This window comes from Psittacula echo, assembly GCF_963264785.1.
Source record: "Psittacula echo genome assembly, chromosome: 5".
In the NCBI taxonomy this organism is placed as follows: Eukaryota; Metazoa; Chordata; class Aves; order Psittaciformes; family Psittacidae; genus Psittacula; species Psittacula echo.
Genome location: NC_137739.1, coordinates 9,656,370 through 9,944,727, shown reverse-complemented (window position 1 = coordinate 9,944,727; position 288,358 = coordinate 9,656,370). Strand labels below are relative to the sequence as shown.

At 42.4% G+C, this 288,358-nt stretch overlaps 1 protein-coding gene across 1 annotated transcript; it reads left to right on the top strand.

Moving 5' to 3' along the window:
- Positions 1-70,674: 70,674 nt before the first annotated feature.
- Positions 70,675-264,667, top strand: XYLT1 (xylosyltransferase 1). The gene is made up of 12 exons (XM_080619390.1): positions 70,675-70,911; positions 124,369-124,407; positions 171,455-171,989; positions 202,933-203,105; positions 203,731-203,933; positions 228,539-228,619; positions 241,557-241,773; positions 243,859-244,035; positions 246,106-246,368; positions 249,810-250,005; positions 255,982-256,315; positions 264,063-264,667. The coding sequence occupies exons 1-12, from the start codon at positions 70,681-70,683 to the stop codon at positions 264,383-264,385; spliced, it is 2,772 nt and encodes a 923-aa protein (XP_080475516.1). The 5' UTR covers positions 70,675-70,680; the 3' UTR covers positions 264,386-264,667.
- The last annotated feature ends 23,691 nt before the right edge of the window (positions 264,668-288,358 follow it).

Here is a 288,358-nt window from a genome sequence, read left to right as displayed (position 1 = left end):
TTGTTTTATTCTTAACTGAGAACTCTGGTAACACCACTAGGAAGAAGAGATGACAGTGGGCCTGCTGCATGAGGGGACAATAACGGCACACAGGTTAGGATGGATTTTTCCGGGATGGTTTTCTTTACAGCTCATTTCAGATAGATCTCTACAAGTTCAGTGGGCCAGTCATTGTGAGTACTATGAGAAAAGCTAAAGCTTCAGAGAAACAGTCTGAGGTTTAATAACTGGGGTCTTAATATCGTGGGTCTTTTGGGACTGGTTCAGATACATGCTATACCATGTGAACACTCAATTCACAGTTCTTATAACATGATGTTTTGGCCCTATACATCACATGGATAAATACAGCCTTTCATATCTAATGTACTTCGTGTAATTCCTGGAGACCTTCAGTGTGAAAGAGAAAAATGTATGGAATTTGGCTGATGAAGTCATGAAAGACTAGCAGACAGTGAAAAATTATGAGAGGTTTGAAGATGGAGAGGGCTGGGAGTGTGTTTTTCTACTCTAAAAGGATGTCACCTTAGCTCATTTAGACTTCTGATTGTTTTAGTTCATTATTTAAAGAAAGCGTGAAAAAAAATCACACATGCATAAAGCTGTTAGGAGTTGTTCATAATTCATGAGTGATCCAGACATAAAAGCCATATTCGGAAAGGGCTGAGTGTATTTGAAGCCAAGATTTTAATTTGATCATGGGATTAGCCAAAAAATTAAGGTTTCAATTTATGTTTTAGGCACTGTATAGTTCATTAAAATGAATCAAAGGAAAAAGAGCCAAGGGAGCCACAGGAAGCACTGAGGGCTGCTTGGTCAGATCACTACTTCAGCGCTTATTCGGAATTGTGCAGTAAAGGAGACCTTGATAGCTGGAAACTCTGGGTGATAAGAAAGAGAACTTGTGGCCCAAATCTTTTCTATGCTCTTTTCTGATTTATTGATGATTTTGAAAAGGTCAACATAAGCTGAATTACAAAGCAGCAGGTTTTTTCACTATTTTTCTCCTGGAACAGCAAAATGAAAGGAAGAGCAGAGGGGAGCCAAGCAGGATGCAGGCTCTCCCTTCCCATCTGATGACCAGGGAGCTCCCTGTGGGACTGGAGATCAGACAAATCCTTTAAGACACTGAATGCAAGAGAGGCAAGTGGTTATGCTAAACTGATTTATAGGTGACTAAGCAAGATTCTTTACACAGCTCGATCTCTCTGCATGTTGTGATCCTCACCTACCTTGGGAGCATCAGCACTTGTGATTTGGCTGAATCAGTTTGTGAAGCAAAAAACTTGCAGCTGACTGTGCTGAAAAGGGCCGGGAGCACTCAGTCTGTCGTGGTACTGCAGGGCTGAAGACAGTAGTAAGATCTGCAGGAGCAGGGTGTCCTGCAGCCGTAGGCAAATGGGTGTTTTATTACAGATGTACCTAGCTGTTACTGGCATGTACAAAGGAATTGGCACACTTAAAAATTTATCCTTTCTAGGCTGCTGCGTTCCAGCAGTACCTGGCCAGAAAGTGAATTTTTCTTCTGCGTTGTCCGGTGTCACTGCCTTAAATTAGTCTTCAGTATCCAGATCTTGGTGTTGGTACCTGGCCCATCTGATGGCTTCGTGAGACATCAGAACAACTAAGCACTTGGACTCCACTGTGCCTTTTGCAGCACTTTATCACGTGTCGTTTGCTCTTCATTGTCTCAGTTCCAGGCAGAGCTGCCAGTGTCTTTTTACTTATTTGGGCAAACATGAGGGCACCATGGGTTTTGTAATGCAGGAGTTGAGGAAACCACAGTCTCAAAATCTTTCTTACCTTGTTGTGCTAGAACTGAGCACCTGCAAAGGGTGCTAAATCAAGTAAGAAAAGAGGGGGAATTTGTCAAGACTGGGAGAAGATAAATATCTGGGTTCAAAAAGGAATTGAAGCCTAAAAAGATACAGAGAAGTTTCTGATAGGTTCCCAAAGGCACATATGAGAAGTTGGCGCAATATTTGTCCTCCTTTTGTTCTTGGTTGTGGGAAGAAGTGCACTGAAGACAGGAGAGGCTGAAGCTAAGAGCACTGTATGGGCACTGTACTAGTAATGCATCAGTTGGCTGAGATTTCCGAAGCTGGGGAGCGTATATAAAACAGGAGTGGAGGGCTAGAAAGAGAGAGGGATTGAAAACTGATTTAAAGTATTCATTTAGAATTGAGTTGTAATTAGAACAGTTTTTATTTTTTTACTTCATCTTCATTGCTTAGCTGCTCTGCTTTTTATTGTCTCATGACTACGTTGCTGAAGCCCTGTAGCTATTTGGGTTTATGTCCCTTTCAAGATGTAACTCAGACTGATTTGTGAATCCTCAGCCTATCCCTATCTCTTAGCCTGAGTGTGATTTCTTTGCTGATTATACCTTTTCCCCATTCTTTGTACATTCTCTGTTTACTTATGATATGCTTTTTGGAGTGATTATTCATGTAGACTTGGAGCACCCCATAGTGGGTTTTTTCTCATGCCTGTGACAAAAGCTCTTGGGAATTTCACCATCCTGAATTCATAGAATCATAGAATAGTTAGGGTTGGAAAGGACCTTAAGAACATCTAGTTCCAATCCCCCTGCCATGGGCAGGGACACCTCACACTAAACCATGTCACCCAAGGCTCCATTCAACCTGGCCTTGAACACTGCCAAGGATGGAGCATTCACAACCTCCCTGGGCAACCCATTCCAGTGCCTCACCACCCTCACAGTAAAGAATTTCTTCCTTATATCCAATCTAAACTTCCCCTGTTTAAGTCTGAACCCGTTACCCCTTGTCCTATCACTACAGTACCTAATGAATAGTCCATCCCCAGCATCCTTGTAGCCCCCCTTCAGATACTGGAAGGCTGCTATGAGGTCTCCACGCAGCCTTCTCTTCTCCAGGCTGAACAGCCCCAACTTTCTCAGCCTATCTTCATACAGGAGGTGCTCCAGTCCCCTGATCATCCTCGTGGCCCTCCTCTGGACTTGTTCCAACAGTTCCATGTCCTTTTTATGTTGAGGACACCAGAACTGCACACAATGCTCCAAGTGAGGTCTCACGAGAGCAGAGTAGAGGGGCAGGATCACCTCCTTTGACCTGCTGGTCACGCTCCTTTTGATGCAGCCCAGGATACGGTTGGCTTTCTGGGCTGCGAGTGCACACTGCTGGCTCATGTTCATTTTCAATTCAAGAACTTCCAGGCTGTCACACACCCACAGTCCCTGAACACATTTGACCCAAATGGCTTCTAGGTTCTTTAATATATCAAGGATTGCCCTTACAGGCTTGGTTTTTATTTTCCTTCCCTTTAATTTAAACAAAACCAACTTCTTGTTACTCAATGCCAGTTTCATATTCACAGTCACATCTTCTGGCATGCCCTTATTACTTATAAAACCAAGTCTAGAATTGCAAAAGCTCTTGTTGGTTCAAGTGTGTCTGTATGTTGGACTTAATATATCTCATGGTAATAAAAGCCTTCAGAAATGCACAGAGAATCTGTCTTCTAGCTTCCATTAAAAGTAAATGTAGCTAAATCCTCTTTCTGCATTTGAAGGCTTTTCTGTTAGAGTTTTGTTAACATAATTTAATCATGTCTAGAAAAGTAAACAGATTCTGATCTTGGCTTTACCAGCATTTCATGCTACACCCTGTGTCAGATACTTTTGCCCCTACTGACAGCCTGAATTCTCTGTCCCATGCTAAATGTTAATTCCCTGCCATAATTCTTTTGTTACCAAGCTTTCAAAATGTACAGTTTGCTTTCTATCAACTTGTCAGGCATAGCCACTCTTTATGAATCCATTCAGCTGACCCCTGCAACTATACTTACTGCTTTAAATCCTGATTGTCGGTGAAGGGTTTACACACTCTTAGTCCCCAAGGCAGCAGATGGTGTCCCTTAGGTCACTCTGAATGTGTCCTGATGGATAGCTGTGAGAAACATTGCTTCTCTCTTCCACACAGCAGTCTCTGTATTTAGCAGTATTGTCCTGATCAGAGCTCTCAAGACCAGGCATGTAGCATTCTCCACTGGAGTAACATTTCCCCATCTGCTTTTGATGTGCTGTATTTGAGAGAAGGTTTGGTGACTAAACATTAGCAATACAGTGACTGTGGCAAGTGTCCGTGAGTCAGTGTTAGCTTCTTTCTTTGTAACGGAATAGATGTTTAATCAAAACATATTTGATGATAATAAAAATGGTAGTACAGCTATATTACAGTCATGGTTTATAATTGAAGGTTAACACAAGCTCCTTACTCATCATTCCTCCCACGACGCCCAGTTTTGGAAGGCAGACATGAAGGGGAGAGCACTGGGAATGAAACGGCTACATTTGAAATGCCTCTCACTGAGAGGGCTGGTGCATCCCAGGGCATGTTTGGAGGAGGAGGAGGCAGAAGGGCACAAGGTTGGTGGGACTTGAGGACAGTTTTGCTGCTTTGCCTTGTTCCTCGGGACAAAGCAATTTTATGGGGAGATGCTTGTGTTTATCATGCATGAAGTTTTCTGTGCAAAAATCTACATAAAAAGGAAAAAGTACAGTCTCTCTCTTCCCCTTTTCACTTCTTTTTTCTCTTCACTTGCCCTCAAATGAAGGAACCCCACAATTTTCATGGGAGTAAAGAAGAAAAGTGAGGGCCCAGATTTACAAAGTGGCGGAAAGTTTATCAGGGAGCCTTGAGTTGAGTAAAGATCATTTAGTTCTATTGCAACTAAAGCCAGGGAATTCAGTGAAGTGATGCATGGTTGGAAATATTTGCTCTATAGCTATGAAACTTGTTGAAGGCCAGCTTAGATCTGGCAGTTGGAAACATTGGCACAGTGGATGCTGCCAAGAAGAAAGTAGAAGCAGCGACTAAGCAGTGAGCTGCTGAGCTGTGGAGCTCATTTCTGCAGCAGCATAGCTGCAAGAGGTGTACCACTGCGATCCACAGCAGCGACTCTGGTTTTCAAAGCAGTGAGCATCAGCCTGCAGTGATCATTAATTAGTGACTGCACAACTCTTTGGATGCCTGCCCATGCATGAGATCAGCTTTGTCACATCTGGGGTGCTCTGTTGGGGAGGTTGTGGCAGAGTCACTGTTTTGAGTAGATGGCAGTTTCTCTATGACCTTTCATTGTGCCTTCCAAATAACTGGAAGATCAAACATGCTCCCTCTCGGTCCATCTCTTCCCTGAAAATACCTCACTGAACTCTGGAACTCCTGGGCAATGCAAATCACTCACTTGTTACATGCAGCAATTCTCTCAAGCAGTGAATTTTTAATAGTGTTAGAAAAAAGGTATTTCTGGATTGGATTAATAGTTAGGTGTTACCTGAAAGCACTGATCTAAGCTCATAGCCTCACCCCTCCCCAGGTGTACCCACACATCTGTGATCACCACAGCCTTCATGGATCTCCTCATGGGTGTGCCTAGGCTGAAGGTCAGCCCTGCTTGGATGAGATTTGCTTGTCTGATGGAGAACAGAAGATGGGAGGGCACATTTCACCCCATGGCCAGCAGTGGGTGGGATGGTGAGCCTTGAACTCTGACTGTCTGGTGTGGGGTCTGCCTCTGGGCCCCAAAGTCAGCTGTACTTCAGTGACAGTCTAACCTATACTGTCTAGTGACCTCAAGAATGAACTCAGTGTTTGCTAGAATATGAAGCTGATTTGTTTTGGTGTCATTCAGTCAGTCAGAGTGACAGCAGCCACCCTAAGTGATGAGTCTTAGTGCCAAAGGCTGAGAGAGTGAGACTGGAAGTGACAGCAGACTTGTGTGGCTTCAAACAGGAGTAATTTGGGGTCAAATGAGCTTTTATCCTGCTTCTTCTGCAGCTACATGGCCTCCCTTGTCAGTCCTTCCACCAGCAGCAGTTGCTGGTATTGCAGCTGCGTTTTGTCGTAAGTCATCCCTGAAACCCCAGCCAGGTAAAATGTGCAGATGGCTTTTGCCCACAGTAATCATTGTGAGGCGAAGCGTGGTAACCTACTGCACTGGGCTACAATGCACCCTGTGTCTGTGTTGCTGGAGAATGGTGTCAATAGCATTGTTCTGGTAAGGGCTTAAGCTCCTGGAGAAGCTGAACAAGACAGCCTGGCTTTGCTCAGAGAAGGAAATTAACTTAGCACGTATGATAATGATGCTGAATTCTGATATGAACAGACTGTGCCTTGCATTTTACATCTTTCACTTAACTTTGCTGTAAAAGCTGTTATAAAAATAAATCAGAAGACTTGCTTCACTTTCGTTAGCTCAGTGTAACTCTTCCTCCAGATCACTTTTGAATCCAAGTACAATAAAGGCATCTAAGCAGATGTCAGAGGCCTTTAAGTAGTCAGGACACAGACCCACTGAAATCTAGAGTGCAGAGTTGCATGAACAGTGGTTTGACTCAGCATGGAACTGTTAATCTCGCCTTTTGGCAAAACCAGCCTTTGCAGTGTGCGAGTCTCTCTGTGCACAAGCTAACAGATGTGTCCACTCCCAAACTACCGCTTCTCCTAGGTCTGACTTTCCAGCATCACGCTATTTAACTAGGAAATACTCAAATGTCATGGACCCCTTTAAAGCACAGTCCTCGGCTCTAAATCACACCAAAAGCCACTGAAAGCATCTTGTCCCCAAGCTGCTACCTGTAGTGGCTGCTACAATGTAATATTTTTGGTCTTTGACCCTTTATCAGATTTAATTGGAGCTCCAGCTCACTGCTTACATTACTCAGCACTAGAGTAACCCAGCACAGGCCAATGACAGCACTGCTAATTTCCTATCAGCTGCTGGGAGCTATTAGGAATCAGCCTTGATGATCTGAGCACCCACATCCCTGACAGCCTCCTCTGGTCAGAGCAATGCCTGTGAGGCTGTCCATGATCCTCCTTTCTCTGCTGCTGTTTAAGTCTTACTTTCTGCCTTTTGAATCGCTGTTCATGTGATGTTTGCGCCCTGCTCTGCTGTAGTGTGCAGATGATTCGCTATCCTGCTCCTTGATTTGTAAGTACATTTTCTGCCTTCCTAAATTATTACCTGTCTGGAAGCTTTGATTCTGAATTTTTGCCTGCCTGTTGTATTTTCACCTCAGCTTGTGCCCTCTTCCACACGCCCCAAGTCTGGGGTGTCATGGGCCCACAGGGCCAAAAATAATTCACCCTTATGTTGCCAATCTAAGTCCATCTGAGCCACTTCAATCTTAGCAGCTTTATCCACTTGTTGGTTGTTCTGGTGTTCCTCAGTGGCCCAACTCTTGGGTACATGAGCATCTACATGGCGTACCTTCACCACCAGGTTCTGCACCCGGGCAGCAATACCTCGCCACAGTGCAGCAGCCCAGATGGGTTTACCTCTGCGTTGCCAGTTGCTCTGCTTCCATTGCTGCAACCACCCCCACAGGGCATTTGCCACCATCCATGAGTCAGTACAAAGATAAAGTACTGGCCACTTTTCTCGTTCAGCAATGTCCAGGGCCAGCTGGATGGCTTTCACCTTGGCAAACTGACTTGAATCACCCTCTCCTTCAGCAGTTTGGGCAACTTGTCGCTGGGGAATCCATACAGTTGCCTTCCATCTCCAATACTTCCAAAGCACTGGAGGGGCCCACTGGACTAGATACTTGCCCATACAATCCCTCACACCCTGCCACTCATGACTGTCCAGCCTCAGGGAAAATCTCTTGGTGGTCCTCCTATATTGTCATTTAACCCTAGACAAGACCTGACCTGAACCCTGCTTAGCTTCCACGATGGAATAAGATCTGGTGTTCTCAGGGTGGTCACACCGTAGCCAAAACAGAGAGAGCATATGCAGCAACAAGCTCGTTCCCAGCAAGGGGAGCAGGATGCTTTCAAGGGCATTGAAAGGATATTCAGGATCTTTAACTCTTCCAGAATCTACTCCCACTGTAAATAGCCTGGTGGGGGAGCAGAGGGTGTGAGGGAATACCGTCTCCATAGGTTGACCCCTGGCAAAAAGAAAAAGAAAGATGTGTAATTGCTAAACAATTCCATTATATACCTCCCAAAGTATAGAGGTGATGACCATATTGGGAACTCAAGCCAGACCAGTTTCATGATGAATGAGTCTATTGTATTATAAGTCATTACCAGAAAGTACAATGAAACAATAACCTTAGTCCAGGCCCCCCAGCTGATAAACGTTAAAACCAGAAAATACCGGCTATAGGTAAGGTACAACATGCTGGAACTCTGAGATCAAGAGCAACAGCTTTGAGAGCCAATAAATCAGCATTGTGATGAGTGACTATTAATCTGAAACAATAAGTGCTTATCACAAGTACGATTAGACACCCTTCAGTCAGATCTGTCATTATCTCAACTCTTTGTGCCCCATGTTTGGCACCACAAAGAACTGTCATGGTTTAAGCCCAGCCGGCAGCCCAGAACCACGCAGCCGCTCACTCACTCCCCTCCCTTCCTCTTTCCCTTTCCATCCCACCCGCTGCTCCCAGAGGGATGGGGAGGAGAATCAAATGAACGTAACTCCCATGGGTTGAGATAAGAACAGTCCAGTAACTAAGGTATAACACAAACCACTACTGCTACCACCAATAATAATAATGATAAGGGAAATAACAAGGGAAGAGAATACAACTGCTCACCACCCGCCTACTGATACCCAGCCCGACCCGAGCAGTGATCCAGGTAACTGCCACCAGTTTATATACTGGGTATGACATGCTGTGGTATGGAATACCTCTTTGGCTAATTTGGGTCAGGTGTCCTGTCTCTGCTTCCTCCCGGCTTCCTCTCCTCCCTGACAGAGCATGAAACTCACGAGTCCTTGGTCAGACCAAACATCAGTGTTATCAGCACTGTTCCCAGGCCAAAAGTCAAAACCACAGCACTGCACCAGCTACTAAGGAGAAAAATGACTGCTACTGCTGAACCCAGGACAGAAGCTCTTTAGAAGTTTAGCTGTGAGCTAACCATTTGATCCCTGCCAGCAAGAGAAAAGAAAAACTGATTGCAGTCACTCTTCTTACTTGATCTTGGTAATCCTGACTGAGGTTAATTTGTCAGCCATGCAGTGCACCTGATCTGCATGAATAGAGCAAGAGAAAATACACAGGGTTCTGATTTAAATTAACATTGATCCCACTAATAGGAATCAGAGGACCAAAATAGATTACAAAAATGGAGTTACTCACGATAGAAAATTTCCAAAGAGTAACCTTGTGTTAATGGAGCTGATTTTGCTTGTGTCAAGTAAATAGAGAACATAGAGAAAAATAACACATCATTTGGTGGGAAGGATGCTGGTCACTGCTGCCTCCTGCTCTGACTGCCCAAGAGTGCTGAGGTAGGAAATTATTTCTGAGGACCTAATATATGACTTCTAAACCACTATTTTTTTTTCCTATTTTACCTGACTGTCTCTGAAAATACCCAGAAGCATGAGGCTGCCAACACTTTGCTGTGCCTGACTGAAAGCCCAACTTCCCCCTGTTTGGGGAGTCTCCTTCCCAGCTTACAGGTTGGAAGTACCTTTGCTAGTGAGGAGCTCTGGTGCCGCTGCAGGCAGTGCCTGAGAGCTCTGTGCTCGCACACAGCAAATGGGTAGGGACCGATGGGAGCTGGGGCAAGGTTCAGAACTTCTTGGCAGCAGACAGAAGGAGCGGATAACGTTTTAAATTGCTTCTGCTCCTACGCTCAGCCCTTGCTGTGTGTGACATTGCTAAACAGACGTTGTTTAACTTGTAAGGCCAGCTGCTGAGCACTGAACTTCCCTCCCCAGGGGAGGGCAGGAGGAAGGAAAGGATTGCAGGAGGAGCACATTCCGGGCACACTGACCTGGTGGTTGGTACAGGGCCTTCTCCCAAGAATCTTGGTATATATTTTGCAGTGTTGTATTATGCAGGCAGCAGAGAACAGCAGTGGCACTCATGGGATTTGTGCATTACAGCTTGTGAGCATCTTTGCTTTCTGTGGGCAGTCTCATACAGAAACAGGGCACTATCACCATTGTGCTTGTAGGCAGGGGAGAAGAGACAGAGCTGGTTATTTCTCTGTTTGCCAGGTGGTACCTGCTGTGCTTTGGGAGGAGGCATTCGAGGGACTCCCCTTGCTGAGGAGCAGATATGCACCATGAAAGTGGGACTCAGGCAAACCTTGTCTGCTGTGGGAAACTGTCATGGTAGAAACATTCAGTTCCACCTGTGCTCACCTGGGTCCTAACATAGCCCGACAGCAGAAGTACTGGAGATACTGTGTCTAACAGCAATTAGAGTAGATCTGCTAAGCCTGGGTTTCAAAATGGTAGTGGTAGCTAATGGGCTGCTTATTTCAAACTGCTTGAAACATGGTTGGAGACTGCCTGTTCCTTCAGCTCAGCAGATCAAGAATTTGTTTCTACTCATTTCACAGTTCTGTTGTCTGAAACTCAGATGTCCAGCTGAGTGCATTCAGAGAGATCTAGTGTGATATCACTGGGGTTTCCCCCAGAGCAAATTGGGAATATGGCGTCTCTAGTTCCACCAGTCTGATCTGTGCCCTCCTTTACAGAAGCACTATGTCACCTTCTCCCACTGCTGCTACCCCTGACAGCAACTGTGGTGAAAAAATTCAGAGAGTGGTGAAAAAAAAGACTTTAAACAAAGTTTGACATTCACTGAAGCTGCTTCTGGGGACTTCAAAACAGTTCAGGGGATTTGGATGTGTTATTTTCATTCTTTCTAGTTCAGTTCAATTGTTATTATATAGACTTTATTTAAATGTCTCAGATGGCATCAGCCATTGCTATTACTGGATGTGGAGCTGTACTGGATTGTTGTTTGTTAAATGTACTGCAGACTGGTGCTTGTTCTTGAAATCTAACATTTTTTTCGTGACATTTTTCTGACATTATAAATTTAGTCAGTCAAAACTTCATGTTACATTAGCACTTTCTTGCATATTTAATCCGTCTCAGTTTTGTCTCTGCAGCACTTGCCCAAGTTTCAGACAAAACATTCAAAAAACACAGGAAGCATAAATCTTTAAAAAGTTATGAGAAGATTATTCCAGATATTTTCACATGATAATGATTTCCATGTGTTTGGTAAAGAGCTTGTGTGCTGTTGTGCTCTAGGATGCTGTGCACACAAATTCAAGGGACATAAAAGAAAACCTGGGATAGTGAGTCTATAAAATAATATGGCTTCATAATAACTGAAAAGCTACATTATCCCGAATACTCAAACCCAAATCTTTCCTATCCATTAACTGTATTGTTACTAGATAAACATTTGCTATCAAAAAGGAATAAGAACAGCCACTATGGACATCTCAAAATATTAGCTGGAGGAATGCCAGGAAGTGAAGAGCAAAATGTGCACAGGTGCAGTGTACAGATGTTCTCCACTGCATTCTGTGGCCAACAGAAGTGTGCAAAGACAGTTCTGTTTATTGTCGTATCAAGTCAGTAATTTGCATTTAACACTCACCAGATCTGCCACCCCTCTATTCCTTCTTCATTTTCATAGAAAATCCTTGCAACATTAAAATAATTTCTTCCAGCTTTGAAGTAATGTATGCTCCAAATTATCTTCTGGCTACTTGAGATAAATGCAAGATGCCACCATGTAATAAAGAAATCAAGTTTTCAGCAGAAGAAAGCTGCTTTGCCTACCTTGTGGGTGCTCTCTGCCCATGGTATGTGCTAGAAAAACATCTCTCAATCAGTTCTCTTCCATTGCAAAGGCTCTGGTGCTGCTGCACCTCCGTGCACAGATAATTGATCTCAGGGGAACTGTAGCAGTGTGTAGTCACCCCCAGTTACTGAGCTCAGTTGAGGGGTAAACATATAGTATTTAACAGTTTGTGCTTTACAGAGGGAAGGAAGAGAATGAGAGCAAGTCAGATTTGATAAGCAAATGATGTCTTCTGAATCTGAAGTTCCACAAAATCATTTGGGCTGTCAGAGCTCATACACTTGAGAAACTTATACAATGAAAGCAAAGGAATGGAGATCTGATAAATCCCCTTCCCAGTAAAATCAAAAGCTACAGGCTGGAAAAAGATGACCAGTGTGATTTTTTAGAACTTAAAAATGAACGAAAGAAGAAAAGAAAGGAACATGTCTAGGGTATTTTTGGCTTTGCAATTATGGAGAAAGTCTTTCTGTTCCAGCACTTTAGGCTATTGTCCCTCAAGATGAGGCCATCATATTGATCCAGGTTCAGGAAATCCCATTGCATGAAAGGAAGGAGTAAAAATTGCAAAGTGAAAGGGAATACATTTAGGCTTTGATCTAAAACCAGTGCACCTCACTCTTCACTACCTGCAGCCGTGCCAGGCTTTTTTACTAGCATAAAAAAAAGGGCAAAATACATTTCTCCTTTGACACACAGCCTCTTCTGGTGCGGCAGCAGAAGGTGCAGGTGAATGAGAAACAGGGTCATCAGGAAAACACACAACACTTGAAATTCTGCCTGTGTCTTATGTCTCCCATGTATCAGGCCAGCTCAAAAAGCTTCAATTATCATAACACCACAAAGACTGGAGCTTCTGTTTTCAATGAGGGACTTGTGACAGAGCTTTGTCTCCAGTCCTGCAGGCACCAGCTGGCTGCAGCAGGACTGGGACCCCGGTTTCCTGAATATTGGATCCCATTTACTGCCAGACCAATTCTCTTTCCATCAGTTCTTGATTTAAAGAAGACAGTAGAATAGCTTGGCTGGAAGGATGATGTATAAACATGGGGAGTATTGAACACACTGCATGAAAAAATAAGCAGTTTCCAAAATTGGTAAATTAACTGAAAGCTGTGCCTGTAAAACCCCCAGAATATGAAATATTGTAATTAATTGCAATTAATAATTAATGCTAGGCAGTTAATTAATTGCTTGCCATTTGTACTGAAGTACATGGTACTGCAGATCAATGATCCACAATAGCAGAGTGTTAATTTGGCCAGCTGCTCTTTAGCTGACTGTTCCCATCACAAGGTGTCTGAGAGACAACAGGCAGTATCACCCTGTGTCGGGTACTGGGCAGAGGAAGTGAGGGAGATCTCTGGCAGTCAGAGAGAACTTCCTTCTGCCCACCTCCACCTTCCTCTGCGTGTGGAAAAAGCAAATTAACCCAAATTCAATATGACAGTAATTAAACACTAATGCCTCATCGTTTGGCGTTATGAGGGAGGAAGGAATGGTAGAAGCCGTCATCGTTTTGGACCTGAGAATTCTTCATGGATATGGTCTTGGCTGGTTTAAATTCCCACACTAAATAACTTACAGAAAACTTGACTACAGAAAGGCGTGAAAAAATTGATATTCAAAGCCAAGACTTTCAAAGGGTTTGAAAACCTTTCCTTAACCCATACAGGAAAGAATGGTACCCAGTGACCTGAATACTCACAGCTGACATGTCCTTGTTTTCATTTGTACTCCTCTCTCTTTTTGGAATCAATTCTATGAGCAGAGAATTTTTGCTGAATATAAGGCTGCTGTTAATTTTCACTCTTTTACTGTGCATTCAGCCGGCTGCCTGGCACATGCCTGTATTCACGAGCACGTCCAGGGAATGCTGCACCACTGATGCTAATTAACACCCTCAATGTCACTTTCTTCCTGGATCACGTCACATCATTCTGTGATGCTTCTAATAGGAAAAAACAGAATTCAGGGGAGGATTTCAGGCCTGAATTTTGAGCTGTAGCAAAGATGAGGTGCCTGCAGTCTGAGGCAAAGTCATAGACTCATGGAATGGTTTGAGATGAAAGAGACCTTAAAGCTCATCTAGTTGCAACCCCCTGCCATGAGCAAGGACACCTTCCACTAGGCCAGGTTGCTCCAAGTCCTGTCCAGCCTGGCTTTGAGCACTGCCAGGGATGGAGCAGCCTCAGCTTCTCTGGGCACCCTATGCCAGGGCCTCAGCACCCTCACAGGGAAGAATAATTTTTTTTAGGGAAGAGATTTTTTCAGGTATCTGGATTTTGCTTAACTGAGTGTGTGGGCCCAGCCTGAGCCCCCTTAAGCACTCACAGCTCTGGTTAAAGGACACCCCATTCTGCACTCTCTTACTTGGAAGTGTGTGTTTGTTGACCGTTGTGTATTTGCTGGGGTGCTGTGACTGCAGGGCCACATCAGAGACAAAGGCTGTAAAGCAGGGAAGTGAGAGGTTAGCACAAAGCCATGGGAGATTTGGCAAAAAGCAAGTGTGGATGTAGGAATAGGGGAAAGAGGTGGGAAGGAGACCGGGATGCTGCAATGGGGAAGCAGGAACTCAGTGATGGAAGAGCTAGAAGGAACTAGAAAGTGCTTGCTGTTAGAAGATGGCAATCAAGGTTCTGGTTGGGGGCTGAGGACTTTGCAGTGGCACACACAGGCCTGAGGGATTTTGAAGTGGATGAAGAAAGTGTAAAGGGTGAGAAGCAATAATTTGTATGAAAATCTTTATAGAAATATTTGGACCTCTTATGTATGAATGCGTGTGAAAGTCTACATGAGCTATAAATACAACATACTCATCCTGGGGCCAGTAATAATGTTTCATGGAAAATAAGCTAACTCGTGTTTTATTCTTTGTGCTTCTGAAGGGCAAGTATTCTCTGGTCAATTTTCCTAACAGTGTTTAGAGCTGAAATGCAATCATTCAGTAATTTGTAGTAAAGCATTGCTAAAATTCTGAATCAATTAATTAGAACTGTGTTGACTCGCTGAACTTTAGAAAAGTAAAAAGGGAACACAGAAACAAATCTGCCTTGCTGTCCTTTTCACCAAGGACACATGATTTTACATCATGATGCTGAAAGGCCAAAGCAGCGCTGGGGAAATACTCTGTTGAAAGAGGAAGTTGTTCTTCCCTCCCTAATTAAAAGAAAATGAATGATTTAAACTCACAGTTGATGGTTAGAAAACCAAAGCCAGACTCATGAACTTTCCAAACATACTGAAGTTCCCCGAAGTCTGCATCAGGCAACTGGCAAGAGCTTTTGTCTGTAACTGTTCAGCTGGACTATTTGGTCCATTTTTCTTTGCTCTTTCATGTCTGACAGGAAAGTAACCTCCAGCAGAAGGATGTACCTCAGCTGTTTTATGGGCAGGGTCCTATACTCAGCAACAATTCCAGTGCCACAAATAACCCATGTAGCTTGTGCTGGGGCTGAGGTGGCACTGGGGCAAGTACAGCACAGCCGTGTTGGTGGTGTCAAGTGTGACCTTCCAGAGGTCCATCCCCATCTAGACAAAACTCATCTCATGGCTGCAGTGTAAGAGCACTTGCTGTGTTTTCTCCCTACCTCGCACAGAGAGAGTGGAAAACTCTGGCAGCTGTTCACCTTGCTTTCAGCCTGTTTCACAGCTCTGTGGCCCAGCTGTTTACAAGGAGAGCGCCATTAAACTATTATCTGTGGACAGTCATTCACACCAGCTGCTAGAGGTGGATTAGGTGTATTGCCTGGCAGTTATTTCTATTAATAGGAGTTTCTGATAATAGAGATTGAAGTGTTTGGGGGGTTTCTCAATGAGCATCAGTTGTGATTTTGTTGTGATTGAACAAGTGTTCCCGTATATATGTATTTTATATATGTCTTATATGTAAAAGACCCAAACGTGTTTATGTCAGCTGTGAAAGAGTCGGTCCTGAAATTCATAATCAACTCTTCCTTGTTGCACACGCAAGGTTTGCAGCAGGTCGTATTTACTCCTGCTTTTTAGTTCTATTTCATTTATATGTGGACTTCTAAACTTGTCAGTGTGTTCAATATGCATTGTAAGTAACAGAAAGAGGGATACTGTAAATCAGAATTTGACTTCTCTCCCTTCCCTCTATCATAAAACATAACAAGTCTCCACAGGCATGAAGGAAGGCCTCATCTTCTTCCTCAAGATTGAGCGATGCTGTAAATGGCAGCAGTAAAAAGATGGCTCTGTCAGGTTCATGGGGCAAGACCTTGATGCAGTTGTTTAGGGAATATCTGCAGGAGCAGACAGGAGAACAAGCTCAGCCCTGGCTAAGCATGGATCTGCAGGGCCAGGGAAGCCATGCCAGGCTCTGGGCACCTCCTGCTGGATCACTGTGGTCTGACACTGCGGCCCATCTCTATGGTGAGGGCATGCCATTGCTTTCCAGAGTAGGGAAACTCTAACTTGCCACCTCGTCAAGAGCATTGTGAGAATAAATGTGTGTTGGTCTGAAACAGGGTAAAGAAACACTATCAGTGTTTTTACCAAAAATCAGTTAGATGAGACTCAGTGATTTATTGTACTTGAAATCACAAAAATCTGACAAGCTGCCTTTGTCTTCCAGTTATAATTTCCATGTGCCCCAAAATAAACAAACACACTAAAAATGCCTCAAACCCAAGGAACTCTTTTGTACTTCTGAGTTCATATGCGTTCTCCTTCAAAAAACTGTCTTTCATCAAGTCCCCTGACATGCAATGGAGCTGGATTCAGCAGGTTCAGATTTACTGACTTGTATTCACTGAGCCAGCTTCTGCTAGAGAGCAATCTGTCCTGATAAAAGTTGTGTGGTTTTGAATAAAATTCTTGTGCAAATGCAATTTAGAAGACCTTTAAATAATAAAAAGCTTTTATTTCATACATGCATATATATTTATGTTTATCTGCAGGTAAGTTAATAAATGCTATTTTTGCCGTCAATACTGAGCTTGATGAAAACAGTATTTTTGCCAAGCAGGTTATAATGATTGTGTAATGAAGAAAAAATATGAGACGTTAAAACTCCGTGACATCTCCTTCCCTTTGCTAAAGACTGCAAGAGCAATTGATAGGACCAATAAATCCATTCCCATAGGGAAGACGGCAGAAAAACTGGGAAGCAGTACGAAATACAGCCCACCTGGTAGTTTTATGGTCCTATCTGAATGCTGTAATCATTTTAAAGAGATGCTGATTAGTAGCAGCAACAGGAGTTGAATTGGCAGCATCAGTAGCATCAATTTCAACAACAGCACTGGAGGTCCTTAAGTTCCCATTTTGTGACTTGGATGCAAATGATTCATCCAGTCAGCAGGTGCTGTTCAATATGTACTAAATATATATAACTAACAGCTAAAGGAATGCAGAATCTGCACTTAAAGAAATAATTGAATGTCTCAACTGTCACTGACGTTCAATAATTTGAAAGGACGTTTTAGAGTGCAGACAGAAAATAGACAGAAAAGATTCAGGCCCAACTCTAGTGAAGTGAACACAGCCATGTCAGCTTATCCTAACAGGAGTCTGGCATGGAAATGGTTCTTTCACTTCTGTCATGAGTTTCTGCAGGTTTCCAGAGCTGAACCTCTTCCTGCTAAAACACAGTCAAGCAGCATAGCTGGCTCCAGCCAGATCTTCAGGATTTGTCTGCCTGAGCGTAAAGGAGGAAAGGGTACTGTAATTCAGAAAAGCAGAAACATCTTCCTACAGCCAGGGGTGGGTTTTGGTTTAGAAGCTGCATAAATGTGTTTCATGAACATGAAAATCAGCATGATGGCATGATACCATCGGCAAGAAGCATCAGTGATTATGCTTTGCAAGCCATATGTGCCATTCCCTTCAGATCCTGTCATTGGGGTTTATGTGTTTTCAGTGTCTTCCTGGATGTGGTGTCTGAGGCACACAAATACACACTTGGGTGCATTTCTGGGGAAGGGAGGAATTGTCCAGAAGCTTGCTGTGAAATGAAGTCATCAGACAAGAGACTGTGAGTGGTACTTGACGTTCAGCTGGGGATGGAAATCACATCCTTATAAGTCAGTTTGATTTATAAATAGTATTTTTAAATTTAGTTTTAGATGTAATAAAAGACACCCTAGTATAAACCTGACAAGTTTTGTTCTCCAGCCATTTCAGGTCCTGGAGGAAGGACTTTCTCCAGCAGACTGTTCCCATCTGGTATTGTCCCTGGAGCTGCAAAGAAACACTTGGCTGTTTCACAGCAGGCTCGCTGCTGTCGCACTAGTCAGGAGCACAAGACAATACCTCACCATGCCCACTCTGCCAGCGATGACAAGCAAAGTGAGGAGTCTCAGAACTGCCCCTCCTTAAGGGAAGGAAGAGGTTATGGGGGTATGTGTCACTGGCATGCTCCTGCTTCCATGAAAAGTTGTGATCTGCGGATTGGACAAAGAATTGGGAACACAGCAGCCCTAATTTTACACCCTGTGATCTTAGGTAGGCAGCTGGGATGCAGAGTTGGGTGTCGAGTCTCCCCATGCTCTCTTTGTACTCAGTCATGCAGGCAGGTGATGCTGATCTTTGTGTGATGTGCCGATGCCTGTTCAAGGCACAGTTTCACTGGGATCTTGTCTCACTTGCACTTTGTTCTTCTTTTTGCCTCTTTTACACAAATGGGCAAAAATTCTTGGAAGAGCTGCTAATGGAAACTTGGCGTGTGTGCCTGTATTTTTGTCTGGAGCTGGTGTTTTAAGGGGAAGCTTAATAGGTTTTTGTAAGAGTCCTCTCTGAGAGGTGGTTGTTACCATTCCTCTACCAGCCACCAGTGGTAGCTGCTTGTGATACAACTGTAACATGTTGCTTCTGACCTGGTTAGGTTTTATTCTCTGAAAAAAGAATTAAAAGTACACAAGCAATAGATACCGGTGTGTTGTTTATCAAGACGCCATATAGACTCTGAAACAGGGCATTGGTGTTTCACCTTGCTGTTGATACAGGGCCAGGAGACATACTGCATTGAGTCTGTTTCCAGCATATTTACATTCCAGCTGTCCATCAGGAATTTTTAATGTGTCAGTTCTATAGTATATCAAAAATAAGTTGAGTTTCAAAGAGTTGTGTAGGGCCATCTCTGAATACCAGATTGGGAGTTCATAGGGCTCAGCAGGATTTGCAACAACCTGCATCTGAGACAGACAGAGAACATGTGGTCCTTGGACTAAACCAGTCACATTTCTTAATCTGGAGGGTGTGAAACATTTTTCTCCTCACAACCATTTGAGACTCCAGCTATGTTGTATCACAAATACAACTTTTGCTGTACCTATTAGCTTGGCACTTTTTTTTTTGCACTGTTTTTCATGGAACCAGTTTCTACAGAATTTAATGACAAATTGGACTTAGATCAGCAAAGCCTTGAGTGTACTGCCCATTGATCTTGTGGTGGAATATATTGGCTCCGTTTTTCATTGCGGTTCAGTTCCTATCACCATTTCTTTTTTTCATTTCTTCATCATTAATAAAAGGAGGGTGGGCAATACCTACTGTGCTCAGTATCTTTTCTATTCCCCAGTTTTTCTGCTAATTTCCTGATATTTTAATTTATTTCTTTCTCATTTTGGTTCATTTTTCCTTTAAGGCTTTGTAATTAATGGACTGTTCTAGTTTCCTTTGAGACAACATTCTTAATTGCAGTAATTCTCACTTATGTCTTTTAGGCATCCCTACTGGCATTGATTCATTCCAATGTGCATTCCTGAATGCTGCAGCTATAAATACTAAGTCAATACATGTAGCGAGCTAGTCTCTTGTCCTTTTGAATGTTGTACAGGTTTTTCTTTGTATTTTTGCAGCAAAATTAAATGGTGACTTATGGTTGCAGCATTATCTTGAAAGCTGGCATATGTGCCCTTTATCGTGTTCAGTAAGTTGTGCTTTGTGTTGGTGGTGAACTGACAGGTTTATGTGATGGTTCCACTGTGCACACCTGCCTTTTTTAATTATTTTGAGAATAATAACCTTGAGGGGTTTTATTTGGTTGGTTGTTTTAACCAAATTGTCCAAACAAATGAGTTTTCTAAGGCTAGAAATTGCAAGTTATGACCTCTGCCCAGGGATCTGCCTCTCACAAGTGTGGCAGGAAGAAACAAGTCATGGGTCTCCTGTCACTGGCCTCCCAACCCCATCTTATATGAGCTGTGGACTTAAAAGCTTCAAGTAGATGTTCTTCCACTGTCAATTCATTCCCTGCAGACCACCAGAAAAACCACAAGGGAAGTAAGTTTTAGCCACAGCTGTAAATAAAATGAAACAAAGTGAAGCAGCTCTGTGTCCTGTTACCGAGCCCCTGGATCACTTGGTCCTTGTCATTTCTCATTTGGCCTTTCACTCTGGTACAGTTACTTCTTGCAGGCACAGAGCTTTAAAATGAGATGAAAAGTACTTGGCTGCACTTTAGAATAAATGCATCCAAATTGTTCCAAATACAGTAAAAATATCCCTTACAGAGAAGTTCTATTTATAGATCAAAGAAATGCAACAAGTAATTATTATTCTTATATATATAGCATCCCTACAAATGCATTCCCATGGAAGGAAACATGAAATCTGGCTCTGCAATCAACACTTGAAGCAGTTGCATTTTCTGTATTGATGACAGAGAGCTGCAATGAGGAAAGATTGCTGGGTTGCAGTAAAATGGAAAAGGATTGACCAATTGTCTTCTCGCCAGTTAAGATGATTAAACAACAAGAATTAAAAGCATAATGCATTAAAATAATATTTATGCTGGTGATTTAAACTGCTTTCATGGGTTACCTGCATTAAAATTTATGTTCACTGCCCATCATTTACAAGTAAAAAGTGATGGGCAGCACACAGAACAGGCAGGAGGCAGAAAGCAGGATAGATCATGCTAACATGAGTATTTACAGGGCAGCCAGTGGCAAGCTTTAATTGCACCCTTTCCTACTTCCAGGTGTGTTTATTTGGAATGGTTTAATTTCTTTTTTAGTATTCTGTGTTTTCTTTGATGGAAATGGCATCAACTGGCGGGAGAGCTTGCTGCTGTTATGCCTTTTTTTGTCACCTGTGCTCTTAAATGATGTTATCTTTGCTCTTACACTGCCCTGGGTGCTTGGCCACAGAGCACACGTGACTCCCACTGAGAAAGCAGAAGCAGGGAAACAGTGGGGTAAACTACAGCTCACCTTTCCACCTCTTGCATAGTGTAAGTGAAATCAGTTGTTGCCAGCTAGCAGTCTTTGAGATCCTGCCAAACACCCAGTTTGATGGCGGATGATGTTTGCTGACAGCGGGGGTCTCTGTAGGAAATCAGGTCTGTTGAGCAGAGCTGCAGCTCTGGCTGCTCCAGGTGGCACCATGAGGCTTCGGGGATGTTTGAGGCTTGCCTGTCCTTTGTAGTGGACTGCTGGCCTGGATCACGTGCTCAGATCCACACCATGTGTCTGTGAGGTGCTGAAATCCCCAAGTGCTGGCGCCTTTGTGGTCCCGCTGCCCAGGCTAGCTCCAGCGTGGTACCTGCCTCTTGGTCCCAGTGATGCTGAGGGGCTCTGTGGTGCTGCCCACTGGAACAGTTGCTAATTACTACGTTCTGAGGGTAGCTTAATTAGCTGGAGTTTGTATCTTCTTATCTCAGGATGAGAGATTATCTTATCCTCCATCCTTACAGGTGAGCATGAGGAAACGGAAGGAGAAACCTGTCACATGCTTTTACACTCATTCACTTCCACACTTTCTTCATTCTTATTAGCTTGACAGGTTGTCAGTGGGATGGAGAAAAGCCTGTAATAAGAGTGCTGGAAAATAGAATACAAGCATCACTGCGAAGTGCAGAGGCTGTGAAAGGAGATTCAGGGAGGAGATGAAAGCAGTTGTATGGAAGGGTAAAAGTAACTTGGCAAAAAGTATATATAGTCAGCCATAGTGTTCAGCGAAGCCTGTGTTCATTTTCAGTCCAGTTGCAGTACTCTGGCGACTGTCTTACAAAGTTATTGGTGGTCATAAGAGGTTGTGATCAGGAGTGTGACCTCCTACTGGAGAGCAGGCACTAATTGTGTGCCATTGGTGTCAATACTGGAACCAGAGAGGTTTAACATCTTCATTCATGGTCATCACTGACAGTGTTGAGTTGAGTTAAGGTAACTCTGATGCAAAGCCCATCAAAATCAAAGTAATTATAGTTATACGGATAAGGAAGTTATAAGGAAGAGCTGTCTGTTATAAGGATGGTTGAAGCAACATAAGGCCCGAGAAAAAATGTTGCATGAGAGGGAGGAAAGCTGGACTGGGAGATTTCATTGACTAGACCTCCTGTCCTGGTGGGATACAGAGCAATATGGACTAGACTCTGCCCCAACAGCTTCACACCAGTTCCAGACTTGGGTCATTTCTCTGTGCATCCTTCATAACCCAGGTCCTACTTCACTTGATACATGCTGCTCCTAGGTGAAGCGAGTAATCCCAAGCTGGTGAAGTAGAAAGGTTTGTAGCAGATGTATGGCCACACCATGGCGACAGACAGGGAACATCCCACTGGAGGTTTTGGAGGCACTGTCCTTCAGAGCTGCGCTTCACCAGCTGTAACTAGTTTCTTTTGCAGCTGACTGAGGACAAGGGGACGTGGCATGCCAGTGGTGACCAGCCAGAAGGCTATTTAGTATTTCATTGACCTGCAGGCCAAATCGACCTATTCACTGAGTTGTTGATTTGACCACTGATGTATACAATATATGTAGCATCTTTCCAAATTGGGCTATTGCTGTACAGTGAGTTTTGTGCCCCCAGTTCTCTAACCTGCACCTCATCAGGTCAGTATTCCCACAGAGCTGGACATGCTGTGATGTGCTGAGAGTGCCAGACCAGGCTTTCTCTGCAGATTTGTTTTGGTTTATATTAATAGTAAATTGGCTGATTCTCCCTGTGACTTGGTTTAAAAAAGAGATAAATGACTTAAAATGAGAGTGAATTAAAATTCAGGATGTGTTGGGAGCTTGAACAACCTGGGCTGGATTCCAGGATGCTTCACGAAGAGACAAAGTCAGGAGGGGAGGCAGCAGAAGCAGTGTGAGCAGACAAGGAAAAGTAAAGTGCTAGCTGGCAAGGGGCAGAGGGAATGACTCCTTATGCTGATGGGGACGTGATATGAAGGAGGTGTTGCTGTGACTGTGCTATGTGTAAAGCTGACTTGTATTTTAAATTGCTTTTAAATTAATCAAACCAGGAGGGAAAGACTTGAAAAACGTTGCCTTTTTCTCCTTTCATTTCTTCCTACTACAACCAGTGCCGTTTCTGACTTTGCCATTTTCCCATTTTTCAAAATCCAAATGTTTCTACTGACTCTGTGCAAAATGAAGGAAGATAGGACTTTCTCCTTGATTGCTTTCCCCCCAGGCAGTCCTTCCAAGGATGAAAGTCTGAAAAGAGCTGTATGTAGGGAAAACCCTGCTTCTTTCTGTACCAGCCAGGTGTTAGGAGAGCACTGATAGGCTGGCCTCACCTCTGAGAGCGTGGCTGTGGTGGCAGGGGGGGTACAGCCGGGCACAAGGAGCACACTGGTGATGATTCTTAAGTTAACGCCACTTAGCTTGCGAATGAACTTAAAATAAATCTATTTAATAAAAGATAAAAAAATTCAATAGAGCTGAAGGGATGTACAGGTAATTTAGTGATTTTTTTTCAAATTACTATATAAAATAAATTAGTGCAATGTAATTTTCAGCTGGCTTCATAAAAATAAATAAGCGTTTTCTGCAAAGCACTATGAAAGCAGGAAGAGATGCAAATAAGACGATCAACACATGGTGCTATGGCCAGGGTTCCATTTTTTGCAAAAGAAATAAAATTATTAATGAATGATTTTATGCTCTGAAGTAGCACAGGAGATATGAAAGAGTTTCTGTTATTATGCAGAATTTTTGGTGAGGAAAGCATATGGAAAAGGTGGCCAGCCTGCACTGTAAGAATTGCTCCTCCAGCACTTTTTCCTGTCTCTGTAGTCACAGAATTAATTGTACTCCTCTCTGCTCTTTACATAAAGTTAATGCATACACTTAAGACTAGGCTTGCTTCCTGTATACCTAGTGGCCTGGAGCTCTGTGAACTTGTGTGCTGTTGTTCAGATGGTCATATTGAACAGACCAGAAGCAATTTTGACCCAGGTGTTAATGGTGAAGTTATTATCCTGAAGGGGCACAAAGAATTGAACAAAATAGCAGCATCCCGTGATGTGAGCTTGGACTACAGCTCTACAAGAGTAACCCAACTTTTCTTCCTTCCTGAATCTGCCTCATAAATTCTCCCTCTTGGAACTGCCTGACATAGGAGCACACTTATTTAAGGTCAGAGCTAGGTTTTTGATAGCTTCCATAATGGTGACTGCCATTCTTAAGAATATATACTGGAAGAAATATAAATTGACTGGCCTTTGCTGCCTGCTGCTATTTATCAAAGTTCTCAGCTGTAGAAAATAAATATCCTGGTGCTCTTCCATGTGCTAACACCACTGAAGCCAGGCACTGCGGGGCTGACGAATGAGGGGCTAACAGGTCTGGGTTTAAAAGCCTGGCTGCTGCCTGCTTGTTCCTAAAGGCATTTGTTTGGGAAGGGAACCATTGTCACTCATGTCTCAGCAAGCACCAGCTTCAGTAAGAAACCACAGGAAATCTGCATTTATAATACACAATAGTTTGCACCAATGTAACACCATGGAGGTTTAACGTGCTCTAGGAACTGCTCCTTCCCCGCCTCTGCCTGGGGAGTCTCTTCACATCAAGATGCACAAGTGGGAGAATTAAGTAAGGCTTCCTAGATTGCACTTCACTAAGTAAAAATGAAAGCCAGAATGAGTAACTTAAGAAGCTTTTGAGAGGAACCAAGTGTCTGGGAGTGTTGTAATGTGCAAGAAACAGTAGAAGCTCACCATGGAAAAAATAAGGTGATGTGCTGGCAAGGAGACTTGTCTGTTTATATACTAAAGCACAACAGAAGTGCATAAGGGTGGCCATCTGTATTTATGTGGTTTGCAAAATGCAGCTCTCTGTGGGCATATTCCTTCCTTGGCCTTTCTGAGTGGCAGCAGAGGCGGTGGCAGAGACTTGCTCAGGTTGCCTGGTGTGGATGCAGAGCGCAGGGTTTCCAGAATGGTGCAGTACATCTCTTTGGACATACTGCTTCTTTAGCACTTTTATTTGGTCCTTCATGTCCAGGCTCTTCTCCTGGAAGAAGACAAAGATTATAGTACAGAATGCTATGGAATAACTATTTCATGTGCTGTGCAAAGTCACCTCTGTTTGGAAGACACAGCTGTGCTGGCATAGTGAAGTTCTGGATATCTGTGCCTGTCCCTGTTGTCCCAGCCAAGTGTAAAGAGCCAAACCCAAAATGTGCTGTTGATCCTTAAAGGCTGCTAAAAATGCCAGAGTGACTCATGGAATCTTGGTTCAGTTGTTCAAAGACGAAAGGATTGCTATAGCAAGGGTTGAGGGGTACAGATAGTTTAGTCATATGTTAAATGTAGATGCAGTTATGCTGTTAGATGTAGCCTATAGCATTTAAGATTTACAAATGATACACAGGGAGGTTCAGTAATGAATCTCACACTCTTTTTCTTCTACATGACAGTAGAAGTAAGTCTGTGGAAACAACTTTGGGGGAAATAGCAAAACATCTGCACCTCTGCAAAATTCAAAGTGAGCTGAAACGAGATCACCTGGGGCATCTGGAAAGGTTAGTTAACTTTGGTAAAAATGTAGCTGTGTCCCCACGCTCCTGCTTTTCAGGTTTTAAGTTATCTTGCCTGTAGCTCTTGACAGAAATTTGTAAATTATTGTTTGGATCGCTTTGGCCTCCGCACATTCATTTGTCCCTGCTTGCGTGACATCAGTTCCAGATGTGTTAAGGCTGCTGTGACGGGGCCACTGATGGCCCATGTGGGTTTTTCTCAAGGTTTTTAGAAGAGTTCCCAGGTAGTGAGTAAAAAGGTGAACCAAGAAAAATGCAAATGTAAGAAACACTTTACATCCTTCTGCTGGTTGTTTTCTGTGTTATACACCTCATTCAGTTTCTCTGTGTAGATCTTACAAGGATGAAGCGATATCTTTTCTATCACAGCTCTTTAGCATAACAAGACCTTTATTTTCCTCAAAGCTCTGAGTGCAACCTAAAATAATTATTAACTAAGTTACACCAATAGCGTTCCTGTGCCTCCACTTAGAGATGTTACGTCATCCTACATTTCACTCGGGAATCTTGCCCCAGTTGGACTCAGCGTCTGGCTAGGCAGCGAGTGCTGCAGAGGGTGGCTTCAATATAGGTTCTCCTTCCAAAAATACACTGCAGATTGGTTAGGTGTTATCATGGCACCCTTGCTTGTTCTTAACACAGCCTTATCTAAGCTTTTGGGAGCCTTTGGTGCAAGATTCTGTGGTGTAGGCGTTTTGCTAATGACCTCTAATGAGTGGCAGGAGTTAATACAGAGCGAGCCAAGCAGGTAACGGACTCACACCCGCATGCGGGGATGATGCTACACACCGTGCACAGCCTGAGCCAGGATGGGGTTTGTCACGAGAAGTGACTAACAGTGAGTCGAACAAAGTTAAAAGCCTGCTGGCTCCTGTCCCAGCTTTTGACTGGGAAGAAGAAATTGGAGGAGGGAAGAGGATGCGGCTAGCAAAGGCATCTCTGTGCAGCGCGATAGAGTGTGAATCAAAAGTAACAGGGATGGCTCTCAGCAAGCTGTTCTGTAGCTGGTTACTTTACACAGCAAAGCTGCCTCGTCTAGCACCGGAGTGACTTGCCCTAGGGGGCACCACATTATGGCTTACAGTCATGAGTGGCTTCAGCTGCCCCTATGTGGGGAAAGATTTCTGACCTACTGCTGTCATCTGCCATCTCTCCCAGCCAGTGACATCTTGTACCCCTCTTGACTTCTCTCTCATCCCTCCCATCATCAGGGACAATGCCTGATAAACCCCATGTGTAGCCTTGCAGAGGCTGGGATGTTGTCCTGGTTTAGCAGTAGCAGTCATTTTTTCTACTGGTGCAGCGCTGTGGTTTTGACTTTTGGCCTGGGAATAATACTGATAAAGCCGATGTTTTCAGTTGCTGGTCAGAATGTTTACCCTGAGCAAGGACTTTGAGAGTCTCATGCTCTGCCAGGGAGGAGGAGAAGCCAGGATGAAGCAGGGACAGGACACCTGACCCAAACTAGCCAAAGAGGTATTCCATACCACAGCATGTCATGCCCAGGATGTAGAACTGAGAGTGCCCGGAAGGGCCGGAAGGCTGCGGGGTGGGGGCGAGGTACCGGTTGGTGAGCGGTTGTATTCTCTTCCTTGTTATTTCCTTTATCATTATTACTATTAGTGGTAGCAGTAGTGATTTGTGTTATACGTTAGTTATTAAACTGTTCTTATCTCAACCCGTGGGAGTTGCATTCTTTTGATTCTCCTCCCCGTCCCTCCAGAAGCGGAGGGAAGAAAGGTGGGGGGGGTAGTGGACTGCATGGTTCTGATTTACGGCCTGGGCTTAAACCATGACAGATGTCTCTTGCAGTGCTGTGGCTGTTCAGAGCTGTGGGGTTTGGGTTGCAGCAGTGTGGGGAGGGTCTTTACTCTTTGCTGGAGTACACAGCAGTTGCAGGAATCAATTCCTAATGTGGAAGGAAGCAGTTTATTTCCTGAAGTGAAGAATAGGGGGAAGTCTCAGACACCAAGGTCGAATCTCTACAATGACAAGAAGAGCTGTCTGTCAAACTCTTAGCATCAATACAATGTCCTCTTTAAGAGACTAGCAGATGTGTGTAAACTCTGCGCATTACAAACCACTCAGGAACTATTATTTCCTAATCCATTGAAAATTAGGGAGGATTTCAGCCCATACCTCCATTGCACTGTTTTATTCATGCAACACATACTGCATTAAGATCATATTAAAACCATTTGAAGCCAAGTAATAGAGAGAGGAAGAAACTAAAATCATGGTGAAGGCTGAAATAAATTTTGCTGTATCGTGTCCCTCATTACCCAGTCACGGAGGAGTGCTACTTGATAGCTTTTTCCCGCACCTATTTGTGCCAAGATACTTGAGGAAATACACTTTGTTCTGTCCTTGCCTGTGAATTTCTTTGCCTTTATGGATTCTCATTATCACCTTAATGCTTTCTTACTGTAGCTTTTAGAGTGTGAATAAAACCAGTGGCAGGACACATGGAGCTAAGAAAATGATACCTTGTGTGTCTGGAGTTCCAGTTCATGGCTTCTTGCTGTTGCTGGAACAGTCTCACATGTAGCTAGAGGAAGCATTTTAAGCTGGTTCAGATGTTGTCTGCAATCAGGGCAGGGAGAGAAACCTTCAAGCAAGCTGGGATGTTAGCGACTGAGGGACAGCTGAATGCTGCAACATGTTACTGGAAGCCTGCCTTCTGAACTGTGCTGCTTGGTCACCAGTTCTCATGTGTGCCAGCTCTGAGGTATGAATCACTTGGTGCTGGACCAGCGCTGAATTGCTTAACCCAGGCTAGGGCCTGATTCTGGGCTTCTTGAGCAGAACTTAGCATGATACAAGGTCGGCATAGGCAGCAGACCAGGGTATGGTATTGGCCTTCTGTCTACAGAATGTCGGGAGACACAAGTATCTGAGGGGTTTTTAAATAAATAGTTAATATATTTGCAATCACATTTAGTTTTCTTTTTGCCCTGGCAGTGTGATGCAGCAGGGCACTGTGGAGGGGATGGGGGTCTGCAGGGTGACTGAGTTAAAGCACTGATCATCAGATGTCAGGCTTTGCAGGGAGACCTGCCAGCAGCAAGCAAGGTAGGAGCTGCAGCAAACTTTAAACACCTTTTTTCCAGAACTGAACTTCGTGAAGCTTTGCACTCGTCGCAATACCTTCTAAATGCCATCGCTTCTGGCAGAGTGAGATGTCATGAGAACAGAATTCAGACAGGTTTTCCAACCTGTGGTATTTTGCAGGTGATTGTCAATGAAATGGAACTCCCACTCTGTTTAGGAAGAATACCTTTATAACCTTATCGTGCTTTTGTTACATAGGTTTTGTTACATAGCAGATGAGAAGACCCCAAACCTTTTGACTGTTTGTGAAACTTCACAAGTTTTTCCAGCCTCTTAATATATTTTCCTTGAGAACTAAAGCTTATTTCTGGAGTTATCCTCCATACTTTGATGTCTTTATAAATGCTGCAAAACTGTCTTCCTGTCTGCTGAGGCTCTACATTTATAGCATTATTACAGCAAAATCCTCTTTCTGTTTGTAGTTGTAAAAACTCCCAGCTGATCTTTAAATAGATCTGATTGCTCTGTAGTCCTTACTGCCACAATTTGTCTTAAAAATATTGGTCTCTCCTTTCTAGTCACTAAACATATGCCCCTTCTGTCTGCCACCAAGGATTTCATTGGTGGAAGTGATATGGTGTATTTCATATTCTCCACGTGGGGATTAGAGCAGGCTTAATGAGGTGTATGTCTTTACAATTATCTGAATAAACAGGTTTCTGCCTTTCTTCTGATCCTTAATTTTGCTCATTTATTTTGAGCATTTTGTTTTGTCTAGCAGACCTGCCACAGGGATCAGTGAGACCTGAGGTCAAGGATTGCTGGAAATGAAGGGTTAGAGGCAAGTTTTCCAGATCTGAGTGGGAATACTGAAGGGCAGTGCTGTCCTTTTATGTAAGCAAGGGTCCATGCATGGAGCTAGGACTCCTCTCCAAGCGCTTTAAGAGACTTAACTATTGTTTTTATTAGCTTATATATTATTTACTGCTGGCTTGAAATACCAGCATTTCAATACCAGGAAGTGAGTTTCTCGTTTTGATGAATGAAATTCTCAGTGTGGGCCATGATATCGAACATGCAGGGGAAGACAAATAATAACGATAATCATCATCATCATCCAGGGTTTTGGGAAGGACAAAGGATTTGTGGCTTTTTATCTGCCCAGTTTAAGTCCTCCCTTGTTATTTCCCTTATCATTATTATTATTGGTGGTAGCAGTAGTGGTTTGTGTTATACCTTAGCTACTGGACTGTTCTTATCTCAGCCCATGGTAGTTACATTCCTTTGATTCTCCTCCCCATCCCTCCCAGAGCGGGGTAGGAAGAAGTGGGGGGGAGTGAGCGAGCAGCTGCGTGGTTCTGAGTTACCAGCTGGACTTAAACCATGACATGCATTAAACAGCCATTGTTTAAATGGAACCATAAAATAATTTTTAGTAATTGATTTTGAGGTCAGAAAGATGGTTTTATTGTGTTGTCATGTGCTGCTCTTACAGTTTCTCCTGACATCATCCATGGCAGTGTTTTGGCATTGCAGATTGGGTTTCCCTACTGGAAGCATTAGTGTCACATCTGAGTCACTCCTGTAAGCACACACTGTTACTGTAATTACTCTGGTGCCATTATAATCTACATGTAATGTACTTTCTCCTCCTTTGGTGTTACAAATAGACATTAATAGGCATGGTTTGGAAAATGTTAGTTATGCTAAAGGAATTATCAGAACTACTCTGCTACTTAAAGCCTTCTTGGTTGTTTTCCTTGTGCTCTTTATACTTAGCTCTTTAACTCACACTTAGGGCTTTTGGTTGGGAAAAGGGTCTATGGCAGTTCAGAGTGAACTGAGATCTTTGAGATTAATTTGTGTCAGTAAGTTGTTCAATGTAAGCCTTAAAAGAGACCATGTTTGGGGAAGAAGGAGGACATCTGTCAAATGATTTGAAGAAATTTGGAAGAGCGGAGAATGCTGGTGAGAAGTTAGGTACTGTTGCTGACAGACGCTTCTCTCAAAAAAATTACAAATAACCAGCTGTTGAGATCTTGTTTTTACCAAGGGTTGGGTTGTCTCTCAGGCATACATCTGAGGCCAGATACTGCTGTGGGCTTTATAGATGTTGGCAGGGGAGGCATTTTCCTAAAAGCTGTCATTGTAGAGCATGTGGCCTCTCCAAAGATGTCCCCAAGACAGGAGCTCTCCTTCCTGAGCAAACCTCACGCATCTGCAGTGGCCACCACTGAGAGTATGAATTGTCTTTTATACATCTGTTCATGTTACAGCATCCCACTGGCTCTGATAGAAATACTGTGCAGAATGGAACTCATTTATTTCTTCTTTTTTAGCTTTTTAATCAGAAATCCTGGGAACAATGCTTCTATTTCATCCCTTCAGGGTCTCTAGTTGAGGTCTGTGGTGACATCCCACGGATGTCTGCACTTCTCCCTGTACAGGATTACCTACCATTGTTCACGCAGGCCAGCTGCCTGTTTATAACCTTCACCTCCCCTTATTAAGGAAACAGCCGAAAATATCTCTTCTCTTTCCAGAGCAACTTGCACTTATGTTTTGTCCCTCTGAGGTATTTAAAGTTCAAGTGCTGTGCAGTGTTTTAACATAACTGTTGTGTACAGTTCTCCCTGTGTACTTGCTCACCTCAGCAAACAAAGAATTGCACATTGTTGATATTCAGTCTGCAAAATTTAGCCCCTAGGGTTGTTTGTACACTATACTTGTTTTATTATTCTCTCCCAGTGCTCCTATCTGTCAGGTGACAGCTGGGAAATTCAAAATAGTAGCATCTATATGAAATGAGAAACCATTTGCTGTTGGTTTAATAGACAAGGCAACAGTTCTAGGAGAGAGGCACTGTGGGTTTGTCTTCCCCAGTTTATACCTGAAAATAAACAAATAAAAACTTGGGTACTTGTTGTGCTGTGAAGTGAGCTTCCTGTGCAGGCAGCAGTGGATCAAGCCTGGGAGCCCACGATGGAGCAGGAGCAGTCCCCAGGTTTTAGGTGGTGAGCAGGTAAGTTATGACACTGTCAGCTGAAGGTTGGCTCTGAACCTTGCTCTGAAGCAATGATCACATGGAAGGTATTTTGCATTCATGGAGGTCATAATTACATATTGAAGGTTAGTGCTGTTTTCTAGTAGTTGAGTCAGGTGTGAAGTGCTCAGTTGTGCTTCCATGCTGTTCATCCTTGGAGTTCTAATGCTAGTTACAGAGATTGGGTTGTTCTTCACGCCTAGAGGAGTTGCATTACACGGTGTCACAAATAAGCAATACCACATACGAACACAAAGTGCACTCTTGGTTTTTTTTTGGGGGGGAGGGTGGGGTTGATCCGTATTCATGAATAAATGGAGAGGCAGGAAGGCTCATGGAAATGAGTAGCAGACCAGGCATCTGTTAGTGCTCTTCTCAAGACTGTCCTCTTCCTGAGGAAAACCACTCGGCATGGCCAGAGCTGGCCCCAAGCACGAGGTGTCCCCTTGCCAGCCAGCTCTTGCTTCTTGCTTTGTGGTCTTGGGCAAGACACGGAGATGTGGCACTGAAATGTCCCTATCTGTAGAGGAAAGATAACAATACTCAGCTTCCAAACAGGGATTTTGCTAGGATAAGACAGTTAATGTTTCTGTGGGTGTTTAAAATGTAAAGTGCTACATAAATGATGAGCATCCCTATTAAACACCAGGGACAGCTGTGGTGTTGTATAAATAGCAGACAATCATAAAAATATTAAATTGGGTAGACATCTCAAATAGTTATTTCTCCAAGCTGCCAGTAACATCCTCTCTAAATCCCTCAGAAGCAAATTAACATGCAAATGTTTCTGCCTCCATTAACAGATGATTTTGCCAGTTTTTAGTTTAAAAGATGAACAATGCAGGATTTGAAGTTAGAGATTGTTATTCTCTGGGTGACAGTGGAGATCAGCTGTCAAAAAGAATCCAAGAGATTGCTGCTTCTAGTTAAAATACCCCAAACAATTGCCTAAAGGAAGTCTAAAAGGGAAATGCCACCTAAGAGCTGGGGACCTCAAAGGAGCAAATAACTGAATACAGAATAACTTTAAGAACTCACCTACACCCATCATGGGAAGGCAGCATATCTGGAAAGTTCTTTGCACATGAGCTGCCTTTTGAATTTTGCAAGATCACATGTGTTTGGTCTCACCCAAGAACACAAGTCAATGAAACCTGGCAGTGGGATATGACTGACAGCCCAGATTTCAGGTAGGCTGGGGCATTTCGAACAAATCCTACATAAGTTCAGAGTTAGTCTGAAGCAATGTGAGTGAAGCAGATGGGATTGCTCCATATGGGCAAAAGGAGAATCAGATCTATTGCCTGGAACTGGAGTGTATTGATGAATCTCTCAGCTATTTTGCATGCCTTTTCCTGTTATCTCCAATTTTCACTCTCTTCCTCAGCACTGTTTCTGGCTTTCTGATTATATAAATATCCTTAGTCCCTTTAAGGTATAGTCTCGTGCTACACCTAAGCCTAGTTAATGGCAGCTGCTATAAGAAGTGCTCCCAGCTCCACTCTTGGCTTTGGACATTCCTGCTGTCCCTTTTACATTGGATCTTGCAGAGGTGATTAGCTGAACTTGACAGAAAACTAACTCACTAAAAGACCCCTACAAAATCCCCAAGCCTGCCTTTTCCCTCCGATCAGCCCGATTACCAAATTTAACACAAACAAGGGGGCAGGAACCTGGGCTGGACAAGCTGCTGGAGGAAATGCAGACTGCTGATTCTGACAGAAACCTACAGTTGCATCAGATTAAATGTAATATGAAATTCCTGTGGTAGCACTCCTTGAGTGGGAAAGGTGTGACATGAGCATGTGTTCAGGCAGATAAACCTGCTGTCAAGGGAATGTGCTGCTCACATACACTGTAGGTCTCAAGAGAGACTCATATTTGTACAAGAACTCACCTTCTCACAGGGAGAGCATACTCTGGAGTTGCTCTCAGGGGTAACGCATGAGCTCAGGGACTGGGGACAACCCTGCCATGGCAATACAAGTATTGATGGTGACAGCCTTCTCCTGCCTGGGAGTCTGTTGGGAGGACTCGGCTGCTGCCTGTGCTGAACCTGACTGGTTTAACATCAGTGCCATTTCTGGATGTCATCCTCTGGCAGAGCAGAGTTGACATGTCCCTTGTTTGCTGCTGTCAGACATGTTACAGCAAATCCAGGCAGCAGTCAGTTCAGACATGAAGGTTGACATTGAGATTCACATGCAGAGTTCAGGTTGAGTGTGTGATTTACCTGGAGTCATAAATGGTAGTGCAAACAGATGTCTGTTGTAAGTAATTAAGTACGCTGGTGAATTTGTAATAACCGAGACAGACACGAACTGCCATTACTCAACATCCAAGCAGCAGCTGAGGGAGGGCTGTTGTGTTGTGCTCGTCATAGTTCAAAAGCTGCTGGTGTTACATGTGGGAGGAGAAAGTGTCCCTGAGGCCAGCGCTCATCCAGCCCCCAGCCTCACTGACCTTTACCATGCTCTGGAAACACGTGAGCAGTGCCTACCAAGGGCCACTTCCTCTTCTAACTTGTGTGAGACCTGTGGCCAAGACAAGGTACACAAGGACCTTAGTGAGAAGGTTAAGTAACCTCACTGTGGCCTCCAAATGGCCAAAACAGCAGCCCGGGAAGTGCTGTATGTAACAACCTTATGCACATACTGCATGTCTTTCCTTGGAGAGACACAGGGCTGCTCCTCTACTCCTCTGTTTCCCATGAGCAAAGCAATGGCAGTTACTCCCACAGGTGTTTGGGACAGTGCATTTCAAGATTGCAGTTCAAGGTTCTCAGATTAATTCAAAGTGAGTTTTATGCTTACTGGTCTAATGGCTTTCAAGTTCAGACACTTCCATTTTGATGATGGGAGTTATGGTTGGTTGAATGTTGTTTTAGATGTTGTTTTAAGACTGATGGTTTTAGATTGAGCTGGTGCTGAATTCTTTCCCAGATGAAGCTGAAGGCAGAGGCTGAAGGCAGGGTACATGGGAGGGCAGCGGGGTGTGCAAAAAAGGGCTAAGGGAATGGAGACTGTGTGCTGGATTGGAGTGCTGTGTCCCACTCTTCTTCTTCCCCAGGACACCCTAAGGATGCTCTTGGGGTCAGACACCATCAGGAACTTCTGGGGTGGATATGAGCTTGGGGACAGCATGACACTGTTGGCTTTGAGGCACCATACAGCTGGGACAGGCATGAGGCAGTGGTAGTGCTGGATGGACCCACCAGGTTGGCAAAGGAAGGGGCTACATCTGGCCTTGTGCAGGGCACCAGGGCACTGTGTACGGTGTTACAGCTCTGGGCCAACTGCCTTGAAAACTCGAGGTGATTAGTACTCTTCATTCCTTGTTTAGTTACTGCTGCAATTGTAAGCTAGAATTGGAAACTCAATTTTTAAGGCTCTGTGCTTGGGGAATACAGGATAGTTCAGTACATGGTTTTATCTTCAGTCATTCTAACAGCAGCAAGTGTGTAAACAGGAAAGAAGATCATCAGCTGATGATGCTGATGAACCAGTGTTAGTGTTAACTTTGCATATGGTGTAACACAAACAGTCAACATTTCTTTTTTGCTGCACGTAGCACACAAACACAGTGGCTCCCTGCAGGAATATCTCTCTATAAATGAGGTACCTTAACATGGAAGCCAGCAGGAGAGATCAGTAAACACAGGTCCTTTGCCTGTCCTGTGGGTCTGCCCAACACTGCTGAGCAAAGGACAGGGTAGAGTACTAGTTTTATCTGAGGGCCCTGGGGGTCTGTTCTGGTGCCAAGCAGCAGGAAGGGAAAGGACAGCCCTGTTACATCCCGGATATGGCACAGGTTGGTCTAGATGGCTTGATACCAAACACAGCCACACAGGCTGGTAACGTGCAGCACTTTCCCGAGTGCGTGGTGGCTGCTGGAGGAGAGGACCTGGGGCAATTAAGGAAGCACTGGTGGGGCATGATTCAGCTGGGCCCACAAGCTGCTCAGAGCAGTGACATGAATCACGATTCTTTCATTAGAATTGCCAAGAGCCCCAGAAAATGGAGCAGTTTATTGTGGAGCAGTGGGCCCAGGGACCTCCAGTGTTCATTGCATTCAGAGCATCACAGTGCTGAATCATTTCTGACATTGTAGCCAGCAAAGACTGACAAGATTGGGGCCTGAAGGCACAATCCACTGCAGCAAATAGCACCAGCTGGCATTGTAGGAGATGTTATACTCCCCATGGAATTATATCTGAGCTCTCTAAACCTTATGTGTTCCTGTGATTTGATGCTCAGGCAGCAAAAACTGGCAGATCTCCTCCACCTCCATGGGTGCAATGCTCTGGAACTGCAATTGCAGCCACAGGATAGGATTATAGGAGGAGTAAGACTGGATAAACTGGAAGCAAGAAGGAAAGAAGCCAGCAGGAAGAGTCATATATCTATGTAGGATATATGTAAGTGGTGCATTACAGCTGAAACAAGAACAGCTGCCCTAACAAATCCTTGCCTCCTCTGGTAAAATAAAAGTAACTCGGGGAAGGTGTGCTCACAGCTGCTGGTAAATGCAAATCTGAGGTGGTACTTTCATTATTGGTGTTGTTTTGTTTATTTTCTTTATGTCTGAGGTGGAGGAGATTGGTTTTTTGTAGATGGCAAAACTGAGAGAGGCTCAGAATAAGCCCCAGAGCCTGGGAGTCCCAACCCTCCACACAGGACATGCACCTGTGGCTGAGGGAAGTTACTCTGCTGCTCTGGAGATGTCACCACATCTTCAGCACACACACTCCATCAGTAAGGGTTTGCTCACATGAACTCCAGGCTCCGGATTTCTCAACCAGTGACTTGTCCTAAACTGAAGTAAAGGTGCCTCAATCCCTGCATGTGACTTCAGGGCACTCTGTGGTGGGTGGTACAAGCAGACTGGCAGCTGCTTTCTGTTTCCTGCTGAGGCAGGGGCATTCACAAGAGGAGCTGTAGGTGCAGGCAGCCAGTAATCTTTCTGAAAGGTGGGTGCATCTATGTACATAGAATCATAGAATCATAGAATAGTTAGGGTTGGAAAGGACCTTAAGATCATCTAGTTCCAACCCCCCTGCCATGGGCATAAGGGACATATATGAGCCCTCCATCAGAAACGCAGTCCCTACCTCCTCACCAGTGGAAAAGATCATGTAAAGTGATTTCGTTTGCAGTGTCTTAAAAATCTGGTGCCTTAACCATCAGTCTCAAAAAACCAAACCAAACCAGTGGATGTGAGTTGTTAGTTTTGTTAACAGTGGGAGTTGAGCACTTGTGTAGTGTGGTTCGTGAAGTTTTCTAAGGTGTAAAACTGCTACCACTCATTTAGTAATTACTAACGGCTTGACTGAGTGGAGATGAGCTGTGCAACTTTGTCTCACAGCAAAATAAGATCCCATTTTAGTTTGGGACTCTGTGCACTGTGTTGTTTATGTAAGTGGCATGAGAGGAAGGGAGGGGTTAATCTTTTCCAGTTGAAACCTCTCTGATACCTGCAAACTGAATGGAGTGTGATCCGGTTTTAATCAATACCTCCACACAGAGACAGGGTTTGGGATGGTCAGTGGGTGAGGAGGGATGCTATTTCTGAGCTTCGCGTAAATCATTCTGTTTGCCTTTTTTTTCCTGTCAGACTTAAAACTTGACTATTTTCTGCATGGTTTTCATGCAGATGCAATAAATAATTTCAGGCACGATAAAGGAATGCCTGGTCAGCTCTTTTCTGAGAGACCATTGTCAGAAGCTTTAGAGCGAGGTAAGTGAACAGATGACATAACTTTTCAGTATCTATTTCAAAGACTTTTTTTCTCTGATTAATCTTCAAAGACTTTTATTTTGTCACAGCTGACATAGTTTTAATCACTATGTACTCACAGCGCTCTCTGTGCAGACTGTGGGGTCGTGTCTGCCCTCACTGACTTGGAGGCACCAGACTCCTGCAAGGAAAACTGTAGTCTTTGGTATTTGCAATATCCTCTTACACACAGGTAAAATCAACAGGAGCTTGGCATTCACTGTAAGCCTGACAACAATGAACAAAAAATCCAAACAAATAACCACCCTCCCAGCCCTCAGGAGGCATTAAATGGAAAGCAAGTGGTTTGGAGATTAATTGCTGAGTAAGTTCTAGATGCAGAAAAAGCTTCACTCCTTTGAGTATGAACTGGATGCAAAGTTCATGATTTATGTGTGTATCTGGGACAAGCAGTGGTTGCCAGGCAATGTGCCGTGATGCCGTGTGCCCAGTGGACTGGTGTTGGCCTCCCAAGACTGGTTTTGTGTCTAATGTCAGCTCATCCCTCTTGGGTAGATGCTGCAGACTCCGACTGCAGGTCACCAGTAGCTTTACCACGCTGTCCTGCTCCGTCTGGTGTTTTAGAACTCCTGTTACACCTGAGAGTAAAGAATTTCAGTGCTTCCCTGGATTTTATCTCAAGCAGTTTCCCCATCCCATGAAACCAGGTGTTGGGAGATCTCTCAGTGCTCGAATCCTGCCCAGCCTCAGTCCCATGTGCAGCCAGGCTGCTGCAGGACACACTGCCACAGACAGAATCACCCCACTGCTGTCTCACAACAGAGATCAATCATGCTCTGTCCTAAGTGAGCTCAGATTCAATCTCTGTGTTTGCAAGTGAGCAAAGCCTACTCAGCCTTCCTTACGGCTATTCATCAAAACTTCAAAGTAGGAATATTTTTCCTGCAGGGTAGGGGCACAGCCTGACACCTCTTTTTCCTTTTTTACATAAAGCAGTAAATCTTAATTTTCTCAGAGCTCTTGGAGCAATTTCTCATCTCCATATATCCCTGTTTATAAAGATGTTAGCTACGTGGGCACCTCTTCTACAAAATCTTTCCTGCATCAAAAGACTCAGTACCCTTCAAGCACTATATTCCCCTTTTAACACACATCTTGGTATTCCAGCCCAACACCTTGCCTAGGCACAGGACTCTGACTTCTGCTGTGGCTTCAGCCTTCCCCTGACAGCAGGTAATTTCCAGCTCATTCCCCTCCATGTAAAAGCAAAGCTGATCATCAGCTGCTTCCAACCCATTACCTCTTCGCTGAGATAAAAGGCTGTCCTCCTTCACAAGGCAGCACAGAAATGTGTCAGCAGAGCAGTGTATCACATGGCCAGACTTGCATTAGAGGAGAGTCTGATCCTCTCCTTTGGGACCTGTCATTCCATGGTACAGACCAGCCTGAGCAGCTACAGGGCTCTGTTATTACTATTCATTGTATTTAATGTGGAATTGTAAAACACTGAACTTAGATAAAACCAGTTTGCCTTAAGTTACATGGCCAGCTGCAAGCTATCAGAGCAAGGCGTGCTCTCCCTGTGATGGCAGAGCAGCATTAGGCCAAATCTGAATGCTTGTGGCAATCAGGTGGTGATACCAGCAATCATTTGGGACTGAGGAAATGAATATCCACACACTGCTGGCATTTGCTGGAGGCATTTTCAGGCATGATCAGAAGAGGCTGTTCAAAGACACAGTGGGACAAAGGAGAAAGCTCAGGGTGCTCAGTGCTCCTGGGGGAGCCTAGTGCCCTCAGCCCAGCACCTCTGCTGGGTCTTTGCTGATCTGGTTTGATTCGACACTTGCCTTGCACTAATTTGAGTTCATCAGGAGGCTTCCAAAATTACAAATGTAAGACAGAGGGAAATGTGACCCAGCCATGATCACAGCAGAAATACCAGAGCCTGTTGCTTACAGAGGGAGGGGGAGAAAAGAGTGAAGGCTGAGCAGAGGTGATGTCTGTGGGCTGTCTCTCCAAGAAGAAGTGTTGGCAGAGCAAGGCACAAGGATCTAATAGTGGTGGCACCGTAACAGGCTGAAGCCCCAATGGCCCTGGCCCTTGCAACAGCAGGAGAAGCACCATTTGCTGCACTGGGCTGCACTTAGTCAACCTTTACCCACTCAGTGCTTTAATTTCTGGTCCAGGTGCTGCACTGGTCCAGCTCAGAGTCAGCCTTGCACCATGTTTTGTCCTAGTGTTCAGAATGGAGAAGCCTGACATGAAGCAGATGAGAGCTATCAACTCCATCCCTAGCTCAGTGCAGGCCTCAGGCAGGCACTGCATGGGAAGGAGCTTCCCTCTCCCTGCTCAGTGATTCTTTTGGTACCTTGAGCTTTGCAAACCCTCCTAGCACAGGCCAATTCTTGGACATGTTAAATGCCATCATGCTGCAAACACACTGACAAGTTCCGCAGGGCTCAGCTACATCAGTGAGTGGCACAACTTGCAATTCATCCTGTCGATAAGTGGGTGTGTTAATCAAGGGGAAAATCTGTGCAATTGGCTGATCTCGATTCCAATTAATTTCCCATTAACAGATTTCCTAAATCATTAACAGAACGCCTCGTTGCAGATGATGCCAATGACTCTTTGGCACATATGGCCTTCCTGCCATCACAGGAGGGAGTGGGCTGACTCAGTCAGAAGGGAGAATTGATGATCCTGGTGCCTGTCTTAAAGTAAGGATTTTTACCTCAATAGTTTTATAGAGGGGTCTGTTTGCTGGAAGACCTGTGTCTTGGTTAAAATGGATCTCTCTGTGAAGGGAAACCAGGTTTTGTGTGATAAGAAGCAAAGTTTACAGTGGCGTGTGTGTTGTGAAGTTTGATAAGTTTGACTTCTCTCTGAAATTACTTGGACTTTACGTAAATCTGAAGAATACTGTGGTCTGTTTGTGTCTCTTGCCTTTTTTTATTTCCTCCTAGATGACGAGGGCTTTTCACAGCATAAATACTGGGAAAGGATATCTATCATTTTCTATCCATCCTGAAAAACTCTAAGGGCTATAGAAAAGCACTTTGGAGCTGTTAATAATTGGGGTATTGATTAGGTAGCACAGGGTCAAGATTCTGGCTTCTGATTTAGAAGACTTGGTAGAGAATCAGACCTCTAACGTGTGCAGTACTCGGTGTATCAGAGAAGGAAGAAAGTTTCAGCAGATCTAGGTATTGTAAAAATCTTACAGTGGTTCAGTTTCCTGCTGGTTTGCACCGCTCACTGTTGAAGGGTTGAGTTAGATTCAACGTATCAAGTTAATTTGCATGGATTTTTTTATAGTTCTGGGTACTTTTAAAAATCCTTTAGTACTTTAGATTTCAGTTGGCAGAAATTGGCCTTTTTTCCCTTGGGGAAGTTCCTGATGCCTCTGAAGCCAGTGGGAGTTCTGCTATGGACTACAGCTGCTGACCCATGGCTCTGTCCTTCAGCCTTGTGGTGTGCAGTGAGCTGCGAGGGTTCACCTCTGCTCCTGGACAGGCTGATTTGGGCTGCTCTGGGCTTCTAGCTGGGCCATGGACCATTGAGCAAGGATTCTGTCACTGAACAAGAAAACTGTTAGGAGTTAAGAATGCTGTCTCCAGTTGTGGGTGCTTTATTCAGTGTCCATCTCACAGGAGCTTGAGGTCATTCTTGTCATGGAGGGTTGGCTCTGGGAAGAGTTACTGCACCTCTGTTTGCTACAGGTTTGTTGTTTCTTTCTGCCTGGGAGTCATGTTTGAGGTCTCTTGTTTTCTGGATTTCTGCGAATAGTCCCTACTGTGCTGTAGAGTGACTGGGTATACACAGGACTTCACAAGTCAACATGCAATAACCTAAACAGTCATTTGACTTTATAAATGGCAGATTTTGGTTTAAATGTGGTTCTCTTTCAGCACATATAGGACTCAGATGCTAACATGTGCAGTTTAGGACCCTCACAATGATGCAGCTTTACTAATGACCTCTGTGTTAACCACCGGCCCTGGGAGCAGCCACTGGAGTAGGACCTAATGGGTCAGTTACACAGAACTGGAATTTTAAACAGCAGCATGAGGAAGAAAAAAATAAACCAACCACAAAACCCAGAGCAAATGGTCTGACTGGGGGAAAGGAGAATAACTGTAGTTTATAATTGAGCTACAGAACAGGATGACAGACTTCATAAACCGAGTTCTGTTTCCCTAGACAAGCCAATTAATGTACACGGTTGGAATGATCCGTGTTTTAACAAGCAGCATGAAAAATAGTGTGTTTCAAGTTAGGAAAGTCACACTCAAAGCCTTCACCATGCACAGTCAGCTAGATACAAAACACCAACAAATCTATCTTAACAAGCTTTTAAAATGTATTTGGAATAATGAGGAGAAAATATAGGAAGACTTGTAAACACACATGAAAGTAATTTCAGCAGTTATAGATTGAATAGCACAGTGAAAACATTTTAGTTACTGAGCAGCAGTAAAATGTGTTGGCTGTTTAATTTGTACACAGTTTTATTTTATAGCATTTTAAAAGTTGCCTTTTGGCAGAGAGAATACATAAGGATGTTGACTTATTGTAAGGGAGATGACTGGCAAGAGAAATCGAGTTATCTTTAAGGTTAGAACTGTTGTGGGAGAATAATGCTTCCAAGGATCTGGGATGTAGGTGGCTGTGTCTGTAATCAGTTCCGGTTATGGCTGCCACCAGCAAGGGCGTAGTGGGACTCTTGCAGGTCATTCATGGAATCGTAGAGTCACAGAATGGTTTGGGTCAGAAGGGACTTTAAAGCTCATCCAGTTCCAACTCCCTGCCATGAGCAGGGACACCTTCCACAAGGCTAAGTTGCTCCAAGTGCTGCCCAGCCTGGCCTTGAATACTTCCAGCTGCATTTCAGGTACTTTGTCTGGCCTGATCCCAGCCTCATGCTGGACAGTCTGCTCTTGGAATTGTAGAATCCTTTAGGCTGGAAAAGACCTTTAAGATCATCAAATCCAACTGTTAACCCAGCACTGCCAAGTTCACCACTAAACCGTGTCCCTAAGAGCCACATCTGCACATCTTTTAAATCCCTTCAGGGATGGTGACCCCACCACTTCCCTGGGCAGCCTGTTCCAATGCCTGACAACCCTTTCGGTGAAGAAATCTTTCCTGATATCCCATCTAAACCACCCCTGGCACAACTTCAGGCCATTTCCTCTTGTCCTATTGCTTGTTTCTTCCGAGAAGGGACCTTCATTCAGTGGACTTTAGATGGGGCCTTTAATGAGAAGTTGTCTTTTTATAAATGTGCTGTAATCAAATGGAGCAGATTCCTCATTGCTGTTTATGAAATGACTGAGTTCCTGCACATTCTTTTTTATCTGACTACTATACAGGAGTTCCAGAGTCCTTAGGAGGTCTGGAAACTTCATTACAGACAATTTTACAGTTGGTCTGCTCAAACATAGCTCACTTTAAAAATAATGTTCTTTGAATACTATGTAATGGGTCTTCACCCAGCCAAGAAGTTTGGGTTTCAACCTTCCATCCGAGAGACAAGTGCCTTTGAGTCATGAGAGCAGTAGTTAGCAGGACTGTAACAATATTGTATAGAACTACATGATTGTGCATGAAGTTCACATAGCAGGGTGGGCAGTAGTTGTGTCTGCTGCATGTTAGAAAAAGGAAGGACGATGGTAGTGCTTAACTAGCTTCAGATCTGAAGAGAGGAGGCATCAGTCTGTGATAACTAAATGGCAACATAAATGGGCAAGAGCAGAACTTAAAACTTTAATAGCTGAGTGTGATGCTCTTTGCGTGCTGCAAAGCCTATTCATGATGAATTTTCTCCTCCCATACACTGGCAATGCCTGAGGAGAACATCTGATTTGAAGGTGGGTGACAGGCCAAGGGCAGAGCAGCAGCTCCTCCAAATCCAGCAACCCTGGAAGTGCTGTGCTATGTGACTGCCTGCAGCTATTGTCCTCCATAACGAACACTTGGACTTCGTATCAGCTGAAATAGAGTATCAGTGTTTCAACTGGGAAAGCATTAGATCAGGGGTAGCAAATCTCATGTTCTCATTTTTCTAAGTGTTAAGCTGTTGTTTCTTGACTGCTGCAAGCTAAATGCACGTGAACAGCAGTGCTGATACATGATATTGATTTTGTTCTGTTCTTGGATGGGGTTCACATGTGACTCCCAGGTGCTTGTTGGCACAAGCCAAGGAGTCCAGGGTGAGCTCTGTGCCATCAAACCCATGAAAGACTATTCAGTTGTGTCATTACTGCTGAGCTAATGGCAGGGGAAAAGCTCTGCTGTGCTGGAGATAAATAAGAGCTCTCAAGATAGCAGCCCAAAATTTACCTCTCTTAGCGGTTTGCTGCAATATCCTATGAATCAGTGGTGGTTAAGACTGTTTCCATCTATTTTTTCCCCTCTGTGAGATGAAAGACCAGGGCCCCACCCTTCAGAAGTAGTAAGTTTCACCAGCAGTTCCTCTCTGCCTGTGAATGGACCAGCTGCCTTCCCCCAGCAGACAGCCAGTTTCCAACCACCCCAAGGCACACTGCAACATCTGGTTGTCATTATATAAAAGCGAATAGGTCTGTTTTCCCATCTCTGTTACACGTGTTAATATGGCACAGCTGGACTCCAAAACGTGGAGAGCAGCTCTTTGCAGAAGTGTGAGACCAGAAATTTGCTGCTTTCTGTAGCACACAGTCAGGCTGCGTGGTGTCAGGTGGGCAGGCGGCCGTGCTCCCATCATCCCGGGGTTAACTTGGTGCTGCAGGCTTTGGACCCCACAGAAAATGCTCTGTAGTGGTGTTACTACTGCTGAGAATCACTGTTTGGATGGAGGAGAAAGCAGCCTGTCAGACTGGCCCCCATCACCTGGTAGCTGGGTGTGCAGTCCTGGGAACCACCTGCAGAACAGCTCAGAGAGGCTCCTGGCAGCACAGGTACCCTTCCTTGGCAGTTTCTCTGCTTTCTCTGCTGCCTAAGTGTTATGTAAAAGAAGGACCAAACCAAACTGCTACAGCCTCCATCTGTTCTCCTTCAAGCTCTAATCCCATAAAACAGCTCTGCCTGCGTTTAATGGTCCCATCATCTTGCTGAAGTTAAAGATCATAGAATCATAGACTGGTTTGAGTTGGAAAGGGTCTTAAAGATCATCCAGTTTCAATCCACCTGCCACAGGCAGGGACACCTTCCACTAAACCAACTTGCTCCAAGTCCTGTCCAGCCTGGCCTTGAACACTCCAGGAATCTGGATGTTCGGCCTTGTGCAGGGCTTGTGTGGGAATACCAGCACAGACAGAGTGGTGTAGGCACCACTGCTGCCTTTAAATCCAGATTCAGTTAATATCCTTGCTATGCTCTGGTCTGTTCCTCCTCACACCTATTGACATCTTCTGCTCACATTCTCTCTTGAATCACAACATGCCAAGCATGTGCCTTTTGTCACACTGAGGGGAAAGTAACGTGGGGATGAGTACAGCTTTCAGGACAGACAAAAGCATGAAGTGTAACCTGACATACCTTGATGACAGCCCTTTAATGTAACCTGGAAAAAGGAAAACAGATCACTGTTCCAGTTTAAGTTGGCAGCTTCATTTCTCTTACTTTCTACGTGTTTAATTTATCTTTACATTCAGAAATCCTCATGCAAATTATCACTGACTCTGTTCAACTCTGTTTAACTAATTGGTACTTGTATATGCAAGATTAGTGATCAACTATATTAATATTATTGACCCCCATTTGCCTCAGTGCTATCTGTTTTTCCCAGGTGAATGCAATTAGAGCATAATTAATGATCCGATAGCTATGTTCCTTTTATTGCAAACACTGTAACAATTACACACCGAGATCGGCACAAAATCCTGAATACATAATTCATTGGTTTGTGCCTTCCCCATAGAATCCATGGGAGATTTGCTCGAAAGCAGACACAAGGAGTTGATACATAATGTATTTGAAGACCTATAAAAGTTTCATCCTTGAGGGTCTGCTGGGGATAGTATGGTTGGAATTTAACTTTTAATTGTATAGCTGAGGAACGAAATGCAGATACAGGGACGGTTACTGTAACTGGCACCAAACCAAAGTACATGTCGGACCCAGCTGTCCAGAGCCTTGCATACATGAATAACTTCATGCTCTTGGGTTGTTTAATTGGATTCTGTGGGACTGTGAATTTGAGTAAACTTATTCATCCACAGGCATTTTTTCAGGATCAGGCTGTTGCAAGTGCTTTCATTGTTGAACAGAGGATGGATGTTAGGTGTGGATACGGCCCTTTTACATTGGGCAAAAGCTTTTTGATGTATTGGGATTAAAAATAAGAGACATGCTACAATAGCTGCAGGTTTCATTTTCCCCTTTCAACAGGCAGAGAGGAGCAGAGCAAAAGCAAAGAGTATGTTTGGTGAGGAAGAGTGAGGAAAGGCCGGGTGGGATTCTCATCTGGATTTTTCTGTCTTTGTCTGGGGTAATTTAGATAAATTCCTTTACCCGTATCCCAGCTTTTCTGTTAGTAGAGCAGGGACACTGACAGAAATGGTCTGTTTATAAAGTCCTTTGGGATTTTAGTTTTTTATAATTCTCACTGTGATAGTCTGGGATCCGAGGGCACAAATGTATGAAGGTTGTGGAGCACTGTGTTTGCCTAAATGTAAATTGTTGTTCTGAAATGTGGGTTTAATTTACACCAAAGGGAAAAGGGAGCTGTTGATGAGCCTTGGCCCATTCTCCCCCCTCCCCGAATTAGTGCATTACCTCCCAAGCTCAGTGACTCAGCCAAGCTGCTTGCCAGGCCGCAGGAACAGCAACAGGCACTTTCTGGAGGTTCGGGTGTGCTGGGGCCTGGGTCGGTTTTTCCCCTGGGTTTTGCTTTGTGCTTCCTTTGCCCATTCAGGTTTGGGAGTGAAATGGCCAAATAGAATATGGCCATAGAATCACAGAATGCTTTGGGTCAGAAGGGACTGTTAAAGGTCATCTAGTCCAACCCCCCTGTAATGAGCAGGGACATCTTCAATCTGATCAGGTTGCTCAGAGCCCCGTACAATCTGACCTTGAATGTTTCCAGGCATGGGGCATCCACAACTTCTCTGGGCAACCTTTTCCAGTGCCTCACCACCCTCACAGTGAAGAATTTCTTCCTTTTATCTAATCTCAATCTACTCCCTTCTACTTCATGCTGAACACCTGAATACCATCAGCCAGCGGCTCCCGCTCCTGGTTGAAGCGCCGGCACAGGCTGAGGGGCTGTTCCCTGGCAGGTCGCCGAGCTGCCGGCCCTCAGCGGGGCCTGGCGCGGACAGACGGACGGACGGACCGACTGCATCCCTCGCGAGCTCCGCTCCGCCCCTGAAGCCGGTGCTGCGGCGCCACCTGGCGGCACGCGGTACTAGGCGCAGGGCGGGTGCGGCCCGGCCGCGCACCAGCGCGGACCCTCCCTGGCGGTTCAAGACCGGCCGTTCCCCAGAGCTCCGGGCCGACGGTTCGGTGTCGGGCAGCAGCGCTGCCCCTGCACAGTCATTTCTCCGCACAGCGCCTGCTGGCTGGGCTGCAGTCGGTTCGTACTCTCGTGACGTTGGTAACAGCCAGGTATCGATACTGAGACGAGCACCTCGTTACCTGTTTTAATAGTTTTCCAAGAGATTTTCCAAGAGCGGTGCTCTACTGGTGCTGAGCTCAACTTTCCATGGCCGGTTTTACTGTTTGGAATAGAAAACAGCTGTTAAAAACGAGAAGGTGAATGTGAGGGAAAAAGAACTGTAGCGATGACAGTGAGCTGAGCTGCTGCTGGCTGGAAAACCCTGAGACGCTGCGAAATGAGACTGTGGAATGAGATTGCAAGAAGTTTGAAAAATACATTCCATATTGCCACTCAGTTTTAATTCGCAGGTATGAATAAGCCAAATTTTATTGGTAGAAACACATTAGAGAGTTGTGCATATAATTCTTCTCATTGTGGTACTTTTAGATATGTTTTCTAGCATAAACTTTCATTTGAATATGTGCTGGACAGTTCTGAAGTATGTCCACGTATCTGTGATGGATGCCTGACTCAAATTAGGCCAGAGGATTTCAAGGTTGCATTAAGTTACTGCTCTTCTTGCCAGCTTATACAGCTGAGAAATTGTGAACCTTAAAGTTGAGTTTTCTACTATCCATAAACATGTCCTGAGGCAGAGAACGATTCCATATCCATGGGCTCTGTGTGTGGCATTAGTGATTCTAACTTCAGTTTTCTCTTTGTCAGAATCTGAATAGAGAAGTGAGCTAGTCTGTCTTTAACTCCTCCTCCTGATTATCAAACACATCAATGCACGAAGGTAAAGCTTCTTTCCCTAAACCCAGGATTTGCTGCCTGGCTCTCATGTAAAGATAACTCCAGAACAATATCTGGAGGTACCAGACCTCTCCTCTTTCAGTTGTATCACTTGAAAATTGCTCATTTGCCAGATTAAGGTTATTCAAGTCTTAGCTTGACCCAAGGCTCTGGATTACGTGAGGTTACTCCCATCGGTTGTCAGTGGGATTTCCATGGGAAAAGATGACGCTCTCCACCCTCGCATACTTTCATTTCTGCTTCTCATTCAGAGCTTTTCTTGGCCTTAATTCTGAGAATCGCTTTTCCCTTCACTGAGCCTTTGACAGCTGCCGAGGTGTGTGTAGTCTGTCACTCGCAATAGCGAGTCACAACAACTAAACTTTCAGCTGCATCTCTCAAAACAGGTTAGGTAGTGAGCGGGAGCACTGACAGAGCCATTCCTTACAAAGTATGATTAATTGAGCACGAATTGTGAATTGTACTTCACATTTTGGTGCTCAGCATGCTGCTTAAGAACACTTGTCACACGTGGTGCTCTTCCATTTTCCAGGAAGAACTAAAGGATCTTTATAGACAAGGAAGTATTTGGATGTTACTGTGGCATAAATTGGAACGGTTCCACTGTTCAGTGATTTTAGTCTGGACTTCATCCAGCGTGACTCAAGGGACAATTTTACCCATTTTTATTGCATTTCTTCCTTCAGATTTCTGTTGTTGGTTTTGTTGTCATTCATGTTGGTTTGTGGGTTTTTTGTTGTCCCTCCACTCCCATTTCATGTGAGTTCCTGGTACTCGGCTTTGTGACTTCACCTTTGTTCCTAGTGCACATGTTGTAGGGCAGGCCAGGGATGCTCTGTTGTGGGGGCAGAAATCAGGTTGTAGGCTTTTCATATACTTACTTGAACCAGGCAGAAAATGAGAGCTTTAAAATCAATGTGTTTTCACTATATCTTTAACATAATGATAGTGGGGATGAAAGAACTGTAGTGAGCACAGAAGAAAACTTAAGAATGTAATGCACTGCACTAGATACAAATCAGGATGGGGCTTTATTCCACAGTTTAAAAAACAAAAGGTCTTGGTAGGCAAGCAGAAGTACACACTGGGGCTGAAGATGATGTTGGTCTATTCTGGTGTTAGGCTAACATAGGATTTTTTTCACTTGAGTTCCAAACAGAAGAATTCTGTTTAAACACAGAAAAAATGTGGTCGTTTAACCAAACTCACCCCAGCTTCTGAACTTTCTAATCTCAGTCCCACTCTGCTTATCCCTCTGGCACAACTCTCCATGATACCTATTTTCTCTGTCCTACCTGTAAGTGTCCGCTCCCAAGGAAGCCCCTTATTGCATGCAAAATCCTGGTGGCAGCCACTACGTTGGTTGAGCTAGAGGCAAAAGCTGATTTAAGTCTAGTGACCTTCAATAGCCAAGTCGTAGGAAAGACTATCAGTCCAACAAAAATCCTTTGACTGTGACTTTGCAATATCAGTTTATTCCGATCTGAAAAACTGGTCAAACCCTTGTTTCAGCTGCACAGATTTACAATTTTTTATGCTTTACAAATAACTTAATTCTTCTTTGGGAATCATTCTTTCTTAATTTTTGTTATTCTTAAAGTAACCATCAGTGCTTATAGATCCACAGTGGGATGAAGTGGAGGAAAGAAAGTTCTTCAAGTCACGGATTTCTTTCAGAAATAATGCTGCCCTATACTTATTTCTCCATATAAATTCATGGTCCTTATGAAAACAGGTATAACTGTATGTGCAAATCTTAGAATCATTGACTGGTTTGGGTTAGAAGGGACCTTAAAGCTCATCCAGTTCCAGCTCCCCTGCCATGGGCAGGGGCACCTTCCACTAGACCAGATTGCCCCATCCAATCTGGCCTTGAACACTGCCAGAGATGGGGCATTGGACAAATGTTAATGGGCACTTGCTTACACCCTGGAGTTGCTCATAGACAGGAATTGAAACTTCTTAGTGAGCCTCATGGCTCTCCCATGGGGATGTTCTCCCCAGGGATAATCACAACTCAGGTAATCAATTGCAAAGCACAAATTCTGGCAGTGAAACAAGTTGCAATAATCCGTTTGTTAAGTAATTGCAAAGAGCAAATTCAAAAGAAAATGTAGTTTGCTTGTAGAAAACCCCCAGTCAGAAAGTGGCACTGTTTTGGAACTGGAGATTTGTTGAAAATGGTTCACCCGGTTTTGAAGCCCTTACTCACAGGCTGTAATGCTTTTGATTTTTAGGAAGATCTTGCAAAACAGGATGTTGCTCCTCACAGTAAGTAAAGCTGTGCTAACTTCCTGGTTTCATAGGAATGACACGTATCTGTGGAACTTGTCAGAGCTTTGCTATGAATTCTAGAAAGCTGGATTGCATTTCCTTTTTTTTTTTTTTAGTGTATCATATGTACAAATCAGCACTTTCACTGATACAAGAATACAGAGGAGATACTAAAAATGCAATCAAACAAGTTCCACTGTGTTTTTGTTTAAGAAAAGTTATGGATAATTGATCCCATATTTGTCCCTGGGCTATCGCATTGAATAGAATCATAGAATAGTTAGGGTTGGAAAGGACCTTAAGATCATCTAGTTCCAACCCCCCTGCCGTGGGAAGGGTCACCTCACACTAAACCATGCCACCCAAGGCCTCATCCAACCTGGCCTTGAACACTGCCAAGGATGGAGCATTCACAACCTCCCTGGGCGACTCATTCCAGTGCCTCACCACCCTAACAGTAAGGAATTTCTTCCTTATATCCAATCTAAACTTCCGCTGTTTAAGTTTGAACCCGTTACCCCTTGTCCTGTCACTACAGTCCCTGATGAATAGTCCATCCCCAGCATCCCTGTAGGCCCCCTTCAGATACTGGAAGGCTGCCATGAGGTCTCCATGCAGCCTTCTCTTCTCCAGGCTGAATCTCTTGGTTGGGTCAGTATGGGGATTGAAGGCCATGATGGCAACAGAATGGCTGCTGTTTCTCTAATTATCTCATGGGAATTACAGGTGCCATGACCGTTGTGATGAATATTTTGAGCTGTAACTAGGTCTGTGAGCACTCTGACACTTTTGGCACCTTTATGCTCCATTAGTATCTATTTTTGACACATAATCCTCTAGTTAATCTTTCTGGCACAAATCAGCTACAGAAACACATTCTAGAGACCCAAGCAGAAGGCATTAACAAAATAAGCCTTGCTGCAGTTGCTTGATTAAAGTGGTCACCATGGTTCTGGCCATAAAGTGTTGAATAGTTGGAGCTAAAGCTAATGGGGTTGATAGGGTAGATCTTGCACTGGAAATGATTGTGGAGAATGCTCAGAGACAACTGAGATGGATGGAGAAAAACCCTCAAGGCTGTGTTGTTTCTTTGTGGAAGTCTGAGCTAGATAGCCACGTTGCATTGACACTTGCTTCCCTTTGAGACTGCTACGAACAAGTCACTGCACTGGTGTGACAGGGTTGTTTCTGGAACCAAAACTAATGTCTTCATACCATGACCTGTTGCTGTGTAGACAGATATATCACCAAGATAACATCAAGTATGATGGCTGATTTTACTGTCTTCACAGTATCCTTGGATTCACTTAAGTTCCACCAGAGGAAGTAAAATGTGAAAATTACTTTCTGCTTAACACATACTTTTCAATTGAGAGTATTGCTAAAGTTTACATTAAAAATTCCCATAGTAGTCTTAAATACGCAATTGCAAGGCTAAGAGCTGAGCTTATTCGCAGTGCGGACTTCTGTGTCTGTGCTTTGTTTCTTCTAGATAACTTTACAGTAACATGCTGCTGAGTGCTCTCTCCCCCAGCTTGCTGCCCTCCACAGTTAGCTCACTGAATCGTCCCCAGCTCCTGCAGACAGGACTGTAAGCAGAATACAAGGTCTCATCACGATCTACTGGCCTCAATAAATTGATTCCCTTTTCAAACACATTGATTTCTGCAGTGCTCACTATAGTAACAGCATTGTGCTCTCTGTGTTTTGTACCCTTGACTGATCAATGTTAGTCTTCAGCTACAAGCCTGGATATATCTCTGGTATGAACTTCAGCTTTATGTTCATTTAGAGCTTACAAACCTGAGGAATTGTTTCAGCCTGAAGTATGACAGTGACTTATTAGCAGCTCAGAAAGGAGGTTTGTCATGAAAATGTGCACGAAGCTGAGTAACTGCTGGATGAGGTGGATCTCTTGTGTCTGCAGCCACATATTCTTGTATTACGCTCCTCTACAGTCATGCTGACTTTGGTGACAAGGATCAGAAGTTTTAACTGACTTGTATTACTCTACAAACTTAAGTACTGAATTAAAGCTTCTTCTAGTGCTTTCTGTCACTCTTTTGGTCTACAAATATTTTGCCTGGAAAAGTCTTCAATTCTCCCTCTGCATGCAATAGGCTAAACTTATTTAGAGGCAAATATGTGCCAGAAGAACACAAGATGTAAGCCAGAAAACGTAGAATCACAGTGAAATCTGAAAGAAATGATACTGTCAGTGAAGAATATGGCATCAAACTTATTGTTCAAGGAAGATGCAGGAAAGGTCATCTGGATGTTACCCACAGATCCTCCTAGAGATATGTCTTGACAAGCCTGAAAAAACAAGTGTTATTTATTATCTAAGGGTCAAGAGTACTATTGCAGGACATATGACATCAAATCTGAATGTTTTCGAGGTAGTTACAGTTATTGTATACAGAGTATAAATATACATGAATGGTATTCTTGAAAGTGTGTAATTGGATTGTTCTGGAAGTTCTCAACTAATGTTATGAGTTCCTACAACTCATATTTAGTGGTACTTGGTGCCACACTCTTAACTTGTCCTACCTTATAATAATTTTATTAATATTTGTTTTTGTAGCACTGATTTTAATAGTTGTAACTTTACACATACAAACTAATGTGAAATTCTTTATAATTAAAGCAGAACATATCACTAGAAATGGTAATCAGTCTAGAACAACATTTTTCCTATGTTCATAAATTAAACAGAATCACAGGGACCAGCTTTGTAATCTACTCTCAGCGTGCATGGACATGAAATAATTATGTCTTGGACCTTTTAGGGGGATTTTGTTTTCCCTACACCTGCCTTGATTTGGCCTTAAAGCTACAGATGGTGAAGATTATTCCTTATGAGCCCACAGTGAGAAGTTCTGTAGGGTGTTTGGATCACTGGTACCACCCTTTCCTGAAGGTGCCCAGCTGCAGAGTCAGCCTGCCCTGCTGACCTTGTCTGCCATGCTAAACAACACATTTTTTTGTCCAAATTGTGACCAGTGACCTGAATTCTCTTTTTTATTTGAATAAACATTGTCAAGCTGTGGAAACTTCCAGCGGACACAGTGGTCCTCCTGCACCTCCCCCACTCCCTTTTGTTATTTGTTCATTTGGTTTCTTTTTTAGCACCTTGCAATTTATTACCTTCACCCACTGTGAATTCTGGTGCTGGATGCAGTATTCAGACAATGGCTGAGACAGTATAGAGTCCATATAGGTTATTATTCTTTAGATGCTTGAGGCACATCAGGTCATATAAAACTCTCTTTGTTTTGGTGGCGAATAGGGAGGAAGAAGGAGGATGATGGCTCATGCCCACAAGACTTATGCAGTTTCTGTGTCTACTGTATTTATCTGAGCTTATATTGTACCTTTACTGCTGATACATTTTCTTGCAGAGGGTGGATATACTGCTTCATCATGTCTGTGCTTGTGCTGGCTCTTGGGGGAAATTTGGTCTTTTTAGTATGCAGTTCAAACACTGCCTGAAAACACGTCATGGTTTGGATAATAATTTTTCAAACAAATTTAATACACTGATTTCCTTGGGATGAAGATCAAGCAGTGTTCCATCCAAGATGCACCTAAAGGGCAACTTGTTTGAGTTAAGTTTACTGAAACAGAAGTGACAGAATATCAATTTGTTTTCTAACTTCATGTCATATTTGAGAATCAAATAAGCAATTACATGAGAGTAAATTGGATTTATTTCAATATCAGATTTGCAGTTCACTTGTTTTATTTGATTGAGATAAAATAGCCATTTTACAGTAAACATGCTCAAATATTATATTTCTTCTTTGGCTTCTTCAGAGCTTGTAGTTTGAAAACATTACTGAAACATAACAAGTAACTGACTGTCTTAACATCAGAAGCCTTTCCTGTGTTAAGGTGATGAATAGTCCCCAGTCACTCTTCCTTTTGATGAGGCAACTTGCAAACTGGTGTCATTGTGTTTGTGTCAGCTTCTTCCATCATTTGCATTTACTCAAACCCCAGATCTGAATGTAAAAACAGGACCTCACACATAATGTATTTGCTTTGTCCACTGGTGCAACCATGTGTAAATTACATAGCCCCAAAAGGGTAAAATTTTATCTTTTGTTTTAGAAAATATGGCATTTTCAGATTCTTCACACACTTTTCCAAATACTCAGATGCTTCCAGATAATCCAAATTGCCCTACTTAAAGGAAGCAGATTTCAGCAGTCTCCTCCTTTCTGTTGTTCATCAAAGAGCTTTTACTGTAATTTGGTTTGCCTATAGATATGACTTACACCAATGTTTTTGCTCCCTAGCACTAGGTACTGATCATAGACAGCCCAAAGGATTACTGAAAGGAAACTTAAGTGTTTCTCCTCTAGGCCTCCTGCTCAAGATTAATGGTAACAGAATTACTTCCTTCCCCTGCTTTCACCCACAATACATTTTGCAAAACATGTCAAACCAGAATCTTCCAATTCCACCTGTTTTCTGAATCTGAATTAGTTTCAGTGGTAAGGAGGCAAAGATCATTTTGCTTTTGTGTTAGTTCCATCTTTTATACAGAATTGTTTTGGAACATACTCTGTTACAAATTACTTCTGTACAAAGAAAAAGCACATTCTTTATCTAGCATTGTAACACCCCTCTAGGCCAAACAGAATTTTGGTGAAATATGCGAAGCTCTTTGCCAAAGCCCTGAGCCACTGCGAGTCACTCCATTCTACACAAATCAAACATGTGCATTTATAATAAACATTAAAAAACTCCAGACACAACAACTGAGGCATTACCAGCCCGAAAATTATAGCCCAACCATGATATCTAAAGTTCTGACAGCAATGAGACTGAAATTTGGCTGCCAAAAGCTGTATTTAGCTGTTTGCTCTAATGGTTGTGATCACCATGAGTTCTGAAGGGAATTAGCAATCTCGGTCCAGCAGTTGCAGTGCGTGCAGCATGCATGAAACAGCCAGGTATCCATGTAAAACAGCAGTTGTCAGCCAAAGGAATGATCTTGGTCAGTTAAAGGCTAAATAAGTCTCCCAAATGAGCTACTCTAAGGAGGTACCTACAGAGGCTTAAGCTGAAGCTCATTAGTACAGCAGTATCTCGTAGTGCCATTGTCCACTGAGTGGTAAATGCAGCACTTGCTCACCGGGTGCTGCCACCCTTTCAGAAACACCAAATTCACGTCTCTTTTTTCTGATAGACAAATAATGCTCTTTGCAAAGTTTCTTCAGCCATGATTTGGACCTTTTTATTTGCAATTGTTCTCTTTAGATCCTTCCAGTAAAAGTATACAGTTTATTAATACGTATGGCTGTGAAAGTGTTTTTCTAGCGTCCTGCAACAGAGAACATAGTTCACCTGTGCTTCCATACGGAACTGTCAGGGTACCTGACACTTTCCTTCACCCTCTAGGATGTTCTGTAGAATCACAGAATATTGGGTGGGAAGGGGTCCTTAAAGTTTGGTTTGCCCTTCAGGAAAATTAGAAATGCTCAAGCCATTCCTGACAGCTTATTTGTCTAACCTGTTTTTATGGAGGCTCCACAACCTTCCTAGATGATGTTACCAGTGCTTGGAAGTGTTTTTAATGTCCTTCTAAATACTTTTTTTGTTGCAGTTTTCTTATTTTCATTTGGACTCAGAGAACAATTTATTGACTTTCTCTCTGCAACAGTCTTATGTATATATGAAGGCCATTAGGGTATTTACTAATATTCTGTCCAAGATGCATAATATATATTTTAATTTATCTTTCAGTTTTTGCAGGACATGCAGCCAGGCTGTGGCATGGAAATTATCATCTTTAGTGTTACTCCATGCTGTGATAAGTACTTAGATAAAGAATTTGCCTGTTGGCTTTTATCAAGAGGTGGTATAAATGTACATCAGCTCAGGAACAGGCTAAGGATAAAGTTCTTGTTGTTCTGCCCCCTTGGGTGCCTCATTGCTTCAGTCAGGAAGTAATTTGCTTCTGTTTATACGCTGTTAGCACGTTACTTCCCAGATGTAGGAACTAAGTTATTGTGGCTTCTTTGTTGCTGGCAGCAGAAAGGATTAAAACCCAATCTTTTGCCCAGATCTGGCGATAGTGGGGAGGAGAGAGATTTGGAGATTAATTGGACTTCAGAGACAGGTCTTTGGTGTGCTGGGCCAGGCAATATCCTGTTCAGAGAGTGGAGGAACTGTACACAGTGAGCAAGAGACTTGCCTTGACACTTACCTTAATCTTCTTTGCCATTATCTAATATTACGTAGCAAATTAAAGTTTTGCTTCCCTCCTCCCTCTTTTCTGATGAAGCTATGGGTATGTTCTTGACCACAGAAGCTAGGTCAGAGTCATCAGTAAGGTCTATCCGTGCCTAAGGGCTTGGCTTCATCACTGCCTACAGATCTCTTCAGGAGGTGGAGCAGCTCACCTAAGCATGTTGTTTCATAATCTGTGTGTGTCTTTATTGCCTCATGTTGCCTTAGTCCTACCACCTTTCTTTTTGTTGACTTCTCACCTTTCTTATGTCTTCAGCAATATCTCAAAATTCAATCAGCTGAACTATTAATCTATAAAATAAAGAAAAGCCATTTTGAGATGTTCAGACCTATTTTGTCAACTTTACCTGTTTTCAGTATGCTTTTACATGCATTAAGAGCAAATATATTATGTGATTCTGTTTTCTAATTGTTTATGGCTCTTTTGTGATACTGCATGTCAGTGTAAATTTGCTCCACTGCTGAAGTTACTTGACATGCAGTTACAGTGGTGTAAACAGTATCTTGTCTGACTGGTAAAGAAAGCCAACCTCGGATGCTTCTCTAAAAGACTAACATGATAGTAGGTAGGTGTCATTTCCTGAGGGTCTACAAGGAGTACAGAGCTTTTTCCTCCAAAGATTGTTGATAGCTTCAATGATACTTGTGCTTTTGTTGTCAGGTCTTATTATTATGTTTGCTCAATGATGATATTTCACAGACTAATCCAAAAGAGGAACCAAATGGCAATGTGAGACAAACAGCAGCAGAGCTAGAAGGGCTCCTCCTTGTTCAGGGTACTGGTTTTTATTTCTCTATAGTAACACTAAATGCTTTTTTTAGCCCTTTTGCACAATTATTTAGAAACCCAGGGAGGAGTTGCTCTTTCCACTCTTTTCCACTTTGTCCTGGGTTCAGCAGTAGCAGTCATTTTTCTCCTTCTTAGTAGCTGGTGCAGTGCTGTGTTTTTGACTTTCAGCCTGGGAACAACACTGATAACACCGATGTTTTTAGTTGCTGCTCAGTAATGTTTACTCTGACCAAAGACTTTCTGGGTCTCATGCTCTGCCAGGGAGGAGGGGAAGCCAGGAGGAAGCAGAGACAGGACACCTGACCCAAACTAACCAAAGAGGTATTCCATACCACAGCACATCATGCCCACTATGTAAACTGGGGACAGTTACCCGGAAGGGCTAGATCACTGCTCGGGTCAGGCTGGGTATTGGTCGGCGGGTGGTGAGCAGTTGTATTCTCTTCCCTTGTTATTTCCCTTATCATTATTATTATTGGTGGTAGCAGTAGTGATTTGTGTTATACCTTAGTTACTGGACTGTTCTTATCTCAACCCATGGGAGTTATGTTTTTTCGATTCTCCTCCCCATCCCTCCGGGAGCGGGGAGAGGATGGGGGGTGGGGGTGAGCGAACAGCTGTGTGGTTCTTGTTGCCAGCTGGGCTTAAACCATGACACACTTCCTTCCCAATTCAGCTGTGTCAGAGGCCAAGGTCACCATCCTTAAATGCTCTTTACTACCACTCTGAAGTTTGTGAGAGTGGCTTCTGACAGAGCCAACTGGGCAAGTTTAAACTGTTTTTGAATAGATGGTCTGAGCTAGCTCAGACAAATTTGCGTGAAGAACTGTAGGAGTGCTCCTGTAAATGTATTCAGTAGAGTTATCTCCACCAGGGAGTAGTGACAAGTGACTGGCTTTGATGACACATTGATGTCCCACTAGGACAGCTGGATGGGTAGATGACTCCAGCCCAGCGCCAAGGCCAGCAGTGTGCCCCTGGCTGTATCTTCAAAGGGGACTTCTATGTGTGTGAATGTTTTATCAGTCTATCAGTCACACGCTCTCTATCCATGCTGACTTTGTCAGTGTGGTTAAGGTATTTCCCTAAACACCTTAAATAGAAGACCCTGTTATCTCTGCAGGAATTATAGTCTTATAAATAGTAATGTGAATTTACACCTGAGTTTAGTCCAGCATAACTTTTCATCTTGAAACTTACTGTGCATCAGCTGAATTACATTAACTTGTCCTATGTGTGCTCTTAGCGTGTGATAAACTTGGCGATTCCATCTCACTTGTGCAGTAATAAAAATAAAATCTATATACACCAGGTAATTTAAAGGCACTGTAACTGTTTCCAAATGAATTCCCATCTATTGTTTGTAAGGAGATGACTTTGCTATTTGAACAAACAGATTGAATTTGATAATTGGGTGAGAGAGAGATGGGAAGAAGCACTTAAATCACTTCTTTTGACTACACTATGGACAGCAAAACCAGATTAAGGACCTGTTCTGAGTTGATGGTACTGACTGTGACTCGTACCAAATCTAAAATCTATGCGATATTTAGTTTCATCATGTTTAATTTTTAGTGAAATATTTTGTTTATAATGACACAAATGCCAAATAAATTAATCAGAATCTGAGCTAGTGATGATAGATGTAAAAGAGAAATGACAAATTGGACAGAAATGCAGTACTATGAATTCCTCCTGTATTTGATCTGCAAGTATCCAGTGCATCTTGGAATGCTTCCTCTGCATTTTGGAGCTCATATGGTAGAATGATTCCTTTCATCATCATCAAATCATGTAGCACTTGGGGCTGTTTAAGCAGTGCAGTGATTGCAGTTGATTGGGTGGCACAGCCTTTTGGAAGGCTATTCACACCTAGAACACTTAGACTGTACCACATGAAACTGAGAAAATGCCTATGGTCATTCAGCACGTTACTTTGCATTTAAAACACCCAAATTTCTCTATGGCTATCAAATGCTAGTATTTCAATTTCATATACCATTTTAGCATTGCTTACGCAGCAAGGTGTACATCATTGTCTTCACAGAGAATTAAATTTGTTACATGCTTCAGCATCCACTGAAATTCAGTGGAATTTGGACACCAGATTCACTTGTGCCCTTTTAAATACTTTGGCCTTAATTAGCAATAACCTTTACAATACTATTTAATCAACCAGTGATTCTCCATCTAGTCTTAATTTTTTTCCTAATCCCTTACTCTGTGTGTGGAACAAATGGAACTAATATCAATAGACCTCTTAATCCATTAATCTAGCTAGCTTTTGTGTTATGAATATGAGTCTGGCTTTCAAGCAGCTCCCTCTTCATGTTTTGCTTAGATTTCTCATACTTGTGCTTAACTTCTTTGATGGATTAATGAGTAAAAACAAGCCTGTTGTGATATGCCTCTGGATCTGTCTATTACCACTTTTCCTTGCGGCAAAGGCAGTTTATAAGGTTTCAGGGGCATAGGGAGCAGTTAAACTATTTAATGTGTACTTGACTAGAATCTGTGTTTCTTCGGAAGAAAGCTTGGCTTTTCTCCACAGTATTAGCAAATTTGCTAGTTAAGAGTGGTGAGGGGAGGCAAGGGAGGTGCTTGCAAGCCGTGGAGGCCAGAAGAGAAATTGGACACCAGAATATACTGAATACTATGAATACTATGAATACTGACACTATGAATAGGCTTCAGACTTTTGCAAAGGATTAGAAAATCTCTGCCAATATGTTAAGAGCTGATGCCCCTATAGTGAGACACAGTGACAGATATGGTACAAGCCACTGATAGAAGTATTTCACTCAAACTGGTATAAGTCAGGAGCAAGCACCGCAAAGTCCAAAGATACATGTTACTTAAAGAACAGAATCAGGCATCATTTCTACATGCTATGGGATTTATTTGCTGTTTGGGATTTACAGTCATCTCTGACAATTGCTTCTTGCAGCCACAAAACCAAGTACATCCTACACTGAAGCACAGCAATAACAAGATTTGAATGTCATTAGGGGCTGCTCCTACACATCTTGTATTAAAGCAGCTAAGTGTTTAACCCGCGAGCAGAGCTCCTATTATCTTTGCTTTTGAAACCTCAGTATAGATCACTTAACTCCTCTGATAGAAATCCCTTGAGAGACCAACAACAGAAGGGAATGAAGTCAGGCAAAAAGGATTGTATCTGCTAGAGGTTTTTAAACACATTTTTCATATGAGCACAGAGTCAACTTGAATATTATTCCTAATATAGATTAACCTAAGACAGATTTCTGTAGAGCTTGGGGCTGTAAGGGAATTTGGCCAGATAGTTTTTCACTGAAAAGCTCTGCCAATTATGTGCAGCACCAAGGAGAGACTAATGCACGAAATGCATAATATGCTTCCTCCTTCACAACATGTGGCTTAAAAATAAATGTTACAGATCCTATTTGCATTTTCCATCGGTGCTCAGGTAAATCCAAGTCTGACTAAGAACGTATTTCAATGTAGTACATTTAGCAAAATGAGCTACCAAATTTGTTGGTTCAGTTTCCAGGCCAGAACGTGGCTGTTTGAGAAGTTTCAGTGTTGTATAGGGTCAACTACAATCTCATCAACAGTTCTGTGAATGTTAAGGACTGGGGTTGAAGAAGTAGTAATAGAATTGTGAGATCTGCATGTATCTAACTGATTGAGAAGAAACCTAGAGCCTCTCTGCTGGCTAGCAAGCCATTACCTTCACCTAAATATTTTTTATAAATAGTAACTGACCATTAACAAATGTACCTTGGCTTTTTACTTATGCTTTAATGCTTAAAACAGATATCAGATTGACAGTATATCAAACAAATCTCTTTGTTTAGTCACAGAAAAGTTATGTACTAAAACCAGTGGAAAAGTCTGTTTTTAACTTTGCCCTTAACCCAGTGACTTAGAAGGACTGACTTGAGGAGGCTCCATCCAAAAGGAGACGGGGTCAGACTCCAGCTTCATCTTTGGCATTCCTTTTGAGATTGCAAACAGGTAATTGTGATGATGGCAGTTGTGTGCAAAGCAAGGGGAAAAGATAAAGGCTATGAAATGCAGTCAGCCTATGCTACCAGCCAGCTGCAGTCTTCTCTTTCTCTATTTGCAACAACGGTTTAGCAATAGTTTTACAAATTAAATGTAGAGCTATATATTAAAACAAACGGCTTGCACATGCATGCATAAAATCTGTGTCAACAGTCAGCTATATCCTGCTTCCTGGAGCAGCAGCAGCGCTGGAGAACAGATTTGGAATCATGGCTATGCTGTGGACCTGCCTATCAGAACATTTCCAGAGTACTCTCTGAATGTTCTAACTATGGACTAGGCTGGCACTCAGTCTGGATGTCACCACAGGACCTGGGTACAAATACACCTCTCTTATGAAATGTGATGATGTTTACTGTTACCCAAACAAATTATAGAAGCTGATTTCCTAAGCAAAAGCTTAGCAAGCCAGTGCTAAGCAAGGAGATACAGGGATGCTGATTCCCCTCCCTATTCCACTTCTCTGAGGTCTTCTTTCATAGATCTGCAGTGGAGAAGAAGTGAATCTCTCCTCAGATAAAGCAGAGAAGCTTTTGTTGAGCTAGGCGGTTTCTTTCCTAGTTCAGCCACAGGCAAAGCTCATCCAGAGACAATAACATGTTGCATATGAATTTTCAGACACCTACTAGTGAACAGCAACCTGAAAAATGTTTTGAATATGCAGGTAGGACAATGTAAAAACCTGTACAATTATTTTACAAATACATTAAAAAACAAAAAGAGCCTAATCATTGTTGCTCAGTGGTTACATTGTTTTAAGCTAAGATTGGTTTCTGAGTATTTTCAAACTGATTTGCATAGCATTGTTATGTAAGGCCTTCACTCATCAAAGTTTATGCATGCTTTATTTGAAGCCCTTGCATATGCCACCAATTCCGTGGGATCATACAAGTCAGTAAGTGCTTTTCTGGGTTGTGGCCAAATTCTTTAATTTACAGAATTTTCAGGTGCTTATTTAGGTCATAAGACATCTGAAATATTTTACTGTAATAGTTCTTCAGGAAAAGAAAAACCTAATGCAAAACTTTGGTTTCACTAATCAGCAAGAAAGGTGTGTCCCACTATTACACGAAATTGCAACTACACATTAGAAACCATTCTAGGCAGAAAAGAACCATATATTGTACGAGTCACTTTGCTAGAACATAGATTGTGTTGAATAGGCTCATTTATGCGTTGTCAAAATTTACTACGTGTTTCAGAATTAATATTCACCATCTCTTAACATTTTGTTTGATCTTAAAGGTGGCTTGCACATTATACACAAATAACTTGCTGTATGAACTTCCTGAAGAATTTATTTTTTACTGTAATTTAGTGTCAAAGCCTGATACAACAGGAATATATTTGAATTGTTTTACGAGCACAGTGTAATCACTGTAGGGTCTACTTACTTATTTTCCCTTTTACTGAATAATATTTAGTTTCTTTTCTAAATCTTCTCTGCCTTTACAAAAGACGTAACACTTATTAATGTCACTCCTGGGGCAAACTGTTGTAATTTAATTCCAGCTCCCAATCTGTATTCTGCGAGCTAAAGTGTTTTACCCATGCCATCTATTTGTCTATTCAAAAATGCCTATACATGTACATGCCTTAATTTTGCTTGTAAAAACATCTAGATATTAGAGTAATTCTTCAATATAGCGCATGAATTACACACCTGTGGTGGGTTATGGGAAAGCGTATTGTTTGAGTATCCCTGGTATCCCCTGCATGTCACATCACCGCCAGAGCAGTTGTCCTTTGCGGCAAACACCTCTTGGCATTTCAGAGCAGACTCTTCTCTAGTTAGATATGTGCTGTACCCACAATTTAATGATAAATGTGTGGGAGGAACTAATTATTTCAGTACTAAGTTGTCATGGCAAGAACCTGTACTATCCAAAAAGTAGACCTGCAGTCATACAAGTGTCTCAATTTTAGCAAGTAGACCTGAAAGTAGAGGCAGCAGGATTTAGTACCATTTGTATAATCTCCCTTAGTGAGATCACAGAGCAGCAAGCTACTACCTCCAGTGACCCTTGCTGGAGAGTCAACACATCTGCAGTGGTCTTATGCGAGATAAACAGCAGTTTTCAGAACTGATGGAGCCAAGAGTATGGATACTAAAACACACGTTTTCTTTAAAGGTGGTTACAACAGTGTGTGCTCTACTGTGGTGTAACTTAACCATCTCTGTATGTACTTAATTTGTGCAGCTGCAGGCATGCAAACCAGCAAACACACCACTGATTACATGTGTGTGCAAGTGGTCACTATGTTGTAGCCACTGCTTAGTCACAGTCAGCAGCACAAGCAGCTGGTATGGTTTGTATGATGCTGCTGATGAGGACAGATTGGTTTACCAGCTCTTTTTCCTCCCAGTCCTTAAGTTTATCAAAGCAGAAATCATTATGAGGCCAAAACCACACAGATGGAGAAGATAATTTCAAGATACTTCTGCTGTTTGTTACTGTAAAACTGCCGTTAGCTAGTTTATGAGGATTCTCCTCTGGCTCCTCAGCCTTCATAGGATTTTGAGAACTTGCCTTCTTGTCTTGCAAAGATGGGACCTCGTTCCCTAGAGGAGTACGTTTTCTAGATTCTCAATGAATCTTGTATCTTTTGGTCCTACTTATGGGGAGTTTTCATTGTGATGGAAGATCTGGGGCACAGATAAAAGTCAGTGCTTGAACCGTTAAAAATCAGGCTAATTGTCAAAGATTGGACACCTTTACATAAAATCTTCCTTGATCCAGTAACAATGTGTGACCAGTTCTATTAATTCAAAAGCTATTAAATGAGAAATCCTATTGTTTAGGACAGTCATCTCTGCCATACATGGACTATATGTTATTCCTCCCCAAACTGTATTTCTTTCAAGGCACATGAAGTATCTTGTCTGAATACTTCCTTTTCTTGTAGCATCCAAATTACAGCTGAGCAGTTTTTTTGCACCTGCTTTTCTCAGCAGGAAATGCAGGCTACCTGTTCTGTTCCTCTCATCCAGGGGGAAACAGCACGTTCACACTTCCCTCCATCCTCACCCCATGGCAACTTGGCTCAAGGGTTTGGAGAATTTGTGCAGACGTTCAGCAGAATTCCATTGTCCCTCATGGGCAGCTCCACCCACACATTGTCTTCTGTGGGACTACCCAGTGTGGTCAGGGGACACAGGTACATGCTGGGGTGCAAGGATCTGTTGAAGCTGCCAGTACTACGTTTGACATAATATCATAAACAATGTTCCCTGACATAAAAAGTTGTATTAAATCAGTTACCACAAAATGGCCCTGTTTATGAAGAACAGCCTCACTGTTTCACTCTTACAGATGAACTTGTATCAGAAGGTTAAGAAAAAACCCTTTATTTGTCTTTAAAATACTGTATTTTTCAGTGTTAGGCAAAATGAAAGAGTTTCGAAATCTTCTTGTTTCCTTTCTGATTATTGTTTCTACATCAAATGATAGTGATGTCTCAGTAAAAGTTTAGACATTTAAAATGCTGCAGGTGACTAGTGAAAGAAATCTCTACATACAACTTTGCATTGGTATGTCATTGTAATAAATACAGGCTAAAAAACTGTTGGTGTTTTGAAAACCTGGCAAACATTCAAACACAATCTACATGGTCACTTTGTGAAAAAGTCTCTTTTTTCCTTCTCCTCCACTTTGATTTTCCCTTTTTGGGTACCACGCGTCTTTTTCCATGGAGTGGTAAGACAAAAAAAAAAAAAAGAGGACAAACCTCGGAGTGAAAGCCAGTTCCTTCTGCATCTAAACCAAGTGCTGTTTGCAGCAGGTCAGTGCCTGGTTCTAACTTAAATAATCCAAAGCAGGTCACCTTCATGAGTCTTCCAGACTTTCCAGCGTCGTAACTCAGAAGGATATTAATACAATTTTTAGTTAATGAGAGAACCTCAGAATTGCAGGAAGCTGTGAACTGCAGTATCTCCTTACTGAAGACAGAATGCCACATGGCAAGAACAGATGGGCAATCCTTCTGTGATTATCCTTGACCACTGGTTGATAGAAAAAGCTGCTGCAACACTGAGGGCTGTATATAAAGTACAGATACGTGACATTTTCCCTCAGACATTTCCCCTTTTACTGCTTAGTGGTAGTAAAAGGTTATATATGCCAAGAGATTATAAAGAAAAGGGGATGCTTTAGTGTGATGCTGAAGGAAATAATTCTTCCATTTTCCTTTCCTTCCTGAAGTGGAGCATATGCCAAGGTTCTGAACTAAATCCATCTCTCAGAAGGAAGAAGTAATATATATTCTGCATACATACTACATACTTTAGATAAACTGAACACAGAAAAATACCTGCTTGTATTGTCTTTGACTGTACTGTATCAGAAGTGAAAAATAAAGATTATTTCTGTTACTAATCTACAGATACTGTTACCAGAATGAAATGTGAAACGTTTGTGCTAAAAGTTTGGCATTTGCATATACATTTACACCAGAGTTTGCAATTGCAAACCATTAGGTAGCAAACTGGAACAAGAGTGGGTTAAGAATGGCTTGCTGGAATCTCAAATTTTATAAACCCACCAGAACTAAAGGCATTTCTTGCACACAACGGTTACACCTCTGTTGACTTTAGTTCTGCTGGTGCAGGCTAAGTGAGAACCTGGCTTTTATAACTCACTTGGAGAGTAGCTACATATAAAAATGAGTACATAACAAGGAATCTTGGGGTTTGGTTATGAAAAGAAGAGATGGAATAGTGAATATTCATGGTACAGTATACCTGCATGGTGAAGAATGTATATGTAAACCATAAAATGACTGAACTGGAGAAGAGAGTAAATCAATGATGGAGCTATGGTTCCAAAAAAAATCAAGATACATTTTCCGTACCTTTAAATTACAGCAATGCACCAGTGTTTAAAAACAAGAATCAGAGATGTGGGAGCTTGTTGCAGAGCAGACACTGAACTGTAATCTAAGATGTTGAAATTCTCAAAGAGTAATTCTCTAACTTGTTTTGCTCTTTCAGATTTGATGTGTAGACCACCAAGGCTGGTGTATGTCCTCCATATGCACAATGCTTTGCCAACATTATCAGGTGTCGTATGTTGTTCTGGCTGCTGATAGAAGGAAAAGAAGAAACAGATTTTGCACTTTAGGGGAGAAGCCCAAACCTCACGAAGGTACTTCTAATACTACTACAGATTACTCCTAAAACACTGCTCATGCTTGTGGCCTGGTTTCTGAGGTACATTCTTAAGTGCTGTGTTTTTTTTAAATCATAGGAATATACAAAAATATCCTAATTGTTCTGGATTCTTCACAGATTTTCTTTTGAGTATAATAAAGATACCTATCCTTAGACAAATCAGTTCATTCCCAGATACGTATTATTCCCTCTTCACCCTGATAACACATCTGAAATCTAAATTTTGATGTGATAGGGACATGTCTGGGTCCTGGTTCCAGCTGTAACAGTTATTTTTCTTCCTAGTAGCTGGTGCAGTGCTGTGTTTTGGCTTTAGTCTGAGAATGATGCTGGTAACACACTGATGTTTTAGTGCGCCATCATCATATGCTGGGCTTGTGGAATTCTGCTGTTTCTGCTCTGGTGTCTCCACTGCTTTGTCTGTCTGCAGCTCCTTGTCCAGTTTTACTGGAGTGGAAGTGTTAAAATGCTGCAACTGCTCTTCCCTGGCCTTCTTGAGAGGCCACTCTGGCATCTAGGAGCAGGAGAATGCTGGGCTGGGGACACACTCACACTACTTCTGTCCATTAACTGTGGGAGGCTCCAGCTGGAGCTGTAGGAGCTAGTGATGGCATTGGGCTTGGAGCCAGGGATCCTGGCAGTGTACATTTTGTTGAGGGAGCTCACGGAAGAGGTGCGTGACCTTGTTTGAGCACTCCTCTGGGTAGTGCAAGACAAGGTCCCTCTTCAGAGCATCTGGTATGAGAGAGGCAGGGGCTTCTGGTGGCTCAACTGCTAACTGCTCACTTCCACCTTCTCTTCCTTTTTTATCATTCCCCAGAACCTGGTCATCCTCCTTCTGCAAAGGCTTCTTCCTGCTCCTCTTGATGGTGTTCAGCACAGCCCCTTTCACACAAGGGTCTGGGCTGCTCTTGGCCAGGAAGGCCTTGGGTGAGATCTACCATGCCAGGGCTGTGGAGTGGGAAGGCCCGGTGATTTTCATGGTGACAGGGCTGTGGAGTGGGTCGGCAGGCTCAGGGCGAGCCCCATGGCATGTAGCTGTCCCAGCGGATGGGCAGACAGAATGGCACGGCACAAATCTTCCCTCTGAAATAGCTTAGTCTTTCACTGATTACAGAATGTGCTTCTTAACCGCCTCTGAGTCAGCCTGTGAGTTGGAGTTCTGATAAGCCTGTAGTGTTTGCTCACCAGATGGACCATAAGCTCTTCAAAGTAGAGGAAAAGATACAGCTTATTAACATTGCTCTCAACTTCACTTATTTATTTGTATGAAGTTTGGTAACTTGATGAAGTTTTAGACTATTTCTACACTGCAAGGGGGAGGAAATGTATTTTTATAACAGGTAAACCTAATAAAGTGGATCAGAGTAAAAAATTTTACTGGAACGGAGAATGGTTCTTTTTTTACATCATTCTAAGTAAGTAAGATTGATACCCAGTGCCTCTCAAACACACCCAGGATGAAATTACGTATCTGTGCAGAGGTAAAAAATATTTAAGCCAATCATCTGTTAGGATTTTAGAGCAAATTAGCCATGTCACACTAGTTACCTAGCATCTCTTTGACAGTTTAGTGCAATAATAATACTACCTGTCTATTAACAATCAAATCTGTTTTTTCTCTTGCATACTTTGTGCTAGATACTAATAGACTCATGTAATGTGGACAACATAAGGAATTTTTAGTGGTAACTCTCTCAAATGTCCTCTGTGTAACCAGATTAAATATTTTCTGATGCAGCATAGCTCACTTGAGCTGCCGTTATTCATGAATGTGATAGTCAGAAAAGTTCATTTTATGGTTTTAACTTTTTTGTAATTTCTGATTTCAGTTTGTTCTTAGGATTTGTACAGTTCAGTTTTCATTTTTTGTGATTTTTTTCCCATCTTTTCTCAAGCTCAGCCTTGTTCTTTTTACTTTCCAGTTTGAATCAGCACAGAAAAAAACAATTAGTTAGATTATCCTCCTTCTTACCTCTATTTGGCAGTTTTCTGTAGCAACAGAAGAAGGACGTTTTGAGCAGTTTGCAGTCATTGGTCGTAGCACGGTTTTAAAAATGAATACCATACCTACTGCACTCTCCAGATTTTACATAACCTCTATAAATACAAGGAAAGGAGGATGTTGTCAGAGAGGAAGCCTGCTCCTCTCCCAGCTCTGCTTTTTCTCTCACTGCAGAAGCGTCTCATGCTGAGGCTCCCACCCATACACAGGGCTGACTTTACATTGAAGACGCAGATTTTTATGGCCTATAAATTATTGTGGTTTGGATGCAAATCTTCTCTCCAGACATGCTTTCAGTAGGACACACGGGAGACTAAGTATGCACTGCTGTTCCTCACTGCCTTATCAGTCACAGTAATTATATACAGAGATTAGGAAAATCCTCAGACATTTTCCAGTATAAAAATTCCCTCTTTAATATGCGTAGGAAATTTTCCAATAGGTCATAAAAATTCTAAGGAACATGGATCACAATTTGATCATAATTACTGCTGTGCTCCTTTTATAGACAGCAGTGTTGTCCTGTGCTGAAACACTGCCCATTTTGAATGTTACTTTTAGGGCTTTTTGCCAGTTTTAGGTCATCCATTCGTATGTGTCTCCCACTTCACAATGAAGGTCACAGGATCAGAGTCAGGCCCTGAGGTCTGTGGCTTTTCAGAGCTCTTGGTGATTTGGCCTGTTCAAAGTCCGTTTTTTTCTGGCTCCTTTAGTACCTCCTGCCCTCTAAAAGCCCAGGGGCAGGCTACATGGGACAACCACATGCTAATACCACAACTTCCTTTTGAAGAGGAAGGCACTTACTATTTGTCAGCAGATTTACTGGAGTGTATTTATAATGCCCAATTACTTGATGTTTTGGAATAAAAATTACCAGTCAACTTCCCAAGCCTCCTCTATAAACCTAAATACTTGCACAGTGCTTCTTGCCACTACCTGCAGCATACTTCATCTCCTTCTGTAACACTGCCACAAAAGATAAATCCTGTGAAATTTTATTTGTAGCCTCACTGGCTCACGGGGAACATTCCCTTAATAAAGGATGCTTCTGAATCTTGCTACTTCTTTCATTGTTCTCCAGATCAGAAACTGAAGCACTTCCAATGCAAACAAAATCCTGGTCTGTGCAAATCCTACTTGGCTATCATTTAGAAAAGCAACTGTTCTTATCAGAAGAAACTATTTTTTACCTTTGTATTTGCTTTGTAAAGTGGAATTAGGCTTACACAAAGAGGCACCGTGCAGGCAGATTAAAAAAACCCCAACTCCCTACTTTATTACTATCATCAGATAATGAGATCTTTCAGATTAGAAAGCCAATGCTAGCATGGGAGAAAAAGGCCACTGAAGCCATCCATTAGGTACACTTTTGAGACAGTGGGCATTTAATTACAGTCACGTTGCACCTGTGCCTGCTACCCACAAACCTCACAGGGCTCTGGAGATTGCATCTTCCTCTCGCTTTCACTCCAGTGAGGCCAAATGCTGCCAGTGACCCTTTGGCTTCAGGAAAGAAGTCTGTCTTGGGGAATTTGGACCATTTTTGCTCATGAAATGGTCTGTGCCAGCATAGTACATGGAGGCTGCTGTTCAGATGGCAGAAATGGTATCTGTCAAGGCAGACCAATGCTTCAAGCAACCAAACCGGTCCGCCAAGGCAGCACCCACATGGGCTCAGGCCCCTCAGAGCGTTATGCTTGGGTCTACTTTGAAGGGTTGGAGTAACAGCTGGTCAAAAGTAAAAACTGCTCAGCAGCTACCTGGCAGGAAAATGAATGAGCATATGCAGCGCTGATGATAAACTGTGGAAGTTTGGGGATTTACTGACAGATTTTCCTTTCATGAAGGAGCATAAGCCTCACCACCTTTTTGCTGCGGCCATTTTTAATGCTCCCAGCCGAAACGGCCGCAGGTCAGCTCGGCACGAGTGGGCTCCAAGCCGGTTAGAATACAATATAAATACAACAGAGTAAGGCCCGGGCACCCGCGTCCCCGGGGGCACAGTCGGGGCCGGGGAAAGGCAGGAACCGGGTGCGAGCCGGCGGCCTTCCCCGCCCGCCAGGTGCCGCCGCCCGCCTCGCGCCCGTCGCCTCACGCGCGGTTCCCGCCCGCCGGCGCGCGGCAGCCTTCCCTCAGAAGATGGCAGTCGCCGCGCGCCCCGGCGCTGGCCGCCCCCTCCCCTCCCGCGCCTTCCCGCCCGCCGTGAGTCGCGCAGCCGCCCCGCCCCGGACCCTTCCCCTCACGCAGGATCGGGGCTCGCCCGCCGGCCGGCAGCAGCAAGAGCAGCCCCCGCTGCCGCTCCTCCTCCGTCGCCAGCCCACCCTCCACCTCCTTCCTCTTCCTCCGCCAACCCCACCCCTCGCCCCGGGCTGGCCCGGCCGCGGGCTGCCGCGCTGCCCGGGCTCCCCGCCGGCTTCCCCCATCCCCACGCGCCGCGCACACCTCCTCCGCCTGCCCGCCCGCCCTCCTTCCCCACCTCCGCCCTCCTCCTGCTGACGTCTGGCTCTGCCCGGCTGAAAACTCCGTGCCGCGGCGGATGCGGCGGCTCTCGGCAGCGCGGCGGCGGCAGGAGGAGCAGCAGCAGCAGCGAAGATGGTGGCCGCTCCGTGCGCCCGGCGGCTGGCGCGGCGCTCCCGCTCGGCGCTGGTGGCGGCGCTCACCGTGCTGCTCCTGCAGACCCTCCTTGTCTGGAATTTCACCTCCCTCGATGCCGGCGAGGAGCAGCGCGGCGGCGCCGCTGGCCGCGAGAAGCGAGACCACGGCGGAGACCAGCGGGTGCACCCGCAGCGCCGCGGACCCGCCGCCCCGTACGGCAAGGCGATGGTAGGAGCGGGCGGGGGCGCCGAGGGGGGGTGGTCGGCTCCGCACCGGTCTCACAGCATTTCTCCGCGCTTGTGCGGATGGGACTGCCCGGGTGCCGCGGGGAAGTTGGGGCGAAGCGAGAAGCGGTCGCCCGGGGATCGCGTCCCCCCGCTCCGTGTAGGCGCTCCCGCCGCCGCGCAGGTGCCGTTGTGCGGGTCTGGTCCCGCCGTGCGGGCTCCCACCCACGGCCGGGGTCCTGCTGCACGTGCAGCGGCCAGGGAATGGCCTGGCAGGATCCCGTCCTGCCCGGCTCTCCTCCGGCACTGCCTGCGGCAGGCGCTTCAGCATCCCCGAACTTCGCTGCCCCATACCTTTCTAAGGGTTTATTTTACTGCTACTTTGTTTTTTCCACCTGAAGACTGCACAGGCGCTATTCTTTATTGCACAGCTCTCTCAGGCCCAGTAGGTGACAGGCAATGAAATCTCATGCAATCGGTTTATTAACCGCTAAAAACTCAAGGATACTGAAACTGCCGTCTCGTCCCATCTCTTACCATTTCCTTTTGCACACTCCCCAGTTTTCATTTAATTGACTCAGGCCTGGAACCGCAGCAGGGTTGCAGAGCTGGTCCTATTGCCAGTTGCATTTCTGAATTTTCTAATAGGCACGTGAAAAAGCAAATGAACAGGTTCTTGGTCAGTTAACGCAAACCTCAGAAATGAGCGTTTATGTGTACTACCGGCATGTAGTATTTTTCAGCTCAAGAGAAGCTTCCTTTGTTTTTTTCATGTAATTCTTTTTCAGTAGGCTTACATTAAATAAGTGTTGCCTCTTAAAGTATGCATGCATATTTTTGCCTGGTTCTGTATTTCTGTTTGTGTCTTGAGAGAGAAAGCAAGAGCTTGGGGCTCAGAGGTGACTTGCCTTCATAAATGACTGTGGGTGTTTCAGCCGCGGAAAGGCTGTAGAGGACCCTGCCCTGAGCACACGAGTGCTCCATCACTGATATTTGGGACAACTTTTCTGAAAGGTAGTACATACCCATCCAGTGTGTGCAGATCTTGCTGTGCTTTCTAGATGTGAAAATTAACATTTCTGCTTACTGCATTCAATTTTTGTCTCTACATGTAACCTTATCTTGGTACTTGCTGTGTTCATAAGCGTAACTGCTCAGAGTCCACTATTTTTTTCTCCAGTACTGCGCTCTCAGCTTCTTTTCCTGTCTGTCTAGTCTTTTTTCTCTTTCTCTTCCAGCTTTTTTCCTTGGTCTCCCCACTGTCGATTATGGCAGGTTGGTCGGTGCCCGGTCCCTGGGCAGGCAGGGGGCTGGGAGGGGGACTGCATCTGGCACTCCAGCCCCAGCTCACCAGGCTTTCTAGGAAATAACCCTCTTCTGTGGGCTCCAGGGCAGTGTCAGAGCGAGTACTGTGAGCAGTTGTCTTACAAATGTCCTGGCACAGCATCTGGTTTGCGCCCGGTGTGCTGGAGCAAGCGCCAAGTTCAGAGCTGAGAGCTGGTTGTTTGTGTGCTGGTGACATGCAGACACAGAATATGATTATTTTGATGCTGGCAGTTATGAATCATGCCTTTGTGCATACAGATTCAATTGAAGACCTAAAGATGGAGCACTGGGGTTCTGAATAGAACGTGTTTTAAAACACATGCTGAGTGTACCTATTTTTCCCTTGTTACCTAATGACTAGTGTGGATCATATGGGGCTGTCCTACAATGTCTGACATTGGTAGTAAAAAAACCAACAATGCTCAAGACAAGTGGCAGTGTGCTTGACAAAGTGCTTTGTCAAGAGGTGATTTGGCAATACTTCTTCAAGATGACTTTATGGTACTTGCGGCTTTGCTTAATCTACACACCGGGGAAGTGGTCACCAGCCTTAAAATTACTTTGTCAGAATAGAAAACCCCACATTTAAGCATCCGTCTATTGATTAAAATGTGTGCTTGGTGGAGAAGTGAGAGGGAAATTGGATTTGTGCAGATTTCTGCCTTAACAACCTGGCAGCTTGCTTAAATTGGTAGGTGAAGTTCTCAGGCACTCCTGATGTGTAAATTTATCTAATCCTACCTATGTTGGCTGTCTCTGGCGCAGGCCCAGTTTTGATTTCAGCTCAGTTCATGAGGAAGATTGCTGTTTAATGCAATTAGACAGTACAGAATCAGTAAAAGAATATTTTTTTCCCTTGTTGCTTTGTTTCCACATTACAATGTGATTTATGTAATATATGAGCAAAGTTACCCTTCTCAGTCCAAGTTTCCCATAGTTTGTGTGTGTCAGATTGTTTTGCAACAGTTGAAGAAGCTGGCTGGTGTAAATACAGCAGTCCCATTATATCCAAATGTCTTCAGGTTAAGTGCATCTGAGAGACTCTCCAAGGATTTTTTCAAATATTCTTGCATTCTAACCAAAAAAGAGTATTAATTTTAATGTGTCTTTGCTCTGTTAATGGAGTGGTGTGTTTTAATACATCTTTGAGGAGTATTTTCTCAAAAGGCTGCTAAGTGTCTGTGACTTGTCCTTGATCACTTTTTTCACGTTGAAAAGTTTTTAACACATGGGCATCCAGCTAACTGCCTTTCTAAGAGCCCTAATGCTAAATAGTTATGTGAACTGGATTTTGGACACTTTGGAAAAGATCGAGCTCCTCAAACGTATGACTGAAAGTTGCTGGATGAGGTTATGGTGGTTTTATTTATCTAGGATTTTTTCTTTGTCTCTGATCTGTGTATATGACTGAAATGGTGCTGCGTATTTGACTTTGCTGAGCTGGACCTAAGTTAAGTAGTGTGAGGGTCTGGTAATTTGTGTCAGTGGGAAAAGAAACCATAATCCTTTGAAACAGGTGTTTAAGAGGTATTTAGATTCTTATTAAATGCTGTCAGATAAGTGTAATAAACAATTCCATTTGGAAAATGAAATGACATTGTACTATAGTAAAAAATGTTGCCACTGTACCTGCACGTAATTGAATATGAATTGCCAACTTGGCAGGAAGAAACAATTTTGAATTGAGCTATTTTGCAACTGAAAACACTCTGGGCTGGATCCCCTGGCTGGCTACATCTGGAGCTTTCATTACTCATAAGCAGTTTCCTGCAGTTGTTCCATATTTAATTAAACCAGCTTATAGATAGCTTTAAAGAAGTATGAAGTGTATTGTTAACAGTGATTTCAGTAGGTGCTTGCAACCATTTTTGTAGCTGTTCATCACCCTTTGCACAAGCTTTATTCATTCAGCAAAACTCAGGCATCGAAAGCAAGGAAGAATTAAGCTACCCTCTGAGAATGGGTTGATTTTTATGTAAGGGTCTTTATCTTTGGTAAGTATAAAACAGCTTTTTGCAAGAATACCATAAGTATGCTGCTAAGTCTCAGGCTGTTTTAATGCAGCCTGCTAGCGATGGTGGAAGGGACTTGTTGGTGGGTGTTGCGTGTTGGGAGCCCAAAAGGTAGGAAGAAGGAATGCAAATCCGTGCTTCAGGGTAGCTGGTGATGAAAGCGATGTGACAGCAGAGCATCTGCCGTGGTCTTAGCTCACACCCAGTGTTGCATGGAGGCAGTTATGTGTTGCGGTGATGTGCTTTTGTTACCCAGCTGTGGTCTCTGCCTCGGAATTAGGTGTTGAAGGCAATGTCTGTGGGTACATAATGCTCCTTAATGCCTTTTGGCACCGTTAGGTTTTCATTGCTGCCTGGTTTACTATAAAGGAAAAATGTCAGTGCGTTGTTACTGTGTCAGCTGAGTGAAATACAGCTTTTGCCTGCTGGTGTGGGATCAAAGCATTTCTGTAGTCTAAAATTTTGTGTATTCATTGTAAAGAAATGGCGAGTTTCTTTCAGCATGCAGCTGTCAACCGAACATAACTATCAATAGCTCAAAATGTTCAAAACTGTAAAATGAAAAGAGAGAATCATGTGTGTGGGAACAGTAATGATTACCTGTTTTAACTCCAGTCAAAAGTTAATCAAGGAAGGACAGTCCTGAAGATCAATAGTGCCTCCTCTCTTAATTTTAATTTCTGTGGTGGGAAATGTGATATTTCTTCTTCTCTTGGGTATGTGGAGGATGAGATTGGATCTACTACTCCTCCATGGGTTCATCAGCTGGAAGCGTTCAAGCAGCTTGTATTTATTCTTGCTTGTTCCTTGTTGTCATTTCTTCTTATCCTTGTTCCTTACCTCTTGGAGATACATGCTGAGCTCCACCAGGTCAAAGAACAAGAAGCCAAAGCCAAAAGTTATTACAATGTGTGCTTGAGCTCTGTAATACCTGTTGGTTACTGAAACCAGGAAGGGCATCCAGCTGCTACTCTACCCAACACTAACAATTATAAAAACTGATCAGTTGTAACTGGAGGAAAAGTATCAGCAACTCTGTAATGCTGAATTGTACAGCAGGAAAACCTCAATTTCTCTAAAGTCCATCCATCAAATATTTCCTGTTGCCTTCTCCAAATGCTTCCACAAAGTAAAAACAGTGCAGAAGTCACCTTGTGTATCAGGTAGAAGCCTTGTGTGTTTTCAGGTTTGGAAACAACAGTGTTTTCTTTTGAAGAGTATTTGCCCCCAAATGTTTAGATCTGCAGGTAGATTCCCAGTGCTTTTTTGCCAGAAACACACACACAGCCTGGACCTACACATATCTGGGACTTACCCTTTGTGAGCATCAGTGTATATTGTCTGTGTGGGAGGTATTTAATGAGAGAGTTTCAGTACAGTGCCTGCATTGAAGCATAGCTTTGCACTGGAGTGGTAGCAAGGTTGGTATCGAAGCAGTCTGTGGTTTGGGCAAGAAGCTGGGCTACCACTGGAAGATTCACTATAGTTTCTGGGTGTTCACTTTGCAAAGTTGCACTTAAACATAGAATAATCTGTCAAGATCCAGAAAACAAGAGATTTCAAGGAAAAAAAAATGTTTTGCCCCTAATTTATGCTTTTTGCTTAAATGGGTGAATGTAGAGGTTCCATATATGATGACACAAGCAGATGGTACCTGTTTATAAACATCTTCCCCTTGAAGTAGCTTGTTGATGTAAACATGTGGCCTCAGTTGTCTCATCTATGAACACAAGAGATAACGGGGAAAAAAGGTTTCAGAAAAATTTCCAGACCTGAAAGGTGCAGGGGAGCTCAATGTGACCTAATCATTTATGTGTTAAACTTCAGTCAACTGTGAATCAACCTGTGGGAACTGGGTCCTCACTTGTGTTAGTTCACCTGCTGGTCTCAGTGCATCAGCTTAGTTAAGGTACCTTAAGTTGTGAATAAAATTAATGGCATTAAGGTATTAGATCTCAAAAAATGTAGATTTCCTAGAGAATGGGTCCATAGTACTGACTTGACCATTAAGTACAGTTTTGCTGGTTAACAGAGGCTTAATCATGCTGCAGTACAGCTTTAATAACAGTTGAAAAGGAGAGTGGAGTCAACTAATCATTTTGTAATGGGAAAGGTGGGAGACAATACATCTGCAACTAGAAGCTGCATAACGATTTTTACGAAGTCTTAACACGTAACAAGGCACATGTTAATAAAACAAACAAAGCTTTTCACTAACAGGGAACTAATGTATGCATTATTTAAGAAGAGTATTAGAACCAGATTAGATTGATGGACTCCTGCAGCAGTTACCTCGTTAAGCATCTTCTCTGTGGGGATGTGGGAAGGTATTATATGAAATGGATCTATGTTAATTGGTTATGCCATCGGAAGTCTTTTTCAGGCCACTGGTGTATTTTTGTTGTGTTGGGTTTTTATTCCTTAATGTATGATGGGATTTTGCAGATGTTCCCTTTTATTTTTTGAGCAAGGGAAGACCAGCTGTTGTACGGGAGGCATACAAATCCCATTTACTTTTAGTCAGCCACTGCAAAACAAATACTTTCTGGTGTAAAAGGACCTCATTACCTGCCACATGTCTCAGCTGTATTGAGAGATAGTTTTCTAAATATGTTTTCCCTTCGGCATTGAAAGTCCATGGTATGTGATACAGCATCTTATTAGTGCATAATCAAGGGACAGGAGTACAATGAAAGCATGAAGTGAACTTAATTTGTAGGAACAGCCAAATTATGTAACCTCAAGGATTAATTTTAATCAGATACTTCCTGATTTTTCTTTACAGTGTTAAAATTATGTCTGGCACATCACTGGAGCTCTTTAAATGGGATACAATGTCCTGTATTTTTTCTTCTAATTTGGCAGATGCAGGAGCATCCCTGTACCAATACTTGCAGGATGCATCAGTGCTGGCATGTGTAACTACTTGGATTAGTGCAGTTTGAGGAGCAGCACTTCCAAAGGTTTGAATCTGATTTTTAGACTTGAGAACCTCAGTCCCTCTTCTTTTTTTTTTTTTTTTTAAAGTAATGGTAGGCCTTTGATGCTGTGCCACAGAGTACATGTTGAACAGGAGAGTGCTCTGTGGGAGCAGGGAAAGGCAGAGTCCTGGTTGCCTTCTCCCATCAGTAACTTCTTGATGTCTGTAGCAAAGTGTTTAGAGCCACATTGCTGAAAGCAAACTGTAGTTTTGGTGTTATCAGTTATTGGCTGTCCGGACTAGTCCTCTTTAGTCTGATAATTGTGGTTTCTTGGTGTTTGTTTTTTTTTTTTTCTCTAGAGGAGCCAAGTCCTGGCAGGTTCCAGCTTTATTTGTCCCTTTTAGGTTTGGAGCTGATGATTATGGCTGTCCCCTTTGGAGCACTTAAGCCCGGGCTGAATCTCACAAACAGTGGGGTGCTAAATTCAGGCAGTCTAAGGCCTGAATAGAGAGAGATGAGTGCCTTCAGAAGGCAATTCTGCTTGTTTGAGGTCTGAATCTCTGCAAAAGCCTCCTCTGCCTCACTGAGGGAAGGGGGCCAAGGCAGTGATGCTCAGATAATGGCCCTGCTGTGGTAGGAATCCACTCCTTCACATGCAGGGTCTGCGGTTTCTCTTCTCCAGTCCTCAAGGTGTGCTTAATTAACTTCCCATCTTTCACGGAAGTGGTGTGGGTTTGAAGTAATCAGTCTTTGTGAAATAGTTTGACATCTTCAGCAAAGACTGGGACCAGCTTGTCAGCTGCCAGGCATTGGCATAGCTCCATTAAAGTCAGTACAGACCAGCTGAGGATTCTGGACCCACAAATGTAATTATTGTTATAATAATAGCATCAAACAAGTAATCATTATTTTTACTCTCTCTTTTCATTTCAAAATGAGAAAATGATTTCCTCTTGGATCAGTGAAAGTAATTTACATTATGCACAATAATGGTCTACATGGAAATATAATTATTATTCATTTGTATGGCACCATCTGGGCACTAGAAGCTTTACAGTCATGTGAGGAAAGGTCCCTGCCTTGAAGAGCTTACAGGCTGAATAGCAAGTATGGCTGCTAGTGCTTAACAAGAGTCACAAGTGTAACTTGCAGTATTACCAGCAGGGACCTGTTCAGCACAGGACTTCCACAAACTCTCCTTCAGTTGATTTCTACTCACAGATCAGAATTCATCTGTGATTGGCACTGTACAGCCTAAGGGTAGGATAAGTCAAAGGATTGATTAGTGTGGATGGATCAAGAAAAAAATCAAGAAGAGGCTAGTATTATAAATTGGCTACCCAGCTGTTTTCAGGCAGGTAAAGGCGATTTCCAGGCTTCACGTGGAAACAGAAAGTGGTCTTGAAGCCTATGTTTCCTGTGGAGTTACTCCCAACCTTTGCATCAGATTCAGGACTGAACGCTTTAATGAGTTTGAGTATAAGCTAGAAGTGAAGGGACCAGGCTTTTGAATTGTGTGGATATAAAAATTGAGCAACTTCTAACGTTGCTTAATCTTATATATGGTGTAACCTTGCTGAGTTCATACTTTTACGTGAAGTACCAAAAGGGTCAGTGCAGGACACTTAAGTCATGTGACTTCTTATTTTTAGAGATGATTAGAGGATTCCTCCAAGGGATGAACTATTTATAGCATGTCTATAATTGGCTTCTCTTTTTTTCTTTTTCTTCTTTTTTTTTTTCTTTTTTAATTTTTTAATTTTTTTTTGTGGTAATAAAATGAAAGTTCACAATAAATGAGTATCAGTTTAGTAAAAAAAGTTAGCTAAAAAGATTTCACACTAGCGTGTGGTTGACTCTGAGGTCAGATCTTGAATACTTCCCACATATTTTGTTTTCAAGCTACTGTTCTATTGCTGTTCTATTATTAGAGAGTAAGTGGGATGCTTATTTAAAACAATTCTACAAAGCTGAACGGCACTGCAAACTTTAACTTGGATTTGGTTGAATGAGTCATGGACACTCATTTTTACTTCATACTGCAGCCTTTGCTTGTCCTTCAGATGTACTTTTACAGTTACGTTGGTGGAGTCTGAGCATTTTTCTTTGAGTTGGTGCTATTCGCTGCCTTCTTAATGGCGAATTTTGGATTCCATGCTCTCTTAATTTCAGTGGTCTTCTGTTCTTGAAACTCAGCCTGTTTGTAGTTAGCTTTGTTCTTTATAATTGAACTTTTTGATTCAGGAGGATATATGGTTCAGTTTAAACATCATCTTTTGGGAGAAAAAGCAATAGAGGTCATGTATGTAGCGACTAAAATGAAGCAAATTCCCTGAAGCTATATTCATCCCATTGACCCTTTGGTGGGAATGAACAGACAAACCTGAAAAATTACATTTCCATGGCAAATTTTTGGTTCTTCAGAAATATACAGCCACAAGTCATAGCAGTGACTAGGGTCCTTGTCATGGGTTGTTCTGTAAACTTGGCAGGAGGACGACTGGTCACTCTTGAAGACGAGCCTCACAGCTGCCAGGGGCATCAGTTATCTGAGTAACTGAAGAATGTTTTCCTCAATCTGGCAGCGTACCTGGAGCTGCACCTGGCTAAAGGAGGGACATCTGCTGGTTATGAATATTTAAATTGGACTTCTCTGTAGAAACGGAGTGTTACCAGAGGGGACTGGGGGCATCTTCAACCAGCATGTGAAGAAAAAATAATCTGTTGTCAAGCTAATAGTACCTGGTAGAAAAAAAATACACTCATGAAAAATAGCAACTTGTTGCCTGCAGAGGTACACATTTGGGTAGCTGGAGATAAATTTAGGCACGTAATTATATTGACTTGTATGCCTACAGGCTTGCTTATGCACTTAAAACTTTGTATGTATGCCTGACACAGATGTTTAAATATGTAAATACAGATTCAGGTGGCTACCTTAAGGCATCGAAGTTCAGCAACTTGGCCTAAAGTATGTAAAACCCAAGCAAACAAGCAGAAGAGGAGTAAATGTAGTAAACAAAGCTGTTAGCTTGTATACACCAGGAGAATAATAATACTTTGCACAGCTACTGTGCCTCAAATTGCTTATGCTTTGGCATTCACTTGAATTGAGTTTAGTCACTCAATTGCATAAATAGCAACTTGGAGGTGCTGTCTGCTAGCAGCATACATGGAGCAGTACCTCAGCAATGAACTAGCTTTTTGGCAGTCTTAGAAGAAAAGATGTGCAAGTCTTCAGTGCAATATTTTGATAAGTCACTGGTTCTTATTAAAATAATAATTATGGTGATAATTATAACTGTAGTTGGCTCTGACTGAGCTGTTGAGTAGGGGGCGGCGGGAGGAGGATTATGAATATTCTTGTAAAACCATCTGAATCCTGCTCTTTTAGCTCTGTGCATACAGATGAGGATGTTTGTGTCTGTATTTCTGGCACATCATGTGCCAGTAATGGCAGTGCCCCTGTGCTGTGTGTCGGCTCATAGGAGGGAGCTGGAGATTCCTGTGCATTCTGCCTTACAGGCTGATCATCATCCCTGTGGTCTTGTTTCTAATAACACAGATATGATCAAAATAGGTGATAATATGCTACAGCAGTATAGTGATAAAGTGGTGTAAAAAGCTCATGGCTGGCTGGCTTTCTGTAGTTAACAATGTTTGTTGTGTCTGTGCCTTCTTAGCAAGATTATGTCATCTTGCTCCCAAAAGCCCAGGTCAGGCCCTGTTAATGTTGAAACCAAAACAAAGTTTCCATTAGCAGGTAGCACTCTAGCTATGATGACACATTCTTGAGCATTTCTAATCTAATTCCGTATTAAACTTTTACAGTAGCCAGGCTGCCACTGCACTACCTCCTGTGCTAAGTGACTGCAAGTGATTAATGACTATTTATGAGACAAAGATGGTCTCAAACATCCTCATTTTCCAGACTCTGAACAGTGATTTCCCCTGCTCACCCCCAAGGCCCAGTTATAAAATACGGCATTTTCTGTTCTGTTTCTTTTGAAGCTGATTTTCCTCACCCTTGGATATCTAAGAAAAGCAAACAGCACTGGCCGTTGCCTGCCCCTTTGTACAAAGCTGCAGTGTGCACCTGGAGTATGAGTTTGGGGATGGTTGCTCCCCTTGCTTTGGCCTTCAGCAAAATGGCTTATGAAATGGGCAGGAGAGTTCAGGTTTTAAATTGCAAGACAAGTTTCTGTATGGGAAACAGCAGAAAGTTAGAGGTCAGCTGTAAAACTCTGTGGGACGTATGGACGCATCACCAGTTTAAAAATTGGATAAACCTAAATGCATTTATCATGCTTTGAGAGCACAGGAATTTTCTAGAAGTGAATTTCATAACATGTGCTCATTTTGAGAGGGAGTTGATGCAGAGAAAGTACAAGATTTATTTGGTGTTTTGGGTAGGTTCACGTAGCCCAGGTCTTCAGTTCTGCAGTTGTCGTGGGATCCATGGGTTTGTGTACATATTTCACACAGTAGAATTCAACCCGAATGTATATTATGTGAAAGGCTACAAGGTGGGGTTTTTTTTTGCCTTTATACAGCCAAATATATAAGTAAAACGTGCTTTACTTGATTTTTTGACAAGTTGGACACAGTTACTTAAAGTAGTTTGGTTTTTGCTTGTTTTATTACCATCACAAGTGCGTCAGACTGAACAATGATCTCATGCTGTCAGGATGTTATCTATAGGGTATTTTATTCTGTAGTTTAAGTCCTTCAGGGGATTTTAACTTTCTAGTTCCACTGATGTAAATTCACAGTAATTCTCATGTCAAGGACCTATGAATGAATGTAATTGTGGAGGAAAACAAGAGTCTTACAGGTCAAAATGTTCTTCAAGGACTCTATATTTGGGCAATGTGGACATTTCAGCAACTGATGGAGCATTTTGTTGCTTTTGAAGTGTCACTGTAATTTTGTAATGAGTGTTCAACAGTCACGTACTATATTCTAGATGCTTTTCTGTTTGTGGAGTGTGTGTTGCTTGGAAGGGGTAAGTGAAAGGAAGCCCTTGAATTTTATTCTGGCCTGGATTGAACTTCTGGGTTGTGTTCCAGTTTAGATATCAGCCCTAGCCCAGCTTTGATCTGAAGTCTGCCACCTAAACAAACCTCCTCAGTGCTTTGAAGCCTTTGGTAGTTAATGAGCAAGGTGTTGTTTGTTTTGCTTATTAGTAAATGTTTGTATTTTGTTGTTAGTTTTAACATGGTCTTGTGTATTAAATTCTTCCTTCTTGAACAATTCAGTCCTGCAGAGAATAAGCTCTACTTTGAAGTCACTTGGAGTTATGGCATGGACTTAAGCAGCCTTGGTAGCACAGTTGCTTAATGTATTAATGGAATTGGAGAGAATAGTACTTCAGGTCTCTTAACGGACAAATTGGTAAATAGTAACTCCATTATGGAACACTGTTATTCCTTTGAATAACTTGGTAGGATTTTGTTCTGTGCTCACTGTCATTGGTAACCTGTTTTCCTCCTAAGTTGTAGTTGTCCAGTTTGAAAGACTTTCTGGTTTACTTAAACACTTCTGCAGCATTCACCTGTATTATGCTGCCTGCAGAGAGCAAAAAGGATCCTCAAATGTTTAAATCTGTTGCTACATTTAGGATGATAGTTTTGTAGTGATGTGGAGATGCTGTAGGTGTTTGAATTATCACTTTAGTAGAGAGTTAGTGGTTTGGTGGTTTTTGGGTTTCCCCCCTCCTTGTTTACTAGGTTAAAATGTACTCAGGGCTCGATTTTGCAATTCTTATGCAAACAGAGGCACGCATCCTGGTGCAACTGAGTTTCTGCATGTTTCTGTTGGCAGTGGTGGAATTATTTAACAATTATTGTCCATTTTTAGTGATTTTAGGGGTGATGAAACTTACAATTCAGGATTTTGTAAAGACTCAAATGTAAAGGTTGCGCAATGTTAATGATTTCATCCCAGGCTGAATTACTAAATGTGCTCACGCACGAGGACTCCATGCTGACTTTTGCATTATGCTTGATGCAAGGAAAGACTATGTTGATGGAAGGTGTGTTAAATCATCTGTGTTGTATTATGCTTTACCTCTGGCACTCAGCTTTTAAGAAGTCATGTGCTTCAGTATGTGTTTACTTGTGGACTTTTGGGCCAGTTTGAAAGGAATGGGTGGGGTTTCTGAATGGGTTTAAGATGTCTGTTTTGTATTCAAGTGGATTACCTGTGTTAGAATTTAAATGTATTGGGTCCTACTTAAGGAGATAACCAATTTACTTGTACATGGTGGTCTGCCTGGGGATCAGCCAGTGTTAGGTTGAACTGCAAACATTTATATTGAAGGACTGTGTTGTATTCTGATCAGCTTGTACAGTGTGTCAGCTTTAACTGTTGTTTAACAGTATTTTTAATGGTTGGACTCAATGATCTTAAGGGTCTTTTCCAACTTAAATGACTCAATGAGTCTAACTTTGATGAAAAGTAAACCAAAATCTCAGGGTCTGGAAAAAAGGTGTTGTGTCTAAGGCCGTGTGGCAGCAACTGGATGTGGATTTTAACTCTCAGCTTTAGAAGACACTGCTTGTGTGGGCTCCTCATGGAGGAGAATATGAAGCTGGCTGTCTCTGCCTCCTGTTAGTCAATTAGAAGGACTAAGTCACTGGATAGTGGGCCTGGTGTGTGTGTAGCTCTTCCTGGCAGACTACAAACAGGCATACTGAAGCTGCACTGAATGGCAATGTTTGCCAAACATCCTTGTCAGATTTCCATTTTTTGGGGGGGCAGCATGGAGAAAAGGTGACTGTCTTTGATAGAACAGTCAGACAGAGGAGTTTGAGGGTTTAAAGGGCATTCATAACTGGACAAGTGACTCATGAGGAATACCATGCAGGCATATAGAATGTTGGTGGTGGCAGTGTCCCAGAGGATGGAATGTTGTTGGTGGTTTCCCAGAGGATCAAATGTTGTGGTTGTGTTGTCAAGGCAGAATCTTTGTGGTGTCCAGGGTTGATAGCCCATACACCAGGACGGGCATATAAAGGGCTGCATGGCAACAAGGGCCAGAACAACCTGGAGGCGACCAAGCGGGTGAGCAAGGGCTGAGGCAAGAGGGCAGGAGGAAGGCAGGGAGGGGAGGGCCAGGCTGCAGGGCCTGGGCAGGGAGGCCGCAGGTGCCCAAGGTGCGGCAGATGGTGGCTGCTCCTCCTTTGACTTCCAGAGCCAGAAGCTGCCGGAAGGAGAGGACCAGAACACAGTGCACTCCTGACCTTGGCCATGCAGCCAGACATTTGCCACCTGCTGCACGGGCACAAAGTTAAGTCACGGAGCCTGGCAGAGCCCTGGGCAGGGGTTGCCCATGGTACACCAGTGTGGCTGCAGTGTATTTTTTTCTGCCTTTTTCAGACACAGGCTCAGACAGGCAATGGACCAGCCCATGGTGCACTCCTGTCCTCAAGTCACATGGCATGAGATTTGCTTCTTTCTAGGAAGGACGCTGACACAAAGTTAAGTGTGGCAGAACCCTGGGCAGGGGTTGTGCATGGTGAACAGAGGTGGCTGCTCTGCAGTTATGTTGCCTTTTACAGCCCCAGGCACGTAACAGGACAGGATGAGACCACAGCACACTCTGGTCCTCAGCCACTCAGGCAGAGACATTCGCTACCTTCTATAAGGACAAAGCAGATGCAGGCCCAGACAGCAAATGAACTGGACTGTGGTGCACTCCTGTCCTCAGTCACACAGCATGAGATTCGCTTCATTCTGGGAAGGACGCTGATGCAAAGTTAAGTGATCTAGTCAGTCAGAGCCCTGGGCAGGGGTGGCCCATGTGAATGAGGGTGGCTGCTGCCTTTGCTTGTTGTCCTTCCAATTGCAGCCGCAAGCCATGACCCGGAGTGGACCAGACCATGCTGCACTCCTGTCCTCAGACACACAGAGGGAGAGACTGTCTGACCAGCTTGTTTACATGCTGTTGGGAAGAATGAGGACATTGACAGTGACAGGACACAGTTGAAAATGTAACTACTTGACCAAGGGAGACCCAGACAGGACAGGACCAGACCACTGCATGCTTGCTCCCTTCTCTGGGCAGCTGCTCAGCCAGAGATTTCTGTAGCCTTCAACAACAAGGAAGCCATTGACCTAAGGACAAGGAAGCACAGCCTGCGTCAGCCTGCACCTCACCATGTTCCCTCAGGAGCTGGAGGCCATTGACAAGGGAGCTCTGCGCCACTCACTGTCTCTGTGAAATTGACCTGAAATAAATTTTTCTGATTCGTGAACTGATTCTTCTGCTTTGTGTGGTCTTTGGGGGCAAATGTCCTGGGCCTTTTCCTTTTTATCATACAATTATAGAATGTTTTAGGTTGGAATGGACCTTCTAGTCCAATCCACCTGCAATGGGCAGGGACACCTTCCACCAGACCAGGTTGCTTAAAGCCCCATCCAGCCTGGCCCTGAACACTGCTAGGGATTGGCTGTTCACAGGTTCTTTGGGTAACCTGTTCCAAAGGCTTTAAGTATTGGAAAGCTGCCGTGAGGTCTCCCTGAAGTCAACTTCGTGTTGACTTTCAGTCAAGGATATACACTTGAAACAGCAAAAATGATGGAGATTCACCTAATCTTGAGTAACTCAAACAGACAGTGAAATTCTAGGTGTTACAACAGGCATTAAGCATTTAGTACAATGAGAGATGTCCTTATGTATCACTCCTGGCTGTTCTAAAGCAGCATGCATTTTTCCCAGGAGGTAGGATGTTGTTGGTGGTGATGTTCCAGAAGATAGAATGTTGGTGGTGGTGGTGTCTCAGCACATGGAATGTTGGTGGTGGCCATGTCGCAGCAGATAAAATATGCCCATGGCAGGGGGAGTTGGAACTTGATGATCTTAAGGTCCTTTCCAACCCTAACTATCCTATGATTCTATGACTTGTGGTGGCAGTGTCCCAGCGATAGAATGTTGGTGGTGGCTGTGTCCCATCAGATAGAATGGGAAGGGAAGGTGTATTTGAGGAAAAGCATGGGTTTTTGCCACAGTGTCTGTTTTGACTGTTGTACTTAGACTAAGGGCCTGTGTATCCATGCTTTGTTGTGACAAATTCTCATTGCAATACCAGTGCAAAAGCAGCTGTTTTATACAGCTCCTGTGAGTTAGGTTGTTTGCCCACCATAACCCCATGCACCTTTCCCAGAAGCAGACAAGTTGCTCTCCTTGTTTCAGTTTCAGAGTAAATTTGAGCCAAAAATAAACATGACTGTTGACAAAACAGTTGCTAGTCTTTAACCTCCCCAGGTGGGTTGTGCTAGCCTCTTCCTGCTGTAAGAGAAGAGGCACTCCTGCTTCAGCTCTCTTATAGCCTCTGCTTTGGTGGGATGGATGGTCCAGGTCTGGACAGTGATGGTAACCACTTAGCAGTTAGATTTTGTTACTAGTGTTTGCCTGGCTCGCCCGGCAGCAGCTGTTTCTGTTTTAGGGCTGTTGGTGGGAGGGAACCCATATTCTTTTTCCTGCTGTGTCTGTAATCAGGTTAATTTTTTGTGAGCTGCACACATCTGTAGCATAAAACATGTGCTCAGCCTGGAGGTATTCGATGGAAAGCGATGTTTCCCACAGCCTGGTGTTCTCTTGGCCTTAGCAGAAGCTTGTACTGCTACAGTCTTGCACATTTTAATGGTTCAGCACTTGATATTTTGAAGTCCTTTGGTTTGCACAAATGAACATAAATATGAGTATCTTCTGAACATACCTAATGTAATGCAAACCTAATATTTCTTGTAGGACTATTAGTCTCCTTAAGTAGTCCTTTCATGTGTTTATGAAGGGGAAAAAAAACCCAACCCCAAAATCTTTGGCTATTCTGCTGCTGTGTTGTGAGCAGCGAGTCCTTGAGAAGAAGCTTTTCTATGATCTCTAATGCTCTAAAGCTAGCTGAATAAACAAAATAAACATGGATGTTTCCTCACTGGTGATGCAGTTCGTAAGACTACACCACTAAAGGCATTACTCAGCTGCAGTTTTTGTGTGCAGAGATCTGTTGACCAGACAATTCAGTCTTGCTCAGAAAAGCTTCCTGCAAAGTTGAATGGGTTTGCTGAATAATGCTTTTTGTGTTAGCAGCTTATTAACCACTTAATGAATTACCCAGATGTGTTTAAATTAGCCAAAAAGCTGTTTTCTTACCACATGGGAATGCCACAAGGACACTGTGGTGTGCTACTGAGTTTGTACGCTGTTCCTGGAGGAATGGGCTGAACAGTGTGAACAGGCATTGCCTGCAGTTCTGGGAGCACCTATTTGGCTCGTACGAGAGTGAAAACACAATCAAAATCAATGCCGTATAGAAGCCCTTTACAGATGTGTTAATTCTGGCTAAACTTAGGTTATGCTAATTTTAACAATTCTGTAAGAAAAATCTTCACACAACAGAAGAGGAATAACTATGAACTGGTTGCAGTCTGTATTTAGTAACAAGGCAACCCTTTGCTGCTATGCTGACTAGTCTGCCTTCTTGCCTTCTCTTTGTCCAATTATTTTACTTGTTTGGACATTTTTTTTGGGGAGATTAAGATCTTTAGTTTGTAGAACAGAGGATGAGGATGTAGGTGGGATGAGGAAGGCAGAAGGCTGTGCTGCTATCCAGCGGGACCTGGACAGGCTGGAGAGTTGGGCAGGGAGAAACTTGATGAAATATAACAAGGGAAAGTGTAGAGTCCTGCATCTGGGCAGGAACAACCGCAGGTTCCAATATAGGTTGGGGAACGACCTGTTAGAGAGTAGTGTAGGGGAGAGGGACCTGGGAGTCCTGGTGGACGGCAGGATGACCATGAGCCAACACTGTGCCCTTGTGGCCAAGAAGGCCAATGGCATCCTGGGGTGTATTAGAAGGGGGTGGTCAGTAGGTCGAGAGAGGTCCTCCTTCCCCTCTACTCTGCCCTGGTGAGACCGCATCTGGAATATTGTGTCCTGTTCTGGGCCCCTCAGTTCAAGAAGGACAGGGACCTGCTGGAGAGAGTCCAGCGCAGGGCAACTAAGATGATTAAGGGAGTGGAGCATCTCCCTTATGAGGAAAGGCTGAGGGAGCTGGGTCTCTATAGTTTGGAGAAGAGGAGACTGAGGGGTGACCTTATTAGTGTATATAAATATATAAAGGGGGAGTGTCATGAGGATGGAGCCAGGCTCTTCTTAGTGGCAAACAGTGATAGGACAAGGGGTAATGGGTATAAACTGGAACACAAGAGGTTCCACTTAAACTTGAGAAGAAACTTCTTCTCAGTGAGGGTGACGGAACACTGGAACAGGCTGCCCAGGGAGGTTGTGGAGTCTCCTTCTCTGGAGACATTCAAAACCCGCCTGGACACATTCCTATGTAACCTTATCTAGGTGTTCCTGCTCCGGCAGGGGGATTGGACTAGATGATCTTTTGAGGTCCCTTCCAATCTCTAGCATACTGTGATACTGTGAAGTAATGCCCAGTTCTTCAGTGAACCTGTGCCCCAGCAGTGGATGTGCCCTGGGAGCAGAAGGTGCTTCCAGAACGCCCTGATCTTAGGCACCATTTCCAGCTCATCTGGGAAATGAGATGGGGTCATGGTTTGTGTAGTAGGTGTGTGTTGAGGCTTTAAGGCAGGCTTGAGCAATCTGACCACTTACACCCTGCTTCTAGCTATAGGATCTGCTGTTGTGTTTAAAAGCAGTAATTATGAAAAAGTCTACCTTCTTGGCACATGTGTGCAGGGACTGTTTTCATAACTGGTTTAGACTATGTGTTTTAGGGAATTCAGAGGTACCAGTTGCTATTGGAAGGAAGATAACTTTAGTCACCTGGCTCATGAACTGTTAGAAATGACCCATGTGGGATGATATTATCTCAGAGCTCCTGATTTCTCTTACTGCTCTATTAACTCTTGACTTGGTAACTTTGTTGTTGCTCTTATCCCCGGCTCTGTTTTCATTGAAAACTTACTCCTTTATTCCCACATCAGGCTGAGCTTGCTGTGGCTTAAGGCAGTAGCGCATGGAAACATTCAGTTGCATGTCCAATTGCTGCAGTGTGGCATGGCTGCTTCCCAGGGCCCACATATGTGACTCATTGATTGTACAAGGTTGTCCAGTGCTTTGCTAGAGTTGTATCAGAAATGCCAGAGGCTTCAACTTCAGCCACCCCTCATCCCACACAGCATGTCTGATTCACCTGCAAGACAACTCATCACTGGTGCAGAGATGAACTTTCTCTTGGATTTTCCCCCTGTGCATGATGGGAACTTGTTTTCATGTTCATGTGTGTAGTTCCTCTCTGCTGGCATCTTTTTTCTCTCTAAAGATCAGTTTTCCCTGCTCCCCCTTTCATTTTTTATTCTCACTGATGTGCATCTTCTGTTTCTCCTTTCCTTTTCTGAACAAAGAACATTTCTTGTTTCTAAGCATTTGAGTAACTCAGTTTTGTTCCCTTTTTGCAGGGATAGACCAACTTTGATCAACAGTAAAAGTAATGGTTGTAGAAATTCACATTGTGCACTTCTTGTGTACTCTATGAGTGTCTTTTTAGCTGGTACTTAGCATATTGCTTCTGGAAGCACATTTCTGGCATGTAGCTTTTATTTGTGAAGCCAGAGACCTTGGCAAATGCTTCATGCTCAGTAGGAACCCACAGTCCTTTTAGATACTGAACAGTATAAATAAGGACTTATCAACATGGGAAAGTGATGGCAAAATAAGCAAAGGTGTGCATTTAACCCTTGCTAGTTTAGTTAATACTAAACTTTGGTTCTGCATGTAGGGTGCTGTTCTGTAGGGTTGCTTGATCTACTCTCAAAACTGTTGAAGTTCAGCTGATGGGTTCAAAGCCATCACATAGGAAACAGGTGAGGATTAGTTACTCTGGGCAAGTCCTGAGTGCATGACTTGTTCCAAAATAGCAATAATTTTTATCCTTTATTCTTTGTGACTAAGTCAATGATTGACAGAAGTGTTTATCTTCAAAAAAGTTGCAATTTATAAGCATGTTTTTCATGAGTAATTTTAAACTAGTATTTACATGTTATCTAGAGAAACTGTTTGTTTCAACTTTAAATCTGAATAGAAAAATGACATTTTTCTGTCTGCCTTGAATACGTTACTGTAGTTTCCTCTGATGACAGCTGGAGGGGTCAGAGGTAATAGGAACTGACACAGACTAGTACTAGGAGGTAATTTGTGTCTTATGTTGTGCTAAGGTAGGGTTACTGTGCTAGCTGCATCTGTAATGCAGCCTTTGCTTACTTTGGCTGATTTATAATGTCTGACTCTTCATTTTGCACTGATGGCTTTTTTGCACCATGACTGACATTTCTATACACAAAGTCAGTGCAAATCCTGTGCCAGCCTTATGCAAAGGTCCTCATCAAACCATGCTGTGAGGTAAAAGCCGAACAAGCAGTGTAAAGGAGTTTGTTATGGCTTTTCACTCCAAGGTGAAATTTTATGCTAAAATAGAAGATACACTGGGAGGTCTGCTCTGAAGCCTCTGTAAGTAGAAGTGGAAATGTGCATAATGGGGCACATCTTTTTCAGCTGGTTAGAAAAATTAAGTTTGACAATAATGGTGACTGGAGGAAAATGTGTTGAAGTCACTATGACTGAAGTCTTAGGGTCCAAAGTAATGTGCTTTAGGAAATAGCTGCTGCATTCATATTTTTAGTCAGTCAGAGCACCACCTGAGAAGGTATAGAATAGTTAAGGTTGGAAAGGACCTTAAGACCATCTAGTTCCAACCCCCCTGCCATGGGCAGGGACACCCCACACTAAACCATGCCACCCAAGGCCTGGTATCTGAGGCTATGGAAAGTCCAGAGTGAACTTGCTGCAGAAGCAGGATAAAACATGCACATTTCCCCCCTCCATTTCCCTGGAAATTGCTTCTTTTACATGTGTATGTTCTTTATCATACCAGCTGCTTTAGGGGAAGCATCTTTCTGTATTGCTTTTCAATACTAGTAATAGGAAAAGGCTGGTGGTTACTCATATGGATGTTAAAAGAGCCATTGGGAACAGGGTATAGCACATTTCTTATATTTTGTAAATGTTGTAAAATAAATTTCAGCTTTGTCTGGGTGTGCATCTTCTCAAAGAGTGGTGAGGTTTGTGCACTACAAGGGTGGCTCTTAAAGGAAGATCAGAGGTCTTCCAGAGGTAACTAGAAGTTAGTACAGGTATCACAGGGTAAAGTTCTGTGGTTGGCCGTAGGGGACACATCAGTGCAGGTGGTGTGTTGGAAGGTCAGAGGGCAGACAGAGACAGTGGAGTCCGGGCGTGAGGTGAAGTACTGTCCCCAGGTACACGTGTGTGTAATTCATCCACATCACTGAGCAGAAACGTTACCAGGTGCTAATGTTTGTTAGCTATGCTCAAGGACACTGTGCTGCTTGATACTTCTAACTTTAACCTTTCCTAGATCACTTAAGATTAAACTAAAATGAAAGTGTCCACTGTCCTTTAGTGTGCAGTGTCCAGTGTGAATTCTCAACTCCTCTGAAGCTGGTGGAAAAACTCCCTATTACTTTGAAGGAGTTAAGATTTCGCCTTAAGGCTTTTGTCCTTTGAGTTACAAACTCCTGGCACAGCTGTGAGACCTGGGATATTTAGTAGTGATTAGTGGTGACTGGCTGCAGTCAGAGTCACCTGGAGGATTTCACCAGTTTGACATTTGTTTTCTAAGCTCTAGTTGATGTTTCCTTTAACATTTCTTACTCAAAATCAAATTCAGTTTTGAGTCACATTGCTAAAGAGGCATTACACATTCTGCCCTTATCTAAAGCTGTGTGCCATGACATGACATTTATAAGATGACAGATGCATGGACATGTTTAGGGTTCTTCTGCCAATGCAAAGCATTTATGGATTTTTCTCACTGCTTATGAAATGCACTTGTCCAAACATGGCATAAGCAAATACCTTTAGAATAATTTTTTTTCCCTATGCCCCACTTATCAACAAATCAGCCAGCCTTACTTAGATATGCATAGGTACGTATATGCATATATACATATATATTTGTGTTTGTATGTGCACATTGTTCATGGCCTGTTCAAAAGTTCGAGGGAGGAGATTTCTTGTAGTGTGTAAGAGCTCAAATGGTTAATGCTTTCCCTGAAAAGCAGTAGAGTGTCAGTCAGTCCCAGTTACTGTATAAAGAGACAGATGCAGTACTTTCATGCTGCATGAAGCAGGTTCAGATTCCCAGTGAATATTGTGCTTTGTTGCATAGAGGAAGATGAGGACGTGACATCTGTAGGGAGTGAATCTTGAGGAAAAATGCAGAAGATAAAAGGTGACATATGTATTCACACTGGGCTCAGGTGTTGGGGAGGATGGGCTGTGCGCAGTTGTGCTGCTCTGACAAACTAGCTGTTTGATTCTTAACAAAATTGTTGCTATTAGTCTTTTGCAGCGCATCCAAAACCTCCTGTCACATTTGATTTCAGGTTAAAGCTGCAAAGCCTTCAGGTTTTTTTTTTTAAAGCAACACACTTAAATTTTCTTCAGCTGAGGAGTGGTGTCTGCCTGCTGCTTTTTTTTTCCTTGTTGTAACTTTTCTTCTTGGTGATTTTTAACAAAACTTGCCAACTAAATTTTGTTTCATGTTTGCAATATGACAGACTACATCCTTGGCACAAACTCTGTGGAGCTGGAACAGAAAGCACAATAAAGGAAAGATCTGGAAAGGAAAGTAGCCTTTATCTAAAACAAATGTTGATAATCCGGTGACCTTTTTAACAGCATAGAAGTGTGATATCTTGTTATTTATTTGCAGTCTCCTTGGTTATTGATGTCGTCAGTGGGATCCTACAGTGGGATTCTACCCATCTCTTGCCATTTCTGTGTTTTTTTCTGCTCAGTGTGTGTTATCAGGAGTTCAGAGCATAAACAGTTCAGTTTCTGCAAAGGAAAATGAAGTCTTGCTAATCTGCTAGAAGTTATCATTAAAATACATGATAAAGAGGTGAAGAATTATGAGGCTGCAGTGTAGTAATAAGCGGTTCCTTTCCGGAGCCGTTGACAAGACATTGCTAGAGAAAGTAAGTTGTCAGGAAGTGAGGAGCAGCATCCCACCATGATTAGGACTTGCCTGAAAGATTATAAATAAATATTAAAAATAAATAATCCATTTTTATTGTTGCAAAACATCTGTTGAGGGTTTTCTGAGGTCCAAAAACCTGGAATAAGTTTGGTAGGCACTACTGAGAGAGGGTCTGCACGCACCTTAGTCCATGTGACAGCTCCTCTGTCCTTATGTGCATGAGCCCACTCCAGAGAAACAGTGTACTTTTAAACATCTTAACATTTAAAAACAGCCCACTGTTGCTTCGTGGGTTGCTCCCCACCAAGGTAACTGTGCATCCAGCAGCTGCTTTAGCCTGAAGCAGTGACTTCCTGCTGCTGGGAGAGGAAGTGGGCAGCAGAAGTATGGAAGAGGGAGGGTTACTGGGCAAGCAGGGAGGGTGGGGGGAAATCCAGGGCAGAAAGGATGTAGCTTGTCTGTTGTAATGAGTCTGGTAATTTTATTCATATATGCTCTTGAAAATCCTGTGGATATTCTGACTTGTGTTTATCCGTAGGGGCTCAAGGGGAGGCTCTTGCTCCTCTCCCTCTCTCTCTGGTCTTGGACCCTGAGAGTACCCTTCCCGTGCCAGACATGTTCCCCAGCCCACATCCAGAGCCAGTGGGTAGCCAACATGTCGCCTTCCTCATCCAGTTATTGCATGTGAAGGATTGCTAGGTCTCTGCTTAAAATCCAGGTTTGAATCTAGAGCTGTAGAAGTTCAGGAGGAGAGGAAAACAGGTTTGACTTTCAGTTTACACTTTGTGTTCCTGCACAGCAAAACCCCAGAAGGATGAACAAAGAAGTAGTCTCATTCCTTCCGGTTGGAGCTACTATTAACGTTTGCGTTGAAGATGTCTGAAGTAGAGTTGATCCTTTTTTTTTTGGTGTGATTCTTCTAATACAGACCAGTAATTCTGTTCATCAACAAGATGGTAACTTTTTTTAAAAGCTGTATTAAAAATCTCCTTGCCAAAGAAATAACTAATCTTCCTTTCTTGGCTTGATTTCCCCCTCACCCCTCCCCTCCACTTTTAAGACATCTCAAGAAGTCTGTTCCCTGTACGCATGAGTTGCTTCTCAATACCAGATGGGTCATGTTGTTATTAAGAAGAGATTGAGCATCCTTTTAGTAACAAGTTCTTGGAACATGTTGAGGATACATGGTATATGGCAGAACTTAGTAACCTCAGTTGAGGTAATGACTAATCAGAAGTACCACCTCAGATGTAGGGCTGCGATGCCAGTTAAAACCACACAGGAACTGATGCACAAAGTGTCTCTTGTTTGTTTTTTATGACCCTGTATTTCCAGTTGCCTGTTGGCATCTTTCTAGCTTGAAAAAATTGAAAGGTCGGGTATGACAGCAAAGTGTAACCTGCAAAGACATTACTGCCTTCTCTTTGAAAATAAAATGTGCTTGCAGTTAGGCAAACATAGTATTTTATGCCCTCAGTTAAGTCCTGTAGTAAATTCGGAGAAATACAGGATGACATAGCAAGTGAGGTGCTGACCTTGTTAGTTTATCTTTGTCATCTGGCAGTTTTTCAGAAACTACCACTGTATGCATTATTTATTCACAGCTTTAATATTCTTGCTGCCACCTTACAGTTGGTAGTGTTTTCTAGAGAGCTTTAAACAATACTTAAAATGTTGTATGTTAGGGTAAAAATATGTAGTGAATCAATCAGTGTTCATGGTAAAGCAGCCAAAGATACGTAAATTAATGTGATGTGAATACTTTCTAGTGTTACAATTTCAAATCAGTTTAGAGCCTGAACTAAAATTTTTGATTACTAAAGCATCAATAATTTATTAAACCTTGAATTTCTGAGTTTTAGCAATAATTTCAAATGAATGTTTAAAGTTGCAGTTTAGGCAGTCTATGGAAGTTATCCAACACCTCTGCAGTAACTTTACCTTGGTTAAATTAAATGTAGAGTGATCTTTGTGCTTGATTCTGGGAGAGAAGTGAACTTTACACTTAAGCCGTGTGTGTAAGACTATATACCTATGACTTTTGTTCTGCATAGCGCAGAGTAGCTTTTCTCACTGTCCTGTGTCTCCTCCTGAGTTCAGAGGCTGTTACACTTCATTACTGAGAGTGGTAGAAAGGCCCAGACGGTGCTGTGAGACCTCTTGACTCTGCAGGGTAATACTGGATACAGGGGGACAGGACTCATGAGTTTTGCTCTTGCTGACCTTTTTTGTGACCTTCACTGGCCTCTGTGCCTCTCTTTCTTTCAGCATTTAGTCTTTTGTCTCTATGGATCTTGTAAGTTTTCTTTGAAGCAGGAATGTTATTTTACTCTATGCTCAGCACAGAGAGGCCCCACTCACAGCGGGGTTATTTGGGGGGCTTTTGTGTTACGTGTCATGACTGGTCTGTATTGAATAAAAGGCAAAGTAAACAAACCAAAAGAGGAGAGTGTATGTGTTTCTCATTTGAAGGCAGATTTCTGCATAAATATATGTTCTTCAGAAAACAGAAGTGCCACAAAAGAAATACTCAGGTATAGCTTTCCCCATGTTTCAGTTTTCTTTCCCCCTCCTCCTCCATGTATCTAAATTGTCAAGCAAACGCCTCTTCCAAACCACTATTTTGCTATTTGGAAGTATGCAATTGCTCCTAGAATTTTTATGAAGGGAGGGTTGCTTGCCCAGTAACCCTCCCTATCATCAGAGGCAAACTGCTTTCTTCTCATCCAAACTTCCTGTTGTTTGAGGTTTTTCTTTGTAATGAGCTTGGCTGCAAGACTGTTAGAACTTTGTGGTCTCCTTTGTGTGTTTCACCTTTGCATGCTTCTTTCAGATTCTCTTCAGAGCTCTGTCATCCTATTTCTGTCTATAGAAATATTCTACAATATACTCTCTAATAAGAGTTTTGATTCAGTTAGCATTTCGTGTCTCCCTGAAGATGGATTTACAGACACTGACTGATGCATGTGTCTGTTTGCTGCTGCCAGAAACGCAGTCATGTTAGAAACTTGTGTAGCGCTGTTGCCTGACTATGATAGTTAAACCAATCCTTGAACTGTGGGGATGGTAAACCTTCTAAAAATTTAATTATACCCCATAGAGGCCTATTACTCTGTGATAAAATAAATTACTTCTTTGTAACATTTTCTGCCAAGATGTTCTTTCTTTAGCTTTCTGATTATTCATCAACTTGTCAAACTCCTCCTATTGCCATTTAACCTTTTGTTTTAAATATCTCCTCAGTTTTGATTGATTTGCCAAATTTTCCCAGTTTGGAAGAGAACAAGTTTGGGAGCTCTGTAGCAGTTGCTACAATACCAACTCCTGAGAAACGCTGTGAGTTTGAATACTAATTCAAGGAAGAATTGGTTGGGGATGTTATTTTTCTGTTAAATGCCGTTACATAAAATTCTCAGGGATCTCACATAAATGTTTAATTCCTTCAAACAAAGCCATGAGCAGATGCTTTACCCAACTCTTTTGAAATTTAAGAAGAATTAGTGCTCTCTTTGGAGTCAACCTGTAGGAGTTTAGAAAATCCCTCTGTTAATGTGATTGATTTTTACTTCAAGGATAAATCTTTCCTTCAACACCCAAGTGCAGAGGTTCACATGCCTGCACGGAATAACTGCATGATTTCAGAGTCTGCAGGAGGCAAACGAACAGAGTGTTTCGAAAGCGAGCTGGTGTGGAGTCTGTCAGGGAGGAGCTTCTGGTAGGCTTTATTTCAAGTTTATGTTAGAAAGGTTTCTGTGGACAGAGGTGTGCAGCTTGTCCTCCTCTGGGATTCCTGATGCAGTGGCTTTATCTGCATTCAGCCAGGTTTTTGCAGTTGCTGCCTGGGATGTGATGCTTCAGTCATCTTGAAAAATCACAATAATAAATATTGGCTCATTTGCAGTGTCTCAGAAAAACCAAGCACTGTCAAAATTATATCATTACAAAGCCCAGTGGTGCAGAAGAGCGGTGGAGAGCCCATCAGTATTCCTCCCGCATGGACCTGCCTTGGACAGACCATGCTAATGGGCTCTGAATGAGCCCAACTGCCAGCCGCTGTTGGATGGCATGGAGCTGCAAGTGCTGCTGCTTGTGACTTAGAGCAGCGAGTGCCTAATGCTGTGCTCGATCGGGGTCAGGAGGCACCTTAATGTGACATCCATCAGCAGCAGCTGTGGGGGATGGCCACTAACGCAGGGTGGTGCTCCCAGAGCACGTGCTGCAGGGGGAAAGGGGTGTTAAAACAGTGTCTGCTCTGCTTGTGTGGGAGCAGAGAGAACAGAAGCTTTAAAAAAAAGTAAATTTGCTTTTTTTCTGTCCAAATATTATAGGCATAGCTGATGGAAAAAATTAAAATTAACTGGGCTTTGATAAGTGTGTGCTTAGCCTCTGTCTCCATCTGTATCTTTGTATTTCACAGAAGTGGTTGAGCGAGGTAATCTAGTTCAACATCCCTGCTCAAGCAGGGTCGCCTAAAGCGCATTGCTCAGGATTGTGTCCAGACAGCTCTTGAATATCTCCAGGGAAGAAGACTTCACAACCTCTCTGAGCAACCTATTCCAATGCTCAGTCACCCTCACAACAAAGAAGTTCTTCCTCATATTCAGGTGGAACTTACTGTGTTTCAGTTCAGGCCCATTGCTTCTTGTCCTATTGCCTCGCACCACTTAGAAGAGACAGGCCCCATCTTCTTGACACCTTCCCTTCAGATATTTAATACACATTGATCAGATCCCCTCTAAGCCTTTTCTTTGGGCTGAACAGGCCCAGCTCCCTCAGCCTTTCCTTATAAGAGAAATGCTCCAGACCCTTAATCATTCTAGTAGCCCCTTTGCTGTTCTTACTCCAGGACCTCCATGTCGCTTGTACTGGGGAGCCCAGAATTGGACACAGTACTCCAGGTGATGGCCCACCAGGGCTGAGTAGAGAGGGAGGATTACCTCACTCGACCTACTGGCAGTGCTTTTCCTAATGCAGCCCAGGATATCATTGGTCTTATCATTGGTCTTCTTGGCCACAAGGTCATATTGCTGGCTCACGGACAAATTGTTATCCACCAAGACCCCTAGGTCTCCCTCCACAGAGCTAATTGCCAGCAGGTCAGCCCCCAGCCTGTACTGGTACATGGGGTTATTTCTCCCTAGGTGCAGGACCCTGCACTTGCCCATGTTGAATTTCAGAAGGCTCCTCTCTGTCCATCTGTAGATGCTTATGAATGACAGCACAGCACTCTGGGTGTCAGCCACTCCTCAGTGTTATGTACCACCAGCATACTTGCTGAGGAGGCACTGTGTCCTTTCATCCAAGTCAGTGATAAATAAGTTAAACAACACTGGACCCAGTATGGACCCCTGGGGGACGCTGCTAGTTACAGGTATCCAACTAGACTCTGTGCCACTGATCACAATCCTCTGAGACCTGCCGTTCACCCCATTGTTCACTCTCCCAGCCCGCACCTCTTGAGCTTGCCTTTGGAGCATCTTAGAATTCTGTTTTGTTCATCTCATCTGAGGTTGAACAGGTCGTACACACCTGCAAGTTTTATTTTTATTCTCCTGCACGTGTGCTCTGAACATTGCAAGCAGTTTCTGTGTTAATGTCGTTAGTTGTTATGGGCTAGCATTGTGCTGGTACTGATTTCTCAGTTGCAGCAGGCTTGTAGGTAAGGTGATTGTCCAGAACCCCAAATTAAGATTTACTACTCTTACTTCTTACCGTGTTGGTTGGTTGGAAGTACTTCCAACATTGCTTACCTGCTTAAAAATCTCTATTTCATACTAAATGGGTTGATGTAACAGGAGCCTTCCATGCTGCTACTTAGGTAACAAAAAGATGAATGCTTACAAGTGCGTAAATGGCAAAGCAGGAGCTTTATTGGGTGTAGGGGAGCTGTTCTGTGCTGGAACATTGCTGTTTCACCTGCCTGCTGAGAAAAGGATCATTTTCTCATACAGTTCTTCACTGCAAATCTAATTCATGCATGGCTGAAAGTCTTGTGCAAAGGGATTGTAAATGTTATGCAGAGGATTCCCTGAAGAAGTTTATGACAAACAAAGCAGCAATATAGGTTATTGGATGTTCGTTACAGGTTTGTAGATCTCTTTTTTAAAAGGGAGTTTTAGAGGTGTTATACAACTGAGATTTTGAAATCCTAATCCTTTGGATAAGGTAGCAAGGTTATCTTTAATGAAAACTACGTTGGAAATGGCTAGGACTACGTGTTTCCTAGCGCTTGAAATGATTGATGGAAGGAGACGAGCAGAAAAGCAGGCAGCAGAGGATTAACTTTCAGAGCAGAGCTTAAGCTTTTGGGAAGAGGAAGATTTTATTTTTGCTGAAGTACTTGTCACGGTGATGATGTTTGTGTTCGGTACTTCACTCCACCAGCCCCTGCAAAACAGGTAGATGCTCAAGGAGATGAGCTCACATCTGTGCTTCCTGTAGAAATCTTTCTCAGGTTTCCACTGTTAAATTTCCTGTCTTATGTGGTTTTCTCATATTTCTATCCTTTCTTCTATTTTCCTAATTGCTGCCTGGATATTATCACTTCCTTATCCTATAACCACTATTTCTTTTCCATTTTCCCCCCTCTCCTAGCAGCGGGTGTGCTGTACTCACTGCTGCAGTGCTTCCTGTTGAGGGTTTCTGTGCGGAGCATCAGCCTGGCTTTTGCCGGGTGCTCATAGCAACCCACAGCCTAGGCACAGCCATGGCTGAGCCAGTTCCTGTTTTCTCTTGGTGCTGCACGGTGGCCGCAAAACACCACAGATGAGGAGTTGCTGAGTGCTGGCAAGTTCGTTATTCTGCGTCTGGGAGAAACTTGGACCAGCAGCAGCACACACAGTTATCTCTTAAGGCATAATGGGTCAGGCAGGTTACTGTGATAGACCCCTGGAAAGGTGACTCTGAAAGGTCTTGCTTCTGCCTTCTGAAAGCAGAGTTTTCTATGGGAAGTTTCTTAACAGTTGTTGGCAAATAGAGTGAAGTCTTGAAACCAGTAATTCTTGCATAAAGTAACTGCCTGTATTTTCAGAGGTGATAAAATCAGCCATAATCTATGTCCCAGCCAGTCTTCTATAAGGAATTTCACGGACAGACTAGATAGTCAGTGTAGAACATCTGACTATTTACTTATTTTTTGACAGAGCAGCTGACTTTGGAAATTGCTGTTTCGCTGAGGATAGCACTTCAGGCATGTGTGAAAACTTAATGTAAGATTTTAAATAACCAGAGACCAGAAGAGTCATTACTACATTGCCACCCTCCTGCCATTGTTGTCATCTTCCATTCTAGCTCAATAATTACATTATAGACTGAATGTACAGTACCTAGTAGTAACTATACATGAATAATGTGGGCAAACAGAGTAGAATTTTAGACGTCCTTAAAGTGAAAAGATTAGAAAACATTTAAGAAATTTTATCTAGAATTTTCATAGAATTAAATATATTTTTTCAACTTCTGTTTCATATTAAGAAGTAGAGTTAACTTCAAAGCATCAAACTTGGTTTGCGCTGAAAGATTCATTTTCTGTCCACATCTGCAAACAATAGTTGAGCAGATACATACTTCAGCTCTAACAGTAGTGTCTGGGTTTTGTTTTATTATTTCCCTATGTGGAAAGGCGTAAGACAATGTCTGTGTTTTTACCAAATGGAAAGAATTTCATCAGGAAATGTCTCCACTCCAAATATGTTCAGGTTTTCTTTACTGCAGTCAATACAGTTATTCATGGATTTCTGCTCCTGGCTCACTCATGGCTATATTTAACATATGTCATTGTACTAGGCTACATCGTCTTAAGAAACCTTTTTATTGTTGTACAGATGTGTGTTGCAATGAGGTCAGTGTTGTATACAGCCAGAGTGCTGTGTAAATCTGTCTCCCACTCCTGTAAGCATGAGCAGGGTTGCTGTGTGTGTTGGGTTTTCTTGATGGTTGATGTCTGTTTTAGATTCCTGTAGTGGCGGGAGTCAGCTCAGCAGATCATCCTTGGTGTAGGTTCAGCAGCCTCACAGCTTTGCTTAAATAATTGCTCAGATGATCTGCATAGTTTGTGTAGTGCTGAAAATAATTTGCATTTGGTGCTGCTGAGGCCTACAGCGTTATACATCCGCTTGTTGTGATGATGTGTCCTCTGTTGACAGAACGGGGTTTTGTGTGAGTCTTCTGAAATGAAATGACTGATTTTCAGATTACTACTTTCCTTTAAAGGCCAGTGGCTACACAGGCACAATTAGGAGCATCTCTGCTGCTGTTACTGACAAAGATGAACCAATATCACATATGAAAAGCAAATAGTATATTTTTTTCTTTCTTTCTTGTCTGTTGCCTCCAGATTATATGCTGTGATGCTAGGCGGTAAAGTTAAGAGATGCAAAGCAAAGACTGCTTCCAAGATGAGCTTTGGGATTTCTGGGGTACGTAAGTGGAGCCCTGTTCTTATGGGTGCCAGCTACCTGGTTTTCAAGAACTTTAGTAAAGCCTGAAGGTCTCTGGCACCATCCAGAGGGCATTTGGCACTTTTTAATTAGGTCCTAGTCGAGTATTTATTAACACTTGTAATTTTGAAGAATCTGTGACACTTTGGCATATGGATATCATTAGTTTTCAGTGAAGTTAGCTCCTTTTGAAAATCTCAACTGTGTGTCCTTCAGAGCTAACGCTGGTATCACCACTTGCTTCTCTCTTATCCCCTGCTGGGATCCCCTAGCTTCTTGCATTTGTTTTTCCCTTTAATAGCCTGCCAGCATTACCTGTAAGAAGTTTTATGGCTTCATTCTAGAAAAATTGCATTTTTATAAAACCAAATGTTTGAGACACACATAGTTACCTGTGGAGTGACTATCAGCCTCAGGAAGCTGGAGCTGGTCAACATTTAACAGGCAGTAGTGCTATAACTTCATTCATTCCCACAGTGCTGTTCTAATAGGGTGCAGCTTACAAAGGCAGAGAGCATGGGCTGGCTGAAAACAAACCTTGTTAAATTTCCACCCAATTACAGGTAGAAATAAAGTTATTTTTTATTATGGACTTTTATCCCCCTACAGTTATGATGCAATAGGCCAATGGGGAGTTAATGTGTATATTCATTTCAGCTGACGTCCCTTTTAGGGTAAAGCCATATTGTGTGATTTTCAAAAAGCAGGTGAATGCAGAGTTTATGGCAAAAGTAATTCCATCATTTCAGTTGCTCCGCTGTAGACTTCAGATTGCAACTTGAGGAGAAAATGGGGTTGCAGCCTCTTTTGAAATGCTGTCACACCTGTTTTTGTGGTAAGCCTTTGAAGTCCAAAAAGGAAGAGAGCCCTCAGGTGAAGGAGGAACCTCTTGTTGGTCCCGTGATATTTTGCTGAGGTTGGGCTTTAGTATGAATTTGAAATACCCCATTTTTTTGCCATCAAGTTGTGTTAGATTGGATTATGTTAGAGTAAGGCCCTTCATAATAATGCTGCCAGTCTGGTAAAGTGACTATTATATACTGTAAAATGATTATGATATGATTTTTTAATTTTTCATTCATTTGCTTTCAAGTGTGTAATGCCAGCAGTAGCAGCAGCACATACTAAAGAAATTGTGAGAGTAGTAAGACTTTTCTCTGCTTCATTTTATTCAAAGCTTCCAGTAAACACTGTGGCAAAATTAAGACTCCTGCTTTTCTTTGACCTAGTACAGATGTAATGCCTTGTAAGTGTGCATGAGTATATTCCCACATCTAATGAGGAAACTGCTACAGAAAGGTTATGCCTGAGGCCTTGCAAAGGGTTGGTGGCAGGTCTAGAATACGAAATCAGGACCTCTTGACTACCTGAATTGGCTCTCATTTGTCTGGATCTATGCTTTCTTTTCATCAAAGAAGACACATATCTTTCCACAGCACCCACAGGTAGTACTGCCTTTAGCCATTGCAGGAAGACTCAGCAGGGAATGAAAAATGTGTTGGAGCTGCTGGCTGGCTGTTAAAATTGTGACGCAAGGGTGTGACCAAGTGTTGGAACACCGTCAGCAACTGACTTAGTGTGTGCGTGAATCATTCATCTTGACAAAAACTGAGCCGTCTTTCGTTTTCGGGTTTGCCCTGCCTTGTGTCCCAGCCTGGCTGCCATCAGTGGGGCAGGTGATGCAGCTCTGCCTCATTGCTTGAGCTGTCCCAGAGGAGAGTCTGCTGGATACAGCTGCAGAGGAGCAAACCTGCTTTATAGGAACAGCTCAATTCCTCATGTTTTTAACTTGATCACCTAAACACTATTGTCTTAATGCCCCCATTAAAAAAAAACAAGCAGACGAAGTCTGAAAGTGGAAGTATGACTTTAATGCCTGAAGTGATACAGTTATTAGAATAAGAATTTCTCATTTTACTCAAATCACAACTGGCCATGGTTTGCATAATGGACATAAATTAAGCTTTATTTATGTACACCCTGCAAAAATCCCAAACAAGTCCTCTCCTGTTAAGCACTCTGTGTAGGTTGGCTTAGGTTATTACTGAACTTGCTTATCCTTGTTATTTACTGGTACATGGGCAGACAGTTGGTACAGTTTTGTGAGCTACACAGTCCAGATTGGTTTTGGTCACAATTCTTTATGGAGTGTACAAAATTTTTTAAAGAGCATCTGTATGACCTTGGGGTGGCCTCATGGTTAAAACGGCCATGGTATGCTGGTTCATCTGTGGCAGTGATGCTGCTGGCCTGCAACTGCTGGCTGTTGTGGGGAGGATATGAATAAGAACATGTTAATTGATAGCCTATGAGTGATCAACTTGGCTCTGTTATTTTTGTACAAAGCAGACTAAAGAGCTTTTGCATTACATATTAAAGTGTAGGAGGGCTTTGCTTCTTAGCCGGAGATCCTTTTTACCAGTTGTTACTTTCAGAATGCTCCATGATGACATGCCTAAGACTTCTACTTTTTCTGGTATTCACACCTGACAGTTAAAAAGGCTTGTAAATCGTGCTGCATGCCTGATACCACTGTTTTCTTTTTTGCATCTGATTAAATGTTTGAAGCACCAGACCAAGCAGGATGGGGTAACTCTTGGTCTGCTGACTAGACTGGGTTTGCCCTTGGTCCCTTTGGGAGCTGAGTAGCAGAGCAATGCAAAGTGCCTCTCCTTTACCCCACCATACCATGTACCTCCTGCATCAGGGCAGACGGCTTCCACTCACGTCCATCTCCCTGCACTGCTCAGGAGCAGCTGAATGTGCTTCCGGTTGCCTTCCACTGCTCTTAGCAACTTGTTCTTGTCACAAAAATTGTCCTGAGCTGTGAGGTTGGTTGTTGTGTTGGTTTTTTTGCAAGACAGTCCTGTTTCTGGGCTCATCTGCATTCAGATGCTGGAAGTACATTTTTACTTTGTGGCTGCATGCAAGAATATAAAGTCAAATGTCAGGATATGTGGCTGTAAGAAAGACCAACAGTGAGAATGATGCAGATTCCTGTGCCTTGGGGAGGCAGCAAAAGAATTGTATTGCCCGCTTTGAACTTTTTTCCCTTGAAAAATCTTTTTCCCTCACCAATATCAAGAAGTGGTGTCCTCTAGCAAGCGTTACCCGGACAATGTGGTTTTCTTCGGTTTGCAGCATGAGCACAGATTTATGGTTGCTTTACCTAGAAATTAAATAGTACTGCCACTGAACTTTCTTTCTGCAGACAGAATATTTATTATAGGAGGTCTTGAAGCTTGCACTTAAATGTTTACATTTTATAAACTTTGAACGTAGGTTGGTATCCAGGCAAGATACAACCGTGCTCTTTGCTGGCGATTGAGAAGGCTGGTTACGTAAATAGGTAACAGAATAAAAAAGCCATACCAACAAAACAAGTTTGTCAGACCTATTTGTGACTGTCAGTCCATTACCTGGATGAAATTGCGGTGGTGTCTGATGTCAGCTAAGAAATATTTACATATCCTGTTATGCAGAATTTTATCTCTTGTATTGTGACCTTGAATGGGCTTGGCTGGTTGTGACTGTGTGTTCAGTTAGACAGTAATTGGAAAATACCACATAGCATCTTATGGTTACACTAAAACTGTTCATGGCCTTCTAAAAATTGAAAATCAAATACTTCAGTTGTTTCATGAAGCATGGCCAAAAGTGAAAAGTTTTGGCTAGTAGTTTGTAGGAACTATACACAAAGTGGTGCATTAACATAATGAGGTGACGTGGCAGATCTTCAGCTGGTGTCTCAGGTGTAGCTCTGTCTCGGCTGCATTTTGAGCCGCTGAAGGTTGGATCTTTGTATAACTGCTACTTTTGAAGAGTCAGCTCCAGCTTGCTTTGCCCAAGAGGCATTTCTGCATGGGGTTTGCTGAAGTAACTTTTTGTCCAAGAAAAAGAAGAGTGAGGCCCCTTAACTTTCATAACGCTTTATTTAAAACATCATAATCATTATTAATTTAATTTGGCCAACACACCTTTTAATAATCCCAAGTGTTAACATGTCACTCTGGGCACTTGCAAGTGAGTCCAGTTTGACAAGGAGCCCTCTCTCTGCCCCTGCCTCCCTGGGCCGCTGCCCGGGCACGGGCTGCGCATTGGCAGGCATGCTCAATGGGCTTCTTTCACTAAGTGTAAAACTTGGCTGTAAGGCGGGTTTGGAAAGACACACTGCCTTGCTGTTGCACAAAGAAAATTGTTGCTCCTCTGGGAAATAACAAAGTTAGAGCTCTGGTGCCAAATGTTATAGGATGCCGGCACAGCGAGTGTTTGCATTCTGAGATCTCTGCCTTGCCATTAACAAGGACTGATTGTGCAGGAGGAAAGCATTTGCTTTGCCTTCAAGACCTGTGCAGCAGTGAGCAGAATTGCCATTAGAGTTTATTCATTGCCTGATACTTTTTCTTTTCTTAGACACCATCAGCTGGCATACTTGGCATTAAATTGGGAGGAATTAGTTTGTAACAGATTGCTGTAAAGTGATATTATAATCTCCCTGCTCAAAGTCTGATTTACATGGTATTGTTTTCATTCCAGGATGTAAATGTGAAAGGAGAGGGCATCCTAATTGCTCCTACATCCCATGCAGAAATAAAGTAGATTTTGGAGAAGTTAATGCTAAAAGCAAAGTTGCTGAGTAGTTAAAGGTATTTATAAAGTGTTAAGCATTTTACAAAGAACCACATTTTGACTCCCAAGTAGGTGATCAGCTCCTGCTGTTGCATGTAGAGCTTTCTGTTAAAATTGCATTTTTTTCATGAGAAATCAAGCTGAAGTATTACAGCCTTAATAGAGGTTTTGAAGGCACAAAGGACCTGTTCTGGTGAATTCAGAGAAAGGTTTTCAAAGCTCTTGTGATACAGAATATGAAGGAAAACAATCCAGTCCATCAGAAGTTTTGCGAGAGCATTGGTTACAAAAGCATCGCAGTGTATCTCCAGGTAGGAAGAGTGTGGACACCTTGAGTATGGACACTCAGTTACTACAGAGTAATGCTCTGAAACAGAGACTTCCATACCTGTGTATATAGATAGAGCTAAGTATTGGAACTTCCTAATGGTAAACAGATTTTGGGCTTACTGGTGCTGCAGCACATCACTGTTGAGTGTATGTGTTCTGGTGCTCAGGAGGAATAATGCTTCCTTTCTTCTGCAGTGCCTTGCTCCCCCAACTCTTGCTGAAGCACATTTCAGTGAAGGACTCATCAATTACATGTTTCAAACCTTACTTGATGGTATTTTTTTCTCTTCATCACTTTTGTTTTCTCATCCTGCCCAGTTCTGTGCAGATCTTACTTTAACATTCTAATTCCTTCCTTTTAGGGTTTTATATGTTATTTTTCCTCAGCTAGCGATCAAAAACTCCGAGGCTCATTTCCTTGCTGCCTTTTTTGGAAATGTGTTGTCTTTTTTTAGCTGAACTTGAGGATAAGCCCATGAATTACTATTTAAAGATCCTGCTTGCCATATGTTAAGGAAGGTTATGGAGTTCCTTAACCTTTGGTCCATTAAAACAGCTCTAAAGGGCTGTACATTAGTTACATTTCTGCTTATCTTAGTACAATGGTACATCTTGCTTACTGAGAAAGTCCTTCAGACAGCATGAGCTCCATCCACTTCAGGTCCCTGGGAAAGGTTTTCTCCTTGTCATTAAGGAATGAGTGAATCCAGACATGTGTTGTGGTTGCTTTCAAAGACATCTGCTTAAAAAAACCCAGTGACTGCTATTCTGATAATCCTTTCTTCACAAACACCATCCCCCACCCGTAGGTGACTTGCTCTTTTCATACCCAAATTAAAAACATAACTCAACTCAGCCAGTCAAATTCTTGGCTGATCTGGCATGAGCAGTGTTAGCTCATATTAAAATAGACTTATGGTTTATTTCCTCTGAAACTTTTAGCTTCTTTTCAACCAAAATAGTAAGAATACATTAAATGTTTTCTTTTTTAAAAAATAAAAAGATGTATTAGTAGTCTTTTCAAAAAGCTATTGCCTCAGAACTGAACGCCCTTGGTTTGATTGACAGGTTTTACTGTGGAAATTTTGTATTTAAAATCATTCAGTAGGAAAAACTTTCTTGTTATTTCTGTAAAAATATAATTAGGTGAGAGATAATGTTGAAAAACTGCATTATTTTTCAAATACAGGAATCCTGTCATTTATAGTTTGAAAGGTGTTTGTGATACATTGCCTTAAAGGAACTGTTGCTCACGGAAGCTACCGACAGAATGCGTTGAGGTATGTTTCCTCTTAGATAAAACTGAATTTCCTATCTGCAGCCTGGCAGTCACCTGTCAGTTGCAGAACAGTTAGAATGAGAAACACCTTCCTTTGATTTTTATTATTTTTTTTCTGAAACACTTGCTGCTTGGATAATATTGCCATTAGCAATGTAATGTTCAGTAAATTATCTGCTTCTGACAGAGCAAGAGTGTTTATTTATGCTTTAGATCAGTGATGGTATCTTCAAGAAAAGAGATGTTCTGTGTATAGCAGCTTGATTTTCCTTTTTGCTAAGCCTGAATAACCTGTCTGCACTCATCTCCAAAAGTGCTGGGTTTGTTCCAGAAAGCAGGAAGCTTTTCCTTATGGTTGGGTGAAAACCTGTCTGCAATATCCCATTAGTGTAGAGTTTCCATGTTGATTTACTTTAGTATATCATGTCAGAAACGTAAGTACATATTCCTCAGTTTTATTTAGGAAAAAAAAATGATAATTTTGGCCCAGTGCAGGCTGCCGGGAAGATTTCAGCCTTGTGTTCAGATTCGTTCAAGTTAGCTTCTGTTGTGTTTTAAAGGGAATTCATGGTTCCCAGGACAGTAAAAAACCCCACATTTTTCTCTGTGAGAGTCCTACAACAGTTGTGTGCGGTGCTTGGACAGTGGGAATTTCGTGTGACAGTGGAAAAGAAATTGTTGTGCACGTGGGTATAGAGCAGTCCCTGAGACAGGACTCATGGTAATCATAACTCACCTAGTCCTTTTAATGCTTACCTTCTGGCAGCACCTAGCCTTTCAAAACCAAAACTCAAACTATAGGAATAACCCCATATGACACTGAGGTTCAGCCCAGAAAAGGGAGAGGTGCTAGACACACACAGTGTGATGCTTACTGGGAAATTTGCACTTGCTTGCTTGTTCCATGGAAGTTGCTCAAATACAGATGAGTGTCTGTAGAAGTCTTCTTTGATTAGCCTTACATCATAATTTCCTGTTCCCAGGGAATAAGAGTTTGCTTTTTTTCTTTGTGTTTTGTCAAGAGGAATGACATTCTCGGCAGCACAGTCACCTGTTGCGTGTCAGAAAGAAGAGCATGCCTTGTCTGTTAGCCTCTTCTCCTGTTACAAAAAGAGCTTGGTTTGAAGTTTGTGGAATACCAGTCTATGACGTTCTGTCCTCTGGGAGATTGGAATGAACTGGCTTCATCCACCCTTCCTTTAGTTCTAGTCTGATTTTTTCTGTGCAGCTAATATGGGGACTCAGGATGTCGCGAGGCACTCTTGAAATCTGTGTAAGTCATTCTTGCTCTATTGTCATGTTTTTCATTTCCACTGTAGAAATTCACTGTCCCAGATATAAGCACTGACTTGCTGGCAGAAAGTGTGCAGGGCCTGTTTTTGTCGCCAAAAGGCATACTGAGTGCCAGGGGAGTGAGGGCTCTGTGCCTTACTGCTCAATGATACCATCTCAGCGGATTTCTTGGCTATGAAGGAGTTCCCCTCTGAAACAATGATGTGCTGTCTGCATCCTCTCTGTCTGGATGCTGTTATGAATGCCATGTGTTTTCTTCCACAAATTGAAAGGAAGTTGTAGTTTCATAAGGACCTACTTGCCTTTCATTCTGTAACAAAGAAGGTGAAATTTGGTTTCGTTTGGTTTTTCTTTTCTGGCTCAGCAGTTACATCAGGAAAAGGATATAGCTGCAGTGATTTAAGATGAATTAAAAAAAATGTTCATGAAGCTACTAAACCCATGAAATCATACAATTAGTGGTGAAGTGGTAACAGGAAGTTGGCCTTTAATCTTAGTATTGTACAGATTTTTCATTCAGAGAAGTAGAATAGAGAGTCAAATTCTACAACAAAATCCTTGGGTGAGCAATGTATTTGTAAAGATACACATTTGTACAAGCAAATGTTCAAAATTGAGAAATGCTGTGGGTGGAATACTGCTGTTCACTTTGAGAGGTGATGATGGAAGCTGTTAGCCTGCGTGCTGCACAGGTCCATCTGTGCAAATGAGTGCTGTCCAGGCTTGGTAACTTACTGCTAGAGAGCTCAGCCACAGGCATACTTACAAAGGAATTTCTTTTCCCGTAGGATGCTCTGCTTACATAGTTTGTATTAGTCCACAAAGGTACAACCCCTGAAAATGCATTCATCAGTAGGAGACCAAAGAGAAATATGTTCATTTTTAAATAGAAATCTAAAGGCAGTTTTAAATGCCTCTGCTGCATTGATGTCCGGCTGTCTCATGTAACATATATGTTATGCAAGAGCCTTGCATCTGAAAGCAGGGTACTGTGAGGTTTGATTACTGTAGTTTCAGACCAAAGACTGAGCCCTTATGGCTAAATTAAATGCCTGGGTTTGTATCAGGCATGACTCCATGTTACATGGAGGTAATCTGCCTCTGTGTGAGAATATGCTGATCGCCCTCATGACATGTCTTCTACTCTTAGCATAACCTGAGAATATTGTAGCTGTGATCTACTTAAACAGTTACTACATTTATTTAGATTAGTATTGTTATTATGGGATTTACAGAGAGCCTGTATTAGCCCAAAGATTTGGCCTTCAGCTTCCCTCAAACAAGATAAAATGCAGGAAAACCTTTCAGCATCGGGTCCTGAATGCAACAATGGCATACTTGTTCATATGGCTTTTCAGGCTGCATTCAGAGATGCTTAAACTGTAGACAGATCTCAAATGATGATTTAATTGTTTACAAGTGAGTGTTTTCTGCAGCATACAAAAGAGATGAACAAATCCCAGAAGGCTTTTTGATATAACTTGAACAGATGATTTCCTGACATTGTTATATATCCTGGTTTAAGGCGATGAATAATTAGCTATTTAAGTTAAAAAAAAAAATACCTTGAGAACTAGATGTCAGCTGAAAAGCTGTCAGTTAATTTGGAACAGCTTTGCATGTCAAGTTGATTATAGCAATGAATAAAAGGAATTACAGGAAAATGAACCATGCAGTGTGCAGTTTTTAACTTCAGTCTCCCCACAGTTTCTCCCATCTCATTCTCCAGATTCCTAGGGTGCTTGTGATATTATCAAGCTGTGGAGTTCCCTTTCACAAAATCTTTTAATGTGGGCAACTCTTTCTTGCTATTTACTCCACTTCGTCAATGTGCAATCACTTGAAACTTTACATTCAAGGATTTTCCCCCCTCCAGACCCAAGTGCCATTAATAGCATCTTTTGTCTGACTTCCTGAAATATGGAAAGCCACTTACTGCACAGCTTCATTTCCAAGCGACTGCTCAGGACTGAGCAGCTCAGCTGAGGGCAGCAGGGTCTCTCCTGCACATCCAGCAAGCTGCCATGTTTATCCTGCAATAACAGTGTTTATGTTTTCCAGGATGGATCGGATGGGCATATTCTCTGTGCAGTTAGTAGCAGAGCAGTTTCTAGGTCTGAGCTGAACAGTTTGCAGGCTTAGTGCAATGGTAGAAAGTGAATTGCAATAAAGAGTTTTGGAGCCTTTCTAACCAGAGCATTAAGTTGTTTTTGAAGGTCTGAATCCTGCCTGTGGCTGTGCATTAAAGGGCACTATGGATGTGAAATCTAATCAGGATCTTAAAAATCTCATTTAATTAAGCAGGTGGGACTGAATTCATGTTCTTTTGAATTATTCAGCTTGAAAATAAAATTCTGCATCTGTATTAAAGTTAGGAATTTAAATGGGCTGAATCTCCTGACACCTACATGTGTTGAAGCAGTACTGACTGCAGCGTGTTGAATGGGGATGCTTTGGCAGGAATTGCAAGACTCTGTTCTGTTCTTACATGAGCAGTCATCACTGTGGCATCTGAAGGCCAATGCAAAATGAAGCTGCTATAGAGCCATCTCCTGTCGAGATGACAGTTGCTGTTTACCAACACAGATTACCTGTCTTGACATGCTGGAGTGGCAGACTTTGCCTTTCTCCCACTGTCACAACTGCAGTAAGCCAAGCAGTGCTGGAAACCTGTTCCAGAGGAGAGAGGGAGGCTCTGCTGGCAGAGGCAGCTGTGCTGTTTATGAAGAGACAGCTTATAGAAAATAGATTGTAGATGATCTGATAGCAGTGATGCACAGAAGAAAGGAGGGGAATGGCGAGGTAAGAAAAGAAGGAAAACCTGGAAATTAAGGATGGGGATGAGAGGTTATTTGCTGACAGCTTCTCTGTTCAGCCAGTGAGCAGCAATGAAGTCCTTTTGCACTGGGAAATACTGCAACCTTTTCTTTTATCTGTGCCCATTCCTTGCAAGCAAGACTTGTTCAAGAATTGTTTCAAATCTTTGGAATCGGGCAGTAATAAATCTTGTGTCCTGTTTTAGCACAACAGTGTTGGCTTCAGCTAATCACTTGATCACATGGGAATGTTTCATGTATGTTGGAAATAGGTTATCATATTGGGCTGCAGTAATTTTCACACTGATGCACCATAAATACAGTAGTGGTGTATACCAGTATAGTGATACCAGTGTGGTGTATACTGGTAATGGGATACAAGCCCAAACTGGACAGTGTACTACTAAGTACTTGTCTGTTTATGAGGGGCTTAATGGCATCACATGAATGGATTGGTAGCTAAATGAAGGATTGACTAAGCTAATCTCTGTGAGAATCCTCTTTAATGAGTTAATGAGGTGTTCTTATGGGCTCCCTGCACACACAGATGCTAATGAGAGTTTTTCCAACTTACCAAGTGATGAAACTTGGATCTGCATCCAGGTTGATAATAAAAATGATGGATAGGTTCTGTTATTCGGGAAAAATATGTTTTAGTTCTGGCATGAAAACTGCAGAAAGGAGCCAAAACTGTTCTACCTGCATATTCTTTACCTTTTCCTGTTGCACGTTGATTAAACTCAAAGCCTGGTGCTAAACCTTCTCTACTTCCAAAGCTGAAAATCAACATCTGTACTCAAAGTTATTTACCTGTTTTATCCTTTAAAGATGAGTGTTGCCAAATTCTGTGTTCAGAAATTTCCCAGGAAGACCCAGTTTTGGGGGGTTTCTTATGTGGGTTTTTTTTCCTGTTTGTGGTGGTGTTTTTTTTTTGTGGGTGTTTCTTTGTTGTTCTGTTTGGGGTTTTTTTTCCCTTTCTTAAAGACTGAAATGTAGTAAGCTTATGCAGAGGAAGTGTCTGTTCCTAAATTGATTTATCAGGGATATTATTCCATAAAACCATAATTTTTCAAGCTGTACCAGGGAAATGGGGAAAACAAATCTTGGTGGGCTTTGGGGCATTGTGTTGTGTGTACTGGTGGGATTGTTTGCTTTTTGGCTGTGCCAGAAACAAAGTCGAGGTCAGTGGACTTCTAGATAGCTGACATCTGCCAAGGACTGAGTTTCTGTGATTCATCCCACTTGACTCTCAGGAAACAGAGAGTGTTATGTTTATTTTCATGGTGGCCAGTGGTGGGGAGGAGGTGTTACACAGTGCATGGGTCTGTGTGAGAGGGACGAGGGGGTGGATGGCAGTTGGCTGTGGCTGGAGTGTGTCTCATGTGCCTCCCAAGGCTCTGGGGGCAGCATTCTAATGGTGGACATGTACCCTTCTCCTTAGGGCAAGCTTGTGTCCATCAGGCACAATCCGGCTTTAATGAAATCTTCAGATTTCGTTAGTGTGCTCTTTAATCCTTGTTGCAGGTCACTAATGAATTTGCTCAATATGACCTCCTCTTAACTCAATACAATGCTATTTATCATTATCATTTGTTTATAGTCCTGCAGCCAGTTCTCAATTCCAGTGCTGTGTTTGGTCCTTCCCAAGTCTTTTTGAATTAATTCTTCAATTAGGATTTTGTGAGACACAGATGCTGTCCTAAAATTCCCAAAATATGACCTCTGCTGTGTTCCTTTAATCCACTCTCTGTAACTCTATCAAAGAACAAATAAGGCAATTAAATTTGTCTGGCATGCTTTATGCTGTATAAAGCTGCACAGATTGCTTCTCATTCTATTACCCTGAAGATTCTGAGCTGGATTTTCCTAACAAAGCTGACTTCCCCTTTTCTTTTCCCTTTCCCCCCTAAAAGACCTAGGGCTGTGTTCCCAGCCACTTGCTGTCCTCTGTTTATTCTTTTGAAAGATCCTGCGCGTGAGAATAGCAGGATGGAAGTGCTCAGGACATGACCTAGGACTCTGTACCAGGCTGTGCCCCTCTTCTTGGGTGATGGCAGAAGGGTGCAAGATGGCGAAGAGCTGAACCTAGTGCTCATGGCATTAAACAACTCCACAGCATGGCTGTCATCAAGCAGCCATGCTTTTCTTTGAGACCAGGTATGCATGGGTGTCTTTTTCTCTGTGCAGTGCAAAATCTGGTGAAAATGAGCTTTCTTTCGGGTTATGCAGACACCACTTCAGCTGACCTACCACGTATCTCTTCCAAGTGCTTTGATGCAGATTTCCAGCTCAATTACCTGTGATAGCTACAAGTGAAACCTGCAGCTCTTCTGCCAGCTGGCTGACTTTTGTTCACACCGGAGCAGTGCCCAACTCAGCTTTGAAGCGTCATGCCTTAAGTCTCTCTTTGGCTATTCATTTAAGTTTTGAACACATTCTTTAGTGCAGGCTTTCATTTTCTTCTGGTAACTTCCATGTCTGGAAACTTTAAATGAGCCTGCTCTTTGAATTCATTCACAGCCTTCCTGCTGGTTTTCTGCGCCGTGTCCTGTTCCAAATAATATTCAAGTAGCAGTTTGGGGTTGTTCTCCTAAGAGATGACGACTGGAAGCAGTTGTCAGCCGGGACTGTCCTCTTTTGCTTTCAATGCTGTGCTTATATTCTGAACTGAATTAGTGTCTCCCTGCATGTGTGTTTTTTATGTAGCTTTTTATAACACTTGGTTACTCTATAAATATAGACTCCTCTAGCTATTAAAGTTGTGAAAATATCGCATAAAGACGTGTAGCAATTTTCTCTTTTTTTTTTGTTGTAATTGTTGTTTTGTTTTGCCTTTCCATCACTAGAACTACAAATAACCCACATCCATGTGTCTGAAGATAATTATACTCAAAATCATACCCAGTCTGTACCTCCTGGGGTGCCCTCTCGAATGCTTCCACGGCAGCATCTGCTACACGAAAAAGCAGTGAGGAGCTGCGGGGCTTTCAGAGATGAGCTGGGGCATGGGGGGAGAAACATCTTTTTCAGTGTTACCTGGTACACTTTGGCATTTGTAAATAAGCAGGTTATATTGATCTGTTAGATTCTTGCCTTTTTACACATCTGCATTTCATGCTGAAACGAGTTGTGCAGTTTGTTAGGACAGTGGAACAACACAGCAGAGTCACTGCTCTTGCCAGCTTTTAAAAAATAAAGTAAAGCAGCACAGCTGACCATTGCTCTCAATCATTCAGATGTATCATTCTTAAGCACAGATTCAGAAAGGTGGTGTTGGAGCAGCTGTACTGTATCTAAGTGTCAAGGCTGAAAGATAAGCCTGCCTGGAGTTAGTAACTTAAAACATGAACTGTCTTTCAGCTGTACCTGTGAGACAGCATGTCTGACCTGGTAGCTGACACATTCAAAATGTCAACACTGTACTTGGACAGCAGCATCTCCTTGGCCAGACATTTTATAGACATCTGGCAAAGCTTCCTACTGCTGTTTGGCCCTGGCTGAGTTCAGGGGTCTGGCTGAGCTGGTAGCAGCAGATAGGTGAAAGACATCAAAGATGGGGATAGTATTAGCTTCATTTGTAACTGGAATTTCAGGATTTAATAGCAGGTTCAGTCTGTGGCTTAAGTATTTGGTAAGATGGTATGGATTTATTTTTGGGTAATGGTTTTTATGGAGGCATTTGGGAGTTCTGGGCTATTTCTGGGCACTGACTATTACTGCAGGCTAAGGAACAGTAGGTCTTGCTGCAGTTCAGGTTCCGTAATTGAATGTAGTCTTCTGTAAAGCTCCAGCAGATGAGAAAACAGTTTTCTCTGGAAAAGGAGGGAACCAGCAGGTCTTAGATATAACTGAACTGACCTTCAACTGCTGGATAAACAGGTGTGTGACTGTTCATTTGGCAGAAGACATATATGCCCTGCTCAAGCCTTGGGCAGACCCTCAGCTTTTTGGCTTTGAAGGAGCTACAGCAATTTACAAGTTCAGAAAACGAGAAAGTACTGCCCTTTCTTACAGCTGCCCTGTGGCTGAGTAGAAATGTCCTGGCAACTCAGCCCTCTTCACATTTCTAATACTGTTACCACAGGCTTAATATCCAGATGCTTTCTAATGCCCTTTCTTTCACATGGAAGAGCTGCCCTGGTGTGGCAGAGGGTGGTAAGCCTTTGCCACGCTCAGGTATGTGTTGATAAAGTTATTCATCTGTATGCAATTTTTGTTGTCTGTAACTTGGGTTATCTTAACTCCTCTGTAATCCAGATGGAACCCAGAGTGCACTTGGAAATGGAGGAAGGCTGTAAGCATTTGGGGTCTCAATCTCAGATTTTGCTATTTAGTCTTGAATTTTTGTATTGCAAATGGTATCTGCAGAGCTCATCTCCTCCATGGTTTTGCTGCATGTGCTGCACCCTTTTAGTAGGTGTTTTTCTATGGTTTGTTTCTTCCCACCTGTGCTCCAGCCTTACTTGATCAATATCCTCTTTTTCTAAAGGATTACAGTTGGTTTCAATGTACTTATATTCTCATTTCTTCTTAATGTTTTTATACCCGGGACTCTCTCCTAGGTATGCTACAACTGAGGATATTGAGAATAGCTCAAGCATGCCGAATAGCAGGAAAACTATGAATACTTGAATATTGTGTTCAGCTTTGGGCCCTTCACTCCAGGAAGGACATTAAGGTGCTGGAGCATGACCAAAGGAAAGCAGCGAAGTGATGAAGAGTCTGAAGCAGACGTCTTAACAGGAGATGCTGAGGGAACTGAGCTTGTTTAGCCTGGAGAAAAGGAGGCTCAGGGCAGACCTTGCTGCTCTCTACAACTACGTGAAAGGAAGTTTGTAGCAAGGTGGGGGTTGGCCTCTTCTCCCAGGTAACAAGTGACAGGACAAGAGGAAATGGCCTCAAGCTGCACCAGAGGAGGTTTAGATTGGATATTAGGAAAATTTCTTCATCAAAAGGGTTGTCAGGCATTGAAATAGGCTGCCCAGGATGGTGGGGTCACCATCTGTGGAGGAATTTAAAAGATGTGTAGATGTGGCACTTAGGGACATGGTTTAGTGGTGGACTTGGCAGTATTGGGTTAACAGTTGGATTTGATGATCTTAAGTTTTTTCCAACCTAAATGATTCTATGATTTTATGAGCAAGAATCCAGACTAAGTGACTGTATTGTGTGCATAAGGGTGTTGACCAAGATGGTACTGTTTTAGAGCCTATCATGAAATTGTTTGTCTTGAATTTTAGCGGATACCCTGGCTTAAGCTGCCCTCCCACTCTTTGCAGTTTCTCAGCAAACGAGATGAGGAAATTACCTTGCTTAAATATATTTTCCCCCAGTGGTTTGTTTTTAGTCAGGATCCATTCTCTGATTTGGCCACACAAACACTTCATTTGTCAAAATTAAGGCCTGGCAGAGGCCACGTGGGCTGCTGTTGCTACTGAAGAACAGGTTCGTTAAACTGTGTACCAGGGAGGCTATTAGCAGTGAGCGCACTGATTGCACCTGAGTGGTTTTGAGCAGCCTCTGTACATTCTGTCATCCCAAAAGCTCACAGAAGCTGCACATTTGGCTGGGGTTGCTCCGCTTCCATTATGGTCACACCTTCCCACTGGCACTATTGGAAAGAGGAGCCCCTGGAAGGTGTCTGTATCTTCCTCATGCTGGCTTTGCTGCTGAAGTTCACCCCTCTCCTGGGGCTTCAGTGTCTCACCAGTGTCATGCATGGGATGGAGAGCAGGGCTGAGACTTGAGCTCAGGTCTGTACCAAACATGGTGAGTGGTGGCTGTCAGGCAGTTGAGAAGCAGCTGTCACCTTGCCCTGACACTGCATAGAATCATAGAATAGTTAGGGTTGGAAAGGACCTTAACAGCATCAAGTTCCAACCCCCCTGCCATGGGCAGGGACACCTCACACTAAACCATGTCACCCAAGGCTCTGTCCAACCTGGCCTTGAACACTGCCAGGGATGGAGCATTCACAGCTTCCCTGGGCAACCCATTCCAGTGCCTCACCACCCTCTCAGTAAAGAACTTCCTCCTTATGTCCAATCTAAACTTTCCCTATTTAAGTTTGAACCTGTTACCCCTTGTCCTGTCACTACAGTCCCTAATGAATAGTCCATCCCCAGCATCCTTATAGCCCCCCTTCAGATACTGAAAGGCTGCTATAAGGTCTCCACGCAGCCTTCTCTTCTCCAGGCTGAACAGCCCCAGCTTTCTCGTCCTATCTTCATATGAGAGGTGCTCCACTCCCCTGATCGTCCTCATGGCCCTCCTCTGGACTTGTTCCAACAGTTCCATGTCCTTTTTATGTTGAGGACACCAGAACTGCACACAATGCTCCAAGTGAGGTCTCACGAGAGCAGAGTAGAGGGGCAGGGTCACCTCCTTTGACCTGCTGGTCACGTTCCTCTTGATGCAGCCCAGGATGCTCTTTTTGATGCATGACCAGCTGCAGGGCTGTGCTGTCCCTGGGTTACTGGGTGACACGAGCCCCCGCTGCTGGAGGAAGGCAGCCAGCAACTAGGGCTCAGCCCTGCCCTGCTGGTTGTCTCAGGGGATTGTTTCATGCTAACTACGTCCTTAGGTGATTCTGCTCCTCAGAAGCTGTTACCATTGCTTGCATGCTCCATCTCCCCTCTGCTCCCTCTGTCCCTTAAAAGGAGGTGAGAAGTGTCTCTGGCTCTTTGTGATATGAAAATCTGTGTGTGTGTGGCTTGCAGAGCAGACAGGTTGGCTGCCCCTTTTCTGCACTGTTAGTTTGTGTAACTTGAATTTGTACATGCTTCGGGCTTGGCTTCTGCCACCACTTGCCTAGGGCCTGCTGCACTGACTGAAATCCTGTCTTCACTAAACATTTGTTTCCAGACCATTGCAGCTGTAGTAAATGGTGGAGAGATTGCTATATTGATAACACAGGAATTTCTTCCTGAGAGCCACTATTAATTCAAACAATGTTAGTGTGTATATGTGGGAAATGGTGAAAATTCGCTAATTTCCAGTCTTGACATTTCAAGACCAGTTTTTCATTGGATACTTGTTCTTAATTTGTAGTAGGAAACATTCCCTATCATCTTTTTCCTTTCTCATAGCTGCCTTTTGGAGTTGGAAGGAAGTCAAATAATCACTTTTACACCTGTGCACTAAAGCCACTTGATGTCTGCTGAAACGTCCAGCAGAAATAATAAAACTGTGATTTATGTGGCCTGGGATGACAAGCTGGGATTTTTAGGGAATTGGTATATTTGTTAGCTAAATGGCATCCTGTTGTTCAAGCCCTGCCTCTTAGAGAGTGCCTAAGCACCCTGGAGATTTTGCTGCCATGATCCCTCTTCCTTGCAGTATGAGGGTGTGAGTTGGGTGACTTTAGGATTGCCTGTATCCTGCCTGGCAGCTCTCGTCCAGGCCAGTGGTGCTGGTGCTGCCGGGAAGTCTCTTCCCCAAAGAAGTCATCATGTGTGAGCCAGCTGGTGATGTAGAGGCGGCTGTTAATGTGACTTGTATCTAAGGGTGACAATTAAGGTTACTGAACACTTCCTGTAATAAGATGCTGGGTTTCATTGCAGGGACATGCTGTGCCCCCTCCGTCTGCTGAGAAATTCCACTGCTGCCCCTGTGGTGTGTGCGAGCTTACCTGACCTGTGTTCCCCCTTGGTAGAGGAGAGATGGGCAGAAATGTGGGGAAATGGCAGCCCAGGAGGTCCCTTCCAATACTGCTTGTTTTGGGTTTTTTTGTTTCTGTGAATATACAAAGGTTTTGTGCCAAGCTGGAGCATAGGATAAAAACCACAGGCTGGCAGGCTAACAAACCCCATGGTCATAAAATGAGTCAGCAGAAGAGACGAAGCCACAGTGCTCTGGGATAACTGTAGCCCTCAACTGTAATTTGTAAAAACAGCGCTGCCCACACAGGGAGCTGCTGTTATGTGGTCCTGCCTTGCAGCAACTGAGCTGTTGGAGAGGACGTGTGAAATGTCACTTCTAGGTGAATGTTTTCTGTCTTTGTCTGAAATGGCAGTTTCATGGAAGGAAGTATTTGGTGGTGATGCTGGCATTTGTTACTACTACTTGCCTCCTTTCCCTGTACCTAACTGCTGGTTCTTTCCTTCTGTTCTCCTGGGTTTTCTGGGCACCCCTCTGCAGTGCCAGCACAGCTCTCCTTGCCTCATGTCATGAGCTGGGTGAAGGAGCTCATTCAGCTGTAAAATGACGCAGAGCAAATAAATAAAATTAGCAAACAACCTTTCCGTCTGGTTTGGTTCTCCTGTGCAGGACAGGGCCTGGCTGCACAAAATGTGGGTTCAAAAGCTGCTGCTGTGCGAGTTCTGGGGTGAGGGCACCTGCAACTGGCACTGCTGCTGAGGAGCCAGTGTGCTGTGCCGAGCCACATGCAGGTCAGTGCTGCCTCCAGGGATGGAGAGAAGTGACTACGAACTGAGTGAAAAAGCTTTTCAGGTGCCTGCCGTACTTGTCAAAGCTGAACAGAGCTGCACAGGAACCGAAAACGCACAGTCCAGAAGTGCTGGAAGGGACAGCAAGCCGAAGACATGTCTGCAGAATGGGTCGAGTGCAGCCAACAGCATTCCGAGTGTAAGCGCTGGGCTTTCCTGCAGCCAGTCTTGGACTGTCACCAAAAATATCTGTGATTAATTTGAGCTGTAGATTGAGTTACCATATTGCAACCTGATGGCTCTTGAAACAGTGCTAGAAAAACATTTTTTGTGGCATGGGAGAGAGACATGTCTTGTGGGCAAGGTCCTAGACAGTGACTTAGGGATTTCTCTCATATTTCCTATGTGACTTTGGAATAGTTGGTTTATTTGTCTGTACCTCAGTTCCTCTGAGTCTTCCCATCCTTTAGTTTTGTTTTGGGAAGGTTGCAGTGCCTGTGAAATTAGCTCTCTTTTCTGTATATGAGCAAGACATAGCCCTTCGTGAAAAACAGAGTAACCAGACCCAGGCCAGAGTCGCTGTACTGGGTGTCACCTTTCGATAGTAAACAGAGTCTTACCCTGATCGGTCTTTAAGTGTGATAAATGTGGCATGCCGTTTATACAGCAGTGTCAGACTGTTTACACTCCAATTCCACTACAGATTTCATTTGATCACAAGCACTGGAGATTAATGATTCATAGCACTTGAAAAATGGCAGTCTGAAATTTCAGATGGGGTGATGGCCAACATCCCTGGGGTTTAGTTGTAACAACTCCTGTGGTACTATGGCAGGCTGCTGAAGCCTGGTGGAGTGTAAGTGGAACATGCACAAGCCAAGCAAAACTTTGCTCAGAATGGCGCCAGTTGTTCTGCTGTTTGTTCCTAAGTATTTCTGTGTGTAGACATGGACAAGTGATAACTTTGCTCTCTGACTCAGACTTTTCATTAGCAGCTAATAATCAATGAGAGCCATCAGGTTGGACAAACTAAAGAGGTTGTAACCTTAAAAAAACAAGTGTGTAGCCTCATCCCTCACACAGGCTATTCCTGTAGACATTACCATACATAACTGTGCTTCAGGCCACACAGAGGAAGTGGAGAAGAGCAATGGGATTCAAATGCTACATATTGAATTGGCACTAGTGATGGGTAGATAATTTTAAGAACATTCTTTTTCTGGCAGTAAGAGTGAAAGTTTTCCTTTTAAATTGTTGAATTTAACTGTGTTTATGTTCTCTCTCCTTCTTTACCCTCCTCAGCTTTCTTATTGCCCTGCTTAAAGAGGAGAATTGGGATGCATTCTCCACAGCTATGTTTTGGGGACCTTCAGGTCAGCTCCAAGAGGTATGTTTAGTGCAGTACCTGTAACTGCATGGGTGAAACAGAAAAGCAGAGCAGGTAGTTGGGAACCGAGTGAAAGAAGTAGCCTCTGGGCAAGGCAGAGGTGGCATTCAGAAACAACCCAGCAAAGTCTCTTCATCTTTATTTCGGTCAGTGGATGCTGAGGAAGTGATGTTACACTGTGGGAAGTGCTGTTGGGAGAAAGGGAAAAAAAAAACCCCAAACCTGCACCATCTCTAGCAGTTGTGCTGATGCAAAAAAGTGTGAGACAGGGAAGAAGAAATTTACCTGTTCTGTTCCTGCTTTTGCTCATAGAAGCCAAGCTTCTTTTTTCCTTTGATAATTTGGAAGCAAATGGCGTGTCATGTGTATGGATGATGTATGTTCCTCATGATGAGAGAAATGGATCCCCCTGTAACGCTACAGCACCAGTTCCCTGCACAGTGGCTACAGTACAAGTCAATACAAATAACAATAGCCAAAATGAGGAGGAAAATTAACAGAAAAAACTCTAGCATCACAGTTACAGGCCCATGATGATGCACCATGTTCCACATGGTGAAATAATGCCATGCAAACCCCATTTTATATTTACAATTTTATTTAGTCAAGAAAGCTTTTGAGATTAATAATTGCCATAAGTAATATGTTGTGTTCAGCAAGCATTAGACTTAGTTTGTCTGGCTTTTAAATAGTCTGAAGCCTTATCTATTACAGGAATCCCCTGATCTTTCCAGGATGTTTTATACATACAGTAGCTACTTCCTCTTATAGAAATAATGTCATTTGGAAGTGAACAGTACATGCTGAAAAAGCTTTTGTCTGCAATCAAATTGGCAACGACTGAGAGAATCCAGATGATCTCCCAAAGGGGAGTCTGTGCAGCTGGGCCATTCTTTGTTACAGTAGTGTTTTGCTCTTTCTATTTAAATATGTGTTGTATTCTGTCTGCCACGCACACCTGCTCTGTTACAAATTTGAGTGGGACAATGTAGGACAATGTTGTGACCAAACTAGCATTGCTTAGAGTCCAGCTGCAGAGTGGATGAGTTTGTCCCCACACAGTCTGTAAGAGAAGAGGTGGGAGTGCTGACACCATCTGTCTTTAGAAATGTGATGAAGCCATCCAAGGACAGGATTCCTCTCGCCTCTTCTCTCACCAGATGATTTCCCCTGTCCCCAGCTCAGCTGATGACATTGAGAATTTCACGGATGTTTCTCAGTCTCCTTCCAGTCTTGATATTATTTGGCCCTAATATCCACTACATATGTATAATAATGGTACACTGGTGTTAGAATATGTTGGTAAAAATTACGTTTAAGTTAGCAGTGTGACAGAGGTAATCAGGGACTTTTTCACCTGGGACAACATGCTGCCTGGCCCATGATTTACTGAGTGAATGGAAGATGTATTGAGGATTTCAAGGCAGAGTTTTTCCTTAGCTTTTTTCCCCTGGACTGATAGCTTGTTTCTTCATGAGTATATTTGCAGTGAATATTAAACCAAAAGGTGCTTTGTAGGCATAATTAAAAGTAAAAGGAGTTTATAGTATTTTGGAGGAAAGCCAGATTTTTAAATTTTCTTTTTTCCTCTTCTATGATTTAGCTAAAGTGAGGCTCGCGATCTGTGTATCTGGGGATAGTGGAACTCTAAATTAGTCTCAGGAGCCCCATAATCTGACAGACAAAAATTTACCCTACTAAACTAAAGCTGTGTAATTTCGACAGATGTGATGGATTAAAGAGAAAACATTGACCTGGTTCCACTCTGTTAGGCTTTCCAATTACACAGGATGTTGTAGAAAGCGAGACCTTGCAGAGTAATACCTGGACCAGCAGGATTGAGGTTTTAAATGTCCCTTATGATTTGAAAGATGTTCCTTTGAAGATCTTGCTTGAGCACTAATCCCAGAACACTAATGAAGGAGTCTCCTGTAGGTAGGGATGTTATCTCTTTGTAGTCTGTTAATCAGCTGGCTAAATAGACAATTTTTATGCTTTTGTGCTTAGAAGCTCTTTAATGAGATCTGAATTGTCTGGCCAAACCAAGTTAAGAGTTCAGATTTTGACACCAAGGAAGATGCCAGCCTGCAGAAAATGCACAGTGCACTTGGACATAAAACGTGCAGAGCTGGAGAAGAGACATTCATCAGGATGAAATTTTAATGGAAAACAAAACAACCACGATACAGCTTTTGGGAGGAAAAATTTTGCCAAGGATGTGTTCAGCCCTTTCCTCATCAACTTTCTGAGACGGTTCTAATGCCTTGAAATTACCAGAGCACCAGTCAATTGTAATCTAAGAACGAAATGTAACAGAGGATTAAATGAAAGATGCAAGGGCCTGCTTGTGAGCTTGAGTTTTTCTGTAGTTAATCTCCGATATACTCCAGTTACTGTAACTTCCTTCGCTCATCGAGACCTTGTAATTTCTGTGTGATGGTAGGATGCGAGAAAAGGGGGATCTCTTAAAGTGAAAAATTTAAAAACTCTGCCATCCCTGTTCAGGCAGGTGTGTTTGTTCTAACATCGCTACGTTGGACCAACAATGGTCCAAGTCACCACGTTTTCCACTATTCCAGAGTAATGGCTGTTTCCGTCTGCCTTTTTTGTAGATTGAACCTCCTAGTCCTTACACAAGCTTGGATACTTGCGTTAGTACCACCCCTCTCCCATTTCCTTCTTACAAGAGACGATCCAAAAGAGAGGGCAGGTCTGGTGTTGCCCACCACATCTGTGATGTTTGACCATGTTGGTGGCCCTAGAGAAGGTGCCGCTGTAATTGCAGTAGTGCTAGCTCCCAACATGACTGACGGGGCAAGAAGAGAGCCACACTTTTCACAGGAAATAGTATGTGCAGATGATGAGGAGGGGACCTGGTATACAGATGGACAACAGCAGAATTGACTTGTATTTTTTAGAAGAGAGGATGCAGTCCTCAAGGCATTGCAAGCAGCCATTCATGGGATTATCATTTCTTTTGGTATACTGAGTTTTCTAGCTTTTGTTATGATCCCCGCTGCTAGTGTGCTACTCTAAAAGAGTGTTGTGCTGCTATTCCCTCTTTAGACATTACTATGAATGGTAATGAATCTGTGGAGAAGCCCGGCACCAGAAGGTCAAAGTGACAGAAGGGATTTTACAAAGTCACTGATGCTTTGATTTGTGTCTTCTAACAAGGCAGCATCATTGATTTCCATTCTCACTGATCTTTGGGAGACAGCCAAGGCAATGGTACTTGCATACTGAAGATGAGTGTTTATTCAGAACACACATTTCCAAAGTCCCTTAGTGACTGCATAAATATTTCTACCTTTGTCTTCTACTGGTCTTTCTCTGGGGAGAGCTTTTGACTGTTCTGTTATTTGTTTCAACAAGCCTACTACATCTTTTTTATGTACTTCACTTTGGAGCCAAGCCTTTGCAAGTTTAAACTGGCAAGGAAGGATCACACGAAGATTGTTATACACAGTAGCATTATAAAATGATATAAAAATACAGAGTACATAATAAAATACTAACCCATGCATGATGTAAAATTAGAAATGTACAGTAGTAATGAAGACTTATTTTGTTACTTACTTAAAATAGCATAAGAGCATCAGTTTGTGTCAGTGAAGGTGCTGGGGGAGAATTCACGTGTGAGTGTGGGCAAGAGAATGTCACACTTGAAGGAGGAGGAAGTGAAAGGGCAATCATCAGCTCCAGCTGGTACAGCTGCAGCACGTTGCTGGCTGAGGTGATGCCTTCAGCCTCAGCACACCACTTCCTTGTCCTGTCCTGCCAGCCTGCACCTTTCCTGACCTGCGTGTCACTGCTCTTCCGGCCTGTTCCCTCCTTGCAAACACTGTCAGCAAGTGCCAGGTGACTCAAAGTTGCTGTGCTTTCAAGGGGCCTTAATATTTTTGGGGTCAGGGGGGCGTAAACACATTGTTTAATGAATAATTGAGGTAGAAATTAAGTGTATGCTTATATGTGTTGATATTTCTTTTAGTGTTACTGAAAGCCACATCCACTTCTGAATCCAATTTCTGTAGAAAGCTGCTTACTTTTGACCTTGAAATAGATAAGGAGTGCGAAAACCAAATTCTTACATCCCAAAGTGTTCTAGATTGCTAGGGGCTGCTCAAATGTGGGAGCTGAGACCAGGAAGGAATCCTGGGGTGGGAAGGGAATGGATTTACTCTGAGAAGTGGAAGTAAATCTGGGTATCACAGCTGAAGGTCAGGACACAACTTTGATTTGTAGGGATATATTTCTATATTTCTCTTTAGATGAAGTGGTCAAAAGTATTCAGATTAGGAAGTTGTTGGTTATATCCAGACAAAGAAGTTAGCAGTTTGAGCTTGGCCCGCAGTCTTAGCCCCAAGTGTCTCTTTTCTTTGCTATGAAAAAGCACCGTATAAAAAATAATAGCAGCTTTAACATTTTGCTGACTTGAAGAGGATGTTAACTAATACAGTTAGTAAAGAATCCCCACGTTTGCAGAAGTTTACCCACATGCTTTGTTCTCTTCCTTTTCTTTTGGGGACAGATGGGACTGAAGCATGATACTGCATTTGAGATGTGTTGAGTAGACTGGTGAGCAGCTTCTCTGCTTTGGTGGTTTCCTGCACAATCCTGGGATGAATAAGTTCATTTGAGAGTTTCTCTCCACTGCCCTCTGGTTTCCTGTCTCGACTCTGGTTTGGTTGGTGTTTTGAATGTTGGCATTTCAGACGCATGCTGTGTGTTGAAAGGGGACTATATTCTGGAAGCCTTCTCATGAAATTTTCATACCACTTCCCCTCCTTTCCCCAGTCTTCCAATCAGCTGTACAACTCTTGAAAATTTTCCAGGTATGGCTGCAACTTATCCTCTAAAGAGAGAATGGGTACTCTTCCAACCAGCTCAGCTTTAGCAGTTCTCTTTGAGTTCCCCTATGAAAATGTATTTTGGAGTTTGTGTAACTGAACAGAGGGAAAGCATTTGCTTGAGTGCCGCACAAGTGTTTTAGGCTGATACTTTTCCAAGGAAAAGACAGTTTCTGCAAACAGAATAATTTTTGCGCAGCTCCCTCACGTTGTTCTTCTCTTTTAGAGGCGTATCAAACTACTTTGTTCAAACTGGACCTGTCAAATCACGCTACTTGTGTTAGTCAAATAGCGGTATATTGGAGAATGGTCTGATTTGTTTATACCTAGCTGTGCTGGTACAGTGTGTCAAAAAATGATGCAGTCAGAAAGTTCCTGTTCTCCCTGTTCTTTTTCTGTGAGTGGGATTATATAGCTCACAAACAACTGTTCTTTAGCTTTTCTCATGTTAAATGGTGTGTGACAAGCGTGAATCATGTCATGTATAAATCTGGTGCAGCAGATTAACAACTATTTAATCAGCTGTGTTCGAGGGAGTAGGATGTGGCAAATATATTTGCACTGTGTTGCAAAATGATACTCATCTATGGCGAAACCAAGATACTTGGTCTTTATTGAAAAAAATATTTTGAAAACAAGCCTCTCATTTCCTATCTCTAGATCTCACTGTGTGCTAATGCCAAAACCAGATACCCTTGAGCATCCTCAAGGTGCTTGATAAGGTCATGTTGCCAGGATTCCCAAAGAGGTTTCCAGGCATGTGAAATTATCACAGGGAGGAGAGCTGAGTGTAATTTGGAGAGAATGAAGAAAACAGAGAATTAAAGCTGTTTTCAGCTGCTGAGATAGTTGTATATTATATCTGAAACAGCTGTGACTGTGTCGTCTTTTCTCACGATTTCAGAAGTTACCTCCATCCATCAGGTTGTGGCTGTTTGCATTATGCACTCCCCGTACTTCATTTCACAAAAACACCAGGAGTCAAATGGAATGGCTTCAGCAGCAGTTAGTCCAGAGATAAATTTTGCCCCAGTTATTCATTCCCTCAGAGCAATGGAGTTCGTTATCACCTTTGGGTTAAACAGATCGTTATCGGTCTCCTTCCAAAGCTGTAGCTGTTAGAAGTTGTGTGGTAAGATACTAGGGAGCCTCTGAGGCTTACTGATACAGGACCACGGAGTACTGCAGCTGGCAGAAGCAATGGGGCCGTGTGGAGCATGAGCTGGGACTGAGTAAATCTGTTGCAGTTATTACTGTGCCCTCACCTGCGAGAGGTGAACCCTACCATGTGTTTTCCTTCTGCCAGTGTGAATGTGCTCAGGGCTCGCTCCCAAAGCCACTGTCTGAGGGGGGCTGGGATATGCCTGTGGCAGGCAGATGTGTACCATTGTGTCTGTGTGGTAAGCGGTTGGTTTTCTACCACTTGGAGGCCAGCAGCATCTTTTCTAAGCTTATGGTAATAATAATAATAAAACCCCAATTTTCCTTTCCAGAATATAGACTGCCAGTTTTTCCTGTGTTATTACAAGCTGAAATATGTATTTGATTTTTGCTGTGCAGTTTCCAGAAGGTGCTTTCACTGTGATAGGCTGTTGTGGGAGTGTAGCTGGTGGCTTTCAGCCTCCCTTTAAGTGCTGGGTGCAGCTCCCAGGTGCTAATGAGGTGTGAAACTTGGAGATTGCTGAAATAACACAGACACTCAGAACCCAAACTGCAGACCTGCATGCGAGGCATACACCATGCCAGGAGGATTTCAGCTGAAAAGTTACCTTAGCCAAGGGGGGAGGCCGGTCCAGAGAGGATTACATTGCAAAGAGCCAGTGTGAAAGATGCTTTGAAGGCATCTTCCCATGGAACACAAGTGCTCTCTCAAGTTGAAGTAAATATTGATACTTGAGTACAGGCAGCAATGTGCTTGTCATAATACAGCAAACCCATACAGCTTCTTCATGCCCTTCTGTAATTAGGGGTACCCTTCCTGCAGCATCATGGCTGCATGCTTCTTACCTGTGTCAGCCTCTTGTCTCTGAGAGCAGCTCAGATGCTGATTGCTCCCAGACAAAATTTGTATTCTAACAGTAGTGCCTTTAAAGAGACCAGGGGAGAAGATGGCTTGTTATTGTCCTCTCTACCAATTAATTTCTTTTAAGAGCTAGCTTTTTTTAGAACAAAAATATCCTACCCTGGAGAGCATCGTTTAAGGAACAAAAATTGTCATATTAAAAGGTATTTATTATCCTGTAACTCCTTTCTCTGAGATGAATTTCTGGCTTAATTCAAGAAAAGGCTCAGAACTGAGGGTCATGGTGTGCCATTCTTTTGTGGGTGTTGCACTTCACGATGAAGTGGCCACTTTGAACACAAAAAAAACATACTCTTGGTGTGTTTCTTGCAAGCGCCTGGCAAGATGCCTTTGTCACAGGTACAAGTCAAGTAACTTCATTGCCTATAGACTCTAAGTAATTGTGTGCTCAGTTGTTTGACCTTTAGTTACTTCTGTTCAACCCAGAAATTTAAAACCGTAAGCCTCAGCTGTGATGCCAAGAGAGACTCAGGTGTGTGATCTGCCCTTGAAGCCTGCAGGCGGGAGAAAAGCTGTCTGGAGGCATACTGCTGCTGGAAAGCTCATGCATCTTTTACCTGGTTCTTGCCTGGGACCCATCCCTGCTTCGATCCAGAGCACAAGTATGGCACCGGCAGCAGCAGCAACAGGACAGGTTGCCTAATTATGCATCTGAAAAAGGAGATCATTGCCTTTGCAGATAAGTGAGTGTTTTGCCCTTTGTGCATGGACTTGGTCAGCACCTGCTTCACTGGGGACTGCACAGCTTGATTTCACCTGCATGCCATGTAGTCAGCATGTCTTAGTAAGAATAGGTAAGAACTGGAAACTTAAAGGTACTATATCCACTATTAAAACCAAGAACACTCTTTGCATTATTTGTTAGAGTACCATGTGGAAGAGAATCATTAATAAGGGAAACTTTTTGAAAAGAATATGACTAAAAATAATACTGAATCTTTTGTGTCTCTGGTTTGGGGTGTGTTTGGGATTAGTTTCTGAGTCTTGTTCCAAGTTGGAAACTTGGGGATTTTTCCAGTTTTAGTTAATATTAATGAAAAAAAACCCCATAAATTCAGGTATCTTGGAGCCTGTAGAAAAAAGTGTCTTGCAGTTTTTGAGAGATGATTGTGATTGGTAACACCATAAACATGGAATCTTTCATAAAATCATGCTGTGAAGATGAAGTCAAGTTCCAGGGTACTTGCTTTTCAAAATGCAGATAAATGTTTTTTTCTTCCAACTCATTCATTTGTGGGCTAAGGAGAGGGCATGTCATTTCATAAGGTGCTGAAGTGAGTAAGGAGCTGAAATACCTATGGGATATATGGCCACTGGGGAAAATACAACAATTTCTTGTGGTGACTGTGCTCACTTTCACTGAAGATTTTGCATTCTGCTGTCAAAGTGAAGAGGAAACCGTGTGTTTTGAACTTGAAAATGGAAGTAGAATTTTTGGGCTTACCTCTGAAATGCAGTCCTCATAGAAACATCCAATGCAATCAAATTGCTGAGCTGCTATTGGCTAATAATTAGAAACAGAAACCCAGAAACACAGGGGCTAGAATTGTCTCCATTGTTAAATTGCACAAGAAAGAGAGTTTAGGTCTCTTTTAGGAGAACCCATCTTTCAAATGGATTGGCTGAGCACACCTACTCTCTTGGGAGCCTTATGCTCCCCAGCTAAGATCTTAAGAAGATAGAAGGATTGTGATACTTCCCAGCAGGAGCTGATTTGCCAGTGTCCTTTTAATTTGCACAGCATTCAAAATGCTTACCAGCAATAGCTAATCTTTTGTGAAGCCTCTGATGGAAAGAGAACTGTAAAATTTAGTTCTGTACTTGCCAGTTTTTACTTTATGGGGCAAATTGGTAGAAGGAAAATGCATAAATTATGTTAATTGTAATCAATTGCCATCAGAACCAAATGGTTCATTGTGACCCTGTCCTGCTGTACAGTAAAGGTATTGTATGCTGTCATGCTCTGTACTTCCAAGAACATCACAGAACGGGGAAATTCTTTATTATTCTAGAATAATGGTAACTGGGCTAAAGGATAAAAAAATTAGTACTTGATAGCATGAGGTCCGGCTGATTGCTTAAATAAAGCTCTATTGCAGAACTGTTCTGATAGCAAATAGAGAATTGTTCCTGCAAGCAGAAATATTCTGAGACTAATGGAATCCCGGGGTATCCATTGCTATTCTTTAAGTGAGATACATCTAGGAGTTGTTCCAATAAATGTATCTGAAATAAGGAAGTACTTCATATCTCACAGACTGCAAATACAGTATATATTTGTGGCAGTTGCAGTACTGCAGTGAGGGGCTGTTAAGAGTTTTATAGCTGTTTCCTTCCTCCTCTGCATCTCTTGCTGTTGGAACAGCAAGATAGGAATTCACGTATCATTTTCTAGTCAAATGTTAGGTTAGTAGGTTCAACACCTCCTAGGCTAACATTTGAGAGCATGCTTAAATTACAAGCACCCACTTAAGTGCAGCTGACGTCAGGGAGACTTCTCCTTGGAGTCCCACTGTGTATCACGCATTTATTTCTTACCTATAACCAGATTTCCTTTCCAGTAGTTTAAAATGTGTTTATCTCTGGAGCCCTTTAGCATACATCGGAGTGCATCCTCTGGCAAGTAATTCACTGTGTCTGCCCTGACTGAGATGAAGCAGTGGTGGTTTATCCTGGCTGAGGAGGTGGCTTGTATTAATGTGAGCAGTGAGTAAAATGCAGGCTGGGTTGCCAGTGTGATGTTTGCGTGGTTGTGGAAGGTTGTGCAGTAGGTGGAACACAAAGCTATGGGCAGGTGACCAATGTCTGGTGATACTCCTTGTGTGGCATTTTCTCTGCAGCATTTCTTGGGCAACAGCTGGGGTGCATTTTGCTTTGGGATTGGTTTGAAATGATGCTGAAATGTTGGGTCTGTTTCTGTTTTATTTCATTTTCTATAACAGGTAAATGCAACTGAAAAGGCTAAGGCTTTTGTAGTGCTGCTTTGTTGTTTTTTTCCCCACCCCACTGTAATTTTCAGTTCCTCTGGTTACGATGGCATTAGACCTCAATGGCATAAATAACTGTTATGTAGCAAAGTGCTTCAAAGTGATAATTCCATTTTTTAAGCAGTGAAGTGTAGCACAGAAAATAAAAATACTCAAATAATTGCTTAAAAACAGACAATAATTGGATAAATGTAGACATACACAGCTGTGTTTTGTGTAGAGCATTTTCCAGATCTAGTTACAATAATTCTGTAGCCAGGGTAACTTCGAAGTGGCTACATCCACTTTCATTTAACACACTGAGCTTTTCTGGGTTTGTAATTAGCCAGTCCTTCAAGTACTGGAGAGCACAGCCCAAGGAGAACCTACTTCTAAAGCTGTTGTTCTCGATTTACAGAAGTAGGATGAATTCTGCAGAAGGTTCTTTTGCTGCTGCACAGATCACGTGCTCTTTTGCACATTAACCTTCCTCCTCTGACTGCCTTGTTTTACAGTCTTGTTGACATAGCTTTGCAGTCCCTGTAAGTTTGCCTCGTCAGAGTTCAGTGGTATCGCCACAAGAGGAATTAACTGGGCTGTAGGCTGGCAATAAAAGCGTATTAGTAGCTGGTAAATCCAATGGAGGTAACATCTGTATTACATGCTCCTGTGTGTTGTCCTCTGATAGGGAAAATGACTGCAACTGGATTGGTTGCAGTGCAGAAGCCAAAGCAAGAATTAAAAGAAAAAGACGCAAATGTTTCATTGTCCTGACCTAAGCGGTGTTCAGTGCTGCAGTTGGTGAGGATGCTGAGGCAGTGGGCTAGTGAGTGACAGTCAATTGGTTGTTGCTCCAGAGCTGGACATCTGTGAAGTGATGGAATTTGTCTGAAAACACTTTTCCACGGGCAGTGAAGAAGTAAGCTAATTATCTTCTATTATTTGAATTATTTGCTGTTCAGGAAAAATAAACCAAAATTGTGACTTGTTGGTCTGAACCCTTTATTAATACTGGTGGGAACTTTGTGTTCAATGTAATTTCTGTGACTGAAGATCTTGTGCTGACTCTGGCCTAACAGGGTGTTTTGGCTGTGGAAACAGCATGTCCCACGCACACCGAGCTGCTCTCCCTCCACTTCAGCACTTTTTCATGGTGACAGGTGTGGCCCCGGCCATGAACGATTGTGTCCAGTCACACAGACATCCCTGCACTCCTGTATTTGTTCTGTTTCAACTGCATCCAGCCATGGCAAGCTATGCATTTGGTAAGGTTATATGAACATTCTGAGCATTTGGAAGCTGCATCCAGTATTGGGCAGAGCATCTGAATTTGAGACTTGCCTTTCAAGGCTAAAGCCAGCCCCTGTATTATTGCTTATGCTCTGTGTATTGTGTGTGTGTGGATAGCTGACAGCCTCAGAACAGGATTAGCAAGACCTGTCATGCAGTGAAAATCCCAAGGATGTGAGATTTCTGAAGCTCACACCACCACAGCCCTTGAGCAGAGCTGTGATGTGCCCCCTCCGGCTGTTCAGCATTCGCAGCCTGTCACTTCGAAGCATTGCTGATGTCCATCCTCAGAGCAAACCAAACCCAAAGACAACATCCTGCCAAGGATTGCTTCTTTCTGTGAAAGGTGTGGGATTTCCCCCCATGCGGAGCAATTGCCCCTCTCTGTACTGGCATCCCAGGGTGCCCCAGTCATGCTGCCCTGCACTGCCCAAGGGAGGTGGTGGGACTTTGGAGGGTGCAGGCTTGTGCTGTCCATCATGGGAAGGGTCAGTTCCCTGCTCCTTGTTGCAGAACTGTTCCTCTGTTTTCATAGACTCATAGAATCAGCTAGGTTGGAAAAGACCTTTAAGATCATAAAGTCCAAATGCTACCCCAGGGCTGCAAGTCACATTTTATATGTGCTGCTTAACTGGAGAAAAAAATCTGCAGTTTCCAGATTCAAATCAAGATGAAAATGACGGCTGGGGAGCCTGTGGTGCTGGCTTCTGTTACATAGGAGGTGGCAGGTGCTGACATTCATAATGGGTTAATAATTTGTATGCATTACAGCAAAGCCAAAGTTGAAGAGGAGCTTCCAAGAGGGGTTTTGCTCCAGCAGGTTTGGTAAGTTCCTGGCTCTTGAAGAGTCAGCTTTAAAACAATTATAGCCCTAAATAGATTTTTTTTATTGCTGTTTATGTGTAATATAATTTATTATACATATCATTCCATGGCTTCATGGGAACCAGAAAGAATTTTTATGATTACGCCTTTGTTCCTGTGTGTTTTGGCATTTAATTGAACTTTATCGTATATTCTGAATGTTACCTAATGTTTGTAATTGCTCGTAATATGTCTTCTAATGTTTGAGTTTCAATACAGCAAAAAAAACATTTTAAATAAATGCCGATAATAAAATCATGATATTAGAAAAGTAGTGCTATATAATGTATATATAGTGCCTATAAAATGATAATTCATTATTTGCAAATTACCCAGATGCTAATTTGGTTGTGGCCTTCAACAGCGTCTGGTCTCTCAGCAGGCAGGAAACATGCATGTTTGATTGCTGCTTCTGGCAGCTCAGCTTTGAACTTTTTTGAACTGTCAAAGTGTCTTACAAAGGTCAAGAAGTCAGTTGTTCTAATAGTTAAAAAAAGAAAAAGGGCAAAAAGAGCAGATGACAATTTAAATAACAAATCAATGAAGCTTTATCAGTAAGTGCCAGATCAGGCTCAATGAAGCTTTATCAGTAAGTGCTAGATCAGGCTCATAAGGCCTGCTGCCTTTTCTTGTGAAAGCACAGAAATGTGGCATAAATAGAGTAAATGGAGGTTGTTGCCTTTTTGTTTTAGGATCCAGCTGATGGCTGACATACTTCTCTCATTCGCCGTTTGCATAGCTTTTTAACCCAGCCTTCAAAACTGACACATAAAGCTGCTGATGATTTTTATCTTTATTTTTAAGTTCTGATGTGTAGCCTAAATTAAAGCACACCCAGGTCTGCTCCAGTCATCTTGTATCACCTTGTGCAGGAACCTGGGCCATGGGGTGTTGGTGATGTGCAAGTGCTGTTACTGTCAGGGGTTTGAACATTTGTGTGGAAGATTAAGCATTATATAACTTGGCCATTCATAAGGGGATGATTTAGTTCAGCTTGGTGGGGTGTGTTTAAAAAGGTACCTGGTAGCTTGCAGGTTGTACTGCACAGGAGGAGCTGCACTGGCTGAGGAGATCTGCAGGTTTCGGTGAGTGGGTGTTTGCTGGTCCCAGCTCCTCCAGGTTTACTGCTAAAGGCTGTGAATCCTGGCACAGCTCCCTTCACCTGAGGCAAACTGGTGGGCTTGGGAAGTCCAAAAGCTTTGAAGAAACTGAAACTCAAGTGAAACTCTTGTTCAGGATCATACTCCGCAGTAGTGACCATGAAGAGCTCTTTCATGTGTGTTTGAGCCACCTATGTATTTAACTAAGCAGCTGGCCCCTGTCTCCATGGGAAACAGAGGTTTCTGGTGTGTCGCTGTTTCTTGTGATACCAGAAGGTGGAGGGCCAGGTCGAGTCCATCACCTGCAGATTGCCTCAAGTGACAGCAAAATGTGGAGTAACTTCTGTGGGCTAGCCTGTATGGTGCCTGTGGGTCTGGGGGAGTGCAGGCCTTATTCATGCTGAAGACACTTACGCATTTTTGTCTGGATATGTAGTATATATAAAAATCTTTAAATATAAATTTCCCACTCTTTTGTACTAATATTGCTATTTTTGGTAAATTCTGGTCCCAGCTTAGAAGCAACAGGTTTTCGTTGTATATCAAATACCATGATACACACACTGGTTGGAAGCTGTTCCTTTTACTGTGCAGTGAAAGAAGTTAGTAAAGACCTGTTTTATTTTACTTTGACGTGGAGTGTAAAAGTGTGGATCATGGCTGATCCACAGGTCTATGCCACTTTTGACCATTACCTGAAAATTGACTCTGAAGGCCATGACATTAAAGTATGAGAGTGTTATTTCAAATTACATTTACTCCAGAGTGAATTGGGAGGCTTTGGCGTAGTGCCTGGTGTACACTAAGCTTGCCAGCAGAGGAAGTTAATCAGAAACTGTTAGTTCAAGGTGAATTCTTGCCCTGTTTTAGTTTGAATGACTTTCCATGGTAGACAGTCCTACATCTTGGGTTCATCTGTTCAATTCGAGGATTAGGTTGTCTATATTCAAAAGCATGATTTTCTTGAAGACGCTCCTGAAACAGTCACTGAGCCTGTTTGCTCCCTCATTCCCAGCTGTGTTGCTGGGTGCAACCAGAAACTCCAACATAAAATATTGGTGTCATCTGGGAGATGTCCTCCATTGGCTGAGTGTCTTGGCTGGCAATTTTCATATTGTGTTAGGATCATTAACATCCCCCCCACCCAAGATCTTAGCGTGTCATGAAAATACAGTGTTAGCAAGCTGCGGAATGTCATCCTGAGAAATTCAAGCTGTAGAGGCTCAACAGAGCTTGCCACTTGGCCAAGAGGGAAGTTTGCTGTCTGGCAGAGATGTGCTTTTCCTAAAAGAATGTTTATTGTTTCTTCAAGTGTCCACGTCCCTCTTCAGACCTTACTGCTCTCCCTTGTCACCTCCTGACATAACTGTTGTGGTTCTGACAACATATACTTTCTCTGCTAGGTTCCATGTTCTTAATTAAGTTTAAACTTTGATGTTTTCCATTATCTGAATGTTTTTCAGACTGAGATTTTTTTTTTTTTTTTTGCGTAATGGCTGTTTTCCTTTGTGGCAGTTATGTTGTTTTCTATAGGTAAGTGTGCTGGTTGGAATAGAATACTTTCCTGATGTCCTTATTTCTATTATTTCCATTATTGTCTTTCTTTGTGATATTGTATGTATCTGAATAACTAAGTATTTTGACATCTGAAACAATAGTAGGGGCTAAATTCTGTCAGTGCTGTTTGCTTGAAAAATGTGGTATTTTTCAGATTCAAAATTATAGAACTTAGGCTGAAATGAGACTTGTAGCTTGTCTTTCTAGTTATGAAACTGTTGTTTTCACTAGATATTTTGAAACCATGAATAACTGTATGTTTCTGCAGGCAAAAATAACTTACAGTGCTGAGTAATAGCCCTTACTCAGTAAAACACAAGAAGGCTTGCAAGTTAGGCAGTTGCATCAGTGTGAACACTCACATGCTTTAAATTGAAGACGTTGTTTGTGTCCTTGAATCTGGCCATTAATGCCAAAACATTTGCTTATAATTTCAGTGAATTGGCTTTTGCTGTCCTAATAGACTTTTTAATTATTTATTGGCAGCAGTGCTAAAAAGGAGTGAGTTTCAAAGATGCGTGCACTTTAAGCTGACACATGAAAAATGCCTGCTTCAACATTAAGTAGGGAAGATGGATCCATTAGGCTGGTCACAATCATAGGAGTGTAAATGCTGTGCAGAGATGTACAGTGAAATGCCTAAAAATGCTGAAGGATGTTTGCCGGGGTGCTTAAAGGCATCCAGCTCTCATTGGTTTTGAATGAGAGACCCGCAGAGCTGAGTAGGAAAAACTTCTGTTGGCAGTTACAAGTTTTAGAGATTTGAAGTGGTTTTTCACTTCACTTCAAAACAAAGCCAGATCTTTTGATATCTTCATAAAAGGTGGGCAGGAGATACTCCTTAAACACAGCACTGTGTTACGCGCACACATACCAGCAAAGACCTGGAGGTTCAGGCATTCTCCTCCCTGACCTGCTGTGGAGCAGGAGGCTATGTGAATAACGGCAGTCACCAGGTAGTGTGCATTTCAGAGAGGTCTTTTCTTTACCAGGCTTCAAAGCAAAATGGAAGTGCATCTTATTGACAGAGAGAAGTAGCATGTGTGCTGCAAGCTGCTGGTCTTAAGCATCTGTATACCCTCTCAAATTATTTCGAAAAAAAGAAAAGTTAGAGCAGAAGTCTTCTTTTCTGTCTCCTACTTGTCATGGTTTTGCCATAAACCTCAACAAAAGATTGAATGTCTGCCTAAAGGACCAGTCTGCCTTAGCCTGTGAAATATCCCAAGCACCTCTTTCACTGCGGAGCAGAGCTCTGGCTCAGAGGCTGGGCACTAGAAAAGAAGTGATAGGTGGTATCTCTGTAAATGCATGTGCCAGGTAGTGTGACCAATAGCCGGAGGCAAAGTCTTACATTACAGGTTTAATTAAAGAGTCACGGGGAATATGCATCATCTGAACATTATAACGCTCAGCAGGAACTTCGAGTCAAAGCCAAAGGATAATAAGAATTAAACCACATTTTAACCATGTACAAGGATTTATATTCTTTGCTGGAGTTGAATAATGCATTAGTGTAGTGCCCTAACTGGTGTTACATATGACCTTATAAACTGCTGTGATCCTTTCAAGCATTTATTATTAAGTAAAAACCCAAGTATTTTTTCAAGCTGTCCTGCTTTCATAGTTTCTCCAAGTTTAAAATTGATGTTGGAAGATAGCCTGGAAAGAACAATTATACTAGCTTCATTATTTTTAGGGAAATTTGCATAGCTTACTTCTACACAGGTATATAAAGACATAATGGTACAAGATGTAGAAGGATTGCTGTGAAGTGCTTTGCTTTTCTTTGCCAAAATTTCATTTAAGCATGAGATACCATCTCAGGGATTGAGAACAAACCTGTAATTTCAGAGAAAAATATTGAAGTTGCTTTTTTAGTTTAAACTTCTTTATGTGTTACCAGAGACTAACAAAAAGGAGGAAGAAACAAATAGCTTAAAATAAAGAATATCTTGTGTCTATGTAGTAAAACAAGAAAGTGGACAAAAAGGCATCATCACTGTCATTATCAATCACCATTTGATCAAGTAGAGCAGAGACGCAGTCACAAAGCTCTCGCAGTATCTTCTTCAAGATCACACTGTGAGTCACTAGTGAGGTCACTAAGTTGGTTTTGGTTCTATTCTCTTGCTGTTATTCGACAGCCCGCTCTCCTTGCATCCCTTTGTAAGGGTGATGTCTGCTGCTGTTACTGATTGCTGCTGTTGATTTCAAGCCAGTGCAGGGTGCTAGAATACTTTTTGACTTTTATCTTAGGTAAATGAGTTTAAATAAATGGAGCTAAATGCAAAGAGTGATCCTGGCTCTGGCAATGAAGAGAATAAAAGGTGACAGTTCAGGATGACTCTAGTAGTGAACTCTCAGTCAAGTCCCTCAGGTCTTTAGAGTTCAAGGTCTGAAAATCCTGTGTGAGCTTTGAAAATGTCACCACATTCATACACTAAGCTGAGGCAGGGCTGTGATTGTTGAAGTGTGTACGTGACTACCTCTGCAAATGGAATTGACACTTGGATGAAAGAGAGCTGTGCTCTCTGTAGACAGAGGTGCATGGTCCCAGGCTTGTCTCCTAGTGGCAGAAGGTAAAGGAGGGTTCTCAGGAGATGCTGCCACCTGTCACTGTGATGATATTTTCATGACAAAAGCCAACACAATGTTAGGAACATTCGTGTGCGCAGGCTCTTTGTTTCTTGAGCACCTAAGTGTTTCCTCCTAGGTAGGACCGTGCTAGCTGGGCTTTTTCCAAAGGACCTTTACTATAATTGTACTTTTCTTCTAACTCTGAGCCAACCTTCCAGACTGTTACCATGACATGTGGCTGAAGCAGGACTGCTGTGTAATCTGTAAGACCATATGTAGGTAGAAGGCATGTGTATTTCTCCTTTCTTTGGTCTCTAATGATATTTTCCTAGCAGATTTTCTGCCCTGTAGCCCAAAGTTTCAAATGTTTACCCAAAACCCTGTAAAGGCCTCATCTTAGAAAACTTTCCCTTCGTTATATGCCTTCCTCTGGATCATTGACAACAGCACCCTGTCCCTTAAGCACCTTTCTTTAATGTAGATATTGCTGGAGCTAGGTGCTCTCTCCCTGCTTTTTATCATTATTTGTTGTTGTTTATTAAGTATATTTATATAATATATAATGCTAAAAATAGTTTTGAAAGAATGTGGTGCTTTTTCTGATTTACAGTCTTGGCGTGGCTGTGTTGTACCAATATCGGCTTCATGTGAGGTGTGTCCAGGTAGTGGAGTGAATGAAAAGGAGTTAATACTGATGTTTCTCCACAAAGCTACGTAATACAAAACTTCTTGGCATTAGTTTCAAAATCTTAGCAGGATCCCCTTGTTATTTAACAAAATATAAAGTACTTTGTCCAGAGAGCACAAACCTTCAGGCAAATTTCTAAACACCAGAACAAGCTTAAGACTTGGTATTTCTGCATCACCCTTCATGTCTTATTATTTGGGTTTGTTTGTTTTCACTCTTCTTGTGTGACTCAGAAGTATATAGACAAGTGCTAGGCAAGATTAGCATTATTTTTTTTATCATAATTAGAAAGTAAAGCTGTGTAAGTCTGTGTGGGTAACTGCACTTTTATGTAGGTGATGCTGTGGTCTGAGCATGAGAAAGGGATGTGCTGACTGCTCTGTTGTAACTGGTATCTTACAGCAGGCAGAGTACCAGATAATCTTGGACAAGGTGTGATGCTACTTACATTTTTGCCCTAACTGAATAGCTGGAAGTCTGTTGTGAACTTCTAGCTGTCATAAAAGAGCTGCTATTTGTGCCAGCTTGTCAACCCTCCAGGATCTCACTGGCAGGGGTTTGAGCCCTGTCTTACTCTTTAGTAATGAGCTGAGGTGTCATGGGATGCATTTCCACAAGAGACTTCCAAATTTTTATGCTGGTGTTTAAATCTGAGCTCAGTTGCTTCTAGTGTTTACATGATGTCTTGAACAATGATGCCTTTGGAAGGGGCGGCAATGGTTTGTGTGGCTCATCAGGCCCTCCAGGAACTAGTGTCCCATGCTCTGTGCAATAGATAGTAAACTGTGAAGCAACTGCAGCGAAGACTGTATTCCCAGCTTCAGCTAAAGAATTTGCTGTGCACTGTTTCTCTGCTCATGATTCAGTTTTAAAGGCCCTTTTAAGTGAAATTGGATACACTACAAAGTGTTGGTTTCATGTGTTTTATTTGCAGTTTAATCAGCGTGATCCAGCTGCCAGTGCAAGGGAAACCAGAGCTCGATTTTTAATTATCCCTGCTTTGCCTGAGTTAGGAATTCCCAATAGTGCTGTCTGAGGAAAGATGCCAAAACCCGCATTGTTCTTTAATTAGCTGTTGTAATTGTTTCAGTCTAATCTCCATGATTAGCAGCAGCATTAAATACAGCAGTAAGAATAGGCCTGCCCTCTTTGTGCTGCCCTAGTAAACACAATATTCTTACTTCTGGTAAGGGACATAATATAAAATCAATTAAAGCCAACTACTGTTGATTGGAAAATGATAAAGAACAGATACCATGAAGTGCAAATTGCTTTGTGAAGTTGGTTTATAACCATACTTCTGGGATGGCTTTATTGCCTGGTTTTGGGGAAAACAAAAACCGAGAACAACCACCTCTGTTGCAGAGAAGCCTTTGGAGATCTTGCAGAGACTCCATCCTGAGTGAAGTGTACAAGCTTCAAAATAATCTTTGCTGTCACTGAGGTTAGTGCCAGTTTTCAGGAGGTCATTCTTGCTACCATGCAAAGCAGGTGCTTGTCATAGTGTCAAACGTGAACAATTGTAGAATATTCCACCAAGATGCGAGTTGTTATTGTAAATTTATATGAGTTTTATTCTGAGGCTCAAAGATGCTCTGCAGTGGTACATTTGTAGTGGGGAATTCTGCCTTGCAAGGAACATGTCTGCACAAGCGTATGTGTTTGATCTGTTTCAGAACAGATTATGATTTTTACACATATAAAGATACAGGAAAGCTGCTTTGTGAGATAGAAGTACAAGTCCCATTCCTGCTGTGATGGTGTTGAGGTACCTGCTAAGGTACCAGTTACTACCTTTTAAGTCCCTAAATACCTTTGTAAATTGGCTTTAAGTATCATTGTATGTGGGAGAAGTAGGAATAATACTCTTGGAAAATGCAGACTTAAGGCAGGTCATGCAGTTTAAAGTGAGCGTAAAATGAGCACTTCTAGAGAAACGTAATTGCTGTAGTAGTGGATGTAGTCACAGACTGTGGAAATGGGAATGTTTGGGCTGGTGCTATGTTTTTGTCAAGTAATTGATAGAACTTCTTACATCTTTTGATGACATCTGTTAAGAGCCACTATGCTCAAGTGTCACAGGGAGGATTGGCAGCAGAAGTTGAGGTTTAGGATGTCAGAGTGCAGGTGTGCACAGTCCTGGGAAAGACTCCCTCTGGGCATACACCCAGGAAAGCTCCGGGGCTTGAAGAGTTTCGTCTTGCAGAAGCCATATGAAACAAGGAGATGTTACCCACAGTAGAAGATTAGGGAAATTGGGTTTTGTTGCACCTAAGCCCCAGATTTCCCGAGTCTAAATCCAGTTCAGTTTAACCACTAAAGAAATTGAGCTTTTGTACTTGTCCAATGAGAAATAAACTCAACTAAAATATAAATGTATTTGTTGGATTATTTCATTGGAGGATACATTGTGTGAGGACAAAAGCCACCTATGTGCTAAAACAAAGGTTAAGTGATTGTGGAAGTCACTGTGCACGTGCTGAATGTTGGGAAGCCGGATATTGTCAAAATCTGGAACTGCCCATACCAAAGTACCAATTAAATAGGTTTGGCTTTATACTACTCTCTTACTCTTTCTGCCTGTAATACACATATGGAAAGAGAGAAGAAAAGTGTCTCTTTTTTTGTCTCATCGGTTTATCTGTAATTTTCCACTTTATAGACCTGATTAAAAGTAGAAGGAGGAAATAACTGTATGTAATCCCAGTGACCTTAAAAACACATGTAACAACATTTGCTCTATCAAAAGCAGCACTTGATAGATCCTGTTTACTGCCAAATTCACTATTTGCTTTGCAGTAACACTATTAAAATTGATCAGTTGGAGTAGGTCTGTACCTGGGAAGGAGTGAGAGTTAAATATTGCAGGGTGGTGGCATGATCTCCCTTTACTGTTTATCATCATGGGTTTCTTGTATTTTCATAGTGGTGCAAAGCCTCAGCCTGTTTAGAAAAAACCCATGCTTGACTTTTACAGTACTGGCTAGTTTCCAATCTGAAGATGATAAGCTCCAACATGTGCAACTCTTGCTGTTGTACAGAGGATTGTTTCTCCACCAAGCAGGTCATCTATCCCATTAAACTTCACTGCTAACAATCCAGCTAACAACAGACTTCTGCTGCAGTTGTGTTTTATGAAGAGCTTAAGAAACCTGTTAATGAGCCAGAATGCTGCTAGCTCTTGTACAATGCAGGCAGTGAAGGGTCACAGACTTGCACTGTAAGGAGATACTGAACAGTATAGGCTGCTTAAAGTATTGAAATGAAAGAGTTGAAGCAATATAAGATGGAAGAGGTTGGAGAGTTAAGTCTAGTTTCTCTGCATGAAGCAGTTTTTGCTTCCATCTATTCAGGAAGAAGCTGAACAAGGCATTAATTAGCTGACCATTTATATTTGTGCTGAGGTGCAACCCCATGAAGATTTCTTTAAACCTGTGTAAATAAGCTGGGCTAATTTTAGTGCTTCCACAGTTAAAACCAAGGGATTTTGGAATAGAGGAATTCTGAGATGGCAGCAAATGTGTGACCTGCTGCAGTAGTGGGTTTTGCAGAAATGATTTCTGCCACTGTTCAGGAACCAGTGACTGACAGGCACTGTGGAGTCTGGATGTCTTCCTACCAGCTCTGCAATCACGGTAAATGGATCAAGCTTGTTTTATTTTCCTGCTTCTGTCCCATTTTGAATTCCCATAAAAGAAAACAAAGATTTAACAAATGACATGCTAAATATATGAAGTATTCTGCACAAAAGCTGAGGGGACCTGCATTAATTATTGTCTTGCCTTCCTCCACTGCCAAAAATCACTGATTTTGCTAAAGTTGAAATGGTTGCAGCATTTTCTTCATATTTCAGGAAATATCTTGAAAACAACAAAAAGGTTGGGCAGATAGTAAGCCCAGTACCACTCCCACTGCTGGGATGAGTTGAAAATGGGCAGAGAATTTGCAGGTACCGAAAACGCAGCAGCAGCAGAGCTTTACATTAGTCCTTTCACCTTAGAGGTAAGCCAAAACACTCTTAATGGGAAATACTGTTATTCCTTCTAAAGAGGAAATGTTTTTAACTATCATGGTTTTCATTTTGGCACACTTCACAGAATTTCTTTCATAAATAAACCTGAAATTTCTGATCAGAAGGAATAGAGAGCAGAAGACTACTGTCGTGCAATTAAGGGATCTTTGGCTTTTATAAATACTTAACCTCTCAGACACAGATACATTATATGGTAAACATAAATGCTCTCATTGTTATAAATGTACATTGATGCTGTACGTTCATATTCTGCAGAGCTAGTAACTGAAGCCAAAGTTACCCAAAAGAAATGAAATGAAGAGGCAGGTTTGTTGCTGACAAGAATGGCCTGTGCACAATTGGGTTTGAGGGAATTGCGCAGATTTGGGGCAGCAGGAGGCAAATGCTGCCACCCATCTCTTTTGCCAGTAAGTGCTTTGCAGTGTTTGTCTGACACACCCCCACCCCCCACCCCCAAGAGACACCTTGGGAATACCGTGGAGGGATGGACTGATGCCACCTATGGGTTTTCAATATATGTATATGAAGTTATGCAATTCTAATGTCTCTCAGGCTCACCAGCAGTGCACCTAAACAGGATTGTAAAACCTGCTTTATGTTTGGTGTAAAATCATCTGCAGTGTTATTGCACTTGCATAATCCTGTCTTGTGGCCATTATTAAAGAAAACGTGTTTCCGAACGTGGATTTAAGTAACTAATTACCACACAAGCGTTGATGGCATAAATGCTGCAGAGCTCCTCCTGCTGCTTTTCAGTAGTGGCCAGTCCGTTCTCGGGCTGAGGGGAGGAGTTACCATCCTAGCAGCACCTCCAGCAGCCTTGGCAGCCACGTGAGGGACTTCTCATTGCCTGATTTTGCATTTAGAAACAAGAGATACTCAGTAATTGGCTGCCTAGACTTTTTGCAATTGTTATTTTAAGATTTTTAGCTAGCAACGAAGAATATGAAACTTTCTGTTCTTTGCCTCTTGGGTTGTGGTGCAATTATGCCACTGATGTGCTCATTATAATTTGTCTCCAGTAATCCTTAGGGACTCCAGAGAGCTGCTTCCATTAGACTATTATGTTCAGGCTGTACCAACTGTATCAACCAGCAGAATTTCCCTTTAGAGATAAAAGTGCATTAGAAACCGAGTATATTTATTCTGAATCTCAAGTGTGCATATCTTGCTGTGAGACTTTCTGTGGGGCTGGCTAAAAATGTAATATTCTGTTTTCTGTTTAAACAGGCATCACTTTGCTGTTTGTTTAGTTGTGGGCTGCCATGAGCTGAGGGTGTGGAAGAGATGATTTCATCAGCCCCAGAGCCAGGTCTTTTTTCAGCCAGGGCGCACCCCACCCCTTCCAGTACAGATAGCTCCTGCAGCTTTGAAATGCACAAGTCTTCCCAATTTGGCCTTAAACTGTAGGAATATCTATAGGGTTCTTGCTGGCAATGTCCTCTACAGTGCTTTGTTTCATAAAGTACCTCAAAAAGTTAGGTGTATGATTGAGAAAAGCCACCGCCTTTGATAGCAAGCATGTAACCTAAAGTGACCAAGGTCTCTGCTGCTCCCACACAGTGCTCTTGCCACGTGAAGTGATGCGAGAGCCTGTCAGGCCACTCAGCGTAACCAGGAAAACGTTGATTTTCTTCTCTTTCTGTCACCATGACTGTCTGTAAAACAATTGAATGAAATAAACAGAAATCAATTGACTCCATCTGAGTCAATTTTTCTGGTTTAAACTCAATTCTTTATTGAGCAATAGAGCTCCTCTGATTTAGTAGCTGAAGATCTGCCTTAACAGGGTTCTTTGCTTGGGGTTTTTGCTTTGTTTTTTCCTTTCCTGCACTTTTTACTGTTTTTGAAAAATAACTGCTGTGTGTGTGTGAATTTCTGAATTCTTGCAGGAGCAATCAAGGGATGTCGAAGGCTTCTCTGGGAAGCAACGAACAAGCTTCTTTTGAGAGAATTACATTGAGAATTATCCTTGAAGGGTTCACAGCGAGATTGTTTTCCCGCTGTTATAGGGGACGGTAACAAAACCAGTGGTTGAGACCCACCGTGGCTCCTAGGAGCTGGTGTTTTGATCCCCTTCCCCTCTCAACAAGGTGCCATCTGTGTGAAGGTGCTGAGGCAGGCTCAGAACTGGGCACCTCCTGTGGCCGCAGCCGGGCTCTACCCTCTCTGCGCTGGGGCTGGGCACTGAAAGCACCTCTGTGTTCTTGCACAGGCTCTTTTTGTCTAGAGACTATCCTGAGACATCCAAGGTTTGCTCAGGTCCTGCTTTGCAAGGCTGCACAGGCAGGATAACGATTGCACCACGCAGCTACTGCCGCCGGGCTGCAGCTGCAGACAGGGAGCTCTTTCAGCAGCTGTGTGACAGTCAAGTTATTCTTTCAGAGGAAACAGGACTCTGAAAAAGATCTCCAAGGTACATCCGCAGAAGAATTCCTTTTCTATACTAAAAAATTAAATAAATAAATAAAAATAGCAGTGAACAACATTTTTTAATCAAGTTGAAAAGTGACTGTACCAAAGGACACCTTTTTGATGTCTGGGTCGCCGCTAGGACTAAGGCATGTTTCTTTTAACTCTGAAAATATTTGCATTGATCTGTTCTGTGTTTGTACTTCAGCCATTTAGTGACATACCAGATCTTAAAATCCTGATGGATCTCTTGCCTCCTTTGCTATCCCATTATGGTGGTTACAGTTTTGCCTCTTGTCTCAAGTGACACACAGTTTCAGGTCTGTCTCTGCTCAAAATATCAATTGCAAAGAGTATTTTGAAACAAAAAGAAGGGGTGAGGTAAAATTGGCAGACTGGTTAACTGGAGGATACAGCAGTGAGCTCGTATTTTATAGCCTGCAAGGACTCAGTATGAAAGTTAAGATCTTTAAATAGGAGTTTGAACCTGTCATTACTCAGCATAGTATCCTTTAGATATATCACTTCTTAGTGTCTTTTCTGGCCTTCTAGTAAGGATGAAAGGCAAATACAGACAGTCACAGAACCATAGACTGGTTTGGGTCGGAAGGAACCTTAAAGCTCATCCAGTTCCACCCCCGTGCCATGGGCAGGGACACCTTCCACTAGAGCAGGTTGCTTCAAGCCCCATCCAACCTGGCCTTGAACACTGCCAGGGATGGGGCAGCCACAGCTTCTCTGGGCACCCTGTGCCAGCACCTCACCACCCTCACAGGGAAGAATTTCTTCTTTATATCTAATCTAAATCTCCTCTCTTTGCGCATAAAGTCATTCCCCCTTGACTTACCACAATATGCCCTTGTAAAATGTCCCTCCTCAGATTTCTTCTTGTCCCCTTTAGGCATTGGAGGCTGCTCTAAGATTTCCCTGCAGCCTTCTCTTCTCCAGACTGAACAACCGCAGTTCTCTCAACCTGTCTCCAGTCATCTCTTTGATCTTCATGTTCCTGGTCATCTGTATTTCACATAGAGTAAGGCTGGAAGAAAAGATTTTTATTTTTTTTTTAATTAGGATTTCATTGATGTCTTCCTGCTTATCATAGTGGGGTGGTTTGTTATTGTTTTATTTTAATATTAAATCTGTTTCTCATTTATCTTGTTTGAAAAAAGCTGTTAAATTAGATGCTGAGAAATCACGTAAAGAGTGTAGCCTTTATAGCTGGTGTATAAGCTATAGATTTCTTCAGGATTTACAACATGGGTAGAGCCCATGTGCTGGTGCTGAGCCACCATGTTGTGTCTGGCTCCTCCTGGCACTGCAGAAAGAGCTGGATTTTTTGCTATTGCTCTGTAGAGGCTCTTAAGATGAACAATAGCACATGAATGTGATTTTGATTTCTCAAACATACCATGAGAAATAGTGCATGAGCATTCCTCCAGATTTTCCCACATGCCTTCTACTTAAAGGATAATTTGCAGTGCTGTGATACATCTATCTCTTCCCTGTTTTTGCAGGTAATTTCATAGCCTTGTCAGTCATCCTTTGTGTGTGTATATTTACATGACCAATTGTGGTAGAGAGGGTTTAGGAGGTACATATCTCATAGACTCATTAATGTCTCGTTGATGTTTAAAATACCAATATTTATTGGGACCTGCTTGGGTCCCTGATTTGATTAATTCTTTTTCTATGTTAGGACATTTCTTCACATGGAAAAAAGTCCCTGTGTGGAGTTAAAAAGCATTCTTGTAATAGCTGATTGGTCAAAAACCAAGGATCTGCAAAAGATAGAACTCATTCATTAGCTCTGAGTGAGCCTTTACGCTCCTTCAAATGGCAACAGGAACTCAGAGCCATGTCACGGTTATTTCTCAGTTTGTGTTACTCTTCTTGCATAGCAGGCTACACATTTGAAATGATTCCAGAAGCAAATCTAAATAAAGAAAAAGAATTTCCCAGCTGACTCAATCTCACTGTGTATTGCCATGCAGTTAGATGCTCCAGGATCTCAAACTGATGGATTTTCCTGTGGTAGTCCATGCCAGGAGTTTCACTGGCTTCTAAGGCCAGGTCATTCAGGAGGAGACTACTACAGGTATACTTAAGAAAGAGCATTTCTAGAGCCAGTGTCCACTTGTCAGCAATGCTCTGGCATGTCCTCAGAGGCCTCTGCTCAGAGCTGTCCTGCAAGGAGGACGTTCACCTTGTGGGAGGCATGAGAGTGTGTGGGACAACCAGATAAGGGTTATAGTTGGAGATTGGAATGGGAATGTTCATGTGTTCCTGTCCAAGTGGCTTTGTAATAGCTAGTAGGAGACTATCAAGTGAAGATAATCATCTTGATGAGGTGTGTAAATAATTCCTGGAAAATACCTCATTTTGATAATGTTTTCTATTGAACCCATGTGGGGAAAATAACATGAGTTTCCTGTGCTCTACATGTGAGAGGTACAACATTGCGTGTGTTCTGTTGTGCTCTGGGAAGGTGCAGCTACTGAAATGGTAAGAGCAGGTGGCTGCTGTAGCCATCAGAGCTTGCTGGCTAGATAAATGACAAAACGCAATGGGGAAACTGGTATATGGGTGGCTTGAGCTACTGAAGGACTGGCTGACTGTGAAGGAAATAGCAGCTGGGAGTGACAATCAACAGCAATTACCAGATTTAGCTCAGATATGCAAAAAGCATGCAGACTTTGTCTGTGACTAGACTGCCCAGCTGCAATAACACATGTATGTTGCATGATAGCAGTAGACACCCTCTCTACAGTTGCTAAGCAGAACAGTATTTTTAGTGTGTTGTCTGCATAACTGTTCTACATGTGCTGTGGTAGTTGCAGCTTTCTGGTCTCCAACGCTCCTTGGGACCAAGCAGTGCTGGCAGCCAAGTAATTAGTCTCCAGTATAGTGTGGGAGTTACCTTTATTTTATGCTAGTTAGCTTGTAGTGACTTCAGACTCATCTGAAATTGTACTCTTGAGACCCTGACGTACCGAAAAACATGTGATCTCCCTGCTTTCCTTTTCTTTCCTCTTACATTTCTAGCTTCTGTCACTTTTTTATGCGCATGTGTGATTTTCCATTTCTTCCCATCACATTGAGCAACAGTACAGACCATAGTAATTCAGTGATGGCCATGGGATATTGAATAGCTGCTTGGTCCTGATTTGTATGTCATTGAGTAATCAGAGTGGTTCACTTGATAAATCATTCTTTGCTGCAAGTGAACAATCAGGACATCAGAGACTGCTAACTTCTGCTCAATAGTTTCTGAATCCGTGGTGTCATCTGAGTACAGCAGTTGTATCTCTTATTATAGCAACATACATTTGCTTTACTGGTGGCTAAAATCAGCTGTGGACCATATGGGTAGCTTCTAAGCTCTTTTGGATTTACTAAAATATTGCTTAATGGTCATGTACTCAAATGTCTGGCATCACAATGTCTATTATTTGACCTATAAAATCAGTGAAACACTAACTGTCAGGTGCCAGAACTCTGTCAGAAAGAATTCATGACTTACCTAATTTTAATGTTGGTGCACATTCTCATGTCTTTTTATATGGACTTTGTGAATTGGTTGTGAAACTTCCCTTAGGTAAAATGAACTGCAAGCCCAGATGGTACTTCTTTTAGGTTTTCTAGAAAGGGAATGTTGATTGTAGGATTTTTGATATTCATATAGGATGTCTTGATTAGGAAGTCTTTTCCCTACAGCTTTCCAAGCCAGTTCAGGAAGATGTTTTATTTTTTGGTGGAAATTATTTTTTGCTTGTGCTAATACTGAAATGTCCAATATTTCAGTGGAGATGTGTGTGGTGAAGTGTTCAGGATGAAAGATCCTGCATAAGCATTAACTTCTTACTGCATTTTAGTGAAAGCTGGCCACAGACTGCAGCAGGAACTCAGAGATAGATAAATCATCCTTGTTTTCTCCCTTTGAATTTGCTGAATCTGCAAATAGGATTTGCTGCCTCTTACTTTGCTTTAGATGAGCTGTAGCTTTACCATGAAAAATGCCTTCTGTTTCTCTTGCAGACTCTCTTTCCTGTCTCTTATAATTGTTTTTTAAATTCTTACCATGCAAGAGGTCAGCCCTATTTAGTTAGAGATGTACTATTTCATGACTGTTCTACTTATATAGTGCTGTGCTGTCATATTTATATCTCTCAGACCTCATTCTGGATTGAATTGTGCCTGTGTCCAGTGCGGTTTGCTGCTGCCTGAAGGAAGTGCCTTCTGGCTGGAAGTGAACTGCTGGAAGCCCAGTGTGAAATGGTAGCATCCCAGAGCTGCTGCTGGCCTGTGCAGGCTGCACAGAGCTGTTCCCATAACCAGCTCTTGTCTAGCTCTCCCTGTATTTGTTGTTTGCTATTTTATGCACATATTAGTTTTAGTGGGATGAGTGTCATCTGTGTGATAATTACAGCTGTCCTCACTTCAAATTAAACAGACTGACACCAAAAAGCCACAGGCTTCATTGGGAGCCCAGGCTTTGTCAGCAGCCCTGAATCACCATGAGTTACGTGAATGTATGAGCTGAAGAAACATGATTCTTCCTTTGTTCCCTAACCTTTTCTGAATAGACAGCAGGAATCGCCTCTCTGGGACTTAGCACCTAACATTTCACTGGGGCGTGAAAGCTTCCAGTCACAAATCTTGTAATTCTTAGACATCGTGTTCAGATACTGGGAAAGTGCCACATCAGCAGCTCTATCTGTTGCGTTGCAAAACAGAAAATGTAGGGTTTTTTACATTTTAAGTGCTCGTTTGAATATCCAGCTTCCTCTAAGTGCATCAGCAGAGAGGATGCTTGTCAAAACCGGATTTTTTTTCCCTTCCACCCACTCCTTTACTTGTTTTGTTGTAAACCAGATTCTTCAGAACAGAGGTTGCAAATTTATGAGGTTGCCGTGAAGACAAACAGGCTTTTCCCAAGCTTTGTTTAAAAAGCTATTAGGGTCGTAATTCTGTTGATATTGGGAGGAAAAAATATATCAGGAAATGTGTAATATGTAAATTATGTGTAAAATGTAAACATATAGTAAGTATTCATAATAATGGCATCTGCTGTTATTACTTTGGTCTTCAGCATATGTAATGTATTTCAGTATCACAGTTTTATAAATATTTCCATTTTGTGTGCATCTTCATAAAGACTGCAGTGGAACTTGAAAAGCAGGAGGAAGGTCTCCAGTGTCAATATGAGCCCATTTGAGAGAGTGGTAATTCAAGGGGGACTGTTGTGGTGAATTAAAGCTGTGAAAACACCGTGTGCTCTTCCATGGCCAGTCTCCTAGCTGAAAGTCATTATGAGTAGGACAGGCAGGGACTTGCAGGGAGTCAAAAATTTGATTGAAATGTATGGGAAAGGAGTCAGAAATCATTTTTTTTTTTTTTTTTTTTGTTTTCTGTGATAAGCTGGATTTTAGAGGCACAGAAAGTTTTTGGATTGGAGTAGCTTTATCCTGACTGTGAATTACTTGGTTAACTCTACATTTTACACAGATTGCATATTTTATGTAACAAATATTTTCGTCTGCATGCATTTTGGAATGCCTCTTTCTTGTCTTTCCAAGACCACCATCATATATGTAGGAGGAAGATTGATTAATGCAACTTCATTAAAGATGATCTACATCGACATTAAGATAGTGTTGCTATGCAAGGAGTGTAACCTCAAAGCATTTTGCCTGTAATAAGAAAAAGCCCATGTTTCTTTGAACATTGTGAACCACCATATCCTTCTGCTCTGGGGGTAAGAAGTACCTGCTAGACCTGGCAAATCCTTTATTGCTGTAGTTAGATGGCTTTGCAGCAGCATGACATACAAGACTTACTGCTTAACTTTGGTTTAGGATGCTGTTAGCCTTTTGAGTAATTTCCATTCGATTTAGCCTTCGCTTCTCTCATACTAATGTCATGGCGGCAGTGGTTGCTGCTACAATACCACTAAAATTGTTCTGTGTGTCAGCTGGAGGAGTCTGTGTCGTGCAGACCATCACAGCCTGCAGATTCATGTCATGTGGCCAATTTCTTGGTGAATGGAGGCTTTATTGTTCCAGTGGTTGTCTCTGAGGTGCACTGCAGCATGCAGCCCAGGTATTCGGAAAGCCCTAGGAGCCCTCAGCAAAGCCACGACTTCCATCCTTGTTTCAGCTTTGCGCGGTACAGTCTTGAAGCTTGCTCCAGCATTTTGAGAATGGCAATACAGCAATGTCCGGGGGGGTTTATTGCTAGGAATGTCAAATCCGTGTTTTTGTTTATACTCAAATCACTTGCGGTTTGACTAATAAGCTGTTATATCTAAACTACTAAACTCATTGTGAAAATGTTATTTTATCTAGAACTTTGGAAAGAATACTAAGAGAATAAGAAAGCAAAATGTTGATGCCAATTTGTTGTGTCACCTTGAGAAAGAAGAGGTAAGGTTTTGACCTCCAGGGTCATCCTGAGCCGTGCCGGCACAGATGCCTTCATGCCAGTGCAACTCTTGTTAGTCCACCAGAGTGCAAGAGGCAGCCTCACGTAGGTGATATAGTGTAAAAATGAATGGGGTGGTGAACTAGTGCAGTTGTCCTTTGCTTTGGTGTTCTGATCCTCACCTGAAGCTGTGTTACAGCTTTAAGGCCTAGAAGTTTTTTGAGGTTTCATGTGCTTTCACCAGCAAGCAGCAGATGAGGAAGCCTGACTCATCTTGACAGCACTTCACAGAATCCAGCTGCTGTCCTGACTGAGAGTGGAACCTGACCCATGACTGGTTTTATGTTCCCTTAGCCATTTAGAAAAGAGTCTTCTGTTCCTTGTCTGACAGGTCTGCAGTTCTGCAAAGGTTGGAACCTGAGCAAGGGCAGCAATCAAACAAAAGGTAAACAAACCATTGACCACCGAAGCAGAAGCTGAGACGTGACAAGATTGAAAGACAATAAAGGGCAGTATTATCAGCCGTAGATGGCATTGGACAGGAAGGATGCTCAAGAGCAAGGTTCAAGATTGGGTCAAGAAGGCTAAATAAGTGTTACGTAAACTTAATCCAGAGTTCATTTCTTTAAACTGTCCATGATCTTAATATTTATGGACTCCTTATTCTTTCTCATTGCTTAGACCATGTACGTTCTGATGAATGTATATAGCATTTGCTACCTATACATTTACATGTATTATGTTTTAGAAAGCTGTTTGCTTTATATTTTCCTTTCTTCTTGCCCGTTTTTAAAAATGCTCAGAGTCTCAGAGGTTTGGACCCTTCGGTTAACATTTCTGGAAGCTGACTTATCTACCTTCATCTCCATATGTGGATGTGTACACATGTCAGTCTGTACTTGCTTGATATAACTTATTGTTGAAGATTTTTTTTCCCTCCTGTAATTTCCTTTTCTGATTCATGCATTACTCTTGTTTTTATGCATTTTTGCCATTAAATTGCCTTGACCATTTTTGTGTTATCAAGAACTAAAATCTTCAGCTTCTGCCTTTCAGTTTTTCTTAAATGAATAAGAAGATCAGCTAGACACTTGAGATTGTACCATCAGCTGCATGAGAGGAAGATTTGTTGGCTTACTTGCCAACCCAGAGTTGAACTCTGAACAATGGGACATTACACCTTGTTTTCAAAATTCCTGGGAAAATGTAGCCCTTGGAAAAAGTGCTCCTAGACAAGTTGTGGCATGGGATTTCCTAAACCTGGAAAATCATTTCAGCCTTGTTATTTAAGTGTTCTCTTTGCTTCATACGCTTTGTAGTGAAAAGTGACAGCTGTTTTACATACTGGAAAATCTTGTATGATTGGGCTCAGTTCAATATCTGCAGGAGGAAATGAAGATTACACTACCCACACATTAATGATAAAGTTCCCATGGCTTTTTAATGACGTTTTCTTTAAATACAAAGACAGAGTGTTGGTGAACAAGATCACTACAGTAAATCCTAATGATCATGATCAGATATTTGTATTAATATGATCTGTAATTTGAAAGTACTGCTTTGTAACAGCAATTAAAACATTCCATGAGTAGTTAAATGCTGCTTCTTACAGACCTTTTTTTGCGCTTAATGAATGTCAAACTGACAGTCAAGAGTACTGGTTGTTAAACAGTCTCCTGCAAATACTCGTCAATTAATAGTTTCATGTCAGATAGTTACCTCACAGTTGGTCACTTGTGTCTGACCATTCCCTGCTTGTTGAGTTGTGTATCTGCATTTTTACTCATGTGTGCAATGTGAACACCATTTCCTTGCTCAGACTTCATGCATGGTTTCTGTCTGGTGTTAGATGTTCTTAATTTCACCATTCTCCCCTCTTCTGCCTCCCTAGATGCCTAGAAGAACACTGTAAGTAAGTACACTTTTCTGCTTTTGTTATGACTGCTTTGTTTCAACTACTGCCCTGGTCATACAGCCTTGCTCCTGAGGTGATGGGTATCTGAGAGATCTCTGCTCTTGTGGTGGATCCCATGTTCTCGGGAAGTGCTCCAGCTTAGGTACCGCCTCCTTCAATGAACTGAATCCTCTAACACTTCATTGAGATACTGAACGGACAGGTAGTGAGGAGGTGAATCGCAGCATGGAGACATCTACTGTTTCATTGGCTTCTTTGAATCCCAGGATTTTGCCCAGTCCCTGCTGTGTGCACTGTTCTCCACATGGCTTGCACGAATGTAACTGTAGAGAAACTGGTATGTACTTTGTGGTAAAAGTATTTTTGTGTAATAAAAGCAGTGGTGTAAAGAACAAGGAACAGAAAAAAATCATTCTTTGGCAAGTTTCTCATACAGTGTCATCCTGTTTCATTAGTGGTTCCTTGCTAAGAAGTCTTTTTTGTTGGACCTACTTGAGGCAGTGTCCATTTGTTAGATGTGTTTAGAGCTTCAGAAATTTCTATGCCAGCCAGTTCACCAAACATCTTTTAAATTATCTGGAAACACGTTGTAAAAAGTATTGGGTTGCTCATAGAAGACGGCATTAAAATATGGGCATTGCATAGGATAATAAGCGTTGCAAGCAGTCAGTTATTCAGTGCAGTTAAAAACATGTACTTAATTCTCTTCTTTGCATTCTGCCTATGCATTTTTGTTGGTGATAAGGAATATCCTAGCTTTAAATTAAAAAAGGGCAGGAGGGAGGGGGGGAGGTTATTTTGCCACAACAGTTGCTGTTTGTAAACAGTCCATGGCTGACATCTTTGAATGGGCCAAGGGCTGAATTGTATTGTGGATCACCTGTAGAAGTGTGGCTTTTCCAGGTGAGAGGCAGGCAGCTGTTGCCTTGTATTGGGCTGTATCTGCTTGGGCACTGTGCACATACAGCCTGTTGATGCTGGCTGTTGGAGCTTTGGTGGCTTGTGATCTAGATATGCTCTAAGTTCAGTCACTGACCCACCAATGAAGGCTATTCTGTATTTTCTAAGCAAGACCATGCCATAACATGCTGGATTTGTGTGGGGATGAGGTGGCTTGCCAGCAGAGAAAGGCTGAATTTCTCATTTCTATTGACTTCTGGGTGGGGGCTGCCAGAATTTCACCTTGATCTGTAAAATCAGCACTGAAGTAATATATTTACATGTGGGAACACACTTGTTGACTGTACGGAACAGAGGAATTTGTATTTATAGCTGTTGGGTAACGTCGTAATTGTCATTCCCTCTGTGGACAATTGATAGCAGATAAGATGAATAAGGGGTTTTTTAGCCACTGCTCCTGTCTTGCTGCAATATTCTGTGTCAGCAGGGACTTTTGGCTAACTAGCACACATTTATACACAAATAGGGAATGAAAAATAATTCAAGTGACTCCTTCTAAAATATTAACACAAACCACTTGTTTACTGGCAGTAGCCCAGTTTGTGCATTGGGTCAAAGAGTTAAGGGTGATAATGAATGCCTTGGAAAAAGCAACAAGATTATTATCTTAGAGATTTCAAAATCTTTAATACAAAAGAGAAAATGTTGCCTAATAAATTCCTAGGTCTGCTGTTTTTGAATTTCCTTGAGCAACTCTAGGAGCCAGTAATAGCCCATGCACGTTTTAACAGATATTCAAAGTCTTTTATTTCAGAGGAATGTAAGATTTATTTGGCATAAACTGAGAATCTGGGATATAGGCAAAGCCTAACATTGTTTCGTCTTGATAAAGGCTTTTTCTGTTCTAAAGGACAACACATGAATTAAACTAAAGATGACAGCTTATCCTCGGCTTTCATCGCATGCAAAATGCATCTTTTCGCATTGGTATTTACAGCAGGCTGCTGCTTGCATCAGGTTTCTTCAAATATGCTCAGCTAACATAATTTGATGCTAATGAAGAATAATAAAGGGCAACAATTTCAGATTTGCTAACAGTAATTAGTGGTCCTGCCTTTAGAAGTGATAGGAACCTAGAACTTGTTTCCTTACAGGAGCCTCCTGTATCTGCTCTCTGATACCAGCAGCTCTGAATTGCAGCATGGTACCTGCTGGGAAAGCTCATCTCCGGCTATTTGTTTCTTTTGTGGCAGAGTTTCTTTTTCCTCCTTCCTGTTTGCTGTTAAGCTCATAGCTGGCCTCCATTGGTATTCCAGCCAGCACAGTCTTGAGCAAGCATTTCTGTGCCATCCCTCTTGTGCAGCGGCTTGCCCAGCATGGGGTGGTGGGGAGGGAAGCAGGAGAAGCAAGAGCAGGAGAGAGCTGGTAAAACCCTGTGTTTCGGCATCTTTCCCATGCTTTTGCTCCTTAAACACCCTGGAGTTCACAAAGGGAATTGTGTGTAACCTGTCACCACGCAGGCTTTCCCAGGAAAATGTTGAGGTGTTTGTGGGTTTTACAGGCTGCTTCGATTGCCTGGCAGATGTGCCCAAGGATCCAGAATCTGGAAACTTGCTGAATGTTTCTTTCCTAGCAGCATTATGTCACTGAGAGGCAGTAGGTAACAGACAAAATAGAATAATAACTGTCTTTTTTCTTGGATATGCAGAAAGCACCAACCAAATGGCCAAAGCCCCCAAACTGGCAGTCCTTTGTCTGTACCCATCACAAAAGCTACACAATGTGTGAATGTCTCTCATTGCTATTGCTGCATGTAGAGTTGTTGATATATCCATCCTTACAAACAACAGATTAGAAACTGTTAGCTGCAAATCTGTACTACCAATAATTCCCGTAGCCTGATTTCTGTCAGTGTGTGCATCTTTGCAGATCATGCATCCTAGATAAGATTTGAGGGAGAGATTTTCTTCATTTCAAACCCTTGAAAATATTACTCTCCTGAAGCATTATTATTATGTTGGTAAATATATAGTATTATACTTGCCAGGTGTCACTTTGATTGGATGTTTGGCATAGTAAAAATACTAATGGGAAATAGATGTTTTGGAATATACACATAGCATGATGTATGCTTTATCATTGTGCTGTCTCTGCAGATGAAACTTCCAGCAAGAACATTCTCAGGAGTTTCTTTCTAAAAGGTACTACTACAGTAGTGCGTATACCAGGGTTGCTGTATACTATTAAATATTCTTGTAAAAGAGAACTGTCTCATGTGTAGAAGATCAGAATCTGTCCTGCACACCAGGAATGAGATATGAAAGCAGAGGGGAAGCTGTGATTGAATTTCCTATTGGCCCTGGGAGAGAAAGCATTGCTCAGTGTGTGGTATCACTAACAGCTTGTCTTTGTAAACAGAGTGCTGACTGAAAGGTGTCTTTGCCTTTCACCGTACTGCAGTGCTTGTTGGGATTTGATAAGTACTGCAAAATCAAGAAAAAAAAAATAATTCAGATGACCACAGAGCGACTGGTTAGAAAGCCGAAAGTAGTAACTTCATCCTGCAAGTTCTGCTGTCCATTTAATTCTGGTTAAGTAGAAATAATGCCACTTTTGTGTATTGGTAGTTGTATATTCCCATACAGCTTCTTTTTGGACCAGTGCTAATACTGTAGAAGATGATTCATCAAAATCTCAGGTAAATTTGGTACAGTTCACACATTATCTATTTGTAGACCCAAATTTAAAGTTTTCAGTCTCAATTTACATGATTTTGCTGCTTTAGAATAGGGAGATACAGACAAGAATTACTTGACAGACAAGATCTACTTTTCATTCTCTGCATGGCAGTAGATTTTATTCCTTTTTTAATGGAGGAAGTTTACTACTGTAGAAGAGGCTGGTCCATCAAACCTTTAAATATGCAATTTAGAGGTTGCTCATGTTCACGCTGCTGAAGTTAATCGTGTGGTTTTTCACACTGCTTATGGATGAGTTCTGAGAGATCACACTGTGCGGAGCTGCTAACACACGTATGCGCTCCTCTGCTCAAGACTGAGCAAGCAAAAGGCTTTGTAATACAGCCTAAAGTTGCTATTTTGATCAAATACTATTAACAGTTATTTACGGTTTCCTCAGTGGCAGTTTATCACTGGGAGAGTAAGAGGGGATATTCTGGGAAAAATGCTGAGGAATGCAAATTGTTCGCAGCCTATATGGGGTAGGGTTTCATGGTAGACATCCAAACCATAACTTTAGTTCACGGAATATTTAGGAATGGTAAATGCCACAGCTGGGGATTTAGAATGGCAAATATATGTAAGTACATATTAATATAACTGTGAGTGAGCATGTGTTATAATATTAGAAATGGAAACAAAATCATTTAAGCCTCACTCAAGAAGAAATCTCAACAGCAATACCATGGACTCCGTTGGGCTTATATAGAAGACAGTTTTGACCCTGTAAGGCAGAATAAGATCATAGGATGGAGGACTGAGTATAAACTCTGAAACGTGCCCAAGAGCTAGGGAAGAAACTGGTATACTTCCTTAAAGTCCCTGGGTTAAAGTTTGGTTTGGATTACATGAAAAACTGCTGGTTGTAGCTAAACCTTTGGAATAGTTGCAAGGCTAGTGGTTGCCCTTTAGAATGAAGTGTTTTTGTGATGCTCTAACATAATAATGTTAGTTAAAACAATGGAGTATATTGTGATTTGAGTTCTTTGCATGGCGTGGTCTGTGAATAGTGACTAGCTAAGTTAACATTATGCTGTGCTGTTGATCTAATTCTGTCAGTTGAGGATGTGTATATGCTGGGATATGATCATTGACTTTGTGTTGAGTGGTTCCTTGTTTCTGACATAATTGTAAGTGGTAGGTTATAGAAATATGACCATTGTTAAACGCAGTGTAATTACAAGTCACTGTTTTGACAGCACTGTGCTTACAACATGAACAAAAAGCTGTTGTGTGGCTAAAGAAAGCAGGGCACTATGCAATCTGGTGTTTGGCTCAATGTAGTCAGAGTGTTTCGTGTGGTAGAGAAAAAGGATTTGGTCTGCAGAATATTCAAATAAGGGTGGAGGTCAGTTTCCTGGAAAAAATTTGATGGCTTCTACTAATCGTACATTCTTCACGCTCTTTCCTGGAGCCAATAAAATGGCAAGGTTTTGAACTTAAGATGCATCTTTTTTTGGTGTTGGAAATCTGTATTCTGCTACATCTTTTAACTCCAAATCTCTGTCGTGTATCCTCGTGCTGTTAAGAGCTATACAAATCAGCAGTTTTAATGAATCTATCTGCAAGAACAAAGAATGCAGTACTGCATAAGCAATGCTTGCTGAGGCCAGGTCCCAGGCTGAGTTTTCAGGAAGGCTGTACTGCTGACAGGGTAGCTAAGGAGGCAGGTGGCAGAGTCCATGATACTCTCCTTTAGCCTTTTCAGTTTTTGTTTTATTAACTTAACTTGCTGATCTTGCAGAGGAACCTTCTGTGGAGGTACAGAGCAGTATCTAAAAACCTCTCTTCCTGAGTCTGGAAATCTGCCCCATGATGAGGACGGGACACCTTCCAGGATTGACACTTAAGCTTTACATTTTTAGAGAAAAGGTAATTTTTTAAATCATCTCCTAGCACTGGCACATATCCATGAACCTATGTGATCATACCAGTTTATATGGGCAGAAAATTCAGCTGTTGAATTTCAATTTGGAATTGAAACCATATGTGGTTTTGATAGGGGAGAGAGAGAATTTCCCTGTTGCCCAGTGCAGGGCTGCTGTGAGAGATGTGCCTGCCTGCACAGGGTCACTGCTTTACCAGCACAGCAGGGAAGGCCAGGCAGAGTTGCACAGAAAGTTGTGGAGTGGCTCTAAGACACCTCCTGAGGACAGTCACCTTGAGGCAGTCCTTGGAGATAGAAGACTAAGAGACAGTCTTTCCACACTGGCATCTCTCCCTGTTCTGGTGAACGGGCAGGGGAGAGAAGAGTTGGTTAGAAGTAACCTGGCCTCCATGGGTAGAAATGAAATGGTAGTAGAGTTTGTCTTTCACCAGCAAGCAGTCACTGGGTCACATGTCCACATATCCCTCCCAGCCCTTAGGGTCCAGGAGCAGTGCTCTACCCGTGCATGAAAGGGTCTGTTTGGCTCATTTCAGTTAGTAGGTACAGGATAATATATTAGAGCCCCACGATACCAAACTTTGTGTTGCCATGTATTCGGCACTGGATAACTGTTGCTTATCTGCAGTCCTCTGCAGTCAGCACACATCCTGAAGACTTCATGTTTTGGTCTCACCTGAAACGAGGGGAAACATGAAGACCTTTCATTCCCATGTGCTTGGTTCAAAGACTTCTTGTGATGCTGGGCAAGTGAAAAAAGATGTGAATGAATCTATTTCTTTCAGTGCTGCTCATATTAACAGGCTTTGCTCTTCATGCTTGTATTGTAATTCTGATTTAACAACGTTTATCAGTAGAAGATCACTGCAGGGTCTTTAATGATTATAGTTGTTCAAGCTGATAGTCTGGGACTATTAAATAAGCTCCAATTACTTTCCATTTATTTGTGTTGTTTTTTCCCTTCAAGTAACAAAACGTAATCCTGAAGTTCATTATTATTCTTTTCATTGTATTCATCTAAATAGATTTTCTACCTAATTAAGGCTGAATATGTTTGTGCTAAACTGACCATATTTTACAAGGATGTTTTCATTTGTGTGTGAGGGCGTCTTTGTTTTCTTCCATCCATATTTTAATTACATTTAATTTCTATAGCTGCCAGAGATCCTATTGTGTGTCTCAGCAATTCACCCTGGGCTGCTAGAGATTGTTTAGATTGGAGTTGGAATAGGCCTCCAGATGAATTTAGTTGGAATCTTGTTAATAACAAGTCACCAGGAAGCAATTTAAAGTGTTTACTACCGCTTTGAAAGATGTAAAGTGTATTGGCTGAATTTGGGATGAAAGAAATAGAGATGAAAGCGGAGGAATTTGGTTCAGATTAGCCATGTTATTTTTGATGGGGTGGGTCACTAAGAGGGGAAGGTGTAAAAAAAAAGAAAGATGAACAGATTTGCTGGTGATGTGTGTTCAGTGTAGGTATCGTGTCCATATTCTGAACATTCAAATGACTGAGCTTTACTCCTACATTTATTTAGTGTTAGTTATTTATATATGATCTCTGTGGGGCACCTTTGTCAAGGTTTTATAGTTTGGTAAAATTAAAACCACAACATCACTTTTCATTTCAGTATTAAAAAAACTCACCAGGAAAGATGATTATGTAGCTGTACCAGGTTTGACCTTACCCACATCCCATGCCATGCCCCAGAAGATGTCATTGCGCAAGCCCAGGGCCCAACCCTGTGCAGACATGAACACTGTGCTGTGCTGTTCCACGTCCTGCATGAAGCCTTCTCGGCACGGAGTGAGAATAGCACCAGGAGCCCTACGCCTGTTGAAGGCTTGTGGGGCATTAGTATCTGCAGCTACTCTGTGGAATGGCAAGTCTTTTCAAATGCTGTTGGAGGGTCCTGTTCAAGTACCACAAAGTAATAGACATTAATGTAAAAAGTCACTGAAATTACCTTTCCTGTGAGAAAGGGCTGACTTTATAAGCCCCTTCATGTCCAAACTCTTTGTTGGAAGGATTTTAAAATGCACCTTCTCTTGGGAAGAAGCTATAGGAAAATGAACCTCTGGGGTTTTCCTGAGCTTCCTGAGAAGATGCATTTTGCACTGTCAGGCCAGCCCTCCTTCATCTCTTTCCTAGTTATGTGGTGAATTCTGTTTAAAGATGTGGTTAACCTGAAATGATTCCAGGAGGCTTAATAACTCTGGTAAATGTTCCAGGACAGTTGCTCAAAGTGAATGGTCTTTTGAGGGTTTGTTTGCCTGGGAGTGTTGTGTCATGCAAGGGTGGGTGGGTTCCCTTCCTTGCACCAAGACAGAGCTCAATGCACTGCAAAGCAGAGTGGAAGCCACTAAAATCTCTTTGTATGCATGTTATATATACATATATTTAGGCAAAAAAGCCTGCCTGAACTCAGTGTTGGTGTTACTGTTGGTGAATTTGACTGGGAGGGACCTTTGCCAAGAGAAAGAGGGTTGTGTGCATTCATCTGAAGTCTGTTAATGAGATCAAGGATAGAATCATTTAGGTTGGAAAAGACCTTTAAAATCATTGGGTCCAACCATTAACCCAGAGCTGCTAATCATTGAAAGGGAACAATATACGTCAAGTGGGGGCAGTTACTGGTTATAAATCAAGTTCTGTTACAGACTGGATAAATCTGACTAGCCTATGGTGTCAGTCCTCCTGTTTAAGTACAAATCTTCCTGAGAAGCTTAAATTAGCAGAAAACGAAGTTGTCAGTTTTGGCAATACAATGGATATGTGCTTTCACAGCTCCCTCTAGCAGTGTTCCAAACTCTTTAATAACCAGATGAACATTTTAAATTACTGTTAATACAATATGGCTCTTCATACAGTTACTGTGCTAAGCTGGAGCAAATGTGAAAATCTGTCTGGAGTTTTGAGGGGTGCAATATTGTTTTACTTCCTAATCTAAATCACTCTGACAGCAAGTCACATGTTAGCAAGAAACAGAAAAATTCTTTGAGGAAAACAGCCAAAATTTTGAAGCTGTTTTCCTTCTGTTTCAAACCAGAACATCTTTCCTTAATGTACAAAAATGTTATGTATGCAAAAAGGGAAAAAAGCAACATGAATGCTATTTTAATGATGCTGTTGTTAGTGTTTTGGAGCCCACTGCTGAAGTTGATGCTAAAACAAACCAAAAAACATTGATAACATTTTTGGAAAGGAAGGGAAAAACAGTCCTCCAATCACTTACCAATGCAGATGTTCCAGTGCAGGGTCCCCTGTGTCTGTGCACTTTATGGTGTCCATCTGTTACTTTGCAGCCTTGAATGCAAGTGTAACGATAGTTTGGGGCTAGCAGTGCCTGTGAGTATTTCTTAGCACTGAATCCTGAAGTACTTGTGCTTTTTCAAGTATCAGAATCCCTCTTTTAACCCAAATGATTGCTTATTCTTACAGTCTTTTTACCTAACAGAAAGGGCTGTATTTGAAACAATTACATCTTTCATCCTTACCAGCTTGCAAGTTCAAAGTCAATAAAGTTGTTTTCACTGTTTGTGTCTTTGACATTAAGTCAGACATATTTGTGAGAAATACAAGTTCTATATTTCTCACAAAATGTTTCTCACAAGTCTTCAGCCGCTGACAATTAAAAGTACAACATACGTATTACAGCAAAGTGGAAAAACATATGGAAAAACTTAACTCCATTAACATCTGGTGTCTTTTCTCCATCTGCTGTCTTTGGCCGTTCGTCTGTCCAAACCTGCCAAAAGTACTAGTTTTCCAAGGGTCTCATGGTACATCACCCGCTTCTTGAATTCAGGTTCACAATTTCTTGTTCATTTTGATGGTGCAGCTGGATGTCTGCATCCCTGTGGCTGCACAGCGACTCCAAGCAGAGCAATGGTTGTTCTGTAGTTTGAAAGATGTGGCAGGCAACAGTAGGGTGAGCGCTGTAGCCGGATTTGGTTTTGTACCCCCAGGGCCCTACCCTGGCTGGGAAAACACCTTCTTTTATCCAGTGGCCTTCTGAGCCATTGAAATGAGCATCTGAAGGATGTTGAAATCTGTGCTGTTGAGCACAGCAGGTGATACCTGCTGTTATGCTCAGCCTCTGGATCATGGTGGCTGCAGCACGCAGGTGAGGTGCCTGAAGCTCCCGGAGAGCCAGCAAGGTGTCAGCCCCATATGCTCCATCATCCTGGGGTTGCTTGGTCCAGCAGGGAGAAGAGAGGATCTTACCCGTTTTCCTGCCTGGTTTAGCAGTTCTTTGCTGTGACTTCTTTTTTTTTTAAATTATTATTTATTTATTATCACTCTGATGGTGACCATGGTGCTATGTGCATGGAGCGGAAGGGTGAGCATTTGGACAATACCAGGTAAAAGCCGTGTAGTTTTGCTTTACAGTGGTAGAGAAAGATATTTTTTCTTGGACTCTTGCAGAAAAGGAGAATGGAGTGAAGCTGCTTCCTATGATGGCCTCAGGAATTGGCAGTGGGGCTGAACTTGCCATGCTCCCTAGTTTGGCAGCCTGCAGCTGCCCGTGGGACTATTCTGAAGAAGTTTCTTTGGCCATGTGCCCAGGGAGACGGGTGCTCAGCTGTTTCAGAAACATGGGGTGAAATCAGATTTTGGAGCCCACTGGAGCATGAGGAGTATCTATTTCTGCTCTTGTTCTGAAGACCGTAGTATAAGGTTTGTAGTTCTGCTGGGAGGAAAGGTTTTGATTTCAACTAAGAAACAGCCCTCAAATATGCAAAGGTTAAAGTGGGGAGGAAGGGGGCAAATAATTCAGGAGCAGCCCTTGCTTGTAGAGTTCTCATCCTCTGCCTCCTCTGGCAATGAAAAGGTATCATTATGGAATAATTAACAGGCATTTCAAAATAATATGTCACAGAGCTGTTATTAATATTGAGCAGAAACTTGTTTTAATTATCTTCTCACAGTGCTGTTTAAATTCTTCTTGGTCACAGGACAGAGAAAATAGATGGTCCTGTAAAAACTGACCAGGTCTCTTTGAGGCTTTGACAAATGATGCAGATTTTGAAGCTGTTCATGAGCTGTGAGCTGGTTTGGAGCCTGCAGTGGTACAGCAAAGTACAAGTGTCTGTACCAGCTCTGGGCACTCATTTTGTCTCAGACGTGTGAACCTGCGTGGCTGCCCAGTGATTGCATATTTTCGCATGAAATGAATGATTTAGATCAATGATTGTTCTGTATTTTATTATGTGACGGGAAAGAAGAAAAATATATATTTTTATTTTATAGTACAGGGGTATGATTTATACCTGGCCCTCAAGACCAGCATGTCCAGTACTTTGTATTTAGGGAAAGTCTATCTTTTGTTGTTGCTCAGTGTGTACATATGTGTATTCCTGGTTTGGTTTGCTGTGTCTTTAAGGTACTGAGCTTTGCCAGGGGAAGAACTTGAGAATATGTTCTCAGTAATAAAAGAGAGAAAAACTGTGTGCTGAGGAGAAAATCAGTTGTGTCAGATAAACTGAAACTGTGAACATTTGTCATTCAGGGCTTGATTGCACATGGTCCATCCATCTGTGTAGTATTTATAGGAGTTCCTTGATATAGAAATCGCACAATGAATAACTTTTCCTGAGAAGGCAGCATTTTCTTATTGTTGGGAGGAAATGTTCTGCACAATGCAATGAACACCTTTTGCAGATAAATGCAAGCTCTTATTGTGCGCCCTTGTGAACTGATGAGGATTTCACTTAGCTTGCTTCACAAAGCTCTACGGAAGGAGCATCTAGCAGCACTGTATTTCTGCAGATGAGTAGCAGTGATGCTGGAGTAGTGCTGTGGGCAATTCCCCTGCAGTTTGGAGTCTTGAGTTGGATCCTTCAGCCATGCAGGGTCTTGTGTGCCCTTGCTGTCTGCAGAGCTGCTGTGCATTGGGCCACTAATGTTTGTGTCTCTGCTGATTAATCTGTGCCTTAGGTTATCTCTCTGAAAACAGATTTGAAATTGGTCTGGTGTTGGCTTTTTGAATATTACAGAAACAGTGATACTGCCTAATCCTGGCTGTTGGTGGAGACACCCTTCCAGGGTCAGTCTGAAACTATGTGAGTTGGTTCCTAGTGGCTTTGTAGTGTATTCTAGTCTTACAGTGGGATAGCCCACAGACAGCATGCCAGCTTGTTGGAGTTATCCCTCATTTCCCTTGGTCAATAATACAGCCATAATCTTTCACTGTAGATAGATAGAGTTGCAGATATACCAAAGAACATATATTTTGTATGACAGATAAAACACACTGAAGGTGGAGTTTGGAGAATTAAAACTCATGTGTTCAACATGGAGCAGAACTTGGAGCAGAATTCAAACTCTCATTGCATGCATGGCTCTGAGCTTAAAATGTTATTTTTGCATTAATGTTATACTATTATTTTTAGCATGAATGACCATCAGTATGTAATTGCCAATGATCTCATGCACGCTCCTGGGTACAGACTGTTCCTTCCCAGTTTGGGAGTATTTGCTTGTTGTTGCTGAATTACAGCGTGCACACATGCAAAAGAGACCTCACAGTCATTAAAACTCTCCTTACCAGAGCTCTCGCCATTGAGTACTTAACAGTTAACCTCTCCATGTATCTTCTGAGATGGGAGTTAGGACAGAAAATTTCTGTTTGTGGAAATCCTTCTCTTAGACCTGTGTTCGTAATAAACGGCCACAGTGTCACACTTGATCTTTGAAATGCAGTGCTACAAGTGATGAAAACCCTCCAAGGGTTCCTTTATAAAGACTGTGAACTGAGTTGGCTTTCAAAATGTGGGAAAAAGTTAGTTTGACCCTATCCTGCGCTTCTCTGTGAGAGTGGAGTGACTGTCATTGGTGTTGGGAACAGTAGGTCAGTACTGGGCTACAGACATGACTTCCCTGGCTGCACAGTTTTTGCTGTTAGTCCCCAGAGGGAGACCAGTGTCACTCTGGGGTTGCTGCAGAGTCATGTGCGGAATAATGCAGAAAGGGAATGTTTTCCCAGGATTGTAGTGGGAGCACAATAGAAATACGTGCTCTTGGGTGGCATGTGTTGAGTTTGACACCTGTAATAGTAACTTTAACGGGGTAGCCTCTCAAATGAATTGTCTTTGGACAGAGCCTCTTCTGGTTGGTGTCTGTTCTAGGGAGAATTACTCTATTGGAAAGACCAAAATGGTCCTTTCCATAACAACTTTCTTGTGCCTTCTGTGGATGACGTTAAAGCTACACAGCAGTGTTAGGTGTGGGTTTGAAAATACAGCTTTCATCTTAGACTGTGGATACATACAGGCTGTATTAATAGGCTCTCTGCTTCTAATTGGTCCCAGTATAACCTTCCATTTTTTCAGTGTGTTTAGTGTGATTTTCAAGCATGAAGAGCGATAAGGAGGTGCCACTAACCGATAGCTAGACAAGAGGTGGAAAAGATGATTGAAACAGTGAGCCAGCTGGTGTATGCCCCATGGATTATCAGAACCAGGAATGCTGGTTTCAAGATCATCTTTCTACAGGATGACTTTGTCCTGGTGTGAATGTCTTAGATATCCATGGCAAATATAGTCTGCAGTTAATCCAGCACTGTAAAAATGCAGTATTGCAGGGCAAGTAAATCCCATCCTCCTGCAGCCAGCTGAAAACCAGATGTGCTGCTTTTGTTTGTACCCCTGAACTTCACAAGTGAACAGAATTTATTGTCAGCAGCTGCTGCTGTTTTGAGCTCAGAGTGCTGAGCTTCATTTCCCCTGCGCTGCAGCCGTGTGTGTTCTGCTGTCATGTATGGATCCCGTCTTGAAATCATTGTGCTGTAGAAATCTCGCTTGTCTTTGGTGAAAGTTACTGTGAGAGAGAAATGCAGATTAAAGGTGGATGGAGATTGCTAGTTTGGTAGTATTTATACCTGCATCAACAGGTATGGGATGGCGTGAGGCTGGTTTTGAATGTCCAACTGTGGTATTTGTTACATGTCGTTGTTTTGCAATGTATATCTATAGCTCTTGTTTGGTACAGTTGTTCTACAACTGTGCTTTATTTTTAGTCCTTGCTTTTCCCAAAGAGAAGTCTCTGCAGATACTGTCTGTTCCCTGTGGTGTTCGCTGTCCCTGTGGGCAGGGAAGAGTTACAGCCAAACTCAGTTTTGTGTCTGCCTTTGAAGCATTTAAAATTCATTTGTCTTTTCAGATTCCAGCATGTAGACTTGGAAATGCATTTCCCAGAGGGGGGCAAAGCTCTTGAAGGAGGAAAACAGTTTAAAGAGGTGAACCATACACCAGTAAATCTGCTGTTTACTTTGCATTTTCCTCCTGAGGTTTCATCACAGGTCTGCAGGTCATCATGAACGCTCTGCTTAAACACCCGGAGCTGCTCCTCTGGTCCTGTGATTGCTGTGTAGCCTGATCAGACACTCATGGGCACAGGGAGGGTAATATGGAGAGTGAAGGTCCTGGCTGAAACGCCACATAAGCATCACGTCAGATGCCATTTGAAACATGAAGGGGCCTGGACCTCATGCTGACACCTTTGAGAGGTTTGGATGGGGCAGGAGGGGAGAGTGTGGGGCAGGGCCGTGCACTCTGTATGCCTGTCACTCTGGTTCCAACCAATGTCTCGTTTGTGGGTAGTAAGAATTGTGACAAAAAAACACCAACAGTGAAATGTCCTCTCCCTTCCTCCCCCCTTCATCAATGTGCCATTTGCTGTACAGATTAGGATTAAAATTTCTTAGCTTAAAGGCAAAAATAATGTAGCAACAGTCAGGCTGTGGGAGGAAATGTTGCCAGAATACACAGAAATATCCTGTTGCAGCATTGCCTTTAGAGACCCTGGAAAGAGTTCAGTGAAGAAGACAATTATCTTTTTTCCCCATCGTTGCGGCTAGGTATTTTGGCTCTAAGTTACAGCATCGTGGAACGCTCCTGTTACTAATAAGAAGTGCTTTAAACTGTATTAGCAATGGAATAAAGCAAGTGAAAATATACAGGTGGCATCACTAAGCTGAGGTTTTGGAGTTGGCTGAACAACAAAGGGAATATGGCAGCTGTCAAACATCTGAAGTCTCAGAGCAGTGGCACCGCAATGGAGATGTTCTGGGTATGATGTTCGTAAGTTTTACATTTGTCTTGCTTTATTTGCAGTTTGCTGCGGGGTTTGGAGCAGTCCTTTTTTGAAGATACATTGGAGATACAGGCTAAGTGAAGGGAGCTGGGCTCTGAAAAGAATTGGTTTTAGGGTTTTTGTTTCATCATTCATGGGAATGAGGGCTGTCTTGAAACTATTTTTTGTTTTCTCTTTGGTGTCCAAAGAAAAGCACCAAAGCTGGTGAAGGGTCTAGAGCACAAGTGTTACAAGGAGTGGCTGAGGGAGCTGGGTTTTTTTAGCCTGGAGAAAAAGGCTCAGGGCAGACCTGATTGCTCTCTACAACTACCTGAAAAGGAGGATGGGTATCCGTCACTTCTCCCAGGTAACAAGTACAGGACAAGAGGAAGTACCCTCAGGTTGTGCTGGGAAGGTTTAGATTGATTATTATGAAAAATTTCTTCACTTGAAAGATTGTCAAGCATTGGAACAGGCTGCCCAGAGAGGAGGTGGGGTCACCATCCCTGGAGGTATTTAGAAGGTGTGCAGCTATGGCACTTAGGGACATGGTTTAGTGGTGGACTTGGCAGTGCTGGGTTAACAGTTGAACTTGATGACCTTAGAGGTCTTTTCCAACCTAAACAGTTCTGTGATTCTATAAAAAATTCTATTGTTTGTGCTCCTTAAAAAAAAAAAAAAAAAGAAGTAAAAAGAATTTGATTTCATGTGTGGCCTTAAAAATTAGATAGATATGTTCTCCCCAAACATATTTTGATTGAAAACATTTGGGTTTTGTTTTGTGCATTGTTTGTCTTTGTTTAGAACAATGCTGCATGCCTCCATGTCTGGCAGCTAAAGCTACTTGTGAGCTGGAGATACTCATGGAGAAAATCGCTTCAGTTGCTCACAGAACCACATCTTCTAATGAATCTCACTGCTGAGCTGCAGAGGTCAAAGTGAGACCGACTCCTTGCATCGCCTTGGATAAGCCATTATCTCCCTCTCCTTCTTCTGTTAAATAGTTCCTCCCAGAAGAGGTGTGAGACATAATTAGCTTATGCTGGTAAAATGTTTTGAATACAAATGGTGGTTCATAGGAGTGGCTCCCATCAGTCGTCCTTAGCAGATGCTGTCATTTACCAGCCTCTGATTTTTGGTTAGGCCTTTCACGAGTGGAAAGAAAACAGGACAGACTCAAAAAGTCTGTCAGTATTTATACTCCTGTCTTCAGATGTTTTAGTAACAATTCCCCCTTGATTTAATCTGCTACTGATCACTTTAATAAATGGAGAAATTTTCTGTTCTGTGAGTCTAAAAATTGTGTTCCCACTAGCCTGAGGGCTGGTTTCTGTAGCTGGAGCAAAGATAGCTCTGCCTTACCCACCCTTTGCTATCAAACAGGCTCCCATTTGATAATACTATACACGTATAAGTGCCTTTCAGTTTTGTTCTAGTCTGCCACATCTTTTCTAAAGCAGATTGATATGTTCTCTGTTTTCCTTAGGATGCCTGAGATATAATCTTCCTTTTTCTTTGGTGTTGTAAACTTGCTCTGCTGCTGATGGGATAGGACCAGTTCCCATGATAATAGGTGGAGGCAGGACTGAAATTGTGAAGGAAAGCATTATTCTGCATCAGAAAAATGTTTTACATCTATTCCTTTTCCTTTATATGATACTTTTGAAGTGTTGCAATGTTATGGTCTGTGTACTTGCCGAATGCTGACATATGGGCCTGACTCTGACCCTCCATGAAGCCTAGGTGTCTGTAGCTGCTCATTCTCTCACATGGGGCTGGTTGCTGCCACAGCTTCCCACTTGTCGCAAGGCTGCAGTGCAATTCCTGGGAAACACTTCTGCAGAGTTTTATTATGTAGAAACTCTAAACTTGGTTTGTAGCAGTTACTTTACTGAAAGAAAGCTCAGGCTATCAAGTCATGTGATGCTTTCTGCAGAGGAATTGGGGCAGTTCCTGGGATACCGAACTGCGGTCATGAACACAAGGAGTGAAGGGAGCATTGTAGGACCTGCTCTTGCTGCATTGGAATCTGTGTCAGTTTTGCCATTGATTTTTAATAGTGTCAGAGTGAAGTCTGTGGTTAATAATTGGTCACAAACCTGTGTAAAACCTCCCTGCTCCATCTGGGATGGGGGTCGAGTCCTGGCTTGGTGATGGAGGGGTGCAGGCGGCAGTGGTCTACACACCTCAGAGGCCTCTCAGCTCTTTGTGTTACAGATCCTAACTTGGGGATTTCTTGCAGTATGCTGGATTGTAATTTATGTTTTCATGTAAGAAAAGCTTGTATTGCATGCGATGTGTCTATATTTAGTAAGATAAGTATAATTTTTCTCCCCATTTATAGGATGGATATTTTTCTCACCGTCCAAAAGAGAAAATGCGAACAGACAGCAATAACGAAAATTCAGTCCCGAAGGACTTTGAAAATATTGATAACAGTAACTTTGCTCCCAGGACTCAGAGGCAAAAACGCCAGCCTGAGCTGGTGAAAAAACCCCTTAGCAAGCAAAAGGAGCACTTGAGAAAAAAACTGGAAGAGGAGAAGATGAAGAAGAACTTGTTGCTGGGGAAGAACTCCAATGAGGTGGTGCAGTTCAGTGATCACCTGGTCAAAAACAGCAGCAGCAGCAACAGCAACAACAATTTGAAGGCAATTCACAGGTCTTCCAGACACCACCACGTAAAAAAAAAAGGAAACAGCTCCCCTGAACTGACATATGACCAACCACCGAAGTGTGAGGTGACGGGCAAAGAGGCAATCTCAGCCATGTCCCGCTCTAAAACTAAGCAGTGTCGGCAGGAGATCGCAGAGGTGTATTGCCAGCACAAGCACGGGAAGCTGATGCCGGAGAAGGTGACACGGTTCTGTAAGCTGGAGGGTAAGTTGGTAGATGGTGAAGGAGAAATAACATGGTATCTCAGGGGAAGGGTTCAATGTAATTGAAATGGCCTTCTGATGACAAAAAATGGCTTTATTGCAGGAATGTGTACTGTACACAGCCTGTGAAAATAAGGAGGGGCTTGAGGATATTTTCACTGGAGAGTTTTTTGGATGTCGCAAGATCATTGGTAGATTTTGTATAGAATTTGTTTCACTTTCACCACAATGTGACCAAGATATTCAGCTGCTATTCTGTTCCTTTTAAATCTGCAGATACAGAGAAGTATAGTCGCAATCTTGTTACTCTGTACAGGAGTTGCAAGCTTTTTGGGGATCAGGGAACAGCCACGGTGAATTTGCTAGCCCCCAGATGAGTGGCATTGCTGTTATGGCCATGTGGCCATTTTTCTGCCACAGTGGAGTTTTAGCTAATAACCAGGACTGCAAAGAATTTGGATAACCCAGATAATTATCAGAAATGTAATATCAAAAATCTCCAAAAGCATGGGGAAAAAATCCAATATTGTGGATTACTTCTACTTTTAATGTTCTTCAGTCAGCAAAATAACTTTCAGAATCACTGTGGTAGAATCAGTTACCTCTGCTAGCCTAAGCCAAGCTTTGATTTGTTGCTTTTGGTTTCTCCATGCAGTCAGATACATGAGGTATCTTTTGGCTTGCTGTCGGTTTGCATGTGTGAGCCGACCTTCTGCTTTTCAAGAAGAGTGCTTCATGTGCCACCATTCATTCAACTGTAAACTTCCCATACAGCAGTTCAAAGTTCCTATCCTGTAACTGGCACTTCAGCTCATGCTTGTAAGGATATGCCAGTGTCTCTGACTGAGCTTTCACAAACAAGATGATAGCTTTCTTTGAGATGGTGCAGCAAACATGGTGTTTCATGGGCATGAGGGGACCTTTAGTTTCTTTCATTAGGAATAGGACATTCTCTAACCCCCACAGCTTATCTGTTTATTGCACCATCTCAAAGCAGTGGTTACTATTGGATTCAGTGTGGGAGGGAGGAGGATCCATGTTGCTACTGTCTAAATTAGGAGGCTGAACTCCCTGTACAGACAGTGGAAAAAAGAAGGTGCCCTAGAGGATGTTTCCAAAGAAAAGCATCTCGCTAGTACAAAGCTTAGGGTTTTAATTTAGATGACACATGCTACCAGGATGAATGGTGTGACCACCCCATTTCCCACCCTAGTGCATCTGTGATCGTTTTTGTTTTGGTTTTTCTTTCTTTTTTTTTTTACCATGTCTCTTTTGATGTTTTTTCTCCCTTTCTTACCATGGTAATACTCAAAATTGTTAAGCCGGCTGGGGAAACATTGGAGATAAAGACTTAATGGAAGAGGCAGAAGACTGTGTTCAGTAGGAAGCAGGGAGAGGGGCAGCAAAGGCAGCACAAGTTGAAGGGAAGATAAAAGAACAGTAGAGAAGTAAGAATTGAGCAAAACCAGACATCGGTGACAGGCTGTGTATCAGTGAGTACACCTGGGAGCCCCTGAGGTCAAATTGGGGTGCCATTGGGAATCCAGTGCTATAAGCATGTCCGTAGTTATCTTTCCTTCTTCTTCCCTAATGACAGGAGAATCAGCTTTGGTCTGTGAGAAAGCTGATGGAGGTCAGTGCTTTGCAGACACTGTCCGATGCTTCTTGGGATCAAGGAACAGTGTTATGTTGCTTGTGTAGGGTAAATGCATCACATACACAAATTTGCAAGTGATATCCTGGAGAGAGCTGGAAGGTGTGTTGTCATTAGTGTGGGTGCATGCTGCAGCTGTGTGCCATTTTACACGCATCCCCTGCCTGGCAATCTGTCTTACAGAGATGCAGGGTGACTTCCCAGAAGTTTCAAACAACTGCCATTCTTAAAAACAGGCTTCTCAGTAAATACTTTATTTGTTGCTGCTTTTTTTAGATACAGAATTTCCCTCTTACGCCCTGCAGTCAGAATAACAGCATGGTCTTATAACCAAGAACAGTGTCACGTTTTACACTCGAAGCCTTTCAGCATGTATGTACATTGCAGATCGGTATGAATGCTTCCACTGCAATAAGACATAGTAAAACATCCAGGAAGACAGAGAGCTTCAAACATGACTAGAGAAATTGAGTAGTTGTCCAAATATGGTTTTATTTTGCAATAAAACATAGTAACAACTATGAAATTTAGTAGCAACTCATGAGGCGTGGGTATATACCACGTTAAAAACTACATATAAAAAGACTGCGGCTACAGTTTTTAGGTTTGCAGTCCTAGAGCTTCATTTAGATTTTTAGGCAGTGATGCTTGTTTAAAAAGAATAATTGAGGGACATCTTAACTTAGCCAGATGGATCCTTGTGGAAAATGTTGTCTTTTCTTTGCCTCAAGGTTATTTCCTCCTGCCCATGCTGACAGATGAACTCAACCGCTTCAGCAGCCAGATTTCCTTGGCAGAAAATCTGGACATCCTTTGTGTTAGATACAGAGTTGCTCTAAAGCGCATTTGAGAGCTTTGCTGTGGGGAAACGATAATGAAGCATGATAATGAATGGGACGCGAGTTGCTTATGCAAGAGGTGCCGGTGTGCAAGCAGACTGGGACATCAGACCTATGGAGGAGATCCAGACTTTGAAGTCAGACATTCTCAAATGTCTGAATATAGGACTATCAAGACTGACATGTAGGAACCCCGGAACTGAAGGTGTCCAGTGTCTATCAGAAGGCCTTATATGTATCTAACTAGGTAGGTCCTTTGGATTCTACAGCCCTGTTAAAGACACACTGCCTGAGTTTAAGTGTGTTGTGGTCTCAGATCTCTCCTTCACGCTGGAGAACATAAATACTGTTGTTCAGTCCATATTGGCTCCGTCCCTCATCAAAGGTGTCTTCATCTTTTGGGGTTATTAGGCACCTTGTTGTTAAGATCACTGGAAGGGGGAGGTCTGGGTGAAGGTTTTGCCACTTCATGCATCAGAAAAGCTATATTCTGTTTATCAGCGAAAGTCAGACGTCCGGGGACTGAGTCTGCATATTCAGCATATGAGTGCTATTCCCTTCAGTTTGGTTTGAGAAAAAGGTTTCCTGTCTGTTTTCAGCAGAGCTGTGAAGTATAAATATTTATGTATTAGAGCAGCACATTCATCCATTATCCCAACATATAAATGTGTTCCCAGTACTATGGTTTCCGTTGAGATGTCATCCAGCATTTAATCCCCTTGGATCCTGTCTCAGCTGATCAAAACCACAAAGTTGCTAAATGTAGCTATCAATCATGGACATGACTCCGTCCAGCTGGATTGTCATAAATGTGAAGTGATATGTTCACTTGAGTGGTTATCAGTGGGAACAGGGTCTTACAGCCTGTTTCTTTTTGATATTTTATTGTTTCCAAAGGCAACAGGCAAAGGAAGTTGAGTATCTCTATCTTCAGTGTATAAAAAAAGGATTGTTAAAACAAAAAGCATCATGTTTACTACCTGCTTGACATGCAGATGTTACTTCCATGAGAACAAGAGGACTTGGGCTGCAGTCCCTCTAAGGGCACTGCAGAAAGACAACACTGCTGAAGCAGCAAAACAGGACATGGCAGCTTTACCAGTTACCTGACTTGGAGAGCACATGAGCTGGCATTTCCCAGCAAGCCAGTCCTGAAAACTGGACACAGATGCTAAGGAACAGGGAATTGGTGTCAAAGGGTTTAGGTGCAGCTGTATCCAAAATCCAGATGGCTGAGATCAGGGCAACAGGCATCTTGCAAGTCACCCTTCACTCAGAAGGGAATGTTTGGCATCTGTAGAAGTGTGTTTTGAGGGCGGGATACAGGCAGTGAAGGCAGGAGTGGAAAAGTAGGTTCAGCACAAGGTTAGATGAGGAAAGGGCAAATCCCATCCTGTGCAAGTTGGGGAGTGGGTACAGAGAGACATCCTTTTGGGGAGTTCTTTTCTTCTTAGGAGATCTACCGTTGAACTCTTTGTAGGATGGGGCATTCACAACTTCTCTGAGCAGCCTTTTCGAGTGCCTCACCACCCTCATACTAAAAAATTTCTTCCAAATGTCTAATCTGTATCTGCCATCTGTCAGTTTAAAGCCACTGCCCCTTTTTCTATCACTACATGCCATTGTAAAAAGTCCCTCTCCAGATTTCTTGTTGTCCCATTTAGGCACTGGAAGCAGCTCTATGGTCTCCCTGGAGCCTTCTCCAGGCTGAAAAACATCAACTCTCTCAGCCTGTCTCCATAGCAGAGGTGCTGCAGCCCTCTGAGCATCTTCATGGCCTCCTCTGGACTTGCTTCAACAGGTCCATACATGGTTCCTCCGTAGTCATTTGCACCAGGTCTCTGAGTCATCGGAGGCACAGTGCCAAGGGCTATCTGCATCACTTCTTCTCTGGGCTAGCTTCTCTAGGCTGCCCCAGGGGAGATTCTGGCCTAATCATCATTACTTACTGAACTGGTAAAACCAACTGGGTTTATGCTTGACCCAGATCCATGGCCAGATAGGCCAAGAGTATGTAACAGGGGTTTTTTGAGGGGTGTTTTCTAAAATATAGTTCTGGCAAAAGAAAAGTCCCCAGGAAAGCAGAGAGCCTCAAGTGAGCCTGATTTATTTCCCCTTGGCTCTTCTGTTGTCTTTTCTTAGTTTATAAATCAGATAGGTTTTCTGCTACCTTCATCCCTGTGGGGTAAACCCAACTCATAAATAAAGTAGAAAAATAATCAAGCTACCCTCATTCCACATCACTCATCCACACTGAAAGAGTTCTTTGCAGATTAGACTGCTTTCTCCCTCGTTGCTTATTGATAATGCTGCTCTGGCACATTGATGCAAGAGTTTTTGGTTTCTTACAAGCTGCTGAGAAGAAAATTTTCTGTTTCATTTAAGAAAACAGAGCCTTTTGTTTTTCAGACTGAGTAAAAAGGGCTCTGGTGCTCTGTTTACTGAATAATATGCACAAGTAATAGCAAACTGTATGTCTATGATGGTTTTTTCTGACTACGTCAAAGCACTCGGAAAAGAAATACTCAGAAAGAGGTATGATTTGCAGGAAGGGGGAGGATAAGCCACTAAGATGCCTAATACTTACGGGGTGGAGCACTGCAGTCCTTCAAGGCATGGGAATGAGAGCATCTTTTATATAATGTTAGAAGAATGGGAGCTGTAATGAAGCAAATGGAGAATTCCATCCACTCAACATGCACGTGGATGTGCATAGTGACATGTTTAGCTTTCCCATTTTTGGCAATGTATATTTACACTCACTGAGTTTGATCTAAAGATTATTGAACCCCAAATTCATCTCTTTCTCCCGGTTTCAGGATTCCAAGTGGCATTGGCTGCTGCTGCTTTTCTCTGTGTCTGATCTCTTAGTGTCACAGAGCCACTGTGGTGAGCTATACACAGTTTAAGTAGCATGTAGGAGCCACGTGCAGCCCAGCCAGCGTTTTAATTTGCTGTACCACTGATGACTCTGGTTGCAATAAATTTACTGTGAGTAGACTAATTGCAAAATAACCCTAATTGAGTAGTTATCAGTGAGCAACATTCCGTGGAACAAAACTGCTTACAGTTAATAGCATTTAAGCCATACGCTGTTATTCTGCAGAACACTAAGATGTAATTACACCATGTACAGAGATTGTGTTCTGTTCTGGAAGCCATGTTTCCAGCACTTCTTCCATTATAAGTGCTGTTTCAAGATTCAGTACTTGCATTTTAGGCAAAATGAGTTTGTGAAATAAGTGGCGTCTCCTCTCCCCTTACATGTGTAAAGCAGAACCAACTCTAATAAAATCAGTGAAGCTATGGTGCCATAAGGAGAAAAATTAGATCTCAGGAAGAATGTATGTTTCCAGTGATTCTCAAATTAAGTATTATTATGGCCATATGTGCAAGTTTGGATAGTTTAAACTAGGATGCAAGTAATGAAAAGGTACTTCATTGTCTTGGCTGAAGATGGACCCTACCTCATTGCATGAATGAGAACTGGACTATATCACTTACAGCTGCAGTGCAGAGGACAGGAGACTGGTGTTTATCACTTGTGGGTGAACTGGTGGTGTTGTAGAGCTGAGGGATTCTTTTTCCTAAAATACAGCCACTATGAGCACAGGCTGGCTCTATCAGCACTGTCTTGCATGGTTTCAGCTTTGGTTTTAGAAGAAATTCAGTGAGGGGCAAACTGGTGGATGTTTATGCCAGTTAATCCTTTCATTTCAATACAGACAATTCCTGTCTAGATCATCTGCAAGTTCAGAAGTGGGAGACTGAAATCATACTGCTGTTCCCCTGTTTTTTCCATGTAATGCTACTGTCTGGTCATGTTTCTCCATGTTAGGCCCTAGTCTGGCCACTTGTGGGTCTGGTGGCTGCAGAGGTGGTGCAGGTGGCCTGGCAGGCTGGAGCAGAGACTTGCAAAAAATCATCTTGACAAATGGCATCTTAAGGAAATGCCAGGAGAAATGCGTGACATAGGGAATAGAGAGCAGAAAGACTTGGAAAATTTATGGTCAGGAGCCCTAGTTCTCACCAAGCCTCTGTTTTGGAAAATTATGTTAGTTTATGGAGCATTAAAGGGGGAGCGTGGGCAAGCATGGGAGGGGATAATGGCTGAGCATGTCCTCTGCAAACCTCCTGGGAAGAGAGCATAAGGGTAGCAGGAGCTCAGTGACTATTTTGATAAAGATTACTGCCTATGTACAGAGATGAAAGAAAAGTACTCTAAGTGATCCCTAATGCTTCCTGGTGATCCTGAAATGTGTGGACAGAGTGTCAGCAGGGAGAGCCAAATACAACTATGGCTGGGAAAAATTATTGGTACAATGGTATCAGCTGGGAGAGGAACAAGAAAGGGGAAAAAAAACCCCAAACAACCAGAACCCCTTAAAATCCAGCAACAAACAAAACCCCCAAAAAACTGAACAAAAAAGAACAAAAAAGCCCTCAAAATCACCAAACCCAACTTCCCGCTGTAGCAGGGAAACTGAAGCCATACCGCTGTCATGTTTTTTTCATATGAAATAGGTGTTGGACCTCTGCAGCGATTTTAGTAGACAGATGTTTAATAGGAAACATGATATCTGATTCTCTTACTTTTATTCAATGCTAAGCAAGCAGCTGTGCTACATAAATGTACAGTACTACTGAACTGAGCTTGGGTTAAGGTTGCACAAGAAGCTTCAATGTTACATTCTTTGCTAATTTGACTTTGCAGCCATAACAGAACTGTGCTAGTGTCTTTGTTACATACTGATTGTAAGAAGGCAACAGCAACTTTCGGATTTGATTTTTGGTTTAGGCCTAAAATGTCACACAAGGCGATTGCTGGGGCTGATGCGCTAGAAATTCAGCAATGCCTGTCTAACCATTGCACTTCTTTAAGTACCATTACTTTTCTAAGTAATACTCTGTTTTCATAGGAATCTACAACTGATGAACTATTATTTGGAGAATAGGGTCATGTCCTGTCCCAGAACTCCTACGCTAGCTGCAGCTCAAGGCTGCCACAGTTTAGTTTGAAGTGGGTGCACTGACTGTATTACTTATTATCAGGGGGAAAAGTCTTGACTCTTAATTGCCTCCTCCTGAGCAAAGAATGTTCCTCTTTGCGACTTCTCGAAAAGGATGCCTTAACTGTTCACAGAGTTTGTTACAGGATTTAGTGTCTAGTTAAAGGGAATGCACCTCTTTTCAGACAGGTTTTTGAAAAGATACATTTATGTGGTGTATTTCAGGAGTCGCTGGGCTTAACAAGACCAGTGGCTGTTTTGTAATGTCTTTCTGTGGAAATAAGGAAGAGTTGTTTAAGGGACCTACTCTGCATTAAAATGCCAACAGTCTAGGCATGAAGCCAATCTTACAGGACATTAATGCCATTTTAAGACTCTAAACCATAATTTAGTTGTTTCTATTGCACGTATTTCTTATCCAGAAGGTAGTTTTAAAACATCAGTCTTTCTTCTCCCTGGGTAATCATGACTTCTATAGAAAAAGTAAACGACAAGAATCTGTAGCTGAGCAACCTTGGAAAAGATTTTTAAATTGCTCAGTGTATATTTAGTCTTCCAAATAAATGCTCATCTTCGATGGCTTGAGAGTATTTTAGAAATGAATAGCCCTGATTCCCTGCTCACACTATTTTAATATCCATGGTATGCCACTGATTTATCATCTAGTTGTGTCAAAGAAGTTCTTTCTGATTGGCACCTTCGTAAAGAACAGCAGAGTACTCCCAACTCCCAGTATCAACTGCTGTCACCACTGGGCTTAGTTGAATGCACATGAAACTCTGAAGTATCATATTTGCAGTTTTACTGTAGAATAAGATACTGGTTTTAGCTGGCCCTGCTGAAAGGTCCATGGCAAAAGTCCATCGCTTTCCTTTGCTAGTTTTCTTATCAGCCTCTCAGGAAGCCAAAGAAATTTTCAGTCCTTTCTCTTAGAGCTTGCTGAAGCTGAATTATCACTGCCATCTCCTGTGAGAGCATTGGCAATACTCCAGTGGCTGCATTCCCCTTCTGTACCACCTCCTCTTAGGCTGCTACAATATTCCTGGGCATTAAAAGTTTTGAAGAGAAGCCCTTCTACCTCCCAGTGATGTGCTTTGTCTAGAGCAAGGAGAGTAGGTGCAATTAGGCTGTCAGTGGGTGGTACATGTTAAGCCCATTGGTAAGCATATAAAGGCTTGGTTCAGACTTTGAGTTCAGATTTCCTGTTCATCATTACTGCATATGCATGCTGGCTGTGCTTTAGGGGGGCCAAGTTATTCTCCACAGGCAGTGAAATTCAGCCATAACTCTTACACTTCACACATTTATGGGTACTGCCTTTGAGTTATGCCAGGAGTTTAAGGGAAAAAAAGCCTGTGTTCTCATGAATCAACAGCATTTATTTAGACACCACTCTCCTTCCTTTGCGTTATGCCCTGAGCAATCAGTACCATGGCAAATGAAGATTCCTGCAGGACACCCTCTGACCTCTGTCATGCTGATGTTTTGGGGGCCAGCTTTGCAAGTTCGAACATGAAATCTTTATAATACCAGAAAGATAACACATCATCTTAGTGTGGACCAGCTTAAAGAAGCTCATCTACAGACCTCATTTCCCTCTTCCTTTACAACTCCTCCAGCTTGTGTTTGCTTATTATAATGACTAGTTGTCCTTGAGGCAGGATAGTCTGCAACAGTTGCAGGTCTTGTCAGGGAGCACCACCCAAAAAAAGAAAGCTGTCTGTTGAAAGGTTCTTTTCTTCATAAAACTCATTGGAAACCTCACAACTCAACTGAAGTTCAAGGCAGCCCTCCATGTAACGAGATTATAATTGTCTTACTCTCTTTGTTGCAAGGTGATTACATCTCTCTTGTGAAGACTTTCTTGCCCAGACTAATGGTGAAGTGTTTTCTTGAAGCCTTGATTCATTTGTATAGCTCCTTAAAAGCTGTAAGAGAAACACTTCGCTGGTGAGAATGCTAGTGACCAGCTGTAAATAGCAGCTTAAGCAGTCTCGCTGCTTACTCACCAGTGTTTTTAATTGGATCTGAAGGTTTCCATGCATCCAGTGGATATTACCATGAGTGGAGTTTTTAAACCATGCTACTTTTAGACCAAAGTCTTCTGTGTATGCATTGTGTTACTGTGCTACGTAATATTGTTGAGCTTGACAGTAGCATGACTAAACTGAACCATACATTTTCATGTTCTCCATCTATTTGTAGGCTGTGATTCATTCTGGGTAATTTACTGAATAGTAGGGAGGAAAAGGGAATTTTAACAGAGGAATTTACTGCAATATATGGTTTGCCCATTTATACTTTCTTTTCTGCATGGAACCTAGGTGTAGGTGCTCTGAGAGAATTTCACTAAGATATCTGTAAATCTTTGAACAGGTTTGAGGCTCTATCCCTAACTCATTCTCTTTGAGAGAGTGTCACATTCTTTGGCTGCTTACTCAAAAGCATTGTAAGGAACGTAGTCCCTTACAGAAGGGAAAAGTGGACAGGAGAATGCTGCCTGGCTCGGTTGCCCACGTTGCCAGAGTGAGCAAATGGCTGGGATTAATTGTGGATAGAGCTTCTGGCATTAATTGTGAATAAGACTTCTACATAACATACACTGAATTTGCCAAGCCCCAGCAGAGGGAGGCTGTGTGGTGCTGATGTGTTTCTGTAAATAAATCTACCATGTTCTGCCAGGAGGTGAATGCAAACCCATGCTTCCCATGAAATATTAAGAGCAAACTGGGCTAGAGGTTTAACTGATGTGTATTGCGCTAGCTTTGGCAACCTCAATTAGATGATGTCTTATGTCAGGAACTTTATTCAGTAACCTTTATCAGTGCACCTTAGAGTGTCTCTATGTACATCTATCTCCACAATTTTAAGATTGCTGAGGGAAAAGAAGACAATTTTGTTCCTACAGGAGCAAACTAAAAAAGACATGTTCAGGGCTGGGAATTATTGTCTTACCAGTCAATGGAAGTTTATGGTCCAAAGCAAAGCACATCCATCCAGTATTCTGGGAATAAAAAGAGTTCTATGGCAGTTCTGATTCTGAAGATGTTCTACCAGCAGATCTCTGAAAAGCAAATGGGAAAATCGCTTCTGTCAGGAATACTACAAGGAGGCTTCAGACATCTCTGGTATTCTTCACCTAGTCAGCAAAAAAGAGATCTATTCAAGATGGTCCACCTCTGGATATTCTTAATAAGAAATCCCATTAGATTCAACTCCATCGTTTACAATGAAAAGGCTGCAGTCAACACGCAAGTTCATGTGGTTTCATTTCTCATTTATGGCCATTTATTTCATTACTGATGACCGTTTGTGACCATTTGCCAAACATGCAGAAAGGATCATGTTTATGTTTTTCTTGCCGTTTGCTTTCTATTACTGCAGACCTCAAAAAGTTAGGAAAGAAATGAGACTGATGTTAGAGAGCCCCAATGCAAGCTTGAAGTGGCTCAGAGAGTTCTGTTGGAATCCATCCAAACAGAAGCCTCATTTAGAAGAAGGGAAAAAAAAAAAAGAAGAAAAGATTCTTTTGTTGTCCCTATGATGAAAGAGTATTTTTCAAAGTCTGTTTATTACATTGTCACCTGGGTATGTGATTACTCAGAAGTCATTAGAGAGCTCCCAGCTAAAGAGTGACAGCAAGAATATGCTCCATTATGCCATATCATAGGCCAAACATATAAGCACTAACTAGAAAGTAAGCTCTAGACTGGTACTGTGGAAACTTGGGTTTCATTCCTTGATGTTTAACAGGCTTGTTAGGACACATCTGACAACTCATGCCATGTATAGACAAGGGATAATAGGTACTTAACTCAAGTGCAGATATATGCAGAAGAGAAATGGTGTGTGGTGGTATTATTGTTAGCTTATTTTAGTGATTTTAAAATCCAGTTTATCAAGAGAATTAGAAATAATTTTGCTACGAAATAGTAACTTTTTCTAAGTCCCCTAAGGGAGTTTGTGGAACAGAAAAATCTTTAAGCTGGGAACAGCAACTGAGATTCTCTGAAGGAACTTAATATAAGCTCTAAAAACTATGGTTTTATCCCTGAAACATGGTGGTGTTTTGCTGGGGAGATGAGGGTAGGCAAGGGAGCAGTCCAGCTGTAGGTCCAGTCTGACTTACTCTGTCTTCATCGATTTTGTTAACCCATCACTGGTGGTGGTTCTCCAGCTTTGCACCGTAGCAGTGCACAACAGTGAAATCAGGGAAAATGTTTTCAGTGACGTTTCCCCTCAGTTTCTGTCTGTTCAGCTCAGCAGCTTCGACCTGGTACAGGAACTTCTGTGTGATGGCTACTGTAAGAGATGTCATGTAGTGCTTCTGCATGAGAGACATGGGAAAAGCACAATAGTAATTTTTTCTCTTGATCTGGTAGCTATTAGTATATCTGATATTTTTGCACCAAACCAGATCTGTTCTCTTTGTTTCAGGGTGGCTAGGAAGGGAACTGTGGTTTTATTTATATATTTCAAAGACTGCCCAGTACCATATTAGTTTTCACAGTGGATTTCCTAAGGTAAAGTGACAAAACAGTAATTTTTCATTATGAATCAGCTATCCATGAAAGATTGGATTTAGGTCAGAATTTATTACCCTACAGACCTGAAGCCAATATTAAACATAATGTCAGCTCTCTTGATATTAGAGAATTTTAACGGCTGTGCAATTTTAGTCAATGATGAAGTTATTTCAGTTGTGTAGTATATGTCTAGGCAATTTGATATATAGAGCCTCGAGATGAAAATTGGATAAACATGGAAAATGGTGATTGATTGGTGGAAGGTTGCAATAATGTCTGCCTTGATATACTTTTTATTGTTAAATTATTTATCTAATGCAATCTCCTACACTTTTAGGAGTCTTTAAGTTGGCATTAAATCGATGTTTAAATCTTCACAGGCAGAAAAGCCTCATAACTCAAACTGATAAATATCTTCTAATATATCAAGAGGAATAATGATCCATCTTAATATCTGAAAGTAGGAAAGATATTATTGTTTCTGTTTGCTATGAATCCCTGTAGAAGGACTGAGCCATAAACTGGAAGAATTAAGATTAGGAGTCAGAAAGAAATATTAGAAAGAAAAAGACTAGTAGTAGTTTGGGAAAATTGAGAGCAAATTCTGTTTCTTTGAAAGATGACTAAAAATTCACACCAGGACTGATTGGAATAGGTCATCCCATGATGGCATTCCCATGTTGGTTCTCCTCAGAAGGCCCACATAAAGCCTCCTGGAAGCGAAGCGAAGAGCCATAATTACTTTGTATGCCAAGGCCTGTTGAGCATCTACTGCAGGTAACTGCATTTGCCTTTGACTGATCTGTGCTCGGGGTGTGGAAGTCTCGTGGTGCATCAGTGGTATAGAAACATGTGGCCTTGGAAGAGCAGAAAACAAAACTGCAGGATGGCATTTGGATTTGACCCTTGGAACTGGTGAGTAAAACTGATCCCATCCAAATGGCCATCAAAACAGCCCATACATTGTGAGGCCTTGGTGTGCTTGTGCTCTGCCCTTCGTGTCATCTTGTATATATTCTCTTGCCTATAGTTTGTCTAAATACAGATTAATAATTTTGTATTTCATTGTCCAGAAAACAGTATAGATAACTTGTTGGGGTTCTTTTTCCTTATCTTCCAAGTGTTAGATGGCAAGAGCCTGGATTATTTATCTAAAAGACAGATAATAGGATCAGTAAGCACAGCTGAAGCTGCTTTTTTTGCTGTTATATACCTGTTGAAGGCCTAGGAAGAAATATTAAGCACAGCCAATAGACAAAAAAAAAAAAACACCAAAACCCCAAACCTAAATCCTCATTCAGACAGTAACAAAACCTAGTGAAGATTGACTGGGAAGAGCAAGTTCCTTTCTGTTTCAAAGGTGATGATGTTGAATGCTAATGCTGGAATTTTCTTTGCATACTATGAGGCTTTTGATGTTTTAGGTAGAGATGGGAAAAAAATTATCCTATGTAGAAATAGAATCTCCAAATGAATTTTCATCTTCAGCGTTACAAGTTTATTTCAACCTATATCTGAAACCAGCCAACTGCAAAGCTGCCCTAAATAAACCTTCAGTGCTTCCTGAGTTTGTCCAGAATTCACGCAGAATGTGAAAACCTTGCATTGCCTGCGTATAAAGCATTTCAAAGATGATGAAACGTATTTCATCATTTGCATAAATCTTGAGTAGGAATAATTGTGATTTGACAATTTTGCTGATCTTAGTTGAGAATTAAAGATTATAATTGTTAGTTGGCCTAAACTGGTGTAGCTTCATTTGGATAAAGAAGTGAACCTAACTAACCCTGCAGCTTTTCTTAAATGCCATCATCTTCCTTTGGAACAGCATTTGCCTATGCTGAGGCAAAATATAGAAAATCCTCTATTTCTTCAGATTAATTGGATTAAGCTGGACTGGAAATTGTGTAATGCTGCACAGTAGGCATTTAGCATCCCTAAAACTTCAGGCTTCAAAGAGCAGTTTCCCCAGCAGTTCAGGCTCCCTACCTGGCCTTGTTTATTGCTTTGAACATGCAGACATACTTTTATGATTCATAATCATCCATAAAGAAATTCAGCTGTTATTTAAAATGCTCTGTTGGGAAGGCTCAGTAGTTATTAATTAATAATGCATCAGTAAAGCAACCAAAAGGTAGGTAAAGATGCAGTTAGAAGTACTGGCTGGGTCTCTGCTGTCTTCAAACTTGTATTCATGTCTCGTTTCCCCAGGGTTACCTTGTTGGTGTGCGCTGACTCTTCATACTTCGGTTAGAAAGTACTGACTGATGCATGAATATGTTCATAATTAAAAGTAAATCAAAATGCATGGTAGCATGCTGGCATGGGTTAGGAGGTATAAACACCCTTAATGTGATGTCAGGAAGTTGTGAGAACACAAAAACACGCAGTAATATCTTTGAAATGCAGAAAACGTAAGGCTACAGTGTTGCCGCTTTATGACAGTGCTGGTGAGAAGCAACAGAGTGCAAGTCAGTGCAAACCTGGTGTAAGTGGGGTTAAGAGTTACACCAGCTGAATGCTGCTGCTTCTGAAGAGAAAGGATGAACTATTTGCAGATTTCAGATTTCCTATTCCCTCTGCTGGCTCAGAGTTGAGCTCTATTTAGCAATATTTTGCTCGCATTTTACTTTCATGCTGATTAACACATTTGAAGTGTGTCCTATTTTTGTGTCATAATTGGTAATCTGGAAAACTTACTTGGTGTGCAAGATTTAATATTAGATCCTGCTGTCATGCTGACAATGAATTAACTTCTTGGACTCTATCATATGTTCTCAGCAGGCACGTATGTAATTAAAGTGAGCACACGTTGGGTTTCATATTAATGCTCAAATCACCTTCGGCAGAAGGTGTTTGTGCTCTTTTGGGATTATACACGAACAATGTAATTGTAGTGTCAGGTGTAATAGTTTTTTTTTTTTAAATACTTTTTTATTCAACAGAATATTAAGTATTTCCAATTCTAATAAAAGGGTTGCCAGCAAGCAGGCGTTCTGTTTCAGATGTTGTCTTCAAGTCTATGAAAGTTGTCTGTTGAACATTAAGCATTTGGTGTCATAAGCCATTGAATTAGTTTATGTAAATAGTCATTCCAGAAATCAAAAGTGGCTTTATATTCAGGAAAAACTGGTACTTACTGTGACAGTAAGGTCAGGGTGGTAAGCAGACTGCTTTTTCTTTTGACTTTACCTGTTCTAAAATGATACTCTGAAGTATTCTAAAGGTTTCTTTCTGAGGAAGTTTCTTGAAGTACTGCCTTAGGGGTATATTTTCACTGGATTTCTTCTTTTAACATTGAACTTTAGTGATAATGTAAAAAACTCTCAGTTGTTGATAAGCAATTAAATTGAATGTGAATATAAAAAGGGAAGGGATTGTTTAACATGATTAAAATAGAATAGTTAAATAATAACCTGACTTTGACAGGAAACATAATACTTTCTTCTCAACCTTAGGACTTAGGTGCAGTGGTTTCAGTAAACAGTTACTGTGCCAGTCCCTGGGCAGGCAGCACAATCTGCGCACTGCAGATTGGTTTATAGGTGAGGAGGTTGGCATGGGGAGGTGGGCAGTAAATGCATGTTGGTGTCCGGACAATGCTCCTAGTCATGTGGTTCAGTTATAGGTAGTCCTGCCTGGGGAAAAAGACAAAGTTACATACTTCTGAAAACTCTTCTAAGCATCCTCAATAGGCTACTTTGGTCTGTATTTTTGACAGTGCTAATCAGATCTGTAGCCTTCCCACACTCAAGTGTGTCAGTACCCAGGTGCTCAGATTGGTAGGGAGCAGTTTTCCAGAGGGGGAGGTATCACTGAGGAACCAAGGAGAAAGATCCTCAGAAGTGACTCAGTTTTAGTGGTGGTTAGAACCCAGGTAACAGGTTCTGCCTTGTCAGTCTTAAAGAAGAATGGGAGAGAATGAGTGGTGTGTGTATAGATAAATGGTTTGCCTTCTAGCAATACCATCTTGGTAACTAATGTCAAGAGATTTTTCATCATTCTTTTAATGTCAAAATAAAGATATTGGAAAGGAAATTATGTTTGAAAGAAATTGCAGCTCACTTGTATTTGATTCTTTTAGCTAGAATGAAGGACTGTTAAAGAAGCTCAAAGTTAATCTGTATTTATATAGATCGGGAATTTTTCAGAGCTGGAACATGAGCAAACGAAGCAGCATTTGGCTCAGGCATGCTTGTTCTCTTTGGATACTAATTTTACACTGTCCATTCTCCATTGATTTCACATGGGTGACTCCTGCTGCATAGCGGGAGGTGGACTGAAATTAAACCAGCAGATGAACTGAAAAGAATTATATTGCTGCTAGTTATAACTAACTCCTTGCCTTTAAAAGTAACATCTATCCTTAGCTATAATTAAAAATAATCTTTGAGGGTTTTTAGCTTGTACACTATCACAAGGATGAGTTCTTGATAGTCCACAGCTGCACAGAAGTGTTTGCAGCAGTTGCTGCAATTGTAATTGGAGACCTTGCTATAACTGGAGACTTCAGTGATTCTTGATCTTCTGGTGCTGTGATCTTGTACCTCTCTGTACTTGAGGTGCTAGCGTTAGGATCCTTACTAATCCTACCCTTGTAGATAGTGAAATATGTAACAGTTTTTGCAACAAACCTGTTGGGGCTTTTCTCTTGTCTCTTTTTCCCCCTTCACCTCCTCATCTTTCTTTTCCTGAGGATGCTCAGTGTCAATTAAAGAAGGACTGGCTTAACCTACCCTGCGAACTGATGTAGTTGCTGTCACTCAGGTGCTCAGTGGCTGAGAGTTGCAGAGCACTTGCTCTTCAGTCCAGGAGTCTGCAGTTAATGGCAAGCTTTAACCACCTGACAGCCAGGGAGTCTTTCGGTTGGTACTGCTGTGCTCTGCCAATATTTCTTCTTTTCCCTGGTCTCTTTTTTAAAAAATAAACATGTCATTTTACAATCTGCAAGATGTTTCTTGTGTTTCACACTTTTTCATCTCCTGAATCAGTTTTGCTTAGCAGTTTTGCTGCCAGTTGGTGATTTTTATGTCCTACTGTACCATAGAAGCCACCTTGTGAATGAATTTGGTTAGTTTGGGTTCCATCTTCATAGAGGAGGAGAAACTGAATTACATCTGAACGCAAGCTTTTTTTTTATTCCTTTTTTTTTTTTGTTTTTTATAAGCCTCCCCTTGTGATGGGGGGGTTGAATAGCTTGCGTATGAGTGAGCAGGTGGCAGGAAAAAAAACAATTACATTGGACGCCAGTGCTGCTGAATTGTATCTAGAGCTTCGAAGCATTTTCTAGCACTTGCTTTATGTAATTAAAATGCATAACTACTTGGACATGTGCCCTCTCTCATAGTACACTGCACCACTAAGTTACTCGTAGAGATCCATGCTAATACATCATGCTCACATCTGCCAGACTCCCCAAATTCCGTGGGGTGGGATAAGCTGTGCACAAGCAGAGCCTCCCTGAAGCCCAAGGTCCCGCTAAAACCTTGCCAGCACAGAGATGGCAGGATCAGCCTCAACTGCAGTAAATGGCAAGTGCCTGATGCCAAATTTAGTGCCTCTGACTGCTACCATGGAGAGTTGCAGGATGGGAGGACAGACTCCGAGGAGCACAGCTAAAATAATGTTAGAAATTATATCCAATATTATTTTTGTCTGTAGAAGGTCAGCATTGATTTTCTTTTTAATTTAAACATTGCACAGATATTCATCTTTTGCAGTATGGAGGAGACTCTTCTACGTGTTACTGTTTAAGCAGCTCCTTAACATCCAAGGGCATCACAGCCTTGTTAAAATCTGAGAGAAATTCATAACTCCGGTTTCGAAATTGTGGTATTATTGCAAGACTGTATTTCACATACAAATTCTCCCCGGATGCTTTTAACAGCAGCCAGTAACTTATTTAGTCAGTAAAATGACATTTTCTGCACATTGGTGTTTTTTAACAGCAAATCTGAAATGTCTAGTCAAATACAGAAAAATCAATTTATTTTCCTTTTGCTGAACATTTTCTGTTGCCAGCAATTTGATTTTCCTTTGTTTTCCTCTAGTGGTATGTTAATGGGATCTTTTTATATTGTGGTGGAGTAATAGAGTGAAAGTCTTTTATTTTAGCTGTTTCTTCCTATTCTTTGTCCGTAAATGCAAGTGTGAATATAGATCCTTGTGAACACCCATCCATATATTTTTCATGAGAACATTTGAAAAATCAAGCTCTGTTAATGAGTAGTAATTTGGTTTTTGCTTGCAAAAACATTGTACTGGGTATTGTTTTCCTTATTGGTTCAAAGGGATGAATGTCAAAAGGCCAGAATCTATACCCAGCTGCTAAGGCTGTACTCCACTGATTATTATTAGTGGTGTATCTAAAGTAACTAATATGCAGGTGTGAAAGGGGGAGTTAAACTTACGTCTTCAGTTCCTCATGCATATCTAATTATATATATTTATGAGTGAAAGAGATTTGAGTATTTAAAATCTCTCATGTTTTAGAAATGGCTTGGGAAATGGCTGACGTGTTCAGGCACACGTGTTTGCTGCAGTGTAGCTTGCAGCACTGGAGCCAGCCTGTCTGAGGCAAGGTTTGGATTTAGGTACAGTGGATGGGGCTGGCGAGTGGAGAAGGCGTTTAGCAGCTGTCTTGTAAATGGATGTTTCACTCGCACAGCACCAATCTCAGTGAAGCATGGAATTCAAGATATGATTTTCAAAGCACCCTAATTGGATTAAGGGGATTGTATTAAAGATATGTTGGCTATGAAATGTTTAGAGGATTAATGCCTGATTTTGGTTTGAGTTTTTTTTTTTTCCTTCTTAAATCATCTTTACTAATCCCTTTTGATCAGGAGCAGCTTCTGGAAAGCATTTCAGCCAGGAATGGGAGTCCAGCCTAACTTTCCCATCTCTAGGAAGAAAGATGTAGGTTGTAATACACAGTGCACAGACCAGAATTCTCCATTTTAATTAGATTGGAGTACTTCTTGTCACTAGTTCTTGTTTGTTCAAAAATGTTCAGATTTACTTCCTGAAGATTTTCCATGTTAATGAACAATTTTGAAGTATAAGGGTGTGGCCTGTGCAAAAATTAAATCCATTTATTTTTCCTGTATTTTGACCTATCCATATATGTTAAAATCTAATTAAAGTAGTGCGGTGTTGTTTCTTATTCAAATGTTATTGCAACTTAGCATACTATGCAAGTAATCTTTTGATGTCTGCCAAAGGAACCCATGTTAATTGCTTACAGTAGAATCTGTTTGCTATTGGAAATGTCACAATATAATCATGCTGCATTCCAATGACTGACAAGTAATATACTAAGAGAAGATTGGTCCTCTTTTTCTTCTCTGCTGGGTAAAATTATTCATGCTCATCCTTTAAGTAGTATGCATGCTAGCAAGCTTTCTTGAAGTACAAGAGCTGATCACTGATAAAAATAATTCATGTGTTACTATTCAGATGGACAAATGAGAAGTGCTTTACACAGGAAGTGTGAGGTAGACAAGGTAAGGTTTTATCTGTCTTTAGAAATTTCAGTTGCACAGAATTATTTAATGCACATAATACAGAGAAAAGTAAAATGATCATATTGATTAATGCCAATATTGAGGGAAGGCATAGATCTTGGAAAAGCATTTAGTGCTTCAATTCCAGTCTAATGGATCCCACTTATGCTCATCAAAAGGACTTTGTCTGCTGAGGAGCCTTTTAAGCAGTGGGTGACAAGCTGGGGAACTGTAAGCAGGGAGGCTGGAAATGCTCTGGTCTTGCTGGGAGTACCAGCTCAGCTGAGCCTGGTGATCTGCAGAGCTGGAGGTGAATCTGCTGACACTGGAGCTGATGTCTGCCCAGATGAGGCTGGTTTCGCTGACCAGAGATAACAAGAAATCATAAGTGTTCCCAGGGAAAGCCTGCAGAAACGGAGTGGCCAAGCTTCTGCTGCTGTCTTTCTTGGGAGGAGATTTACTTTCAGTCATTTGGGAAAACCATTGCTTATCCGTATCCTTTGACAGGGTATTTGACAGTAGTTATGTGTCAGCACACATGCTGAGAAAGTACTCTCTGAGTGCAGAAACTGTATTTGTTTCTGCTGATTTATTTAGGTGTGTTTTAGTCAAAGTGTTACAGTTCCAGTTATTTCTTAGCTAACCTACCAGTGTATACAATGTGTGTGTATATGTATTTATGGTATGTACACATACATTAATATTTTCTCTCACACATTTTTTATTGCCACACTCTTAGGTTCTTTAAAGCACTCAGCTATGACCCAGCCCTGCAGCTTTTATAAAGCTTGGCTCAAAGGTATGCAGAGGAAGCAAAGCCTGGCAGCTTTGGAGTGAAACTGCCCAGACATGTGCTAGTTATCTTTTCTCTCTCTTCTGTCTATTGTGAAATTCCTATTGATTTCACTTGCAGTGCAACTAGTGTTAGCTGAAACGTAAGGCTGAACTTCCACATTTTACAACACATGGGCACAAGGCACAGGTATGTGGGTTTATTTTTGCTTTTGCTAGTGTCAGTCTTTACTCTCAGTACCTAACCAAACCTTTTCAAACTAGCTATGTAAAATACCTATAAAAGTATTGACTTTTTCTGGTCTGTTTCCAACATTATGTTCATAATGATCTTGGGCACAGAATAAAGGCAGACTGTCCTTCCAATACTGCATTCAAAAAATAGGAGACAGATGTAATGGGAATCTCAAAGGAAGGATTAATTTCAAGTTACCAGACAAGATCCTCATATGGTGTAAATTAACTTGGTCCTGGCCTTACCCCAACTGATTATAATGATTAACTGTTCATTTCTTAAGAATATCTGGGGAAAAGATCTTTACATAGGACTTGAAAGATGACAGCACAGTAAAATGGAATAGGAGGACATTGATCAGGCAGGGAACAAACATGCTTTTATCTACCTATTCATTTCTTAATAGTCTCAGTAGTACATAAATATCTCCTAGGAGGTTATGTGAAGTAGAAACTTATTTTGTTATTGCTTATATTTTCACTCATTACTGGTTATTTGTGCTGTGAGTATGGTAGGAATAAATGAAGTAAAGGTTACGGATGGGCCAGTCTCCAGACACATAGCAGAACACAGAAATGGGCACCAGGATCAGCAAAGGCTGTTTCAAATGCTGATTTGAGGCATGAGCCTGATACAGTGCTATTGCTGTTCTGGGTGGGATTTGTAACATTGATATTGTTACTTTCTTGTTTCATGTTTCCTTGTTGCTCTGCAGTAACTGGTTGGCTTTCAAGTTTCTGCTCCTTGAAGGATTTGACTTGCTGATGATTGGAGGCAGAAGAGAAAGTCTGAACTGAAATAAGGATATTTTCTGTGTTTTCTTCTTTTCCTGCATAAGAAATCTGAAGGCTTATTCAGTGGGCAAGGGAGTAAACTGCTTCAGCATAGAGAAGAGCCAACTTCAAAGCCAGAGTTGTTTTAGGCATGAACAGCAATAACCCTGTCACTGGTGTCCAAGTTGGGATGTACTCCATCTGCAGTGAGAGGGCGGGTATCCTCTGGTGTGTTCGGCCACCTAAATCAGTAATTGATTGTCTAATATAGGTGATGCTAGAGCAAACTGCAGGACCTGGGAGCACCTCTGAGTTGCCATCAGCCATGTCCTCAGGCAACAGCTGTACTATACTAGGAGGAGACCGATGTACCTATGGTCCTCCACTATTGCCTGAAACTGTCTAACAGCAGAAAGGAGCCTTGTAAAGGAGCATTGTTGCCACTGGCCAACTCTGCCTCTCTTGCCATTACTTGAACAGCCTCTGGAGTGTTCTTCTGTCTCCACAGACTGTTTGGAGAGGCTGATGTGTTAAATTAGGCACTTAAATTGCGTTGCTGCACTTGGACAGTGTGAATCTCCCCACTGTGCCAACCAGACGGGCAGGAGACTGCAGGCAGCTATCAATGAGCAGCCCTGGTAGAGGCTCTCCAGGAAAGATGTGCTGGCGGCTGGTGTCCCATAGTGTGCACCAGCTAATCAAGCTGCCCAGAGGAACTGGGTACCTCCTAGTGCTACAGTGCTGGTTTTGTAGAAGCCAGGATGCTGTTGGTGTGGCTGTAGCTGTGTCCAGAAAAAGAAAATAGTGGATGAGGTTTTATAAATGCTTCAGTTTGGGTTTGTGTCATCAGTGTTCTTGGGAGTGGTGAGATGACTTATCTTGTCTGACAAATTCCAGTTCTCATCAGTTCTGGAGTGTTGAAAGGAGCATCCTTAGCAACAGTCAGTAGTGGTTAAGATATTGAAACATATCCCAACCCTTTAGCTGCTTTTTTTTTTCTTTCTGTAGTCTCTCCCCTGGTAATGAGCACAAGGTTTCCCTCTCACTCTTCTGGGTGGGACTCAGTTCATGAGCCACAAGACCTAAATGAAGTGCCTTGTGCTGCAGTGAGCTCCTGGGGAGAGGAAGGTGGCTCCACACATGAGAAAACCTTCACACCTTATGTGTTAACTATGGAAGACTGGAGTGCTTATTTTTCTTTTGTCCTGAGTGATTGTCACAGAACTGGCACATTCACAAATCATTCCTGGTTTCTGTGATTACCTGGTTGGTTCATTCCAGTCTCTTATTAGACCATTTTCTCATAGCTGTAATGGTACAGGTACCTGTAAATAGTGGGTTTTCTCTTTTTTTTTGTAGCTTTCAGGAGTGTTGCCTCCCAAATGTTCAGTCAAACTAAGGTGCAAGATGCACAAGGAACAATAGTCTTTGCAAAGAATACTTGTGTCTGTTGTTGGATCTGCTGTGTATTACTTCTCTAAAGTCCAGTAACGTCACTGAATATCGTAAAAATAACCTAGTGCTCATTCAAAAGGCTTTTTGTATTCACCCTGGTTAACACTGATCCTGATGTGCTAATTGGCTGTTAATTGATACGATAAATATTATTATTAAGAAATTCATTCTAATTCAACATCAATTTACTGTTACTTTTGAGTGTTATTTATTTATTCATGAGAGTCAGTGGGAAAAGGGAGAAAATGCTTGGCTAACACACTCCAGCGAAACTACAAATAATTGAGATTTGTCTCCCAGGAATGCTACCATTTTCATAATTAGAACGGTCAGGAGAGCAAGCTTGTTACTGAGATCATTGGTCTGCCTAGATAAGTATCACACTAAATTAAGTTTAGTGTGTGCTGCAAGTGCAGTATAGTGGGATCTGATAATTAGTTGGTCATTTGCAAATCATAAAAATGGTTTCAGTGACTACTGGAGACTGCGAGACAGAGCGGAGATTTTGGTTGAAATGTGGCAGGCTGCTTCAAACCAAATGCTCCCTGGTTTTGTTTGCGATTTAGTGAATGTAACTGCTGCTATAGCGCACGCACGTGTATGTATATGCATAGCCTGAAGTTCTGTACTGAGATTGATTTTGAACAGTCCTGTGTTATTCCAATTATTTTCATGGATTTTGTGATTCAGAAGATTTCTGTCTTTGTTCTCAAGGTTCTTATTTCTTCATTTTAAATCATGTGAAAAACATCCATGAAGTTCTCTGGTGCTGGGTGTCTTTCTGGATTTGCTTAATGGATGATACCTGCTCCAGTAGGGTCTTCGTGTGAGTCTTGGAAGTGATGCATGCAGTACAAATGTTAAATACCTATAACAGAAGGATGACAAAGCTGGGATGGAAATGTTTTCTTTCAGATTCCAAAACAGAATTTTTAATTTTTTCCTCTTTTTTTCTCCTTGGGAAAAAATAGAAACAATTCATCTTCTTATGATGCAGAGGTGAATATGGAGCAGTTCTACATGTGCCCTCTATCTTCATACCTTCCTTTCTTCGTGCTCTTCAATTTTTCTGTTCTTAGACAAGGAAGACGTCTCACCACCACAGGGACTGCAGCAGAACTCACCCTAGATCGGTAATGACATAGAGTTTCCCTTTTTATTGAAGTTCTGCAGGAATGTGGAACTGCTTCTCAGTTCACAAACTCACTGCAGAGAAACTTCCAGTGATTTCCTGAAGAGAATTGTCCAGCTGTAAGGCAGTGGCTCTTCTCAGACTGCGCAAAGTTTGTTGTCGCCCTCTGAAATGATTAAAGCAGACTCAAACTGCCCACATCAGCAGCTCCTTTGTTCCAACTGAGGGCTTTTGCTCAGCATGGAAAGAACATTACTGAAATCTGTCTCTCTAATGTTAAATGGACTCACCATCGAGTGCTTGTAAATTACATCTCACTGCTTACCGCCCACCTTGCATTGATTTTTTGCTTATGGGTTACTTGATCATAAGAACTTAGAGAGGATCATAAATTGCTTCTGTGATTCATGGTAGAGTCTGAGAATGAAGAATTCTAAAGCAGGGTTGTCAGGATAAAGCATTACTGCAAATAAATTGAATATCCACTTTCAATAGCAACGTGATTTCTGAAATTTTGTCCAAAGTACTCAATGCGAACTTACAAAGTGTGGGTAACGGCAGGTTTAAGGAAATCCACCAAACAGAACTAGCAACACTTCATTCTATAAACCATAAACATCCCTCTCAAATCCGTGTGCCCTGTGGGCAGTTGCACAGATCTTATCTGATTTCATCTTCTCTCCTTTGCTGAGCAAGTTAAAACCCATGGAAAGAAGTCACGCATATGTGTGGCCGTGCATTAGCTTCATCAGGAGCTTGGTTTGTTTTGCTAGATGTGAAACGAAGCCCCTCTTTGACCTGGGTGTGCCAAATTCAGCTGGCATACAAAGGTGCTGATTGAGATACTGAACAATCAGGTCCTGCCACTTCCTAGAGGCACAGGAAAGTAGGCAATGGCCTGGCAGTGAGCAGGACGTGTCTGATACACGGAGCTCTGCATGGCTGGTTAGTTGTCAGTATAACTATTCACCAAAACTGAACATGCTGCTCATCCCGCTTTTGGTGAATAACCTTTTTTGCCAGAGGGGTCTTCTACACTGGGAAAAGACCTGTGGGCATTTTATATATAATTAGTAATAATAATTAAAAAAAATTCAGTGCTCACCTTAAAATCTTTTGTTTCACTAAAGATGTCCACAAGGGGCACCATTGAAACAAATTAATCATTTTCTAGACTGGAGGTGAAAATTGGTATCCCAGAGTTGGGATTAATGTTGCTAAAGGTAGTATTCTAGGTTCTGGAGGAGGCAAAATTGCTTTTTCATCTAAGTATGATTAACCCCAGCTGTGCTTCAGGAGTTACCTTGCCCCATGCAAGGTGTCTTCACTGGAGGGTACTGCAGCAAGACAGAACATCCCCTCTTGAGCCTGATGGCGAATAAGGATCTTGCTGTAATGGATCCAGCAAGAGTTGTGGATATGTCCAGATAAGTGTTTCTATTATGAAGCCCTCAGACAAGGACTTTCTATCAGGTCCTGATGGCTCACTGCTAAATTGCTCAGTTAAGTTTTTTATTGGTCTTACGGAACTCCCAACTACTTCCATTACTGGGTCATTTACAAAAAATGGGTTTTCTAAATGAAGGAATGCATTGGTTTTTTTAATCTTGTCACCATTTGAACAGGGCAGAACTAGTTTTGCCTTGTTCAACCAAAATGGAAAACGTTTTCAGAGGAAAGCCAAGCCTGGAAATTTTCAACCTGCTTTAATGTTAGAAGTTGTGAGCAATTGAAAAGGAGGAGCTTATAGTGGAAATGTAAGTTCAGCAACTACCACTCAGCTGCCTGTTGCAGAAGTGGTCCTGCTGAAGGGAGTAGGGCTGCTCCTGTGAGTTTAAGTAGGGACTGTGGATCTCTGCCTCTTTGGAGTGATTATGGCTGGTACTACTGCTATAATGACACGGCTTCTGATTGCGTTTATGGATGTAATAGCAGTAAATAGTGTGCTGAACAACACAGCAATAACCCTTCTGATGTCCTCTATCCATTGATTCATGCTATCAAGGCAGAGTACACACACGCAGCTGTGTTCAGATGAAGTCAGCAGCATTCAGGGATCTCTGCACAGACCTGTTCTGTTGAACAGCCAGGACAAAACCAACCTGAAAATAGAAGCTGATGGATGGAGTAACAAAAAATAATACAGCTCACAAAAGTCATTAGAAATTGCTTCATGCTGCTAGAGAAGTCTGATGATCTCATTAATTAGCAATACAAGATTAGCAGGTTGGCTCTGAGTTATATTGCTGGATGATTGAGCATAATGTGACACTGCAGCAAATACAAAAATGATTGCACTGTGTTTATTATCCTGGCATTTAGTAATGCTGCAGTAGTTGAAGATTAAACTCTTAATTATATTGATTTCTCTGGGCTCTAGAAAGTGCAAGTTGAAACTGCACTGGATTCTGTACTGCAGAGATTCTACTGTTACCTGCAAAAACAGGTCCAGGTTTTCCTGCTAACACACATTGGTGTCAGTCCTTTCCTGCTTTGAGCAGGAATCCCAAAGGGAAACTTTTTGCTTTTCTCATTAAGTTTGTGAAAGGCATTTGGTCACAGAGCAAAATGGCACATTTTGTTTTCAGTGTAGAATAGCAAAATAAATACACTTTCATACAAGGGCTAGAAAAAGTTTGTTATGAGCTGGGTGAGCACTGCCACTTCTGCTGAGGGTCCATGTGGCAGTTTCTCTGAAGCAGGGCAGCATGAGAAGCCATTCTTCTATCCACTGTTTCCACTGTGTAATGAAACAGCAACTTTGAGGAAGTTTAAGACAAGTCCTGCTGCTTCCAGGCAAGAGCTACTGTTTCATCTGTGACAGATGGCTGTAAAGAGGACACTCCATTCACTTTCCCCCCTCACTCATATGCGCAAAGCTATTTCTGAGGCTGGAGATGTGCTCCCAAGATGTAACTGTAATGTAATATTCTTCACGGGTTTTGTTTTACCTTGTATTAACAATCGGCTTTTTATTAAGTTTTATAGAACACCGATCTGCCCAGGTTATCCTAGATAAAGAGAATTCCCTAAACATATAGGAAAGTTCACTCAATAGGCAATGCTCACACTTGGGGAAGCTTTTTAGGTGAGATGGGGTGCAGCTCCAGTCCCACTGAGACTGCTCCCAACTATCACTGCAGGAGAAGATGGGAATTCTCCTGTATTGGCTTAGCTTATTTTTCTTGGGACAGCAGACAGTGATGCATGGAGGGGTGCAAAGTATTCATGAAGGCTGAGTGTGGGGAGCACCCACAGGGTAAAGGAGTTGCCCATGACTCCTCTGTACCTGGTGGATGAGAAGAAGAGTGAACAGAGGTGAAAATACTGTCAAGGGATCTTTGGGACCAGGAAGAGAAGAGTGATCTTGGCAACTGCTTTTTGCTGGACTGAAGCAACTGAGGGTGGAGACCACTTGAATTAGCCCTCTGAGCAAGCTTTAGTGCATGTGGCAAATGGTGGTGTAGTGCTGGCACTTAAGCAGCTATCAAATGCAAGTACTTCCTTAAAATCCTTTTAGATTTGTGTCATTGTTGGATGGTATGACGTCATGACATCATCTCATTCATCTCCTGTGTCCTCTGTCCCAACACCCAGAACGGGATGTGCTCCTGCATGAGAGGCAGGTCGTTAATATGCAGGCTTTAACATGATGTGCAAGCCTTTGGTATGCACAACTATTATAGAAATGCGGTGGCTAGAGCTGTTCGGATTTTGACATGGTTCATACAGCCCTCAAGTCCTACTGTATTTTTTCACAAGCAGATACTCAATTGAATGTTTCCTGCCAATTTAATCTTATTTGCAAAGCAGGCTGGTTCTTTATCAGTGAAGAAGGCTGCAAAAGAGAGTGTGCTAATCAGCCACAGCTAAAATCAGGAAGGTAACCATATAGAGCAGAGGTAGCAGATATTCTGACAGATGGAAAAATACATTCTCACCTTTGTGAAATTCCAGGCAGCCAAGAACAGGATTAGAATAAAAAAACCATGGTAGTGTGCAGGTGGAAAATGGATTAGAAAATAAGAAGGAAGGAGTGAGCACATGGAAAAAGATGTTCCAGTGGGAAAATAGCTGAGAGGAAAATAAGTCACTACAGGAGTTTATTAGAGAAACTTGATGAAGTGAAATTGCATTTCAGGTGCAAATTCAGGAGGATTTTGCTCTTAGTAATTGCTAGGTAAATGATAGCATGGGTATTGAAAGCAAGTTAGTTTAGAATAAAAGACTCACAATATGGCTATTTTAAATTCCCCTCACCTTCTACATATCACTGCAGAAAGCCACTAATTTCAGAAGAGAGTTATCCAAAAATACAATGAAAACCACTAAAAATATTTGAGTCCATTGATGGGGAATCATCAGCTTGAAATCAAAGCAGTTTAGAAGAAAAACGGGTTGGTTTAGCAATTGCAATTGCCCTTCCATTCCCCTGTCAGTTCTCCTTGCAAGCATGTTTTCTGTCTTTCACAGTCCCTTTCTGCCCCTGTTGCTGTGCAGGAGCCCAAAGCACACGCATCGGGAAACTCATCAGCTATGCCGGAGAAATGGCTCAACTGAGCATAGAGAAATGGCCATAATAAACTAGAAATGATAGAAGAAATGAAATTTAAGCTTTCTTCTAATCTTCTAATGGTGTTCATTAGAGTCTTATTGAATTAGTGATGGGCTTTTTTTTTTTCCTTTTTCCTAAAGAAATACCATTTAAGTTGTTTGTGTCTCATTTAAACTTGAGTGACTTATGGGGCTTGAAATTTAAAAAAGAGTGTTCTGAATACAATTGGGGGCCATAAATTTGCATCAGTTTACGAGCAGTACAGCTGCAGAGAGGTAAGGGTCTTTTACATGGGGCAGTGAGCCTCTGGGACTCTGTAGGCTCAGTATCTATGTTCAGTATGACTCTGTGTTCAGTGTCTATGTGATACATAATCTTCCTGGATAGTCACATAGCTGCCTTTTAGCCCCTTACGTAGTCCAGCAAAGAGCCTTATTCCAGAGAATGGAGATGTTGTGGAAGGCACAGTAGGCTTTGTGGCTGTACTCATGCCTGTCTGATAACTTGGTAACAGATACAGCCTCAAGTTTGTCCTGTAACGTAGCTCAAGCCTAGGTATCCCTGCTCTCTGCAGAAGGAGTCTTCAGACGGTGGGTATGTGGAGGTAGGAAGAGAATGGGAGCATCCCAAAAAGCACTACTGCAGAAACTGGGCATGAGTTACCCAGATAAGATCCTCAGTGTTTTTAGGAAGAAACAGGATCCATGACAAGTTGAAAAGAGGATGGTCGAGTTAGGAACTCCTCAGCATTTCACACTCAAACCTGAGGGTTTCGATAGCTGTTAGAAGATCCTCCTCATATACTCCCAAGTTCGCTGAGGTTTTTTTTCCCTGAGTCCCTTTCAAGTCAATTAGGAAAATCTAACCTCTAATCATATGAATATCTGCTCTGGACACTTGTAATCTGCTGAATGACATCAGTTTATTTCTAACTCACTTGGACACTTAATTGGCTCATCGGAGTTTTGTTTGGAAGGTAGGAAAAAACAGCTTTTCTGATGGTGAGGAAAATATAAGGGGATGAATAGTTCCTGTAAAAGAATGTAAAACCCAGTTCTCTTGTTTTTCTGGGAGAGCAAAGGAGATACTTTGCTTTTTCAAAGCAAGCAGGCTCAAGTCCTGATGCACCTGGCTGGGCAGTTTTGCTGAGCTAGTTATTTGTTGAGAACAGAGGTGTACATTGAGTTGACGGTATCCTATGTGGCCAAAGCATTGCATATGGTTGAAGGCAGCTGTGGTAATGTTCTCACACATGGTTTAGCTGCTGCTTCTACCTGGTTCCGCTTGTGCGCAGCCATTTCCAAACTCGTACTTGTAATGGGAAATGAACATTTCAGTGCTGCTCCTGTTCGCATGCATTTCCAGTAGTTCAGACTTTTTGAGATTGTAAAATGGATTTAACTTTTAGACGAAATAAGCCAAGAAGGGACTGAGTAACTTTGGGACAATGATACTGCCTTTCATTTAAAAAAGAGATGGAGTTTAAATATGCAAAAGGAAAATTGGAGCAGGAGGGTGCTTTTGAGCTTTGAGATACTTTCCTTCTTTGTCCTACGTATATTCAAATTTCAGGCTCTTCCTAAATCATTGTTATTGAGAAAGATCCTTACAAGGTCAGAGCACGCAAGAGGTTGTTAACTTAAGAATGAATATCAGGTTTTGGGTAACATTGTATTTTTCTTACATGGTGTTCAGGGTTTTGAATTGGTGTTACACAAACCAAAGCCAAAGCACTTGAAATTCCTGAGTAAAAATGTCTCTGCAGCTCTTCAGTTAATCAGTACATCCTGCCTTACCCTTGCACTGCAGTGTTTGCTTCAGAAGATGAAGACCAGAAACTCATTGGTTAAAGTAAGAATGAGCTTAAATTCTAAATACGGTTGTGAGAGCCCTTCTCGTACATGAAAAAATTAAGATATGCGGGTTGCCATTTCAATGTTCCAGGATACATCTGCTGTTACGAATACATGCTATCAGTTGAGATAATCCTCAGCTGTGGTTAAGTGGCAGTTTCACCAGCTTCCCAGCAGAGCTGTGCTGGGCACAGGAGTGAGCATCTCTTGATAAATGAGGGGTTTCATTTCTGGGGGAGCAAGGGGAATGTTGGCCTTGGCATTGTTTGAAAACTTGGAACAGTACTCAGAAACCTTGAGGTGATTCTTTCGAAGATTCACATGTGTGTACCCAGGTAGAGCTTTGTCTGACTCATAAACATTTGGGTCCTTATTCATGTTCATGCAGCCTTGTCCAGGTTGAGGCACGCAGGCATAGCTGCTGCTCAGGGTGATGACCCTGTACAGTAACAGAGGGGTACAATCTTGGTGGCATGCCAGCTGGCACCCCTCAGGAGTTATCCCTTCTCTGTAGAAACTGCTTTTGAAGAAAGAGCCGAGGTGAAGTGTGTACTGCTCTCTACACCCGTGCCCTGTGGATACACTCAGAGATGTCCTGTGTTTTGTTTTTGAACAGGAAAAGCCAACAACAATGTACAGTGGGATGAGGACTCCGTAGAATACATGCCAGCCAACCCAGTCAGGATCGCATTTGTCTTGGTTGTTCATGGCAGAGCTTCTCGGCAGCTCCAGCGCATGTTTAAGGCTATTTACCATAAAGACCATTTTTATTACATTCATGTTGACAAGGTAATATATCACTGGTTATAAATTGCCTGTCTCGCCATCTGTCAGTCTGCTCATTTTTGTCATCTTCATCTTCTCTTTACCTCTGCTGCGTAAAGTGCATGTCACTTTTTGTCTCTCCATCTGTTATATGGTTGGAGCTTCTTCTTTCTTTTTTTTTTTTTTTTTTCCTTTTTTGTTATCTTCTCTATGTAAGAGCTCTCATTTCTCCTTATGTCTGTGAGTATCTATCCACGTCTGTTGTACATTTAGTTAACAGTAGTTGGTAAGCTGATGCTGACTGACAGTGGTAGCCCACTGAATGAAGAGCTGACCTGAGGTGCCTTGCACAAGTTACTTTGGTTCACACTGTAAAAGGGAGGTAGTAACCGTCACCTCCTTAATGAAAGCCCTTCGGAATCTTCTGATAACAAATGATAAATAAGAGCTAGTTGCACTGATTTGTGAATACTGTAGTTGTAATAAAAAGAATTTAACAGGGGGTCTCTGTGCATTTACAAATAGCATTTAGCAAAGGTAAGTGAGGGCAAAGCAATGACAGTGAGTCAAGAGTTGGTGGTTACTGAATACAGAGAAAGACACTTTTGGACAGAGTAACTTGAATCTATTACTTTTTTCTCCTGTAAAGCGATCCAATTACTTGCACCGGCAAGTGCTCCAGTTCGCCAGCCAGTACCCAAATGTGAGAGTCACTTCCTGGAGAATGGCAACTATCTGGGGAGGAGCAAGTCTTCTGACCACCTATCTGCAGGCCATGAGGGACTTAATGGAGATGAATGACTGGCCATGGGATTTCTTCATTAACCTCAGTGCTGCTGACTACCCAATCAGGTACAATGAATAAGAATATATGTGTTTGTTCCTAAAGGAAATATGTACTGAAGGATATAAGAGATGACATGTCCAGGCTGTGCTGCAAGAAGCACAGGTCAGAGGGACAGTTTCTTCTGTCATACAGCAGAAGACTCCTCGTGGTGATGCTGGTGTCTGACAGCCACATCTTAGCCAAGGAGACAATCACCTTACTATACCCTGTGTGCCTGCCACTTACATAGGAGGGGCTGCAGCAGGCTAGCAGTGCTGGCTCTTCACTTTTGCTGAGTAAGGGCTGCTCTATTTAGTTGTTGTTTCCAGCAAGGGGGCACCTGTAAGAGAGGATAAGTAGCAGGAGGTACTGGAGCTCAGCAAATGAACCCCAGGTGTGGAGAGATTCATACCTTCCAGGGCTGATCAACAGTTTGGTTTGATGTGTCAGAAAGTGTTGAAAGTATGAGTATAGATTCAGTGAAGATAATGTATCCTTTGTTTAGTCTTTTTCTGCAGAGGATAACGATAGTAGAAGTGACAAGCAAGTTGCTAGGAGTCAATTATATCTTCGGCACCAACCATTGCCTGAATATTCAGATAGCATCAGGCAAAGAACTCCATATACCACCACATGACAAGGCTCATGATTTTAAGTGAAATCATGTTCTTTCTGTGTTTACATCACCCAGGTCCCACAGCTGCATTCTGTAAGTTTTACTGCATTGTGCAGAAGTAGATAGTCCATAAAAAACCCAAACAACCAGCCTTCCCAAACTGTTGGGTTTTAGGCTATTGGAATTATCAAGAAGAGGGAAAGAGGAAGTTCTTCTTATGAGTTCTCTTTCCCTGTATGTTGAAATGAATAGATGAAAGGGGAAGTAACTTTCTTGGGCAATTTTTTGATGAGTGATGACATAACATGCTTTTAATACTCTCAGAAAAGAAATATATTAGATGCTTTCACTGATGAGGTTTCTGCAAGGTCTCTCTCAAAGTATGGGTCCCTTCCTGAGGCTGCTATTCAGACAGAAATCCCCACTAAAGTAAAAAATGGAAAAAACCATGAGCATATGCCTTAGGAAGGATTTTGTGAGGACTGACAAAATCGTTTTACTGCTGCTGCCCATTTCTAAGCATTGTCAGTGACACACAACACATTTTGGGAAGAAAAATTAGGGAAGAGCACAAGAGTCCCAGAGACTGCATTGATACTGGAACATGGATATTTGAATTAAGAAATCACGGTATTTCTTATTGCATCCAATTTAAAAACTTCTGGTGTCCAACAGGAAGAGACCTAACAGTTTTGACATATTATCCTTGTTTGTAAGGGAGGGGATGTAGTTCTCTGAATATCTCTTGAGTTTTGGGAAAAGCTAGCTTGTTATTCCTTATCATTCACCTTCCAGTTAGGGTATGCTGCACCAATGATTAAAAGTAGACTAAGGCAAAATCATGAAGGAAGAGGGAGGTGATGGCACATTGAATCAAGTGAGATAAATTGTAGGAGAATAATTGCTGAAGGTGTAGTATCATAGACTAGTTCCGACAAATGTGTCCAGTTATCCTTCTGTGGTGTTGAGTCCACCCTAAACATCGTGTAATGCTGAGGCCATGACCTGTGGTGGTCTGAATTGCTCTTAGTTCCCTATGGAACCAGTTAAACCACAAGGCCAAATGGGAACATTCACTTACAGACACGGCCATAAACAATCACGGGGTTTGTTGAGTAGACTGTAGTCAGTTTGGTGTTAATGGAGTCTTTGTAATAATGCCGTGGTATCTTACAGTCATTCAAACTCTAAACAAGTACCATTCAGCTGGAAAAATTCCAGGCATGTGTTTCTTCACTGGGGGAAATTCTTGAAGGTCACTCTCCTCTGTTGCAGCCGCTCTCAGAGCTGCATGGTGAGCACTCAGCAGCAGGGCAGGCATCCGAAGTGCTCACTTCCCTTTCTGTCAGAGTGTTCTGTTACCAGAACTGATGGACATGTGCTTCCTCCATACCACATATTTCAACAAAAAGTAAAAAGCCTGTTTCACTGCTGTAACTTTAATGATGGTGACTTACAGGTACTGTTAAATTTTTTTGAATACAAAATATTGCAGCTATAAACCTGGAAAATGTTATCTCATCAAATATATATATATGAGTTCATTTCATTTTCACAGTGGAGATGCTATAAATTAACATTGTTTATAATGGTTAGGAAGGTATTACCTCTCTGCATACCCCATAGAGAGCTGATTGTTTTCCTGGGAAATAGTAAATAGAGTGTCTGAAGGTTTTTTCCTTCTTTCAGACATCATGCCATGATTTGTCAGATAATGGGCTAAGGGCAGATTACACTTCTCTCACTGGTTAGTCATATTGCAGTGTTTTTGCTAGGTTTCCCTGCATAAGAACATATGAATTTTGTGGATTAATAGTTTTTATCCAGAGCTGCTTCACATTAAGCTTTTGCTTCCCATCTGCCATCCCATCTGTAATGCTGAAACCTTTACTTCTCTTCTTATAATAAAAGCTAATGCAGCCTTGTAAGTCAGAAAAACACATTTAGTATGTGGGGTTAATATTATATGATGAAGCCAAAATCTGTCTGGGGAGCAGTCTGGTATGTTCATAGGCCACATTACAATTGCAAAGAGCCCCTCATCCTTCAGATGATAAGTCCAGAAGCATATGCTAAGGACCACACTATATAGAGGCCGGGGGGAAAAATATTAGAACCATTCATTTTGGGAAGGAAACAAATATGCAAGTTTGGAAAATTCAGATGCCCCTATTACTCTTCCCAGTGCCATAATGTTTACTTTGTGGAGTCTTTAGGTCCAGCACCTAGCACAAAGGAGGTCCTATTCCATGTGCTTCTAGTTGTTACTGCAGTAGAAATCGCTAGCAAACAGTGTCTGGACATAAAGGCACCTCCAACAAAAATACTATGTTTCCCTTTAATCATGAGGCAAGATGCTGTTTATTGGCCTGAGTGAAATGATGTGATGCATTTGACTTGACTCCATGCAGCTCTGTTAAACATTCTCAGCAGGATATCAGAGATGAAATGGCTAAAGACAAACCTCTACAAGCAACTCTGATGTGGGAGGTTGTGTGATTGCCCCTTCTTTTGCTCTGGGGTTGTGAATTAAAAAAGGGCACATGACTTGGGGGTTCTTGGGATATTATCTCTCTCAGTCACCACATTCATAAAGAAATTAAAGAAACCAGAACCTTCCTTCTTTTTCCTTACCTTTTTTTAAGCTTAGTGACATTTTTTCATGATTTAAAGTCTTGTCTTCTGAAAGTCTCTTTCAAAACTCTGTGGGAAAGCTTTTGATGTCTTAACCTCTTACTTTACATGGGTATCTATTTGCATTATTTATTGTCTCTAACAAACAGCATCAGGTAGTCAACCTTATGTTCAGGGACTGAAATTTCATTCCCAACAAGGTGAACTATGGTAGAGCATCTATTGATGCTGAATGTTTAATGTGCAATGCAGGAGTCCTTGGATAATGTGGCGGATGAAGTGTTGCACCACTTAAATTAGGAAGTTTAATGAGATCATTTAGCAGTGAATGTCATGTCAGTGCTTACCTGGCCACAAAGCTTGTATAAAGAATAAACATAATGAAACATTTGAACTATTTATAATTTACAGTAAATCACTGAGCTTTGATCTCCAAATCTAATTGCCAGCTAATGCTTGGTCTTTAATAAAGGTTAAGCAAAATTATTAGCAGAAGCTTGGGGAGTGCTTCAGAATAGTAAGAAAATGGAGTGGCTTATTGATGGAGCCAGGAATGCAGATATGACTACATTTTCAATTATGAGCAATCAGCTATAACAAAGGCACTTAAAAGAAACCAAGTGAAACTACTTGTGTTTTGGTGTTGAACACCATTTTAGGATAAAGGTTGCATAGCCATATTTTCCATAAAAACCTGTGTTGTGAAGACTCGGGCAAATGAGACATGTTCCGTAGAGGTTTTGGCATGGAACTTGAATGAAAATGTGTATCATAATTCAAATAGCACCTGGGGAAGGTAGCTACAGACTCCAGGGAGTAAATGGGATGATCTGACTGGGGTAGGTCCCTTAAACAGGTGTCAATTTTTTGTCATTTATGGAGATCATCTGTATCAGTTAGAATCACACTCAGAAATTTAGAAAAATGAGCTAGCAAAGAGCTATTGGCTGACCTACTCTTGTTTTATTGTGTTGTCCTCTGTTGGTCAAGGTAAGATTGCTAATGCTAAATGCCAGTTATTTAGCATTAGACTTTAATGCTGCTTTAGAAACTTGAAGAATATCCTCTGAAGCAGGTAAACCTTTTTGTTGGGTCATTGTTAGCAGCCCAATCAGCCAGCAGCAGACCTACACTCCTGACTCTTTAGGAGAGTTGTTAGCAAAGGTAACTACGCAAAATCAATACTTCTATTTGAACTCCTGCCAAATCCAGATGTGGTGGACAGCCTAGTAGTGATAAAGCTGTCCTTTCACTCATCTGCCGGCACAGATTTCATCCCAAATAACTTGCATGGCCAGGTCTTGCACTGGGGCTCTACTATGGTTGCTACATTTGGATATCAAGAAAGGAAACTGAAGACATCTGCTGTGAGGAAAATGAGTTATTTAAAATTCTGCTCCTCTGTGAGCAGCCAGATGAAGTATTGGTTAATACAAAACCAAAGTGATGACTTCTGAATGAGATCCCTGGGCAGCAAAGTGTTTGCCAAGAGTGAGAAGGTGAGAGTGGAGGGAATAATTCTTGAGTTTTTCCTTCTGGTGGCAGGTGGAAGTAATTATAACCAACAGGTTTTAGAATGAAGTTCAGCCTTTGGGATAAATGCTTCAACACTTTTGCAAGTTATTTTTCAGGTGCCAAAACTACTTGGGAGAACATCAGTTTCCTTGTTTCAGCCACTGGCCCAAATTTATCCACAGCAAAACATGGGTGACTAACACTCTATAGAAACAGCATCAGGGATGACAGTTGCTCTGTCAAATTTACCATGGCCTGCCCAGATTTCACCTGGGCAGTTGACCAAATGACACAACCTTTGAAGCAGGTGACTGGGAGAAAACAAATGAGAGAATACAGTTTGCGTGGAGTGAGTAAACCAGACTCAAGCTATCCATCTGCTTTTGCAGAACTTCTCAGCTTTTGCAGTGTGCAGGCTTGAAATGCCATCAAGGAAATGCAGGAAAATCTCTTATTGGAACTGAAACAAAGAACTTAGTTTTCACATACAGCAGTTAGCTTTGTGAGAAATGTCTGAGATCCAGTTGCTCCTTCATTATGAACTTAGAAATCCCAAAGCCAGCTGCTGGGCTGACAAAAGCTGTGTAACGTCACATAGGATCACCAAAACCATTGGCCCCCTTCCTTTGATTTCTCATCAATTTAACTTGACTTAATTTAACAATTCTGTCTCTCAGATACAAACTTCACATCTGTCTCTCAAGGATATTTCATTCCTGGGAATTATGTAAGCTGGCCATGGGAGCCTGTATAGAGAATGCTGTCTTTCTAGGGCTGGATTTGACCTTACACCCCATTCAAAGCCACCCATTGCAGTGCTACTGGGAAATGCAGGCCTGGCCACTAGAATAATGTACTGGCCAGTAGGCAAACAGTTCAGTATTCTTTAAAGTGCCCTTTCAAATGTTCTCCTGAACTGAAGCACTGGTCGATCATATCTACATATCTAGGCGGGAGTACAGCACAGGTGGCTTTTGCAGTGCAACATCTGTTAAGATGCCAGTGCCTAAGGTTTTTATCTCAGTTTTGTCGCTGACACTGTATGAAGTTTTGTTTGTTCAGAATATCTTTATCTGGCAAGCCAGACATCAATCCACTCTTAATGCTTCATAGGGAATCTTTTTTCCCATCCAGAAAAAGAACTTCAACAGTGGTTTTTCTCAAATCTGTATTCTCTGAGAATTTCAGATGGGCTTTTTTCTTAAATCCCTCAAATAACCTTTTCTCCTCATCTTTCTTCACTTTGCCAGCACATTTGCTTGAGATTTGTATGTATTTTAAAGGTTATCTCTATGTTTTGCTATCCCACCTCTCTGGTTTACTGTTAAGTTGCCAGAGGTTGGCAAGCAGTGGTTTTGCGCATGGTTACAAATGGGTGTGGTGTAATGTTGGACTTATTGTGGCTTTAAAAACTTTTTTACATCTGGTATTAACATAATATTTTCTTCAGCCTGGCAGATGTTAGTGATGGGAGAACCACCCTTTCTCTGGGCAGCCACAGCAGCTGAGATTACTCTTTCTCCACCTCCCCTCCTGGGTTTAACACTATAAAGCAGCTTTTGCTTTCTGAAAACTGTGTCATCTGCAGCTCTTAGTAACTTTTTCGGCTGTTTAGTCCTTCAGAAATGTTCTTCATAGCAGCGTCAGTTTGGCAACAGAAATAAACGCACCCCAAATTGGGGACTAGTTTGGCTATCCAGGCATCTCTACAGCACATGCAGATGAAAGATGCATCAATAAAGCACATTTTTAGAATAACCGTATTTCTCGAAGTACCCTTGTACTTGGCAGCATGTTGTCTTTTTGATTACAGTGCTAAACATTCAGCCCTTCATCTCTTCCTATGTGAGCTGAAGCATCTGAGCCAGCATCTGAGACCACTCAGAGGACCGCCTGGCAGATGAAAGCCTCAGATGCCAACCTTTACATTTTGATGGGCATTGCAGCATCTGAGCGCTTGCTGAGCTGCCTGGCTGGTATCCTCTTCTCTTCTCTCTTGGCTCTGGGCTGCTTAGAGGGAGGTTCTCCAGCAAAGAGCCAAAGGGGTTTCATCTGTTTGCCATTTGCTTTCTGGATGCAATTTATTTTTTACTTATTTATGATCGAGAAAAACGTCTATCTCCTAAAAGACAGTTAAATGTGAGTCTTCACTGGATACCAGGCAGCCTGATCTATAAACAATAACAGTACAAATGTTGTGATAATGTGCATCTTTGGTTCCTAGGCAACGCAGTTACGTGTTTTGTCTTCAGGATATTCTATACTTTTGTCTATATCTATATCAAAAATACTATTCTAAAATAATGTCTAGAATAGTTTTTTTATAAGTATATATATATATATGTTGGGGTGGTGGCAGACATTGAGCAGTATGAGGGATCTTGCCAGCTCAGCTTTTTCTCCTTCACAGCTCCAGGGCTATTTATAAAACCTGCTTTTCATTTACAACTTGTCCTTGTCGATAAATAGTCTGGGGTAACCAAGTCAAAAAAAGGGTCCTTCATGCAGAATGGCTTTTGTCCTTTAAATCCATGGTTAGCAAAATTCCCCACTAGTGGTCCCATACTGGAAAGCCCTTCCCGTGATACTCTGCTGCTCTTTGCATTCCTGGGCAAGAAGCTCCAGTGGGGTTGGAGAGTGTAGTGGGATGTCAGTTGTCAGAGAAAGCACAGGTGTGACTTTCTTTCCTGTGTGCTCTCCTGCAGCTTTGCTCCATTTTACTTTGGATTTAATTGTGAGGTGGGTAACAGCAGCTGCAGAGAAACACGTCCCTGTGGTGTTAACCTGGGGTTTATGAGCAGAAACTTTTTAATCTTCAGCTGGGTTGCGGGGGGAGGGGGGATTTTGTTGTTTTGTTTGTTTTTTTTTTTTTTTTGTGGTTGTGGGGTCTTTTTTTTCGTTTGTTTTGAGGGGGGTTTTTGGGGTTTTTGTTGTTTTGGTTTTTTTTTTTTTTTAGGAAAGTTCAGCAAAATCATTATCAAATTCCAAAAGCTAGGTCTGCTTGAAAGAGGGAAACATTTCTATTATAGCATTGCATTTTAAACATGCGCTCCCTTCGTGGCCTCGCTGAATTCTCTCCGGAAATTAAAAATCTGTTGAAATTGCCATTAAGACATCTTTTTTTGTTTAGATTTCAGGATGCCACTTACAATAAAACAGCTGCAAAATAATACCCGGTGGCAGTTCAAAGTGAAGATGAAACAACAACATGTGCTATTATACCTTTTCCAAGTCACTCTTAAATAGTTGTGAACCAAAAGGCCATTAAAGGGTGAAAAAATATGTTATTCTTTTTCAGTCTTTTAGTGGTGATATTGAAATAGAAAGGGTAGGAATAGATGAACTCTTCCTCCAAAATAGGCCTATAAATGTAAGAGTTGAATGGTATTTGATGTTGAGGATTTTTTCAACCACTTTATACGTAAGTTCTGGTCTTGTCTTAATATTAAATTATGCACTGACTTCTTTTTTATTCAGGATCACTGCATGTGAATGAGCTGAAGGGCTGATTTGAATGAAATACTTTGCATAAAATTAAAGCTGCTTTGGAACAACAGGTATTTTTTAAAAAGCTCTTCTGCATAAATAAAATGCAGCAGTAACTCACTGTAGTTTCAGAGCAAAGGTAGCATAAATGTGCAGTCCCAACTGCCTCTTCCCTTTACTCTTATCCAGTGGAAACTCCTTTTTCCCCAGAATCACAGTGCCAGGCAAGAGCTGGTCACCAGCTGCCACCAGTTGCCTCGCTCCTGGGATTTACTCAGAGTGCTGATGGAAATACTGTAATACTTGTACAGAGCCATCCAGCTTTGCTCTGTGTGCTGCTGCTGTCACTTGGTGAAGTCCCTAAGACCACACCACATGCTGATGCTCCAGTCCACAGGCTTCAGAAGCTGTGGGATGGAGGAGAGTGGTTGCAGAACAGAGGTGGGAAGCATGAGGCTGATATCTTCCAGTGCACTCCCTGAGGTGGGAGCTGTTTAAGGGGCTCCTTCACATTCATCCTCTTCTGCAAGGAACAAACCACACTTGATCAATCTATAAATGCTGCAGGGGAGACCAAAAGCAGTAACTATGAGCAACTTCAGTGCTGCAGAGCTTGGGTGGATCAGAAGAGAGTAAGGCATCTCTGTGCCTATTTAGTCCTAACTAGTGCTAACTAGTCAAAACTTTAGATCTTGAGATATTGTGCAAGCTTTGACCTGGTGGTGCAGGAATTCAAGACCTACATTTTGCTGTGCAATCCCAGGTGGAATTAGTGGCTAGTTACCATTTATAGTTGCACCTTATTACAGTTGAATACTTCATTTCTGCTCCTTCTGCACAGCACTCTTAGTCACAATGCATTTATGTACTTCTGAATCTCTCTCTATATAAATAGCGGTGCTGAATAGCTTTGCTTATGTTTGTGACCATGCTTCTGCAATTCCAGGCTGATCAGAGGGGATGAAGCCCTAAATGGTTCATTGTAGCACACATTCCACTCTGCTGCACGCTGTTTAATTATATCCATCATTCAGCGTTACTTGATGAACCAGCTGTAGGCACAAGCATCCCTAACCTTTCATCGGGATAATTGCACACTTTGCCACATTAGGAACTGGTTTGGAGCCAAGTCTTTTCCAAATACAGAGTCAATCTCTGTTCAGAAGTTTTCTGCCCCAAAGTAATTTCTAGAAAGTAATCTTGCAACAATGCATTCTTAGGACAGCTGAAGACTGAAAGGTCTGTAAATCCAAATTGGTTATTTGTGTCACATTATGGCTCTAAATAATTGAGGCAGCTGTGTAGGATGTTTTAGCACTGCCTCAGATCGTTGTATTCTGAAGATGGGATGCACCATGCCGATCAGGTGCAAGGTAGCTTCCAAGTGGTTTCTGCAGCAGGGGCTGGCAGGAACTGTGTCTGTGCATGCTCTGTGAGGGTCGGTATCCTTGCTAAACCTTTGTGTAGGAGGTATCGTGTAGGCACTGAACTTTTCCTGCGAGGTTCAAGTCGTGTTGCTGGTAGCAGCTACAGAACTATAGCTGAAGACTGAAACACCCTTATCTTTCTTCTGTATGTGAAACTGATACATGTGGTGTGTTAAGAGCCTGTGTATTGAGAGATACCAGTGCTGGGTATCATCACAGAGTGCTTGGAGGACTTCCATGTCTGTGAACCGTTACAACCTAGGAGGGGAGAGGAGCCAGGACATCACTCCAGGTCACCTCCTGCCTGCAAGGGAGTAGGGCTTGTCAGAGTCAGGATATCAGCTGGTGGCAGACCACCTAACTTAAATTCACATGCCTCTTTTATGTTCTTTTGTTGAAGTGAACCACTGGTTCTCTGCTGATCTCATGATTAAGTAGGACTGTATTGGTTGTAGCTCTGTTGAGCACAGCAGTGAATGGGAACACCAGCCTCCCTCCCTCCCAGTTGTTTTCTCATCAGCCCCAGTTACGTCAGCTAATGGATCTATATGGTCCCTTTGTAGTTTTCTCACTCAGACCGCCTCTCTGCCACATGTTTGTGTCCCTTATCCCAGCATTCTGCATTCTTCACTGACTTACTCCAGAACAGTCCCAATGAAGAGTAGGGCAGGTCATCAGCTGGCACAAATTGTCAAAATAAGATTGTTGCTCAAACCAAATAAAGGTAACAAAATGTGACCTTCTGTTGTTAAAATCAATTAAGTTTCCTTCCATCAATTCTCAGTTCCTTATCCCTTTCACCCCTCAGGCCCTGTTCTTCCATCTTTTCAGGCTTGGTGCAGAATCAATGTTAAATCCCATTAGCCTGACCCCATTTTCCCCATTTTGCCTTTGGTCTTTTGAATTCATGTGCTCTGGCAGGTTGATTCAGCAGCTCAGGGATCAAAGGGAGTGGCAGGCCCACAGGGAGCTTCAGGAAGAACCCGATCTACTCTAGTTCACTTTATCTTTACATGAGGTTTCTGAAGCGGCCTCAGCAGTAGGGTCTTGTCAGGAGGAAGAAAGGCTCTTGGCAGCATCCCTGGCCCCCCTGCTGGTGGGGGTCCCTCCACTCATTTCTTGGGATAACTCTAGTTAGGAGATTGAAGCTCATCCCTGGATGAGTGTATATTCCCTCTTGCCTTTTCCTTCAAAATGTGGGATGGAAAAAAAACGTTTCCTTACCCAGATAGATCCTTCCTGCTGCATCAGAACGACCATCTGCAATCAGAGCAATGAGACTATGTTGACCACATTTTGCCTAGGTTTGTGCTGCAAATTAAACAGGGAGATGGCAAGACCCAGTACCACTATTGACTAACCTATATGTTGTGGCCTCTCAGAAACGGCTTTCCTGCTCCTTTTTCCAGCAGTGGGTTGGTGGTCTCAGGTTCCTGCTGCTTGCAAGCTTAGCAGGAGCACTTTGTATTTCTTTATTGGTGTGAAGCATTGGTTAGCCACTGCATTGTGTGGCAGCAGGGGATGTGCCTGATGAGCTTTGCATAAGGTGCATTTGGGAGCAGATCTGCCATGCTTTGCCCCTGAGCGGGTCAGGAGGTAGCCCTGCAAAGAGGGTCTGTGGGGGGGTGGCTTCAGCGGTGAGCACAGCGTAGGGGGAGGAACGTCTTCATTGAGCCCTGCGATGAACCGCTCTTTGGTGTTTTGCCAGATATGCACTGATTTTGAAAGTGATGTGGGGAAGATACGATTAAATGGCTTTCATTTCCTGATGTGACAAATGGTGAGGGTGGGGTGATGTGCTGAATCACATTCTGTGGGAAGCACACAGAGCGAGAGCAAGTTACATTTCACAAACTAAGAAATGACCAAAGTTAACTGGCTGAGTTTACTTCACATAAAACATTCTCGAGGTCGCTTTCTTCCTACTTTCTTGGCAGAAAGTAAGCATCCTTTAATTTTAATTAATCTAATGAGCAAATAATTTTTCTTACTGACTTGTACAAATGAAATTTCAAATGGATGTGGGGATATATAAGTTAGATTAAGTGAACGGCTGCTTTAAATCTAGGCCCATAATTAAGTTTAATTTCTTCTCTTACACAAAACTCTTGGTAATTTAATTTTAGAGATGGGAAAAAAAATTGCAGAATATAAAGTATGCCGTTTAAAGTATACACGGTAGAAACAAACACAAAGATCCTATTCAGACCAGTATGTAGTTTTTTATCCTTTTATCCAAAGTCTCACTAATTTGAGTAATGGACTTGATAATTTCTGCAGCTCACTCCACTTGCTTATTTAATCAGTGATTATTGTTTTCATCAAAATGGGATGTATCAGGCAGATGAGGTTCTACATGAATATGCAACAGCAGATAAACACTGAAAAAAATGCAAAGTAGGGAGCATAGTTCTGTACCAAATAAAATCCCAGTGCTTTGATAAACCTAAAAATCTATCATGTTTAGTTTTAATAATTAAATATCCTCGGGTATTCACAGCTGGTTAGGAGAGTATTTCACTACCATTTTTTTTTAGGTACTTTTCAGCAAATATTAAGTGGGCTCATTTCTTTTTATGAGATAGGATAGCCGCATCTGTCTTAACTGTTTTTAGTGCTGCATCTTTCCAAATGATGTCCAGGTATTGACAGGGGAGTGGTTTGTGGTTTGGTCCATCAAGAGTTCATGTGTTAGCTTGTTAAATGTGGTAGTTTTCTGTATTGATCTCTGCATTGATGGAGTTGATTTAAAAATGGAATGGCTTGTTATTGTAGTAACAGGTAAAGGCAACTTTGTGAAAAGTAAGTTATGTTGGCAAATACATTTTAGCAGCTGTTACAAGTCTTGTAGTAACTGGCAGCAGTCACATTTTCTGCCATGGTGACGCATTAATGAATGGGGCTTCTGGAAAAAAAAATGGTTCCTCGGGAACTTTTCCTATGGAGAATTACCTACTATGAAACACGTAAGCAAGGAAAAACAAAGCAGTTCTCAGGGTAATAGGAGGACAGTGCTAATTTTTGTCTGTTAATGTGCTATCCATGCACGGTAACTTATCTTCACTGCCTAGGCAGTCTAGCCTCTGAATTTGGAAACACCACAAAACTTTTGTTACAATTTGCCCTAGTCCATTCCAAGAATACAGAGCCATGTTTATGGTCTGGCTTACACTAGTATAAACTGAGTACATGGCACTGATTTTGGAGCATTAGAGATATGAAACCAGATTGAAATACAGTCATTTGCATAGGGCTTTATCATGTGGAAAGAAGATAGAAAAAAAGTATTTTTTCATTAATGAAAGGAATTGTAAGAGGGAACTTGTCTCACTGTTGAGGGTACTAAGAATATCAGTATGTTAAGGAACAAAATAATGGCTAATTTGCTTTCTTCCAACACCTGGTAGGAGAATGAGCAGAAAGTGCATTTACCACTATTTCTGCCATTCCACAAATTATTTTTTCTGGTGGAAGAAACCCCTCCTTGTCATAAAAGTTGTTAAATAGGAATATGCTGGAAAGAGAGAAAGTAACACCCAAAATGCTGGTGTTTTTTCCCTTGCAGGAAAAAAAAACCTTGCAGGGTTAAAAATTAGGTAAATAACATCACTAAATTTAGACATTCTGGGCATGAATCCTCTTTAATCATGCATCCCAATGTAAACAGCAACATGGCTTAAAGCTGTATAGCTAACCTGTGCAGGTACACTGCTGCTTCCTGCACACTATCTGTTAAAATGATCATTTACGTCAACACTCAACTTCCTTGTAGTTGGAAATGTAAAACATGATAGATCTTTGACAGTGTATTATTAAAGTAGACTTTCCATGCTGAGTTTTCAGCACATAGCATGTGTTCATTAGCTTCATGCTCTGCATTCAATCACTTCATAATCTTAATAGAAAAAGGTTAAAAGCGTTCAGACTCACTGATGTCATCTACCTTACTGGTGCAGTTTTATCATGAAAATCACAGTTCTTTCCATTTATCCTAACCACAGCTACCTTGGAAAGTTGCTGACTAAAGTGTTAATGGCAGCTATTAGCGGAAGGTCAGCTGAAGTGACTAGAACATTGGCCTAGTTGTACTTTGTCTGAACCCATCCGGCTGTCTGTGACAAAGTTCCCATGGAGTTCTTTGCAATACATGCAAGCTCACCTGCCCCTGCTTGCACTGATGCTTCTCCTCCTTTTGTATCATGAATTTGGGAAGTATTCATTTTGAACCAGAATGATGACTGTCCAAAAATCTGCCATGTGGCATGGAGAGTAAACATGGACAAGAACAAGTAATTGATTATGCTGCTCAGAGGAGAGTGGAGTGGAACTGAGCTGTAGTGGTTCTGCCCAGGATCCTGGCCCGCTCTGGAACAGCAGCTGTGCCTCTCCATGGGCCCGCCTCCTGAACCAGAGTCAGACACCTTCCACTCCACTGCTGGAGGGTGTTGCATCCTGTCTGAAATGGCAAAAGAGACCAAAGCACATATATGGCTCACCCCTTACATGCCTGTTAGCCACAGCAGGGGAGATAATATTTAACCACTGACTCTACCATGGAACAAAAATTAAAACAGAACATTGTCTGTTAGGTTATTTTATTTCAATTTGCAGATTTGTGTTGATGGGATCGAATTCAAAAGAGGCTGGAAATAAACTATAAATGTGCCAGAGCCAAAATAAACAGACTGAAGTATAGCTAGACAAATCGCTTGTATTCCAGGCAGACAGAGACTGAAGTGGGGAGAGGCAAACATGGCAGCTCTCTCTCTTAAATAGCTTTCACAATTTTTTATCTATTTTTTATGCCCTTGAAGAGAAATTTCTGCTTGTGAACGTAAAATGCTCCAATGCCAAAAGGTAATTTGCTTACTCAAAACTGGCACCTTAGTTTAGGAGAGCCAGCTCATGTTTAGACCTGAGATAATGCTGAGTAAGCATCAAAACCTTGGGTTAGTTATCCCAGGCTTTAAGCATCTTGGATCAGGCTATAATTAAAAGTGTCTAAACTCCACATTGCTGTATTTTCTCTTCAACAGCATGCATTATTTTGATTTCAAAATGCAAACAATGGAAATTCCAGAAGGCTTCTTAAGCAGGTTTTGCCAGCACTGATAAAAACGAGCTTTCTTCCTTACATGCAGTTCAGCTAAACTGACATCTCTTCTGCATGTAGTGGGAAAGGAATTTTGCTTTACTACAATATATACCTTTAAGAAGTTTTCTAGCCCTTATCAAAGTTAGACACACGTCTCTGCCTTTACTTAAAGATATTTGTTGGAAATATGCAATTATAGGCCTTTTAGCAAGGGCTATCTTGTCAGGCATTCAGGTACCTGTTCTAACAAGATTTAAAACTAACAGATACTAGTGGTGATGTGCTGATCATTCATAAACTTAAATAGAGAAATAAACAGAACATTTTTAACAAATCAGGGTGAAACATTCCTTCCTTTCTAGCAAAATGCCTCTGAGTTGAATGTATTCATTCCAGGTTATTTAGGGAATAATTCATCCTGCATGTAGCTGACTTTCTTTGATTATTTTCATGTGTACCAGGTTCTGTGCAGTTGCACATTTGGAAGGAGCTTTGGGAGCTTTTGTTATTCAAGTGTTTTTCAATGCATTCATTATTGATAAGCATACATCTAATCTAGACTGAGCAATTGCCTAAAATTAGATTTATGAGAGGGAAACTACTTTAAAGCATTTCATAATTTTACTGTAAAATACATAGGTTGCTTTAAAATTGAGGGGAAAAAAGAGCTGCGAATGACATAGTATTACAGGATAGTGTTTTCTTATGTCTTTATCTTTTATCGCAGCAGTAAGGATGCTTTGAAAACGTCATCATCATGAGCAAATGAGTTCCTAAGATCGGTTCAGGTACTCCAGGGAGTGAGGGGATTTCTTTAAAATGTTTTGTAAACATCAGTGAGTTAAATCTCAGATCGTCAGTGAGTTGTGTGATGTATCTGTAGCAGAGATGGACAAACTGAGGTACAACTGAATGATCCCCCTGGAAAAAGTCTCCTTAATAAGTGTATTTGTGCACCTAAGAGACTTAGATTAGTTAAAGTACATCTCTCATCTCTAATCTTGTGTGTAATTGCACATGCTGCTTTCTAACACATGGACATGTAGACCTTTACCCATGAGGTAATTTATGAGAATATAGTGTGAAAGTCGCATCATTTGAGAAGAGCTCCAAGTGTGCTACACTTAAGCACATGCTGTCAGGAACTTTACCAGATCAGAGACACAGTGATTGTGCTGTGGTGTGGTGTGTTTGATAAGATCCTGGATAATGTAAATGCCTGCGTTGAAATTGCACTATAAAATAGTTGGAAATTGAGTATATTACTTTATGTCTAGCAAATAGCTAAAGAAAGTCTAAAGCAACAAGTATGAACGTTTTAATGAGTGCACGTGGTGAGTATTTTATTATCATAAAAGCTGTAGGGTTTATTAGCTGATACAGGGCTGGAGTTTTTCATTAGCCAAAGGGTTTCGTGGGATATAGCTGGAAAACATTCCAAACAAATGAATATTCTATTTTAAAAGAATAATGAGATGTTGAGGGGTTTTATAAACTCTAAAGTTTGCTAAACCAATATCTCTAATTAGATGAAGAAATTCTCTATAGAGGCTTTGCATCAGCGGCCGTGCACATAGCAAATGTTTTAAGCATTTACATATCAAATGCTGCTGGCAGCGTTTTGGCTGCAGTCCAAAGCTGTAGATAGTTTTAATCACATTTGTTCATTAATCCTTGGTGGAATTCTCTTATATGGTCTCTTTAGGATTTTCATTTAAGCATGTGCTGCTGCTTCTCAGCAGTGGGCTTATTTATTTATTTTATGAATGCCATCTGAAGCCTTGAATTTATGGAAAATAGGTTGTGGAGTGGCTCAGGAAGCAGACGATGGAGTATATTCTTTTTTTTGTCAGTAGATCTCCTTTGTACCCAAGCATTTATGTACTCTCACTAGGAAGAGGTTTATTCAGCAGTGTGACATTTAAAGAAGACTTTACTCTTTTGTGACTATGTTAGTTCTGTTCTTTTCCATAGGAAACAGACAATGGCTGAATGGGAAGCAGTAATTGAAAGTAGAGCAAAGATGATTGTATTGCTAATAAAATGTCTTGAGAGTCATACAACACTGGCAGAGCTGCACTGAGAGTAGCTGCATCCTGTATGAGAACTGATCAGTGCCTGGAGTATCAAAATGCAGAACACTAATGCTGTGAAATACATGGGTGCGACTCCCAGCCCCAATGGCCACCCTGTTGCCGGAGCAGAACTCTAATCTCTCAAGTACTCGAGCGAGTTGAGCTGCTAAGGCAATAGTTTTCTTCCATTACTTCGTTCCTCGGTTAAACCTGACTTGAAAGACAAAACAAACCATTTAAGACAGCACTGGTGTAAAAGCAGAGGTGTTAGCAGTCACCTAGCGCCTTCCACACACAGTTAGCCCCTGAAATCATATCTGTCGTTCCCATTTTTATGGTACGTTTTCTGAATGAATGCTGTAATGGGAATCAGCTTCTCTGAGAAATGCCTGCCATACTAATATTTGTTCTGCAATAGATAGCAAGGGCTAAATATAGCCTTCCCTTTTCTTTGCAGTTTTAGATGACCGTCTTTTTCCATGCTACAGCCAGTATCAGACTCCTCTAAGCCTCCCCTTGCACTGAAGTGCCTCTGGGGAGAGAGGAGTGGGAGCATCTGTGAGAGGGTCCGGCTGCATATCCAGGGTCCAAAGCTGAACCCTGCAGTGAGAGGGTTTTTCTCCTGTGTTGTTGTGCTGCACTTGCGTGGTTGATCATCTTGCTATAAGCATGAGAGAGGTCTTGCAGGTTTTTGATTTTTTTCTGCTGAGCGATTCGACTGTTGTATCCTTTTGTTAGGCTACCCCTGCATGCTATCCACATGCACCCATATGTGTGCTTACTGGTGTGGTGGAAGGGCCAGTATGGATAAGGGTCACTTAATTTAGTGGCAAGATCACACCCAGCTTCACTGCCAATGTTGCCATGTGCCCAGCAGACACAGGAGCGGAGTTTTCCAAATGCCTTGAATAGGCTATACAGGTGTAGGTGGGAATTCACCATACTTCTTCACCATGCCCTGGATTGCTCTCCTTTCTCATCACCACCTCTGCTCCTCCTGGTGATGCAGGGTTGTTGGCAGCTGCAGAGCTGCTGAGCCGGTCTGAACACCTCCACTCCCTGAGTGAGAGAGGGCGGGATGGCCCCAGGCTAAGAATAGTTGGAGAAGGAACTCTCCTTCTGCCACAGGGGTCTTGGTAGTGATGGCATGTCCTAATGCTTTACAATAATGTGGTAAGTAAGATTAATTTAATCACTTATTGAAATCAATGAGCTTAATCATAATTATTGCAATTTATCGAAAAGCAGGTAGCAAAATTGAAGGCACTCAGCTCTTCAGCTTCCAGGCTTTTGCGTGCACAACTGCATGTTTAACCATGGAGTAATATACTTAACTCTGAGTAAAGGAGTTTGCCCCATAATTCCAGCTTTCTTCTCAGAAGACTTTTTCTTCTCTAGGGACCTTCTAGAAGTAGTTTCATGGCAAAGAGCTGTGGAGGTTGCTGTATGTCTGGTATGTGTGGTTGCTGTATGGGCTCTGTACGGCTGTACCTTCACACAGGCACAGTGATCCCAGGAAAGGAAACTGGAGGGGAGTCAGGCAGGTACGGCTGGAAATACCAAAGCTTTGGGCACTGAGAGAACTTGTAACAGTCTTTACTTAGCTCTTCTGACTATATATTTGCCTTCATCATCCTTGCTTTAGAAGCTCTACTCTCTCAAAAGCTTTCCCCTTTATGTTTGTTACTCTGGCTTTTTGTGTGTTTGGCTGCTTTCGTGATACTCTTCCGCCTCTCCAGCACCCCACGCCACAGCAGAACTACCACTGTTTGGTGACAGCACCGTCCACCATGGCCAGAGCAAACTCCCTCCCTGCACTCATGTCCCTCTGTGTTGCAGCTATCAGGTCTTGTGCAGCAGAGCAGACTTGCCTGTAGATAGCACTAAATTAGTCATGATTATGAATTTCACCCATTTTCAGTGTGCCATCTCCTCACAAGCAGGTATGTTGTTCTGTACTAACGCAGGCTGTTTGAATTCATGAGAAGCAAGTGTATGGCCCAGCATGGAGGTGTACATGTTGGGGTCTAGTGAGACTTGCTGTCTGCATTCCGGAGCTACCTCCAGACCCCAGGTGCTGGTGTTACAGTCACTGCTTCAATTCAGCACTACAGTGTTGTTGTTCTAGGGAATACAGCCTTTGTCTTTGCAGGATATGGTAAATACATGAAAAAATATCTCAGAGCTGCGGCCAGATTTGGTGATGGCTGGTGCCTACAGCTCACAACTACTGTGCATTTACTGAACAGCCACAGGATGGTTTGCTGGGAAAGAGCTGGGGAGCTTGTATAAGCTCCACCTTTGCTGTTGCTTTTCATCTTAGTAATGCTGTGTGGTTAACATAGCAGTTACCTCCTGTGAGCAGTACTGTGAATGGTCACAACCTGGGCACCCTCACATTTCCTTTGCTGGGAGTAAGCAGGGCAATGGAAAGTTCCTTTTGCCCCATTATGTAGCAGTAAAAAAGGTGTTAGTTTTTTACTTGTTAGATTAGAAAATGCATAGGAAAACATCTCTTCTACACATTAAGGTTGTAACAGTGACAAAAGCACTAAGGGCAAAAATCACATTCGAATCAAATCAGTGCCTGGGCCAAAATCACTGCCCAGAGGCCAAAATGTGATTGCTTCCAGCAGACTTTGCCCTTGCTTCTGCAGAAGTGTGGGACCAGGACTGAGCAGGTCTGTTTTAAATAAATTTAAAGCCACAGTTTAATTGTCTTGCTCTGGCTTTTCATATTCCAACACTGTAATTTACAAGTAACTACATTTGTGATTAAAGTGAGTTAGAGCTGCCCGAAAGGGGTAGCAGAATCCACTTCTCAGTGCTGATACTTGCATGTAGGAGCAGGCATACAGAGAAAAGAAAGAAAAGAAAATAATGCCAGAAAATAATTATTAAAAGTGGAATTGAGTCTGGGTTCAGCTTAGCAGCTGTCCCTGGCCAATGCTTGTGTGCATAATACAGGATAAGTTCAAGACAGACTTTTAAGTTGGGTCAGTGTGGAGTATTCCTGGTGAGTGAAGTACTGGGAATGACCTGGCCAGAGACACTGCAGTAAAAGCCCTCCCTTCCTTGGCACTGCTAGTGAAATAGGGCTGAGGAGAATGAAGTTGCCTATAGAGGTGTAAAGCCCAACAAGACCATAGGAGAGATTTCCATGGATTTCATTGGATTTTTATCTCAAACCTGGAGCCAGTATGAGAGCTTCTTTCGAAGCAGAAAAACTGTATGTATGCATAATATCTAAAACCACTTACTTGGCCTTACCTTTTTGATAGATCAGAAATTAAATGCCTAAGAGATAGAGATGATCTATACTTGTATGCAGATGGACTGCAGCCCCTGGCACTTTTCATGAAGTTTGAAACAAGATTGCTCGGTCTGGTTCTTGATAAAGGAAACAGCTATAAACCCAGTCTAGGAATTACCTAAAATGAAGGGCTTTTTTGAAGACCTCATTGGTGAGATCACTTGAAGCAGATAGCAAATTGGACCTTCCTGCCTGTGACCTCACCCGCTAAAGCAGAAAAGAAACCAAAAGAGCTTTTCAGCCTCTGCCGCAGCATCTCTGTGGGTAGGTGCTAGACTTTGGACTGGGTTTCGGTTAAGTTGGAGGTTATTTGGGTTGCAGCAATCTGTGCTCCCCAGGAAGTTTTTCTCACCGTCAGTGCTCCCTGTTTTAATCAGCAGGGTCTCATCTGTCCACAAAGCCGCAGCCTGCTCTGTGCCAGGACAGCCCTCCCAGTTCCCAGTCCGGGTTGTGAGGGGTAAGCCTCAGGGTCTATGGGTGAACAGTCAGACCAACACCAGCATGTCTGAAATGCCCCTCTGGAGAGGGGCACCAGGCTCTGCCAAGCATGGGGCAGCCCATGCAGTACCAAATTGGCAGAGTCCAACCCCAGAATCCAACAGAGGAGTTACTCTTTCGTTCATCTGATTCCTACACAGAATCAAACTCTCTTGCTTCCCTACCTGTGGCTGCTAAAAGTTTCTGAACTTTTGCGCTTAGTCAAATTGTTATGCCATTATGTGAGTTTTGACATATGAATAGTCATATTGAAGTAACTGCTATTTCTTATATCCTTCAAGTTGCCCATGCATTAAAGTACGTTGCTGGATCAAGGACGTTTATATTAGCTTTCACTATCTTCCAAAAGTAACAATTGCTTGTTTTCCTTTTCTCAGATTCTCCAAAGACTTTCTGAATCTATTTTCACAGCTGTAAACTAAGGGGATCTCTGCTCTTTGCTTGGATTAGTCATCAGGACTTGAAGGGTTTGCTTAAAACCAGCAAGCCAAGCATTGCCTTTTGTTCTCCGCAGTGTCCGGCCGTGGTTGTGTGCAGAGTCACACTCGTACCGCTTCCCAGGCAGACCTGCCAGCACCTTCAGACAATGCAAACATAAAGTCACTGTTTCTCTTTCCAGTTTTCCATTTTAGTCTGAAATTATTGCAATGCTCAGCATGTGTATGTGCTTACTGAGTGCCTGGTTAGCCTGCTCATGCCTTGGGACACCTCAGTCCCAGGCTAGGGTCTGAGAAAACACTAGTGGTAGACCTTGCTTTAGCATTATCTTCCAAGTTCCCTTCTTGCTATAGGACTCATCTTTCACTTCCTTAGACCTCTAACTCTGCCTCTCTTGACTCCTAACTCCGGGCTGAGCTCCAACTGAGGAGCTCAGCCGTGTTCCCAAGGTTGAACAGAGCCTAGGACTGAGCCACTAGCAGCCCTGAAGCTGCTTTTGCAGCCCTCAGAGCCCCTCTGCCTGCCCAGCTGAGTGTTCCCATCTTCTGAGCCCAGCCCTGTGGGAGGCTTGCCTGGGTTTCATTGAGTAGCATCACAGTAGGCAGGCAGGCAGGCAGGCATGGTGCGCTGCCTCTGCTACCTCTGTCCACCCTTGCTGCAGGAGGGAAGCAGTGGGGCCTTACTGAGGTGATCTCAGTGAAGTTGTGGTAGAGATGGACACCTCCATCCCACCTGGCAGATCTGCCCTTGATTAGCACCAAATCTACATCAGTGAAGTTGAAGGTGCTCTGTTTTCCCATCCATTATCTTATCTTGTCATCTTCTGGAAGCTCTGCCACATGCACAAGCTTTCTCTAGACTTGGAGCTCACTAGAAAATTAGTTTCCTGTTCTCTCTACATGCTGCATACCTGAAAACTAAGCATTTTTCCTCAGCTTCTCTACTCCTGTATCATCCTTCCTCCCTGCTAATGGCACAAGTAACCAGCTGACTAATCCTTGTCCCCAGTGCCTTGCCCTCCCAGTGAATTTAATAACAAAAGGAATAAGTGGGAGCTATGTGGATGCATCCATCAGCTCCAGCTTCACACACCAGCTGTGGAAAGGTTTTTTTCCTCAATCCGTATTCACGTTGTGTTGCACACTAGGGAAACTGATTGGAATGTAATATGTGTATTGGTGTGTTTTAATCAGTAGTGTGAACTACTCTCCCTGTCATTGTGACTTTTTTATTTCCTTCTTAGGAAGGCTTTGTTGCACTTATTGCTTTCTGTTATACCGTGATGGTTGGTAAAAGATTTTCTGCCAGATTTATGCTTAATGAATTATCCCTGAAATTTGTGGAGCTATAGAGGAGTTTAATTTGGCAGTGTGGAGTTGATCTTGCTCCCAGTGATGTCTTCAGCTGAAAATCTCAGCTTTCATTGCCTTACTTAGGGAGAAAAAATAAGCCCATGTCTTTAGTATTCCTCAGAAGGAACGCCAGAGGCACTGTAAATAGCTGGCGCCAGAGGCACTGCAATGATGTAGAGACCCTCCTGCCACTGTGTATGAAGAAGTGAGGTAGCAATCTGTGCCAGAGGCATTTAGGAAATATACCCCTGAAGGCAAAGCTTTCTGAAAGGTGAGGGGGATTTTAGCAACTGCATTAGCATGTATGGTGTGTTCAATACCTTTGATTTTGCTTTTAATATCATGAGGTGGAATAATTCAGAGGTGATGCGCAGCATCCTCATGATATTGGGGGCAGAAGAAGCAGTTGGAATGAAAGCTTAACAGAAATTCAGTGTGCTCCCATGCTGAGCACAGAATTGGTTGACCACATAAATCTAAATGTCAAATAGCTAGAAAGTTTTACCAGTTGGAATTTTGATGGTTTATTTCTGTGTTGTCAACACATGAAAAGAAGCAGACCTAATTGACAAGGAGGAAAAAAATGAAAGTAGGACCAGGATGCCATAAGTGTTTTCAGGAAGTGAGAAAATGTCAATTAGTAATTACTGTGAGAGCTAAACATCATGTGGGCATTTATAAGTATTATCTAAAAAGTGAGAAGCATTGAAAAGTTTGTAGCCCCAAGTCCAAATAGACTTGTTAAAACACTGCTGAACAGCAAAACACAGGTTGGTGAGCAATCTAGAAATGATGATGTTTTATTGAGTGGTGTGGATTGTTACTTCATTTGATTTGGTTTTACCCTGTAAGGAAATTAAAGCTCAGGCGCTTCTAAACTCAGTTATATTTCTAAAGATCATCTTTGCGTGCCAGCTTTTGCCTAGAAACTCACCCAAAGATGTTGGCCATTGAAACCATTTCATGTGGAAGCATTGCTAAGTAAATTCACTTAATGCCTATTCATCCCAGTAAGATGGAGAATCACTGGAGCAGCAAACGTGAAAATCTGCACAGCTTACTATACAGAAAGCAGTTTTCTGAGGTTGCCAAATTGAGATGCAGAGTCTGACCCTGGGAGGTATTACAGCTCACATGAGTGAGCATAGGAGGAGGGTCTCGGGCTCCTGCAGGACGTTCAGGCTGGTTGATAGGCTGATGTTTCATTTGGTCCAGATAAAATCGATTATTATGAAGATAGTTTACTAGGCTGGTAACATTTCCAAGTTGTTGCAGCCTGAGACCAGATATTAAATGCATTTTGTACAGGTCTGTGGTTTAACTTGGTTATCTGTGGCTTACAATACTAAAATGTTTTCAAGATACAGTACTGTTGGCAGCTGCTTTATCTTTCATTTTTCTGCCACCAGCTCTATTGCAGACCATTGCTTAAATGGTACTGTATCTATAATGTTGTGGTTTTGAATGCAACTCAGGAGATGAAGATCTTTTTAATATGATTTACTCCGTTTTTGTTAATAAGCTGACCTAGATAAATAGAGAACATTTTTGCTCCATTGTTAAAGAAATAACACACTACAAAAGCTGTCAAGCGTAAATACATTCTTGGACATGTCAGCTGAAATTCTGAAAATACTGGTATCAGATTGCCAGTCATACTAATTGGAATTAACTTTCTGAATTCTGAATTCCTTTGTTCCTCTTAATTATATTTGCATTTTGACATTCAAGTTCCCTTGCTTTATGCTTTCCAACCTTGGCCTCTTCTCTACTACAAGGATGAAAACAAATAAAATACCAATAGACGCTTAACCAAATTCCCTAGGAAAAGTCTAGCAAAGCATGTAAAATGGGGCTATCAGTGCAGTCATCTCACACCTGGATTTTCATACTTAAAAGTGCTGAGCAGTATTACTTAATGCATACTCTGTTACAGTGCTTAGAAAAATCTTCCAAGAGTTGAGAGGAAATTTGTGAAGATGTAGTAAAGCTGAGCTCCTTCCCAAGTATGCTTTCCCGAGGGAGGCAGTGAAGTTCAGCAGCAGAATGGAAGCTTTTTTAGCATCTGCCTTCTTCACAGTCTGTGGACGGTCCTCAAATGAGGACAGTAAGTGTATAAATTATACTAGACGTAGTAGTTTTCACAGCGTAATTTGTGCATCCTGTGTTCTTTCTCTTGCAGGACAAATGACCAGCTAGTAGCATTCCTGTCCAGATATCGTGATATGAACTTCTTGAAATCACATGGGAGGGACAATGCAAGGTAAGCTGGCCCTTTCCTCAGCTTATTTTAGCCATGGCACTGAAAGTTTTTGCATAGTGATGGTTTTCCAGCGTTAGCCAAATGAAGAAATCTCTAGCCCAGGAAAGAAAAGCAAATGAGGAGGAAGTCCTCTCCTGAGGACAGTTGTTTATTGGTCCGGAATGGCTCCTCCCCACAGTTGTAATTGCCAAGTAGTTATTGCCCCACACAGCAACACTTCCCTGCCCCAGTCAGTCCCAGTCACACTGCGGACCAAGACCTGCACTAGCTGGGGTCTGCAACAAAGCCCTCTGCAAGCAGAGCATCTCTGCAGGATGTGGGAGCCTACACCAGGGTGAATATGCTAGTGATGGTGCCTGGAGGTAGCATGATCTGCTAGCATTTTGGAGTCCTTGAATCAGCATCCCTGTTCATCTACCCTGCACAGGTTTCAGGGAGCAGAGAATGTGCTGTGTTTCCCACAATGCATCACTAATACTTAACAGCTTTGTGGCTTGAGGAAGCAGCAGTGCCCAAACACCATGTTTCCAAATATTTAAACAACCTCTGCAGGTGGAAGATCTTTCCCATCTGATTGCAGTGGTCTTCTCCTCTTTATTGGTAGTTTTGGACCGTAACAGCAGTTTTGCAACAGTTCCAGCAACTCCATGTGCTGAGTCCCAGTGACTCTGAACCTAGAAATAGTGTTTTATTCTGCTTGGGTCACCAGGACATCTCTTTACTCTGTAAGATGTCCAGCGTACTCTAAGGCTGGGTTCAGATAGTAAGAATAGAGAATATGACCCACTGAGCTGCATCTTCAGTGCAGCAGATGGGTAGAATAACACACAGGTCTCTCTCACTTCTTGGCTGCTCTTGCTCTTGTCACTAGATTTATCAATTCTGTCGTGTTCCTGTTTAAATTAAGCCCTCATGAGCATTCATCTTGTGCATGCAGAAGTTCTATAGCAGGTAGTAAAAAATAATACTGTGAGAAATAATATTTAAATCTGAGTCAACAATTTTCATAGGAGAGTCTCTGGCTTGGGAAATGCAGTGTCGGAATGATTGGCAGGTTGAGCTCAAGCTGGTAATAGTGATCATCAGCAGAGTTATTGTAGGAAAGGAAAGAGACACAACCAGGGAAAAGCAGTTGGTTTCCTACACCTCTTTGCTCCTCTGGTGCCCCTGATTCTTCTCAGATTCCCTGAGGTGGCTAAGGAAAATAATGAATTATGACACGTCACATCAAGGTGGCTTAAACATGCCAACCTCAGCTGGGTTAGAATAATTTAAATCAATTAAACACATTAATCTGGCATTAATATAATAATGAAATTATCTAATGTGCCACTTGTCATCTTCTCACAGGAATAACCACCCATTTATTAGTTCAGTGGTTCCCTTTGACTGTATAAACAATTAAATACATTTTAGCCTATTACAGTATGTCGCTGTGTTTTGTTTTTTCTGCTGGATTTCTACCATAAATTCTTTCTGCATCAGGGAACATAATGTGGGACAGGAGTGCAGATTTGCCATCCCTGTCTGCTGTGGTTGTGTAGTCGCTGCGTCCTGTAAGCGCTCCCACTGGATGAATGAATCCTTTCACATCACCCCTTGGCAGCTCCCCAAAATTTCTATCAGGGAGATAGAGTGTCTCCCGTCTTCCTGCCTAGCCCAGATAACTGTAGAGACAAGGCAGCAGGGCAGCTTCAAGCCAGTAGCTCCAGTAGCCTCTGAGTAATATTGGTGTTGGGTAAAAATTCATTCCATTGGTGTCAAAAGCTGATCAAAAAGCTGTTAGCCCTCAGTTTGTGTTGTGGGTGATCTTCCAGCTCTACAGTCACTTTTAGAGAGAGAAATCGTACCTACTGTGAAGATCTCCAGCCTGATCTTTCAGTTTTAGTGTTTCAGTAACTCAGTCTTGTCTAAACCAGTAAATGTACCATCTACTCTGCCCAGTTGACACACAATTTCCAGTTGGCTTTCATTTTATGCCCAAGGTGTGTAAGCTTAGGTCATGCCAGTGAGGTTTATCCTTGGAGTTAGAATGATGAAATCCTCTGTATGAGCCCAGGCAGGTGAAACAAGACCAGAGGCCCACCTAGGCTGTTACTCCATGTCCTGCTGCCTCTAGCTGATGTTCCCAGAGGAGCATAAGAGGCTGGTAGTGATGCTCCCTTACAGTATTCTCTCAGCCTCCTGTGACCTTTGCTTGCAGAATTTCCACAGCCAGACTTGGTGACTTGTTCATTTAAGAGTAGGGGATGATTATTATTTTCTATTTATTTTTCCAGTTACTTTTTAAATTTTGCCATTTGCTTTGCCTTGTCATAGCCCTGTGGAAAAGTATCCTGTGGCAGGAATGGTATGGCCAAGAGCTTAGTAAGGTCAGCAAGAGAAGCAACAGCCTCTTTGGCCACAAAAATGTAACAAACAAAAGGCAGCTTTTGGAAGGGATTTTGGGCACAGGCCAGTCTCCAAGATACTGGGCAACAGGTGAAAACTCCCATGGGACATCCTATCTCAAAACAGGCTGGAACAGGGGTTGTCATTTAAAATGGCTAGTTGAAGCCATGATAATAAGAGAGAGGACACTGGACTAGACTGAATGCCGCCCATGTACAGTAGTAATTTTGCTGTTACAAGGTGTTTTTCTCAAAACATGTGAACTAATAATAGGGTGCTCAGCATTTAAATATCACTGAAAGCAATGTATAACCCTTGATGCTACTTTATATTTTAATTTGTGGGTGAATAATGGCTCCTAAGCAATAAGCTTTTCAGTTGTGTAAGTCTGCTTTGTAAACAACTAGAAACTCTGAATTTTAAGTCATCATAGTCTTTGGATCATACAACAGAAAGATTAGAAGTGCCATCTTAAAACCGGAATACTTATACAGCTCAATTACAATGTACTTTGTATTCAAGCCATGTTCACAATCAGCACATGTTTTACTGCCAAATAAGGAGAGAAACCAGGCTTCCTTTTATAGAGTGAAGTTTTCTTTTAGTTATGCCAAAGTCATTAAAAAGCACATCGCTCTGATTTTCCTTTAGTGGCTTCTGAAAGGGAATGGACGTGAAAATGGTTCCTTAACTCAGCTGGAGAAGCATTATTTCCTTAGCTGGATGTATGAAATGAAATTGCGTACAGTGGCTGGAGTCGTTACATAGTGCTTAGTGGGCAACACTTACATTTTCTCCTCTTTTCAGTGTCCTAGACTATTAAAAGCAAAAGAATAACCCAGTAGTTGTGCAAGCTATTACAGTTTGGAACACTCGGAAGTTTTCATTTTTTGGCAGGAGCAGCACCTGGCTGATATATTATAAAATACAAAGACAGTCAAATGTGACATCTTCAGCAACAGGCAGGAAAAAGGGGTTTTTTTAAATAGAAACCTTGCCACAGTAGTCATTTGGGAAACAGTGTAAACATGCGAAAGGCTGGATGCTGTTACATCTTAGGGGAGTCCAGAACTTATAGGCAGACTACAGACCGCTAAAGAAAAGGCCGTTAGAAATTTGCTGTGTATCTGTGGAGTTCTCTTGTGCTGTTTTTGTCTCCTTATTAATGCTGTTATTTGCAGTTCTGTTGTTCCCTTTCTAGCTCCCGGGTTCCAGATACTTTCAGAGGTGTTGCTGAACTGTACGGCTTTTAATAAAGAGCATGGCAAGCCTATCCCAGTTCTTAGAGGCTGGAGAGACTTGAACTCCTGGAGGACTGGAGCATGTTCCCAAAATCTCTGCCTCTGTCAGCCCAGTTCTGCTGATGCATGTCTAGTTCATCACCTCTCCAGACAGGCCTTTTGTTTTACTGCAGCACATGTTCATTTGTGTCCTGTACACTGGGTTGGTGGTAGTTTGGTGGTTGGTTAGAAAATGGATCACACAGTAAATGCTGTTGTGTATTGCACTGATGAATTGCCCAGTAAGTACCCAAATACTAAAGAAAAAAAATTGATATATTATCCCTGCTGTTGGAATAGTTTAACCACATAGCTCCCAGCAGCAGTTAGCTTGCTACTCATGTGAAATACTTGGCTTAAATTTCCCTCAGCTTGTAACTGGCTCAGCCCAACAGTTGTATGTCAACTGTAGCAACTGAAATAGTAACATGTATCTTCTATGCAAAGAGACCGCACTTTACATTATAGCTAACTTTGAAATGTTCCTTATTGTTTTATGCTGTGTTAGGGGAACCATAAAGCCTTCACTGCTTCAGCCTGACAGTTTGCCTTCTATGATGGCTTTTATTTCTGCTTGGTTTTGGTAAACAATGCAAAGTTGTCAATGCAAAGAAAAAAAATAGGTTGAAGAGGATGGGAAGATGCAGTAAAAATAGATGTATGCCTTGACATGGGACTAAGCAGGATGGGTTTTGGTCTTGGTAGAGTATACAAGCAAGATCATCCACCAGTTTGGGAAGGTGCAGTAAGTGAGAAGGTTTGAAGTAGCCATAATTTATCTGGTGAGACGGGAATTAGGAAGGAGGTGAAAATTGAGGTACCAGTAATCAAAAGTCTTATTGGTATCTAAGAACATTGAGTTGCACGCTTCATTTTCAGTGGTATAAATAGTAACATTTGTGTCCTTTCATCTGAGGTTCTGAGGTAGTTTATAAATCGATTATGGCAAGGAACATCCTTTTAAATTAGACAGATATTGTTGGCCCTGTTTTAACCACAAGTTGATAGCCTGATTTAGTAACTTGAAAATCTTTATACAAGTGACTCACACATGCCCTCAGTCACTTGGAAAGTTTGAATCCCCATTTCCTTTTCTTTCTTCAGTCATCTAGTGTGCAGATCCCAAGAAACAGTAAGCACAGTAGAACTATCCAGCAATACAATTGTGGGGGACACCCAAGTGTCCTCTGCACTGTGTGTCCCTTGGCATTGCAGCTGTGATCTGGCCATGGCTGAAGCAATATGTGCTGTATGTGCTGTAGCTGCTTCAGCAGCAACATCATATAGGTGAGATGGCTTCTTGCTCTGCCACTCAGGCCCAGCAGCATTCCCAGGTCAGAAACTGCCTGGTTGTGTGGGTGTTGGGAAGAAAGAGCAGGTAAGGGGATCAGAAATCTTGTAGAGAAGACAGTTAATGGAGACAAACAGATGGCAAAATGTCAGCTTTCGTACCATTGAGTCTGTCTGTGGTGAATTCATGCTGCATCTGTGCACACTATCATTTGCAGTTTTTTCCCTGTCTTGCTTATTTTATATAAAAAGAAACAAAATCACTTGAGTTGTGGCCTCCCTGGTCATGAGAGGAAGGCATTACATTTTTGTCCTTGTAAAAGCTGTTCCAGTTTCTTAGAAGATATAGTAAGTGAAGAATGGTGGAAAGAAACTCACGGGAAAGTCTTTGAAAGTTCCTTTCGAGTCTTGTGCTCACAAGGGACTGGATGGAACTCTTGTCAAAACAAGGCAATTCCTAGTAGAGTCAGAAATAGACTCTGCAAGTTTTCTGCAACTAAAAATAGTTTTAGAGTTGTTTTTATTTTGGGGACACTTTAAGAGTTTGCTCTGTGACTTGTGGCATTAAAATCTTAAGAAACAGGGGTTTTAAGACTTCTTCTGAAAGAGACATTTCCAGAAGATGGAAAGTAAGATTTTTTCGAAAGCGATGGAAGTTAACACTTATGAAAAGGTGGGCAAGAAGAAAGAATCATGAGGAATTTCTTCTAAACATAATGCAAGAGTGTGATGTGACTAAGTCATTAAATGGATATACTGAGAAAATCACATATGAAAGTCACAGAAATAAAGTATGTACAGTATGAGGTGTCTATTGTAAAGCTTGAAAAATCTAATTATGTCCATATAGAGATGACTAAAATGTGTGTATTCAGCTCCTATCAACAGCATCTTGTGTGGGATACCCTAAATGCCATGGACATTTGGTTTCCATAAAGATGCCATTGATTCAGAAGGGCCACATTTAACATAGTATTTCAAGGTAGGCATGTAACTTGAAAGAGCCAGTCAAAATCGTCTGCCATTTTTGCTACACCATGAATGATCTAAACCTTATATTGCCAAATATTTGTGGCAGTAGACCAGTTGTCTGCCATAGATTTGCTTGTACACTGAGCATAAAACTGTTCAAACATCTACTGGAAACAACTGTGGTAACATGGACCATCAGAAAACCCTTCCAAGTAGTGCTGCCTGGTCTCACAATGACTTGCTACCCAGCTCCTGGAGACCCACAGAAATTGCAGGAGAAAACATCACTCGCTGCATCTCTCCGTGCAGGCTTATTTTTTGTAGCTGTGTCACCTGTGTTTTGTGCTCTGAATTCAATCCCTCTCTTCCCGAGGCTGGAACCTGTGCTGTCCTCACTGAGGAGCTGAGCGCAGGGTTGGACACCTCTCCGTTCACAGCCGCGATGCTCTGCTGCTCAGTGAGGTTTGCTGACCTCCTCTGTTGCAGGGCACATAGAGATACGAATGACAAACACTAATAGTGTTTTGAAAGCAAGATTTCCCTAAGTTCCGTGTTACCTGCCGAGCATTTAGCACAGTGGACAAAGCTACTAAAAGCATTTCAATTTGTGTGCTTATGGGTTTGACTTTTGCATGAGACATAAGCCCAATCTTGCTATAGCAAATCCAATCAAGAGAGAAATTCGTTATGATACTGTTGATGTTTGTGCATTGGCATTAAAGCTTTAGGGATTGTTAGGATGCTGTTGTGTTTATGGTATTTTCTTCAGACTAAGGGAATTAAAAAAAGATAACAAGAATTCCGCTTTTTACCTCGTAACATTTACATTCAGGATGCCACAGTTTAAACACATTGGAAAGCGGGGTACAATTTTTATTTCTCCCTCTTTTCGTCCGTCATTTTGATCTCTAATGAGGCTTTTTTCATAGCCTTTTGAAACAGCAGGAATTGTGCCTTCTGTGCTTTCTGCATGCTGCCTGTCATACTGGCAGGAAATCTTCATCTTTACAGACTGAGTGAGTGCTATTTCTTTTTGACATTGTTCTCCTTTTAAAGCTTTGGCTCCATTTTGGGAGTGAGGGTCAGCCCAGGAGGCTTTTGGCACAACAAAAAGAGATCTTGGGAAACATACCACAAGATCATAGCTTTAGAAAACAGATGTTTATCCGGTATAGCATAGATACGCTTCTTAAATAGCCAATTGTTAATTATTTAAGGGTTTTTTAAATACCGTGTAACCCTTCATAGCATAGAGTTACTTATGGAAATGTGGTGAAGTCAGGCTTGTGTCGCAGTCAACTGGAAACTCATCACATACTCAGTGGAGGCCAGGATTTCTGGTCTGCAGTGGGCAAGGAATGAAGCTGCTCAGGTTTGGGTTTTATGAACTTGATTATTACAAAACATTATTCAGTGACTGGTTTATGGAGATATATTGTACCCTAGAGATTGCTCACAAATTACTTGTTGCAACTGCTACACTCAAGATTGTCAAATTGCAGTTCTGTGCTTTCTATTTGGTCACCTAAATTGCACGTTACTGTTATATGCTTCCTGACTGATTAACTGCTGTAGTAAGTGTTTCCAAGGTGGCTGTGCAAACACTGCTGGCAAGAGCCTCTCATATTCTCATCTGTAAAAATATTTACTTGACTTTTCCCACCAAAATTGGCTGACTTCTTCAATTTTTCTCTAAAGAGAGTAAAAGAGAAGCAGATTGGGTCAAAGCGATGTGCAGAGTTTGTCCGCACACATTAAGAAGAATGTGGATGTTGTACTAGTGGAGCTCCAAGCTCTGCAGATCCTTGCTTGACATTGACTTTTGATTTGTGATGAATTGCTTTGCTGATATATTGTTCACTTTTATTCCTAGTTCTTGTACTGTGAGTAATGATGATGAGATCCTTGTAGGTGGACCTGGTCAACGGTGAAATGTTGAAAAGAGGTTTGCTAGGCAAGAAGCCAGAAACAGGAAACATTTAGGAAGAAACCTTTTCACCTTAAAAAGTAACTTCCTTCCAGTCAAAAACCTTTTAGTGACAAAGCTGCTGATAAGTAATGTGCAGCAATCTGATAGCCTCTGATGCTTAAGAAGTTTTACTCACTCATGGACTTCAGAAAATGGAACCAGCAAACCCTGTCTTACGTACTGTGTAAGTGTGAGCATTCAGGACTGGGGATCTCTCAGAGTTGCTGTGGTAGGCAGTGTCACTTTCAGAAAACTATCCAGGAGGGTGATATTTGATTGTGATAATTTTGCTGATATTAATGAACTGTGCAGCAATATTTATTTATCGTTAAAACATATCACAAGAAGGGTTGAGCTGCGTGTTTATGTTCATGTTGCAGGAGCATGTGCTAAACATCTTACAAATGCTTTATGTGTTATTCAGTCCTCATCTGAAATGCATTTATAAATATTTAACTACACTACAAAGTCAGAGGAGTTCCCTAAGCTGGGTTGCATTCATGAGCTGTCTGGACAGTTAACTCTCCGTGCTCAGGGATGGATGACACACTGTGTGCTGTAGGCAGTAGGATTTTAACATAAAGTATAAAAATAACCATGCGAAACTGTGTAAAGCCCGAGGCTGCATCCACGCAGTCAGGGCGTAAATGGCACCTTTCGCACGTTGCCTGGTCGCTGAGCTCAGCTGGTGGTACGCGTTCATGTTATGCTATGCTTGCTGCTTACTTGTGAGTGTAATCCAGGCTCCTCAAAACTGGAAGCTTTTCAGGAAGAGTTAAAATTGCTTAAGGGTAAGCATAAGATGTCTTAGCTGGAGTGTTCTGTCAGATAAATGTAACATGACATGCTTTTTCTTAGCCCTAGTCTTTAATTTTATTTTCTCCTGGTTGAGTCTCTTATCATTATTTTCCTTCTGCTGTTTGTCTTGCATCGGGAGAAAGGTCAAGTGTCTTCGTCTGATGGCAATCTCCAGTGTATTTGGCTAACCATATCTTGCTGTTGGGTCATTGTCCTGGCAAGTACATTTGCACTTGTCAAGGGTGTGTTGGTCTTACCCTGCCAGGAAGCACCTGAATTTTTCCACATTGACTAAGACAAATTAAATGCTATTACTAATCCGTTTTTTTGTACTTTGATTTGAGAGTTACCTTTTAGATGTCCTGTAAAACCCAAGAGAGAAAGACTCGAGGGAAAAATCACTATTTACTTGTATTTCATTGCTCTCTCTTAAGCTTGGCATGCCTTTATGAAACACACTGGTTTGGAATTACATTGAGCATAACTAGGAACTAAGGAAATATAGGATTAGACTAGAAACAAATGGGTAGGATCAGCTTTTGCCCTCCATCTTCTTATCTTTCTTGTCAGAGGTGGCTGCTGCAAGACCGTTAGATGGCTAATCAAGAATCTTTGTAAGATGTCTGTAGTGTTTGAGAGGTTTTGATTTCTTGAAAAGGTCTACATGGTATACAAATTGTACCTTTCCCTCAGTAAATATCCAGTATGCTTAGAGTAAGTCCTTGCCTCCCTGAGTGCCAAAATCTCTATTGCTCGATTGGCTAGGAGCATCAGTCATCCTAGAAGAGAGTCTGGATGAAAGATAAAAGCTTCATCCACCCTTTCCTCTTTGGTTGCATTTCAGGTCTCTGTGCACCAGCAGTGCAACCTGGTGCTAGAGTGAACCACTGCCTCTGCAGGCAGGATCATTTAGCTTCTAGCACATATAAAACACTCTTGGTCCCCTGGCTTCCAAGGAACGTAAATGGATAGCAAGCAATTGCCCAACAGAAAGCTGTGTCTTCAAAGCCGCTTGAATGAACTTTTGCTTCATAGACACAAATAAAGCATTTGCTATGCTACTGTGCTATTTTGTTTAGGTGTAATGCCTATGTCTGAAGCAGGTCCAGTAAGGGTGAGCCTTTTGAGAAATGCCTGCTTCCTACTTGTTGTTTCTGGTATTTAAAACCTGGTATGATGTTTCTAGGAAGGTTTCAAGAAGCATTAGCAAGAGTCATCTCTTTGCAGGTCTCCAAAGGTGTTGCTGCTCCTCAGTTGGGCTGCGCTGCCTTGCTGGAGGATGAATGGTTGGAAAATAAGTTTAGTTTTCTCTTAATAACCACGTTGTATAGGATTTTAGGGCTGAAATTTGTTGTGAGAACGCTTGTGCTCCTAAGAATTGTCTTATTTCACTTCATATGCTGAGATTTGCTTGTCCAAGCCATTAGGTCTAAAAAGTCATAGAACTGTTTTGTATACAAAAAAAGAGCCTGTCCACTGTTTTGGAAAACATGAAACTGAGCCTGGATTTGCTGGGATCTTCTCATCTTCAATGTGGCCATACTCTTCAATTGCCAGTTTCAGACAGTAAAGCTGAAATTGTATAATTGAGCTTTCTGCTATTAGCCAGCTATAAGCCCTATCAAGTAATACAGGCTGAGGGAGCTGTAAGTAGAGGGGTTTTTGAAATGGTCAGTGAGGGGAGTTGGTTTGGGAGTTTCTATTGCAGTCAAAGAACCTTCTGTTTGAAAATGAGGGTAAAGGGTGATAAATTGGTGGAGATAGCAGTTAAAGAAATTATTCCATGGAAAAGGACTTCAGCCAGGTGCTCACCAGAGGCACTGTGTCACTCCCCACCTCGACTGGACAGGGGAGAGAAAATACAACCAAAGGCTCTTGGGTGAAAGTAAGGACAGGAAGGGATCACTCAGCAGTTACTATCATGGGCAAAACAGACTTGACTTGGGGAAATCAGTTTCATTTATAAATAAAACTTTGATTTATTTCCGATCAGTTCATAGTAGGATAATGAGAAATAAAACCGTATCTTAAAAACACCTTCCCCCCACCCTCTGTTCTTTCTGGATTAAACTTCACTCCCAAATTCTCTCCTTTCTCCTCCCCCCAAGAGGTGCAGAGGGACAGGGAATGGGGGTTGTGGTCAGTTCCTCACGTTACCTCTGCCGCTCCTTCCTTGGTGGTGGTGTCACCATCCCTGGATGTGTTTAAAAAGAGATTGGATGTGGCACTTGGTGGCATGGTTTAGTCAAGGTGTAGGGCATGGGTGGGACTCGATGATCCTGAAGGTCCCTTCCAACCTGGTAATTCTGATTCTGATTCCTCCTGAGGGGAGGACTCCCCCTGCACTGTCCTTGGGGTCTGCAGCACTGTTCCTCTCACATACTCTTACTCCAGCTGCAGTTGCTGTTGCACAGCAACTTTTTCCTCTTTTTAAATACGTTATCACAAGGATGCTGCCACGGTCACTGATGGGCTTGGCCAGCAGCAGGTCCATCTTGTAGCCAGCTGGCACTGGCTCTGTTGGACGCAGGGAAAGCTTCTAGCAGCTTCTCACAGTAGCCCCCCCCTTCCCCACTACCGAAACCCAAATAGAGTTCCTATTTAAATATGGTCGATAAAATTCTATTATTTTCTTAAAATAATTAACTTGAATGAGCATTTAGTTTTAAGGGAAATAAATAAATGACCAAACTTTCAGGCACATTAATATTTGATTTGGAGATAACTGCATAAATATTGAATTTGAAGATTACATTCCAGAGCACTGCATTAAAATTGCAAGACTTTTCTATTATCCTTCATAATGGAACATGAAATTAGAAACTTGTTCATGGAAAGAAAAATTTCTTCACTCTCATCTACACGTTTTCTGCACTGTTGTGTTAACAGTGGGCTGCTTTCCTCATAGTGTGAGAAGAAAGCTATCACTAAAACATAGACCCTGAAGTCATTTACGGTCCTTTTGAAAATTAATATGCACCATTTCATAGTTGCATCTCAGTCTTTTGATTGGTAGAGAACAAAACTTCAACCAGGGAGGTGGCCTAAGGGGTTAACACTCATGTTTCCAGACAGCTTTGGTGTTGTTCCTTAACTTCTATTTCTTTTCCTCTTCCTTTGGTCGCATGTGTCTGAGAACCATTGAGTTGTTTTCTTGACTTCCTAATCTTAAAACATCTCTAAGAACCCTGGTGTAGCTCTGTTGTTCAGGCTGTTCTTGTTGTTCAGGAAGGAAACACAGGTCTTACAGTGTCCTCCTCACTGTAAGTGCTGTAGCTCTTGTTACCTGCTGTTCTTGCAGTGAGATCTGTGCTCTTGTGGATGTTAGTTACTATAAGTCTGGTTAGCTAGCATTTATTATTGCTCAGAACATGTGGGATGTGTTCAGCACACCAACTCCCTGCTAATAACAGTTCTCAGCCCCCCTTGCAAAAGGTGTGTGCTGTCCCACTTCCCTTTCTGGGAAACAATTCTGAAAATGGAATCACAAATAGAAACGTGGATCAGACAGTCTCAAAGCGTGTGTGAGCATCCAGTACAAAGTGTTTTCAAACACAGATTGATTTTCCAACTCTTCTTTTTTTTTTTTCTTACTGGTCTTGGATAGTTCATTTCCATAACTTTGCAGTTCAGCAGTTGCTCCTCTTATTCATGGCTGAGCAATAAATAACAAAACATTGTTCCCATAGACTTGAAAACGGAGGAAACATAACATCATTCTACAGCGAAAAGCAATGCAATTGAATTTCTTCCTAATTAAATATACCTCAATAGAAAAATTCAAGTGATAATAACATAGGAGAAAAATTGGTCATTTTACCTTTATGTGCAATTGGCTGGTTTTCAAAACGTGTGCATTCACTTAGAGGCAGAAGCCTGTCACCCAGGTTGTGTTCAGCTCCTGTTCATCTTATGGTGGTTCTGCAGCAGTTTGTTAAGAGTTAATGAACATTATGGGGTTTCATGCCATACAGCTCTGTAACTTGCACAGTTCTGTCTTCAGGACAGCAGAAGGTGTAAAGGATGTTGAAAAACAGTCTATTGATCCTTGCCTTTATAACTGAACATATCATATAACTGATCAATCATTTATTAAACCTCTATTTGAGTAGAAAAGAAATATAAAAGTGACCTTTTTATCCTTTTTCGTTTGAGAAAGTAGCTGCTTTATGTCTAGGAGCTAGTGGTGAAAACAAAATACAAATTAACTTTTAATGACTGCTTTTGTATCCCTCAGATTTATCAGGAAGCAAGGACTGGATCGGCTTTTCCTGGAATGTGATACCCACATGTGGCGCCTGGGGGACCGAAGGATCCCAGAAGGAATTGCAGTCGATGGAGGATCAGACTGGTTTCTCCTGAACAGGAAGTTTGTGGAGTACGTCACTTTCTCTAATGATGATCTCGTCACAAAGATGAAGAGGTTTTACTCTTACACATTGCTTCCTGCTGAGGTAGGTGAATTCAGTGCAGTCCCTCCCTGTGTTCAAAACTGCAGCATTTGTGCTTGTCCCAAAGATCATCAAAGTGGGAGGGGCCTTCCCCTGACTTTGGTGGGTAATGAGAATTTTACTCCCATGACAAGTAAGTCCTTTAGTGTTAAAACAGTTTTTGCAGGTTTTCAGTTGCTTTGTTTTGTTTGTGGGACGTTTTTTGCCAGGAGTGGCCTTGTTTTATACTTTCAAGCACGTTAATCTATTACTGAACAACCAAAAATCCAGCTGCCCTTTGCTTGCAAATTGTTCCTCCACAAAGCCTTTGAAAGCTATTCGAGATGGCGGATTGTCTTCATAAGTAGCTTTCCTCGCGATTATCCAACCCTTTTCTTTAAATATAAAACCCCTACAAACAAAGGTTTATTGTTCTGTTCAAAATTCAGCTAGAAGGCATAGTCACAAATCATTTAGATCATTCAGGAATTGCTCTGGCTACAACTGATGCAGAAGGGGAATGCACACCAGGGTGGGTTTTCATCTACGGTGCAGCAGTGTGTCAAGGAGATGTGCATTATCTCCAAGTCGAGCACAGAGCCTGGCGGGTTGTTAGGCTGTGCTACACCTGCCTTAGCAGGTACGTTGCTCCCCTGCTTTGTCAGACTCTGCTCCCAGGTATGTAACGTGCAGCCCTCCCAAGGAGGACTTCATGGCTCTCTTTAAAATGGTAACTTGCCTCACGAGTGGCCTCTGAACATTCTGAGGGATTGATGAGACTGATCATGCAAATCCAGGCTCATTTGCTTGCAGTGGAGCACAGAGATTGTCATCTTTTGATAGGGGTTTATTATTCCACACACATGTTGAATAATCTTGCTTTAATCCCATTTCTGTTAAAAATCACCTTTTCTCTCAACTCTGATAACCTTTTCATCCATTACCTAGGAGAAATTTCTGTATCGTTACAAAAGGACACAGGGCAATGGGTAATTGGGTAGGGATTTTTTTTTCTCTCGCTTGAATGAGAATGGATGCCTTTATGGGTTTAACCAAACAGTTCAAGCATAAAATCCATATTCACTGGGCTGTCATTTAACGTTAAAAAGGGTAGGGGGATTATTTGGGGGCCAGTCATGCTAATGTTATGCTGGTTATTTATAGGTCTTACTATTGCTGATTTTAAAGAGAAGTCACTGCTTCAGAAATCATCTCTCACATGTCTAAATTTTATCATATTCCACAGCTTCTTTCTAGAAAGTTTTCTTTGCAAGATATGTAGCTGGTTTCTTAAAATCACCCTGCCTTCACTGACCTGTTAACCTGCTATATCAGTTCCCATTACACATGATTTATGTAATAGCTGATATTATGATGATATAATTAGGGTAGCCCAATAGGAATTCCTTGCTGCCTTGAGTCAGCAAATAAAGATTTATGATTTTTGGATGTAATTGTAGGAGGCAGAGTGTCATTCTGGTGCCCGGGGTGCACTGCGTATTTCAGAACAAGGCCATTCAAGTAGCAATGCATTTCAGAGCACTGGAGATAGAGACAACACAGAAGAGCTGTCTGAAACTGTTTTTTCATAGTAACTGCGGTGATGGGGGAGGTTTGAGAATTGTCTTAGGAATCAACTTGAGATACATCATTAACACATTGCTCAGAAAAACACTTCTAAATCTGCTAGACCAGAGTGTAACTTACAGAGGAGAAATAATGGGAATTTCTTAGAATTGCTCATACAGCTGAAATAAAACCAAAATAATTGCTGGCTCTGGTGCCTTTCCTGAAGTCCTTTGGACTCCCAATGCCCAAAGCTGGTCATTGCAGAAATGCAGTTATTTTATGCCACGTTATTGTGCAAGGCCTCAGCTGTCTGTTATTACAGTTTGCTAGGTCTGTAGAGTGTTGTGATTTTTTCATGCCATATGGAGTGCATACACATAGAGAGCTTTTCATATACAGCAGAATGGTAGAGGTTGTTGATTTTGTCACTTTAAAAGAAAATAAGTCACCTTCATTAAGCTCAGGCCCATGAGGTGAAGTGAAAGAGAAAACGGAAGTCTGAGGAGCTGAATGTACTTATCTGCTCTGTCTTTCTTGCAGTCCTTCTTTCACACTGTCCTGGAGAACAGCCCGTACTGTGACACCATGGTGGACAACAACTTGCGCATCACAAACTGGAACCGTAAACTCGGTTGCAAGTGTCAGTACAAGCACATTGTTGACTGGTGTGGCTGTTCACCGAATGACTTCAAACCAGCAGACTTCCACCGATTCCAGGTAACTGAACCAGGATTTTCTCTGATACGTGCAAGGAAGTTCTTCCCTCTCTGCTGGGGCGTGGAGAGCCATCAGTGAGGAGTGGGAAGGAAAGCTTTATTAAGAATCGCAGCTTTTACACAGCCAAACAAGGTGGAGGCAGAGGTGTGAGGAAGCTCTGCTCTTAATTTCAGGAGAATAAAGGATTGGTTCTCCTGTATTTGGGCCCTTGAGATGTACTGCTGCGTGGCAGGGTCACAAAGCAGCTCTTTGAACAACTTAGCATTGGCCCATCTACTCTGCTAGGAAGGAGGGAAGCTTGACACATCTCTCACTGTGCCAATATTACTTGGTAACTCTTGTGGATGTACTGCAAAGGGGTTTTTCCAAAGTTGCAGCTCAGGTGGTTTCATGATTCCATGAAGCTCCTGCCTTTTGTTGTTAAGCAAGGTTTTTCATCTTTGGAAATAAGCTTAGCAGTTGGCTGGAGTGCCTGCTAGAGGCTTACATAGTACAAGGCAAATTGGGTTTTGTTATCATATTCATCAACATGATTATATTTAAGTTTATCTCATGGTTTTGGGGACCAGAGTCCTGAGGTTTCGATCACCCAGGCTCGGCAAGACTGCCTTAAAAAGTTTAATTGGTTCCTTTGTGATACAGCTTCCTCAAGGCAAACATGAGAGCAAATCCTTGTGCTCAAGGGTGCACTCGGTCTCAAGGCTGTATCTGGCCTGTGTGTCTCCTAATAAGAATGAACAACTACTTGTTTCAAGGGCACCAGATTTGCAATTCCATCCCTGCAGCTCCTCAGGGTTCCCTGCATAAAGCATGTTTGTTCAGGCTTTGTGTGGGCTGGGGAATGTGTTACCCTACAGCACAAAAATGATGACTGCTCCAAAACAGAGATCTATTCTTTATTGTAATGTGCTGCCTACCAGGCACGGTTGAAGTCAGTGACACGGGCACTCACAAAAAGAGCAAATCAGACATTATCTAAGAAAGGCTCTGCTGCCCCAAACACCAATCCCAGCAAAGTCTCCAGCACAAAATAAATGGCAAGTCTTCAGAAACTGCTGCCAGTGTGCAGAGGCTGACCTGCTCCAGGCTGGGAAAGCAACCCACGGTGACATTCCAGAAAACAATCAGGTAAACTGAGCTGCAAGGGAAAGTTCCAAATTAGAATAGATGTGATGGCAACTTCTGACACTTGCTTGATGAGAGAGCCCCTCAGACAGACGTGTGGCACCAGACGGCTCGCTCACGGTTCCCACGCAGGCACAAAGCAAGCTGCGGAGGAGGAGACCAGAGAGCCCACAGCATGCACCATCTCAGCAACGTTCAGCATCCTCAGAAGAATTTTTCGACCATCTGGGGCACGTATGAGCTCCTCAGATCTCAGAACCCATACTCAAATATGAGCAAGGCAAAGCAAAGGCTTTTTAAAAGCTAGTGGTAGTTGAGTAGCAAACAAACCAGTACTTTACCTGAGACTGTGTCAAGTGCAAAGCCAAAAATCAATACTGATGTGCCTGCCCATGGCAGGGGGTTGGAACTAGGTGATCTTTAAGGTCCCCTCCAACCCAAACCAGTCGAGGATTCTACACAGGACCAGTCAGAAGCTGAGAAACTTCTGCCACAGATGTCACTTCTCCCAGAGTCCTCTTACCACCTCAGAGCAGCAGATCCATACAAACAAAATGCTGCTCTGCCTCTTCTGAGCCCCAGTGCCACAGGACTTTGCTCCCTGTCTTGACTACTACTAACATATGCCATTGCTGCACCATCTCCAGACTAACGTGGTAGTTTAGAGAGTGTTCCCCAGCTCTCTGGCACATGGAGAGCCTTCCAGAGCAAGGCAGCAGGTGGTGGCTCGAGGTACAAAGGGATTGGCTTGCCTGTATTTTTACTAATTATGTAGCTTTTATGTGAATCTTAATGACAAATGGTCACAAAGGTGACCTTTTAAGTCACCTTTGACCACGGGGAGAACCAGTTCATGTCCTCAACTCCAGCCCATTGCTTAGGACGAAGTGTCATGGCTGAAAGCGGGAACTCACTCCAGTGTTTTTTCCTTCCATATCACCACAGCAGACTGCCAGGCCAACTTTCTTTGCCCGCAAGTTTGAAGCTGTGGTGAACCAGGAGATAATCGGCCAGCTGGACTACTACTTGTACGGCAACTACCCATCCGGCACGCCCGGCCTGCGGTCCTACTGGGAAAATGTGTACGATGAGCCCGACGGCGTGCACACCCTCAGCGATGTCGCCCTCACCATGTACCACGCGTTCTCCCGCCTGGGCCTGCGCAGAGCCGAGGCCTCGTTCCATGCTGCTGGAGACAACAGCTGCCGGTGAGTCTGAGCCTCTCTCTTTTGGGATGCTTTGGGGGACACAGCCAGGATCACTGAGTACCAACAGAGGTTCGTCTGCCCGCTGGAGTGTGCAGTCACAGACAGGACCAGGCGGCTGCCAGTGTACAGTGTTTATAAGGAGTATTTATGCCTATAAAAGAGCATTGGTTATTCAGGGCTGACATTATGTGACCTGTTTGCTGCACTTCTAAGGAGCTCCTCTCCAGTGTGATGAAGACTGACAGGATCCAGTTGGGCGGTGCTACCCCCACTGCTGCCTTCTCTTGATTAATTTTAGCAAGTGTGTTATACCTGCAGCTCCTAAAACCCTCTGTGTGATTGCAGCAGAGGTTATGTTCACCTCTATTATGCTTACCAAAAGCAGAGGGCAGGATTTCAGAATTACTCTGAACACAGGCAGGTTAATGGTCCTTGCTTGTTTGTTCCCCTGGGTGTATACAAGGAGTACAGAGAACTACTTGTTTGAGCTCAGTTTGCCTGCTTGGTGCAGCTGTCTGTGCCAAAAGCGTTGCAACTGGTGGGATCCATTCGCATCAAGTAAATAAAATGTTCGTACGGGTAAATATAGATGTGGCAAATAAAGGTCCTTATTCTTTAAAGAGAACCTTATTCTTTAAAGAGAACCTCACCTATATACTAGATCCCTTTTTCACCTATAAGCCTTTTTGAAGGAAATGTTCCTGGAGTTGGACTCGCAGTCTCTCTTTATGGTAGATGTATGCTGCCTGCAAAGATGTCTGAAGCTGTTTACATTCAAAGCAGAGAGCATTCATCTTTTGACATCTTACTTTACAGTGTATTAATTCCTGATTCAGAATGTATTTTTGGACCCTGCCTTTTTTATCCTAATCGAAGACACACACAGTCTAAGTCAGCAAATACTGAACACACTCATTGTAGTTTGATGAATGGACTTTGCCCCTCTTGTGTGCTCGAGAGGGAACTGAATGCACCTTGACCTTCCTACTTAGTCATGGAAGTGCTGAGCAATTCCGATTTAGAAAGATGTGGCAATAAGTGATCCAGATTCCTATTACAGCTTTGCCAGTAAAGGTTACCAGTGCAAAGCAATGAAAGATCAATAACAATTAGATAGAAATAATCACTAGTAGCATGCCTTCCTTATATGAAATAAGGGCAAACCTAAAGAAGTCCTGGGTCATTTGTCCTGCTGAGTGAAGCCAGCAGAGAGGATGGTGAGAGCTATGTATAACCAGGACTAAAATAATTTGCCAATTACTTTTGTGCTTATTCCTTTTGCCAGTGTTCTGATGATGATTTATATCAATAATCAATTCCATTTCTGGGGAGGTTTTCATTGCACAGGAACTCAAGGTGCTTTTCAAGCTTGCCCAGATTATAGATAGGGAAGCCATGTCACCCACTGCTGATTGCAGCTGTCTCCGGGATAAAGTATGGCTCCTTTACAGTAGGCTGGAGCCTCATGAAACAGTGCGGGGAGGAATTGCAAACAGTGATAGTGAGTGGAGGGTTCATTTTCATACCTACCTGAGCCCCCTCAAAACACTGTGAGTCAGTATCCAGTTTAAATCACCGAAAGGTGGATAATCCTCAGGTTTATGATTCACATCTCTCTTCATACTATGTTGTCTTTCTAGGTGTGTGCATATATACACTCCCTCTCTCCCTCTCATGCTCTTGCATATGTCTAACACAGTAATGGCAGGAGGACATTTGGGCTGAGCACCTTGACAGTCTTCCCTTTGCTGTTCGGGCTAAAAGCAGCATGAAGTTAGCTGATAGTGCAGCCACCACCCCAGCTCATTTCACACTGCTGCAGGCATTGCAAGGAAAGCTTCTATGGCTTCAGATCACATTTGGAGTCAATCCGATGCTGCCACCCGCAGCGGCCCAGGAGACTGTTGGAAGAGAAGCTGCTTTGCACACTTTTCTAACAAGGCCTCAGAAAGCCGTGCCCTCTGCAAACTGTTCTGGTACCAAATTAGATTGCTTATCAGCATCGTTGGTGGAAGCCACCTTAATGTGTGATTGAGATTTAATCCATTTCCTCCATCTCTAGACATTTTTACTCACTGCTGCCAAGAGACAATTTACTCAGCCTGTTTCAAGGATGTTGTAAATATTTGCTGCTGCACAGATATAAAACAGGAGGTCTCAGTACTCAGAACAGAAGTCAGATTGTTGCTGGTACTGGCTGCAGAGCTTTGCTGCATATTTGCACAGTCCATCACTGCTGGCCCTGTTTGTACCCTGTCTTGTGTTTATTTCTCAAGCTCAAGACGTCCTTCTGGGTGTTGCTTGTTTCACGTAGTGGAAAGTCCTTCTTGGTGAGCTCCTCTGTCTTGAGATGTGGTAACTAATGTGAGGAGTCAGTCTTAGCTGACTGGACTGGGAAGGTGCCATAGTGGCTGGTTTTAAATGTGATGCAAACACACTTATTTCACAGTTAATGCCAGTGCTGTAAAATAGGAAAATATTCAATTTTGACACTCTGAATAATGTTTTTAATTATTTATGCATCCATATATTAACAAGCATCATTGAGATGTTTCTGAAACTGCAGCAGACAATTGACCATAAAGGTTAATTATTTGAAACTACAACTACAGTGTCTTTAAATCTGAACTGTAACCGAAGGCTTCCAAACCTCCCGATGAGAGGTTTTCCTGTTTGTTTGACCTTTTTTCAGTTTATTTTAATGATGAGGGGAAAAATCCACAGGAAAAGCAACTTCAAGTCCTGGAGGAATATGAAGTTTATTTCCTAAAATAAAGGAGACCTAAAACGGGGACCTAGTGTCTTTGCTGCAGTGCCACCTTACAGAGCACTGCCCGTGGAGAATCGGTTGGGAGACAGATCTGTATGTGGGGTATATCGATGTGCAGGGAATGGAGCGGGACATAAGCCAGCCGTGCCCGGCCGCACAGCACCCTCTGCTGTCCCCAGGCTGCTGCTGTCCCGCAGCAAGCGAGGGGCCTTGCCATGGCCAGGCCTCTGGAGGGACTAATCCTGCTGAACGCAAAACACCCAAAAAGGGATGAAAATGAAAGGGCAGCTGATTTGGAGCGACAGCCACATTTCTTGAGCATTGTTTATCCCAGCCCAACAAAGTGTATCTCTCGGTGGCACTTTTTACCCAGAAGAGCTAGTAGGGAAGGGGGGTTTTCTGGCACACAGACGTATCTCCTAATGAGCTTAGAGCTGTGAATATGTTCTAAATAAGCATGTATTCTTAGTAACAATTTTGTATGTTTCAGGGTAATCAGAACAGCCTAAGAATATTTGATAACGTGTCATGAACACATTTGAAATTTCTTAATGTACAGTGGTGAATTTTCTAGTTGAAATGAATGCTTCTTAAGCCATTAGCCCCAAGTAAATGGAGATTTCATGTCTCTCTTGTGTAACTGATGAGCGTGTGTGTATGCTCTTTTACAGATACTACCCCATGGGCCATCCAGTTTCCGTCCACCTTTACTTCCTTGCTGACCGTTTCCAAGGCTTCCTAATCAGACACCACGCAACCAACCTGGCTGTCAGCAAACTGGAGACTTTGGAAACCTGGGTGATGCCCAAGAAAGTCTTTAAGGTTGCAAGTCCACCAAGTGATTTTGGAAGGTTGCAGTTCTCAGAGGTAAGTATTTGTATCCATGCATGCACAATGTCAGCAGCCTCAGGAGGGGTTGCATACTACTTCAGCAGCTTTTGGAAGCTGTGTTTCCGTGTCATTTTTAGGTGAGAGTGGCTCTCTAGCATAATGTACATCATCTTCATTGAAGGAAATTGTGTTGCCAGTTCTTATCTGTGGTCAACATTCACTTTTTATGTTACTGTGTTAGTGAGTTTCCTTACTCCCTCTTGTTTCAAGAGCAAACTGAAGGCATTTGATGTTGTAAAAGGCACTCAGTAACTTAAAAAAGCTGTGACTGTGATTGTTGTGAGTGCTGTGAGAGATACCTGGGATAAAATGCCATGTTTCTGCAGTTCCAGATGTGAACAGGGATGTGGGAAGCATTCCTTTGGAGTATACAGAAAAACCCTCATAAAATTAGTGATAGGCAGCGCTGCCACATGTGAGCTGAATACTGATGTTGTAATACGAAAGAGAACATTCTCACAGCAGTGGCTGAGATTTCCCACAAATCCTGTTATTTATTCTGGGAAATTGTCTCAGGATCTGACATAGAGTATAAAAAATGTACCCTAAAATGTATCAGGGAAGTTGACCACTAATGGAACCCGACATCTGTGTTCTGGTTTAAGGATATAACTGTCTGAGCAGTTAATTTCATGATTTTTCTTGTTAAGCCACAAATTTCAATTAGGTATAAAATTGATTGAACAAATGTGTTCCAGTCATTATGGCTAACTCCATAAATTACCATCTTCTTGGGCAATTAAGAAATGCCTAGGTAGGATTCAGTGTTTTGGTGTGCATGGCAAATCCGTAACACTAATATGCCATTAAAGAGATGAATGGAAAGTGTGTTTCATTTATCAATGTGTCTTGACGGTAGGCTTGCTATTTCATGCAGTGATAAATGGTCATACAAGCTTTAATTCTTGTGATTTGTAGGCGTATTGCTGCTGTTTATTTGGTACTTCTAATCTCACTTTCATTCCAATGCCTGTTCTGGATCCTTCCTTTGAAAGCAGTCAGCCTGGCAGCAGGAAGAAGGGTTTTTTGCTAATTGTATGATTAAAAGAAATATATTGATCCCAGTATTCTGGAACTCAAACAAAAATACATAAAGGGAATATATCTGAATTAACATTGAGTTGTAGGGAGGAAACAAACCAGGGACCAGAATTTTACTCACTGTCCCCTCACCCCAGTGCACCTTTTTCCCTCAAACAAGAACTAGTCCTGTAGTAAGCATGAGCCCCATGGACAGATGTCCTGGAGCAGCAGTGCCTGATGTCAGCCTCCCCTGGCAGGAGAGTGCTGCCATGTCAGTGCCTGTTGGCTGCACTGTGCCCACAGCACTGTGGAGTATGTCACCCTGCAGGGAGGATCCCCATATCCCGCGGGACTAATGAGCTGCGCTTCACAGCCTCATAGACCACGGCTGGTCTGTAAGCAGCCCTGCAGGAGCTGCTGCTGCAGTGAAGCTGTGTGAGTGCAAAGCATGGGAAGGATTTAATCACTGGTGAGCTTTTTTTCAGGCTGAGGAAACATTTTCTTCTATTTGAAGCACAGAAAAGAGTTTTGGTGGTCACGTGCTTGTTTTCATAATTTTCTCTCATCTAAACTCTAAAATTGTCCTCTCCTGTCATAGATTATTCATATTTTAGGAGACCAGGAGGTACAAAGTAAATAATTTAATCATTTCTTAATTGTTTATTTTACTTTCTGCATTCCCCTGGCCTGCAGGCATCACTGCCTCTGTGCCAAGTTATTTTCTCAGTTACCCTGGTAAAAACCCAGTGTTAACCTCTTCAGCTTCAGTGTGGCTGGAAGGCTCTGATCTGCTACTGCTTATTGAAATGCCACTGCTGTGTCCAGCAATTGCAAAAGACACTTGGCAGTTCAGCCAAGATGAGGGCGTCCATGTTCACAGGTTCAGCACCAGAAAAGAAAACTAAGATTCGTGCTTACTGGGACATTCAGCTGCTGGTTCTTTAATGATTTTCACCCCATGATCTGGCAGAAATTTAAAGCTGAATGGGGCCCTTGTAGCTGGGAGCTTCCTTCCCTCTCCCAGCTCACACCAACAGAGCTAGCAAGAAGAGCACAAATGTGCTGCACTGAATGTGCTCCTGGGTGTATTTATGACCCTGATGCACAACACTGTAGCGGAGATGACAAGATCTCTCCAGTCAGCCTTCCTGCCCTCTGCTCTTTTGCTTTGCTTCTCAGACTTTGCTTCCCGAGTAGCAGGTTTCACCATACACCATGTGAAGACAAGTGGGAAAAAACCTCAGCCGGATGGGTTGCCTGACAGCTAGTGGGGCCAATGATAGCCTGTCACTGGCACACAGCTCCTGCACTGTGTGTGAAAGAAAACAAACTTACAGGGGATTCAAGGGAGATGATTTCCAAGCATGAAACTCCCACACCTCCTAAAATTGGCTCGTGCACAATGCACACAGTATGTATCCTACCAGCTTGGGTTCATGCAGCTTGCACGTGGAGAGCGGAAGATTGATTTGCTGTACAGTACTAAAAGTCTCAGCTCACCGTATATCAGCTGAACGCTAAGTTCATTTCTGGTCTTGTTAAGACTTGTGATTCATCACAGAGAATAAAATAAACTAGGTGGCAGGCAATTAGTGTGCATTGTGTGAACCTAATGGTCCTGTTTGTGGTGAGCAATGAGACACAAACCCATAATCAAGGCATAATTTATCTTGGGAAAATTTTATCTTGGGACTGAACAGAGATAGAAACAGAAGTTTTAAGCCAATGAGAGAGTTCCAGCTTTCCAAACGTATCATGGGCACAGTGCCTGCTCTCAAAGCCCAAAATAATGGTGATTAAAATAATGATGTGGAAAATGTCAGTTTCTGTGCCACATCCCTTCATAATTTATCAGATATTCATTACTGCTTGATTCCATCCCATGCTTTGTGTTTTCCATTTGAAACTGAAAGCCTACTTACGATGTTTTCGGGGGCTATGAAAAATACTATAGGACCATAGTATCTCTTGGCCTGTAAAATCAGACATCTTGGTACAGGTAGCTCAGCCGTGTAGAGTTCAAGGGCAGAAGTATAAACCGCTAACTAGTGGTTTAGGTAAAATTCCCTTTAAAATACTGTGCTTCTAGACCCAGCTCGTCCTGTAAGCTGTGCACCATGGGAAGGTGTGTCCCAGCTGGAAACTAGACAAAAAAGGCAGATGTAAATAGATGTGTGCAGCTCCCTGCCTGCGCCTTCCCAAAGTTGCCTCTGGTGCACATCCCCAGGCAGGGTCAGCACCTTGTCTGGGTCAGAGCTGTGCTCTGGGTGTGCAGGGTGGTGCAGGGTGTTGGATGCTTTGCCTTTACAATGCTGAGGACCTACTCTGGGACAGTATTTTCTCCTTGTTGGTTTTGTGCTGCTGTTTCAGTGGACCTGCACACCCTGATAGGCTCTCATGGGAATTGATTGCCATCAGCATGAGAATTGTCCCTTCCCCTCTTCTCCTGCTCTTTGTAACTTTTGGTTTACATTAGGGAATAACATGCCTGCACAAAGCTTAACAATCAGCCAACAATTCTGTACAAGCTTTCCCCCAAAACAATCTTTGCTTTTCTGCAGAGTTCTCTAATAAACCTTTGCACATGTGAACACATCTCAACATCTTTTGTGCAGCCTAGTATTGAGCAATGTCACCTGGAGGTGGAAGCGTGAGGATTTTAACTTCCTGATTTCTTTTGCCAGGGATGAGAGACTTAAAGAGAGAGAAATAGTGAGATGCCAGGGATGAATGCTTAATTTCTGAGGTTGAAGTAAGCTTTCTTCAATGAATTCTTAAGTAAAAAATACTGAATGTGGTGGAAAGTGCTTCCTTACAGGCTTTTCTTTGCTCAGGAGGGTGTATGTTTGTGTCACCAGTTGTGGCTTTATTATTTCCAGGTCCCTTGAGCTCTGGTAGGTGTAACATGGCTGCACTCAGTGAGGGTTGGTGGAGTAGATAATAAGATCTGGTCAGGAAATTTTCTTTCTCAGCTTATTTCCATACTTATTCAGTCAGTCTTGTCAGGAGGGTACACACTGACAGCTCCTCCAGGCACTTGATGCTTGGGTCTGATATCTGAGCTACACTGTCTAGTTTGATTAGCTGGTGTGCTAGGTGAAATACCTCTGAAATACCAGCGATTCTGCTGTGTTGATTGCAGAGTAGTGGAAGGCTTATTTTGTATCATATTCTGCAGTGTCATAGTCCAGTAAAAAGAATTCATCTGATGACAGATGGATTTAGGATGGTCAGGTTTTATTCCACTGGCCTTGTAGCCTTTTGCTTGCAGTCCTCCTGTAATTTGTCTGCCAACCACAGTGATTATTTAGAAGGCACTGGGGACTGGACAGTTTCCAGTACAGTTACCAGGAGTAATAGGCATCAAGTAATTGTTCTGGTTTAGGGATTTGGGAGGATTTTGGCATTATATTGGAACCACTTACTCTCGTGAAATGAGATGAAATCTAGAAGAAAAATCTCTGAAGCAAATAAGCTATAATTATTTGTAATGCTCTTAGGAAACCAGGTTCTGACCATGCCTGTGTAAGGTGAAGATTAGGGACAAGGACAGTTCTGTGTTGGGGAAATCTTCAATATCCACATATGCTGAAAGAGGGGATCCTATCTGTGTGTGCGTGGGCCTCGGGAGACTGCTTGAGAGAATCCATGGTTTCTGTACTGGGGACAAATCAACTGTTAAGTAATCTACACTGTTTGTTTGGAGATTAAGGCCAAAGAAGACCTGGAGGGCTATGAGGGGTTTCAGTACCAGGATGGCCAAAACATCTGTGTGTCTCTCCAAGGAATGATGTCAAATGGTTGCTTGCCAAAACAATCCAAGGGTTTCTCCTGTTCTTCACTTCAGATGGGGTTCCTCAAATCTTGTTGTGTTTGATATTGACCACTTTTGATTTGAGATCATGGGAACAGGAACTCTTGGGACAGGCAAGGTGGGCACTTCCTCCAAAAGCAGATATGCAGCCTTCAGTACTGCAGTCCACCAGGTTGTCTTCTTGAGAATTGATGGAAGTGGTTCATTAACAGTCAGCTTCATAAGGACATGGTTGATATAGTGCTGGGATAGTAAAAAGTCTTTCAGTTGGCCAAAGAAGGCCAGTTACTACATTTTATGCTATCTGTTCAGAGATGTGTATTTTCAGTAGTGCACAAGTGTTAATGGCAACAGCTTGTGGTTTGTATCATCCTGTGGGTTAACCATTAAAATTCAGATAAAGAGCATTGAAATACAAAAGCTGCTAGGAAATAAGAAAGGTCCATTAAATATTTACACTAGATTGTGAATCAGCTGCTTTACTGTTAGTTAGTGAATAAACAAAAAAACAATGTCACTGTTATGACAGTAAAAAAGAGTTTACCAGAAATAACTTCCCACATCAGGCAGGAAGGGAGTGCAATGACACATCAATGGATAGATCATAGTAAAGGACCTGATGTGACTTGTCCTGAAGTCCACAAAAGCCCTTTCCTTGGTCTTAGCAGTAACTGTGTAGGTCTCTATTGCAGGGTCCATCTCTCAATGTATAATATATATCATTTTCATAACCTGGTAGGAGATGGGTTATATTTTTTTCTGTGCACAGCCTGCGTTCTGTCACTGGTCTTGGTCATTTATCTGACTGCTTCCATGTGGAGGAGAAGGAGAGCTGCTATAGCATGTTATATCACTCTTAAGATAAGGAAAACCTTTATGTCAGTCAAAAGTAGACACTTGGCCCCAAAAAATAAGCCTTGCAATCAAGGTTGTCTCACAGTTTGTGTACACATTGTGATCATAGGTCATGTTGCCATCAGCCTTTATATGCATGTGTAACTCATGTCATTAAAGAGATATTTGTGTGTCTTGAGAGCCCTTGTTTGACCTAAGCATCTAGATGCTTACAGAGATTATTTAAGATTGCTTACCAGCAGTGTGGTCTGTGATTTCAGATTGGCACCGAATGGGACGCCAAGGAGAGGCTTTTCCGGAATTTTGGAGGACTCCTCGGCCCAACAGATGAGCCAGTTGGGATGCAGAAATGGGGAAAAGGCCCCAATGTCACCGTTACTGTAATTTGGGTGGACCCCGTTAATGTAATTGCAGCAACGTATGATATTCTGATTGAATCCAGTGCTGAATTTACTCACTACAAACCTCCTTTGAATTTGCCCCTGCGACCCGGTGTTTGGACGATAAAAATTCTGCACCACTGGGTACAGGTAGCTGAAACCAAATTCCTTGTTACTCCTCTCACCTTCTCTAACCAGCAACCTATCAAGCAAGGTAAGTTTTATTTGGTACATGAGCAATGCAGTTCTTCTGTCTGTATTCACTGTAAGTGTGGCTGTTAAAAATGAAGTAGCACTGTATTGGAAAGGGAGAAAAGAAAGGAAATTTATAGATACTAAATCAGAAAAAATTGTTGCACTAAGACAAGGCACAGGCTGTATCCAGTCTGTAAAACACAGCCACTTCGAACAAAAGGCTATTTTTATCTTTTAAATATGCACAGTTCCGAATCCAGAGAACTTCAGACTCTCAATAATCTAACAGCTATTGTAAAGCCATCATTTAGAAATAGAAAGAAAAATGGACCTTTCTCTGCTGCTTTTCATTCACATTTGCTCATAAAGAGTTACAGACGTTGAAACTGTTATCTTGACAAAATCTGTGTGTTTAACCATAAAAGCATTAATACACAAAATGCTGAATTGGAAGAAATCAACCTCAGCCAGAGCTCACCTGACACATTATCAGGTGCAGGCTCGATACCTGCCAAAACCCATTCAGCACATGCCAAGTGGCTGTGTATAATACCTATGGATGCCATGATCCCGGTAAGTATCAGACCCACACTGACAGGTTTTCAGAAAGCAACCATTTCCTCCCCTGCCACAGCAGCCATCAGCCACCCAGGCCATTCCCGGGCTGCTCATGTCTGCAGGCTCCCAGCAGCAGTGCACAGTGGCATAGGCGCTGCCAAGCACTTGGGTCTTCAGCCAGTGCTGAGGACACTGAGACAAGAGAGAACGCTTTGTAGCCACACCTGTTCTCTTATTCAGTAAGATCAAAACAAGTTTGTTGCTATGAATATCTTTACTATTCTTCTTAGAGTGCTTCCATCTGTCCAGTATTAATATTCATAAATTTTGACATCTTAAATTTGCTCGATCCATGAATGATCCTATTAAGGTTTCAGAAGTTTTAATTCCTGACAAGGAGGCAAATAAACTGAGTCAGGCACTTACCTTTCAGCACAACGTGCTGCTTCTGTAATGCAAACAGCACCAGACAACTGCTGAGAGCTAATGCAGCCCTTATCTTGCTCAACAGGAGCTTGATTCTACATGTCTCAGCAGAAGAGCTAACTTACTGATTTCTTCTTCTGACATTTGGTGGCATCATTTCTTAAGCAGAAACTGAACCATCAACAACCTGCTGCTGTTATTAGCTAATAGGCAATGATAAATTGTAAAGAAGCACCATGTGTAGAAGGAATACATTTTTAAAGTTCAAACTTCAACCTACTTCTAAACACAGCTGCTACTGACTGGAAATTAATGAATTCCATGTTCTTTTGTAATTTAACAATTAAGGCATAAATTCGATGGAGAATGTGGCATGTAGCCAGCAACCTTGCTGTCTTTCCCTATAATGTGAGAGCCCAATGGCAGTTAGACGTATCTCAGACTTGACCATGAGCCCACACTTTATGGTGTAAGGCAAAACTCCCTCTGCTCCAAACTCTGAATTTCCATATTGCCCATTGATAAACTGGGAGAAGTTCTGGCTCGTATTTTTTGTTCAAGAGCCCTGTTCATTCATACGGTAACTAGAAGTTACTGCAGGAATGAAATACAAAGCTTGGGAACAATACTACCTAGGAACAAGCCTAAGGAGTGATTTGCTACTGGTGATGCAATGTATAATCTCCAGATGTCTGAGGCATGAAGGTAAAGAAGAAAATTAATTACAGGGGCAGACAGTGACACTCCACTGTAGTTAGAATTGTATTTACAATGCAAATTCTTGTTGTTCGGGTTTTTGAAGGCTTTCTGTCTCAGTGACGCTACTGTGCTCTGTGCAGGCAATTGTCTTTCAGCTTTGATTTCCAGCTTTTGTCATTTTGTTACCACTTTATTATTTAAATATATTTTGCTCTGCCAAATAAAGGCATTGTGAGAGTATGGCAGAAGAATTAGAACTTCTGAAAGAACAGTTTCTGTTACTGTTGTAAACAATGCAAAACCTGCCAAAAATCTTGTAAAATGAAGGAATAGTAGTATTGTCTTGTCTTAACAATGCAAAAAAACCCATGCATCAGACTTAGCCAGGAGTTGTCAGCAGAAGGGGGGAATGTGTTTTAGTAGGGATTTCTTTAAAATGTTGTTCTTCCAACCGTCCTCCCTCACTGCACAGCCCCCGCCAATAAAAGGAGAAAAAAAATGCTATAGCTCTTGTCAGAAAGATTACCCTGAAAAGTAATTTGCTACTCCAGAAGCTTTCTGAATGACTGATACATTTCTTACCACTTTGCATGTCATTTGTTTGATAATGATTCTTCCTGCTCTGTCTCATGGACTCCACATGCAGAAACTGGAGCCCATGCAGCTAAACACATAAAAATGCGCTTGCAGTCTTGTGATTTGTGTCATTCTAAAAACCATTTACACAAACCTGGCAGTGTCACAGCTGCCACTAAAATCTTGTATCTTGAGAGCATGGACATGACAACAATCTCTATTTCCTAAATCATTACTTACCTACACATCATTTCAGCAAAACAAGGAAAAGTTGCATCACGAAGGGAGCCACGTGCCTGTCTTTCGAATACTCAAAGCGAAACATGTTTGTTCCTGTATCATGACTCAAAATTCATTATTACAATTCAGAATTACCAGCTATTACCAGATGTTTTATCAGTTATTAAAACCAGAATATGCAGCCAGTTTATTCATTTTTCTATTCCCATTTATGTATTAATTTTGGTCTCAAGTCCCCGTCAAGGGAAATCAAGAACAGGTTTTTTCTTTGATACTGTGTCCAGATGTGCGTAACTAACAGAATGTAAATTGTTTTAGAAACACAGATTCATTGACCTTTTCAAAACCTGGATCTATAAGAGATCAGATCTTACATGGAATTACTGAGTAGGCTGGGAGGTTGGGGTATTTCCACTGTAAACAATGCTTCCAAAGCTATTTCAGTGGAAAGTCTGTAATCTAAAGTTACTTATTCTTTCTCGCTCCTCTTCCCCCTCCAGTCATCCAAATCTTTGTCTTTTCTCTGGTTTGAGTTGTGTCACTGATCAGCCCTGCCTCCAGCAGATCCTCTGGCTTGAGAGTGCCTTCAAGTTTGCATGGTTGGAGAAATTAAAAAGAAAAAAGGAAAATTAAATGAATTTGTGAGATGAATCATTTGGAGACTTGGGTTCACTTGCTCCACCAGTGTATCTTTCCCCCTATGTCCTGCACAGACAGATTCTCTTTTATTCTTCTTCTGAGTGGCGATTTTAAGTTTCTCACCATATGGCTGAGTGTGTTAAAGCCAAGTACTCTGTGCTTATTGTAAGGACATTGGAGGACCAGCAGGATTCCCTAGGATTAACATGTGCCAAGATGGAGAGGGAGTATAACAAGGAGGACACAAAACAGTGAGATCAGTAGATCACTAGCAGTGATAATGGACAGGAATGGAGGTTTCTTGCTGTCAGCTTTAGGCAGCCTGAATTTAAGCACAGTTTGGAGACTTGAGGCCAGATGTCCAGGTCCCCTGTGTAGGGACTGGAGAAGCAGAGCCAAAGAACAGTTATAATTCAGAGCATTTAGCCAGCAGTTCACAGACTGTAGTCCAAGGTACCAGGTAGATTTTAATTCCTAAGAAAACATCATCCTAATTTCCCACCCTTTTGTGCTCTGCAGAGTCCACGTGAAGCAGCCATGCCAAGTCTGATCACACACGTCTCCCAGGGGCACTAAAGGGGGCAGAGAAAAAGCCAAAGCAATTTAATTTTTAAATTTGAGTTTATATTCATGGCAAAGTTTCCACAGTGCTCTCCCAGCTGGAGTGTTGATAATGCATTGTCATGCATTTAACGTATAGTACTTGTTTCATTAAAGTTGAATAGATCAGTGTGAGCCAGTGGGCAGATTCACTTCTGGGGTAGAAAAAGTCCCAATCCTCAAGCTGATACTAAACAGGAATGAAAATAAATAAATAAATGAATAAAAGCCTTCTTCCTTCAAACAAGGAGGGCAGTAAGAAAACCATCCTCCTTCTTTGCCTCAACTGAGACCTTTCGTGTTCAGTTCCTAGCTTGATCACATGCCCTGGACATGTGGCTTCTGATCTCTGTTGCTCCACAACAGGCCAGGGACCTTAACCACCAGCTTCTGGTCCCTCTGCCCTCCAACTGCAGCCACCTCTTTGAAAGGCTTGTTGGCATCAGCAGACATACCACAGTGCATGCACACATCTCAAAGGCCTTTTAACCTAATCCATATTTATAGATCATCTTAATTAAGTATATACTGGGAAACCTTTGTTTTGCCGTTGGTTGTTTGCAGTGGCTCAATCAATTCTAATTGCATCTATACAGATTATAAAGTGGGTGGCAACATGTGTCAGAATTGCTGTGATTTCTTTAAATTAACCAGAGGTAACATGACATGTTGTTGATAAATGCAGCAATAGCAGCAGGCAAGTGCAGGACTGCAGCAGAGTAGACATGCCCTGGAATCGTCATTCCAAGAAAAACCCTGAAGACGGGGATTTGCTTTGCAATTTAGTTCAGATCCAGTTGACAAGGAGTCGATTAGCTTCACAATGAGCAAATGCAGCACTGTCTTGTTGGCTGCAAGAGAAAACAAACAAAATGTCAATAAAAAATTACCTGTTTGCCAGAGGGTTTCAGCACAATTCAAGTAAGGAAATAGAGCTGTACATTCTGTGCTGCTTTGAAAAAAACACAGGTCTAGTGCCTTCATGTGTACCGAGGTAACCACATTTTTCATTCTTTAGCCCACTCTCTGTCTAAACTCATTTGTTTTTTTCTGCAAGATGAAGAGCAAACCCACACAGAAATGCTGATATCCCAGCATGTGTGGCTGACTATAGGCTGTGTATATAGCCCAAAGAAGTTACAGTAGAAGTCAGTTGAGAAATGAAGTGCCCTCTCAGAGTGAAAAGCAAACAAAACTGGGGGACAAGAACAACTTTTTTTCAGGAAAACCCAGTAATTAAGTTAGTCATGATTGTATCTTTGTCATTTTTCCTTTAATGCAAAGAGAAATAGCCCACATCTGCCATGGCTTGTGTAAACTGTATCCTTGCTTTCTCCTGACAACTTTTTAACACAGACTTGGAGGCTCCAGGAGAGGGTTCTGGGTAGAATCCTCAGCTTTTCAATTGATAGTACACATAGCTCTGCATTCATATTGTTGTTACGCAGCTCTTTGTAAGACATACAGACACCTAACTTGGAGTGTTCATTCTGTTGTGGGCCAAACAATCTCCTTGCAGTACCTTGTCAGGGTTTCATCACATGGGAGAAGCATGTGGGCAGTGGTACCCTGTAACACACTGGAAGCCACAGTGTTTTGTGCCCCTTAGTACTACTGCTCAGCACTCTTGGCTTTTCCTATCTGCTGATATTTGTGTGTGGCTTTTCAAAAACGTTTCTCAGTCCCATTCCACTCTCTTGTACCTGCTGCAGGCCTTTGCAGCACAGCCAAGTCTGGAGCAGAACACGGGGCGGTCACTTAGCGGTGCTGAACACAGCAGTGGTGTGTGTTGGTGGGAGAAGCACAGGGTGTCTGGCACAATTACAGCAATAGCAGAGAGGAGGAATTTGAATGTGATGAAGATGCTGAGGTTATCACCTTTAGCAAAAGCAGCCCCACTGATCTTAAGGAACACAGGTTCAGAGATGATGATCTCCCGCTGCATTGCCAAGCACAGGGTAGTTTCTGTAGGTTTCATTCCTTCCGGTCCTGATAATCCACCAAGTCCTGAAGCATGGGACATGTGTGAAGCTAAGCCAGAGAGAAGAACAACTTCCATTTCATCCTGTTATTTGTCTGGAAAAAGATCTCTCGTTTTATGCACTAAACACATGCACAACAGGCTGTAATTCAACAAGCTCTCTGAATTGCCTGTTTCAATCAGATAATCCTGCTAGCAATGCCAACTCTTATTTGTTTGGGGATTTTTACTTAGAATGTTCCTATTTAATTAATATGTTGACAAACAATCTTCCATATTTAATTACTTCCAAAGGAGGAAATTTAATCATGTGTACTTGTTCTGTTTCTTAAACTGCAGTGCTCTGGCAGAGCACACTTCTGACACATGTGCATGGGATAAACTCAGTTTGACTAGAGGTTATTGTGGATATTTACCATTTAGAATAAAAAGAGGGGATTAGAGGAATGTAGAACAGTTAAGTAAGTGATGCATAATGGTGATGGGAATATGCTGAACTAATTGAATTGGGGTTTTGAAGTAATGGACTTGCACAGTATTTGACATTAAAGACATTGCAAATTTAACAGCAAAACTTCAATTAAATGTCCCCTTTCCCTCTAAATAAATGTACTGATTTATTGCTAGTGCTTGAGATGCTGACCTCTGTGTGGAAGAAAGGGCTCAGTGTCAGGCTGCAATGTGAGCAGCAAGGACATGTGGAAGGAATTGTAGCTGTGAATATGTAATTCCTGGCCCCTAAATGCTATCTGAGCGCGGTGACTTTCCTAGCCTGGAGCACCCTGAATGGGCCCATTTTGTGTTCTAGACAGTGTGTATGTTGGCAGAGATGAACCTGTCCTCTGTGCTGCCAGAGCAAGGATGCTGGGGAAGTCAGCCCAAAACAGAAAGAAATGGTTGAACATTTACCCCCAAGAGGCACCCAGTCCCACACTGATTTTATGAGCAGCCCCTTGGCCCACTCACAGACCTGAAGAAGTCAGCCAACCTTAGAGGAGAGCAGTCTGACCCACCGTGTCCAATTCAAGTTGTTTGAAGGCATTGTCACAGCCTGGCAATGATTTTTACTGCAGTATTACATTAATGGGGCAAGGTACTGCATTTTGCTGAGCTAGAAGAGTTATTGTAAGGAAAGCAACCACAATGCAAAGGAAAGCGTCATTAGGAAATGGTTGTGATCCATTATTTGGCACGAGAGCTTGAAATAGAATTGTCATGACAGAATACGTCCCCTGCAAGACTGGAGCACTTTGAGGAATGATGCTGGGGCTACAAATACTTCATTATGGGTTGAGTCTGTCCAAAGTCATGGTGGTGTCCTTCCTGTGCCAGGAATGGCACCACCTGGTTTTTGGGGGCTGACTGAGCTAACAAATGTTGTGACTTTCCACAGCAGGGCAAAGTTCATCAGTTCAGAATCAAAACTAGGATGAGATCTTGGCTCCTAGACAAACCAATGACAGCACTTACCAGTCTGATGAGAGTCTGCAGCCTTCTCACACTGAGCATCCTTGAACTGTTCCCTAACTTCAAAGCACAGCCTTCCCTGGGTGCCCACAGGGGTGACTTCAGCTGCACGGACTTTATCTCCCAGGCTTGTTTTGTGGTGAAAGAGGCAAAATTAGTTTCTCCTGAATGCAAAATGGGTTTATCCCAAAGAGCTGCACATTGATCAGGCTTGAGATACAGACAGGGGCTTGTAACTGAGATACCCTTGAGATGAGCCTGCTGTCTTGTGCTGTGCAGAACAGCTCTGGGCATGCTGGTTGTATGTGATGGTAATAAGGACAATGCTGCTTTCAGCCTCTGTGCTAACACAGCGTTGCAGGGTTAGCATCCCATGAGTAGAGCTTATAGTGGTGAGCACAAGCTGAAGAGCTGAGCACAGCCAGTCATCCTCAGGATGCAGGGTGTCCTCCATTCTGGGGAAGTGAACTGTAGCACACCACTAACTGTTGCCTTTTTGTTTGCTGTACCATTAGATCCTGAAGGTTTAGAGGTTTGTTTTTTAATGCGCTAACTTTTGGGTTTATTTCTGCTTTTCCAGAGGAAGCCATGAAGTATCACAGCGGGCCTCCAAAGAACGCATACATGGAGCAGAGCTTCCAGGGCTTGAACCCCGTCCTGAATATCCCCATCAATGCTGCCCACGTGGACCAGGCCAAGAGGAATGCGGGGCTGGTGGGCGCTCGGCTGGACGCCTGGGTGGACTCTCTGGTGGGCAGCGTCTGGTCGGCCGTGGACATCTGCAGCACTGGCCCCACTGCGTGCCCAGTCATGCAGGGCTGTGCTCAGACAGCCTGGAGCTCCCTGAGCCCGGACCCCAAATCTGAGCTGGGCCCTGTCAAACCTGACGGTCGCTTGAGGTAGCATCCGGTACGCAGTCCTCCAGCATAGGATTTTAAAAGGGAATTTAACCTTGCTCGTATGTGAATCCCGCACCACATTTCAGCAATCTAAGGGAACATTTTACATTTTTGTTACTTACTGCAATATAATTCATTTAAAAAAGAAAAAAAAAAGAGTTCTGACAAGGCCTTTGGCACTGCCCTCTCCATCAGCAGTGGGAGCAGCTCCGCTTCTCCTGCAGGTCCTCCTGTCCCGTGGGGCCCTGGCTGCACCCGCTGCCTCTGCGGGTTTCCAAACTAGCACCGAGCCATGGAGAGGGCAGTGAAGGAGCAGCTGCTCACAGTGTTTTTTAAGAATAAATTTGTCTGTACCTCTGCTGTTTCATAGGCTTTCCTTATTTTGCTACCATGAGTAAATCACAGCAAATTCCGCCTCTACTTACACTGGGGAGGTCGGTTACTGCAGGCTAGAGCCTGTATGGCCGCATTACCTCACAGAGCCTGGATTAATTATGGTACACCCTCACTCTATTTTCTTCAATAACAAAGTAATTCTGGGCTCAGCTACTGTCTGTTATCCTAGTTAGAGAAAATGAGCAAAAGCAGAAACTGTCAGATTACAGAGATTTTTGAGATTCATGTCATGATAAACTCTAAATGGACCCAGTGTATTGCTGTATTAGTCTTCTGTGTCTCGTGCAGTCAGGTTCAGGTTCTGCATACTAAGAGTATTAAAGAACGAAGAAGCATTTTGGATTTCAGCCCTTTCAGATCTGCAGGGTTTTTTTTAAGGCCACCAGTACCTGAGCATTTTTGCAGACTTGCAGTGTGTCTGTGTAGGTGGGGCGGGCTGTGATGTGTCTGCTCACACTCTGCTGATTCTGCCTGTGAGCTGAGTTTTCTTTTGGACAGTGGAGTTGCACAGAACCAGTAAAATAGTGGAACTGGAACCTAAATCTACCACATGTTCCTTCCCTGGGTTGAGTATTGCCTAGGAAGTCTTAACACTAATTCCCTCCCATGATTCTCGGATCTGGAAGGCTGTTCACGACAAAGGGTCCTTCTAGGCTTGTGCAGAACACCTGGAAGGCTGTGCAGGATGTGGGTTCCTGACTGAAGCCATGAACCGAAAGGGAAGGAGAGCAACGCCATGTTTCTGAGTGCATTTACTTTATGCTGTCAACAAAGTACCCTTGCCTGTCTTCAGAATTCCTAGCAAGTTGCATCCTGTTTTAACCAGGCATGTTTTGTGTCACTTTAAGCAGCATTTTCTATAGTAGGAAAAAAATAATTTCTATTCCAATAGCTTTTGAAAATGTAGGTTCATCTCCAACTAATGCATTTTACATTAGCATAAAACATGCACTTTGTTGTTGCTGTGGTAATCTCTTGTGAATAACAAAACCCAAAAAGGCTATTAAAAGCTCTTGGGTTTTAAGAAAAAAATCCTGTTGATGTAATTAAGGTATCTGTTTACCCTTCTGTGTGTATGGCTGACTTTCTGCTGATGAGAGTTAAGCACCCGCATCAGGAGGGAAATAGACCCTTAAATCATTCCTTAATCGCATCTCACAGAAAGGTTGAATTCCCTTTTAAACAACAGTTGCAAGATGACCATAACACACAGACCCCAGTGGCTTGTAGTATCTCTCTCCGTCGTATTGGTTTAAAGCTACTTGCAGTTTGCTTTGGACTTGAAATTGCAGTGTCAGCTGTGCTGGCATTAAGGCAGAGCATTGAAATGTTTATCTGGCACAAAAATGGATGCATAGAAGGAACAATTTAGGTATTTATTATTTATGTTTTAGTCAATGACTAATTAGTAGGTGCTGCTTTTGCAGCTTGAAGATTATGTTATCTTACTAACTGAAGCTGCCTTTATTAAGAAAAGGCCTTCCTCCCTTCACACCTCCCTTCCTTTATTTGTCTTGATTTTGACAGGCACGAGAGCTATAGTTTTAGGAAAGCCTGTAGCAGTGAGAGCTGGTTGAAATATTTCAGTCAAGATAATGTTCCAGCTTTTCAACAAGCTCTAGAGGCAAGCATGTGTAAAACCAGGGTTGCCAACAGGTTTATAGAGTAGAAACACAGCGTTATTACTTACTCAGTAGGGTTTTTTAACAGTGCTTGGTTTTAAGCTAACATTCCTTCATGAAGTTCAGATTTTCTGGGGACTTCCAATCCTCACTGTGAAATCCAGGGCTTTAGTAACACCGATGCAATGGCAACTGCATGGATCGAGCCCTGCAGATTAAATGAAGAACATGGTATTTAGGGCACACAATAAAATTCATTAACGATCCCAGTCAGTAATCATTCTCAATAAAACTGCTGGAGTAGTTGCAAAACCTCCGGTCTTGCACATGACATATGTATAAGGATGCGCCCACACAGAGGCATGCAGATAACCTGGGATTTAAATTTGATACTTTTTTTATTCTTAAGCAGCAATGTTTTTAAGTAAGTGCTTTATTGGTAAGTTTTCATTATTAACTAGACCAAGCAGACGGTGGCAACAATCCCGTCTTTTATGGCTAGAAGAAAATCTGACACTTTTGTCATTTAAGATGTAAGGTGCAAATTATTTTGTTTTAGTACAAAAAAGGGAAAGAAAACAAATGGTTGCTGATATATCTACTGATGTTCTATGGTAGGTTTTAAATATCTGACAACATGCTTTATGTTAGTTTATTTTCTGAAAGACAAAAAGCATCTCAACAAAGAAGCTGTGTAGCAAGCTGGCAGTCCCAGTGCTGCTGTTAAACATGATGTAAAACTGAACTGATCCTGCAGTCCTTTCTCAAGCACAGCTTGCATGGAGTGCTAGTGCTGAGTAAGGACTTCAGAATCAAGTCCCACATAAACAAAAGGTGTGACAGTATGTTATGAGTAAATACTGTCTGTGTGTGAGGCCATCAAAGGCTGAGCTGCCATTTTTGGAACATCTTCTGGGGGCAGTGTCAAGTTTTGGACCTAAACAACCACCTCTACTATAGCTATTAATATACAGACGCAGATGCATAAGTTATATACAGGACACTGTGTCTGAGTTACTGTAGTTGTGAAGAAAAACCATGGAAAGCAAGATTCTTTGCATCAGGGATCAGAGCTTGCTCCAAGCTGATGCTGTGGTAGCTAGTGCTGCTAAGAGTGATGTCGTGCTTAGTGGCTTTTCTGGTTCAAAATGGCAGGCACTTGGAGCCTGTGATGAATATTATATATTGTTAGAAGAGAATAACTTCGCAGATCTTACATTTGGTGAAAAGGAGAATTCAGAGCAGGGACCCACAGTTTGTACAAAACAAGCAAGTTAGGCATCTTCATTTGAATGTGCAAGTGTCATTTTCCAATCAGCCTGGCTGGTCCCTGCTGAACAGGACTCCAGCTGATCAGTTTTGCTCAAAATCCCTTTCTGTGGGAGAGGGTTGTAGTTCCATATGCACACATTTGTCCTCTGTGTGTAATGCTTTGCTCATTTGAATTCCCTGCCCATTCTACACTATAACCATGTAACACTTCTGTGATCAATCAGCATCACACAGAAAGGGAATGTGGTGAAATGCAGAACATCTGCATACATGATTTAATGAATTATGTCCAAAGTCAGTCTAAGCATTATGCAAACCTGTTTATATGGTAATGTTAAACCTTGAGGCTAATAGAAATAGCTAAAATGACAGTTTATTTTCAGATTTGTCCAATCTTTCTTTGATGACATTTGGACATTGAGCAGTAATATTTGTATTTTCATTTTCTGATATTCAAGGAAGTGTTTTAGAATTGAAATTATGTCTTCATTTTTTTGTGCTCTCGGCAAGCAGAGAATTTTAACAATTCCTTCATGATAGCAAGTGTTAATACAAGAAAGTATTCGTTACTGCTAAGCCTGGAGATACAGGAATATGCACTCATGTGTTGCAAATTGACTTTCCCAGGTATTGGCTCCAGTGCACAATGCATGTACAGCTGTTTAACGGCATATTAACAATGATCCTGCAGCACCTTCAAAAGGACCAACTAATTTGCGTTCACCTCCTGTCCATCTCACCTCCTACAGCACTGATTGCAATACTAATGAAGTCTCCATCACTCTTAGCTATGATGATCGTGAACGGAGGAGTGAAGTCAGTGAATGAGAACTGGGATATTCTAAACCTGACCAAAGGGAGAGATGAAGGGTAAAGAAGATGGGGAAACTTTGCAAAAGTTTGACACAGTTGTGCTGCACAAAAAACCGTGAATGAACTGGGCACCTTCTGCACAGCAAGGCTGAGAACGGCTGATACCGTGAGATCTCAGCTTTGACTTCCCAGATAAAAAGAAAGCAAGCAAGATTCGTATTTTTCTTGTGGACAGGCAATGAGGAGCGACTTTCTGTTGATTTCTTTAGTTCTCTTTCATCACAGCTATCAGAGAACTGCCAGCTTGCCCCAGGCTGTCACACCCTCCTCATTGTCTTCCCAGATTCCAGAGCTTCAGGAGTTGGCCACAGGAAAACTTGGCCAACTCCCCTGCTTTTCGTTGAGCAGCAAGTTCTGTACTTGTGTGAGCCAAATGCCTTAGGCCTCTTCAAAAACCTTAGCTGCAAATCAGAAAAGTTTGCTTTTCAGAGCAACCTTCAGCCAGCTCAGTACTAACGCACATGAAGGAGTTGGTAAAAGTGATAGCAATTATCTTTTCCTGATTTTCAGGCATGGGTATTTAATATAGGTAATAAATAGTAGGTTTGGTTATTTCAGCAACAAAGACTGACCTGGTGGAAAGTGACTAGTGACATTTTCCACCAACCTTTGCTTCAACTGGTTCTAAAAAGGTAAAGGTCCATATGTGCTTTTATTTCACCCATCCAAGGCCTCCAAGATAGTCTTAAGGATTCGTAGGAGAGTACATTAAATGCATATTAAATAACAACTGAAAATATCATGTAAAAAGTGTTTCCAGACCAACCTTCAGGCTTCTGCCGAGACAGCTCCAGGGCCGCTGCCCACAGAGCAGGCAGGAGTGATGCAGTGTTGGGAGACAGGACAGTGCCCTTTGAGGGGCCCAGTGAGAGTTACAGAGAGCAGGAATACTGGCTGCAGAGCTCCTGGGCACAGAGGAGCCAGACAAATGTGAAGTAGGGTTAAGGGCAGCAAAGAAGAATCTGTAGGGAAATAGAAATTATAGAAACAGAAATTCCTGTAGATTCTTCAAGAGTGAGCAAGTGCTCTGATTTATAACTCCCTTTGAAGGTGTAGAGTAGAAGAGATGATTGGCCTTTGAAAACCTTCCCCACCACCATCACAGTAAGGGAAGGAAGAATCAGGCTGAGAGCATTTAAAATTGAGACCTGACCTTACAGCCAGTGTTACCGAGGGCCACGGTAGCATTAGGTTGTCTCCAGTTCAGTGTGGTGTTGGCAGAGATTAACCCTCATGATGTGATACTGCAGGTACCGTGTTGATTTGTTCCTTTACACTAACAGTAGTGTGTAGATCACTCTCTGCTCTTTGCTTCTGCCTTGGTTACCTTCTTTTGCTCATGGGTGCTATCAAAGCTGCTACCTCACTGTGTCTGCAAACACGTTTACCTAATAACAACAAAAAAAGGTACCAGAAATCTCCTTGAGCTGAATGTACAATCTATGCAAATTCTCTTTCTACTTTGTTAAAACCTAGAAGTATTACTTGTAGCCTTGCCAAACAAACAGCAAGATACTGTACAGGTGCCTCTGATAACAGAGTGACAATTCTAGGCGCAGTTCATTGCGCTGCATTTGTATATTGTAATGACTTGACTTGTCTTTGGTTCTGTTGTAACTAACACCCTCAACTGAGAAGATAGCAATCGCTTGCTAGGGGAGCACCTTCAGTTTGCTGGGAATATTCCAGAGGAGGATGCGTATGGCATTCCCATTTATTTTCCTGCTTACATCCAAAAGAAAGCACAGACCTGCTGGCCAAAACTAGAATGTTGTTTCAGATTTTCCGTGGGTGAACCCTATCAGCTTTGGATTGCTCGATGTCTGTTCCCATTGTGGCATCCAGTGTATTGCCCCTCAAAGAAAGCCTTACTTTCATCCTTTCTAAATGTGGCCTTAAACTGTTAGGAGGTTTGGTGTTGTCTGTGTCTTGCTCTTTTTTCTGTTTATTGTGGAATGAATAAAAGGCACCTTGAGATTTCTATTACAGCTCAGTTGTGTTGCTGTCAGCTTACACTTTACAAATACAGTAGAAATTGCTTACAAATGCAGTCTTTAAGCAAGAAAATGACCTTCCCTTTGGGCAAAGGGAAGGCTCAGACATTCATATAAACCTTAGGAAATTATCTGTCTTTTGCAGCTCACAGTAGATAAGGTTGATTTAATTACCTACAAAGTCCAAACTTACTTAATAACTTTTGATTATCTTCAGGCTGTAACAGGAGAGACTGCTCTCAGATGCACAAGACAAATTCTGGAGTAATTTCACCCATTCTGATATGACACAGTAGCATTCCGTTCAGATATGCAGTGGCAGTTGGGAGGAGGTAGATCCTTTTAATGCTATGGTCTTAAAATCTGAAGAATGTCAGCCACATGGGGCCAGATTTTGCATGATGGGTGGGAATCTAACAGTACAGTTTGAAGACAGAGTTGTCTGGTTGTATCATCTAAGTCATAAATGCATTTCCAAAACTCTGGCTTTTGGAGCTTCATCCAAAGGTTGTCAAAGACAGCAGAAACCAAGGACTTCTGCTAAGGCTTGTATTTGTTGGGTTTCTTTAATACTTTTCTCCATGAGAACTGTTGTGTTTCAGTAGCACCAATATTCCCGGCAGGCTGCAGTGCTTTTAGGAATCCCAGATCCTGTCCTATTTTGGTATTCAGATGTGGATACAACCCAAAGGCAACTGAAAAGGGTTTATGTAGAAAATAAGATTTGTGAAACAAAAAGAATTAATTCCAGTTAATGAAATGATTTTTTCTGACTTTGTCATTTTGGTTTCTTTCTGGGTTGATTGGATTTTTGTATTGCCTAACATGGTCCATAATAAGTTATTCCTATTCTGTCATTTTCAAAGACTGGTGGTAATATAGTTTTAAGAAATAACTATTTTGTTATAGATCATAATATGCATTAAATTGTACAGAAATATTTTGTAAGCTATTGAATAAGAAAAAAAGAAAACCATGTATATACAGCAAAGTTGGAAAAAAAATTGGAAAAATTCAAATGGAACACACTGAAAGATGTAGATATTTTGCTATTTATTTAAAGGAGTATTTTATGAGCTATTGAAATGTCTTAAATTGACCGGTAATCAAAGTTCAAAGTCAGATGCTTTTCTTGTAGTAGAATGTGATTTTCAGCAATTCTTGCACTACCCAGTTTTGCACCCTTCTGTCTTTCATTTCGCAGAAAACAACGTGCCTTAGCTGTATTCTTTGTCAATGGGAGTTTGGTTTTTTTTTGTCTGACAAAGCAAATTTTTTTGCAGAGAAAGAAATGGATGTATTAGAAGTGTACTCTACCAAAAACCCTGCAGTGTACATAGATGCTTTCTGTCATACTGTGTTTGCAGATGCAGAATTTTAAAATAAAAAAAAAAAAAAAAAAAAAGGCTGTCTGTAGGAATTGATGTGCACCTCGTCTTGCTCCCAACCCCAGTAATGTATGTCTGTCTTCATTTAAAAGACCTTTGCTGTTTGGTGATGTTTAGGAGGGAAAATGGGACCGAGCTCTCCTTACCTGTGATCCCCAAGGCTCACAGGCACACAGTGCTAACGACACCCTGAGGAGGGGTGCAGCCACCAGCAGCAGTGTTGGGAGATGGGATGCATGGCCCAGGGCTCCCAGTGCTGCTGCACTGTGGGATCCAGAGACATGTCCAAGCTCTTTAGGCCAAGTTCTAGTTTTCAGACTCTTCTGGGCTGGATTCTCCCTGCCTTCTCAAAGATGTCAAGGAATGGTAAACAGAAGGATTAACAAGGAGCTTAGCTTAGGGCTTTTTTTCTCCTGAAGGCCATAAACTCTGAGGAGAGTTGGAGCAGTGTCTTCCACCCATCCCTAAAGTGTGCATCATCCCAAAGAGAAAGGTCTTACTCATGAGACCTTACGAATAAGCAGCTGGGTGCAGAAACAGGAATCAATGTGAGGGCTGGCTGGTTACAAGGGCAGCAAAATATGTCCCCTTTGCTTTTACTGCAAGGACAAGCTCAGAAAGACATTACTTCCATAGGTCTCCTGGTGGGTTATGGACCCAAACCGGCCAATGCCTGATGTTCACATAGTGTGAGCACTAAAATTTATTTTCTTACCCACAGGCTCCACTCTGGCACTGATTTCTTAGAGCTGCTGCTATAGATGTGATGGGGAAAAGCATTTAAAATCTCCAGCAAGGAGGTGAATGGTACCTTTAGCACCACCTGCACGCTGTGTTGCAGGTCTGGCTCCTGGTGCTGCCTTTTGATGGGGCATGCTTGAAAAACCCTCCGTGACAAGCTTCCAAAAGTCTTTGACTCCACCAGGCGGGTGCGTGACTTTTCCATGCACCCCCAGCAGTGCTGCAGGTTCTCTTGGCAGCCAGAACTGCTTTTGATCTTGTGTTTTCTTTTCACCTGCTGTTCAGGAATTCCACTTTTTTTGGCACTCAGATGCAATGAGGTCTGTTTAAACAGGGGAGGGAACACAGGGCTAATATTTTAGTCCTGGCACAGAGAAACGATTTTCTGTGGAGGGGAATAAAAAAAGCCTGCTGTCTCAGTTTTGAAGCCTGGTTTTATTTATAGCTGCTCTTTTGCTGGCTTAGTCCTCATCCAGCTGCTGATACTCATGGCATATTAAAAAAGGCTCAACCTTTGTTTTAATTATCTCCGAATATGTCATTGGCCACTGCTTTAAAGGAAAGAAAAAAGGCATCAAGCTCCCAGGTGCTCAAGTGGGTGGTTTTCTTTGCAGCCTTCACCAGACTCCGCACACTCTTTGAGGCTACACACAACAATCCCGGGCTGAGCTGGCAGCAGTGCCGTGCCACTTGCAGGCCTGCGTATTGCTGACCACATCAGACAGCACCACCGCGCTCCTGCATCTACCATGCCTAATCTGTCTTGATCGTAATTAATATTTATGGGGTGTAGAACATCCTCAATTCACGGTAATGACACAAAACACTGCAGAGCAGTCTGCCAGTAGGCAGGCACAGTAACCAAGTGCAACAGGAACGAGGTATTTAATTGCCTTGACAAGAGGGATTTCAGTTCAGTGCCCAGATATTTGACATTTCTTCATCCATTACTAAAGAATCTGTAGCCTATTTTCTAAAAATCAGAAGCTGTTCGTAATCTGAGGCTGCACAAATGCAAACAGCTGTAAACCTTTGCTGTCTATTAATGACTAAAAAGTGGGAGATTCATGAGGTTCTTCTATAGTTAAAACCAGACACGGACATTCTTCCATGAAAGATGATCCTGACTATTCTGGTACCAAATCAGCACTTGGGCATGGTTTATTCCTTCACCCAGATGCCCTTGGCTGGAAGCCCTTGCTTGCAGGGCTGTGAAATAGGGCACAGCTGAGACAAGGCTGCTAATCCTGCCCAGCTGAGGAAGGGCTGAACCTTGAGCTGGGGGACATTGCGGAACCTGGTTCAGCCACCAAGTGACTTGGGCATCAAGTGCCAAACAATGGTCTCTTCTCAGCAGCACTCAGTCAAAGTGGTTTCACACCAGGCACCTAATTTCACCGGCAAGGAGTTTCAGGTTAATTTATTCATAGTACTAACAAAAGTATGCTATGTTCTGCAGATTTAAGCCTGATCCAGCCTCTAGTTGTGACCCTGTTCTAGAAAAGCCCAGATTGAACTTTTCAGCTTCAGATAAAGCATAACATTAACATACACATCAGCTATGCACCAGTGACTGACCTGTACAGGGGAAGCATTTGGATCCACAGCTTTTGTGAGCCTAGAAGTGAAGCTGCCTGCTGCACTAGCACGAAAGATCAGCTGCTCTAGCTCCTGCTGGGTCTTCAGTCAGTCTGCTCAAATGGAAATGAGAAGATGCTGGAAATGTGGGACAAATATGACATGGGTTTTACCCATAAAACAGACATTTATGCCTAATCTGCCATTGTAAGTTACAAGAGATAAACCCTTTCCTTCCCCCCACCCCCAAAACATCCGTCATGATGATCTTTGCTGCTTTCAGGCCGCCAGTGCTTCCTTCACTTCTGAATTCACACCCTCCCCAAACACTCCATGCAGCTCTCCAAAGCCATCAGCTCCCAGTCCATTGTGTTGTGTCCGCAGCCGCACACAACCCCTGCAGAGGCCCATCATTCATCAGAACAGAGCATGGGGCAGCACAGACAGAGCAGAGCCTCCCAGCCTTGCCAGCCAAACAGAGACTGCATCAGACACTTGCCCACCGGGCTGCAGAGCTCCTCTAGCAGCAACAGGAATTATAGACCATTTATAAAATACACATTTGACTTCAGGAAGACAGAGGCCAAATGTAATATGCATATATGAATAGACATACGTATAAAAATACATCTGTATGTCTGTGTTTACATGTATGTAAAATCAGAACTGCAGAATCATTCCAATCAGCAGGACTCTTGAGGAAGTCATCTGAGCCGTTGCTAGCCCCACTTTGACTAAAATACAGGCAATACACTCCCTTCCATCTGAGCCCATATAGGCTGGATGCCCATGTCCCACCACTGGCACGCTGCCCAACCACAGCCCCCCTGTGGATGGGGACAGAACTGACACCCTCACACCATGCACCAGCACCACTCTGTGAAGGTGGAAGCACCTTTCCAAGTGCCTCCGCTTGACCTCATTGCCCTAAAACTGCCTGCACAGCCACCACAGCCCTTTGCAAGGGCTCTGGGCTGTTTGGGGACCACTCCAAGTCTACCTTTTCATCTTTGACAGCCACAGCAGCCAGGAGAAGAGCCATGAATGGCCAGGCCTCTGGCAGTGCTGGGGCTAAACATGACTCCCAGTGTAGAGCCTCCCAGACAGCTCTGAAGAGGTCAATAATAATTAACAAAAGTGGTACAGATAGGTTGTATTCAGTCCCTGTGTGTCTGTATGTTGTCAAGACTCGAAACATTGCAATCCCATGCTCCATGAGCCACTTTTAGGCTCTATTTGTACTTCTACTGCCTGGAAGTTATCCTAGAGCTGGTAGCAGGGCTGCAATGGAGCACCCAAGGCATTTTAGTAGTGCACAATGTATAACCTTCTTGTAGGAACAGTATTTCACTGGTATAAATGAGTTAAAATAATTTACTCCTCTTACTCTGCTGCTGTAATTGGGGTTTTTTTATCCCTAACTAGGACTTGGATAATAATGAAAGAGATTTGACTAGAAACACACAGTACAAGCTCATTTATGGAAGTCTATCACTGGATACATATGGCAAGGAAATGAAAGTATTCTTATAACAGATTAATAGCCAAGATCAAATATTTCACTTTATAATAGAGTCCGCCTATATGTGCTTTTAATTCCTCACTACATTTAAATTTAAAAGGGCTTTTTTTGTGCATTGAAAGCAAGCCACTGCCTGCCACGTCATCCCGACATTCCATTACTGCTCACTGATGGTTTGCATTCATTAGCAGACAGCAACTCCGGCAATAGCCTTCAGAGGAAGAAATGACTTCTTGCCTTCAGGAAAAAGAGAAAGTGATGTGAGTTAATTTCCAGCAGCTGGGCCCCAGCAGGACCTGCCAAGCCAGGGGCTGGAGGGAACAGGGGGGTCCCCGGGGAGGGACAGCACAGGGGGATGTAGCCTGGCCCCTGCATTTGGAGGTGAGTGGGCACATCACTAGCACTACCATCCTGCACTCGTGCAGGCATCTGCTGCATCCCAACACAACCTCCGAGTCTGCTACCGTGTATCTCTTAAAAATCTTGCTCCAAAATGCTGCTCTTTAAGACAGCTGTGCAAAGAGTGACACAGGAAAGCCAGGATGAAGACCCTGCTCCCTGCTGGTTTTGCAGGACAGCGGTGCAATCCCAGCTCCATGGTGCTTCTACCTGTGGTGCTCTGCTTGTGCCCATGCCAGGCAGCCCCAAGCGGGCAGAGGGCAGCCTCCCTATCCAGACCAGGTAGAGGGCTTTGTGAGAGCTGTTTCCAGGCTGTGTCACCAGCGCAGCCTGCCATCAAGATGCTGAAGTGATTTATATACTGAACTAAGGTGACGGGCTGGGGAACGTGTAACGGGGACCAGCAGTGCAGGGAGCTAGGACAGCAGAGACCTTACGCCTCCCAGACAATTAATGCAATGTCTGAATGCATTTAAAAGCATGCACCTTCTTTCCAAAATTCCCTGTTTGGAAGCTCTTCTCCCTGATTTAGTCCTTCTCTCCATGGAGCTGACAAGTCCTTTACCTGAGGTCCACCAGACCACTACCTCCTATTCTCAGTCTCTCTCTGAGAATGCCCATGCTCAGCTACTTGCTGAATGTGAATTGCACCTATATGGGTACGTAAGTAAGTGCTGAATTAATCTGTTCATTCATTTACCTAATTAAACACAAAAATGGTATCAATATAAGAATGCATTAAGAATTAGCACAGACCGTATGCTTTTTATCTAGTATGCCTTAGCACATGTATGAATCACTACCAAAGAGAATGCAATGCTGCATATCCATTCAGTGAAATGACTCTGATTTGTACCAGCTGGCTCTCGATCCAGCCTCAAAAGCAAAAAAAAAATCTCTTTTTTTACCCCCCACATTCATCTGGCCTTGAAGATGCTATAAAACAAACCAAGAAATATCAATGGGAGACTAACACAGCAGCAGTGCTCTGGGTTTATTTTTAGCCCAGCTCTGAGCCTGGTGCAGCTCGGCTTGTGCCCGATGTGCGTCACACAGAACTGAAGGAATTCGGAAGTGGCACTGCTGTAATTGAACCCAGAATGCCCCAAAGCCCCATTTCTCATCCTTATTAACAGCACATCGAGAGGCTGCTGTGCTGGGAAAGGGGCAGTGGGACATGCTGTCTTCAATCCACACAACAGATTCTCTTAGGAGGGAAGAAACCCTTAAACCACCTGTGTTTGAAGCGCTGCCTGCCTTGCCCTGCTCCCTGGGCACAGAAAATGAGAAGTGATGGTCAGTTGAACACACTTACAAACACATTTACCCTTAAAATAGGGGCAGCTGTAGAGCTGAGCTGGCAGCCAGTCCTGCTGCCAGGAGCTTTGAGGCCAGCAGCCCTTCCCAAATCACCTCTGTACTGCCACGACACTTGGCTGCTCAGTGTCTCCAAGCTGATTAATTATAATGAAACAGGGCAAGATGAGAAAAAGAGAGGCAGAGATTTGATTCTGCAGCCACGCTTTCATTTTGGTGTGTGAGCACCTGAGTGCACATACACGAAATGCATTTTAGAAACTCGGCGGTGCGAATGGTTTTTGTCCTGGAGCTCTGGAGCAAGGCTGGCACTGCCTGTGGGAACCGGTGGCATTTCCTTTCTGGGCTCCCAACGCCTCAGCTCTTGGTGCCCAAAGAACCTAGTCAATGCCACGTGTGAGGCAGTGACCACGGCTGAAAGTCTGAATTAGTCAGGGTAAATAAATAACTTCAAAACAAGAGCTGGCTAAGAGCTACAGTTCACATTACAGCAGTATTTTTAAGTCTTAAGGATTTCCTTTTGTCCTTTCCAATCTGGATAAAAAGTGTCATTAACCCCAAATACTGTTGCTCTCACACAAGCAGCTGGTTCTCTTTCTTTATTTGCCTAACATCTTGGCTCAGTTGCTGACCACCCTTGACTTCCTTTCCTCACTCTAATTCTTTTCGGATTTTTGATGGATTGAGCTGATTCAGCTGATCAACAGAAAATACTGTCTATTTTAAATATACTGAAATAACCCCTAAGTGTGAAAAAAAAAGCTGAGTCTGGCCCTTCTCTGTGTACATACTATATTGCAGTATAGTTTGTGTCTTCTGACGTTCATCCATGTTTCCTAGCTCTGCAGAAACCTGACCGTTACCTTGTAGATCCTACAAAAAGCCACCAATTATCACAAAGACCCACCGGGCAGCCCCAGTGCTCTGCAGAAAGCCCAGCAGGGTGACAGCCAAGAGCACAAAGGATCCCATCATGGTTCTGTGGGTCTGGGTTGGGATGAACAGGCAGTTTGAATCAGCCTGGTGCTGCCACAGCCAAGGGAGTGACAGGCGAGATTTATTCCTCCTGCAAAGGGAAGTGGAGAGAAAGATTCGGAGGACTTTGTCTCAGCTCACCCCTGCAGTTAGTTACTAAGAAAGTCCATAAAGTGACGGCCACTGCAACACATCCAAACCCACGTGTGGTTATCCAGCACCAGGGCTGCACGTAGACATGCTAAACATGCCTGCAGCATTCACTGTGTGTGATAAGGGGATTTCTGCTGCTACCCAAAAGCAGCTCTGTCTCCCAAGGGGAAGAGAGTCTGTACTGACTCAGTTCTTCTTTTGGTTTCATTTCCAAACGAGCTTAATATTCATTTGCAAGTGATTCGTTCCCGACTTTGCAAGTGGTTCTCCTCCCACAATTAGCAGCAGCACTAATTCAGATGAATTACACTGTGGGTAGGTTTGAAGGATTTTTCTGACACACTGGAAGAATCACAGTGCCGTGGAGGAGATCCCATCCATGCAAGGGGCCAATGGGCCTGTTAAACACCTACAGTGTTTAAACATAAGAAGGGCTGCCAGCAATGTGAGACACAATGTCTTAAAGGCAAATAAAACCAGCTCAAGTGCACGCTAACAGCAAAGCAGCCTGTAAGTCTGGGGGATTTTTGGTTTGGTCTGGTTTTCTCTAATTCTTACTTTTTTCTCTTGGGGCTCAGTGGGAGAATGTGATGGGCTTAGCCTGCGGTGGGGGAGGGTTTAGACCCCTCTCATGCAGTTGCTGTTAGCGGAACAACTTTGAACGGCATAAAGTCTCCATGTGAGATTTCTGTTTGTGTTAGGACAAACCCTCAGCCTCACAGATTATTTCAGCAATGTGTAATATCAAGGAACCCCATTGTCTTCCTGCTGCACTGGGCACCTGGTATTGAGTGTAGCCCCAAGTCTCAGGGCTGTCCCACCACCTGTAGCTCCTGTGCAAAGCCCCATGAGCCCTTCAAGTGGCTGAGGAATGCTTGCCACAGGCCTCACTTATGCTTCAAAGTGCTTAACCTAATGAGACCCTCCCAGAGGGTCTTTACACAGACTGACCCCAGCTCTGAGCCCATAGCAAGTTGCTGCAAAAATAACAGCATTGTTTTGGTTTTGCTTCATATTAAAGGGAATTTCATGTAAAGCTTTTTTGAGCACTACCTTTCCTATTCCCTCTTTTCGGAGGTGTTTTGTCACCCATCCATCACTGCCTGGCAAGGGTGGTGAAATAAGTCTACCCACACAGCAGAACACCTGTCCGTGCACACAAGTTTCTGGGGAAGGTTCTTTTCTTCTTCCTCAGGTTTGATGCATCAGCAGTTACTGCATCTGCACTCGCTCTTTGTGACTATTCAGCTTGCAGTATTTGTAAAACTCCGAGTGACTGATTAATAACTGCAAAGTGTTAAATGCTACTGTGTGCCCCATGTGTCACTTTGGGGCTTCTCTGCCACAGTGGGGCAGAGCAGGCAGCGTGCACCAGAAGTGAGGGACAGAGCTGGAGAGAGCTGGGGACACACACATGTGTACAGGTACAGAAAGGGAAGGGAAGGAGGTGCACCAAGACCTGCTTAGGGAGAAAAAAACCCCAGGGCTCCATTGCTAGACATTGCAGCCTTGACCTATTTTACTGTGCTTTAGTACGTGTTCTACTGCATTAAACTACTGTAACCTCTTAAAAATTAGGAATTAGTGACTCTGCAGGCATTTGGTCTCAGTATTCAGATGTGCCATGGTCCAGGTATTCTGTTGCGAAGTAAGGTGAGATTAATGCCAGTATAAGGTGATACAGACTTTTTGGAAAGTGCTTGTTGTCTTATCTCACCTCCAATTTGCATAATAAATTAGGCAACATCTAATTAGAAAGAGGAATGTCAAAGCTCAGCACTGCGGTGGAAAGTGGCACACAGTGGTAGGCAAGGGCTGCAACTGGCCCAGCAAGCACAGTTCTAAAGCCAGTGAGAGCATATGGTGCCCACCTTTGAACTGGTGTCTCTGGAACACTGACAGTCCTTTGGGTGACATCTGTGTCACATGAGAAAAAGCATCAGCAAATCTCTCTCTGCTGTCTGAATGCAGCTCACTCCCAACCTTTCCTCCTGCAGAAGGGCTTAAATGCCAAACAGCACTAAGAAGGCTACCACCTCCCCATCTCATACATCCCTCCGTTCCCATCTCTCCTTCTCACACGCCCTCCCACCTCCCCTTCTCTAGAGCATCACAAAGAGTTAGGTGGCTCAGGTGGAACATGTGCGGTCATTCCCTGACACTTTTCCAGTAACCAGAGTGGAAAAATCTTTACTCTCTAATTGAGAAAGTACTCTGCTGAGTAAAGTCAGGCTCTTGGGTTCACACCTACCTGAAGGAAGACCAATGGCCAGAAAAAAATGAGTGTAACATGTGGCATCTTACTGTTTCTTGGGAGGTAGCAAAATGCTCTTTACTATAAAAGCCATTTTCATTATCTGAGCTTTCATCTAATATTAATAGCCCACTCTGGAGAATTATAAGCTTGGCTGGATTATAACCCCCAAACTCGCAGATATTTGTGCATGTGAAGAGCTTTCCTGATGCCAGTCAGTGGTGTTATCTCATGTGGTGGGAAGTCTTCCCATCTAGGGCCAAGGATTTGAGACACAGGCATTCAACACTGGGCACTGGAACACGAGGTTAATTGTGACATTTTTTCAGAGTCAGCTCTGTTTAATTTTGATCTAAGTTTTAAGCTAGAGATCAGTGCATAAAGATGAATGGTTCTGCCTTCCCATGCCAACTGCAGGTCATGTCCACAGCTTCCCACTGCTGTCTTATTCCTCACGATCTCCAGTGTTGCATTTATCTGCTGACAAATGGGCAGTTTAAAAACATTTTGTAAATGCAAGCCCGTGCAGTAGCTCCCTCATGTACTCCATGTACTACAGTATTTGTCTCTTCATCGCTGCCCTCAGGGGCACCCGCATTCATTTAGCAGGACATAAATGAAACATTAGAAAACTGATGTTACTTAAGAAGAAGCTGACAGATGATGTGTGGGTTTAGGCAATGCTGTCTCTCCAGGTTTGTCCCATCTTTCTCCTGCTCTTGCACTTTGAGCCTTATTCCTCTACTAATGCACCAGGAGCTTCATCAAGACCTTCAACACGAGCAGACGGTAAACCCAACAGATGCCCAGGCCAGCCCTCCTTACTGCCTATCATTGACTGACCTGCAGCTCACAACATGCCTGGAGTCCCTCCATTCTCAATTGCTCAGTGTTGTAGCACTTCTAAGTCTCCTGGTTGCAGTTTGTTACACAAGTATTGAACATCCAATTAGGCTGTCCCAGCACATGGACTGATTTGGGGGTTTTCTCCCACTGGAGACTCAAGGCCATTGTTAGAAGGGAGCAGCTAGCAAGGGAAGGAGCAGCTGCCCTCCTGCAGCTCCTTCTTTTGGCTGTTTGCATTGGAGGAGTCTCCCACCTGCCCAAGGTATGTACATTGTGTTGGTTCTAACAGGCAAGTCTGCCATAAAAATCACATCTAATGAGAAATAAATGACCGATTTTAACAGGAATTCTTATATTCAGCTGATGAGCTCCTCGGGAGATTCCCATCATGTGATCTTGGGTCCTCTTTCAGGTTTTGGCCCTAAAAAATGTTTGCATGAAAGTGGTTCTCAGCCCAATTTTTGGTTGCAGTCTGTAAGTGACAAGGGAGGAACATCTGTTCCTCTGTGGTAGGTTCCTACCGGGTGAGAGAGAGATGTTTGTGTCCAGAATGAGCTTGTGAAGAGAGGTATCAGTACTGCAGTGCCCCAGGAGGAGAATGGGGCAGCTCATGTCTGATCACACACTGCCTGCAACTCACGTCAGAGAGAGATGTGCGAGGCTGGGGACACAGAGGGCTGTGAGTCTTGAAGTGATGGCCCCAGGGTGGTACATCATGGGTGGTAGCAAGTATCTCCTGACAGGAGGGTGCTGTATCTCCAGGGCTTCATGCAGCAAAGCAGAGACCTGGGAGCTTCCCCAAACCTTGTGGCAGGTGGAGAAATAATTTTGACATCACTCATTTTCCAGCCTCATTCCACACCTGCTGCACCATTCCCCGCCTATCTGCACAAGACACAAGGACTACTTTTAAAAGGCAGTTCAGCTTTATTAGTGACAAGGAGATAAACAAACACCCGGAACTCTCTAGCTCCTTGTGGAAACAGCTTTGATTCCAACTCTCTCCATTTATAGGCATGGTCAAAATAAAGTTCCCCAAAGAAGAATGACGTTTTCTACATTTTTCCCCTGGTAGTTGCAGGGTTGGGTGCTGCTGGGGTAAGGGAACACAGGAGGCAGAGAACAGATGCTCCCTTTGGAGCTCTGCTCTGTCCAAGGGCTCAGCCCTGCTCCACGCACACCACAGGACTCCTTTAGACAGCTTAAACCTGTCTTCCATTTTGTAATGCCAGTATGGTCTCAGGGGCTGAGAGATGAGCAGCCTCTAGGCAGTGTCTCTAAAGCTCACAGAAAAGCTTTTGGGGGCTGCACAGGGAAGGAAAAAAGGGTTTTTTTCCTGTAAGCTGGTGATGGTGAATATTTTAGTCCCCTAGATCAAATCTCACTAGAGAATTTCTGCTTCTACATCTAACTGCGCTTCTCCCTTACCCTTAGTACATTCTTTGTAGACAGATATGTTCGTAGCAAACCAGCACTGAACTCATATACCTCATATTTTTCTTATTACAAAAATATTTTTGTTTGGAGGGTGGAGCAAAAAAATAAGTCTTAATTTACACAAATTCTTTCAATTTTTACTAAAAGGGATGGAAGAAATATAGGAACAAATACTGACAATTTACATTCCTCAGTGAATTACAAGGCTTTCCCGTATGGAGGAAAAGGACTTGGCTCAGCACTGTTTTATAAGGAGTTAACCAACATTTTAAGGCTCATTGTTTGAAAACAGTCCAAAACAACCCAACAACTTCCGTGGCTTGGTTTTCTCAAGTACTACTTAAATGCACGCTCTTCAGCGACCAGACCTGCCTTTCACATATATCATGGGAAGCCACAAAGAGCTGTGGTTTTTCCAAGCTGTAGTTTCAGGAGAAAATAAGACTTTCTTCCTGTAAACTATTAACATAAAGCAAATGCATCTGCTTTCCCCATGGCAAGGACAACTTCTCTCCAGGATCAGTCCCCAGTTGCTCTGAGACTTGCCTTTGGCAAAAGCCGAGCTTGAGCCATAGCTGGGGGATGGATGGCAGGCTCACCAGCCCCACTGACCAGGAATCTGGGGTAATGGTCATGCATATGTTTATACAGCACTTCTGATTCATCTTGTTCAGCTTCAGCATGTCTCTGCTTTTAGCCTTGAGAACACTACAGGAACACTTTATTTCTTCAAATAAAATGGGCAGTATCTCAGCTTTTAACCTTGCTGCTGGGTTTTAAGGTAAATTCCTTTGGAATTTTGCTCACTGTCTGTTTTAAGGAAGGATAAAAAAAACCACAGAAGACCCAAACAACCCAACCCAAACACCATTTTAATTTCAATCTGACAAAAAAAACATCCTATTTGATCCCAAATGGGAACTGTTTGCTGTTTGTTTTCCCATTTTTTCTTTCAGCCCCGGGTGAACTCACAGAAATATCCTACACTTCTCTATTTAACTCTTAGACTGAAATATCAGTCTGAATTATATCCTATCAGGATCTAGATGTAAAGATAGATGGAAATGTATCCCTCAATGCACATAATGTAACACTGAATTTCTCATGGTGTGTGTCACTGCTGGTCACAAAAGGCAGGATCTGGCCTTCACTTTTTAGCCACACTACATGAGTTCAGAGGGAAAAAAGCCTCACAGGCAACACGATGAATCTGGCTCTCATTTATTTCCGAGTATGGCATCTGCAGGTGTGTTTGCTCACTCAGTACCAAACGTGTTTGCTTGGGAGGCTCCCAAAGTGAAGAAGCAGCTTGGACATTTGATCAACAATGCACTGTCCATCACTCTTCCTAAATAATCCCTATTTACAGCCAAAAAGCTGACCCCCACTTCCTCAAACAAGACCAGCTGTAATGCTTTAAGGCTTTTATTTTCTTCTAGGTAATTGGAAAGAAAAAGAGAATGGGAAAATGTGAGCAGGAGAACAATTTCTCAGCCATAAGAGTCCTTCTTCAACTCCAGCAGCCTTAGGATCAAGCCTTGTATATCTCAGCAATTTATATCCTGATTTGCTGCTGCTGTACGGTTCTTTCCTCCTCATGAAGGGGAAAGTATATATCCTTTACAATGCAGTAATGCCTCTGCCTGATAAAACAATAAATAATGGGAGATTTAACAATATGTGGCCTTTCTGTGTGCCCTGCAGGGTTAGACCTTGATGCGAATATTTATGCACTTGGTTTATCGCCTTGATTTTCTGCCACTTTGAGGTACTCCCACCACAGGAGGATGAATTTTCTTTACATAATGCTCTGTGCATCTGCTGTCCTAGTGGCAAGCGGAGTCACTTGCAGGGATGCAGCAAAAAGCAACAATGCAATATGAATACAAGTTAATAACTATAATTGTACAGAAACCTCACACACAGCTAAAAGTCAAGAGAGGGTAAGATAAGCTGCACTGAACAACGGATCAAAGCAGAGAAAAAGAAGTAAATTATGTCTGGTTTGGAGAATTGAAGGTTTAGTTTGCAGTTCTTAGCAGTGTATAGATTCTTAGCAGATTGTATTGATTTTCAGACAGGGGAAAGTCTCCAGAGAAAGGAAGCATAGAAGGGAGGTGCAGCATTTCCATTTCCATTGTGCAGATAGAGATTGCTATTGCCATGTGTGCTACAGCCATGCTGAGGACATGTCCAAGCTAGATGCCAGTGCTGACCCAAATGCTCTGCGAGTACCAGTGTGGGAGGGAACTATTAATGATCCAAATTGATACAAAGTGAACCGATACTGAATTCACAGCAGCTGCAATGCACTAGGAAGGTATAACCTAAATGCACCAAGCATTAATGTATAATTACTTTACTTGTACTTTACATCTCTACAGAAGACGGACTTTGCTGTAAGGGCTTGATAATCTAAATAAGCACAACAAACCTTAAAGGATGGCAGGAAAAAGAAAAAGGGCAGAAGTCACAAGTTTAACATGCACAAACACAAGACAGAGCTGGGAACAGGACCTGGGATTTGAGCTGCAAGTCGATGGCACAGCTTCTGCAGCCTTATGAGCTTCTCCCAGCAAAAGCAACAAACCCTCATGGGCTCCATCCCAGCACTGTGTGCTGATGGGAGCACAGAGCCTAGGCAAGCCCCCATGTGTGCCTCCTCAGGACATACCAGCTCCCCAAGCCTCTCTTCCACAGCTGAACCCCACTGCCAAGAGGTTCACCCCATATATTTATATATAGACATATATCTTTGTCCTGAGACTCCAAATATACAAGTACACAAATATACCTTATTCTACACCATGTATATATGTAAATATACAACTATATATAGAGAGTGGAATGAGGCCCAAAGACAAAACAGGGAGCAAAGCAACTTGCTATATGTCTGCCTTGAAAGAAAGGGACGCCTAAAACCCACTTGAGTCATTTACCACCCTATGCAAGAACAAATCTAAATGCTTGCAGTCAATCTTACTAAGCTTCACAAAAAAAACCCCAATACTGAACTGTGCCACATGGTGTACAAACATAAACAGGCCTGTAAATAAAACCACCCCAACCTCTCAGCATGGGATACTTTCCCAAACTCAACACAGATAAAACCAAGTCCAGAAGGGCAGCCTAAAGCAGATCTAATTCTGCGAAAAGAAGTCGATTCTTTTCATTGGCTTTAGAGATGGAATCATCTTGCCCTCCTCAAGCACAGGGCTGCTTCAAGGGCCATGTGAGAGCTGGAGTTTAGCAGACCGATGCATGAAGCACTGGACTCTGTGGGTACACTGTGCTGATTTCGGCTAGAGTGGAGCTGATTTTCTTCATAGTAGGAGGGGACACAATTGGGACAGCTGACCCCAACTGACTCCAGGGATATCCCACACCATGTCATGCTCAGCGTATAAAGCTGGGGGATGAAGAAGGAAGAGGGGGAACACGTTTGGAGTTATGCTGTTTGTCTTCCCAAGTCACCATTAAGCATGACGGAGCCCTGCTTCCCTGTGGATGGCTGAAGGCCTGCCTGGGATAGGAAGTGGTGAATGGATTCCTTGGTTTGCTTTGCTTGCACGGCTTTTGCTTTACCTATTAAACTGTCTTTATCTCAACCCATGAGTTTTCTCACTTTTACTCATCCAATTTTCTCCCTCATCCCACCGGAGGGGGGGGGGGGGGGAAGGTGGGGGGAGTGAGTGGCTGTGCGGGGCTTAGCTGCCAGCTGGGGTTAAACCACGACACACACACAGACGACTAACATCAGTCTGGCACTCGTGTATGCAAATAGCAGCTTTCGTGCTGAGCTACATGCCCAATTAGTACATATAATTGCAATTAGATATTATCTAGATTTCTGATGTCTTTTACCAGTTAAACGCCTTCGTGCAAACTTGTATAACAATGCGCAAGTAGCTCCCTCCACCAGCTCCGAGGTCTGTGTGTGTTTAATGGCTTCAGGATTTGTGGAACTTAATATAAGCAAGCCAGGAAAGTAAGGGTTTATCTTTAACTTCAGTATGAGCTATAGGGGTGTTACTGTATGCAACCACACAAGACACTGTTTCCTTTATGATGCAGAGGACCTAAGAAGACAGATGCAACAAAGAAAGGAAACAACAGAACATTCCTATGGAAGGATATTGCAAAGCTAAGCTAGTCTTTACAGCCCTGTAAAACCCCTGCTGGCCTCAGAATGTTACACAAAGAGCACTGCCACTGTATTTCCTTGTGTTTATCAAGTTAGCTGCATATTTTTCACAGTTCTGCTGAAGTCCTACAGTATGAACATCTGGTGCCCGTTGTACTGACCTGAGGGCTGAGATTTCGCATACTTAGAGTAACCAAGTTTTGTGATGTCAGCAAGGAATTTCAGAACAGAATTGCTTTTCTAGCATTGTTCTGTTACAATAGGTTCTTCATATATGCACATGCACCCCTCCATGCAAATGAAATCTAGGAATGGCAACAGGATCCCTCTGACTCACAATGGAGCCCAACACTGACAGGAGGCACACTCAGAGCAAATACAGAGCTCATGATATACAAATACTCCTGCTGAACAGTTACACAGAAAGACTATCCAGCCCCAGGGAAAGTGCTGCTGTTTAGTTTCATGTCTGGAGCAGCCTGCACCAATGTCCTTTGAACTTTAACCTTCACTATGGCTGCAAAGCAAGCTATATATTCTCAGTACCATCTCCCTGCCCAAAAGAGCATGATAGTTGTATTCATAGCATAACAGAAAGGCGCGTTGGAGTGCAGACGTGAAGCTATGCTCAGTGAGCAAGAACAGAGGAGAGACATAATTCAGCCTTTCCTGTAGCTGCCTGCATCCTGGTGGGACACAGGCAACTGACACATTTGACAAAACCCAGAAAGCAGCACAGCAGGTCAGGACAAGACTCGGGACATGAAGATGAAAATGTATCATGTACCTTTTCGCTCCTAAAAGTAAACATGGGGTAATGAGCAAATATGGCTGAGTACAGAAACAGCCCTTGCCTGACCTTCAAGCCCCAGCTTTGCGCTCTCCTACCCTGACGGTGGGTGTTTGATTTTTATCCCCAATGCTCCTGTAGAAAACATACACCTGCAGTTGCCCAGGAATCTCCTATGACTGTGTCGTGGTTTAAACCCAGCCACGCAGCACTCACAGTCACTCCCCCCTTTCTCCCCTCACTCCCAGAGGGATGGGAAGGAGAATCAAAAGAATG

What these genes read in the sequence shown, in the direction of transcription:
- XYLT1 (XM_080619390.1), top strand. Translation starts at nt 70,681, where the DNA reads ATGGTGGCCGCTCCGTGCGCCCGGCGGCTGGCGCGGCGCTCCCGCTCG. An exon ending in ATTACATTCATGTTGACAAG is followed by an intron (nt 203,106 to 203,730) that starts GTAATATATCAC and finishes TCTCCTGTAAAG; the next exon opens with CGATCCAATTACTTGCACCG. An exon ending in CATGGGAGGGACAATGCAAG is followed by an intron (nt 228,620 to 241,556) that starts GTAAGCTGGCCC and finishes TGTATCCCTCAG; the next exon opens with ATTTATCAGGAAGCAAGGAC.